Here is a 288,358-nt window from a genome sequence, read left to right as displayed (position 1 = left end):
GATTATGTATATTTCATTATCATGTGTCTAATAAATGTTTTGTGATTCAGAGAAGTTTGAGAGTGGATCAATCAGGTTTAGTGATTTTCATTAACAGCAGCGCAACCTAATTTGTTTTAATTGTAATTTCTTTGTGTGTGTCAGACCAACAGCTGACATTAAAAGTTTGCAGCGCTGTACCCCAACAGGAGAACATTGGTTTCTTTTTTGATTATCAATTTATTATGACTATTTTTTATTTATTCCCTCATTTTTCTGTATAAATTTGTGGAGCGCCAGGTTTGAACTGAGATTTTTGCCAAGTCTCAGTTCTCATTTGTAGTTACAGGTATATACCACAACACTAAAGCTGGGCATCCACTATACAATTTTCTGTCAGATATCTATCCAATCTGGCTGGTTGGAATGAAAACCTGGTAATATATGGGAGCAAATGACAATCGTCCATTTGCTCACAAACACTGGAAAATAACCAAAATTGATTGTTCAGACATATTGATTAAAACACATGAATTTAACAAATTTGAACAATTTTTTTTGTCCTTTTTTCCTTTGTTTAAAACCATATGATCGACTGTCATTTGCTCCTATACATTACCAGGTTTTCATTCCAACCAGCCAGATTGGACAGATATCTGACAGAAAATTGTATAATGGATGCCCAGCTTAATAGTCTATGAGATAGCTATGAGATAGTCACTGGAATATACCACAGCAATAATAAATCTATGAGATAGTCACTGGTTTATACCACAACAGTAATAGGGCCATATCCAATTAGCCCCGAACACTGTTTGGGTGCTAATTGATCCCCGCGATCGGCGAAAAATGGGGATTTTGCGCCGATTATCCCCGATTTTCTCTGATATTTTCTTCCTCCCTATCCTATTATTTTGGGCAAAATAATAGGATAGTTTGCCCGCTAACACATAGGAGCCGCGATAAGCTCGCGAACCTATGTGTTCTCGCCCTTTTTTGGACGAAAATACAACACATCGTGGATTATTTTTCGGGACACATCAGGTCCCGAAAAAAAAACCCTGATAAGTGCCGTTATCAAGCTGACTTCGGGGCTAATTGGATACCCTCGGGGCGAGCTAATTAGCCGCGGTAATTTACCGCAGCTAATTGGATATGGCCCATAGTCTATGAAATAGCTATGAGATAGTCACTGGAATATACCACAGCAGTAAGAAATCTATGAGATAGTCACTGGTATATACCACAACAGTAATAGTCTATGAAATAGCTATGAGATAGTCACTGGAATATACTACAGCAGTAATCTATAAAATAGTCACTGGAATATACCACAACACTAAGAGGGGTATTCAATATGAAACGTAAACTTGCTGTCGAAGTTTACGTTGCATATCGGAGATTTTCCGCTTTATCCCCGTATTCAATATAAAACCTACGAAAATGGGAACCTGCGAAGTGGTATTTGCGTTAAAAAATGAAATTTATCTGGAAAAAATTGTAGGACCCCCCTAAAGCTGTAAAAACATGGGGGATCACTATGGGTACCTCCGTTTTAGCCTGCAAATGAAAGTCGGGGATTTAAATAGCTGTGGCAGGTGCTTTTTTCCCAACATTGAAGTGATGCAGAAGAGCACTTAGGTTATTTTTTTCGTTTTTTTAAGTGGTCCCATCAAATTTGGGGTACATGAAAATGGGTACTAGCATATTTTTATGTCCCTAAAGTAATTTTTTTAAAATTCTGCAACTGTGCACCTGCCGCTATTAATCTATTCTAGAATACACCTGCCGCATACTTGCAGAATAGCCCTGAACCTATATCCCTAGTTTTAAACAATTTTTTCCCATTTTTTTTTCACCCCAAGTTTTAAATTAATTTTTTGGGGTGTCCGTATTTTTTTTTTTTACTTTTTTTGACACAGTTATTTTTAAAATGTCATTCCCAGGGGTGCAGGCCATTTTTTTAAAGCCTGCACCCCTAAACCCCAATTCTGCACTTTTTTTCGACACCTATTCAGTGGTGAAAAGTTATCCCCGTTTTATTCCAAATACTTTTCGAACCTGCGAAAAGTCTTTGAAATTGAATACGGAGTAAAACTAAAACCTGCGATAATGACGTCATCGGTGCAAAAACATTGCAAAAACTGAGTTTTCGCTCCATATTGAATACCCCTATAATAGTCTATGAGATAGTCACTGGTATATACCACAACACTAATAGATTATGAGATAGTTATGAGATAGTCACTGGAATATACCACAGCAGTAATAAATCTATGAGATAGCCACTGGTATATACCACAAGACTAATAGTCTATGAAATAGCTATGAGATAGTCACTGGAATATACCACAGCAGTAATAAATCTATGAGATAGTCACTGGAATATACCACAACAGAAAAAGGCTATGAGATAGTCACTGGAATATACCACAGCAGTAATAAATCTATGAGATAGTCACTGGTATATACCACAACAGTAATAGTCTATGAAATAGCTATGAGATAGTCACTGGAATATACCTCAGCAGTAATCTATAAAATAGTCACTGGAATATACCACAACACTAATAGTCTATGAGATAGTCACTTGTATATACCACAACACTAATAGATTATGAGATAGTTATGAGATAGTCACTGGAATATACCACAGCAGTAATAAATCTTTGAGCTAGTCACTGGTATACCACAACAGTAATAGTATATGAAATAGCTATGAGATAGTCATTGATATATAACACAACACTAATAATCTATGAGATAGCTATGAGATATTCACTGGAATATACCACAGCAGTAATCTATACAATAGTCGCTGGCATATACCACAACACTAATAGTCTATGAGATAGCTATGAGATAGTCACTGGTATATACCACAACACTAATAGACTATGAGATAGTCAGTGGAATATACCACAGCAGTAATAAATCTTTGAGATAGTCACTGGTATATACCACAACAGTAATAGTCTATGAGATAGCTATAAGGTAGTCACGAATATACCACAGCAGTAATAAATCTATGAGATAGTCACTGGCATATACCAAAACACTAATAGTCTATGAGATAGCTATGAGATAGTCACTAGTATATACCACAACAGTAATAGCACATGAGATAGGGCCTGATTGAGAGTAGTATGCAAACCCAATGGTTTACATACTACGATTATGAGAGACCTGCACATGCGCAGGATTTTTACTGCACATGTAGGGTTCCCTCTGCAAGAACTCTCGCAGTTCCCTCAACCTGATTAACAGGCTGTGGCCGTTTGGGGGTGGGGAGTGAGTGGGGACAGCTTCCATTCCCAGAAACTTTTTTTTTTTTGAGAGTGCCAAAACCTCCGTCTGCAGCTTAATGGACTTGGTACCGGAGCTGCAGGGGGCAATCTGAGTAATCTCAGGGTTACTCAGATTGCCAATGGTTTTGCAGAATATTCAATGCTGCTTTTTAGGATGCAGAACTCTGATCTGTGATGCAGTCAGGAGGTGTCTATTTACACCTGACACCTCCTACTGCATTTGCATATGAGTTGTATGGTATTGCATAGCCGCTTCCCTGAGGCAGTCACTGGCATATACACCAGTAATAGTCTATGAGGTAGTCACTGGCATATACCACACCAGTAATAATCCCTGGGAACCACAATTTGTTTTGCTCAGCAAGGTCAATGCTATATTGAGTATTTATTTCTGGAGAGAAAATGTGAAGGGGAATGTTTCCGATGTGGTCTCGTTTAGACTTTGATGTGATGTGTTATCGCATTGAAAGCCTATCTGCAAACCTGCAAATGTTCGTGCCAACTGTTTTTACGTGCATGTTTCCAAGATTTTTGAGTGGATATATACGCCTTAACATGTTAGACAAACAAGAAGGCGGACTGTGCATATAAAGAAGCATTGGCAGTTCACACTTACTGCATTTTGTAAGTAATCATTAATGTATCCCAGTATATTACTGGTTAGGAGAGGAAAAATAATTTTTAACAGGGGATTTCACCTGTATGAGCCCTGTGCTCTATGGGTTGGGTATGTATTCCCGGCGGTCGTGATGCCGCTGGTAAGATTGCTGACAGCGGCATCCAAACAGAATCCTGACAGCCATATGTAAGTATAGTAACCCTAACCCTACCCTAACCCTCCCTCCCTGGTGCCTAAACATAACCTCACCCTCCCCCCTTAGTGCCTAACCCTAACATTCCCCTAGTGCCTAAAACTAACCCTGCCTTAACTCCTGATACCTCCATTCGGGACACCAACGGTCGGGATACTGGAGCTGGGATCCTGTTGCTGTCGGGATTTTGGTGCCGGTATTTAGACCATCTGCATCCTGCACGCTGGGATGCTGACTACATCCCCTCTATGAGTGTGGACCAGCATTGATATTTAACATATACTGTAGGGGCTGATTTATAGTTAGGATCGAATCAAAAAAAGGAGCAGTTTGCTTGTGGAACAAACCATGTGTCATTGCAAGTGGTACAAATGTATTTCTTTGTTTTGCATGCAGAGATAATACTATCTGCTTTTGCATGTAGCAAACAAATACTGGACAGCTCTATTCACACTTGCCTACTCTCCCAGAAGGTGTAGGCTCACGATTTTTCCTGGAAGAGTGGGTGTATGTGCCGCATCCTGCCCACTTCCCAGGTAAGTGGGCAGGATTGGAAGATAATTACCGGGAATCGCAACATTCAGCTGCAACTCCTTTTCAGGCTTCTCAAATTACTGTTTGGGCACTATAACCACATCTTTAGATGGGTTTGGCAGGTTTGCGCAGCTAAACCATGTGCTTTTAGGTGCAATAATTACTAAATGGTGCCCCAACAGCGAAGCAATTGAATTGCTATCCGTATAGATGCCCAGTCTATGTACCTCTGTATGTATGTGTCGGTTACCTTAGGTATAACTCCCTTACACAGAGTGTGAGGGTGCAAATCAGATCCATTATACAGCCTCATCAAGGTGTAATGTATCAAACACAATGCCTGATTCAGCAAGGATCGCAGTTGCTAATACGCACGCAATTTTCCGATTGTTGTGTATTGCATATGCATCACGGTGCACGTGCGTGAACCACCCACTGCGATCAGGGCTGCGATTGCAGTGACTACGCAGACCCATCGCAAAGTGATTCACTGGAAGTGCCATTTGTGGGTGTTGTCGGAGGGGTGGTCGGCATTATGCAGGCCTGCCAGTGTGTTTCAACTCTGTTTCGTGGGCATGCAGTAATTATCCACTGCAATGCTCTACCCAGCCTGAGGTCTCATAGTGTTCGCTGAAGTTAGCAATTTCTGAGTAGTGTCAGACCTTGTGCAAGTGTGCATGAGGCTGCAATGGTAGTCGATTGTACAGATGGTTTCGTGGGCTTGTAAACATTACGGATGTGTGTCCTTGTGTAGTGCTGCGATGGCATAGCGATTGCAATGCATTAGCATATTATCGCAGTGGAACTGCATGCGTAATCGTAGCTGCCACTGCAATAGCGATCCGTAGTGAATTACGGCCAGAGTCCACAGAAATGTGTCAGCATGCTTAATTCAATTCAGGGCATCATGATTGTGTTATGCTTGTACAAACTGATGAACTTCAGTGCAGGGAATTAGGGTTGATAGAGTTGCATTTTTTTTTTTAGTTTGAATGTGTGTCTTTTCTCATTGCACCTTTTTTAGCATTTGCAAGTCTGAATTGCGAAAGTGTACGGATAGGGTGCAGGAGTGGAAAGGTATGTTGAAAGGTTGGGAGCTGGACAGATGGGTATTCGGGGGAGCAAGGGCAGCATTTACGTAGCTTTGTCTAGGGTGACTAGAAACCCTACATGGATGGATTATGTATGGATCGATGGCCACTTCTAGCTCTAAATAGTTGTTTCTATTGTTTTCTCTTTTTTAAAAACCACATGGCTTTTTTCATAGTTGGCAGCAGTGATTTGCCTTTACTTTTCAGTGCCATTAGGTCCTTTCTGTCTCTTTTTTTTGTGCAGGATATTTCATGGGCTTACTCTCCCTGTTTTCATGCAGATATTGTGCATAGGTGTTGAAGTCCTAAACAGCATTGCACTCGTATATCTCAACCATGAGTCCTGTGGCTCTTTGAAGACACCTGTGGAATGTGGTGGGAAATGTGACTATTTGTGATTTGTCGGTTTGTTCTAAGGAATCTATATTTGCACCTCTATATACCCCTGCCTATACCTTCTAATATCCTACCTATAAACCTCTAAGGATGACGCTATTTTGCGTACGCAGTCATACAGTAAATAAAGACTCCAGACTTGGAACGTGTGGTTCCAAAGCACAAAGTATTATTCAAGTAAAAGTACAGTCAGTTACACGCTATTGATCCATACACAATTCGGCGCAAAGGAATTATACAGACCCAAGTACAGTATACATATGCAGTGCTTTCTGGTCCAGATGTTAGGCATCAGCAAGAAACCTGTCAGTCAGCATTCAGCAAGAAGACTTAAGAACCCAGTGTTGGAGCACCCATATTTATACCCCCCGGAATAGACAGAACAATAGGGGAGTTTGTTGCTTATGCTATTGGTTCCCAGGGGGGAAGCATCTGTTACAGAGCGTTTAACAGGCTGGTTCAAATAGACTCAACCCAGCCTCTAACAACTGGGGGTCTCTGCCCTCCCGCCCCATGCAACATGCAACAGTTGTTCATATTATATACATTTTGTTGCTCGAAGTCTCTGCGGTCCATAAGTTGAGAATGCATGATGCGATTTCCACACCGATAATACTGGAATTCTGTTGAAAGAGTACGCATCAGTACAAAACCAAACACTGCTTACTTAGCATGTATAAAACCCTAGTTACCAAATAATCTTTATTTCACAGCATTTATACTAACTGAGCAAACTTAAATCTTATACCTTAAAGCTTATTAAACCTTTTATGTGGATATGTAATGTGTAAGTGTGCGGGGTGTGATGTAAAGACGCTAGTTAACTTGGGGCAGATGCGTGCGCATGAAGCTAACAACCAGCGTTTTCATACAGGATCTTATGCATTCGCTAATATGCGATTAGTTACCAGCGCAATTGTGCGTATTAATGTGTGTATGAGAAATGGTGCACTTAAATCTCACTTACTAAGTGAACACCTAGCAGTGTGGAATGCTGAGCCTTATAGTTCCACATGCCCCCTCTCTCAGCAGCCTCCACCTTTCCCAGGCTCAAAAGAAAAGTCCTTTATTCTCCCAGACTCTTGTGTGAATGCAAATTAGCCCAACTACAAGACCCAAACCTAAGATAACACTCTTGGCTTTGAAGTTATTTCATTGCAGGAAGCCTGCTAATGTAAGGTGTGTATTCTAGCCGGGCCACCTGGAAGCTTATCTACACAGGCTAGTTATCACGTGGCCATTTGCTCTGTTTAGCTAAAGCAATATATCCTTTAGGGGAATTATAATAATATACACTTTATCCAGAGCACCCAAACTACGTAAAGTCATGAAATGGGCTTTTGGTGAATCGCCGTAACTTATGGCGATGGTCACAGATGCAATCGCATGATGCTAATAGTATTATCGCCACATGTACTAAAGTGTGAGTTTATCTAAAATGGCACTTAGGCGGCCATTTTGCAAAATGGCGTCTTGCGGCCAGTCGCAAGATGGTGTCGCTGCGATTCAATTTTAAACTGATCTTGTCTCAGCCAATAATCCAGCTTCGACAGTTCCCAATCTTACAGAATAAAATCTCTTTGCCCAATCGCGGTATGGGTGTTAAATCAACCTGCAAACGGGTATGTGTATTGTGATGCATATGCATTTTCAGTGCATCACAGGAACATTATTGAAACTCTAGGTTTTCCCAAGAGGGACAGTTCTGTTCAACAATATGTGAGGTCAACAGCCAAGAAATATTCATTTGCCGGTTAGTTCACCCGTAACTTCACCTCAGGACAACTGTGAAGTTGTCTTTACCTCAAAACGTTTACTCAAGATAGGGTGAAGTAAAATATTGGCACAAATTCAGTAGGTTTTAAGAAATTTCAGATCATGTCTAAGAAGCTTTAATGGGACATGTGAAACTGTAAGGTGTATGGTCTAAGGAATATATATATATATACAGTATACAATCTCATGCGGACCGGCACTCTTCCTTCCACATCAGCTGCTCAGGTGCCCTCCTTACACTGTTCCATCAAAAGCATCCCATAAACAGAGGCACTCGGAGACTGTTGTAAATGAACAACTAGTGTGTAATAACAATAGACACCAACGTTTCGGGACCGACAGAGGGAAACGTTCGGTCCCGAAACATCGGTGTCTATTGTTATTACACGCTAGTTGTTCATTTACAACAGTCTCCGAGTGCCTCTGTTTATGGGATGCTTTTTATATACAGTATATATATATATATATATATATATATCTGTGTCTGTGCCTGTGTCACTGGATAAATGTTTCTGTGTACCTACAGTATATGTGTCTGTGTAACTTTAAATATCTGTCTGTGTATGTTTTTGTGTAATTGTATACTGTATATGTGTTTGTACATGTTTATATGTAACTGTATATACTGTATGTCTGTGTACCTATATTTGTTTCTGTGTAACTGTATAAATGTGTATGTGTATATAGGTTTCTGTAAATGTATATTTTTGTCTGTGTATATGTCTGCATAATTACATATGTGTGTGTAACTTTCTTTTTTTAAAAACACCATGTTTTTTTTCTAGTGGGCAGCAGTGATTTGCCTTTATTTTTAGTGCCATTAGTTCCTTTCAGTCTCTTTTTTCTGTGCAGGATATTTAATGGGTTTCCTGTCCTTGTTTTTATGTAGATATTGGGCTTGGGTGTCAAAGTCCTAAACAGCATTGCACTCACATTTCCCAACCATGAGACCTGTGTGTGTTTAAAGACACTTGTGGATTGAGGTGGTAAATGTGGCTATTTGTGATTTGGCGGTTTGTCCCCAATCTTATAGTACAAAATCTCTTTTGGCCTAATTCCAGTATCGGTGTTAAATCAACCTGCAAACAGAGTGGTGTAATGTGATATATATGCATTTTACTGCATTGCAGGAACATTATTAAAACTCTAGGTTTGTCCAAGTATGACCATTCCATCCAACAATATGTGAGGTCAACAGCCAAGCAATATTCATTAATGGATTATTCACCCATAATTTCACCTCAGGACAACTGTGAAGTTATCCTTACCACAAAACATTTACTCAAGATAGGGTGAAGTAAAATATTTGTTAGGTATGGACATTTTTACTTAGGCATGTATAGTGTATAGCAGGAGCATATTATCACGCCTCTAACTTTTTCCAGGTGGGCCTTCTCCATGGAACAAAATGTGAGGTCAACAGCAAGCATACTACATTGCTGGACTATTAGAAGGTCACCTTCAGTCCAAACATCTACTTGGGACAACTTTGAGGTCATCTTTACCACAAAACATTTACTAAAGAAACAAGTTGAGTCACCCTGCCTCTGCTGACACCACAGGAGGAAAGCTTGGACTTGGAGGAGAAGCACAAGAGTAGAAGACACAGGACAGGTAATTAATTATATAATTAATTACTGGTAACTCCCAGGCTGGACCCTTGTTCTAGATATGTTCCTGCTATACATTCATACTGTTAGGGCTCACCTAGGAAACCACATGAACTCCTAGAATCAAGCTAGAGAGGTCTTCACCTATAGCGGCTGCCATTCCCATAGAGATTTATTTTCTCACAAGTACTTAGATGCCCCCCATGACTTAAACTCAAGATAGTAGGAGCTTAAGAAATGAGGTGGCCGCAGAGAGTTAAGCTGGAGTAGCAACGGGCAGTAAAGTAACCTGAGGCAGGTAAATGTACAGGTACAGTAGTCATAGACCAGAGACTGAGACAGACTGAGTAAACGTATGCTAGGAACACATGCTAAACATTCACCTGAGTGTGATTATGCAGCAGCAGTCCGGCTGAGGGCAGCAGAATCAGAAGAGAGGAGGCTACCCTCCACCAACTGGTGTATCTGTGTAACTGTATATATGTGTCTGTATAACTTTATATGTGTCTGTGTAACTGTAGTTATGTGTCTGTAACAATATAGATATCTATGTTACTGTATATATATATATATATATATGCAAATGTGTTTGTATACATGTATCACTGTAACTATATGTGTATGTGTAACTTTAGTTATGTGTCTATAACAATATTACTGTATATATATATACATATATATATATATATATATATATATGTGTGTATATGTGTTTTATTGTATCACTGTAACTATATGTGTATGTAACTGTATACATGTGTCTGTGTAACTATATATGTTCTCTGTACCTGTATATGTCTCCGTGTCACTATGTATATTATAAGGGCACAGTCGTGCCCTTATTTTAAGGCTGAATTTAAAAAAATGAATTCTCCCATAGAGAACTCCCAAGAGGGGGCATGGTGTTTAAGGAGCTACACTTCAAAAGCTATTGAAAGTACTGTGCTGAAATTTGGCACTTTCGGGTAGAACTGTTGCTTGGTGCTGCATTCCAAATTTCGGGGCAAAAACATAAAAAATTAGGATTTGGAAGTAATGTAAATCTGCAATTGTCAGTGTTTTCTGACACTCTAAATTAGGACCACTTTTCTGCTGTTCTCTATGGGAAATTTTTGAGAAGGCATAACTCAGGGTAGGGGGTAAATTTAGACTTGGGTTTGTTTTACTAGGTAGCTTTTGTTCCAGGGTAGGTGCTTTTGGGTTTTAGGTAACTGAGAAAGTTACAGTATTACCTCATGAATCCGCCATTGTAGAGATAGGGAGTTTCAACTTGTTGCGCAGCCTCAGTTGGAGCCTCCAGCAGGTGTACTTACTGGGGCTTCACTTGGGTGCACCAAGATGGCTGGCCAGTGCGGGCGGTAGCGGTGGTTGGCTCGGGGAAAGAAAGTGGCTGCTAGCTGCAGCTTGGGGGGTAGCAGTTGTTAGCTGCGGTTGGGACCCAGGGACGGTAGCGTGTATTAGTGGTGGAAGTGCAGCAGCAGTGCGGGCTGCGGTTGGTTATGCGGTAGGACACGGCGGAGGTAGCAGCAGACAGATGCAGGCTCGGATCTGAAAGATTTGTGATACCTGCATCTGTGGATAAATAAACAAACACAGAAGCACAGACGGGATCTGTGTGCTTCTTTGTTTAAAAAAATAAAATTAAAACCTGTGTAAAAAAAAATATGGCATGGCCCCTCCCCCCAAAAAATAAACAACCAGCACCGGGCTTTGGAAATCCAGTACTGGTTGTGCTAGTAAACACAGGGGACAAACGATGTAGGGGTCCCTCATATTAAGCACAACCAGCACCAGGCTTTTCAAAACCATTCCTGGTTGCCAAAATACGGGGGACAAATGACAAATGGGTCCCTCGTATTTAGCGCAACCAACACTGGGCTCTGAGTAGGTTCTGTTTCTGTAAATACTGGGGGGAAAAGTACGTAGGGTCCTGCTGTATTTACCCAAACCAGCACTGGACCCTTTCTAGAGGGGGCTAATGCTACAGCCAGGGGAGCCCTTTGGCAGCAGAGAAGACCTGCCAAAGAAAGAAGTTGCCGGGGAAGTCCTGGATGGGCGGCGACCATGTAAAAGAGCTAAAAGGCCACCACCCTCCAGGTGAAGACGCCTTTAGAAGTCCTGGCGGAAGCAGTAGCCATGAAAAAGAACTTAAAGGCTGCCATCCCCATGTGATGGTACAGAAAAATTTAATTTTAAAACAATTGATTTCTGTGTTTTTTCTATAAATTTCTTTTACAGGGTACTATAGGTATCAGCTGAGATCTTTATGCTCTGATTTTTGGTACTTGTGGTTCTCCAAGTACCAGCATGTGGGGAAGGCTTGCTGGGGACTGTAGTGCTTCTGCAAAAGACAATAAATTTCATCTTCATTTTGCACTAATCATTACATAATCAACCCGGCACCCACCAGCCAGGGCTTGGGGTGCCCTGGAGAGGAGGACACTTTTATTGGGGGGAGTCCCCAGGGATCCCCAACCTGGGCTGACTACCAGTCAGGGTTGATGCTTCGGCCGGGGTGCCCAGTGAAAGGGATTTCCTGGCTGTGGCATTAGCCCATGCTAGAAAAAGTCTAGTGCTGGTTCTGGTAAAATACATGGGGACCCTACGCATGTTTTTTCCCTGTATTTCAAGGACCGGCTCAAAGCCCAGTGCTGGTTACGCTGAATTTGGGGGACCCTACATCATTTGTCCCCCGTATTTTAGCAACCAGTACTGGTTCTGAAAAGCCTGGTGCTGGTTGTGCTTAATATGGGGGACCCCTATGTCATTTGTTCCCTGTATTTAACACAACCAGTACTGGGTCTCCAAAGCCCGTTGCTAGTTGTTTGTGTTTTTTTTGGGGGGGTGAGTACCCTGAACAATAAATAGCTACCTAATAAAACAAACCCCAAGTCTAAATTCACTGCATAGACTGCATGTGTATATTCCAATGAGCACACAATTTTGTGAGTGACAGCAATTTCACTCTGAGAGTGCTGACTCTTTAGTTAACCACAGGGTGTGATGGCATAACATATTTCTTTTACACAAGGAACACTTCCATTAAACTGTCAGCCTTAGTGATCGGAATTTTTAGTTTGAGTGGCACAAATTCAGTAGGTTTTGTGAAATTTTAGAGCATGTCTAAGAAGCCTTAATGGGAAATGTGAAACCGTAAGGTTTTTATTCTAAGGAATATATATATATATATATATATATATATATACACACTAAAAGAAATCTGCGGCACTCCAAGACTGATAGTCAAAAACAACGTGTATTGAAGATATGTCTAACATACACCAACGTTTCAAAGCCTCCAGGCTTCTTTGTCAAGGTTAATCCACTTAACCTTGACAAAGAAGCCTGGAGGCTTTGAAACGTTGGTGTATGTTACACATATCTTCAATACACATAGTCAAAAACAATCAGTCTTGGAGTGCCGCAGATTTCTTTTAGTGTGTGTTTGTTTAACACTGAAGGCAACCAAGCAGTTGTTGTGCGGAAGGAAGTGCCGGTCCATATTGTCCTTGTGTATATACAGTGTATATATATATATATATATATAAATCTGTATGTGCCTGTGTCACTGGATAAATGTTTCTGTGTACCTACAGTATATATGTGTCTCTGAGTAACTGTAAATATCTATCTTTATATGTTTTTGTGTAACTATACTGTATATGTTTGTACATGTTTTTATATAACTGTATATACTGTATGTCTGTGTACCTATAAATGTTTTTGTGTAAATGTGTATATAGGTTTCTGTAACTGTATATTTGTGTCTGTGTATATGTCTCCATAATTACATATGTTTGTGTAACTTTCTTTTTTTAAAAACATGTTTTTTTTATAGTTGGCAGCAGTGATTTGCCTTTATTTTTTATTGCCATTGGGTCCTTTCTGTCTCTTTTTTTCTGTGCAGGATATTTAATGGGTTCCCTGTCCTTGTTTTTTATGTAGATATTGGGCTTGGGTGTCAAAGTCCTAAACAGCATTGCACTCACAATTCCCAACCATGAGACCTGTGGGTGTTTAAAGGCACTTGTGGATTGAGGTGGTAAATGTGGCTATTTGTGATTTGGCGGTTTGTCCCCAATCTTATAGTATAAAATCTATTTTACTTAAATTCAGTATCGGTGTTAAATCAACCTGCAAACAGAGAGAGGTATAATGTGATGTATATGCATTTTACTGCATCGCAGGAACATTATTAAAACTAGGTTTGTCCAAGTAGGACCATTCCATCCAACAATATGTGAGGTCAACAGCCAAGCAATATTAATTTATGGATTATTCACCCTTAATTTCACCTCAGGACAACTGTGAAGTTGTCTTTACCATAAAACATTTACTCAAGATAGGGTGAAGTAAAATATTTATGTTAGGTATGGACATTTTTACTTAGGCAAAACTACCTGTATATGTGAATGTATAATGTATAGCAGGAACATATTATCACGCCTCTAACTTTTTCCAGGTGGGCCTTCTCCATGGAACAAAATGTGAGGTCAACAGCCAAGCATACTACATTGCTGGACTATTAGAAGGTCACCTTCAGTCCAAACATCTACTTGGGACAACTATGAGGTCATCTTTACCACAAAACATATACTACAGGAGCAAAGCTTGGACCTGGAGGAGAAGCACAAGAGTAGAAGACACAGGACAGGTAATTAATTATATAATTAATTACTGGTAACTCCCAGGCTGGACCCTTGTTCTAGACCTGCAGAGGCGTGATAATATGTTCCTGCTATACATTTATACTGTTAGGGCTCACCTAGGAAACCACATGAACTCCTAGAATTAAGCTAGAGAGGTCTTCACCTATAGCAGCTGCCATTCCCATAGAGATTTATATTCTCACAAGTACTTAGATGCCCCCCATGACTTAAACTCAAGATAGTAGGAGCTTAAGTAAGAAATGAGGTGGCCACAGAGAGTTAAGCTGGAGTAGCAACGGGCAGTAAAGTAACCTGAGGCAGGTAATTGTACAGGTACAGTAGTCATAGACCAGAGACTGAGACAGACTGAGTAAAGGTATGCCAGGAACACATGCTAAACATTCACCTGAGTGTGATTATGCAGCAGCAGTCCGGCTGAGGGCATCAGAATCAGAAGAGAGGAGGCTACCCTCCACCAACTGGTGTATCTGTGTAACTATATATGTGTCTGTATAACTTTATATGTGTCTGTGTAACTGTAGTCATGTGTCTATAACAATATAGATGTCTGAGTTACTGTATATATATATATATATATATATATATATATATGTGTATATGTGTTTTATTGTATCACTGTAACTATATGTGTATGTAACTGTATACATGTGTCTGTGTAACTATATATGTTCTATGTAGCTGTATATGTCTCCGTGTCACTATGTATATTATAAGGGCACAGTCGTGCCCTTATTTTAAGGCTTAATTTAAAAAAAATAATTCTCCCATAGAGATTCCCGAGAGGGGGCATGGTGTTTAAGGGGCTACACCTCAAAAGCTATTGAAAGTACTGTGCTGAAATTTGGCACTTTTGGGTAGAACTGTTGCTTGGTGCTGCATTCCAAATTTCGGGGCAAAAATATAAAAAATTAGGATTTGGAAGTAATGTAATTCTCCAAATGTCAGTGTTTTGTGACACTCTAAATTAGGACCACTTTTCTGCTCTTCTCCATGTGAAATTTTTGGGAAGGCATAACTCAGGGTAGGATTTGAATTTAGACTTGGGTTTGTTTCATTAGGTAGCTTTTGTTCCAGTGTAGGTGCTTTTGGGTTTTAGGTAATTGAGAAAGTTATAGTATTACCTCATGAATCCGCCATTGTAGAGATAGGGAGTTTCAACTTGTTGCGCAGCCTCAGTAGGAGCCTCTAGCAGGTGTACTCACTGTGGCTTCACTTGGGTGCACCAAGATGGCTGGCCAGTGTGGGCGGTAGCGGTGGTGGGCTCGGGGGAAGAAAGTGGCAGCTAGCTGCAGTTTGGACCCAGGGGTGGCGGGGTAGCAGTTGTTATCTGCGGCTGGGACCCATGGACGGTAGCATGTATTAGTGGTTGAAGTGCAGCAGCAGTGCGGGCTGCGGTGTTGCATGCAGAAGGACACGGGGGAGGTAGCAGCAGACAGATGCAGGCTCGGATCTGAAAGATTCATGATACCTGCATCTGTGGATAAATAAACACAGAAGCACAGACGGGATCTGTGTGCTTCTTTGTTTAAAAAAATAAAATTAAAACCTGTGTAAAAAAAAATATGTCGTGGCCCCTCCCGCCAAAACATAAACAACAACCAGCACCGGGCTTTGGAAATCCAGTACTGGTTGTGCTAATAAATACAGGGGACAAACGATGTAGGGGTCCCTCATATTAAGCACAACCAGCACCAGGCTTTTCAAAACCAGTCCTGGTTGCCAAAATATGGGGGACAAATGACAAATGGGTCCCTCGTATTTAGCGCAACCAGCACTGGGCTCTGAGTCGGCTCTGTAAATACTGGGGGGAAAAGTGCGTAGGGTCCTGCTGTATTTACCCAAACCAGCACTGGACCCTTTCTAGAGGGGGCTAATACTACAGCCAGGGGAGTCCTTTGGCAGCAGAGAAGACCTGCCAAAAAAAGAAGTTGCCGGGGAAGTCCTGGATGGGCGGCAACCATGTAAAAGAGCTTAAAGGCCACCACCCTCCAGGTGAAGACGCCGGAGAAGTCCTGGGGGAAGCAGAAGCTATGAAAAAGAACTTAAAGGCTGCCATCCCCCAGGTGATGGTACAGAAAAATAAAATTTTAAAGCAATTTGTTTCTGTGTTTTATCTATAAATTTATTTTTCAGGGTACTATAGGTATCAGCGGAGATTTTTCTGCCCTGGTTGTTGGTACTTGTGGTTCTCCAAGTACCAGCATGTGGGGAAGGCTTGCTGGGGACTGTAGTGCTTCTGCAAAAGACAATAAATTACGTCTTCATTATGCACTAAACATTACATAATCAACTCGGCACCCACCAGCCAGGGCTTGGGGTGCCCTGGAGAGGACACTTTTATTGGGGGGAGTCCCCAGGGATCCCAACCTGGGCTGACTACCAGTCAGGGTTGATGCTTCAGCCGGGTGCCCAGTGAAAGGGCTTTCCTGGCTGTGGCATTAGCCCACGCTAGAAAATGTCCAGTACTGGTTCTGGTAAATACATGGGGACCCTACACATGTTTTTTCCCTGTATTTCAAGGACCAGCTCAAAGCCCAGTGCTGGTTATGCTGAATTTGGGGGACCCCTACATCATTTGTCCCTCATTTTTTGGCAACCAGTACTGGTTCTGAAAAGCCTGGTGCTGGTTGTGCTTAATATGGGGGACCCCTATGTCATTTGTTCCCTGTATTTAACACAACCAGTACTGGGTCTCCAAAGCCCGTTGCTAGTTGATTGTGTTTTTTTTGGGGGGGTGTGTACCCTGAACAATAGCTACCTTATAAAACAAACCCCAAGTCTAAATTCACTGCATAGACTGCATGTGTATATTCCAATGAGCACACAATTTTTTGTGAGTGACATCAATTTCACTCTGTGAGAGTGCTGACTCTTTAGTTAACCACAGGGTGTGATGGCATACCATATTTCTTTTGCACAAGGAACACTTCCATTAAACTGTCAGCCTTAGTGATTGGAATTTTTAGTTTGAGTGGCACAAATTCAGTAGGTTTTGTGAAATTCCAGATCATGTCTAAGAAGCCTTAATGGGACATGTGAAACCGTAAGGTTTTTAGTCTAAGGAATATATATATATATATATATATATATATATATATACAGTATATTTATATATATATATATATATATATAAATCTGTATGTGCCTGGGTCACTGGATAAATGTTTCTGTGTACCTACAGTATATATGTGTCTGTGTAACTGTAAATATCTATCTGTATATGTTTTTGTGTAACTATACTGTATATGTGTTTGTACATGTTTTTATATAACTGTATATACTGTATGTCTGTGTACCTATATATGTTTTTGTGTAAATGTGTATATAGGTTTCTGTAACTGTATATTTGTGTCTGTGTATATGTCTCCATAATTACATATGTTTGTGTAACTTTCTTTTTTTAAAAACATGTTTTTTTTATAGTTGGCAGCAGTGATTTGCCTTTATTTTTTATTGCCATTGGGTCCTTTCTGTCTCTTTTTTATGTGCAGGATATTTAATGAGTTCCCTGTCCTTGTTTTTATGTAGATATTGGGCTTGGGTGTCAAAGTCCTAAACAGCATTGCACTCACAATTCCCAACCATGAGACCTGTGGTTGTTTAAAGGCACTTGTGGATTGAGGTGGTTAATGTGGCTATTTGTGATTTGGCGGTTTGTCCCCAATCTTATAGTCCAAAATCTATTTTGCCTAATTCCAGTATCGGTGTTAAATCAACCTGCAAACAGAGAGAGGTATAATGTGATATATATGCATTTTACTGCATCGCAGGAACATTATTAAAACTCTAGGTTTGTCCAAGTAGGACCATTCCATCCAACAATATGTGAGGTCAACAGCCAAGCAATATAAATTTATGGATTATTCACCCTTAATTTCACCTCAGGACAATTGTGAAGTTGTCTTTACCACAAAACATTTACTCAAGATTAGGGTGAAGTAAAATATTTATGTTAGGTATGGACTTTTTTACTTAGGCAAAACTACCTGTATATGTGCATGTATAATGTATAGCAGGAACATATTATCACGCCTCTAACTTTTTCCAGCTGGGCCTTCTCCATGGAACAAAATGTGAGGTCAACAGCCAAGCATACTACATTGCTGAACTATTAGAATGTCACCTTCAGTCCAAACATCTACTTGGGACAATTATGAGGTCATCTTTACCACAAAACATATACTCCAGGAGCAAAGCTTGGACCTGGAGAAGAAGCACAAGAATAGAAGACACAGGACAGGTAATTAATTATATAATTAATTACTGGTAACTCCCAGGCTGGACCCTTGTTCTAGACCTGCAGAGGCGTGATAATATGTTCCTGCTATACATTTATACTGTTGGGGCTCACCTAGGAAACCACATGAACTCCTAGAATTAAGCTAGAGTAGTCTTCACCTATAGCAGCTGCCATTCCCATAGAGATTTATATTCTCACAAGTACTTAGATGCCCCCCATGACTTAAGCTCAAGATAGTAGGAGCTTAAGTTAGAACTTAGGTCGCCACAGAGAGTTAAGCTGGAGTAGCAACGGGCAGTAAAGTAACCTGAGGCAGGTAATTGTACAGGTACAGTAGTCATAGACCAGAGACTGAGACAGACTGAGTAAAGGTATGCCAGGAACACATGCTAAACATTCACCTGAGTGTGATTATGCAGCAGCAGTCCGGCTGAGGGCAGCAGAATCAGAAGAGAGGAGGCTACCCTCCACCAACTAGTGTATCTGTGTAACTGTATATATGTGTCTGTATAACTTTATATGTGTCTGTGTAACTGTAGTCATGTGTCTATAACAATATAGATGTCTGAGTTACTGTATATATATATATATATATATACATATATGTGTATATGTGTTTTATTGTATCACTGTAACTATATGTGTATGTAACTGTATACATGTGTCTGTAACTATATATGTTCTATGTAGCTGTATATGTCTCCGTGTCACTATGTATATTATAAGGGCACAGTCATGCCCTTATTTTAAGGCTTAATTTAAAACAATTAATTCTCCCATAGAGATTCCCTAGAAGGGGCATGGTGTTTAAGGGGCTACACCTCAAAAGCTATTGAAAGTACTGTGCTGAAATTTGGCACTTTCGGTTAGAACTGTTGCTTGGTGCTGCATTCCAAATTTCAGGGCAAAAACATAAAAAATTAGGATTTGGAAGTAATGTAATTCTCCAAATGTCAGTGTTTTGAGACACTCTAAATTAGGACCACTTTTCTGCTCTTCTCCATGGGAAATTTTTGGGAAGGCATAACTCAGGGTAGGATTTGAATTTAGACATGGGTTTTTTCATTAGGTAGCTTTTGTTCCAGGGTAGGTGCTTTTGGGTTTTAGGTAATTGAGAAAGTTATAGTATTACCTCATGAATCTGCCATTGTAGAAATAGGGAGTTTCAACTTGTTGCGCAGCCTCAGTAGGAGCCTCCAGCAGGTGTACTCACTGTGGCTTCACTTGGGTGCACCAAGATGGATGGCCAGTGTGGGCGGTAGCGGTGGTGGGCTCGGGGGAAGAAAGTGGCTGCTAGCTGCAGTTTGGACCCAGGGGTGGCAGGGTAGCAGTTGTTAGCTGCGGTTGGGACCCATGGACGGTAGCATGTATTAGTGGTGGAAGTGCAGCAGCAGTGCGGGCTGCGGTGGTGCATGCAGAAGGACACGGGGGAGGTAGCAGCAGACAGATGCAGGCTCAGATCTGAAAGATTCATGATACCTGCATCTGTGGATAAATAAACAAACACAGAAGCACAGACGGGATCTGTGTGCTTCTTTGTTTAAAAAAATAAAATTAAAACCTGTGTAAAAAAAAATATGGCATGGCCCCTCCCGCCATAAAATAAACAACAACCAGCACCGGGCTTTGGAAATCCAGTACTGGTTGTGCTAATAAATACAGGGGACAAACGATGTAGGGGTCCCTCATATTAAGCACAACCAGCACCAGGCTTTTCAAAACCTGTCCTGGTTGCCAAAATACGGTGGACAAATGACAAATGGGTCCCTCATATTTAGCGCAATCAGCACTGGGCTCTAAGTCGGCTCTGTAAATACTGGGGAGAAAAGTGCGTAGGGTCCTGCTGTATTTACCCAAATCAGCACTGGACCCTTTCTTGAGGGGGCTAATACTACAGCCAGGGGAGTCCTTTGGCAGCAGAGAAGACCTGCCAAAGAAAGAAGTTGCCGGGGAAGTCCTGGATGGGCGGCAACCATGTAAAAGAGCTTAAAGGCCACCACCCTCCAGGTGAAGACGCCGGAGAAGTCCTGGCGGAAGCAGCAGCTATGAAAAAGAACTTAAAGGCTGCCATCCCCCAGGTGATGGTACAGAAAAATAGAATTTTAAAGCAATTGATGTCTGTGTTTTTTCTATAAATTTCTTTTACAGGGTACTATAGGTATCAGCAGAGATTTTTCTGTCCTGCTTGTTGGTACTTGTGGTTCTCCAAGTACCAGCATGTGGGGAAGGCTTGCTGGGGACTGTAGTGCTTCTGCAAAAGACAATAAATTACGTCTTCATTATGCACTAAACATTACATAATCAACTCGGTACCCACCAGCCAGGGCTTGGGGTGCCCTGGAGAGGACACTTTTATTGGGGGGAGTCCCCAGGGATCCCAACCTGGGCTGACTACCGGTCAGGGTTGATGCTTCAGCCGGGTGCCCAGTGAAAGGGCTTTCCTGGCTGTGGCATTAGCCCACGCTAGAAAATGTCCAGTGCTGGTTCTGGTAAATACATGGGGACCCTACGCATGTTTTTTCCCTGTATTTCAAGGACCGGCTCAAAGCCCAGTGCTGGTTATGCTGAATTTGGGGGACCCCTACATCATTTGTCCCTCATATTTTGGCAACCAGTACTGGTTCTGAAAAGCCTTGTGCTGGTTGTGCTTAATATGGGGGACCCTTATGTCATTTGTTCCCTGTATTTAACACAACCAGTACTGGGTCTCCAAAGCCCGTTGCTAGTTGATTGTGTTTTTTTTGGGGGGGGTGTGTACCCTGAACAATAGCTACCTTATAAAACAAACCCCAAGTCTAAATTCACTGCATAGACTGCATGTGTATATTCCAATGAGCACACAATTTTTTGTGAGTGACAGCAATTTCACTCTGTGAGAGTGCTGACTCTTTAGTTAACCACAGGGTGTGATGGCATACCATATTTCTTTTGCACAAGGAACACTTCCATTAAACTGTCAGCCTTAGTGATTGGAATTTTTAGTTTGAGTGGCACAAATTCAGTAGGTTTTGTGAAATTCCAGATCATGTCTAAGAAGCCTTAATGGGACATGTGAAACCATAAGGTTTTTAGTCTAAGGAATATATATATATATATATATATATATATACAGAATATTTATATATATATATATATATATATAAATCTGTATGTGCCTGGGTCACTACATTAATGTTTCTGTGTACCTACAGTATATATGTGTCTGTGTAACTGTAAATATCTATCTGTATATGTTTTTGTGTAACTATACTGTATATGTGTTTGTACATGTTTTTATATAACTGTATATACTGTATGTCTGTGTACCTATATATGTTTTTGTGTAAATGTGTATATAGGTTTCTGTAACTGTATATTTGTGTCTGTGTATATGTCTCCATAATTACATATGTTTGTGTAACTTTCTTTTTTTAAAAACATGTTTTTTTTATAGTTGGCAGCAGTGATTTGCCTTTATTTTTTATTGCCATTGGGTCCTTTCTGTCTCTTTTTTATGTGCAGGATATTTAATGAGTTCCCTGTCCTTGTTTTTATGTAGATATTGGGCTTGGGTGTCAAAGTCCTAAACAGCATTGCACTCACAATTCCCAACCATGAGACCTGTGGTTGTTTAAAGGCACTTGTGGATTGAGGTGGTTAATGTGGCTATTTGTGATTTGGCGGTTTGTCCCCAATCTTATAGTCCAAAATCTATTTTGCCTAATTCCAGTATCGGTGTTAAATCAACCTGCAAACAGAGAGAGGTATAATGTGATATATATGCATTTTACTGCATCGCAGGAACATTATTAAAACTCTAGGTTTGTCCAAGTAGGACCATTCCATCCAACAATATGTGAGGTCAACAGCCAAGCAATATTAATTTATGGATTATTCACCCTTAATTTCACCTCAGGACAATTGTGAAGTTGTCTTTACCACAAAACATTTACTCAAGATAGGGTAAAGTAAAATATTTATGTTAGGTATGGACATTTTTACTTAAGCAAAACTACCTATATATGTGCATGTATAATGTATAGCAGGAACATATTATCACGCCTCTAACTTTTTCCAGGTGGGCCTTCTCCATGGAACAAATTGTGAGGTCAACAGCCAAGCATACTACATTGCTGAACTATTAGAAGGTCACCTTCAGTCCAAACATCTACTTGGGACAACTATGAGGTCATCTTTACCACAAAACATATACTACAGGAGCAAAGCTTGGACCTGGAGGAGAAGCACAAGAGTAGAAGACACAGGACAGGTAATTAATTATATAATTAATTACTGGTAACTCCCAGGCTGGACCCTTGTTCTAGACCTGCAGAGGCGTGATAATATGTTCCTGCTATACATTTATACTGTTGGGGCTCACCTAGGAAACCACATGAACTCCTAGAATTAAGCTAGAGAGGTCTTCACCTATAGCAGCTGCCATTCCCATAGAGATTTATATTCTCACAAGTACTTAGATGCCCCCCATGACTTAAACTCAAGATAGTAGGAGCTTAAGTAAGAAATGAGTTGAGGTGGCCACAGAGAGTTAAGCTGGAGTAGCAACGGGCAGTAAAGTAACCTGAGGCAGGTAATTGTACAGGTACAGTAGTCATAGACCAGAGACTGAGACAGACTGAGTAAAGGTATGCCAGGAACACATGCTAAACATTCACCTGAGTGTGATTATGCAGCAGCAGTCCGGCTGAGGGCAGCAGAATCAGAAGAGAGGAGGCTACTCTCCACCAACTGGTGTATCTGTGTAACTGTATATATGTGTCTGTATAACTTTATATGTGTCTGTGTAACTGTAGTCATGTGTCTATAACAATATAGATGTCTGAGTTACTGTGTATATATATATATATATATATATATATATATATACATATATATATGTGTATATTTGTTTTATTGTATCACTGTAACTATATGTGTATGTAACTGTATACATGTGTCTGTGTAACTATATATGTTCTATGTAGCTGTATATGTCTCTGTGTCACTATGTATATTATAAGGGCACAGTCGTGCCCTTATTTTAAGGCTTAATTTAAAAAAATTAATTCTCCCATAGAGATTCCCGAGAGGGGGCATGGTGTTTAAGGGGCTACACCTCAAAAGCTATTGAAAGTACTGTGCTGAAATTTGGCACTTTCGGGTAGAACTGTTGCTTGGTGCTGCATTCCAAATTTCAGGGCAAAAACATAAAAAATTAGGATTTGGAAGTAATGTAATTCTCCAAATGTCAGTTTTTTGTGACACTCTAAATTAGGACCACTTTTCTGCTCTTCTCCATGGGAAATTTTTGGGAAGGCATAACTCAGGGTAGGATTTGAATTTAGACTTGGGTTTGTTTCATTAGGTAGCTTTTGTTCCAGGGTAGGTGCTTTTGGGTTTTAGGTAATTGAGAAAGTTATAGTATTACCTCATGAATCCACCATTGTAGAGATAGGGAGTTTCAACTTGTTGCGCAGCCTCAGTAGGAGCCTCCAGCAGGTGTACTCACTGTGGCTTCACTTGGGTGCACCAAGATAGATGGCCAGTGTGGGCGGTAATGGTGGTGGGCTCGGGGGAAGAAAGTGGCTGCTAGCTGCAGTTTGGACCCAGGGGTGGCGGGGTAGCAGTTGTTAGCTGTGGTTGGGACCCAGGGACGGTAGCATGTATTAGTGGTGGAAGTGCAGCAGCAGTGCGGGCTGCGGTTGTGCATGCAGAAGGACACGGGGGAGGTAGCAGCAGACAGATGCAGGCTCGGATCTGAAAGATTCATGATACCTGCATCTGTGGATAAATAAACAAACACAGAAGCACAGACGGGATCTGTGTGCTTCTTTGTTTAAAAAAATAAAATTAAAACCTGTGTAAAAAAAAATATGTCATGGCCCCTCCCGCCAAAAAATAAACAACAACCAGCACCGGGCTTTGGAAATCCAGTACTGGTTGTGCTAATAAATACAGGGGACAAATGATGTAGGGGTCCCTCATATTAAGCACAACCAGCACCAGGCTTTTCAAAACCAGTCCTGGTTGCCAAAATACGGGGGACAAATGACAAATGGGTCCCCCGTATTTAGCGCACCAGCACTGGGCTCTGAGTCGGCTCTGTAAATACTGGGGGGAAAAGTGCGTAGGGTCCTGCTGTATTTACCCAAACCAGCACTGGACCCTTTCAAGAGGGGGCTAATACTACAGCCAGGGGAGCCATTTGGCAGCAGAGAAGACCTGCCAAAGAAAGAAGTTGCCGGGGAAGTCCTGGATGGGTGGCAACCATGTAAAAGAGCTTAAAGGCCACCACCCTCCAGGTGAAGACGCCGGAGAAGTCCTGGGGGAAGCAGCAGCTATTGAAAAGAACTTAAAGGCTGCCATCCCCCAGGTGATGGTACAGAAAAATAAAATTTTAAAGCAATTGATGTCTGTGTTTTTTCTATAAATTTCTTTTACAGGGTACTATAGGTATCAGCAGAGATTTTTCTGTCCTGCTTGTTGGTACTTGTGGTTCTCCAAGTTCCAGCATGTGGGGAAGGCTTGCTGGAGACTGTAGTGCTTCTGCAAAAGACAATAAATTACGTCTTCATTATGCACTAAACATTACATAATCAACTCGGCACCCACCAGCCAGGGCTTGGGGTGCCCTGGAGAGGACACTTTTATTGGGGGGAGTCCCCAGGGATCCCAACCTGGGCTGACTACCGGTCAGGGTTGATGCTTCAGCCGGGTGCCCAGTGAAATGGCTTTCCTGGCTGTGGCATTAGCCCACACTAAAAAATGTCCAGTGCTGGTTTTGGTAAATACATGGGGACCCTACGCATGTTTTTTCCCTGTATTTCAAGGACCGGCTCAAAGCCCAGTGCTGGTTATGCTGAATTTGGGGGACCCCTACATCATTTGTCCCTCGTATTTTGGTAACCAGTACTGGTTCTGAAAAGCCTTGTGCTGGTTGTGTTTAATATGGGGGACCCCTATGTCATTTGTTCCCTGTATTTAACACAACCAGTACTGGGTCTCCAAAGCCCATTGCTAGTTGATTTGGTTTTTTTTTGGGGGGTGTGTACCCTGAACAATAGCTACCTTATAAAACAAACCCCAAGTCTAAATTCACTGCATAGACTGCATGTGTATATTCCAATGAGCACACAATTTTTTGTGAGTGACAGCAATTTCACTCTGTGAGAGTGCTGACTCTTTAGTTAACCACAGGGTGTGATGGCATACCATATTTCTTTTGCACAAGGAACACTTCCATTAAACTGTCAGCCTTAGTGATTGGAATTTTTAGTTTGAGTGGCACAAATTCAGTAGGTTTTGTGAAATTCCAGATCATGTCTAAGAAGCCTTAATGGGACATGTGAAACCGTAAGGTTTTTAGTCTAAGGAATATATATATATATATATATATATATATACAGTATATTTATATATATATATATATATATATATATATATAAATCTGTATGTGCCTGGGTCACTACATAAATGTTTCTGTGTACCTACAGTATATATGTGTCTGTGTAACTAAATATCTATCTGTATATGTTTTTGTGTAACTATACTGTATATGTGTTTGTACATGTTTTTATATAACTGTATATACTGTATGTCTGTGTACCTATATATGTTTTTGTGTAAATGTGTATATAGGTTTCTGTAACTGTATATTTGTGTCTGTGTATATGTCTCCATAATTACATATGTTTGTGTAACTTTCTTTTTTAAAAAACATGTTTTTTTTATAGTTGGCAGCAGTGATTTGCCTTTATTTTTTATTGCCATTGGGTCCTTTCTGTCTCTTTTTTCTGTGCAGGATATTTAATGAGTTCCCTGTCCTTGTTTTTATGTAGATATTGGGCTTGGGTGTCAAAGTCCTAAACAGCATTGCACTCACAATTCCCAACCATGAGACCTATGGGTGTTTAAAGGCACTTGTGGATTGAGGTGATTAATGTGGCTATTTGTGATTTGGCGGTTTGTCCCCAATCTTATAGTCCAAAATCTATTTTGCCTAATTCCAGTATCGGTGTTAAATCAACCTGCAAACAGAGAGAGGTATAATGTGATATATATGCATTTTACTGCATCGCAGGAACATTATTAAAACTCTAGGTTTGTCCAAGTAGGACCATTCCTTCCAACAATATGTGAGGTCAACAGCCAAGCAATATTAATTTATGGATTATTCACCCTTAATTTCACCTCAGGACAATTGTGAAGTTGTCTTTACCACAAAACATTTACTCTAGATAGGGTGAAGTAAAATATTTATGTTAGGTATGGACATTTTTACTTAGGCAAAACTACCTGTATATGTGCATGTATAATGTATAGCAGGAACATATTATCACGCCTCTAACTTTTTCCAGGTGGGCCTTCTCCATGGAACAAAATGTGAGGTCAACAGCCAAGCATATTACATTGCTGAACTATTAGAAGGTCACCTTCAGTCCAAACATCTACTTGGGACAACTATGAGGTCATCTTTACCACAAAACATATACTACAGGAGCAAAGCTTGGACCTGGAGGAGAAGCACAAGAGTAGAAGACACAGGACAGGTAATTAATTATATAATTCATTACTGGTAACTCCCAGGCTGGACCCTTGTTCTAGACCTGCAGAGGCATGATAATATGTTCCTGCTATACATTTATACTGTTGGGGCTCACCTAGGAAACCACATGAACTCCTAGAATTAAGCTAGAGAGGTCTTCACCTATAGCAGCTGCCATTCCCATAGAGATTTATATTCTCACAAGTACTTAGATGCCCCCCATGACTTAAACTCAAGATAGTAGGAGCTTAAGTAAGAAATGAGGTGGCCACAGAGAGTTAAGCTGGAGTAGCAACGGGCAGTAAAGTCACCTGAGGCAGGTAATTGTACAGGTACAGTAGTCATAGACCAGAGACTGAGACAGACTGAGTAAAGGTATGCCAGGAACACATGCTAAACATTCACCTGAGTGTGATTATGCAGCAGCAGTCCGGCTGAGGGCAGCAGAATCAGAAGAGAGGAGGCTACCCTCCACCAACTGGTGTATCTGTGTAACTGTATATATGTGTCTGTATAACTGTAGTCATTTGTCTATAACAATATAGATGTCTGAGTTACTGTATATATATATATATATATATATATATATATACATATATATATATGTGTATATGTGTTTTATTGTATCACTGTAACTATATGTGTATGTAACTGTATACATGTGTCTGTGTAACTATATATATTCTATGTAGCTGTATATGTCTCCGTGCACTATGTATATTATAAGGGCACAGTCGTGCCCTTATTTTAAGGCTTAATTTAAAAAAATTAATTCTCCCATAGAGATTCCCGAGAGGGGGCATGGTGTTTAAGGGGCTACACCTCAAAAGCTATTGAAAGTACTGTGCTGAAATTTGGCACTTTCGGGTAGAACTGTTGCTTGGTGCTGCATTCCAAATTTCAGGGCAAAAACATAAAAAATTAGGATTTGGAAGTAATGTAATTCTCCAAATGTCAGTGTTTTGTGACACTCTAAATTAGGACCACTTTTCTGCTCTTCTCCATGGGAAATTTTTGGGAAGGCATAACTCAGGGTAGGATTTGAATTTAGACTTGGGTTTGTTTCATTAGGTAGCTTTTGTTCCAGGGTAGGTGCTTTTGGGTTTTAGGTAATTGAGAAAGTTATAGTATTACCTCATGAATCTGCCATTGCAGAGATAGGGAGTTTCAATTTGTTGCGCAGCCTCAGTAGGAGCCTCCAGCAGGTGTACTCACTGTGGCTTCACTTGGGTGCACCAAGATGGCTGGCCAGTGTGGGCGGTAGCGGTGGTGGGCTTGGGGGAAGAAAGTGGCTGCTAGCTGCAGTTTGTACCCAGGGGTGGCAGGGTAGCAGTTGTTAGCTGCGGTTGGGACCCAGGGACGGTAGCATGTATTAGTGGTGGAAGTGCAGCAGCAGTGCGGGCTGCGGTGGTGCATGCAGAATGACACGGGGGAGGTAGCAGCAGACAGATGCAGGCTCATATCTGAAAGATTCATGATACCTGCATCTGTGGATAAATAAACAAACACAGAAGCACAGAAGGGATCTGTGTGCTTCTTTGTTTTAAAAAATAAAATTAAAACTTGTGTAAAAAAAAATATGTCGTGGCCCCTCCCGCCAAAAAATAAACAACAACCAGCACCGGGCTTTGGAAATCCAGTACTGGTTGTGCTAATAAATACAGGGGACAAACGATGTAGGGGTCCCTCATATTAAGCACAACCAGCACCAGGCTTTTCAAAACCTGTCCTGGTTGCCAAAATACGGGCGACAAATGACAAATGGGTCCCTCGTATTTAGCGCAACCAGCACTGGGCTCTGAGTCGGCTCTGTAAATACTGGGGAGAAAAGTGCATAGGCTCCTGCTGTATTTACCCAAATCAGCACTGGACCCTTTCTAGAGGGGGCTAATACTACAGCCAGGGGAGTCCTTTGGCAGCAGAGAAGACCTGCCAAAGAAAGAAGTTGCCGGGGAAGTCCTGGATAGGCGGCAACCATGTAAAAGAGCTTAAAGGCCACCACCCTCCTGGTGAAGACGCCGGAGAAGTCCTGGTGGAAGCAGCAGCTATGAAAAAGAACTTAAAGGCTGCCATCCCCCAGGTGATGGTACAGAAAAATAAAATTTTAAAGCAATTGATGTCCTTGTTTTTTCTATAAATTTCTTTTACAGGGTACTATAGGTATCAGCGGAGATTTTTCTGTCCTGCTTGTTGGTACTTGTGGTTCTCCAAGTACCAGCATGTGGGGAAGGCTTGCTGGGGACTGTAGTGCTTCTGCAAAAGACAATAAATTACATCTTCATTATGCACTAAACATTACATAATCAACTCGGCACCCACCAGCCAGGGCTTGGGGTGCCCTGGAGAGGACACTTTTATTGGGGGGAGTCCCCAGGGATCCCAACCTGGGCTGACTACCGGTCAGGGTTGATGCTTCAGCCGGGTGCCCAGTGAAAGGGCTTTCCTGGCTGTGGCATTAGCCCACGCTAGAAAATGTCCAGTGCTGGTTCTGGTAAATACATGGGGACCCTACGCATGTTTTTTCCCTGTATTTCAAGGACCGGCTCAAAGCCCAGTGCTGGTTATGCTGAATTTGGGGGACCCCTACATCATTTGTCCCTCGTATTTTGGCAACCAGTACTGGTTCTGAAAAGCCTTGTGCTGGTTGTGCTTAATATGGGGGACCCCTATGTCATTTGTTCCCTGTATTTAACACAACCAGTACTGGGTCTCCAAAGCCCGTTGCTAGTTGATTGTGTTTTTTTTGGGGGGGTGTAGCCTGAACAATAGCTACCTTATAAAACAAACCCCAAGTCTAAATTCACTGCATAGACTGCATGTGTATATTCCAATGAGCACACAATTTTTTGTGAGTGACAGCAATTTCACTCTGTGAGAGTGCTGACTCTTTAGTTAACCACAGGGTGTGATGGCATACCATATTTCTTTTGCACAAGGAACACTTCCATTAAACTGTCAGCCTTAGTGATTGGAATTTTTAGTTTGAGTGGCACAAATTCAGTAGGTTTTGTGAAATTCCAGATCATGTCTAAGAAGCCTTAATGGGACATGTGAAACCGTAAGGTTTTTAGTCTAAGGAATATATATATATATATATATATATATATATATATACAGTATATTTATATATATATATATATATATATATATATAAATCTGTATGTGCCTGGGTCACTGGATAAATGTTTCTGTGTACCTACAGTATATATGTATCTGTGTAACTGTAAATATCTATCTGTATATGTTTTTGTGTAACTATACTGTATATGTGTTTGTACATGTTTTTATATAACTGTATATACTGTATGTCTGTGTACCTATATATGTTTTTGTGTAAATGTGTATATAGGTTTCTGTAACTGTATATTTGTGTCTGTGTATATGTCTCCATAATTACATATGTTTGTGTAACTTTCTTTTTTTAAAAACATGTTTTATTTATAGTTGGCAGCAGTGATTTGCCTTTATTTTTTATTGCCATTGGGTCCTTTCTGTCTCTTTTTTCTGTGCAGGATATTTAATGGGTTCCCTGTCCTTGTTTTTATGTAGATATTGGGCTTGGGTGTCAAAGTCCTAAACAGCATTGCACTCACAATTCCCAACCATGAGACCTGTGGGTGTTTAAAGGCACTTGTGGATTGAGGTGGTTAATGTGGCTATTTGTGATTTGGCGGTTTGTCCCCAATCTTATAGTCCAAAATCTATTTTGCCTAATTCCAGTATCGGTGTTAAATCAACCTGCAAACAGAGAGAGGTATAATGTGATATATATGCATTTTACTGCATCGCAGGAACATTATTAAAACTCTAGGTTTGTCCAAGTAGGACCATTCCATCCAACAATATGTGAGGTCTACAGCCAAGCAATATAAATTTATGGATTATTCACCCTTAATTTCACCTCAGGACAATTGTGAAGTTGTCTTTATCACAAAACATTTACTCTAGATAGGGTGAAGTAAAATATTTATGTTAGGTATGGACATTTTTACTTAGGCAAAACTACCTATATATGTGCATGTATAATGTATAGCAGGAACATATTATCACGCCTCTAACTTTTTCCAGGTGGGCCTTCTCCATTGAACAAATTGTGAGGTCAACAGCCAAGCATACTACATTGCTGAACTATTAGAAGGTCACCTTCAGTCCAAACATCTACTTGGGACAACTATGAGGTCATCTTTACCACAAAACATATACTACAGGAGCAAAGCTTGGACCTGGAGGAGAAGCACAAGAGTAGAAGACACAGGACAGGTAATTAATTATATAATTAATTACTGGTAACTCCCAGGCTGGACCCTTGTTCTAACACTTGCAGAGGCGTGATAATATGTTCCTGCTATACATTTATACTGTTGGGGCTCACCTAGGAAACCACATGAACTCCTAGAATTAAGCTAGAGAGGTCTTCACCTATAGCAGCTGCCATTCCCATAGAGATTTATATTCTCACAAGTACTTAGATGCCCCCCATGACTTAAACTCAAGATAGTAGGAGCTTAAGTAAGAAATGAGGTGGCCACAGAGAGTTAAGCTGGAGTAGCAACGGGCAGTAAAGTAACCTGAGGCAGGTAATTGTACAGGTACAGTAGTCATAGACCAGAGACTGAGACAGACTGAGTAAAGGTATGCCAGGAACACATGCTAAACATTCACCTGAGTGTGATTATGCAGCAGCAGTCCGGCTGAGGGCAGCAGAATCAGAAGAGAGGAGGCTACCCTCCACCAACTGGTGTATCTGTGGAACTGTATATATGTGTCTGTATAACTTTATATGTGTCTGTGTAACTGTAGTCATGTGTCTATAACAATATAGATGTCTGAGTTACTGTGTATATATATATATATATATATATATATATACATATATATATGTGTATATGTGTTTTATTGTATCACTGTAACTATATGTGTATGTAACTGTATACATGTGTCTGTGTAACTATATATGTTCTATGTAGCTGTATATGTCTCCGTGTCCATATGTATATTATAAGGGCACAGTCGTGCCCTTATTTTAAGGCTTAATTTAAAAAAATTAATTCTCCCATAGAGATTCCCGAGAGGGGGCATGGTGTTTAAGGGGCTACACCTCAAAAGCTATTGAAAGTACTGTGCTGAAATTTGGCACTTTCGGGTAGAACTGTTGCTTGGTGCTGCATTCCAAATTTCAGGGCAAAAACATAAAAAATTAGGATTTGGAAGTAATGTAATTCTCCAAATGTCAGTGTTTTGTGACACTCTAAATTAGGACCACTTTTCTGCTCTTCTCCATGGGAAATTTTTGGGAAGGCATAACTCAGGGTAGGATTTGAATTTAGACTTGGGTTTGTTTCATTAGGTAGCTTTTGTTCCAGGGTAGGTGCTTTTGGGTTTTAGGTAATTGAGAAAGTTATAGTATTACCTCATGAATCCACCATTGTAGAGATAGGGAGTTTCAACTTGTTGCACAGCCTCAGTAGGAGCCTCCAGCAGGTGTACTCACTGTGGCTTCACTTGGGTGCACCAAGATGGATGGCCAGTGTGGGCGGTAGTGGTGGTGGGCTCGGGGGAAGAAAGTGGCTGCTAGCTGCAGTTTGGACCCAGGGGTGGCGGGGTAGCAGTTGTTAGCTGCGGTTGGGACCCAGGGACGGTAGCATGGATTAGTGGTGGAAGTGCAGCAGCAGTGCGGGCTGCGGTGGTGTATGCAGAAGGACACGGGGGAGGTAGCAGCAGACAGATGCAGGCTCGGATCTGAAAGATTCATGATACCTGCATCTGTGGATAAATAAACAAACACAGAAGCACAGACGGGATCTGTGTGCTTCTTTGTTTAAAAAAATAAAATTAAAACCTGTGTAAAAAAAAATATGTCGTGGCCCCTCCCGCCAAAAAATAAACAACAACCAGCACCGGGCTTTGGAAATCCAGTACTGGTTGTGCTAATAAATACAGGGGACAAACGATGTAGGGGTCCCTCATATTAAGCACAACCAGCACCAGGCTTTTCAAAACCTGTCCTGGTTGCCAAAATACGGGCGACAAATGACAAATGGGTCCCTCGTATTTAGCGCAACCAGCACTGGGCTCTGAGTCGGCTCTGTAAATACAGGGGAGAAAAGTGCGTAGGGTCCTGCTGTATTTACCCAAATCAGCACTGGACCCTTTCTAGAGGGGGCTAATACTACAGCCAGGGGAGCCATTTGGCAGCAGAGAAGACCTGCCAAAGAAAGAAGTTGCCGGGGAAGTCCTGGATAGGCGGAAACCATGTAAAAGAGCTTAAAGGCCACCACCCTCCTGGTGAAGACGCCAGAGAAGTCCTGGCGGAAGCAGCAGCTATGAAAAAGAACTTAAAGGCTGCCATCCCCCAGGTGATGGTACAGAAAAATAAAATTTTAAAGTAATTGATGTCCTTGTTTTTTCTATAAATTTCTTTTACAGGGTACTATAGGTATCAGCGGAGATTTTTCTGTCCTGCTTGTTGGTACTTGTGGTTCTCCAAGTACCAGCATGTGGGGAAGGCTTGCTGGGGACTGTAGTGCTTCTGCAAAAGACAATAAATTACGTCTTCATTATGCACTAAACATTACATAATCAACTCGGCACCCACCAGCCAGGGCTTGGGGTGCCCTGGAGAGGACACTTTTATTGGGGGGAGTCCCCAGGGATCCCAACCTGGGCTGACTACCGGTCAGGGTTGATGCTTCAGCCGGGTGCCCAGTGAAAGGGCTTTCCTGGCTGTGGCATTAGCCCACGCTAGAAAATGTCCAGTGCTGGTTCTGGTAAATACATGGGGACACTACGCATGTTTTTTCCCTGTATTTCAAGGACCGGCTCAAAGCCCAGTGCTGGTTATGCTGAATTTGGGGGACCCCTACATCATTTGTCCCTCGTATTTTGGCAACCAGTACTGGTTCTGAAAAGCCTTGTGCTGGTTGTGCTTAATATGGGGGACCCCTATGTCATTTGTTCCCTGTATTTAACACAACCAGTACTGGGTCTCCAAAGCCCGTTGCTAGTTGATTGTGTTTTTTTTGGGGGGGTGTAGCCTGAACAATAGCTACCTTATAAAACAAACCCCAAGTCTAAATTCACTGCATAGACTGCATGTGTATATTCCAATGAGCACACAATTTTTTGTGAGTGACAGCAATTTCACTCTGTGAGAGTGCTGACTCTTTAGTTAACCACAGGGTGTGATGGCATACCATATTTCTTTTGCACAAGGAACACTTCCATTAAACTGTCAGCCTTAGTGATTGGAATTTTTAGTTTGAGTGGCACAAATTCAGTAGGTTTTGTGAAATTCCAGATCATGTCTAAGAAGCCTTAATGGGACATGTGAAACCGTAAGGTTTTTAGTCTAAGGAATATATATATATATATATATATATACAGTATATTTATATATATATATATATATATAAATCTGTATGTGCCTGGGTCACTGGATAAATGTTTCTGTGTACCTACAGTATATATGTATCTGTGTAACTGTAAATATCTATCTGTATATGTTTTTGTGTAACTATACTGTATATGTGTTTGTACATGTTTTTATATAACTGTATATACTGTATGTCTGTGTACCTATATATGTTTTTGTGTAAATGTGTATATAGGTTTCTGTAACTGTATATTTGTGTCTGTGTATATGTCTCCATAATTACATATGTTTGTGTAACTTTCTTTTTTTAAAAACATGTTTTATTTATAGTTGGCAGCAGTGATTTGCCTTTATTTTTTATTGCCATTGGGTCCTTTCTGTCTCTTTTTTCTGTGCAGGATATTTAATGGGTTCCCTGTCCTTGTTTTTATGTAGATATTGGGCTTGGGTGTCAAAGTCCTAAACAGCATTGCACTCACAATTCCCAACCATGAGACCTGTGGGTGTTTAAAGGCACTTGTGGATTGAGGTGGTTAATGTGGCTATTTGTGATTTGGCGGTTTGTCCCCAATCTTATAGTCCAAAATCTATTTTGCCTAATTCCAGTATCGGTGTTAAATCAACCTGCAAACAGAGAGAGGTATAATGTGATATATATGCATTTTACTGCATCGCAGGAACATTATTAAAACTCTAGGTTTGTCCAAGTAGGACCATTCTATCCAACAATATGTGAGGTCTACAGCCAAGCAATATAAATTTATGGATTATTCACCCTTAATTTCACCTCAGGACAATTGTGAAGTTGTCTTTACCACAAAACATTTACTCTAGATAGGGTGAAGTAAAATATTTATGTTAGGTATGGACATTTTTACTTAGGCAAAACTACCTATATATGTGCATGTATAATGTATAGCAGGAACATATTATCACGCCTCTAACTTTTTCCAGGTGGGCCTTCTCCATTGAACAAATTGTGAGGTCAACAGCCAAGCATACTACATTGCTGAACTATTAGAAGGTCACCTTCAGTCCAAACATCTACTTGGGACAACTATGAGGTCATCTTTACCACAAAACATATACTACAGGAGCAAAGCTTGGACCTGGAGGAGAAGCACAAGAGTAGAAGACACAGGACAGGTAATTAATTATATAATTAATTAATGGTAACTCCCAGGCTGGACCCTTGTTCTAACACTTGCAGAGGCGTGATAATATGTTCCTGCTATACATTTATACTGTTGGGGCTCACCTAGGAAACCACATGAACTCCTAGGATTAAGCTAGAGAGGTCTTCACCTATAGCAGCTGCCATTCCCATAGAGATTTATATTCTCACAAGTACTTAGATGCCCCCCATGACTTAAACTCAAGATAGTAGGAGCTTAAGTAAGAAATGAGGTGGCCACAGAGAGTTAAGCTGGAGTAGCAACGGGCAGTAAAGTAACCTGAGGCAGGTAATTGTACAGGTACAGTAGTCATAGACCAGAGACTGAGACAGACTGAGTAAAGGTATGCCAGGAACACATGCTAAACATTCACCTGAGTGTGATTATGCAGCAGCAGTCCGGCTGAGGGCAGCAGAATCAGAAGAGAGGAGGCTACCCTCCACCAACTGGTGTATCTGTGGAACTGTATATATGTGTCTGTATAACTTTATATGTGTCTGTGTAACTGTAGTCATGTGTCTATAACAATATAGATGTCTGAGTTACTGTGTATATATATATATATATATATATATATACATATATATATGTGTATATGTGTTTTATTGTATCACTGTAACTATATGTGTATGTAACTGTATACATGTGTCTGTGTAACTATATATGTTCTATGTAGCTGTATATGTCTCCGTGTCACTATGTATATTATAAGGGCACAGTCGTGCCCTTATTTTAAGGCTTAATTTAAAAAAATTAATTCTCCCATAGAGATTCCCGAGAGGGGGCATGGTGTTTAAGGGGCTACACCTCAAAAGCTATTGAAAGTACTGTGCTGAAATTTGGCACTTTCGGGTAGAACTGTTGCTTGGTGCTGCATTCCAAATTTCAGGGCAAAAACATAAAAAATTAGGATTTGGAAGTAATGTAATTCTCCAAATGTCAGTGTTTTGTGACACTCTAAATTAGGACCACTTTTCTGCTCTTCTCCATGGGAAATTTTTGGGAAGGCATAACTCAGGGTAGGATTTGAATTTAGACTTGGGTTTGTTTCATTAGGTAGCTTTTATTCCAGGGTAGGTGCTTTTGGGTTTTAGGTAATTGAGAAAGTTATAGTATTACCTCATGAATCCACCATTGTAGAGATAGGGAGTTTCAACTTGTTGCACAGCCTCAGTAGGAGCCTCCAGCAGGTGTACTCACTGTGGCTTCACTTGGGTGCACCAAGATGGATGGCCAGTGTGGGCGGTAGTGGTGGTGGGCTCGGGGGAAGAAAGTGGCTGCTAGCTGCAGTTTGGACCCAGGCGTGGCGGGGTAGCAGTTGTTAGCTGCGGTTGGGACCCAGGGACGGTAGCATGGATTAGTGGTGGAAGTGCAGCAGCAGTGCGGGCTGCGGTGGTGCATGCAGAAGGACACGGGGGAGGTAGCAGCAGACAGATGCAGGCTCGGATCTGAAAGATTCATGATACCTGCATCTGTGGATAAATAAACAAACACAGAAGCACAGACAGGATCTGTGTGCTTCTTTGTTTAAAAAAATAAAATTAAAACCTGTGTAAAAAAAAATATGTCGTGGCCCCTCCCGCCAAAAAATAAACAACAACCAGCACCGGGCTTTGGAAATCCAGTACTGGTTGTGCTAATAAATACAGGGGACAAATGATGTAGGGGTCCCTCATATTAAGCACAACCAGCACCAGGCTTTTCAAAACCAGTCCTGGTTGCCAAAATACGGGGGACAAATGACAAATGGGTCCCCCGTATTTAGCGCACCAGCACTGGGCTCTGAGTCGGCTCTGTAAATACTGGGGGGAAAAGTGCGTAGGGTCCTGCTGTATTTACCCAAACCAGCACTGGACCCTTTCTAGAGGGGGCTAATACTACAGCCAGGGGAGCCATTTGGCAGCAGAGAAGACCTGCCAAAGAAAGAAGTTGCCGGGGAAGTCCTGGATGGGTGGCAACCATGTAAAAGAGCTTAAAGGCCACCACCCTCCAGGTGAAGACGCCGGAGAAGTCCTGGGGGAAGCAGCAGCTATTGAAAAGAACTTAAAGGCTGCCATCCCCCAGGTGATGGTACAGAAAAATAAAATTTTAAAGCAATTGATGTCTGTGTTTTTTCTATAAATTTCTTTTACAGGGTACTATAGGTATCAGCGGAGATTTTTATGCCCTGCTTGTTGGTACTTGTGGTTCTCCAAGTACCAGCATGTGGGGAATGCTTGCTTGGGGACTGTAGTGCTTCTGCAAAAGACAATAAATTACATCTTCATTATGCACTAAACATTACATAATCAACTCGGCACCCACCAGCCAGGGCTTGGGGTGCCCTGGAGAGGACACTTTTATTAGGGGGAGTCCCCAGGGATCCCAACCTGGGCTGACTACCAGTCAGGGTTGATGCTTCAGCCGGGTGCCCAGTGAAAGGGCTTTCCTGGCTGTGGCATTAGCCCACGCTAGAAAATGTCCAGTGCTGGTTCTGGTAAATACATGGGGACCCTACGCATGTTTTTTCCATGTATTTCAAGGACCGGCTCAAATCCCAGTGCTGGTTATGCTGAATTTGGGGGACCCCTACATCATTTGTCCCTCGTGTTTTGGCAACCAGTACTGGTTCTGAAAAGCCTGGTGCTGGTTGTGCTTAATATGGGGGACCCCTATGTCATTTGTTCCCTGTATTTAACACAACCAGTACTGGGTCTCCAAAGCCCGTTGCTAGTTGATTGTGTTTTTTTTGGGGGGGTGTGTACCCTGAACAATAGCTAACTTATAAAACAAACCCCAAGTCTAAATTCACTGCATAGACTGCATGTGTATATTCCAATGAGCACACAATTTTGTGAGTGACAGCAATTTCACTCTGTGAGAGTGCTGACTCTTTAGTTAACCACAGGGTGTGATGGCATACCATATTTCTTTTGCACAAGGAACACTTCCATTAAACTGTCAGCCTTAGTGATTGGAATTTTTAGTTTGAGTGGCACAAATTCAGTAGGTTTTGTGAAATTCCAGATCATGTCTAAGAAGCCTTAATGGGACATGTGAAACCGTAAGGTTTTTAGTCTAAGGAATATATATATATATATATATATATATATATATATATATACAGTATATTTATATATATATATATAAATCTGTATGTGCCTGGGTCACTGGATAAATGTTTCTGTGTACCTACAGTATATATGTATCTGTGTAACTGTAAATATCTATCTGTATATGTTTTTGTGTAACTATACTGTATATGTGTTTGTACATGTTTTTATATAACTGTATATACTGTATGTCTGTGTACCTATATATGTTTTTGTGTAAATGTGTATATAGGTTTCTGTAACTGTATATTTGTGTCTGTGTATATGTCTCCATAATTACATATGTTTGTGTAACTTTCTTTTTTTAAAAACATGTTTTATTTATAGTTGGCAGCAGTGATTTGCCTTTATTTTTTATTGCCATTGGGTCCTTTCTGTCTCTTTTTTCTGTGCAGGATATTTAATGGGTTCCCTGTCCTTGTTTTTATGTAGATATTGGGCTTGGGTGTCAAAGTCCTAAACAGCATTGCACTCACAATTCCCAACCATGAGACCTGTGGGTGTTTAAAGGCACTTGTGGATTGAGGTGGTTAATGTGGCTATTTGTGATTTGGCGGTTTGTCCCCAATCTTATAGTCCAAAATCTATTTTGCCTAATTCCAGTATCGGTGTTAAATCAACCTGCAAACAGAGAGAGGTATAATGTGATATATATGCATTTTACTGCATCGCAGGAACATTATTAAAACTCTAGGTTTGTCCAAGTAGGACCATTCCATCCAACAATATGTGAGGTCTACAGCCAAGCAATATAAATTTATGGATTATTCACCCTTAATTTCACCTCAGGACAATTGTGAAGTTGTCTTTACCACAAAACATTTACTCTAGATAGGGTGAGGTAAAATATTTATGTTAGGTATGGACATTTTTACTTAGGCAAAACTACCTATATATGTGCATGTATAATGTATAGCAGGAACATATTATCACGCCTCTAACTTTTTCCAGGTGGGCCTTCTCCATTGAACAAATTGTGAGGTCAACAGCCAAGCATACTACATTGCTGAACTATTAGAAGGTCACCTTCAGTCCAAACATCTACTTGGGACAACTATGAGGTCATCTTTACCACAAAACATATACTACAGGAGCAAAGCTTGGACCTGGAGGAGAAGCACAAGAGTAGAAGACACAGGACAGGTAATTAATTATATAATTAATTACTGGTAACTCCCAGGCTGGACCCTTGTTCTAACACTTGCAGAGGCGTGATAATATGTTCCTGCTATACATTTATACTGTTGGGGCTCACCTAGGAAACCACATGAACTCCTAGAATTAAGCTAGAGAGGTCTTCACCTATAGCAGCTGCCATTCCCATAGAGATTTATATTCTCACAAGTACTTAGATGCCCCCCATGACTTAAACTCAAGATAGTAGGAGCTTAAGTAAGAAATGAGGTGGCCACAGAGAGTTAAGCTGGAGTAGCAACGGGCAGTAAAGTAACCTGAGGCAGGTAATTGTACAGGTACAGTAGTCATAGACCAGAGACTGAGACAGACTGAGTAAAGGTATGCCAGGAACACATGCTAAACATTCACCTGAGTGTGATTATGCAGCAGCAGTCCGGCTGAGGGCAGCAGAATCAGAAGAGAGGAGGCTACCCTCCACCAACTGGTGTATCTGTGTAACTGTATATATGTGTCTGTATAACTTTATATGTGTCTGTGTAACTGTAGTCATGTGTCTATAACAATATAGATGTCTGAGTTACTGTGTATATATATATATATATATATATATATATACATATATATATGTGTATATGTGTTTTATTGTATCACTGTAACTATATGTGTATGTAACTGTATACATGTGTCTGTGTAACTATATATGTTCTATGTAGCTGTATATGTCTCCGTGTCACTATGTATATTATAAGGGCACAGTCGTGCCCTTATTTTAAGGCTTAATTTAAAAAAATTAAATCTCCCATAGAGATTCCCGAGAGGGGGCATGGTGTTTAAGGGGCTACACCTCAAAAGCTATTGAAAGTACTGTGCTGAAATTTGGCACTTTTGGGTAGAACTGTTGCTTGGTGCTGCATTCCAAATTTCAGGGCAAAAACATAAAAAATTAGGATTTGGAAGTAATGTAATTCTCCAAATGTCAGTGTTTTGTGACACTCTAATTTAGGACCACTTTTCTGCTCTTCTCCATGGGAAATTTTTGGGAAGGCATAACTCAGGGTAGGATTTGAATTTAGACTTGGGTTTGTTTCATTAGGTAGCTTTTGTTCCAGGGTAGGTGCTTTTGGGTTTTAGGTAATTGAGAAAGTTATAGTATTACCTCATGAATCCACCATTGTAGAGATAGGGAGTTTCAACTTGTTGCACAGCCTCAGTAGGAGCCTCCAGCAGGTGTACTCACTGTGGCTTCACTTGGGTGCACCAAGATGGATGGCCAGTGTGGGCGGTAGTGGTGGTGGGCTCGGGGGAAGAAAGTGGCTGCTAGCTGCAGTTTGGACCCAGGGGTGGCGGGGTAGCAGTTGTTAGCTGCGGTTGGGACCCAGGGATGGTAGCATGTATTAGTGGTGGAAGTGCAGCAGCAGTGCGGGCTGCGGTGGTGCATGCAGAAGGACACGGGGGAGGTAGCAGCAGACAGATGCAGGCTCGGATCTGAAAGATTCATGATACCTGCATCTGTGGATAAATAAACAAACACAGAAGCACAGACGGGATCTGTGTGCTTCTTTGTTTAAAAAAATAAAATTAAAACCTGTGTAAAAAAAAATATGTCGTGGCCCCTCCCGCCAAAAAATAAACAACAACCAGCACCGGGCTTTGGAAATCCAGTACTGGTTGTGCTAATAAATACAGGGGACAAATGATGTAGGGGTCCCTCATATTAAGCACAACCAGCACCAGGCTTTTCAAAACCAGTCCTGGTTGCCAAAATACGGGGGACAAATGACAAATGGGTCCCCCGTATTTAGCGCACCAGCACTGGGCTCTGAGTCGGCTCTGTAAATACTGGGGGGAAAAGTGCGTAGGGTCCTGCTGTATTTACCCAAACCAGCACTGGACCCTTTCTAGAGGGGGCTAATACTACAGCCAGGGGAGCCATTTGGCAGCAGAGAAGACCTGCCAAAGAAAGAAGTTGCCGGGGAAGTCCTGGATGGGTGGCAACCATGTAAAAGAGCTTAAAGGCCACCACCCTCCAGGTGAAGACGCCGGAGAAGTCCTGGGGGAAGCAGCAGCTATTGAAAAGAACTTAAAGGCTGCCATCCCCCAGGTGATGGTACAGAAAAATAAAATTTTAAAGCAATTGATGTCTGTGTTTTTTCTATAAATTTCTTTTACAGGGTACTATAGGTATCAGCGGAGATTTTTATGCCCTGCTTGTTGGTACTTGTGGTTCTCCAAGTACCAGCATGTGGGGAATGCTTGCTTGGGGACTGTAGTGCTTCTGCAAAAGACAATAAATTACATCTTCATTATGCACTAAACATTACATAATCAACTCGGCACCCACCAGCCAGGGCTTGGGGTGCCCTGGAGAGGACACTTTTATTAGGGGGAGTCCCCAGGGATCCCAACCTGGGCTGACTACCAGTCAGGGTTGATGCTTCAGCCGGGTGCCCAGTGAAAGGGCTTTCCTGGCTGTGGCATTAGCCCACGCTAGAAAATGTCCAGTGCTGGTTCTGGTAAATACATGGGGACCCTACGCATGTTTTTTCCCTGTATTTCAAGGACCGGCTCAAATCCCAGTGCTGGTTATGCTGAATTTGGGGGACCCCTACATCATTTGTCCCTCGTGTTTTGGCAACCAGTACTGGTTCTGAAAAGCCTGGTGCTGGTTGTGCTTAATATGGGGGACCCCTATGTCATTTGTTCCCTGTATTTAACACAACCAGTACTGGGTCTCCAAAGCCCGTTGCTAGTTGATTGTGTTTTTTTTGGGGGGGTGTGTACCCTGAACAATAGCTAACTTATAAAACAAACCCCAAGTCTAAATTCACTGCATAGACTGCATGTGTATATTCCAATGAGCACACAATTTTGTGAGTGACAGCAATTTCACTCTGTGAGAGTGCTGACTCTTTAGTTAACCACAGGGTGTGATGGCATACCATATTTCTTTTGCACAAGGAACACTTCCATTAAACTGTCAGCCTTAGTGATTGGAATTTTTAGTTTGAGTGGCACAAATTCAGTAGGTTTTGTGAAATTCCAGATCATGTCTAAGAAGCCTTAATGGGACATGTGAAACCGTAAGGTTTTTAGTCTAAGGAATATATATATATATATATATATATATACAGTATATTTATATATATATATATATATATATATAAATCTGTATGTGCCTGGGTCACTGGATAAATGTTTCTGTGTACCTACAGTATATATGTATCTGTGTAACTGTAAATATCTATCTGTATATGTTTTTGTGTAACTATACTGTATATGTGTTTGTACATGTTTTTATATAACTGTATATACTGTATGTCTGTGTACCTATATATGTTTTTGTGTAAATGTGTATATAGGTTTCTGTAACTGTATATTTGTGTCTGTGTATATGTCTCCATAATTACATATGTTTGTGTAACTTTCTTTTTTTAAAAACATGTTTTATTTATAGTTGGCAGCAGTGATTTGCCTTTATTTTTTATTGCCATTGGGTCCTTTCTGTCTCTTTTTTCTGTGCAGGATATTTAATGGGTTCCCTGTCCTTGTTTTTATGTAGATATTGGGCTTGGGTGTCAAAGTCCTAAACAGCATTGCACTCACAATTCCCAACCATGAGACCTGTGGGTGTTTAAAGGCACTTGTGGATTGAGGTGGTTAATGTGGCTATTTGTGATTTGGCGGTTTGTCCCCAATCTTATAGTCCAAAATCTATTTTGCCTAATTCCAGTATCGGTGTTAAATCAACCTGCAAACAGAGAGAGGTATAATGTGATATATATGCATTTTACTGCATCGCAGGAACATTATTAAAACTCTAGGTTTGTCCAAGTAGGACCATTCCATCCAACAATATGTGAGGTCTACAGCCAAGCAATATAAATTTATGGATTATTCACCCTTAATTTCACCTCAGGACAATTGTGAAGTTGTCTTTACCACAAAACATTTACTCTAGATAGGGTGAAGTAAAATATTTATGTTAGGTATGGACATTTTTACTTAGGCAAAACTACCTATATATGTGCATGTATAATGTATAGCAGGAACATATTATCACGCCTCTAACTTTTTCCAGGTGGGCCTTCTCCATTGAACAAATTGTGAGGTCAACAGCCAAGCATACTACATTGCTGAACTATTAGAAGGTCACCTTCAGTCCAAACATCTACTTGGGACAACTATGAGGTCATCTTTACCACAAAACATATACTACAGGAGCAAAGCTTGGACCTGGAGGAGAAGCACAAGAGTAGAAGACACAGGACAGGTAATTAATTATATAATTAATTACTGGTAACTCCCAGGCTGGACCCTTGTTCTAGACCTGCAGAGGCGTGATAATATGTTCCTGCTATACATTTATACTGTTAGGGCTCACCTAGGAAACCACATGAACTCCTAGAATTAAGCTAGAGAGGTCTTCACCTATTGCAGCTGCCATTCCCATAGAGATTTATATTCTCACAAGTACTTAGATGCCCCCCATGACTTAAACTCTAGATAGTAGGAGCTTAAGTAAGAAATGAGGTGGCCACAGAGAGTTAAGCTGGAGTAGCAACGGGCAGTAAAGTAACCTGAGGCAGGTAATTGTACAGGTACAGTAGTCATAGACCAGAGACTGAGACAGACTGAGTAAAGGTATGCCAGGAACACATGCTAAACATTCACCTGAGTGTGATTATGCAGCAGCAGTCCGGCTGAGGGAAGCAGAATCAGAAGAGAGGAGGCTACTCTCCACCAACTGGTGTATCTGTGTAACTGTATATATGTGTCTGTATAACTTTATATGTGTCTGTGTAACTGTAGTCATGTGTCTGTAACAATATAGATGTCTGAGTTACTGTATATATATATATACATATATATATATATATGTGTATATGTGTTTTATTGTATCACTGTAACTATATGTGTATGTAACTGTATACATGTGTCTGTGTAACTATATATGTTCTATGTAGCTGTATATGTCTCCGTGTCACTATGTATATTATAAGGGCACAGTCGTGCCCTTATTTTAAGGCTTAATTTAAAAAAATTAATTCTCCCATAGAGATTCCCGAGAGGGGGCATGGTGTTTAAGGGGCTACACCTCAAAAGCTATTGAAAGTACTGTGCTGAAATTTGGCACTTTCAGGTAGAACTGTTGCTTGGTGCTGCATTCCAAATTTCAGGGCAAAAACATAAAAAATTAGGATTTGGAAGTAATGTAATTCTCCAAATGTCAGTTTTTTGTGACACTCTAAATTAGGACCACTTTTCTGCTCTTCTCCATGGGAAATTTTTGGGAAGGCATAACTCAGGGTAGGATTTGAATTTAGACTTGGGTTTGTTTCATTAGGTAGCTTTTGTTCCAGGGTAGGTGCTTTTGGGTTTTAGGTAATTGAGAAAGTTATAGTATTACCTCATGAATCCACCATTGTAGAGATAGGGAGTTTCAACTTGTTGCGCAGCCTCAGTAGGAGCCTCCAGCAGGTGTACTCACTGTGGCTTCACTTGGGTGCACCAAGATGGATGGCCAGTGTGGGCGGTAGTGGTGGTGGGCTCGGGGGAAGAAAGTGGCTGCTAGCTGCAGTTTGGACCCAGGGGTGGCGGGGTAGCAGTTGTTAGCTGCGGTTGGGACCCAGGGACGGTAGCATGTATTAGTGGTGGAAGTGCAGCAGCAGTGCGGGCTGCGGTGGTGCATGCAGAAGGACACAGGGGAGGTAGCAGCAGACAGATGCAGGCTCGGATCTGAAATATTCATGATACCTGCATCTGTGGATAAATAAACAAACACAGAAGCACAGACGGGATCTGTGTGCTTCTTTGTTTAAAAAAATAAAATTAAAACCTGTGTAAAAAAAAAATATGTCGTGGCCCCTCCCACCAAAAAATAAACAACAACCAGCACCGGGCTTTGGAAATCCAGTACTGGTTGTGCTAATAAATACAGTGGACAAATGATGTAGGGGTCCCTCATATTAAGCACAACCAGCACCAGGCTTTTCAAAACCAGTCCTGGTTGCCAAAATACGGGGGACAAATGACAAATGGGTCCCCCGTATTTAGCGCAACCAGCACTGGGCTCTGAGTCGGCTCTGTAAATACTGGGGAGAAAAGTGCGTAGGGTCCTGCTGTATTTACCCAAACCAGCACTGGACCCTTTCTAGAGGGGGCTAATACTACAGCCAGGGGATCCATTTGGCAGCAGAGAAGACCTGCCAAAGAAAGAAGTTGCCGGGGAAGTCCTGGATGGGTGGCAACCATGTAAAAGAGCTTAAAGGCCACCACCCTCCAGGTGAAGACGCCAGAGAAGTCCTGGGGGAAGCAGCAGCTATTGAAAAGAACTTAAAGGCTGCCATCCCCCAGGTGATGGTACAGAAAAATAAAATTTTAAAGCAATTGATGTCTGTGTTTTTTCTATAAATTTCTTTTACAGGGTACTTTAGGTATCAGCGGAGATTTTTATGCCCTGCTTGTTGGTACTTGTGGTTCTCCAAGTACCAGCATGTGGGGAATGCTTGCTGGGGGACTGTAGTGCTTCTGCAAAAGACAATAAATTACATCTTCATTATGCACTAAACATTACATAATCAACTCGGCACCCACCAGCCAGGGCTTGGGGTGCCCTGGAGAGGACACTTTTATTAGGGGGAGTCCCCAGGGATCCCAACCTGGGCTGACTACCGGTCAGGGTTGATGCTTCAGCCGGGTGCCCAGTGAAAGGGCTTTCCTGGCTGTGGCATTAGCCCACGCTAGAAAATGTCCAGTGCTGGTTCTGGTAAATACATGGGGACCCTACGCATGTTTTTTCCCTGTATTTCAAGGACCGGCTCAAAGCCCAGTGCTGGTTATGCTGAATTTGGGGGACCCCTACATCATTTGTCCCTCGTGTTTTGGCAACCAGTACTGGTTCTGAAAAGCCTGGTGCTGGTTGTGCTTAATATGGGGGACCCCTATGTCATTTGTTCCCTGTATTTAACACAACCAGTACTGGGTCTCCAAAGCCCGTTGCTAGTTGATTGTGTTTTTTTTGGGGGGGTGTGTACCCTGAACAATAGCTAACTTATAAAACTAACCCCAAGTCTAAATTCACTGCATAGACTGCATGTGTATATTCCAATGAGCACACAATTTTGTGAGTGACAGCAATTTCACTCCGTGAGAGTGCTGACTCTTTAGTTAACCACAGGGTGTGATGGCATACCATATTTCTTTTGCACAAGGAACACTTCCATTAAACTGTCAGCCTTAGTGATTGGAATTTTTAGTTTGAGTGGCACAAATTCAGTAGGTTTTGTGAAATTCCAGATCATGTCTAAGAAGCCTTAATGGGACATGTGAAACCGTAAGGTTTTTAGTCTAAGGAATATATATATATATATATATATATACAGTATATTTATATATATATATATATATATATATAAATCTGTATGTGCCTGGGTCACTGGATAAATGTTTCTGTGTACCTACAGTATATATGTGTCTGTGTAACTGTAAATATCTATCTGTATATGTTTTTGTGTAACTATACTGTATATGTGTTTGTACATGTTTTTATATAACTGTATATACTGTATGTCTGTGTACCTATATATGTTTTTGTGTAAATGTGTATATAGGTTTCTGTAACTGTATATTTGTGTCTGTGTATATGTCTCCATAATTACATATGTTTGTGTAACTTTCTTTTTTTAAAAACATGTTTTTTTTATAGTTGGCAGCAGTGATTTGCCTTTATTTTTTATTGCCATTGGGTCCTTTCTGTCTCTTTTTTCTGTGCAGGATATTTAATGGGTTCCCTGTCCTTGTTTTTATGTAGATATTGGGCTTGGGTGTCAAAGTCCTAAACAGCATTGCACTCACAATTCCCAACCATGAGACCTGTGGGTGTTTAAAGGCACTTGTGGATTGAGGTGGTTAATGTGGCTATTTGTGATTTGGCGGTTTGTCCCCAATCTTATAGTACAAAATCTATTTTGCCTAATTCCAGTATCGGTGTTAAATCAATCTGCAAACAGAGAGAGGTATAATGTGATATATATGCATTTTACTGCATCGCAGGAACATTATTAAAACTCTAGGTTTGTCCAAGTAGGACCATTCCATCCAACAATATGTGAGGTCAACAGCCAAGTAATATTAATTTATGGATTATTCACCCTTAATTTCACCTCAGGACAATTGTGAAGTTGTCTTTACCACAAAACATTTACTCAAGATTAGGGTGAAGTAAAATATTTATGTTAGGTATGGACATTTTTACTTAGGCAAAACTACCTGTATATGTGCATGTATAATGTATAGCAGGAACATATTATCACGCCTCTAACTTTTTCCAGGTGGGCCTTCTCCATGGAACAAAATGTGAGGTCAACAGCCAAGCATACTACATTGCTGAACTATTAGAAGGTCACCTTCAGTCCAAACATCTACTTGGGACAACTATGAGGTCATCTTTACCACAAAACATATACTACAGGAGCAAAGCTTGGACCTGGAGGAGAAGCACAAGAGTAGAAGACACAGGACAGGTAATTAATTATATAATTAATTACTGGTAACTCCCAGGCTGGACCCTTGTTCTAGACCTGCAGAGGCGTGATAATATGTTCCTGCTATACATTTATACTGTTAGGGCTCACCTAGGAAGCCACATGAACTCCTAGAATTAAGCTAGAGAGGTCTTCACCTATAGCAGCTGCCATTCCCATAGAGATTTATATTCTCACAAGTACTTAGATGCCCCCCATGACTTAAACTCAAGATAGTAGGAGCTTAAGTAAGAAATGAGGTGGCCATAGAGAGTTAAGCTGGAGTAGCAATGGGCAGTAAAGTAACCTGAGGCAGGTAATTGTACAGGTACAGTAGTCATAGACCAGATACTGAGACAGACTGAGTAAAGGTATGCCAGGAACACATGCTAAACATTCACCTGAGTGTGATTATGCAGCAGCAGTCCGGCTGAGGGCAGCAGAATCAGAAGAGAGGAGGCTACCCTCCACCAACTGGTGTATCTGTGTAACTGTATATATGTGTCTGTATAACTTTATATGTGTCTGTGTAACTGTAGTCATGTGTCTATAACAATATAGATGTCTGAGTTACTGTATATATATATATATATATATATACATATATATGTGTATATGTGTTTTATTGTATCACTGTAACTATATGTGTATGTAACTGTATACATGTGTCTGTGTAACTATATATGTTCTATGTAGCTGTATATGTCTCCGTGTCACTATGTATATTATAAGGGCACAGTCGTGCCCTTATTTTAAGGCTTAATTTAAAAAAATTAATTCTCCCATAGAGATTCCCGAGAGGGGGCATGGTGTTTAAGGGGCTACACCTCAAAAGCTATTGAAAGTACTGTGCTGAAATTTGCCACTTTAGGGTAGAACTGTTGCTTGGTGCTGCATTCCAAATTTCGGGGCAAAAATATAAAAAATTAGGATTTGGAAGTAATGTAAATCTCCAAATGTCAGTGTTTTGTGACACTCTAAATTAGGACCACTTTTCTGCTCTTCTCCATGGGAAATTTTTGGGAAGGCATAACTCAGGATAGGGGTTGAATTTAGACTTGGGTTTGTTTCATTAGGTAGCTTTTGTTCCAGGGTAGGTGCTTTTGGGTTTTAGGTAATTGAGAAAGTTACAGTATTACCTCATGAATCCGCCATTGTAGAGATAGGGAGTTTCAACTTGTTGCGCAGCCTCAGTAGGAGCCTCCAGCAGGTGTACTCACTGTGGCTTCACTTGGGTGCACCAAGATGGCTGGCCAGTGTGGGCGGTAGCGGTGGTGGGCTCGGGGGAAGAAAGTGGCTGCTAGCTGCAGTTTGGATCCAGGGGTGGCGGGGTAGCAGTTGTTAGCTGCGGTTGGGACCCAGTGACGGTAGCATGTATTAGTGGTGGAAGTGCAGCAGCAGTGCGGGCTGCGGTGGTGCATGCAGAAGGACACGGGGGAGGTAGCAGCAGACAGATGCAGGCTCGGATCTGAAAGATTCATGATACCTGCATCTGTGGATAAATAAACAAACACAGAAGCACAGATGGGATCTGTGTGCTTCTTTGTTTAAAAAAATAAAATTAAAACCTGTGTTAAAAAAAATATGTCGTGGCCCCTCCCGCCAAAAAATAAACAACAACCAGCACCGGGCTTTGGAAATCCAGTACTGGTTGTGCTAATAAATACAGGGGACAAACGATGTAGGGGTCCCTCATATTAAGCACAACCAGCACCAGGCTTTTCAAAACCAGTCCTGGTTGCCAAAATACGAGGGACAAATGACAAATGGGTCCCTCGTATTTAGTGCAACCAGCACTGGGCTCTGAGTCGGCTCTGTAAATACCTGGGAGAAAAGTGCGTAGGGTCCTGCTGTATTTACCCAAACCAGCACTGGACCCTTTCTAGAGGGGGCTAATACTACAGCCAGGGGAGCCCTTTGGCAGCAGAGAAGACCTGCCAAAGAAAAGTTGCCAGGGAAGTCCTGGATGGGCGGCAACTATGTAAAAGAGCTTAAAGGCCACCACCCTCCAGGTGAAGACGCCGGAGAAGTCCTGGGGGAAGCAGCAGCTATGAAAAAGAACTTAAAGGCTGCCATCCCCCAGGTGATGGTACAGAAAAATAAAATTTTAAAGCAATTGATGTCTGTGTTTTTTCTATAAATTTATTTTACAGGGTACTAAAGGTATCAGCGGAGATTTTTCTGCCCTGCTTGTTGGTACTTGTGGTTCTCCAAGTACCAGCATGTTGGGAAGGCTTGCTGGGGACTGTAGTGCTTCTGCAAAAGACAATAAATTACATCTTCATTATGCACTAAACATTACATAATCAACTCGGCACCCACCAGCCAGGGCTTGGGGTGCCCTGGAGAGGACACTTTTATAAGGGGGAGTCCCCAGGGATCCCAACCAGGGCTGACTACCAGTCAGGGTTGATGCTTCAGCCGGGTGCCCAGTGAAAGGGCTTTCCTGGCTGTGGCATTAGCCCACGCTAGAATATGTCCAGTGCTGGTTCTGGTAAATACATGGGGACCCTACGCATGTTTTTTCCCTGTATTTCAAGGACTGGCTCAAAGCCCAGTGCTGGTTATGCTGAATATGGGGGACCCCTACATCATTTGTCCCTCATATTTTGGCAACCAGTACTGGTTCTGAAAAGCCTGGTGCTGGTTGTGCTTAATATGGGGGACCCCTATGTCATTTGTTCCCTGTATTTAACACAACCAGTACTGGGTCTCCAAAGCCCGTTGCTAGTTGATTGTGTTTTTTTTTGGGGGGTGAGTACCCTGAACAATAGCTACCTTATAAAACAAACCCCAAGTCTAAATTCCCTGCATAGACTGCATGTGTATATTCCAATGAGCACACAATTTTGTGAGTGACATCATCTTCACTCTGTGAGAGTGCTGACTCTTTAGTTAACCACAGGGTGTGATGGCATACCATATTTCTTTTGCACAAGGAACACTTCCATTAAACTGTCAGCCTTAGTGATTGGAATTTTTAGTTTGAGTGGCACAAATTCAGTAGGTTTTGTGAAATTCCCGATCATGTCTAAGAAGCCTTAACGGGACATGTGAAACCGTAAGGTTTTTAGTCTAAGGAATATATATATATATATACAGTATATATACAGTACATATATATATATATATATATATATATAAATCTGTATGTGCCTGGGTCACTGGATAAATGTTTCTGTGTACCTACAGTATATATGTGTCTGTGTAACTGTAAATATCTATCTGTATATGTTTTTGTGTAACTATACTGTATATGTGTTTGTACATGTTTTTATATAACTGTATATACTGTATGTCTGTGTACCTATATATGTTTTTGTGTAAATGTGTATATAGGTTTCTGTAACTGTATATTTGTGTCTGTGTTTATTTGTCTCCATAATTACATATGTTTGTGTAACTTTCTTTTTTTAAAAACATGTTTTATTTATAGTTGGCAGCAGTGATTTGCCTTTATTTTTTATTGCCATTGGGTCCTTTCTGTCTCTTTTTTCTGTGCAGGATATTTAATGGGTTCCCTGTCCTTGTTTTTATGTAGATATTGGGCTTGGGTGTCAAAGTCCTAAACAGCATTGCACTCACAATTCCCAACCATGAGACCTGTGGGTGTTTAAAGGCACTTGTGGATTGAGGTGGTTAATGTGGCTATTTGTGATTTGGCGGTTTGTCCCCAATCTTATAGTCCAAAATCTATTTTGCCTAATTCCAGTATCGGTGTTAAATCAACCTGCAAACAGAGAGAGGTATAATGTGATATATATGCATTTTACTGCATCGCAAGAACATTATTAAAACTCTAGGTTTGTCCAAGTAGGACCATTCTATCCAACAATATGTGAGGTCTACAGCCAAGCAATATAAATTTATGGATTATTCACCCTTAATTTCACCTCAGGACAATTGTGAAGTTGTCTTTACCACAAAACATTTACTCTAGATAGGGTGAAGTAAAATATTTATGTTAGGTATGGACATTTTTACTTAGGCAAAACTACCTATATATGTGAATGTATAATGTATAGCAGGAACATATTATCACGCCTCTAACTTTTTCCAGGTGGGCCTTCTCCATGGAACAAATTGTGAGGTCAACAGCCAAGCATACTACATTGCTGAACTATTAGAAGGTCACCTTCAGTCCAAACATCTACTTGGGACAACTATGAGGTCATCTTTACCACAAAACATATACTACAGGAGCAAAGCTTGGACCTGGAGGAGAAGCACAAGAGTAGAAGACACAGGACAGGTAATTAATTATATAATTAATTACTGGTAACTCCCAGGCTGGACCCTTGTTCTAACACTTGCAGAGGCGTGATAATATGTTCCTGCTATACATTTATACTGTTGGGGCTCACCTAGGAAACCACATGAACTCCTAGAATTAAGCTAGAGAGGTCTTCACCTATAGCAGCTGCCATTCCCATAGAGATTTATATTCTCACAAGTACTTAGATGCCCCCCATGACTTAAACTCAAGATAGTAGGAGCTTAAGTAAGAAATGAGGTGGCCACAGAGAGTTAAGCTGGAGTAGCAACGGGCAGTAAAGTAACCTGAGGCAGGTAATTGTACAGGTACAGTAGTCATAGACCAGAGACTGAGACAGACTGAGTAAAGGTATGCCAGGAACACATGCTAAACATTCACCTGAGTGTGATTATGCAGCAGCAGTCCGGCTGAGGGCAGCAGAATCAGAAGAGAGGAGGCTACCCTCCACCAACTGGTGTATCTGTGTAACTGTATATATGTGTCTGTATAACTTTATATGTTTCTGTGTAACTGTAGTCATGTGTCTATAACAATATAGATGTCTGAGTTACTGTGTATATATATATATATATATATATATATATATACATATATATATGTGTATATGTGTTTTATTGTATCACTGTAACTATATGTGTATGTAACTGTATACATGTGTCTGTAACTATATATGTTCTATGTAGCTGTATATGTCTCCGTGTCACTATGTATATTATAAGGGCACAGTCGTGCCCTTATTTTAAGGCTTAATTTAAAAAAATTAATTCTCCCATAGAGATTCCCGAGAGGGGGCATGGTGTTTAAGGGGCTACACCTCAAAAGCAATTGAAAGTACTGTGCTGAAATTTGGCACTTTCGGGTAGAACTGTTGCTTGGTGCTGCATTCCAAATTTCGGGGCAAAAACATAAAAAATTAGGATTTGGAAGTAATGTATATCTCCAAATGTCAGTGTTTTGTGACAATCTAAATTAGGACCACTTTTCTGCTGTTCTCCATGGGAAATTTTTGGGAAGGCATAACTCAGGGTAGGGGGTGAATTTAGACTTGGGTTTGTTTTATTAGGTAGCTTTTGTTCCAGGGTAGGTGCTTTTGGGGTTTAGGTAATTGAGAAAGTTACAGTATTACCTCACAAATCCACCATTGTAGAGATAGAGAGTTTCAACTTGCTGCGCAGCCTCAGTAGGAGCCTCCAGCAGGTGTTCTCACTGTGGCTTCACTTGGGTGCACCAAGATGGCTGGCCAGTGCAGGTGGTAGTGGTGGTGGGGTTGGGGAAATAAAGTGGCTGCTAACTGCAGCTTGGACCCTAGGGTGGCGGGGTAGCAGTTGTTAGCTGTGGTTGGGACCCAGGGATGGTAGCATGTATTTGTGGTGGAAGTGCAGCACGCAGTGCGAGCTGCGGTGGTGCATGCAGCAGGACCCAGGGGAGGTAGCAGCAAACAGATGCAGGCTCGGATCTGAAAGATTCGTGATACCTGCATCTGTGTATAAATAAACAAACACAGAAGCACAGACGGGATCTGTGTGACCCGTCTATGCTTCTTTGTTTAAAAACATAAAATTTAAACCTGTGTAAAAAAAAATATGGCGTGGCCCCTCCCCTCAAAAAATAAACAACAAACAGCACCGGGCTTTGGAAATCCAGCACTGGTTGTACTAATACAGGGGACAAACGATGTAGGGGTCCCACATTTTAAGCACAACCAGCACCAGGCTTTAATAGCCAGTCCTGGTTGCCAAAATATGGGGGACAAATGACAAAGGGGTCCCTCGTGTTCAGCACATCCAGCACTGGGCTCTGAATCAGTTCTGGTTCTGTAAATACTGGGGGGAAAATGTGTAGGGTCCTGCTGTATTTACCAGAACCAGTACAAGACCCTTTCTAGACGGGGCTAATGCCACAGCCAGGGGAGCCCTTTGGCAGCAGAGAAGACTTGCTGACGAAAGGAGATGCCGGAGAAGTCCATGGTTCCTAATTTTTAAAAAATTATTTTTAACAAATCTTAATTTTTTAAGTTAAAATAGATGTTCCTCACCTAATTCACTCAGAAAAAAAACCCACGACAATTTCGGAGCAGGTTTTAGAAAAAAAAAAATCAGTTAAGTGGTTAATGAAGAATTAGATCAGTGGCCCAAAGGATGTAGATTATATATGCAATGGAAGGCAGGGAAAGGAAGAAAATTTATGAGGGAATCCGATTGGATCCAAGCCTCGGCTGGGGTTTTCCCACCAGGCTCAGATTCAAAATTGAGGCAAAACATAATCATCCCGGTGTAGGATTTCATGGGTTTTGGATTCAATATAAATCTCTCTTATGGTCATTTAGGTGCCATTTACACATAGGACCACCAAAAGTGGAGCTCACACTAGACTGCCAGGGCAGAAATTAATTAATATTTATAACTGGGTGAACATGTTGCATGCTTTGCCCACCCTATAAACTTGGTGGGTCATATTTTTTTTTAAATGAAATGAAAGGGGCATGCAGGGGATGGACATTTTTGGTATTCATCAACTGAATGTAGAAGATTTCAGTGGCTGTAGCAGTTCAACTTCCAACATGGCACATCTAAGAAACAAGAGTTGCACTGCTGTGGCAGACAGGATGACAGTCAGCAATGCCCCAATCAGTGCATAATGCAAAGAAAACAGGTGCAATATGGAATTGTCCTTGGACCCTCCCACAACTCCTATTTTGTATATATTAAACATGCAATACACAGTTTAGCAAACCAATCACTTCAGCAACAGGAACTGCCGCTTGTGGCTGAAGTGATTGGTTTGTTTGGGCCCCACAAAACAAGCTACCAATGGGCTTAAGGCAACTAACAATATTATTAATCATAACTACAGTTGGAAGAGGTAATTCTCCTCATTTGATTCCTCACCCTCATCAGTGTGTACATTCTCACACAATATTAATTAATATCCATGGGATTCCACCATTACAGAAACCTCTGTACTTTTTTACATAATTGGTGGTAAAGGTCTTCATCATGGAATTTCCATTTTGAGAAAGTGGCCTCCTACTTCGATTGCTGATAAAGTTCTGGGTTGAGTATTAAAACACACTGGAGGGTGGGCAGTTAAAGTACTGCAAAGCCAGTTTGTACAAGGGCCACAAAATTGCCTTTTTTTCTTTCCAGTATTCAAAGGGACTCTGTGACATGCCTACTTGTGTCATGAAAATAATCCTCCACCATTCATTGCATGGTGACCCAATCAGATGGAGTCATGGTAGAGGTGTCACTAATGTTCAGCAATTCTTTTAGACCCAACCAGTTGTCAAAATATTGTGTTGATTCCTTTGCATCACCAATGGGTCTTTTGGGAAAGCTTAGTTTTTTCCTGGCAGCTGCTGGAGAAACTGAAGGTGGAGATGTCATCATGTTGTGTACCACTTGAACTGCCAACTTGCTCGCAAGCAGCTCTTTGCATCTTTTAAGATCTACGTCAGTTGGAAAGAAAGACACAATGTACAACTTAAACCTAGGATCAAGCATGGTTGCCAAAATGTAGTGTTCTGATTTAAAGATTTTAGCAACCTTCAGATCCTGGCAAAGTGAACAAAGGACTTGATCTACGAGTCTGACATACTTAGTGGAATTGCTTTGTTTCATCTCCTCCTTCAATTTCTTGAGCTGATTTTCCAAATTCCTAATTAGGGGAATCACCTGACTCAAGTAAGCAGTGTATAAACTCACTTCACAGGTGACAACTTCAAAGGGTTTGAGCACCTTGCACAAAACAGTAGGTGTTCTCCTCTATGCTGGACTAAGGAACACTCCCCCTCCTCTTCCAATGTCATTGCTTGTTGCATAGCTGTGGATGGCATTTTGCTGTTCATCCATCAGCCGAAACATTTAAAGGGTGGAATTCCAACTAGTTATCACCTCATGCTTCAGTTGGTGGCAGGGAAAATTCAACTATTCTTGCAGCTGTTGCAATCTCCTGAATGCTGTGGCTGAATGGCAAAAGTGTCCCCACATTTTTGGGGCCACAGACAGCATGCCCATGTCAGTTTTCAAGAACCCTTGTACCACCGAGTTGATTATGTGAGCAAAACATGGGACATATTGGAATTAACCTAGCTGTAATGCTGCCACAATATTGGGGGCATTGTCAGAAGTCACAAATCCTGAGGAGAGTCCAAGTGGGGTAAGCCATTTTACTATGACATACTTTAGGTTTTCTAAGAGATTGTGGTATGCCTCTTAGTAAAGCTGGTTATACACAGAGTAGCCTGCCTCTGAAAGAGCTTGAATTGTTTGTTAGATACAACTGCTGCTGAAGATGAATCACCCATCCAGTGGGCTGTCACAGTCATGTAATCTTTATTTTGCCCACTACTGCTTGTCCATATATCTGTGGGTAAGTGGACAGTGGGTAGATCTGTGTTTTGTAGGCCAATAATTAGGTTTTTCAACATCCTGGTACAGCTGAGAAATGGCTTTTTGGGTAAAATAGAACCAAGATGGAATTTGGTACCGGGGACACAGGATTAACTGTATAAAACCCACTGCATTAATGGCAGATATTGGATGCAGATCTAATACTAGAACAACTGATGGCAGTGCTCGCAAATACGCACTATAGAGCGTATTTTACCCGATATTGGGCACTGGGGACCCACTTTTTTAAAGTAGCCGGGTCCCCGGGAACGTGCTGTGGCCAATCCCTGACAGCTGGCTGCAGCACAGCGCGTCCCTCTGCAGTAACAGACACAACGCTGTCTGTTAGAGCAGCCAATGAGAGTCAGATAGACTCTTATTGGCTGCTGCTGTGTAAAGCCATGCTGGGATCAAGTGTCTGATCCCAGCATCGGCACACCATCCGTGCCCGATGCTGGGACAGTGTTTGTACCCAGCACCGGTTAAGCCACCATGGTGGGTACCTGGTGAACTGACCGCCTGGTCCCTTCCACCAGTGTCGGCGGGAATAGCTTGGCTCTGGGCTCAAGCTAAGCGGAGCTCGCTGCCCGGAAGCCAAGTAGCGGCGGTCGGCAGTGGTTGTTTGGCACTGGCCACGAGCCAAACATGGATCGTGGTCCAGCAGCCAATAGGAGGCAGATGCGATGAACCAATTGCGGCTCACCACATCATAGCCCCACCCACTCGCAGCGTCTTGAATTAGATGCGGCTGAGCGGGAAACTTCAGTACTGATGGCGGAGGAGAGGAGAGAAGACCTCCCAAAGAGCAGTGCAGCAACAGTTCTGGCGGCCGTGCAAGAGGCCGGAAGACGGCGTGATCATGAGGGAAGAAAGGAAGAGGCGGCGCCGCTGCCCAGGACGGGCCAGCAGCAGAAGTATGAAGCTGAGGACCGAAGAGGACTGTGGGGGTGGGAAGAAAAAGAGCTATCGAAGATCCCCCCGCAGCCTCTTCCAAAATGCAGGTAGGTGGCCTTGGACCACCATTATTTACCCCTCCCTAGACCACCAGGGTTGTCGGGCACTAGGCCCGTGACATAAATTCAGGTAATAGGCCTGTTGGTATATAGGTGGGCACAAGGCCCAGGCTACATAGGGGCATTAAGCCCAAATGAAGGTATTTGCCCCACAAATAGGTGAGTGACCTGGGCATTAGGCCCAGGTCACTAAAGGTCAAAAAGGTGGGGCAGTAGTCAACTATTGGGGGCACTGTAGAGGGGGGATGACTGCTGGGGGCACTGTAGGGGGGATAACTACTGGGGGCACTGCAGAGGGGAGATTACTACTGGGGGCACTGCAGAGGAGGGGATTACTATGGGAGCACTGCAGAGGGGGGGATGACTACTGGGGGCACTGCAGAGGGGGGATGACTACTGGGGGCACTGCAGAGGGGGGGATGACTACTGGGGGCACTGCAGAGGGGGGATGACTACTGGGGGTGCTGCAGAGGGGGGATGACTACTGGGGGCACTGCAGAGGGGGGATGACTACTGGGGGCACTGTAGAGGGGAGATGACTACTGGGGGCACTGCAGAGGGGGGGATTACAACTGGGGGCACTGCAGAGGGGAGATTACTACTGGGGGCACTGCAGGGGGGGATTACTATGGGAGCACTGCAGAGGGGGGGATGACTACTGGGGGCAATTCATAGGGGGATTAACTACTAGAGGTAATGCATAGGGGTGATGACTAATAGGGGTAATGCATAGGTGGACTACTGCTGCTAGTGGCAATGTATAGGGGGTCATCTGCTGGGAGCAATGCATAGGGGGACTAAAGGGCATTAATGTGCAGCATAATATGTAAATGCCGGGGATGGCTGTGTGGCATTACTATGTGGCATTAATGTGCGGCCTAATGTTTAAAGATTGGGCATGGCTGTGTGGCAAAATGTGTAAAGACGGCATTACTGTGTGGCATAATGTGTAAAGGGCATTAATGTGCGGCATAATGTGTAAAGGCCGGGCATGGCTGTGTGTCATCATTTGTAAGAGGTTAGGGGAGATCCGAGAGATATATAGGAGCTCTAAAGCATAAATTATGATGGGACCCAGAAACGGTCAGGAAGGACCCCATTATTTAAAGTGGAGGGTCCCTGGGACCCACATATTTTGTCACTCACCACAATCACTGTGATGGCATCAGTGATCCACTGTGTGACTGGATGAGAGCTGTTATACTTTTTTCCCCTTGCAAAAGATTGTTTCACAGTTGTGTTTTTAAATTAGTAGCCTTCTTGGTCCCCTTCTGGGATAAAAATCCATCCCCAGGAGCAGCAGCAGGCATAGTGCTGAAGGATACTTCTGAGAAATCCTGGATAGGAATGGAGTCACTTAGCTTTAACAAATTGGATGCATGAATACCTCTGATCATTATTGAGCATATTGTGGATGAAGGTGTTGGTGGTAGAGATTGCAGGTGCTGGTATATAGTTGAACTTGAGAGAATGGAGCTAACTGATGCTGGACTGCTTGTTGTTATTTTTTTGGCACCAGTTTCTAATCTTACCGAAAACTTTTCATGAGCTCTCTGCAAGATGGTTAACGTCCCTACATCTACTTACTGTGGTTTTACAAATGCTACAGATGGCTTGACAATTGTTGTTAGGAGTAGGTTAAAAATAATTCCACACATAAGAGGTGGATTTGTTGGTCCTATTCCTAGGCATGACAATGGCTTTCTTCTTATAAAGGTCAAGAGCAGCTTCCACTGGTGCCTGACTTACACAAATAACATCCTCATTCTTAACATCATCGTTTGTGCCAGCTACAATTATCCTCCTCATCCTCTTGCACTTCCTCAGTGGCATCCTCAATTTCTATGTCATCACCTATATTTATGCTGCCCATCCCCCCATTTTCAAAGAGAGCAGAAATTGTGGAAGGGGGCTTCTCTGAGAGTACAACAGTATCAGAAAGGTCAGGCTTACACATAGCCTTTGTGGTTTTCATTTATTTACAGCACTTCTAGACTTTCTTCTAAATTTTGCCCTCAGACTCTAATCAGGGATTTGTGACATCTCTGTTTCTGAATGCGCAGCTTGTTCTACTGCCTTTGTTGTTTTCATTTATTTACGCAACTTCTAGCCTCTGAGTGAAAAGGTCTTGCATTGTTATGAGAGACAGAGGAAGATGCCTCACTGACACTTGCAGAACCACCACTCATAAATAAAGGCCTTGCCACTGCATGTAGTGGATGGCATGTTTGGCAAATTTATGTTTTTCTGCACCACACTTTCCCTTGATTAGTTTTTTATTTTATTTTAGATGCTCTATGACCATGAGCATCAGCTTTAGTAGATGACATTGAAGGACTAGCATTGCCATCATGACTGGTGGAAGAAGCTGCAGTGACAGTATTTGGCTGCTCTTCTCTAAACTGATTGTTATCCATTTTTCAATTAGCAGATCACTGCATGGAGGCACAGGGCTTATATATGCACATGTACAAAGCAAACACACCAAACAGTACAGAAAATAGATCTATATTTGATATTTTTAAGCTTGGTTCAAACTGCGTGGAGTCACAGGGCTTATATATGCACATAAACAAAGTGCACTAGGGTAAAGAACACCAAACAGTAAAAACAATAGATCTATATTTTTTTATTTTTGACCCATTCTGCGCATGTGCACAACGGGTATGGGATTTTGCTCACAGACTGGCAGCGATTGACAATCTGCTGCCATTTGTGGGAGGGAGGGGGTCTCTGTTTCCTTCCTCTAACCTGTGGTGGCCAGCTCCATGACACCATGGGTCACTGCAGCCAGCCGATGTTACGCAGATTATCTGAAGCAGCATTGAACAAAGCAGCTCGGATAAGTAATGCACAGGAGGTGTGATGCTTCCTGCTGCATTACCATATCTGCAAGGATTGCATTTGCAAAGTTGCCTGTGTACAGCTTTGCATTTACAATCCTTGCAGAATCAGGCCCACAGGTTGTACAAACTTGAAATAATCATTTTTTTACTTTTAAACTATTTTTACTTTTTTCATAACTGACAGTGACAATACCCAACGTAGTGCTGCTTGTGAACAGCAGAAACAATTTACAGCAGAGTACAGCACAGCATACAGCAGCATGACCCTGACCTATACACACTGACTATACAGAGCACATCAACTTGTTCTGAGCCTGGAGTCTTGACAGTTTATTTATGACAGAGTCCAGCGCGGCATACAGAAGTGTACCATTATACACAGTGAGTTTACAGAGTGCAGCCACTTGTGCGTCTAGAGTCTGGACCTAGCACAGCCAATACAGCAGTATGCCCCCTATACACAATGGCTGTACAAGACACAACTACTTGTGAATCTGGAATTTAGAAACAGCACAACCAACACAGCAGAGTGCAGAGCAGCACTCAGCAGCATGCCCCTTATACACACTGACTATACAGAGTACAGAATATTTTGAGTCTGGAGTCTTGACACAGCTTAGCCAATTACAACAGAGTACAGTGCAGCATACAGAATTGTGCCCTTATACACACTGACTATACAGAGCACAGCTGCTTGTGAGTCTGGACACAGCACAGAAAATACAGCAGAGTACAACATAGCATACAGCAGTGTGCCCCCTATTCACACTAACTACAGAACATAGCCACTTGTGAGTATAGAGTCTGGACACAGCATAACCAATTCAGTAGAGTACAGCACAGCATACAGCAGAGTGCCCCCTATACACACTGACTATATAGAGCACAGCCACTTGTGAGTCTGGACACAGCACATCCAATACAGCAGAGTATAGCACAGCATATAGCAGTTTATCCCTACACTGACTATACAGAGTACAGCCGCTTGTAATGTAAATTTGGATTCTAAACACAGGACAGCAGAGTACAGAGCAGCATACAGCTGCAGGCCTTACAGTAAAATTGCACTGAGTCCCTGCAGCGGCATCTTATATAGAATCCAAAACCCACAAGAATCCGACCCCAGGAGGATGATGTTTTGCCTTGAAGTTGAGTCCGAATCTGGCAGGAAGACTCAAGACATTGCTTGAATTGCCTCAGATATCGGAAGTTCAGGCAGGTTCGGATTGCATCTCTCTCTGTATGTATATATATATATAGATATATATATATATATATATATATACACACACACGCAGAATACATGAATAGTTTATTACGTCTCAAACTCCATCATATTACATTTTATTATGCTTTGCTGACTCATTTAAGACCTATGGAGTTAAGTTCACAACTTAAAGATGCAATGTCAGATTATTTCGAATGTATTACCCCCTCTTACAGTCATTTGGCAATCCCCATTATTGATACTTTGTCAGACGAGCCTCTTTGGCACCTAATGACATACTTTGAAACAATGATATTTATGTTAATTAAAAATGTTTCTCCTATGTTAGAGAAACCTTGTAATTAAAACACCCCAGTCTACCACGGGAAACGGTGAAGATGCCAGCGGATGGGATACCGGACGTCAATATACTGACTTCGGAATCCCGACACCCATCAGAATGCTGACACCACCATCCCAAAAAAATCAGAATAATGACATCAGCATCCCAACTGCTGGCATCCTGAAGGTAAGTATCTGGATAAGTATGAGAGTTAGTCCAGGGATGGGAGGTTAGGTTTAAGGATCTCCGTGGTGGGTTAGGTAAGGCACCAACTCGGGAGCATTGGGTTAGGCTGCAGGGAGGAGGGATTAGGGTTAGGCATCACCCAGGAAGGGTCAAGTTTAGGGTGTGGGAAGGGGGGTAGGGTTAGGCACCACCAGGGGGGAGGTTAGGGTTAGGTACCACTGGAGGAGGGTTTAGGTTAGGGGGAGAGGAGGAGGGATAGTCTACTTACAGGCCCCTGTCGGTATGTTGAACATCAGGATGCTGCTGTTGGTCTTCTGACCACTGGCATCCCAACCGCCAGGAAATCATACCGAGACATCTGAGGAACCCATTTGGCTTTGGAGTTAGCCATTGTGTTATCATTCAATTGATGATTTGTTTGCATCTATTTCAAATATCATTTTTGTTTCAAGCATTGGTTTTGTGTAAATACAGTACTATGTTGTTTTGTCCTGTAAACAAAGGTTTCATTATCTCTTCTAGTTCCAACAGAGCACTATGGGGCCGATTTATCAAAGTTTGGCGAGAGATAAAGTATAGTGAAATAAACTACCATCCAATCAGCTCTGGTCACTTTCCAAACACTGGGGCTGATTGAGGTTGGGACGTAATTGCAAAGCTGCACTCAGGATTTTGGGAACAGCGGATGCCTCCCCACCGCCCCTTAAATGCCTCTTACTATCAATCAGGCAGAGGCACAGAAGGGGATGCATGCAATTATGCAGAAACCAATCTGCACACTCACAGAATGGGTCATGCACACACACAGATTTATGCATGCAATGCTAAATCTGCCCCACAGCCTGTAACATGACATTTAGGGGTAAATTTACTAAAGTGAGAGTTTTTAGAAGTGAGTTTTAGAAGAGATGTTGCCCATAGCAACCAATCAGATTCTAGCTATTATATTCTAGAAGGTGCTAGTTAAATGTTAAGGAGAATCTTACTGGTTGCTATGGGCAACATCACTTTTAAAACTCACTTCTAAAAACTCTTACTTTAGTAAATGTACCCCTTAGGATCTTAATGCTTAGTACTTTCTTTCTCTTCACTTTATATTTTGATTGATAATGTGCCTGATATTAGTCACTCATGAATTATATTTGGTCACATATGAAATAGGCCTATCTTTTTCATCCTCTCTTTTTAGAATTTTTTTGTTAGGAATTTGTTACAATAAAATTATTTATGTCTATTCTTAGAACTTAAATTTTTGCCTCCATTATATTCCCTACAGGATATCCTTGGCTTTTTGAAGCTTTAAAAATAACAACCCTAACAAAATTGTGACTAAGGGAGCAATTGTTAAAAATGTTAAGCACAATCAATCTGGAAAAGGCAACTATACTCCCTATTGTCTAAATAGGAATAACCATCAAATGTGCATATTGTACCTGCCAACATTGTTGAGTGACACTGAAATTCGGTACAATAGATAACATCTACTATCCACGTTAGGCTGAGCTACATTTGTTTTAGGTTCTAAAAAACTCGAGCAGTCCCATTTTTCTAGTTGCTATAATTTGAATTACATGAGTTATTGTAATTGTACAAAATGTAATAATACAAAAAAATTACAGTGCATCCCAGATTCCTTCCATTTTAGCATATATGCCCTAACTGTGTGGAGTTTGTATATTCTCCTTGTACTTGCGTGGGTTTCCTCCGGGTGCTACGGTTTCCTCCCACACTCTAAAAATATACTGGTAGGTTAAATGGCTCCCAACAAAAATTAACCCTCATGTGTATGTGTGTGAGTATGTGGTAGGAAATATAGATTGTAAGCACCACTGGGGCAGGGACTGATGTGAATGGCCAAATTTCTCTGTATTGTGCTGTGGAATATGTATAAATAACTAATAATAATAATAATAATAATAATAATAAAAATAATAATATGTAGAAAAGGCATTATTATCATATTGTGCCCCAGATGAAAAGGGCCACATATGGACCTGTGAATTGTCACCATTGAGAACTGTTTGTGTCTGATTTGGAGAGCCCTCCTTTATATTGTTTTAAATTGTAATAATAAAATAGTTATTAGCAGTGGCGTCCCTCCCCGCGGTGACACCCGGTGCGGGGAAGGAAGCCATGCGCGTGACACCTGCCGAAAATGGGCATGGCCTTCAGGAGGGGTTGTCGGGGGCGTAGCCTCACAGGTCGGACCCTCAGAAGGGGTGTGGCCTCGCAGCCCAAACTCGGCCCGTGGCCACGGTAAACAAAATGTATGATACATTATGTGTCAATGGGGTGGTGTCGGTGGGGGGTGCAGGAGGTGCGGGCATGGCCAGTGCCGGCTCCCTCACTGACAGTAGCTGAGTGCTGCACTTAATGCTATGCACCCGGCTCCTGTCACTGAGGGGGATCCTGCACCCCCCATACCCACCTTGTGACGCCACTGGTTATTAGTCCTCCATATTTGAAACTTATTTCATTAACTAAATAAATTTCAGTTCCTCCTTACTACATTTTTACTACTGGTCAGTAAGATGTCAAAAAGGTGAATTCATTTACATCTTTGTAACGGAAACATTTCTTAGAAGGAAAGTTTTAGAGACTAAGGGCTCTATTTACTACAATCCGCATTTGTAATGCAGATTGTAGTGTGATATTACCGACTGAATTTGCATTGGGAATTCAGGCAATATAACAGGGATTTACTACAAATCCCTTGCAGGGACAGAGCTTGCGATAAAGCTCTGTCCCTACGAATCCCCTCCGCAGCCTTATCATGGTATGTTCGCAAAAAATACTGACATGTGCTGACCGGCCGCCGATGCTACCCCCCCGTCGCCATGCCCCGCCCCGTCGCCATGCCCCGCCCTCATCACTAAGCCCCACCCCCCATGATCATGCCCCATCCCCCCCTCTTCTACCCCCCTCTCCCTTAATTACACTTACCTGCAGTTATCAGGCCTCTGGTGATGTCCAGCTGACCGGAGGGAGGACATCACCGGAGCCCTGAACTCCGGTCCCTGGACTCAGGTAAGTTTGGTTTTTTTTATTATTTTTTAGTTTTTTACAGTGAATCAGTGTGTAGTCTGCTTAGACCACACAGCTGATCACTGGGGGCAAGCTCTGGGCTCTGCTCTCCCCATAAGAGCAGAGCAGGAGTCTGGTAACCAGGGGAGACCCTGGATAATGCCACTTCCAGGTGGCATTATTATCACAGGGCTTCCCCGGTATTTTTCACATTTTATTTTTAGTAACTTTGGTCAGATCACATTTCAAATTACAATTATGGGAAATGCATTCTGATTACTAAAAATATGTGATACTTAGGGGTTGGAGTAGAATTTTACTAATTCTACTCCAATTGCCCTGTAGTAACTTTAGGTGAAACTAAAATAATGTGAAAAGGGTGTGAAAACACCCTTTTTCACTTTATTTTAGTAAAAATAATGTTAATAAATAGAGCACGAAGGGCCTGATTAATTAGGGATCACAACTGCGATTACACACGCAGTCGGACGATTGTTGCGTTCTGCCCATGCATATGCATCGCAATGCTCAGGCACGAAGGCTCCACTGCGATCACATTGCAGAGTGGTTGACAGGAAGTGACCGTTTGGGGGTGGTGATGTGGGAGTGGTCAGCAAAACTCAGGCGTGTCAGTGCATTTGAACGTCATTACAGGGGCATATACAAATGAGTTAAAGTGATGGTATATGCAGTGTGAGCATCCACAGGAGCTGTTCCGCATCACCATCGCAACCATCAGTTGCTGTCCTTGGTCAGGGTGTGGAAACTGAAGCTTACTCAGCCTGGCCATCTCCTGGCCAATGGGCGCATATTCTCACTCACCTGACATATGAAGCCGCACTGTGCGTGAGGACACAGGACTCGACATGTGCAGTTCAGGTCCTATGCAGGTGCAGTTTTCCAATAATCTGAACACTGTGTGGTGACACAAAATACCATCTGGACCTTAATCATATCCTAAGAAAGTTAGATTATTTTAAAAACAAAAATTACAAATTATCAGTATGCAGGTTATTTACAGGTGGGAGGGGGTTTACAATTATTGCACTTCAAATGCTTCTTTACAGTATAACTTATTATCTGTTCTCTCTTATTTTATAGGTAACAAAGATCCTGATTCAGAGCCGGACGCTCTGACCAGAGCGCTCGCTCTGAATCAGGGCCCACCTCCATTAATATGGAGCGTCCTCCTGGATGCTCGTATAGCTGTGGGTCACCACCCACAGCATATACGAGCATGCAGGATGATGGCTGCGATGGTCTTGACCATTGCGACCATCGAAACTGCGAGCAAAAGCCTGCGGTTGGGTTTTTCAACCGCAAGGCCAGGAGTGATTTTGTCTCTATCAGAGCCAAAATCACTCCCACTGACATCACTAGTGTTGTCAGTGAGGCCGGCTTCAGATGGTAGGCGTTCCCTTGGGAATGCCTCCATCTGGCTGGCACGCCCCCGGCACGCCCACCAGAGGCGTGCTGTCAGTCACCATCGACAGCACGCCCCCTTTGATGAGACACTCCGAGCGAAGGAAAGTCCTTCGCTCGTCGGGTCTCGCGCATGCGCACGACGGAGCTCCCTCCATCGTGCGCATGTGCAGTGTGGACCATTGACCCACTTGCAAGAGGACAGCCGCTCCCGAATGGGTCTGAATGAGGGCCAATATATCAAGTAAGTAACCTCCACTAATTAAAAAAAAAATCCAATTTACAACTTTGAAAAATGGTAACACTAAGTAAGTATGATTTATTGTAATATGATAGCTTCTAAGGGTATAATGTACACAGATGCTTTTTTTTTTAAATTAATAGTCTGCTTGGTCCCCTTCTGGGATGAACATCAATCCACAGCAGCAGCAGCAGGCCTAGCACTGAATGATTCTTCTGAGGAATCCTGGATAGGGAAGCAGTCACCTAGCCTTAACAAAATGGATTGCATGACTACCTCCGATCATTACTGAGGATATCGCGGCTGACGGTGTTGGTGGTAGAGATTGCAGATGTTGAGATATAGTTGAACTTGATAGAAGGGAGCTAGCACCTGGCAAAACTTTTCAGAAGCTTGCTGCTAGATTGTTAATGTCCCTACCTCTAATTACTGTTTTTTTTTTTTAATGTAAACATGTTATTGGTTGGATGAGAGACCATAGACTTGTGCAGAGGTTTGATGGTACAATAATAACACACCATAAACATATAGAATAATAATATAACAGAACAATACTGTTTCCACTGTGCCATTATACTATAAGAAAGATTCATCCAAAAATGTACATTATGTTGGAAAAAAGAATATGGTAATAAAGAAGAGATAAGAGAAGAAGAAATGTAGTAGTGTAGGTGAAATAGAAATTAAGGAACGTGGGGTGTCTGCCCACAAACAGGAAAGATAAAAAGGGAAGGAAAACAGAGGGCAGTCCGACTCAATTGAACAGTTCCACGAGTCCATTAAGTAGTGAACCTGTCATAAGGAAAGCCTTATCCATGTGAGAGAACAGATATGTAAATATTGAAATAACATAGTAGAGGGGATGGAATTAGTTGATTGTAATCTGAAAAAGTGGGTAATAGGAGGTCACAAGTAATATCATTCATTACTCTGATTCCCTTATGTATGAAGGAAGCTGGACTACATCCAGGCCGGAAGTCAGGGTTGTCAAACAGAGGGATTATTGCACTAGGACATGGAGCAATTTGATATTGAATTTAATAAAATCCCATATATTTAGAGAGTGAGAAATAACGGGATGGTGTAAAGATGTCTTGGGTCGTGTCAATCGAGGGAGCCATAACAATGATGAAACTGAGGACCTCATTCAGAGTCTGTCGATGCGGCCGCACGGTCGTACGCAGCCGATGTTCGCTAAACTGCGCATGCATAAAGTTCGCAATGCGCGAAACTAGCTGTTACGATCAGAAATTACTTTCTCCTTGAACACAGCCAGGTCGTTAGTTTGAGTGACAGAATGAACCGTTTGTGGGTGGTAACAGGGGAAGGTGCTTGAAAACAGGTGAGTGGAGATCCGAACGCAGGCGTGCCTGATTATGCAACCGGCGTTTAATGGGAGTGCATAATTAACAAAGTAGTGTCATGGCACACGTGACATGGTGGTTATTGCACTGACTAGATCGTAGTGCTTAAGAGAGGGTATGGTCAGCCTTAAGCTCTGCGATCAGCTCCAATGGTCACGATTAACCCTTATATCCCAGGAGATGACGTGTGTTGTGATTGAGAAGGGGGCGTGATTTAGTCTTACGACCACTTCTTACCCTCGGTCATTCAGCCAACGATCTTTTAGCGACGCAACTTACGATCACTTCATTTGCATATCCGACCCCTTTCCCCTACAACCGTGCGGCCACAACGACCGACTCTGAATGAGGTCCTGAGTGTAGTTTAAGAGTTTCTGATTTGATTTACACCCAGGCTATCTCTGACTGTAGTTGATTCCATAGCACGCATTGAGCAAGCCTGGTTGCCCAGTAATAAAGTTTTAATTTTGGGACACCCAAAATGCCACTGGATGTCGGTCTTTGTAAAATGTCTCTTCTCACCCTAGGACACTTTTTGGACCAAATAAATTGTGAGGTAATGTGCTGCAAATATTTAAAGTGTTTAGGGGTAACTCTTATCGGCAGGGTTTGTAATAAATATAAAAGTCGGGGGTAATAAATTAATTGCACTGATCCGGCCAATCCATGATATATAATAGCCACTCCAGTTCTTGATATCAGTTTTGAATTGTGCTAACAACTTAGGGTAGTTAGCAGCTAAAAAGCAGATGGTAATTTTTAGCGAGATGAATCCCCAAATAATTAATCTGACGACTATTCCATTTAAAGGGATAAGTACGTTCCAATTCATTTTTGAGGTCTAGAGGGAGATAGAAGTCCAAGACTTCCATTTTCTGTGTGTTAATATAATAGCCAGAAAGGCTGCCATATCGCTCAATCACTTGAAATAAGTAAGGCAGAGTTGGGTCAGCTATGGTGAGCAGTATTGTATGTCATCTGCATATAACACTATTTTATGCTCCTCATTACCCACTTTAACCCCTTTTATATGTGGATTGACCCAGATTCATGCCGCTAAAGGCTCTATTTGTGGGGCAAAAATTAATGGGGTCAAAGTGCACCCTTGTCTAGTGCAATTGGAAATAGTAAATGGGAAAGATGCCAACCCATTGCCTAATACCAATTTCAGGATCATAGGTAATGTCTCATGAATACCTTAACTTGAGCTTAGTGATTAGTCTTGATGCTTTTTGTTGTCTAATTAAGTTTGCTTACCAGAACACAGTCAGCCTTGTCATAAAATTTTTGCTGCAATTTTTTCAAAGTATTGGCTGAGAATCTTGACAGGATGGTATTTAAAAGACCCTTGAGAGTTTCTATCCTAGCAAGCAAAGTAGAGGAAGGGTGTTGTTTGTGTTGAGATTAGAGTTAAGAGATCTCAATTTCCAGGGAAGAGACCTCTTTGTGTGCTCTCTTTCTAAGAAATGTGGCTTTGCCAATTAGTCTGCCAATTATCATGGCCTTATGAGCCTCCCAAATGATTCCTTGAGAAATATCTTCAGGAGAGTTAATCTCAAAGTAATCTGAGATAGCAGATATAATTTCAAGAAGGGTAAAAGGGTCTAATAATAATGTATCATCCAGCCACCATCCGTGCTTTGTGTTGGGGATGAAACAAGTCAATCTGAATGTAATCCCTGCATGGTCTGTTTAGGAGAATGGTGTGATACCTGCCGGAGGTACCATTGAAGCCAGGGATCGGGAAACTAGAATGATATCTATTTTGGAGTAACATTGGTGTTGGCTGAAATATGGGTATAATCTGTAGACGTGGAGTTTTTCAAACACCAGGAATCTAATAGAGATAATCTATGAAGGCCATTACACAGAATGCAGGAAATACAAGGAAAAACATGTGGGTGTAGCTTGAGGGTGAACAGTCTTATCTAAAGAAACAGCAAAATTCAAGTAAGGAAAAAGTGAGCAGAGGAACCTACCCTTTGTTTCAATTAACCCAGATTTAAATATCTCGATCAATACATAGTGACCCAGCAGCCTTATCAGGAACATTTTAACTAGCACTTTTTCTTACTTTATACACTATGGACCTCATTCAGAGTAGATTGCTTGCTGCAAGCGATCGCTCTGAATGAGGGCGGCCACTTACTTTTTTAAGTGCCGCCTTCTGGTCAATCGCTAGGCTGTGGGACACCGTTAACATTAACATTAACCGTTAACATTAATTGAGAGAATTTTTAGTGCCATGAGGAGGGAGGAAGGGACATCATTTGAAGTATAGAACAACTAAAATTGACAGAAGAAACTAAGGAGGTCCAGTTGAGTTGGAATGGTGGGAAAAGAAGAAGGGTATAGGGGACAGGAAAGAAAAAGATGGCACAGAAAGAAAGGAAAAGAAAAAAGGAGGCCAAAACCCTGAAAGAGATAGACCCTAAAAAAGAGATCAAAGTTGATGAAATTAGTAGATGAGGATGGTTGGGGTTATGGTAAGATTTGTGACCAGGGATGTGAAAAGCCTGGAGCCCAACAGTTTGATTAGTAATGTCAAAGGATACTTGAAATATGGATGGATCCGTATTAATGCAATGCACATATCAATATGGGAATGGGGGGATGATGCTGGGAAACCTCTAAAATATAATGGAAAATGCTTCTAAAACCCAGGAGGGGGGTTAAGTAATGGTAGATCATTGAAATATAAACATTCAGACTACAACTGAGCATAAGAGTGAAAGATAAAGCAATTCAACTTCATGGGTGATAGACTAACATCCGCCACTTAAATATAAGTCAATAAACAGTCAATAAACAGAGAACAATAATATTATTTATTGAACATTTCTGAAAAGGAAATATAACAAAAACTGACCATAACAATAGGCTAGTATAGCCGTGCTGAGTAGCGCCACAATCAGTGCATCGACCAGAACAGCAGCACCTAAACATCAAACTAAAAATAGACCATAAACATTTCAATTGAACTAAATGCATATGGGTAAGTATAATTCTTCAATCTGCATTTGGGCAGAGTGTAACAAGTCCCTAACTAATAGGGAACCATCAGTCAATTGAGGATAGAACTGAAAACATTTGAGAATATTGTCCCAATGGGTGTAAAAATAGAAACTATTTCAAAACAAGTGTTGTGAGGGTTCAAAGTGGAAAATAATTGCTATCTTGGTGTCTGAAAATAGTAGACAATTCAGCAGGTGGGGGTCTAAATCATTTCAGCTTAGGAGAACCAGTAGGTGCTGTTGACCCAGATGGTTCTGGTAGGATGCCCAAGGTTTCTAAAATCTTTGGCCTTGTTGTATTGTTTTAGCAGAGTAATTTGTATTGTTCGCTAGCACTTGCAGTTCAAATGGGAAATTCCAACAATATTTGACGTTATTTTGCCTGAGCACCATAGCAAAAGGCTGTAGATCCCTACATTTTTGGATAGCAGATGGTGCAATGTTTTGAAAAATGTGGATGTGCATATCTTGGTAATCTATAATGGGAGTGTCTCAGATTGACGCAATATTTTTTCTGTAGTATGGAAATAGTGCAACCTGATAATTACATTTCTTGGTTGGTTTGGACCTTAGTGCTCAATGTGCCCAATCAAATAAAAGGTCATTCTCCAAGCTAAGTAAGATATGCTTAAAGAGGTCCTGCAGAAAAGTAGGCAATGTTGGAGGAACAACTGTCTCAGGTATGTTCCTAATTCGAAGATTGTTTCTTCACAATCTATTTTCTAAGTCCTCTTGTTTTTCTTTGAGGTCATTGATTTTGTTTCTAAGTAAGGTGAGCTCTCTTACCACAGCTCCTTGATAGTGACAGAGGTCATCGGTTTTGGTTTCCAGAGCTTCTGTTCTAGTGCCCAGAGCAGTAATCTCAGATTTGGAGTCATCAACCACTCGTTTTACTTCTTTGTTAAAATGTGATCTTGATGCCAACCACCAAAGTGGTAATAACAGTATGTATATTCAGATCAATGGGGCTAGATTGTCCAGTTGATTGTGAAAATGGCTTAGGTTGAGTTGTGAACATACTTGGCATGGTGGCCACAGATGATTTCTGACCTCTATGAGACATGATATTATGAAGTTATAAAAGTGTCCCAAATGGACATCTGTGCAGATATAGGAGAGTTAGTAAGCAAAAGCTATTAGGTACAGATCCACAGTGCGGGTTTAGAGTAAAGAGGGCCCAATTTAAATAGAGCTCATGCCATCATGGATGGTGTGATATTATAGACAGGTCATAATTGTTATAAGTTGGGAGGAGGGTTGTGTTGAACAGTTGTGGTATTATACAATAAAATCTATTGTATACAATACACAAGCAGCAGTAAAAAATAACAGATTGAGCAGCCTGTAATAAGTAATGTGCTGAAGGCCTCTAGTGGGGATTATGGTATTGCAGCCAGTGTCTGAGATAGTACACCACAAGCTGCCCTCCTGGACCAGACAACAGACACAGCTGCCAGTGGGGAGTTGGGTGCTGTGAGACTGCTGCTGGGAATCCTGAGCTTCTGTTCCAAAGCCATAGATGGAGGAAGTGGAGACCAAGAAGCCAGAAGCCCTTACCACCAGGGGCCCGAACAGGGGATCAGCAGAAAGCCAGCTGGTATCTTGAAGGCAGTGGCCATACAACAGGGGTCTGGATGGCATGGCTGAGGGAGGACAGGCTTTGGCCTCTCCTGTGGAGGGGAGAGGAGGGTGCACCATTGGTCTCCAAAGACGCCTCTTGCTGATGTCCTTGAGGTGGCAGTGGTCACACGGCAGGGGTGTAGACCACGGGGCTGAGGGAGTCCAGGCACCTGCTGCAGCTGCCACTGCAGAGGGGTGGGGAGGGTGTACCTCTGATCTCCAAAAATGACTGGAGGTAGAGCCAAGGGCAGGGAGACCAGCCATCCCACTCATACAGATGCCTATAGCAGGAAGGCCCTGTCAGCAGTACAGCAGGTAGAGGGAGCTGGGAGCAGGGAAATGGTGCTGGGGAGCATCCAAGGAAGGCCCTTGTAATCAGCAGGTCTCGTCCGGGTCAACAGTGTGTCTGGAGCTCCCTCAACTTGCTCAGCAGGCTGTCCAGGTATCCAGCAGACCAGCAGGCATAGGGTGAAGAGGGTTCAGGTACACTGGAGGCAGCGGAGAACTCACTTTATAGGGAGCAAGCATGGAGCTCTGGGAAAAATGGCCACCATCTTAAGCCACCAAGCCATGCCTCCATAATGCACATATGTTTAACCCAGTGCTTTAGAAGCATAATAACTGTCATAAAACATGAAACACAGGGCAAAGATTATGTGTCCTCTACCTCTCCTCTATGCTCACATTGAGTCTTACTGTGGTTTTACAAATGCTACAGAAGGCTTGACAATTGTTGTTAGAATTTGGTTAAAAATAATTCCACACATAAGAGGTGGATTTGTTGGTCATATGCCCAGGCATGACAATGGCTTACTTCTTATCATTGCCAAGAGCAGCTTCCACTAGTGCCTAACTTACACAAACAACATCCTCATTCTTAACATCCTCATTAGTGCCGGCATCAGCAACACAAATATCCTCCTCATCCTCTTCAACTTCCTTGGTGGCATCCTCAATTTCTTTGTCATCACCTATATTTGTGCTGCTCATCCCCACATTTTCAGAGAGAGCAGAAATGGTGGAAGGTTGCTTCTGTCAGAGTACAACAGTATCAGAAAGGTCAGGCTCACACATAGCACTCGTGGACACACTTAGGGCAAAATTTACTAAGCGGTGGTTTGACAGTGGTTTCTATTCTATTCTAAACCCCTGCGGTTTGGTGGCGGTTTCTATTCTATTCTAAATGACAGCCCTGTGCTATTCTATTCTAAAATGTGTTTTGATGGCAGTTTTGCAGTGGTTTTGCTATCTGCAGATTTACTAAGGCCAAATCCGCTGCAAAACTGCCATCAAAACACATTTTAGAATAGAATAGAACAGGGCTGTCATTTAGAATAAAATAGAAACCGCCACCAAACCCCCTGGGTTTAGAATAGAATAGAAACCACCACCAAACCGCCGGGGTTTAGAATAGAATAGAAACCGCCGTCAAACCACCGCTTAGTAAATTTTGCCCTCAGACTCTAATCAGGGATTTGTGACATCTCTGTTTCTGAATGCGCAGCTTGTTCTACTGCCTTTGTTGTTTTCATTTATTTACGCAACTTCTAGCCTCTGAGTGAAAAGGTCTTGCAATGTCATGAGAGACAGAGGAAGATGCCTCACTGACACTTGTACAACCACCATTCATAAATAAATGCCAAGGCCTCAGTCTTTCCTTGCAACTGCATGTGGTGAATGGCATGTTGGCAATTTTATGTCTTTCTGCACCACACTTTCCCTTGATTAGATGTGTTTTTTTCTTTAGTACTGTATACTGTTTTTTTATTTTAGCTGCCCCTCTTTGCCCTTGAGCAGTGGCTTTAGTAGATGATGTTGCAGGGATAGCATTGCCATCATGACTGGTGGCAGCAGCTGCAGCGACAGTATTTGATAGCTCTTCTCTAAACTAATCATTATCCGCTTTTCTATTTGCAGATCACTGCGTGGAGTCACAGGGCTTATATATGCACATGTACAAAGTGCAGAGTGGTAAAGCACACCAAACAGTACAAACAAAATATCTACAGTATATGTTTTATTTTTATTTTTTGGACTTACAACTCAGGGCCTGATTCAGAGCTGGACGCTCTGAATGAGGGCCCGCTCTGAATCAGGGTGTTTTTGTTTTTTTTGGTAACGGCCTCTTGGATGCTCGCATAGCTGTGGGTTACCACCCACAGCTTATGCGAGCATCCATGATGCGACAAGACCCTTCCGGTAGGGTCTCATCTACCGCAAGCCCTGGAGTGCTTTTGGCTCTATCAGAGCCAAAAGCACTCCCACTGACATCACTAGTGATGTCAGTGGGGCCGGCCCCAGGCGGTAGGCGTTCCCATGGGAACGCCTCCATCTGGGCAGCCACACCCTCAGCACACCCACCAAAGGGGGCGTGCTGTCACTCACCATCGACAGCACGCCCCCTTTGGTGCGAGACCCATAGCGACGGCTTGGCCATCGCTTTTCGGGTCTCGCGCATGCGCACAATGGAGGTGCCTCCATCGTACGCATGCGCATTTGGGCAACATCAACCCACTTGCGAGTGCTCAGCGCTCGCGAGTGGGTCTGAATCAGGCCCTCAGTTCAAACTGTGTGGAGTCACAGAGCTTAAATATGCACATGATCAAAGTGCACTAGTGTAAAGCACACCAAACAGTACTAATAATAGAAAATATAATATCTTTAGTTTTTCACTTTGTAGCGCAATTCTAACTGCAATTTTAAAGGGATTTTATTTTTATGTAGGTGAATAATAACTCACAGGGCTCCAGCGCACACAGGTATTACAAATGTGAAATAATCAATTTTTTTACTTTTTTAAACTTTGTTTTACTTTTTTCACAACTGACAGTTACAATACACAATGTAGGTCTGCTTGTGAACAGTCACTTTAGATGGATTCAACACAGTAAATTTACAGCAGAGTATAGCACATCATACAGCAGTGTGCCCCTGACCTATACACACTGATTATACAAAGCACAGCCACTTGTTATGAGTCTGGGATCTTGACACAGCTCAGCCAATTTATGGCAGAGTCCAGCACAGCATACAGTAGTGTGCCCCTATACACACTCAATATACAGAGCACAGCCACTTGTGAATCTGGAGTCTGGCACAGCACAGCCAATACAGCAGAGTACAGCACAGCATACAACAGTGTGCCCCCTATACACACTGGCTGTAGAGAACAAAGCCACTTGTGAGTCTGGAATTTGGACACAGCATAGTCAAAATAGCAGAGTACAGTGCAGCATTCAGCAGCATGCCCCTAATACACACTGACTATATAGAACACAGCCACTTGTGAGTCTGGACACAGCACAGCCAATACAACAGAGTACAGAACAGCATACAGCAATGTGCCCCATATACACACTGACTATACAGAACACAGCCACTTGAGAGTCTGGACTCTGGACAAAGCATAGCCAATACAGCAGAGTAAAGTGCATCATTCAGCTGCCTACTCCCTATACACACAGTCTATACAGTACAGCTGCTTTTGAGTCAAGAGTTTTGAAATAGCTTATCCAATTTATAGCAGAGTAATACAGAAGTATGCCCCTATACACACTGACTATACAGAGCACAGCCAATTGTGAGTCTGGACACAGCACAGCCAATTGAGCAAAGTACAATACAGCATAAAGCAGTGTGCCCTCTATACACACTGACTATACAGAGCACAGCCACTTCTGTGTCTGGACACAGCATAGCAAATTCAGCAGAGAACAATGCAGCATATAGTAGTGTGCCCCTATATTGACTATACAGAGTACAGCCACTTGCATGTCTGGAGTCTGGACAGAACACAGCCAGTACAGTAGAGTACAGTGCAGCATACAGCAGCGTGCCTTACAATAAAATGGTGCAGAACACTGCAGAGGCATCTTATATAGAATCCAAAACCAGCAAGAATCTGACGCTGGGAGGCTGGCGGGAAGACCCAAACTGCCACTTGGGTTGCCTCAGACTGTGGAAGTTCGGGCAGGTTTGGATTGCAGGTAATCCAAACTGCTGATCTCATATATATATATATATATAATATCTTTCTCTCTCTCTCTCTCTCTCTCTCTCTCTCTATATATATATATATATATATATATATATATTTACACTAGGGATGTGCAGGCTCGGATAGGTTCGAGTTTGCACGTGGAGTTCGGATTTTTCCCTCCAAAAAAACGGAACTCAGATCGAGGCAAAACGTCATCTTACATGGACGAACATCATCATTCCTGGTCTTTTGTCCAGGAATGATGATGTTCGTCCATGCAAGATGACGTTTTGCCTCGTTCTGAGTTCCGTTTTTTTGGAGGGAAAAATCCGAACTCCACGTGCAAACTCGAACCTATCCGAGCCTGCACATCCCTAATTTACACACAGAATAACTGAATAGTTTATTATGTTTCAAACTCCAGCATAGGCTTTGCTGAATTATTGAAGACCTGTGGAGTTAAAGTTCACAACTTAAAGATCCAGTGTCAGAATATTTCAAATGTATTACCCCTTCTTGCAGTCGTTTGGCAATCCCCAATATTGATACTTTGTCAGATGAACCTCTTTAGCACCTACTGATACACTATGGAAGAGTAATACTTATTTTGTTTTTAAATGTTTCTCTTATGTTAGAAAAACCTTGAAATGACAACACCCCAATTTACCACATCTGAAGAACCCATTTGGCTTTGGAGTTAGCCATGGTATAATCATTCAATTGATGATTTGTTTGCATCTATTTCAGAAAGAATTTTTGTTTCAAGCTTTGTTCTTGTGTAAATACAGTATTATGTTAGCTTTTCTTGTAAGCAAAGAATTTATCAGTTGCGTCCCTCCCCATGGTGTCACTCGGTGAGGGGAGGGATGCTCTGCTGCCAAAAGAGGTAGTGCCTTTGTGGACATGGGGGCTTGGCCATTTGGGAAGGGGGCATGGTCTCACAGCCTGAACCCCCATGGTTCCGTGCGTCTTACTGGGGGGTGTGTAGGAGGTAAGGACTGCTGTGTATAGTGCCGGCTCCCTCACAGTGTCATGAGCTAAGTGCTGCACTTAATGCTACAATGCATCATTCAGCTCCTGTCACTGAAGGGGAGTTTGCACCCGGGTACAGCCCGCACCCCCCCTGCACCTTCCTAGTGACGCCACTAAGTTTCATTATTTCATCTAGTTCCAACAGAGCACTATGGGGCAGATTTATAAAAGCTTGGAGATAGATAAATGATAGAGCAATAAACTACCAACTAATCAGCTCCTGTCACTTTCCAAACACAGGGGCTGATTCAGGTTGGGACGGAGTTTCAAAGCTGCACACAGGCAGCTTTGCAATTCCATCACTGTAAATATGCAAATGTAGCAGGAGGTGTTTTACACCCCCTGCTGCATTTGCAATCCCAGCACTGCGAGGTTGCAGGCTGGAGTCACTATCGCAACTATGAATGGTCGATGGTCATGATGGTGGATGGCGTCGGACCACGAGCCAGCTGAGTAAGCCTCAGCTTACTCATACTGGCTGGCTTGCGAGGCCAGGAGACCCTGGCCTTGCCACTCCTGGAAAAAGGGGCAGACACGCCCCCGTTTCTGGGAACGGTGGCCACTACCTCTCCGCCCCGCCCCTAAAATGCCTCTGCCTGTCAATCAGGCAGAGGCACAGAAGGGGTTGCTTGCGATTACAGAGGACCCATTCTTCACACTCGCAGAATGAGTCCTACACACGCTCAGATTCCCGATAGTCGGGAATCGGCGTTCAGCATTGTACTTGCTTGCAATGCTGAATCAGCCCCACAGCCTGTCACATGACATTTAGGAGCTTATTGCTTGGTACTTTATCTCTTTTCACTTTATCTCTCTCCAAGTTTTGCTTGATAATGTGCCTGATATTAGTCGCTCATCATGAATTATATTTGGTCACATATGAAATAGGCCTATCTTTTTCATCCTCTCTTTAGAACTTTTTTGTTCATTTTATGTCTATTCTTAGAACTTCACATTATGCCTCCATTATATTCCCTACAGCAAAGATTTTCAACCCTTTTCAACTTGAGGCACACAGCACAAGATTTTAAAATTGCCAAGGCACACCATCCGGCAATGCGGCCTTTGCGACCAATGAAAAAACACACTACATTGGCCCCAGAGAAATAAAACACACTTCATTAGCCTCTGCAGGAATAAAACACATATACATTGGCCTCTGTAGGAATAAAACACAATACATTGGCCTCCACAGGAATAAAACACACATACATTGGCCTCCACAGGAATAAAACACACATACATTGGCCTCCGTAGGAATAAAACACTCAAACATTGGCCTCTGCAGGAATAAAACACACATACATTGGCCTCCGTAAGAATAAAACACACTACATTGGCCTCCACAGGAATAAAACACACATACATTGGCCTCCGCAGGAATAATACACACATACTTTTGCCTCCGTAGGAATAAAACACACATACATTGGCCCCTACAGGAATAAAACACATACATTGCCCCCCAGAAAAAAATATAACATTGGCTGGCCCCCTCAGAAAAAAAAAAAACCATTGCCCCCAAAGGAAAAATAATTACATTGGCTGGCCACACAGAATAATTATAAACCACATTGTTCTCCACACAAAAAAAATCACTGGCTGACCCCTACAGAAAAAACCCACATTGCTCCCTCATTGACCTTCCCCCCCAAAAAAACAGCAAGTCACATTGCCTCACACATGAATAAATTAAATTTTTTTGGGCACCTATCTGTGCCTCATCAGCTGACAGTGCAGAGCTGTCAGCACAACAGACTGCGTTCCAGCGGGTGGAGCCGGTGGGATGACTGGCAGGCTGAGTGGGCAGAGTGGGAGGGATGACTGGCTGACTGAGCATGCAGGCATAACCTGTGATGTCACCCCACCGTGCGTACAGAGGTTACGGCCCGGGCGTGCCTGAGCTTCCCAGAAGAGCTCAGCGGCAGCGCTACCCGGGCCGCACTGATTACACTGAAACAATCTGATCAGCGGCGGCACACTAAATAACCGCCGGTGGCACACTGGTGTGCCACGGCACAGCGGTTGAAAACTGCTGGTATATATGTATGTATGTTTAAACACACACATGCAAATATATATATATGTATACGGTATGTATATGAACTTCAAAAAAGCGGGACTCCTCAATATGTGCAAACACTGCAATAAATACCTAAAATCTGGTGCCTTCCAGTTTGCTGTACACAAGGTGCAGAGAAATTTATAATATATCCATAATGGCGGCACTCAGGAAAAAAGACAGACTCGCGGGGTGAGTGACCAACTTTTCAATGCTGTATTGGGTCATGCATTTTTGTCAGGGTGCAAGATACAAGTGAATACAAGATAACTTACCTAAATATCTGTACGACCGTCCTTGTCACCGCCCACTGCTCACAATGACTCCAAACAATGATGTCATAGTGATGCGTCTGGCCTGGTCACTGAGAGAACCACACCCTGTGACAAAGCTGGCCAATAGTGGAGATGCTGGTTGCTAGGTAGCCAGAACAGCTGGGTACACAAACGAAGAAACAACAAGACAGATCACATGTATTGAAAGGTGATGCTGGTTGCTAAACTACCAAATCAACAACATAAATAAACAAAAGTATATATATATATATATATATATATATATTTATATATATATATATATATTTATATATATATATATATATATATATACATACAAACAATCAACACAAACAAGCTGTGGCACTCGGAGACTTGTATAAATGGCAAATTTGTATTACATACACAGTTGCAACACCACCAACATTTCGGGATGCACCTGTCCCTTTGTCAAGGTACAAACATGTTGATCGTCTACATGGATTTTTCCTTGAAGGCACCGGAGTTGATGAACATTTGACAGGTGAGTGCCAATCCAAGTGGGAGTTTATATATATATATATATATATATATATATATTAAAAAACCCCATAAAAAACCTACGTTTGCCACTGATTATAATATTTTGGTGGTTGAAGCTTTCTCAGGACGTAAGATTATGTCTGTGAAATCTGAAATTCTACCAGTAGGTAGAGCTCCTGTTGCATAGTCATTTATTCAACAGTTTGCTGTTTATTGCTATCCTCATCTTTTAAATATTTAGGCACATTCATTCCTTTTAGATTGGTAGATTTATGCAAATCCAATTTCCCCCCCTTATTGCATAAGATTAGTAAACAATTAGAGGACTGGACTAATTTGCCTTTGTCTCTATTGGGCCAAGCGACTGTTTTAAAAAAGCATCATATTCCTTAAACTGTACTATATCATCCACATGATACCACTACGATTATCTAACACAGAATAAATGCCCTATCAGCAGTTTACATTAGCACATAAACTTATGCATATATAAACAAACACTTCTCAATATAAACTTATACTAATAATAACGGCACAGAGATATAAAGTATGTGGCATTTAAACTGGTTGGCCTTTTTATTAATTATCATTCAATCAATAACTTAACTATGGTGGTGACTGAAAGAAACATCAGCCATCAGAGGTTAGTAACTACCCAATCAGATGACTAGTAAAACTTGCAGAGCCAATAGCCAACCCAGCAAGTCCATAGCTCACATAATTCTCCCTCATACCTTCAAAAGCCTGGTATGGACAAACAGCCAAAATCTGTTCACTGGCCTCCCAGCTGCAGTTCTTTACCACCCAATGCCAAAGAAAAATAAAATAAAAAAGATGACATCAAAAATAAGGGGTAGAAGAAACTGAAAAGAGGCAGCTTCCTGCCTGTATATGCCCTAAGTAAACTGTAGCTCCTCCTATAACCCTTGGCTACACAAAACCCTTAAGCTGCATACACATGAAAAGATTTTCTGTCCAACCATCCAACTAGTTGATTGGTTGGAATGAAAATTTGGTAAGGTATGGGAGTAACTGATGATAAGCAATTTGCTCCTAAATGCCAGAAAACAGATGAAAATGGTCGTCAGACAAGTTTGTTAAATGTTTGATCTAAACAATTTGTTCAAATAACAGTTTTTGTCCATTTTCTGGCGTTTGGGAGCAAATTGCTGATTGTCATTTGCTTTCATACCTTACCAGATTTTCATTCCAACCAATCAACTAGTTGGGTGGTTGGACAGAAAATCTTTGTGTGTGTATGCAGCTTAAGACACGCTCCAAAAATAGATGAACACCAGCTTCCATAAGATGGGCCCCATCTGGCAAAATGTAAGTAGAAACACTACCACCACACCAGCAGTGCCAATGCCCTTTCCATGCATAAAGGGAGTGCATATGCACACTAAACCACTGAGCAATATGAACAGTAACCAAGTAAGGAGGGAATCCATACTAGCAGGACCAATTAACCTCAACTGCAAGTAAATAGGGTCCACACAAAAAACACACTGGCAGGGAAGGAAGCAGGCCGGTGATGGAACCCAAATGCAGGACCCGGGTATAGCCTCCTATAACCATGCTCTATAACAACCATTGGCTACACTGTGAAACAATATTAATCCTCCACTATCCATGCAGTTGTAAAGTACCACTGTCCTATAGCCTAGGGGTTTAAGGGCTCAATTCAGACTCACTCGCTAGATACGTTCGCACGCAGCCAGCATATGCAAATCTGGAAAAACCCACAGCAAGGCAGGTGATCGCACGGCAAGATATTAGCACGCCCACTATGTCTTGGCGTGCGATCGCGCTGTGCATGCAGATGCCCACCAGCCTGTCTTAAGACACCCACTTATGCACATCATCTCCAGGAAGTGTATGCAACCATCGGTGCCATTGAGAACCATCGGATGCATGCTCAGCACTTGTAACAGACCATTCCCTACTGCAAGCTCTGCAAGTGCTTAAATGTAAAATTCAGCCAAGTGACGTGTACTATGATGCTACGTCTTAATTATGCATGCCTCTGAAATGGCGTTAAGACACTCAGGCATGCCTACATTCGCACCACTACTCCCCCTTTTTCATCAACCAACTCCTGTCACCACCTACAAATGGTTTGTCCTGTCACTCTTTCAGCTGGGCTGTCTTGGCACAGCAAGCGAGCACTTCCCAATCGCACAGACTGGTTCGAGGACGTGCACTGCGATGTGTATGCATGCACACAATGGAAACATCGTCAGTCTGCGTTCAAACGCTTCCTAGCGTGCGGGACTGAATCGGGCCCTAAGTTCCATCATCCACACATGGATGCACTTAGTCTTCAAAAACATATTGGCAAATGACACTAGTACATAAACTTATTCATATTTAAACACTCCTAAACATTCATTATACTAATAATAATGACATGGAGACAGGTGTGGCATTTAAACTGGTTGGCATTTTTATTTATTATCAGTTAATAAATCAATAACAGAACTGGTGGCAACCAAAAGAAAAGCAGCCATCAGAGGTCAATGACTACCAAATGACTAGAAAAACTTGCAGCGCCAACTGCCCTCCCAGCAAGTCCAAAGGTCACAAGAGACTTCCTAATACCTTCAAATACCTGGTTAACCAACCAAGGCTGCTCACCCCCATAGGGACAATTAACCAAAAGGTATATCAAATGGTAGTGCCCTTTTAATCAGTTCACTGACCTCCTGCTGAAATTCTTTCTCACCATGTGAGGCACCAAACAAGAGCCAAGCCCACCACCATAAACTCAAATATAAAACCATAAGACACTCCAAAAATAAATGTACACAACTTCTGTAAGCTGGACTCTATCTGGAAACATGTTAGTACAACCACACCAGCAGTGCCAATGCACTTTCCACATATAAAGGGAGTGCTTATGCTCTCTAACCCACTGAGCAATGTGAACAGTAACCAAGTAAGGAGGGAACCCACACTAGCAGGGCCAATTACCTAAAAAAAGCATTTCCGTCTGCACCAGTTCTCCAGCACCCTAATCCGGATGTTCCTTTTCTTGGAAGTTGATGCTTCAGAAGCAGGGTCAGTCCTGTCACAAAAGGATTCCTTGGACTTGAATGTCCATCCTTGTGCTTTCCTCTCCCAGAAATGTTCCTCTACTGAGAGGAATTATGATGTGGGAAACCGAGAACATCTTACCATAAAATGGGTTTTGAGGACTGGCATCATTAGCTGGAAGGGACTAAACATGTGGTTACTGTCAATACTGTTCATAAAAATTTGTATTCTATAGATGCTGCCAAGAGACTGAATCCCAGAGAAGCTCGATGGGCATTGTTTTTTACCAGATTTAACTTTGTCACCACATTCACGCCAGGGCTAAAAAAATTTAAGGCATATGCCTTATCCCACAGTTTTCAGCCTATACAGGATTCAAAGTGTCCGGACTCTCCTATTGTGATTCATGCTGTTTTAACCCAGGATCTGATCAGTCAAGTTTTGTCTGCCCAGTCACAAGCACCACCAGAAACTCCTCCTGGACATTTGTTTATTCCCAAAAATTTGTTTGAGGCAGTTCTGGTGGAATTTCATGACATTACATGGTTTGCCTAAATATATCGTCTCCAACATAGGGACCCAGTTCATCGCTAAATTCTGGAGGATGTTCTGTTCCAACCTGGGTATTCATCTTATTTTTTCTTCCAGCTATCATCCTCAATCTAATGGACAGACGGAATGGGTGAACCAATCCCTGGAACAATATCTTAATTTCTTTGAGTCCAAATGCCATAATGATTGGTCCAAGTATCTGCATTTGACCGAATTCTCGTACAATAATTCCTGTCACTCTGCATTGAAGATTTCTCCATTCTTCTGTAATTTTGGATATCAACCTAAAGAAAATGCTTTTGATCCAATACAGAAATTGGGGGATAATTCCAGTTTGGTGGGCCATCTTAGAGGAATCTGGACGTACATCAAGCCTTAAAAAGTGCTTCATTTTGGTGAAATTTTTTTTATGAAAGACACAAAAATCTTGTATGTTTAAAGTGAGAGACATGGTTTGGCTATCTACTATAAATATCAGACTTCGTCAACCATCTCAAAAGTTGGGTCCTAAGTTAATTGGCCCTTTTTGGATCATTGGACTAATTAATCCTCTGGTTTTTCATCTTCAGTTGCCTGGGGCCTTAAGATTATTAACACATTTTATTGTTCTTTCCTCAAACTAGCCTTTCGTTCCTTCAGGTTTATGATTGGCCATGTCCAGAAACCATCTCCAGTTTTGGTTCAGAATAATTTAGAATATGTTTTGGAAAAAAATCTTGGATTCCAAACTAGTCCATTGTCAAGTCAAGTTCTTAGTTCACTGGAAAGGCAACAGGCTGAAATAGAGGTCTTGGTTTCCTGAGAGATGTTTGCATGCCCCAAAATTGAAGAAATAATTATTTAAAGAATTTCAATAGAAGCCAGGTTGTAATGGTTTGTTGGCCCCTCCTCAATGGGGAATACTGTTATGAGCTTCCACAGCTCATCCTTACGAGCATCCCGGTCATTGCTAGGAGACCAGGACATCAGGACAGTTCCAACCAGCACCTCCCCGCCAGTTGCTAGGCAACAGGATGCCTGGTGGCTGTGTGGAGTTGTAGGGTCTGGAGCTAGATGAGGAGAGGTGCAGTGTTCCAGCTGCATGAAATTCTGTTTGTTAGAGGGCTTGTCTGGGGCTGATTGGTTCCTCTCCCTTATATTCCTGTGTGCACTGCAACACACTGCTGGTTATATCTTATTCCTTGCAGCATGAGCCTCTGGTCCATGTTCCTGGTGCCTGTATTCCTCTTTTTGCCAGTGGTCCTGTTAGTTCCAGTACCTGCGATGATCCAGTTTCATTCCTGCAATGCTTGTCCTGCCATTTACCAGCTAGAATCCTGAGTAGCTGGTCTGCTATGATCCAGATTCGATCCTGCATTGCTGGTCCTGCCATCTTCCAGCGAGAATCCTGCATTACTACAGCTGGACATACTCATTCCTTGTCTCTGTGCTAGTACTGAGTAACCCAGCCAGGGGGCCGCAACCTGCCCATTGAACACCGTGAAGTCCAAACTGCCTTGTGGGGTTCCATGGCAAAGACCGCAGATGGGTTAAACTCTGCGTCTTTGATTTGGGACTTTGCCAACACTCAGTACTAGTTTATGAGTTCCTAGCCATTTATACATCAGGGACACCAACATATTAACCCTAGGGGTTGAAGATTCCTTTGGGAGTTCATAATAGAAAGTGGGAAACAGAACAGTTTGCTAACTCCAAGTAGCCCCAATACAATTAAACTAAATCAATATAGGTCCTCACCCCACCGACCCAGCCAAGAACATGACGAAAGAGTGAGTAAACAATTCCAGCAACTATAGACCTTGTTAAAAAGCAACCTGTCCACCTGCTAGGACAAGTGAAGAGCATACCAAAGCTGCAGAACCTACTCCTGTGGTAAACAGCAAGCACAAAACTTAGCAGTGAAGTAAGAAAATTAAGCAAAGTAAAGGCACCAGAACAAACTTGCAATGACCCATAGCTACAGATGAGAAATCAAAGTAATATTCACTAGTAGACTACACCACAATGCAAAATTGAGTGGAGTGGCTGCTATGGGAGACAGCACATTGCTTCTGTCTACATCCTGACACCAGGAACCAATGGAAAGCAATATAACTACATATAACATTACTCCAGTGGCCCTTACTTTACCTGGCAACAATAATAGCCCAATTCCAGACATGGCCGCACAACAAATATAAAAAGTTATGGTAAATGGTATGCATCTGCCAGGAATTTTCTGAAATGGTGTGTTACTTGACCCCAGTGAAAAGCTGCAACCCCACTAAAAGTGTATCTACAGTATGTCACAACAACCGACTATGCAAGCGCCATACTTAGCGACTAATGCAGGGCACTATACCTCATGACATCTGTAAAGCAAGAGCTAACCCAGCCCGAGAAATCTGCATAGCACTTACCTGAAGACTTCTGACATGAGCCCCACAGGAAGCAAAGAAGACAATTCGACAGCCAAAACACCAAACATGACACCATGATCTATATCTGAAAAAGAGGAACAGAAGAGAGACCTCCAGGAGGGGGAGCAGTACTAGGAGAGGGAACAGCAACAGAAGAGAAAAAGTAGTAGAGGGAAACAAACACACATTCTGTAAACTAAAAACCCTGCCAAAAGTTGCCCGCACAACCTGCACACCTACCAACACCCACATAAAAGGAGACAGGATGCCCATACTGGAATTAAGCAGACCAGTGACAAAACCCAAGCACAGGAGCCATTTTGAGCCACAGCCAGCAGTGCAGCCACCCCAGATGGTAACAATTACACAGGACATGCTCTGTCGCAGAATCTCCAGCAGAATGGGATGACCCCCAGTTCTGTTGGCATGAGCCAGAGGGCACCAAGGACACCAATGCCTCCCAGGGTGCCTGCATGCAATGGAATCCCCAACTGCAATAAGGGCCGTAAGTCTATCTGTGAACATGCTGTAGATACTAGTCATCAAGGGAGAAGAGTGAAAATTCATAAGTCCCAAACTGAGGAGGAAGACCTTGCAAGGGTTGCCCTTGCAAGAGGTGGGACCGCCCCCAGATAACAAAATCTTCCACTAAGCCAAACACCTATGTCATAGAAAAAACCCTGTAGACATTGGCTGTGGGCAAGCACAAATTAGACAACAGATTTAGATACCCTGAGACATAGGAAAAAGGAGCAAGCAGCTTGAATCCTACAATGTAGCATTAGGCATAGAATACCAGAGGGTGGCAGTGAACAGTGGACAGATTTAGAGACATGTAGCCAATTTAATATACAGTAGGTAGCCAGTTATACAGATTGCATGGAAACAATGATATAGCAAAGGCACTAAAAACACAATGTCTCCAAATCCAGCAACATCAGCAGACCCAGCATGCAGACAGGTGACATTCATATGACTACGGGCCCCAGGGTATATCCACCATCAATGTGACCAGTGGAAGGGAACAGTCAAAGGTGAAAAATTCGGAGTCAGTGAAATTTTAAAATGACCTCTGACCATAGACAAAGGCCAAAATGAGACAATATAACAGAACAGCTGTATATTAAAAGAATGAGAACTGGTGGTAGCAGCTGAAGGCCAATATCTCATTTAATAAAAGTTAGAGCAGGAACAGAAATAATAATAAAACTCCCCTTTTGAAAACTGGGTGAGTATATGCATGCAGTACCTAAATATGCAAACTCCACAGTGGTAGGGCAGTGGCGGGAATCAAACTCATAACCCCACCGATGTGAGGCAGCAATGCTGATCTCTTAACTCCTGAATAGATGTAAAAAAACATGTCTGTGGGATTCAGAAGAAGCCAGACATCCGTGAGCCAGAGGGTGGACCTCATGAGTTGGACTCGCTACCACGCAGGGGAAGTTGGGTGTTGTGGGGTGGGCTGCTTATCTAAGAGGGGGTTGTCAACCCAGTGTGTTTAACCACTTAACTGAAGATTTTTACAGCAAAACTGATCAGAAATTCCCTGGTCCAGGGATTCAGAGGAGATCCATTCTGCACATGTGTAGAACAAATTTTCTCTTCAAAAACAGGGGGCGGTTATATAGCACCTTATCAGCTGAAGCACTACTGGTGGTGTTTGCCTTCCATATGACCACTTCAGTTGAGTGGTTGATATGGGAATTTAGGCCTCCCACATTCCAGGATAAAATTTTAAAATGTGTTTCTGAGGAGGAAGGAAATCCACCACCACATTAACCAATCCCTGCTCGATGGTGAATGTGCAAAGTCATAGATATCAAGAAAATCACCCGCTCCCTGTCCTAGCAAGCAGGGAGATATGGGTGAAAAAAAGTATTACAAAAATTTCAGAGAGAGTCAAATACAGAGGGGAGGGGGAATGAGCGAGCAGAGCACAAATATTCCAAAACAGAAAAAAAAATTCCAATCAGTACCATAAACCAAGCAAGCACCATGGAACATAGTGGTGCTCGCAGAAAACAGTTTAACACAGTGGTGAAATGGTGGGGCACATGCCCTGAGCACCATCAGTCCAGGGCAGTGTGGTCAGCGGCACAGCACACTAAAACAAACACAAAGCAATGCAGCCAATAAGAGTCACACAGACTCTTATTGGCTGTTGCACCCAGGGCCAGAGCTGGGCTGGATCTCAATCATGAGCTCCACCTTTTGGCTCCTGATATGGGTGATGTCTCTCCCATAGTGCCGTGTGGGACTGAAGGAGCAGATAGCAACAGGCGCAGGATTTGGTAAGTAAATTATGTGTGTCTGTTTGTGTTTTATGTGTACAAGGCACTACTACTGGGGGGACTGTATAAGGAGTACTGCTAGGGGCACTGTATAAAGGACATTACTGGGGCACTGTATAATATGCACTAATAGGGGCACTATTGTTGGCACTGTATAATGGACACTACTGGGGGCACTGTATAATGAACACTACTGGGGGCACTGTATAAGGGTTGCTACTGGGGGCACTAATGGATGCACTGTATAATGCACTCTACTGGGGGCTCTGCATAGGGGCACTACTGGGGGCACTGTATAAGGGGCACTACTGGTGACACTGTATAAGGGGCACTACTGGTGACACTGTATAAGGGGCATGAGTGGAGGCACAGCATAAAGGGGCTCTACTACTGAGGGCACTGCTACAGGAGAAATTGAATAAGGGGTATTGCTACAGGGGGCATTGTATAAGGGGCACTGCTACTAGGGGCACTGCTACTGGGGTCACTGTATAAGGGGCACTACTATTGGGGCATTAAGGTGCATATGGAATGGAAAGGAATGTTCCAAGAATGATGAGATACAGTGAAGTGTCATGTTGACAAGCCCCCTTTTTCCAGTGGCCATGCCCCTTGTGACATCTGTCCATGCCCACTTTTTTGGTATGTGCACCTTCGGCATGCGCAAACAATTGGGGGGGCTCCATTTTCCATCTTGCCCTGGTCTCCAAAGACCCCAATTACGCCACTGGTAACATATGTTATAAGACAATAGAAAAGTGTAAGTAGCTCATGCTCAATGAACATAACCTTTGAGCAGGGGCTGGCTGGCAACTTTTAGCCTGGGGGTCAAATGCATGCAGGTGGCCCTGGCAGAGGGTAGCATATGGCCAGGGTGCCCGGAGCATGTGCGTGCTTAGACGCCCCCCCCTCAAGTGTTCCAGGGAGGAGGTGGCTCCATATGGAATTAATGTAAAGTAAAAATAAAGATATGGGGCAGCCCCATGTAGTGGTGCCCATATGCAGTGCCCCAGGAGAGGACCCCCTTATGCAGGCCACCAGTAGTGCCCCTAGTAGTGATCCTCCTATGCAGTGCCCCTTATATGGTGCCCCCAGTAGTGGTCCTCCCTGTGCAATGCCCCTTGTGCCCCCAGTAGTAAGCCCCTTATATAGTGCCCCCAGTAGTGGTACCCCCTATGCAGTGCCCCCAGTAGTAGTCCCCCCCTTGTAGCTTGTAGTGCCCTCAATAGTAGTGCCCCCAGTAGTAATCCCCCCTTGTAGTTCCCCCAGTAGTAGCCCCCCTTGTTGTGCCCCCAGTAGTAGTCCCCCCTTGCAGTGCCCCCAGTAGTGCTCTGCCCCTTGTAATGCCCCCAGTAGTAGTCCCCCCTTGTAGTGCCCCCAGTAGTAGTCCCCCCCTTGTAATGCCCCCAGTAGTAGTCCCCTCTTGTAATGTCCTCAGTAGTAATACCCCCCTTGTGCCCCCAGTAGTAGTCCTCCCCCTTGTAATGCCCCCAGTAGTAATCCCCCTTGTGATGCCCCCAGTAGTAGTCCCCCCCCTTGTAATGCCCCCAGTAGTAGTCCCCCCTTGTAGTGCCCCCAGTAGTAGTCCCCCCAGTAGTAGCCCCCCCTTGTAGTGCCCCCAGTAGTAATCCCCCCCTTGTTGTGCCCACAGTAGTAGTCCTCACCCTGGTAATGCTAATGCCCCCAGTAGTAATCCCCCATGTAGTGCCCCCAGTAGTAGCCCCCCCCCAGTAGAGAGACACATAATAAAAAAAAACACCTGAAACCCCGCTCCTGGTCCCGCTGCTGCTATCAACTCCTCCGTCCATCCTCCCGTGCCACTTTGCACTAAGGGGAGAGACTTCATGACGTCATGTCATCTCTCCGATTACCCACTGCGGGAGCCGGAAGATGGCTCCCACAGTGGGAGCAGCAGCAGCCGATGAGAGTCTGACAGACTCAGCTACAGAAAAAAAAGGGATTTTCCCTCCAGCACACTGCAGCAAAATCAACAAAAATACTTGAATCCTACATGATAATAGAAATTCAGAGGTATTGGTTTACATACATTTGCAAATATATGAATAAGCGCTGGGCCAACGTCAAGGCTCCTCTATACCAGCATCCCTAACATTATGGGGTTCTCGTCCGAGACGCAGGGAACCCCAAAAGAATCCAGCCAAGGACTATCCCCAGGGCATCACACGAAAAATGGAAAAAAGGTGAAAGTGAAGTATAAAGTATAGTTGTGTAAAGATAAATCAATAAGTGTTAATGGTAAGGGGTTAAAATTACATAAATAATAGACAAACAGATAGAAAGGTGATAAAAAAATATCTATGTGAATTAAGTGGTGATGCCCTGAAAAAAGGCCCAGCCAGACCAACTTCGGGGGCCCCACGCCCAAACGCTCACCCCAAAATAATTGTTGCTACCTAATAGTAGCACCCACTCTGGGTCATATAATTACAAATTAATGTACTGCATAATAACAGTACATGTATAAGCTGAGAGAAGACTCACCTAGAAGGTACCCCAGAATCCTCCTAATGGCACTATTCAGACCAACACATCCTCCCAATGCTTGCTCCTTTCATGCCTCACAAAACTGCAAACAAAAAGTATGGTGGTCGCTCACATGTATGTAAACCAATACCTCTGAATTTCTATTATCATGTAGGATTCAAGTATTTTTGTTGATTTTGCTGCAGTGTGCTGGAGGGAAAATCCCTTTTTTTTCTCTAGCTCAGTGTAAACCCCACCCTTTACAAGCACCTGTGCAATGTCATTAAGTTGATGTGAGCGACCACCATACTTTTTGTTTGCAGTCTGACAGACTCATCAGCTGCTGAAACAAACACAGCTGCCGGCGGCTGTGTTTGTCACTGTGTAGCACTGACCGAACTCTGTCCGGTCAGCGCTACATGCACGGAGCAGCTGTGTCACAGTGACACAGACTGCCTGTGGCCTGCATGGCGCTGCGGCCCGGGGGGCACATGGGACCCGGCCCAGCCCACCACTGCCTTTGAGTGCATGGGCAAATCACAGAACACCCCCCCCAAGCAATTATCAATTTCAGCAAAGAGGTGGACTACCTTACCTGAGCTTGCAAGGAACATGCACCTTGGCCTGGGTGGGATCAGTGAAATAGACTGCTTGCCCATTATCCAAAAGTTTGGCCAGATATATTAATTCATAATGTGTCTGGTTATCATGGAACAACTTACAAAGCTCAGAAAATTCTCTGCGTTTCTGAGATACAGTACACATGCAGAGACGTCCTGGAATATTAAACTGCGTGCACCATCAACCAGGGGCAGATTTAGACCTCATGGGGCCCTAAGCAAGATACCAATTTGGGACCTCCCTCCATCAAACAATTCATAGCACTATATTTTCGTTCTTGATTCATGCCCCTTACATTATTTTCCCTAATTATATTCAATGTTTTAAAGCTTTAAACATTACTAACATTACAAACATTAAAAAGGAACAGCAGTCTTATATTAACAGCAGTCATATAGCAAAACTAAACACAGTGCTATAACTGCTAATGCTACTTGTGATAATGGACATACTATATAGACATGATTTAAATACCAATGAGTATAGAAATGATGATAATAAAATATTAGAACATACTTAAGTAAGTAAATACCCCCTCACTGATTGTAGCAGCCTAGTATATCCCCATCCCTTATAATATTACACTCCACAATCATTGTGACTGCATTATATATCAGTGGCTCCCCTCCCTGATTGTAGCAAACAGGCCCCAATCTCAAATACATAGACAGTACTTTTAGAGTATAATATCATAATGACATATATTATATCCCACTCAGTGTCTGTAACAAGTCCCCCCCCCGATAATAGCAGGCAGATAGGCAGATTTTTATGGATACTGTACTTAAAATAACACTGCTTCCCCCAATCTCCCAGCATGAGAGCAGGATGATCATATGATATACAAAATGAAAATAACAATACAGCCACTGGCAGGAGCAGGCAGCCGCTGCTCCAGCAGCAAGCATCTCATCCCCTACTTTCTTCTCTGGGCGCATCCCAGCTCCATGCATATGACATCATATATGCTTGCATCATAACATCACATGCATAACACACTGCAGGAGACAGACATGTGCTGGAGCAGGCACCTGGCAGCTGTGCCGGCAGCATGCCGGGAGTATTCAGCCAGCCCAGCACTTGGAAATACCCTCTATATACAGCCCTGTCAATGGACCCCCTGGACCTGCTGGACTATAAGCACCCACCTTTGTTACCTAGTGGTAATTCCAGTACTGCTATCAATCACTAGTTAGGGAATTTTGCATTAGGCACAAAGAATTTGTTCTTTCATGTGGTAGTCTAGAAATTTTGCTATTACTGGTCTTTGTTTGTTGGCAGTGTCAGACCTTTCTGGACCAGCTATATTAATATGCGGGACCAATTAATTAGCAGAGATGTTAAGAGCTCCAAAAACTGAGTTGGTGAAGAATTCTGAAAAGTGGGTTTCAGAGATTCCAATAAACCAGAGGTTATTCTTCCTGTGTCTATTTTCCAGGTCATCTACAGTATCTTGGCTTGCATGGCCTGGACTGGGGTTTTTTAGAGTATCAGGAATTTTGGAGGGTATGGAGTCCGAGTCACTGACTCTTTGCTCTAGATAGTTAAGTCTAGAGGAGTTAGGCCCTCATTCAGAGCCGCACGTTACCAACAGTACGCTCGTTGCGTTCCGATGTTGACTAACCGCGCATGCGTCGGTGTTACACTGCGCATGTGCGTACGGCAGATTGCGAGCTTTTTTTCTCTCGTTCCTAAAATAGCGTACAGGAAGTGACATGTCAAATGTGATTGACAGAACAGGGCGTTTTTGGGTGTTGACGGGGGTGGAGATGGAAAAACGCAGGCGTGGCGAGGCATTTTTGGGGCGTACATACATTAGCAGATGCGAACGACAAATGTGTTCGGACCGTCACATACGTCACTGGAACATCCTCTTTCCCTTCAAAATGCTCGCACAGTTTAGGGTCTGGATTACTCGACCAAATTGGCGATGACCTTCTCCTCCGTCCCGGGACTCCATGATGTTGCAGCGATTAATCGCGGGTGGTCACAAAAGCAATTAGTGTTGTATTGAAAACCAGCTTGGTATGTGTTTGGCAAGCAGTTTATTGGGATAGCACAAAACCGTACGCAGGTGGAAATCATACCTGCTAATGTCAGGATTACACAATCAATTGGCGTACATTTTTTGGGGTTTTTTTTGGCCTCAATTTGTTGTTTATGGCCTATTGTGACAATAATGTCATCATGTTTTAATTAGCTCCCCTTTTTTTTTTTAATGTGGAATTTGCACCGTTATGTGATTTTTTAAACGTTCCTTCAAGAGGCCTTTTTTTTTTACAAATGAAATGGTTTTTTGTGTCTTTTTTTGCCTTTAGGGCCAGGATTAAATGTAACCCATTTGTACAATAATGTCACAATACAATGTCAGATTTTTATCATAAATTTATTGTTTAAACACAAACCAATTGGCATAATATTTTGTTTTCTTTTTTTCTGGCAAAGATACTTTTTATCAAAAATAAATAATCAATAACTGCTAACATAAACGTACAAAAATAAATTAAAAACATTTCACAAGAAAGGAGAGGGAAGTTTTGACCAGAAAGGAATATGAGCCAAGCACAGAAGGAGTGTGGGAAAAGTCGCCATTGCTGTCACCGTTTTTTCGCCCGTTTGGATGGGGGAGGGTGGGCGCCAGACCGGGTCCGGGATGCCATCGGGCTGGCCTGTCCAGAGGCAGATGTTGTGGCCTCTGGACTAGGCACAGGGCTAGGCACATTTGGAGGATTGGCTGATGTTGTGCCAGAGGTGGAGGATCCTGATGTTCCGGCAGGAAGGGAGGTCGGCTCCACCATGTGCTGGCGAATGAGCTGCTCCAGGGCATCGGCGATGCGGATGTTGGCCCTGGTATTTTCCGCCAGGGCCTGACCAATGGTCACGTTGGCCGCAGCATTTTGCTCCAGGGCCTCAGCCACCCGTATCAGACTGGCATCCATCCTCTGCAGAATCTCCGTATGGAAATCCGATTTTAAATTGAGTTCTGTGAGGAGGCCCACTGCCTGCGAGGGGGCACGCCCTGGACTGGCTTCTGCAGGGTCCTCAGCCGGATGTACTGGTTCCTCCCCTGCAGAGGCAGCAGAAATTCTGCGGCCAAGGCTTCCCTCTGGAGCAGACTCATCCGCCTGTGTCTCTGTTGGAAAAATGAGAAAAGATTCACATTAGAATCTACATATTGGCACAATAGCATTTCAGAGTTGGTGACATCACAATACTTACCTGGGCCAACATGAGGAGCCGCAAAGTCTGGCATGTCCGTATCCATGTTGGACACGCCAAACACCTCCACAGGCTGCACACACCCCTGTGCCAGCTCTTCTAAATCCGTCAACTCCAATGACACAGGGGTGGGACCCCCACCTGTCCCCCTTGCATGCCTAGCCCTGTCCGCGAGTTTTTGCTTTAGGCGATATTTGAAGTCGCCCCATCTGTGGGGAAAAATGGAAGCCATTATCCTTTGGTTTAAAATGGGGTTTGTTTTTAGGGGGGCAAGGGTTTACTTACCGCCGTTTGAGATCCCGGGCTAGACGGACATAATCACCCACTCTATTGACAGCAACGGCTACCTCTTCCCACATTCTCCACTTCTGGCTTAGACTCATATTCCTGTCTGCCTGTGGCAGGATGTCCACACACTTCTGGATCAAAACCTCCATCTCCTTTCTTGTGAAATGTGGCTGCCTTTTTTTTTTGGCCGCTTTGGCCGGAATACTGGGCCCAGCAGCCTCTTCCATGTCATCCTCCTCACCTATTTGTGTAAATTTACAGAATTCACAAAATCACAACTTGCCTAATCTTGTGTTTCAAATTAATCGTTGATAGAAAATGCATGAAAGACTTACCGCCTGACTCTTGGGCATTTTTTCCCTGGTCTGTCGCCATGTCTGAGGTCCAAACAAGAAATACACCAGAATTTGAATGTGTTTTCGTGACGTATTTATACATGCGTCCTTATTTTGCGGCCGCATCATTGATTGTGCGGCCCTATGATCCCTCCTTAATTTGTGCGGGAAACGAAACACTATTTATGGCTTGGTGTGTCTCAAGTCGAGGTGGCGTTTTTGGATTGTTGGAGGTTATCTTGGCTGGAGTTTATTGATTGCGTAGAAAGGAGTTGGAGGTTGGAGATTCGTTTGTTGGTTAGATTTGCATTTTTTTTTCCGTTATCTTTGTTGGTTTATATTTTTGGGACCTCGTTTCTTGATTTGGTAAGTTTTGTGAAGTCTAACTTTTGTTCAATTGTTGTTTCATTGTGTTTCGTATATTTTGTAATTTTTGGATCCCTAATTTCTTCTATTTTAGATTTTGTTTATTTTCGACCCCAAAGACCTTTTTTATTTTGCATCTTAGATATTTGCTCTTGGTAAGTCCATTTTTTATCTTGTATTTGCAAACTAATTAGCGCATTTTTAGTAGTTACTCTTGTGACTTGTATTAGCGAACTAATTAGCGCATTTTTAGTAGTTACTCTTGTGACTTGTATTAGCAAACTAATTAGCGCATTTTTAGTAGTTACTCTTGTGACTTGTATTAGCGAACTAATTAGCGCATTTTCAGTAGTTACTCTTGTGACTTGTATTAGCGAACTAATTAGCGCATTTTTAGTAGTTACTCTTGTGACTTGTATTAGCGAACTAATTAGCGCATTTTAAACAGCTTAATAATCATTCTAACTTTTTGGTGGTTTATCTTTCGCTTTTTGAGCCAACATTTCGACCCGTTTTGATGTACTGTGTTAAATGTCGCTTTGCGGTTTTGCTAAATGGGTGTTTGGCATATTTTAACTTTGGTCTAGCACAAAATTTATAAACAAAAATGCACAGAGTGAAATGTGTCAAGTAATTTTGGTGTTTATTTTCAGTTTGGACGTATCATGACAATACCCCGGCATGTAAGCAGCAATGGATGGTATCATCAAGCTAAGTTGTTTTAATATAGTTTTGGGGTGGGTCAAAAGCCTTACTTTGAAATCTTTGAATTTCAGGTTGATCTGGGGCTGATTGTTCTGGCCATGCTCCCGGAAGCCGACCAACCTCAATCTCATCCCAGGCGTAGGCATCGTAGGCATGCAAGGCCCCAGATATTTCGAACACGTGTCACCCTTTTTGGAATGCCCGATGATGAGGTTTTAAGACGCTACCGTCTACCTCCCAAAATCATCATAGACACTCTCTCATTAATAGAAAGTGATCTTGAGCGGCAAATTGACAGTCCAACAGCAATACCACCACTGACGCAATTTATGGCGGTGTTACATTTCTGTGCCTCAGGATCGTTTCAAATAACGGTGGGAATAGTGGCGGGCATCTCCCAATCCTCCTTTTCCCGGATCCTGAGGGCAGTGATGGAGGCACTTTTCAAGCACCTCCATCATTTTATTCAAATGCCTTTGGATATGGGTGCCCTTAGTGTGGCCAAGGCCAATTTTTACCAAATAGCTGGCTTCCCACACATCATAGGGGTTGTGGATGGTACTCACATACCACTTCAGCCTCCAGCATGGCTGGAGGCAATATTTAGAAACAGGAAACACTATCACTCCCTGAATGTAATGGTGGTATGTGATGCCTCCCTCCAGATCCTGTCCCTGAATGCTAAATTACCAGGAAGTGCACATGACTCCTTCGTCATCCGGCAATCAGGGATATGGCAGAAATTAACCAACCTACAAGCTGGTGATGCGTGGCTTCTGGGTAAGTGGAGACCTTTAGTACATAACAATGTTAAGCTTGATACACAGTATTCCTGATGTTGTCTCTTATTTTTCACAGGAGACAGTGGATACCCTTGCATGTCCTGGCTGCTCACTCCTTATTTGGCTCCCACACCAGGCCCACAAAGTGAGTATGATTCCGCACTTACAGCCACCAGGCAAGTGGTGGAGCGCTGTATCGGCCTTTTAAAAGGCCGATTCAGATGCCTCCACCGCTCTGGTGGCGAGCTCATGTATTTGCCGGATATGGTGTCGAAAATTGTGGTCCTGTGTGGGATATTTCACAACATCGCCATAAGGAGTGGTGTCCCAATGCAGCCAGAGGATGCCTTACCTGAGGATGGCCCCCCCGAGGTTGGTCGGAGGTCAGTATGTGGGGGGGCCATACGCGATGATGTGGTGGCCAGATTTTTTAGGTAAGTTTTACCAAAACTACAGTGTTTATACCTAATGTGTTTGTGTTTGTTTGTGAACATCTAATTTATTTGTATTTTTTTCACCATCTTCTGTTTGTTCACATAATCTTTGGCACTCCAACGCTCACTACTTCCTGCTACCCTTACCAAACCTGGATCTGGTGATTTGGGGCATATATTCTGGAACCCATATCGCAACGCCATGTTTGTGGAATCATGTTGGCATGGTCCTTCGTCAACCAGTTCTTGATTGTTTTTTTAATTTAAATATTTTATTTGTATGTGTTGTATTTGAGTTTATCACTGTGTTTTTTTTTGAGGGAGTGACCACTTTGATTTCTCATTTATGTTGTGAATAAATGTTTGGAGAGTGAAATGGTCTTCCTTTTTTTGGACGTTAACAGCAAGTGTAACCAGGTTAACACACCTTACATTTGACTAAGGGGTAATCCAGTACTGACACCAGTTGATGTAAACTGAAATATGTTTTCAGGTTCCCAACCCACACCAAAAGGAAGCCTGTCCAAACCTTTGGATTTGGAAGATTGGCCTAAGCAGCTTGCACACCAACTAGGAACCTGTAAAATGTAGAAATATCTAATTGACACTACACCCAAAAAGGGAAATGACATTGTTACTGTTCTGTGTTTCTTGTGGCTGATTTACATACAAATACAAAACACAATCTAACTTTTAAAAAAGGGAAATCCTTGCAGGAACAGTCAACTTATGTCAGGGTTTTTTGTTTTTTTTTGGGAAAAAAAGAATGAGCCAGAACATATATTCGAAATCAACAATTTATTTAGAAAACTAAAAAAAACAAAAAAAACTACTGGCAAAGGATGCCAGACAGCCAGTCAAGGCCCACAAGAACGCCAATGACATGTTGGCGCATCTGGCCAACACATTCGACCACCTCTTGCCGACGCCTCTGTTCCTCTGTGTGTGAGAAAAGTGTGTGGATTAATAAAACAATAGGGAAGCCACATTAACAAAAAAAAAAAACACAACGAAATCACTCCTAAACCTAAAAAAAAGAAACCAAAACAAAAAGGGGGTGCTGCCAAAAATACCAGGCCTATGTACAAATTCCCACAGGTGTGATATGTGTATGTTGAAACCAGCAGGAAGAGGTAAAGGCAAACTGCTAAATCACCAAAAGTAAACTCAAAAATCACGAATAAAGGCACGACACATGATTACATACAGTTTGTGCTTAAAAAAAATGCGAAAGAAAAACATACCGGGAGCCAAAACGGGAGCTCCGGAAGTCCCTCCATGTTCTTCCTCGGAGGAGCCTTCATTCCCCAAAGAAAGGGGAGGGGTAATGACGGACTCCGGGGAGGGGGTAATTGTAAGAGGGGTGGGTGGAGGAGAGGGGGAAGTTGGATGGAGGGGAATGAGGCCCGACAGTTCCGGGAGAGGGTCTGGGATGGCTGGGGAGGAGTGGGGTATAGGGGAAATATTTGGGGTGGAGTGTTGGCTGGGGGTTGGGGATAGTGGCTGGGAACGCCGTCTGGCCGGACGGTGACGGCGTAGTCTTGGCTGTCCACCTAAAATATGTCAAACAAATTGAGGTTAGTTTCTGGCCAAATCCGGGGCCCAAATAAAAATAAAAAAACCACCAACAAAAAACATGCAAATAGGAGTAGAATGAAAAAAACAGAAATAGAGGGAAAACATGCACACGCAGATACGAGGACAAATAATAAATAGGACAGACAGGAAAACATGCACACGCAGATATGAGGACAAATAATAAATAGGACAGACAGGAAAACATGCACACGCAGATATGAGGACAAATAATAAATAGGACAGACAGGAAAACATGCACACGCAGATATGAGGACAAATAATAAATAGGACAGACAGGAAAACATGCACACGCAGATATGAGGACAAATAATAAATAGGACAGACAGGAAAACATGCACACGCAGTTTGCCACACAAACATGAAAACCACAATACATAACACTTACTTTCCAGTATCTGCATGCGAAAGCATGCCAGCAAGCGGGGCGTTCGCCGTTGCAGGTCTGACCACCTGCGCTCCAGCTGCCCGATGTTGCGGCGTGAACCTAAGGACCGCAGGCGGGACCGTGCCTCCGCATACGCGGAGCGCTTCTGCCGGTTGGTGATGGGTGGAGACTGGCTGGTGATACGACGATCCATCACCTCCGTAAGCACCAGCAGCTCGCGCCTGGTGAATGCGGAGGCTCTCATGATGGCAATGGAGTTTTTCATACAAAACATTTTTGATAAAGTGTGCAAAAAATTTCTGATTGGCTAATGTATTTTGGAAATTAACAGGAGCAATTTTATTGGTTAGTGTATGAGTCATGTGTTCAACAGGGCCAGAAATCTCTGGAGAGTTATGATAGGCTTGATGCAGTGACATGCGTTTGCAAATTTAAATAAAGAAATGAACCCCGGAAAATATGCGAGGATCCACAGCAATAGAACAATTGTTTAATTGTGGTTCACATGTTTTTTGAACAATAAAAGCGAATGTTCCATCCGTACGTATTCTGCGGGTAAACACAAACACGGACAAGAGTTAAGTTTCTTGCATTGTGTTGAAAAAAAAAAACAATTAAGCTAATTGATACATTGATTGGCATGATACGATTGAAGGAGGTAGGCAGAATAAAGGAGCAGGTAATCGACATCTGACAAGGCCACTTCCGGTTTCACTTGTGCGTGCGTTCCCTTCAAGCCATTTCGGGGATGTACGCTCGCTATTTCGCACGCTCGTTAGTTAGAGGAGGGGTCGCCTGAGTTTAGGGAGGAATTTTAGATGCGAACGAAAATACGAGCGAGCCATTGAATTTAAATAATTTTGTACGTACGCCTAACGTACGTGCGCCCGCTTGCGAGTGGGTCTGAATGAGGGCCTTAGTCTCAATTTTATCCAGTGCCATATCAAAAAGTGTCTGTGTATTCTCAAATTTTTTTCTCAAATTGAGGCATAATGATTTCTAAAGTTCTTGGGCCATTTCCGTAATTGAAGGATGCTCAGGAGAGGTGTCTTCAGATGAAGGACTTGCCACTAAGGCATCCCCTGATGAGAAAGATGGAGGGTTGGATTTCGCTGCAGATTTGTTGGCTCTGGGCCCGATTCATTACGGATTGCTATTGCGATCCAACTGCAATTACTCATGCAGTCTCACTGTGAAAATATGTTAATGATTGCAATCGCAATGCCATCACAGCCAAACATAAGGACATCCACTTTACATTACACATAGCTGTAATACTTTGCATGTCTGCAAAACCATCAGTAATATTGAGTACCATCAGAGCCTCATGCACACTTGCACACAAGCAGACCTTATTTAGAGGTTTATAACCTCATTGCACACAGTGAAAGCCCAAGCTGCATATGGCATAGCAGTGGCTAATTTATGCATACCCTTGTATCCTGTAATGACATTCAAACACACTGGCATGCCTACATTTCTTTGACCACCCCCCATCCCCACCCCCAAATGGTCACTTCCTGTCAATCACTCTGCAATTAGTCTGCGTAGTCACTGCGATCTGATGACACTGAAGTCTTCAAGATGCATACGCATGCACAGAACATAACAATCAGTTGATTGTGTATGTAATCTCATTTGCATTTGGTTATGAATCAGGCTCTCTATTCATTCAAGTGTTGACAGCGGATTGAGACAATTTGTTAGAAAAATTCTTATGGACGTACTTGTCCATAACACATCACACAGAACCAGAGGTGTGTCTGAGTGGGTGCAGAAAGGCATACAAAATCAAAAATATCCAATTTGCAATAATAAAGGTTTGTGAAACAGTATTAATAATGGTAATGAAGCTACTCAAAACATTAATATGACAATTACATTGTAATCTTGGGAGTAAGATTGGATTAAATTATCAAGTAGAAACACAAATTTATATCCGTGTAACCTCTACCTGCATGCCAATATTAATTCGTACACATTTCTTATCACGAAACAATATTGGCAGGACAGCTAACATTTGCACTTAGCAGTAATACGTTTAATGAATCAGTAAACATAACTCCAAGCAAAAGCTGAGGTTATCAATTAAGAAAGACTTGACTTCAATGGAGGGAGCCATTCATTGGCTTTGAGAGGTGGGGGCCGACCTCTCTCAGCCAATGAATGCTCAGATATGGCTCTATAATGGGAGAAGCTGCATCTGAGCTCTTCAGTTGGGAGGTAACAACCATCGTGTTACCTGTTGTGTGGATTGCGTTTCTCTCTTTTTATTTTACCAAGACCATGGATGCCTATGGGGAGAAAGGGACCAGTCCAGGTAATGTAGGTGAGTATGTGTGAGTGTGTATGTATGTAATAAAACTATACTGTCACGGTGTGTGCGTGTCATTTTTTTTTTAACAGTAACTCTTGACAAGCTTGTTCCCGTAAGTTACATGCATGCATCTCAATTATGTATGCATGTATCTGTGTCAAAATGAGCTGCTCATGCTGATATTGAAAGCATGAAGCAGTTCTATTCATTTGGGGCTTTGAAATTTGTTTTGTAGTGGGATTTGCTGTTTGATTTGGACATGGGCATGCAAAATCGAACAGCAAATCCCTTCTTAAAGTGAAACAAGATCGAATTCAAGTTGAAAATCGAAAGCAAAATCCATTCTTATTAAATTTGATATTTGCTGAGGGATTTTGCTATTCAAGTTCAATTCGATCTCAGGAGATTTCAGTGATTCATAAAAATGTATCTCTAATCGAACGTTAGTATATTTACCCCCAAGTAAAAGTGCAGAGCTATAAATCAGTTAAATTACAAAACTTCAGTAATATTATGCCACCACTAGGTGGGAGTGTGTATAAACAGTTAATCCTGTAATGGTTACTAGTATTGTAGATAGCATGCAGTAGCAAACTGTGAGGAAATTTAACACAAAAACCCACAGACTGTCATAAACCACCACTAGGTGGTGGTGTTATTTAGGAAAATGTGTGGTGTAATGACAATGGATGATTGATTTGCAGGTAGAATCAAACACAATCAACTAAAAGTAAAGTTAGGTGTTTTAAGACAAATGATACATAGTGTAAAATAAAACACCTAGAGCTCTACTAAATACTGAATAACAAAGTTCTGAGATCTGAAGCTACAAATAAATTAGCAATTACCTGAGTAATATGCCAGAGAACAGGTGGAAGACAAGCAGTCCATGTAGAGGAGGCTGGCAAAAAAACAATGCTGAGGTCCCAAATACATACACTATTCTGGCCACCAGTTCTCATAGAGAGAGGAAAAAAACAAAAAGAGAAAAAAGGAAGAAGAGGGTATAACATGGGGGACAGTAAGGAGGTATTGGAATGGTAAGAAGTACACAAGGAGAGAAGGGACTCAAGTAAAGAAAAGAAGGTAGAAGTCAGAGAAGTATTAGTAAAAGGTATAGGGGATGTAACAAACAGAATTAGTAACAGGGTTCAGTAGCCTCAACAATCTTCAATGCTCAAGTAGTTAATTTATTATGATTTAGAAATGTCTGTTTCTGTGTGCACCTTTTCCTACTGGCATGTAATCATTTCTAATATAAATCAGCAGTTCGAACATAGCCGAACTTACTTAATCCAAGTGAGTCTGAGTCCCAGCTTGTTTCTTCCCTCCAATTTTGGATCCCAAAATGAGCCAAAATGTCATCTTCCCAGAGTTGGATCTTGCAAGCATTGTATTGCATATAAGAGTCTCTCCCTTCTGATCAGGTGCCATTTCACACAGGAGTGTGGAGGGAGAGGCTGTGGTCAAAACAAAAGGTTTATAAATGCAATTAGGAGTTCTTTAGGACACCATCAGGATACCAGAGATAAGTGCAGAAAGAGTTTTAGTTGTGTTGTACTCTGCCTTGAATCTCTTGTATTGTCCTGTGATTTGCTGTTTAATTTTAGTTTCCACTTTAAAAAATCTCATTGGTATTTTTGAAACTTGTTTTTTAATTGTGTTTCCATGTCTCCAATTTTTTATAGTTATATTAATATTGGAATCACTCAATCAAACAATTAATTCTTTACCTGGCTTCCACTAAATACTTCACCTCAATTTACCTATGCTGACCTCGGGTCACTGATCTTGTTCTTGTTTATTAAAAACATTCTATAGGATCATAATGTTTATTAGACTGCCATTTCATCTGCCACTGTAGTGCCATTGTTTCATAGATGTGCTATATTCTTTTAAACTGCCACGTGTTTGTGCCACTGTTCTGTCATTTATTTTAGCCAACCCTAAGCTAGCTAAAATAGATTGACAGTTAACTGCCCTGAATCAAATATTTGACCCTTGACCAACCCAAACAGTAAGAATTACAAAAAAATCTGCTTATATTTTCCCAAACTCAGTTAACTGTTCGGATATTTTAAGTCACCCATTGGTTTTATTATTCTACTAAACTTAACAAAATTAATAAAGACTCGAATAGACATGTTTTTGAAAAAATTAGCTCACAGTCACATTTATTGATCAAATTGTTATTGAATAATTAATTATGGTGGCAGTGAAAAGCAGTGCTATATTGGCCACATCCCAGTAATAATATTTAAATAAATGGGGTGAAATTCTACCCCAGTGCAAACCAGTTTAGGCAGTATTACCTCCATATATTTGGCCTAGCACTGGTTGCTCCCTGAGATGAAGACCAGGTCCTCCTCTGAGGTAGTGACCTGCTTACTGCTCTCCAAAGGGGAAATGACACCCAAACACTTTTGTGCCAAAATGAGCAGCCAAGGAGCACTGCTTTCTGCCAAAACCAGGTTCATAAAATCATAGTATGCCACCATAAAAGTGACTTCCAAACTAAACTTAAGAAATTAAAAAATGCTATAAAGAAAAGCTTCAAGCATCTGTAATTAACTGAAGCTTGGTGCTGGCAACCAGTTGGGGCAGCCATATTCAAATTTCGTTAAAGTTGCACATAAAAGCTGACCAAATGCGTAAACCTTCTTGACACCAGTGGTGGCCTTTACCAATCAACAAAACCCTACCCATAGGAATAACACAACACATAACATTAAGCAAACCTAACACAGACTGCTTCAGTGAAACTTAAATCCTATAACTCATGCAAAACAATGCACCTTTTCACACAACAAGCAGCAAAACCCTAACACTCTATCAATCTCATTATCTATGTAGGACAATCAAGTTATGGGCTCTTTGGTCTTTTCTCACATAATGGAAACTCCTATAACAGAGAAATGTGTTTGGGCTAAAGAAAAACAGATCCCCTTAAACTTCACTATCTGCTGGTTCCATCAACAAAAAATCCTCCAAGTCCTGGGCAATGCCTGATTGCTGTGAAAATACCTGAATGCACAACTGCAAAAGGAGCAATAAGTTTGCAGTCTCTGGGTGACTATAGTGGAGATGGAGCTGCATAAGGCAGCCCCACTCCTGCAGTAGCTGGAGGTGGGAGCGTAAGTTTTACTTGAGGCAGCTGCTGGTACACTATCATGAGGCACCAAAACATCCAGGAGCTTGCTGACCCCAGCTGTGGGGTCTCAAGAGTAGAACAGCCATTTACAGGAGCACCCAAAATGGGCACTGCTCCATGGGGAGGGGTTAGCTGTGGGTACAGACAGCTGCCTGGATGCAGATGACAGGGACTGAGTGGCCAGGTGAGTGGTGCCAGCATTATTTGTGGCATCCCTCACAAGCCAGACCTGCAGCCCAGATGGGGAAGCCATGGATCAAGATTTTCTCCCCCACAACCCCTGCAGTGTCCTGCTGAAGGGCCACTTTGCACGCTGACACTGGCCATGTGCCACATATGTGAGAGGTTAGGAGGCCTTCATCAAGCATTGATGGGGCAGGGGAGCATTACACCAGAGATGGAACATGGCCACATGGAGCAAATAGAACAATTTTAGAAAAAAAGGAGAAAGAATATAAACTGGAAAGGGAGAGAGAAAGAAAAAAAAGAGAAACAAGATATTACTGTAAATGCAATCTATTATTTTTTATTATTTATTACCAGTTATTTATATTAGCACACACATTTTCTGCAGCGCTTTACAGAGAATATTTGGCGATTTACATTAGTCCCTGCCCCAGTTGAGCTTATAATCTATGTTCCCTATCACATGCTCAAACACACACATACACAGGAGGGTTAATTTTGTTGGGAGTCAATTAGCATACCAGTATATTTTTGGAGGGTGGGAAGAAACCAAAGTACCCAGAGGAAACTCACGCAAGCACAGGGAGAATATACAAACTCCACACAGGGCTGTGGTGGGAATCGAACCCACAACCTCAGTGCTGTGAGGCAGTAATGCTAACCATTACACTGTCTGTGCTCAGTAAAAGCAGAAGTGAACCAAAAGGCAGAGTTGAAAGGCCTGTTCTGTCTGCTTTCAGGCATTACAAATACAGACACCAGATGCCTATTATTTTTTGTAATATAAAGGTAACACACGACACATAACACTTAACCAGCCTGGTCCCCCATTGAAGTGCTTCCACCTTTGAAACACTACAGTGTGGCTAATTGATTCTCCACCGTATGCTTGCCATAACATTTCATAAGTTTCATTTCTGGTTTTTCCAAGTGTAACACAAATTCAATCACACATCTCTGACTTAATATCACAGACACATCTTCCTCATCTGCCATGACAAAATGTATGAAGGTCTTTCACTTGCTGTGACCAAAAAAAGAAGACTATGGCAGTCCAACCGTAGTTTCAGGCACATTGATGTATGAGCTTCAGAATAACCAGCATAGCATTGCCACATCTACCTATAGGACAGAAAAACAGAGGCCGTCTCATTACTTTTCAATCAGACCTCATATGTTTCAGTTTACATACAGTAGGTGATGGACGAAACATTTTGTTAATTACAGTATCTTATGATTACTACTACTACTAGGAGTATAACCCTAACTCAAAAACACTTTTGTTAGGGACAAAGGGCCTAATTCAGAGGTGGAAGCAGAAGCTGCCTTAGCTGCATCTATTGGCAGTTGCCCATCTACATCTTTATACAAAAGCCACTACAAAGCCCTTCCCTGGTGTATATCCATGTGTATGAATGTGGAAGGACTAAGAGGCTCACTGTCAGCATCTGCACATGCTGTAATACAACCTGGTGTGTATTTAAACACCACCATTGGTTGCACCATTGAAACTTGCAGGGTGCAAACCAGAACCAGGCCAAAAGTGAAAGCTGAGTGAACAAAAGGGATAGTTAAAAGGACTGTTCTGTCTGCTTTAAGGCATTACAAATACAGAGACACCAGATGCCTATTATTTTTTTGCTTAACTAATCCATAAATGAATTTGCTGCACAGTTTGTGCTGGATCATAGTATTGGGGACAACCAATGTACTCCCTTACTTGAGGGCAAACTTGTAGATGGATAATTAAATGGTTAAAATATCACTTTTATTAGATATAATTAAAATAAGTGGTCTATCGCCCTTCAAATGTTTGATACAAACAAATAAACAACAATAGCAACAAACTAATAAACACAATGTGCTTTAATGTAAAAAAGTGGCAAAATATAATAATATACAGTAGTGACACTTGTGTGCAGGGCTGAACTGACTATTGGGCACCTTTGGCAAATGCCAGAAGAGCAGATGGACTCAGGGCCGGCTTGAGGAGGGCAGGAGTACCCCTGCCCTCCACCCCATGCTGCTGGATACATGATATGCACAAGGTTAGTAAATCTGGTGATTCTAAAGCTGTCAATGTAAATGTATCGAAGTTGGTCTGATATTCGAATTTAGTCGAAAGTCAGGGTTTTGGTCAATTTTCCAGTCAGTTTAGACTTTAGTAAATCTCTGATTTGCAAAATCAATAGACAATTGACTGAAAAAAAAAAACTGATTCACTCCAAATCGACCTCTTGTAAATATACCCCCAGGAGTACTCATTGTTATCCTTGAGCATTTATGCTAAATGAATGACCTTGATCATGAAAAAAATATGGCTGCCCAGCATTCTGGTAAATGATGAAGGGAAGCGATGGAGCAATGATTTGAAGGGGAAATTGTCCCTATCCTGCAAAGATGGACAGGAGTGACCATGGTAATAATATTAATCATAATAATGAACAAAAATAGATGGGCATAACAAACAGAAAATAAAAAACTTGTTTTATCATCACCTTGGCCCATCTGTTATCAGACATCACTCACTAGGAAAGGTAATTCTGGGCATATTGGCATATCACAAGCAGTACTGTACTCTATTTAGCAACAACATCATTTTTGAAATTCAGAAGATAGTCTTGGAATGAAGCTAGAGAAACACCTGGTCTGATTGAATCCAGCACAATATTTTCAATGTTATAGCACTTCTGTAATTCAAAACTCTCATTTGTATAACTTCATATTGCAAACAAATGGTATATCATTCTGTCCATACTTTCCTTTTCAAAATAAATTGCCAGCTGAGAGAATAAACCCAGGTGTAAGTACAATGCTAAAGCACAAAGGGATCTTTTTGTATACATGATTGACAACCATAGTGAAGACTAATGTAACTTACACTATTGTGGGGCAGTCATGTGAACAAGAAAGTAAAGCAGGAAAAGTGAAACCTGGATGATAGTTTTTTTCACCTATTCTAGAATGTACAACCGATTTCTGGAATCCAAAAGCAGTGAAATAAATAAAATACATAAAGCAAATACATGCATTATTAATATCACTTTTCGATTTAACATAAACATTATCATCATCCTTATAGTCATCATTAAAAAAACTATATTATATTTTTAATATTATGAAGAGCAAAATACATCAGCTATAGTAGAATACTAGCAAATGACAAGAACTGATATGTAGCAAGTGTATTATATACAGATGTGTCCACATACAGCTAGCGTCCTTGTGCATTAAACAGCCATTGTAGTTGTGGCATGCTGTGGCATGACTCATTAGCACAGAGCATCTTTTCGGGCAACTTTTCCATTAAAATTCATTTTATTTGCAAGTGATGCAAATACAGTAGGTCGCACACGTAGCTTATGCTGATACACGCGCAGTTGCACACAGAATATAGGCATGCTGCATATTTTAAGCATCAGAAGCTGCTTGTGTTTCCAATTCACATCACTTTGCAAATAAGAGGGTTTGTGTGGAAGCCACTGACGCTGTTTGTAGGCAGAGAAACGCATTATACATTACCCCTATCACTCTGAGGTGGCTGTATGCTCAAGCTTAAAAGAGGAGACCGGACTCAGATGAGAAGTATCCACTTTTTAATATCTCTTTAGACCTGGCTGTAGAATTGGTAAATACCAGCAGCAGGAGGTATACGTGATTAACCTTACTTACTGGGGACCTGGACTGTGTCTATATTCAGCTATTACAAGGAGCCTGCCAGAGATTGATTTATATGAGAGACTGAATGCAGTTTTACAAAGTAACAACAAATAGATAATTAACAAGTCATGAAAAGGATCCTACTAACCAATTGAAATTTAGAGTTAATAAGTGACTGTGTATAAAGGATGTTTTTGAATTAATTAAATAATGCCTTATAAATTGTTTTTAATCATCATGCTTTCAAGATCAAGCTACTGAAGTAACAAGTGTTCTTATAAATGTGAAATTGGCTGCATACTAACAATTAATGCATGAGAAACAGGTTGTGAATAGGAACCAATAACCAACATGTGTTGAGAGTGAAATTTTCAGAAAGCATTTGCTTAAAAGAATGATCTTTTTACCAATAAACTCATGGGATTATTAATTAATGTGTAGGTTTTTATGAATTTTTTGAGTATATTGGATTCAGAAGTGCTACATTAATAATTTAATCTAAAAATTAATTCTATTGCTTCAGTTTATGATTAGATTATTTTTTGTGTTTTTTATTATATGAAGTTTTTAATAAAATTAAATATTTTAATTCCAACTAATTGAATAGAGCTTTCTTTTTTATGAAGTCTTTTCATAAATATAATTTTTAATAAGTCAAAAAGAGCAATACCCTTCATAAAGCTGCAATTTGATTAGTGATTTATTGTCACCAGTTAGACCAGCACCCTGCTATTTCTTTTTGCATTTGTATATTGAGAGAAGAAGAGACAGAGAAACATATGAGTGGTTGAGACTTGTAGTGCCACATAGAAAACCAAGCTGCTGGGCCCCTGATAATTAACATAATTAATAGGCCTCTCAGAGACACTGCTCCTACTTTATTTATCAACACTGCATCATTGCTCTTTGATCTTTAATTGTAAATACTCTTTAGGGCCCCAACATGAGCACAAAGAGTTAACCGTAACCCGGATTATCAATGATATGTCATCTGTATTAGGTTATTGGGACATTTTACTAATGTGGAAAGAATTTTTATAATTTAGTATAAGGAATAGTCAATTAGAAAAAGGGTAATAGCTTATGATATTGTAATTTATAAGATATATTGTGTGTTTATTGTTTATTGAATCAAACCTAATATTCCACAGCAGTGACCCATTCCAGTTATTTGGGGTTACTAGAAATAAATTTAGATTGTTTTTGCCTAAATTTCATTTCTCATTTTCTATGTCTGGTTGGGGAACCCTTGTCTCTCTGCCAAGCATGGAGAAAGCCTTATTCAGCAGTGCATGCCAGTGTGCAGTACAGGTCCTGTGTGCTCGCATGCAGAGTGATTGACAGACTGCTGCCATTTTGGGGCAGTGACAACCTCTGTTTACCAAAACAGAGGCATGTTGGTGCTGTTTGGGGGGAGGGAAGAGGCCAGGATCTCTTTTGGCTCATGGAGATATCCTGGCCTTTCCCTCATCTGCGATGGCCAGCCTGCATGACCCCATGGTCACTCAGTTGGCCAGGGAGTATGCAGATGATCCGATGCTGTGCCAATGGGGACAGGTCAGATCATTAATGCATGCAGGAGGCATGACGCCTCCTTCTGCATTAACAACTGTAAGGACAGAATTGCAAAGCTGCTTGCGTGCAGCTTTGCAATGCCGTCATAACCTAAATCACCCTGAAGTAGGAATTGCCAAAAAAATACAAGTAAAATGTCAGAAGGTTGCTTCACCACAGAGGTAACTCCAGCACAACAACATCTGTATCCTTACCAATGGGGTATTCCAATAATATTGAAGAAAAAGCATGGCAAGAAGGGACAAATAAATAATTTGGATAAAGAAACAGTTTTTGAAAGTGGGTTTGATGATGTGATAATGGATTGTTTACAAATTTCTCACAGTAGAGGATAACATGCTCCTATGTTGTTCCAGCATATAGAGCTTTTCATGTACTGTACAAGGCATTTTGTTGCTGGCATGATAAATCTGCTCTCACTTTGAATAAATCCTAAATATGCTACATACTATACAGATCACACCTGGGGGTCTATTGGAGAAAAATAAAATAGAGAATTATAAGTCCCTGCCAATCAGCTCCAAACTGTCATTTTTCAAACACAGCCTGTAATTTGACAGTTAGGAGCTGATTGTCTGTGCCTGCACAGTGTCAGCTTCCCCCGGAGTAGTCTTTCACTTCTGTGAAAGACTTCTACAATTTGCTGGGGATATAACTCGCAGGGACAGAGATTACCACATCTGCTGTCCCTGCAAGTTTCCCTTTGCACATAGTGGGGATGTTTTCATTAAAAATCATGGCAGTTCCACGATTATAAATACATATACCCCTAAAATACAAATGCTGTGCAGCATTTGTAAATTGTTTATGCAGCATTGAATGTATAGCATTCACAGAATCTATATAAAATCTCTAGAAACTTTGCAAGCATATACAGGTTGAGTCTACCATATCCAAATATTCTAAAATACAGAATATTCCAAAATACGGAATAATTTTGGCATGACTGAGATAATGAAACCATTGATTTTTTTTGTCAAAGTATACAAACTTTGTCTAAGGCACAAATTATTAAAAATATTGTATAAAATTACCTTCAGGCTGTATGTATAAGGTGTATATGAAACATAAGTGAATTTCATTTCTGTACACAAACTTTGCTTGAGCCACAAAATTATTGAAAGTATTGTATAAACTTACCTGCAGGCTGTGTGTATAAGGGGTATATAACCCATAAATGCATTATGTGTTTATATTTAGGCCCCATTCCCAAGATATTTCATTATGATATGCAAATATTCCAAATTATGGAATATTCTGATATCCAAAATACCCCTGGTCCCAAGCATTTTGGATATGGGAGACTCAACCTGTAATCAGTTATGAAAAAATATTTATTAAAAATATATATTAATATTTATTAAATGGTTACTAACTACAATATATTACATCTAGTTTCTTACAAGGAAAAATCATCTCTATGGAAATGACAACAAAACAAGTTCCTATTACCCACACAGAAACTTTTAAGCATAGTCATTGCATTCCTGAAAAGTTTGTTTAGTTGGGACACACAAAAGCATGATTAGCAATTTAATCTGTTGTAACATACCAAAGTGTTTTACAACAATGGCTAATTAGTAAAAATAGTAAGAATCACTGCGCTAATAAGTGAGAAAAAAGGATTGACATGAATGAACTGACAATCACACCGCTAATATAATAAATTAATCTTTACTGAAAATGCAACATTTTCAAATTGACCGGTCAAAATTACAATATAAAAAATCACAATAATATGATATTTCAATTATAGATAAAAAAATCAAAAATATATTGTTGAGAGAGGTGAATCCAAACAGAAATATAAAATAATGATAATAAAAATAAAAATATAGAGCAAAAAGTATACAAATGGTATTTTGTTATAAATGTTTCTCATGTATTTTCTCAATAAAAATAAATGTATCATCCAGTTCACAAGGATAATAGTATAAAGTGGTGCACACTGAATGTGTGTTCCCGCTGAAATGATCTCACCAGAACGCTGATCATATATCAAACAGCCAGCTCCATACTGTTGGAAATCCTGGAAGACATCTATTGTGCAGCTCCGTTAGGGCAGATGGAATGATGTCAGCATCCAGGTAAGTAGAAAAAGGTAAATGCCGGAGGAGGCTGCTTCCATGAAGAGACAATGTATGAGCGGCTCAACTGATGATATGATGAGGGTGTTCCAGCCGTGTCTCAATCCCAGCCTCCACTCCGACATCGCTAAGTGCTGTGTCCCAGCTGCTACACAACAACTGTGTGAAGATATGTCCCAATGTTTCCTGGAAGGTAACCACTGATGCATTTCGCTCCACAATACTGGGGCTTTATCAACGGCTTATTAGTGCCATGTAGTCAAGCATGGTATTACTTTCTCTATTTTAGAACTTTTAATACAGATTTAAAATGCATGTATTATAAGGGATAGTTTTCTGAACAAGACAGATATGGTAATAAATCCATTATTTCACAAGTAACAATACACTTTACACCAATGTGACCTTGTGACCTTTCTGTGTATTCTGGATCACATCATATTGCTGAGAAACAAGTTCATTATTGTTTAAGGACAACAATAGAACAGTGACAATACTTGTCCATTCTTATTATATTTGACTGTTCAGTTTATTTCATTACATATATGCAATGATAGGAGCACAGCAGAGAGGACCTCTCTGACTTTCTGTATGTAGTCATAGCAAAAGACTAGCTACAAATAAGAAACCAACAGTCAATTAAAAAAACATACTGTTGGGGAAAATTATCAAAACCATCTAAAGAGGACAAGTGATGGTCTTGCTTTAACAACCAATTAGATTCCAGCTATCTTTTATCTAGTGCATTCTATAAAATAATAGCTAGAGACAGGTTGCTATGGCAACATCTCCACTTGTTCTCTTTAGAAGGTTTAATAAATATTCACAATAATTAGAAGAATGGAAATTTTACTAATTTGTGACAAGACACATTTTGAAGTATGGCCACATGGTTTTTCATACTTGTATTCTTGATATATGCTCTTTCATCAAGTATCAAAACCAATCACAGGTGATAATGGAAGGTTGAATACTTCTTGTGCCCCTGTTATTATTGGTGCCACTATCCCTTTATAGGGTGCCAAAGTGGCAGTGACCATTTTGACAACTGCAGCTATTGATTTCAACAACTGCAGCTGTCATTGCCTCACCACACAGCTCTATCCCTAGCTCTTGGAACCGACAGCCAGAGAATGTGCATACAAAAACAATAAAGATTTTTTTTTAACAAAGCCCAGGCATTGCAGGGAGAAAATTACTGGCACTCGTGCAGAAAGGATGCAAGCGCTGGTCAAACAACCAGAAGAGGGAAAGTGCAATTCAATGGACATGTGAATTAGCACTCTCCCTCTTGGTAAAACAAATTTTAATACATGCGGGCGGTGTCTGGACTTGCTTCAACTCAGTAATGGGTGAAGCAGGACCAGACTTTACTGCCCATTAGCCACCCCCTTCATACATCCCCTCCTCTGTCCATTAATATTACTTTGATCTAAACCATCATTGCAAAGGTTTAGGTCTATTTCATATATTGTCAGAAATCCCGATATATATGATTATTTCACACAGATGATCCTTGTGTGTGTGGTATCTGGAGTACAGTCAAAGATAAAATAATAATATTCTACTCATTTTGTTCTGCTAATGAATTCTTTCCTCACTGTGTTGCCAAGGAGGTTAATAAAATCAATTTGGATGATTGATGAAAAAACACTAAATTTCTAGTGGGTTTTTTATTAATATGACCTGAATATTATTAATATGACAGGAATATTGGGTTGGCCAATGAGGTCACATGAAGAGCTAAATTGATATTGGCACAGAAAAAGCCTTTCTGAGAATTTGCAATACTTGGAGTGAATGGAGACTTATTACCAAAAAGAATATAGGTAAAACAAAAGACAGCTCTTTGCATCTCTGAATACATTAGTCATGTTTGATCAACTACAGTATTAACCATTACAGGTACAGTTTTAAAAAGCCAATTATGGCTAAATTGCCTTCTGTCACTATGTGTCGAGAGTGAAATTTGCATCTTTCTGTTGCTAATGTCCATGTTTTACTAATTTGCATCTCAGATTATCTGTTAACTGAGGCCATAGACATCAATCTTTAAATTTATATCTCAATATTTCATTGTCTTCACTGATAGTCAGAGGTGTGCTGCGGACAGTCTGTGTCACTGTGACACAGCTGCACCGTGCGTGTAGAGCTGACCAGATAGAGTTCGGTCAGTGCTACACAGTAACTGACAAACACACAGCCACTGGCTCTGGCAGCTGTGTGTTTGTTTTAATTAGCAGCCAATGAGAGTCTGGCAGACTCTCAATGACTGCTGCTGCGCCTACTGCAGGAGCCGCTCCATCTTCCGTCTCCTGCAGTGGGTAATGGGAGTGACATCATGATGTCTCTCCCATAATGCAGAGCGGGCCGACCTGGGAGGACAGATGGAGTAGCAGATGGTGGCGGCGGGAGTGGGGATTCAGGTAAGTGTTCTTTTTTTAATACGTGTGTCTACTGCACTACAAGGGGGAGGCCACTCCTGGGGGCACTACAAGGGGGAGACCACCAGAGTCGGCCCTAGGCATAGGCATTCTAAGCAAATGCCTAGGGCATCTGGAATGCCTAAGGACATTCCACAGCTCTGTAGCTGCCCCCTCCCCCCGCCGCCACTGCGATTGGAGCTCGGCTCCAATCCGGCAGGGCAGCGGTCAGGTAGGAGCCAGATCAGAATGAGCTTCTGCATAGAAGCTCATTCTGACCACAAAAGACAAGGAAGATGGCAGCTGCTGCTGGAGGCCGTGGATGCTGTGCATGCCTGGCCGCAGCTACTCCTCCCATCATCCCTTGCGAAGCATAGCTGTGAGTGACAACTCACGGCTCTGCCTCCATTTTCCCTGCCCATCAGTCCAGGCAGGCATCAAAGGCAGGCACCATTTCACCTAGCACTGTATAGTAACTGCACAGCCCAGGACTCAGGACGGCCCTGTCGACTCGCACTCCAGCCTGGCTGACCAGAGACAACCAACAAGAATGAGTCTCTTGGTAAGTTAGCTCAGGCTGGGAGAAGGGCAGCGCTGGGGCACTCAAATGCATATATGTGCGTATATATTATATATACATACAGTGTATATATATATATATGTGTGTGTATATCTATAAATATGTGAGTGTATATATATATATATATGTGTGTATATATATATTTTTTCATATATTATGTGTATGTATATAATATATATATATATATATTATATATATTTTAATGTGTGTGTATATATGTTATGTATATATTAATGTGTATATATATAATTTTAATGTGTGTGCATATATATTATATATTAATGTGTTTGTATGTGTGTACATATATGTATTTATATATGTGATAGATATATTAATGTGTGTGTGTATATATATATATATATATATTAATGTGTTTGTATGTGTGCGCCCGCCCATACATTTGCTGTAGAAGCCAGCAGGTAGGGGGTCGCAATGCCAGGAGGACAAGAGAAGATGGTTGTTCACTGTGTATGAAGAACCATAATCTGCAGATATATCTTTCAGCTGTGTTCTCACTTTAAAATTGGTGGTGGGATTATCTGCTAGGGGCACCTGCCAAAATTTTGCCTAAGGCACCACATTGGCTAGAGTCAGCTCTGGAGACCACTACAGGGATACCACTACTAGGGGCACTTCAAGGGGGAGACCATGACTGGGGGCACTACAAGGGGGAGACCACTACTGGGGGCACTACAAGGGGGGGCTACTACTACTGGGGGCACTACAAAGGGGCACTATTACTACTGGGGGCACTACAAGGGGGAGACTACTACTACTGGGGGCACTACAAGGGGTGGAATACTACTAGGGGCACTACAAGGGAAGGGGACTACTACTAGGGGCACTACAAGGGGAGGGGACTACTACTACTAGGGGCACTGCATAGGGGGAGGGGACTACTACTAGGGGCACTGCATAGGGGGAGGGGACTACTACTAGAGGCACTGCATAGGCAGGAGGGGACTACTAATAAGGGCACTGCATAGGGGGAGGGGACTACCACTGGGGGCACTGCATTAGGGGACTACTACTAGGGGCACTTCAAGGGGAGAGGACTACTAGGGGCACTTCATAGGGGGGAGGGGACTACCACTGGGGGCACTGCATCGGGGGATCACTACTCGGGATCTTTATAAAGGGCAATACTGGGGGTACTGAATTTGGGGGGACTACAACTGGGGCCACTATTTAAGGGGTACTGCATAAAGGTTACCACTATTGGGGGCACAGCATGGGGGGTGGACTGTTACTGGGGGCACTATATAAGGGGCAGTGCATAGGGGTTACCACTACTGGGGGCACTGCATAGGGGATACCACTACTGGGGGCACTATATAAGGGGCTTACTACTGGGAGCACAAGGGGCACTGCACAGGGGGGACCACTACTGGGGCACTATATTAGGGGCTTACTACTAGGGGCACAAGGAGTACTGCATAGGGGGGACCACTACTGGGGGCACTGTATAAGGGGCACTGTATGGAGGGATCAATATTGGGGGCACTACTGTTGGCCTGCATAAGGGGGTCCTCTCCTGGGGCACAGGTGGCACTGCATATGGGTACCACTTCAGGGGGCTGCCTCTAATCTTTATTTTTAATTTACATTAATTCCATATGGACCCGCCTCCTCCCTGGAACACTTACGGGGGGGGGCGGGTGCTGTAGCACGCATGTGCTCTGGGCACCCTGGCTCTCTGCCATGGCCACCTGCATGCATTTGCCCCCATGCCAAAAGTTGCCAGCCAGCCCCTGCTGATAGTTGTGCTGTCAGTGCATATTTCTAACTTAGAGCCCACATCAGCAATTACAATTTGGAACCTCTTCTTTTTAGAATTATCTGGCAGTGGTGACTCAGTTTTAGAAGTTTCTGCATCATTGATACCGGATTTTGGGCCTGATTCAGCAAGGATTGCAATTGCAAAGCTGCACGCATGCAGCTCTGCAATTACAATACTTGCAATAATGCAAATGCAGAAGAAGGTGTATGACACCCTCTGCTGCATTTGCAATCCCAGCACTGGTCTATGGTCATGATAGTGGAGGCAGCCAGCCAGGTGAGTTTCCTGGTTTCCGAGCCCAGCAGACTGCATACGTCCACGCAGTCCCTGGGCTGGCCACTCCTAGAAAAAGGGGCAGACATGCCCCTTTTCATGGAACACAGGTTGACCCCACCCCTGCACCACCCCTTAAATGCCTCTGCCTATCAATCAGGCAGAGGCATTCAAGGGATTGCGTTCATCTTATCAGGACCCATTCTGCACATTTGCAGAATGGGTCCTGCGTATGTGCAGATTCCCGATAATCAGGAATCTGTGTTCAGCAGTGTATTTGCATTCACTGCTGAATCAGCCCCTTTGTAAGTAATTTATGAAAATGGTGGGAAAGCTTCCTCTAATCTTCCTCACTACTGATTTGTAAATTGTGCACCCAATAAGGTTCTCTGTGGGGTATGGTTTGTTACTATAACAAAAAAAAATCTGTCTTTAATGGTGATTTTTGATGACTTTTCCATGACTCAACATGTATTATTATTATTATTATTATTATTATTATTATTATTATTATTATTAATAATAATAAACTTTATTTATAGTGTGACATAAAGTATGTGAAGCACATCAGAGTGTGCATATGTGGATACACAGTATTTAAAGCAACTAATAATCCCATACACCTAAATAACCAGAAACAGTAGTAGGAAGTAGTCATACACCATGTTCCAGCCTTAAATGCATAAGGTCCAACATATAAAAATAGGCATATGGCAACTAAAAAGGGCTCCAATGGCTGACCAAACAAATGGGCAAATCGGATACAGCAACAAATAACTAATGCTAATCTTTACTCATTAAGAACAATTTTGTATACAAAGGGGTTGGGCATGATATCCAGACACTTGGGTTGCCGACTGTCAATATACTGACAGTGGCATCTTGATGCTTACAATCCAGACAGGGGACTGGTAAGTAGTGTCATATTTATCCCCTAACCCTCCCTGCACCCTGATACTAATCCTCCCTACACCACACACTTACCCTAACCTTCCCAGTAAGTGCCTAAACCTAATGCTCCCCCCTAGTGCCTAAACCTAACCCTCACCCTTAGTGCCCAACCCTAACCTCCCCCCAGTGGTGCCTAACCCTAACCCCCCTGTCTGCAGCCTAACTAACCTCCCACCTCCTGTAGCCTAACCCTAACTCCCCCCAGAGCACCTAAACCTAACCCTCCCCCACATGGCTAACACCTACCTGGCCCGCTATACTTACGTTTTGGATGCTGGCTATTGGGATTCGGCATTGGCATCTCCGGCTATGTCGGGATTCCGCCGCCAGTCTTCCCATGCTGATCGGGATAACGGCTGTTGGCATCCCAGGTGTTGGTATATTAACCGCATCCCATACAAAAGACTAATCTTTATGGGAAGCAATTGGGAGTCACATGACATACAGTCAGGTGCATAAATATTGGGACATTGACAGAATTTTCATATTTTGGCCTCTATTCACCACCACAATGGCTTTGAAATGAAACAAACAAGATGTGCTTTAACTGCAGACTTTCAGATTTAATTTGAGGGTAATTACATCCAAATCAGGTGAACGGTGTAGGAATTACAACGGTTTCTATATGTGCCTCCCACTTTTTAAGAGGCCAAAAGTAATGGGACTATCAACTCAAAAGCTATTTCATGGACAGGTGTGGGCTATTCCCTCGTTATTTCATTATCAATTAAGCAGGTAAAAGGTCTGGAGTTGATTCTACGTGTGACATTTGCATTTGGAATCAGTTGCTGTCGACTCTCAATATGAGATCAAAAGAACTGTCACTATCAGTGAAGCAAGCCATCATTAGGTTGAAAAATCAAAACAAACCCATCAGAGATAGCAAAAACATTAGGTGTGGCCAAATCAACTGTTTGGAACATTCTTAAAAAGAAAGAATGCATCTGAGAGCTCAGCAACACCAAAAGACCCGGAAGACCACGGAAAACAACTGTGGTGGATGACAGAAGAATTATTTCCCTGGTGAAGAAAAACACCTTCACAACAGTTGGCCAAATCAAGAACACTCTCCAGGAGGTAGGTGTATATGTGACAAAGTCAACAATCAAGAGAAGACTTCACAAGAGTGAATATAGAGGGTTCACCACAAGATGTAAACCATTGGTGAGCCACAAAAATAGGAAAACCAGATTAGAGTTTGCCAAACAACATCTAAAAAAGCCATTACCATTCTGGAATAACATCCTATGGACAGATGAGACAAAGATCAACTTGTACCAGAATGATGGGAAGAGAAGAGTATGGAGAAGGAAAGGAACTGCTCATGATCCAAAACATACCACCTCATCAGTGAAGCATGGTGGCGGTAGTGTCATGGCATGGGCATGTATGGCTGCTAAAGGAACTGGTTCCCTTGTATTTATTGATGATGTGACTGCTGACAAAAGCAGCAGAATGAATTCTGAAGTGTTTCAGGCAATATTATATGCTCATATTCAGTCAAATGCTTCAGAACTCATTGGACGGCAATTCACAGTGCAGATGGACAATGACCCGAAGCATACTGCAAAAGCAACCAAAGAGTTTTTTAAGGGTAAAAAGTGGAATGTTATGCAATGGCCAAGTCAATCCCCTGACCTGAATCCGATTGAGCATGCATTTCACTTGATGAAGACAAAACTGAAGGGAAAATTCCCCAAGAACAAGCAGGAACTGAAGACATTTACAGTAGAGGCCTGGCAGAGCATCACCAGGGATGAAATCCAGCGTCTGGTGATGTCTATGCATTCCAGACTTCAGGCTATAATTGCCTGCAAAGGATTTGCAACAAAATATTAAAAGTGAAAGTTAGATTTAGGATTGTTTAGTTAGTCCCTTTACTTTTGGCCCCTTAAAAAGTGGGAGGCACATATAGAAACCATTGTAATTCCTTCACCGTTCATCTGATTTGGATGTAATTACCCTCAAATTAAATCTGAAAGTCTGCAGTTAAAGCACATCTTGTTTGTTTCATTTCAAAGCCATTGTGGTGGTGAATAGAGGCCAAAATATGAAAATTCTGTCAATGTCCCAATATTTATGAACCTGACTGTATTTCAACTCGAATCTTTAAACACTTCCATACAGTTATCACACACACCATTTTCATTTAGAAAAAATCTAGGGATGTGTTTTGGTTTTGGTTCTAATTCGTCATCGGGTTTTGGTTTTGTCAAAACTGCTCTCACATGTTTTGGTTTTGGATCTGTATTTTTTTCAAAAATTTATAAAAACAGCTATGGCCACATAATTTTGGACAGTTTTTGTTTCTACAGTATTATTAACCTCAATAACATTTATTTTCCAGTACTTTTTAGACAATTTTGATAACATCACAGCGTGTTTGCAGATACCTGCACAAATCAGTGTGATCTATGCACTGTTTCTGTGTTTGTAAAAGTAAACAAAGGGTTAAAAATTTGGGAAAAGTGTGTGCCCCCCCCCAAAGCTCAACCAGTGCCAGGTTTTTTCGAGCCAGTCCTGCTTGTGAAATGTAGGGAAAAAACATAGGGGTCCCATGTATTTTGCACAATCAGCACTGGACTTTTGAGCTGGTCCTGGTTGTGAAACTATCAGAGAAAAATTACGCAGGGGTCCCCCCTATTTTATATAACCAGCAACAGGCTCCCGATATGGTCCTGGTTGTGAAAATATGGGGGAGCATTGATGTTGGGATCCCCCATATTTTACACAACCAGCATTGGGCTTCACAGCGCTGTATGCTGGGGAGTAGGGTGCTATGATTCCCTCAGCCCAGTGCAAATCCGGTGGGCCTTCAACAAGCCCCGGTAATTAGTGCCCTCTCCCCCCTCTCAGTGCCTCTGCTTATGAATAAGGGTATATAAGGAGCACCACAACTCCTTGGCAGTACTGGCCTACATTCTCCATGACTGTTAAGCAGGAGGATTCCTAACCAGCTCTTGCAGAACTATCCAAGGATTTAAGAAAGGAGGATCCAGAACCCCCAAACTTTATTTTATACTATCACTTCCTTGAACTTCCTGCTTTGGTAATATTTCAATGCTTACTTTGATCAAGACTTTTAATGTATTGCCATTTATGTTCATAATTTTTTAATTAATTTTATGTGTGTCATTAAATATCGCTTACAAGGATAACATACTATGCAGTTAATTTTATTCTATGAAAATTTGGAGGAATATAATTTATGGACAAAGTGTGACTGCTTTGTGACAGTCAAATATCTAGTGTTAAACTCAAGGTATGATATCTGGTTTACAGCTCACAGAAAGTTTGCTTTTAAAGGTGAGGCAGTTAACAAGCACACCTTTTGTAATGCACCTAGGAAAACAGTTGACACAAGCTAGATTAAACAGGTTAAAAGGGTGCATGAGAAAATGTGATCACAAAATGATTAATTTAAAAAAATCAAATAAACAGAAAGCACTAATCCACGACACTCACTATGCCTAGATTTGGAGTGCAACATGGTATGTGACCACATTGTTTAAAAAGAAATCATATGGGCTCTGCACTGTATCTAAATTTGGTATTTCTATAACAGCTGGGATTTTCCAAAATCATAGGAATATACTGGAAGTCTGTATGTGGGTCTAAATTTAATCTGGGAGTCACTAGAATGTATGGTTTGGGAGACATGAGTTATCTAACCAATTACACAGAATGGTCTTGTTTACACTTATATTAAAGCTAAATAATAGATTACTTTAAATATACAATATTTGATTTAGCTAATACACACAGATAATTATGTACATTTTGTACTTTGGTTAAAAGTTATGTGGATCATGGTGCTTAGCCAGTTAGAGATGTGCTCATGACCTCACTATGGGAGGGGGAACAGATGATGAAAAAGGTTTGGGAGCATGTTGCATTTTGTCAGACTTTTAGGGATCACATCTGAGTTGAAGCCTTGAACTTAATTTTCCTTTTGTTCCCCCCAACCTCAGAATAAGCCGAGTGTAATGTCTCATGTTTGTCTATGTAATCTGTAACAAGTTTTCCGTATATCATTTCTGCAACTAAGCATTGTACTTTATTTTGTAAATAAAGGTTGCTTTATTAGTCTATTTAAATTAATGATCCAGAATCCATACTTTGAGGAGGCTATTAGATCACTATGTTTATGTTATATCTATTATTTATTGCTAGAAGTGAGGGGAGGCCATCTATCTGCATGGTAGTCTATATTGCCAAACCTTTGCAACTATGATAGAGTGTTAGGGGGCCTGTGGTTCCTTTATTTACCATGGGTGGTGGCAGGAGAGAGGTGTATGGTTTAACAGGCAGAGTGATAGAATATTCATTGTAAATATTATATTTAGCTCTGCCCTTACAACATCAGGACTTGAAAATCTATGCGATCACAATCCTGATACTAGTGTACTACCAGTCAAGGTTATGCAGTAAAAGTGAGAGTGCAAGCTCAGAGATACCTACTGGGTCCCCAACATAAGTTATAGTGCCTATCAATTGTTAAGCACAACGGAATATGCTGCGCTATATAAGAAACTGTTAATAAATAAATAAATAAATAATGTACACTACCTACTTTTCACATTATTGTATTTCTTTCTGGTTCTTTGTGGTTATAACCTGGTTGTCATCAGGCAGCTGAAATAACCCCTTATATTTCACCAGTGCAGACCTCTGATATATTTCTAATATATATTTCTTATACTGTATTCAACTATGGTCTGTTGGCTTGCTGTATATATTGGATTCTAGTCAATGAAATGACAAAGATATCATCTCTATACCTGGTAAAAATAAGATGTTTTGAAATCGGTACAAAATAAAGCAACAGTTGTTGTTCAACTAGAAACATACAGTATATACATTTGCAAAGGAAGGGGCCACATTGGAACCCATAGTGCAAGCTTTAAACTGTAGATAAAGCGCCCTATCAAAATAAAAGTAATTGTATGTTAGAGGTGAGAGGAAAATGCAATATTGGACCCATTATAATGTGGGTTTCCTTTCAGCAGAAGGGCTATTGTTCCTAAACTTTTCTCTTGCGGTATATTTGTGGCAAGGCTTATGATATCAGTGGAGCAAAGGATACCATTTTCAGCTAAAGAGTTCAAGGCATTGAGTTTCAAAAGTAAGTTTGTGGTGTATTTTAAGAATGTTGGTTCAGCCTGGATGACTTGTTGGAGGTAATAGTCCAAATATTCCAAAACTAGATGCTATAGAGAATTATGGGCCAAGATGATGGGTCTTCCAGGAGGGCACTCTGGTATAATTGGATAGTCTTGGACTAGAGCTTTCTGAGTATTCTTGGAAATAATTGCTTGTTCAACATCCATAGTAAGTAGATTGTCCAATTCAGCCATAAATAATTTTGAGGGCTATTCAGACAAGCACCTATAGATGGATATATTGTCCAACTGGTAATAGATTTAATCATGGTTTCATATTTTACAATACAATTCCCCACACTTGTCAGCATGGTGTATTGCTTACATTGTTGAAGACAAAAAACTCTTCCCTAGATAAATTATGAGGAACATAATCTGATGATTTAGTCCCCTTAAGGTCACTTTGGTCTAACGTATGAATGTATGATACAGAAAAGATACTACCACAACAGCCTGTGCTCAGGACTGCAGCCCTGGTCCACTCTATGGTGCACTACCCCTTAATACATACAAATAAAACTTATGAATGGTCCAATGGGCGCTGTCCTTATGTTTAAATCCAAGATGTAATGTAGGGTTTTCCTCTCAAAAAAGAGAATAGAAACAAGAACAAAGTCTGTATATTAATCCAATATAATGTGGATGGTGTTGAAATAAACTGGTGATTAACTCACCTACTCTAGGTGAGATGCATTTATCAAAAGGTATCTTTAAGTTTTCCTCCTTAGTATAAATGAAAGGGTGTTGCACACAGATGTCCCCCTTGGGGAAATGAACTCACCTGGGCTCAGATGTAAGTATTCCTCAAAAGGAATCTTTGTGTATTCCACAACTGGTCGTCTCAATGGGTTTACCCCCTCCAGGTATACAGCCAGCGGAACCATACAGCGAATTCCCAATATTAATAAAGTCCTCCACAAAAAAAAGTGTGTCATAGAATGCAGGCATCAGGTGGTAAGGGATACTCCATCTGGTTGGCCATATCTTTTTTCTTTTAACTTGTAAGATCTGCTTGTGTTGCACTCATTCCGGGTGAGTGGAACAAGAGTTGTTTATGTGACCATACCTATTGGAAGGACCTTATTTTTTGTATCAGACTATTTTTATGTTTTGTGTCTTTTATGGATATTTTGTCTGGTAGAATTAAAAAAAAATTTTTAATCAAGAATATTGATGCCTGCATTCTATGACACACTATTTTTTGTGGAGGACTTTTATTAATATTGGGAATTTGCTGTATGGTACCGCTGGCTGTATACCTGGAGGGGGTGAACCCATTGAGACGACCAGTTGTGGGATACACAAAGATTCCTTTTGAGGAATACTTACACCTGAGCCCAGGTGAGTTCATTTCCCCAAGGGGGACATCTGTGTGCAACACCCTGTCATTTATACTAAGGAGGAAAATTTAAAGATACCTTTTGATAAATGCATCTCACTTAGAGTAGGTGAGTTAATCACCAGTTTATTTCAACACCATCCACATTATATTGGATTAATATACAGACTTTGTTCTTGTTTCTCTTCTCTTTTTTGAGAGGAAGACCCTACATTACATATTGGATTTAAATATAAGGACAGCGCCCATTGGACCATTCATAAGATTTGTTTGTAACTTATGAATGTAGCTTCTGATCGGTAGATTGTGGAACTGGGGTTTAAAGTTGGATTTCGCCTTAAAAGGATGATTATGTCCCAAAGGCATCACATCTGGAGCAGAAATAGAGAAATATTCTTTTAATTTAAGATTTTTAGTGTGTCTTGAGAGATCTACTTTTCACTCAAAGCTGTTAAAAGGCCCTATAGGTACAATAGAAGGTCCTTTATTTAAAACAAAGCTCTCATATGGGTAAAGTATGTTGGAAGACAGGTTGATAGTCAAAATACTTATTTTGTACTGATGTCGGTGAACTCTAAAGGGTTTTTTCAAATCATTTTTTTTACTTCATTTCAGTAAGCTCCTTAGCTGAGTCTTCTACAACCAGGAAAATAATATCCAGGGAGCATTATTTAAGATTGTGACCCACCTATGACAAAATTCAAGGTTATGTCACCCAATGATGTAATCACCCCAACTCTTTTACCTACCTTTAGGCTGCAGATTAGCTAACTACACCAAAAATCTAAATATAGTATACACTGATGTTTCACAATGGTGCTTATCACAATAAAAGTTTTTTTTGTTTTTTTCCCACACAACCTTTTGCTTCCAATTATCTCTTTTCACAAGTCAGAGAGAACCTAACTTGCTCACCAATGCACACTCTGATTACATTCTAAGGCAGGCCTGGTCAATCTGTGGCTCTCCAGCTCTTGTGAAACTACAAGTCCCAGCAAACCCTCCCACCAATCAGCTGGTAGAGCATGCTGGGACTTATAGATTCACAATACCTGGTGAGATGCTCTATGATATCTGGTAGTCAAAGGATAAAATTCTCATACTAGCACACAAAGGGTTATATACTTTGCAGACTAGCATTCAATAGTTAACAAGGTCTAAGCAATCTTGCTAGCAATCATTGTCTCCAGGACAGGCTGGAACTAGAGTTGTGTGCTGAGCCCCATGTTTTGTTTCTGGATATGCATTAACTTTAGTGTTGTGGTTTTGGTTTTACAAAATCACCCTCATGTGTTTTGGTTTTGGATCTGTATTTTTTTCAAAAATTTATAAAAAAAATGCTAAAATCACATAATGTGGGCTTTTTTATTCCTACAATATTATTAACCTCAATATCATTCATTTCCTCTCGTTTCCAGTTAATTATGACCACCTCATAGCTCACAATATTGTTTTCATCCAGTATAGGCCAAAAAGGTTGCACCAAGCTAGCTGGCTGACTAAGCTAAGTGGCATCGCTGGGCAGCACAAACATGTGGCAGTTCAACTTCCAACATGGCACATCAGGAAACGAATGTTTCCATTAATCAAGAGGCGTAAGGGAGATGGAGTATATATGTAGTTGAAGGCAGGGAAAGGAAGGGTTGATTTGTAGTAAATTTAATTTAAGTTTTGGATTCTAAAGCAAATTTTTGAGGGAGGAGGGGAGGCATTTCCAAAAAAATATTTTAATCATTCACAGCAGCCCCAGTTGAGCTCTTTAGTGGTTCTGAATTTTTTTTAAAAAATATGCTCTTTGATAAAGCTTCCAGCAGGGGAGCAAAAACGGTCAGAGGAATTGTACTACCACTGGATCTTCCATTTGAAAAGTGGCCTTTGATGGTTACTATCATTTGCTTCCATTGTGGAATATATACATGGACAGATTGGAGGTCTGCGATTTAAGGGAACGAATCACCAGTACAATTGGGGCCATCACATACTGACTTGACTTCTGCCCATGAAATTATTGGGACACCCAGCTGCCACTGCACAAACAGTGTTATTATCAGCACGAGATGGACTCCTTTGTCATTTCCGGTTGGATGTGGTGAGGTTCCCATGCGGACACTAAATTTGCACTTATATATACAGAATTGTACTTTTCAAAGCTGACTATTGATGGTTCAGGACTGGAATCTAAGGATTTCTTATTATAGTGCATTAGATTCCAGCGGGATGCTGCTAATATTCATGCTGCTTTTACTAGATTATTAATGTGGGTGTATTGTTGTATTTTTATTGTTATTTTATTGTTACTTTTATGCAGAATACATATATAAACACTATATGATATTAAAAATGGTGTCTTGATCTTTGTGTGGGTTCTACCATATCCCTATTTTATACTTTTATATTTTTATATCTTTTATATATATATTATCAATTAGTGCACAACACATCTTTGTTTCTAAAAAATGAAAACGGAAAGCAGAAGATGCTGTCTGTGGCCATAAAAATTTTTGGAAATTTTTCCAATCAGCAACCGCATATCAAAGACTTCAGTAGCTGTGGCAGTTCAATTACCAACATGGCACATCTAGGAAAGATAATGGCACTGCAGTGGCAGACAGGATGGCAGTTTAATAAACTATAACAATAATGTTTGTCATCTACACAAAAAAACTGTCAGCAATGCCCCAAACAGCGCATAATGCAATGAAAAGCAGTGCAAGATGGAATCGTCTTTGGGCCCTCCCACAGGCAGGAATAATGCTGGTGTCATGTCTGCCCATTTCGATTCTTCAATGGGTGGATGAACTATTAATGTGGCAGCACACAAAATAGAGGCTCTGAACAGGAAGGGGGCAGAGGAATTTAAAGTCTGGTACTAAACATCTCTTATCATTGTGCTTCTGGGATTATGTATGGGAAGTCTGGGAGGGGAGGAGGGAGAACATCTCCAGAAACCATCACAAAATAGCCTCTCCATGTGGTGCTTGGGTTGCATCTTACTAAACATGGCGGTTATGATCAAGGAAAGCCAAGCCAACCAGATTGGTATCTACAAATCAAGGTTAAAAAATGGCATAAGAGTATTTTGTATACCTATTTGTGATTTTAGTTTAAATAAATATAGTATGAAATAAAAACAAAAAGTAAGCATCAGAGCAATGGCACAAATGCACAGTGCTTATATGGATACAGGGGGGTACAGAAACATATACTGGGGTATGGCCTGCAGCGCCACAGAGCTTATACTCAATGGGCTTTTGGATGCTTGTTTTTTGGTAGTTTTAACTTTTCCATTTCTCAGATTTCCTTTTTTTATAGTTAAATAATTAACCCTAATCAATCAATTAATCAAACAATCAGTCAATCTCATTTGGATTCTTGTTTTTAATGATTTGTTCAATTTATCAAATTATTTTAAATTTATAGTTATATTCTGTAATCAATCAATCAATCAATCAATCAAAATCACTGGGCTTTTGGATGCTTGTTTTTTGGTAGTGTTTTCTTTTCCATTACAATTTACTTTTTTATAGTTAATTTCTTAACACTAATCAATCAATTAATCTATATATTTTGGATTCTTAACTTTTTAATGGAAAGTTCTATATTAACTAATCAAACAATCAGTCAGTCAATCAACGTCATTGTGCTTTTGGATGATTTTTGGTAGTGTTAACTTTTCCTTTTCTCTGATTTATTTATTTATAGTTAAATAATAAACACTAATCAATCAATTAATCAAACAATCAGTCAATCTCATTTGGATTCTTGTTTTTTAATGATTTGTTCCATTTATCAAATTATTTTAAATTTATAGTTATATTCCATAATCAATCAATTAATCAACCAATCAATCAATCAGTCAACCTCACTGGGCTTGTTGGATGCTTGTTTTTTGGTAGTGTTTTATTTTCCTTTTCAATTTACTTTTTTATAGTTAATTTATTAACAGTAATCAATCAATTAATCAATCAATCAATCTCATTTGGATTCTTAACTTTTTTAAGGATTGTTCTAAATATAAAATTATTTTTCATTTATAGTTATAGTCAGTAGTCATCAATCAATTTATCAGTCAAACAACCTCATTGGGATTTTGGATGCTTGTTTTTTAACAGTGCTATCCATTTCTCTGATTTACTTTTTTATAGTTAAATTATTAACACTAATCAATCAATTAGTCAATCAATCAATAAATAAATGCTTTACCTGGATTCCACTAAATAGTACTCCACCTCCATTTGCCTGTGGTGACCTCTGGCCTCTGATCTAGTTATTTATTAATTAAAACATTCTATGGCATTGTTTAGTATATATTAAATTGCCATCCTGTCTACCATTCCAGTGCCACTATGTTTCCTAGATGTTATATTCTTTTTTAAAACTACTCTGTCACTTAGTTTAGCCAGTCAGCTCACTGCAACCTTTGGCCAATATGGGTGAAGACTGAAAACAATATTGTGAGCTGTGAGGTGGTTAAAAGTGACTGGAAATTAAAGTTATTGATGTTAGTAATACTGTAGGAACAAACATATGCCCAAATTACATGATTTAAGCTGTTTTTATCAATTTTGGTAGAAATCCAGATCCAAAACCAAAACACTTGAGGGTGGTTTTGGCACCCCTAAAACCTATAGGGTGATTTTGGCAAAACCAAAACATCGGGATGTACATGTCACATGACTATACACTGTAATTTTACTTGGTGTATTTTTTACAATGCACTGATTAGCTTAGAAATAAAATCTTTGCTCGTCACTGTCATAGTCAGCCCATCTCTTTTATTGAGTGGTTCTTTTAGTGGGGACTCTGATATTAAATATATTGTATTCAGTGGCAAACGCAGGATTTCTAGAGCGGGTTTTCAAGTGATTGATTTTGGAGCGAGTGTGGCCAGTACATGAAGAGGGTCTAATTATCACGTAACCAGCTTTAATATGTACCATACAAAGTGCAATGTGTGTCATAATTCCAGCATATATAGAGGACCAGTGATCACAGTAAGCCATTAAATGTAGCAGTAGGACCATACTGCCTGAGATTAATGTTTTTATTTCAGATGTGGGCACCATTCTAGAGCATTGGAGCTAGTCCGGGCAGAAGAACCTAGCACTGCCCTGGACATGTATGTACATATTGGTCTCATCATGAGCTAGATAGCATATTATTTTATGGTATTACTAATTAACTCAATTGATGGTCTATAGCAGTGCGCAGCTAACTATGCATGTGTTCCAGATCTCCTAGTTGGTTCACAGATGTATTTATTACTGGCAGACACCAAAAATGCACAGGTGGTGCTAATTATTTCATTTGTGATACTAAGAAGAACAAGCAGCACTAATAAAATTCTATATTACTATTTCTATAGTGGACATGGTGTGGCCTGGGGAGGGAGTTTCCAGGCAACTGGAACCCCCTGCGTTTGCCTATGGTATTGAATGTCCAGTATAGAGAATGACAAATTGCATGTAACAAGTTTTACCTTAAACCAAGCCAGTGACCTTGTAGATATGAGTTAAACACATATAACTATGGAATGGCTATCATCCTCTTTATCTAATCATGACAAAGAGCATTATTTATGTAATTAGATCTACAGTAGGATTGACCAAAATTTATAAAGCAGTTTTAAGGGGCATATTTATCAATATTGTTTTTTAATAAACTAACATGAAAACGGGTGTTTACACACCCTTTGCTCATTATTTTAGCATCAGCTGATATGTAGTAAAGTGCTGTGCACTATTTCGCAAAGTGTTTTGACTTCTTTTGCATGTAGAAAGAGATCCACACATTATCTGGCACCACAATCCTCACTTACAGAGATTAGGACCCTGATGATCATGTGAGCCAGTTGATGTTACAATGTTCATGATGAGGAGATGTTGGAATTTTATATACTGTATATCACATTATGAAATAACTTAAATTGACCTTGTTGGACAAAATTGAGCACAAATATTAAACCAAAGCTTTAATTTTCTCAGTACTAATGGTTTGCAATCATTGATGGTCATCCCTGCTGTGGGAATGGTAGGGTGTGGGCAAATCAGGTGCTGGGTGGGCCTTAATGATGTAGGGGTGGGTAGGCAGCCATCAATTTCAATTATGTGGAACCATTTGATCTTTTCCATCAATGGCAAAACCATTAACCATTGTGGCTAACCATCAATGATCAATGGTTATCTCTAGTCTCTTGAGATTCTTGACATTAGACCACATAATTTTTGTCGGTGTGCAGGACAGCTCTCACTAAGGTGAAAGTGCATGAGAGTGTTCACAAGGCCCTGATATTAGGGAAATTTGTTAATTATCTCAGTGGCAGTGACAGAGGGAAGACCTCATTTTTATCACAAGTTACTTTTATTATATAGATGTTCCTTCTACATGTGTGTGGTGAGTTTTGACTGTGAACCTAAGAGATTCTTACCAATTCCACAGGACTATATCCTTAGTACACTCAAAGTACAGTTACAGGCTGTACATTGTATCTAATTATATCTAATGTAGGTCTTCCAGACTCTTTCATATGGTATTCCATTGTCAGGACACAGAGATATGTTAAGGGGAGTGTGCTCCAGCATTATCTCCTATGCTTCACTGAAGCCGATTAGCCAACTTTACCAAGGTGGCCACCAGGACATGTCATTGCTCCATCTAGAGTGTGTAATGATTACTGCACAGACATGTAGCATATGTTCCTCTGGGGTCTGTGCACTGCTGTTACTCCCACTGTTACACTGCTGTCTCTTCTTACATATACCACTTACTCTGTGTATTACTGCTGTTACTGCTGACACCGCTGTTACATCTGTTACCCCTGTTTTCTTTAAAAAATGTCCAAGCCTGATTAAGGAAAATCTGTCTGGTGTAAACTCCATTTCCCATTTCCGCTGGTGCCTTTTCTTGACACCACAATTCATGTCATATATCTTTAAAAACAAAAACAACAAAAATTATGTTTTCAATCTGGTTTTATATAATTGTTTTAAGTTGATTATCAGCTTTTAACTTACATGCAAACTTTCAAATGCTGTTAAACAACTTCAGCAGGACCCATAAAGATTAAATAATTATATTAAAGATAATATATATTTATCACTGGAATTTGAACTAAATACTTAGTCATTTCAAGAGAAGGGTTGTACAGTATACATAAGCACATAAATTATAAATCACTATAACTGCGTTACTTTATATGTTGCTCTGCAGGACCATTACTAACTGAAAATATAAAATAGCATGTTCCCTGTTAGGAATACAACTACAGCTGCCATGTTAGCCATCAGGGAGGTTGCTCCTATAAGAGATCAAGAAAGAAAAACATACTGTAATTATGCACTGCCAATTCTACATGCAGAATTGGGGTATCTTACATTAATATTTATGTATTTACAATTTTTATTTCAATATAAATGCGTGCGCTTCTGTTTCTGACCAAAACTGAAGACTTTGAATTCAGTAATGGAGATACAGTATTAGTGAGTGGAACAGGGAAGGCGGTAGATATTGTCAGATATTGGTGATAATTTTTTTTTAATCTCACCTATAAATTGTTTAGTCTGCTCTCTACATCTAAATAATCAACACACTCTTGTACCAGCTCTTCAATGACATAAAATGATGTCAGTGTTCAGCAGGAATGTCTTGTTTTGATAGAAGTACAGAGGTTAGACAAAATCATATAGATAGTTACCTGGATACTGTACATTTACTTCAATCATTGCATCTCATAATAAAGCAAAATTACTGCTTTACATTTTGTACAGCATTCTGGGCTTTTAATGAGCCTCTTCTAAGCATGCTGAATCGATGCTCATTTAGAAGTGGTACTATACGAGCTGCAGTGGATTCAGAAGGTGGGGAACCCATTTTTAGATAAAACTCACTCGCCTCTTGGTCAAGTGCTTTCAGTGTCCCCTATAGTACTGTTGCTAGGTCTATTATATGTAGTCATAGCAAAAGACTAGCTACAAATAAGAAACCAACAGTCAATTAAAAAAACATACTGTTGGGGAAAATTATCAAAACCATCTAAAGAGGACAAGTGACGGTCTTGCTTTAACAACCAATTAGATTCCAGCTATCTTTTATCTAGTGCATTCTATAAAATAATAGCTAGAGACAGGTTGCTATGGCAACATCTCCACTTGTTCTCTTTAGAAGGTTTAATAAATATTCACAATAATTAGAAGAACGGAAATTTTACTAATTTGTGACAAGACACATTTTGAAGTATGGCCACATGGTTTTTCATACTTGTATTCTTGATATATGCTCTTTCATCAAGTATCAAAACCAATCACAGGTGATAATGGAAGGTTGAATACTTCTTGTGCCCCTGTTATTATTGGTGCCACTATCCCTTTATAGGGTACCGAAGTGGCAGTGACCATTTTGACAACTGCAGCTATCGATTTCAACAACTGCAGCTGTCATTGCCTCACCACACAGCTCTATCCCTAGCTCTTGGAACCGACAGCCAGAGAATGTGCATACAAAAACAATAAAGATTTTTTTTTAACAAAGCCCAGGCATTGCAGGGAGAAAATTACTGGCACTCGTGCAGAAAGGATGCAAGCGCTGGTCAAACAACCAGAAGAGGGAAAGTGCAATTCGATGGACATGTGAATTAGCACTCTCCCTCTTGGTAAAACAAATTTTAATACATGCGGGCGGTGTCTGGACTTGCTTCAACTCAGTAATGGGTGAAGCAGGACCAGACTTTACTGCCCATTAGCCACCCCCTTCATACATCCCCTCCTCTGTCCATTAATATTACTTTGATCTAAACCATCATTGCAAAGGTTTAGGTCTATTTCATATATTGTCAGAAATCCCGATATATATGATTATTTCACACAGATGATCCTTGTGTGTGTGGTATCTGGAGTACAGTCAAAGATAAAATAATAATATTCTACTCATTTTGTTCTGCTAATGAATTCTTTCCTCACTGTGTTGCCAAGGAGGTTAATAAAATCAATTTGGATGATTGATGAAAAAACACTAAATTTCTAGTGGGTTTTTTATTAATATGACCTGAATATTATTAATATGACAGGAATATTGGGTTGGCCAATGAGGTCACATGAAGAGCTAAATTGATATTGGCACAGAAAAAGCCTTTCTGAGAATTTGCAATACTTGGAGTGAATGGAGACTTATTACCAAAAAGAATATAGGTAAAACAAAAGACAGCTCTTTGCATCTCTGAATACATTAGTCATGTTTGATCAACTACAGTATTAACCATTACAGGTACAGTTTTAAAAAGCCAATTATGGCTAAATTGCCTTCTGTCACTATGTGTCGAGAGTGAAATTTGCATCTTTCTGTTGCTAATGTCCATGTTTTACTAATTTGCATCTCAGATTATCTGTTAACTGAGGCCATAGACATCGATCTTTAAATTTATATCTCAATATTTCATTGTCTTCACTGATAGTCAGAGGTGTGCTGCGGACAGTCTGTGTCACTGTGACACAGCTGCACCGTGCATGTAGAGCTGACCGGATAGAGTTCGGTCAGCGCTACACAGTGACTGACAAACACACAGCCACTGGCTCTGGCAGCTGTGTGTTTGTTTTAATTAGCAGCCAATGAGAGTCTGGCAGACTCTCAATGACTGCTGCTGCGCCTACTGCAGGAGCCGCTCCATCTTCAGTCTCCTGCAGTGGGTAATGGGAGTGACATCATGATGTCTCTCCCATAATGCAGAGCGGGCCAACCTGGGAGGACAGATGGAGTAGCGGATGGCGGCGGTGGGAGTGGGGATTCAGGTAAGTGTTCTTTTTTTAATACATGTGTCTACTGCACTACAAGGGGGAGGCCACTCCTGGGGGCACTACAAGGGGGAGACCACCAGAGTCGGCCCTAGGCATAGGCATTCTAAGCAAATGCCTAGGGCATCTGGAATGCCTAAGGACATTCCACAGCTCTGTAGCTGCCCCCTCCCCCCGCCGCCACCGCGATTGGAGCTCGGCTCCAATCCGGCAGAGCAGCGGTCAGTTAGGAGCCAGGTCAGAATGAGCTTCTGCATAGAAGCTCATTCTGACCACAAAAGACAAGGAAGATGGCAGCTGCTGCTGGAGGCCGTGGATGCTGTGCATGCCTGGCCGCAGCTACTCCTCCCATCATCCCTTGCGAAGCATAGCTGTGAGTGACAACTCGCGGCTCTGCCTCCATTTTCCCTGCCCATCGCCCATCAGTCCAGGCAGGCATCAAAGGCAGGCACCATTTCACCTAGCACTGTATAGTAACTGCACAGCCAAGGACTCGCACTCCAGCCTGGCTGACCAGAGACAACCAACAAGAATGAGTCTCTTGGTAAGTTAGCTCAGGCTGGGAGAAGGGCAGCGCTGGGGCACTCAAATGCATATATGTGCGTATATATTATATATACATACAGTGTATATATATATATGTGTGTGTATATTTATAAATATGTGAGTGTATATATATATATGTGTGTGTATATATATATTTTTTCACATATTATGTGTATGTATATAATATATATATATATTATATATATTTTAATGTGTGTGTATATATGTTATGTATATATTAATGTGTATATATATAATTTTAATGTGTGTGCATATATATTATATATTAATGTGTTTGTATGTGTGTACATATATGTATTTATATATGTGATAGATATATTAATGTGTGTGTATATATATATATATATATATATTAATGTGTTTGTATGTGTGCGCCCGCCCATACACTTGCTGTAGAAGCCAGCAGGTAGGGGGTCACAATGCCAGGAGGACAAGAGAAGATGGTTGTTCACTGTGTATGAAGAACCATAATCTGCAGATATATCTTTCAGCTGTGTTCTCACTTTAAAATTGGTGGTGGGATTATCTGCTAGGGGCACCTGCCAAAATTTTGCCTAAGGCACCACATTGGCTAGAGTCAGCTCTGGAGACCACTACAGGGATACCACTACTAGGGGCACTTCAAGGGGGAGACCATGACTGGGGGCACTACAAGGGGGAGACCACTACTGGGGGCACTACAAGGGGGGCTACTACTACTGGGGGCACTAGAAAGGGGCACTATTACTACTGGGGGCACTACAAGGGGGAGACTACTACTACTGGGGGCACTACAAGGGGTGGAATACTACTAGGGGCACTACAAGGGAAGGGGACTACTACTAGGGGCACTACAAGGGGAGGGGATTACTACTACTAGGGGCACTGCATAGGGGGAGGGGACTACTACTAGGGGCACTGCATAGGGGGAGGGGACTACTACTAGAGGCACTGCATAGGCAGGAGGGGACTACTAATAAGGGCACTGCATAGGGGGAGGGGACTACCACTGGGGGCACTGCATTAGGGGACTACTACTAGGGGCACTTCAAGGGGAGAGGACTACTAGGGGCACTTCATAGGGGGGAGGGGACTACCACTGGGGGCACTGCATCGGGGGATCACTACTGGGGATCTTTATAAAGGGCAATACTGGGGGTACTGAATTTGGGGGGACTACAACTGGGGCCACTATTTAAGGGGTTCTGCATAAAGGTTACCACTATTGGGGGCACAGCATGGGGGGTGGACTGCTACTGGGGGCACTATATAAGGGGCAGTGCATAGGGGTTACCACTACTGGGGGCACTGCATAGGGGATACCACTACTGGGGGCACTATATAAGGGGCTTACTACTGGGAGCACAAGGGGCACTGCACAGGGGGGACCACTACCGGGGCACTATATTAGGGGCTTACTACTAGGGGCACAAGGAGTACTGCATAGGGGGGACCACTACTGGGGGCACTGTATAAGGGGCACTGTATGGAGGGATCAATACTGGGGGCACTACTGTTGGCCTGCATAAGGGGGTCCTCTCCTGGGGCACAGGTGGCACTGCATATGGGTACCACTTCAGGGGGCTGCCTCTAATCTTTATTTTTAATTTACATTAATTCCATATGGACCCGCCTCCTCCCTGGAACACTTACGGGGGGGCGGGTGCTGTAGCACGCATGTGCTCTGGGCACCCTGGCTCTCTGCCATGGCCACCTGCATGCATTTGCCCCCATGCCAAAAGTTGCCAGCCAGCCCCTGCTGATAGTTGTGCTGTCAGTGCATATTTCTAACTTAGAGCCCACATCAGCAATTACAATTTGGAACCTCTTCTTTTTAGAATTATCTGGCAGTGGTGACTCAGTTTTAGAAGTTTCTGCATCATTGATACCGGATTTTGGGCCTGATTCAGCAAGGATTGCAATTGCAAAGCTGCACGCATGCAGCTCTGCAATTACAATACTTGCAATAATGCAAATGCAGAAGAAGGTGTATGACACCCTCTGCTGCATTTGCAATCCCAGCACTGGTCTATGGTCATGATAGTGGAGGCAGCCAGCCAGGTGAGTTTCCTGGTTTCCGAGCCCAGCAGACTGCATATGTCCACGCAGTCCCTGGGCTGGCCACTCCTAGAAAAAGGGGCAGACATGCCCCTTTTCATGGAACACAGGTTGACCCCACCCCTGCACCACCCCTTAAATGCCTCTGCCTATCAATCAGGCAGAGGCATTCAAGGGATTGCGTTCATCTTATCAGGACCCATTCTGCACATTTGCAGAATGGGTCCTGCGTATGTGCAGATTCCCGATAATCAGGAATCTGTGTTCAGCAGTGTATTTGCATTCACTGCTGAATCAGCCCCTTTGTAAGTAATTTATGAAAATGGTGGGAAAGCTTCCTCTAATCTTCCTCACTACTGATTTGTAAATTGTGCACCCAATAAGGTTCTCTGTGGGATGTGGTTTGTTACTATAACAAAAAAAAATCTGTCTTTAATGGTGATTTTTGATGACTTTTCCATGACTCAACATGTAGTATTATTATTATTATTATTATTATTATTATTATTATTATTATTATTATTATTATTAATAATAATAAACTTTATTTATAGTGTGACATAAAGTATGTGAAGCACATCAGAGTGTGCATATGTGGATACACAGTATTTAAAGCAACTAATAATCCCATACACCTAAATAACCAGAAACAGTAGTAGGAAGTAGTCATACACCATGTTCCAGCCTTAAATGCATAAGGTCCAACATATAAAAATAGGCATATGGCAACTAAAAAGGGCTCCAATGGCTGACCAAACAAATGGGCAAATCGGATACAGCAACAAATAACTAATGCTAATCTTTACTCATTAAGAACAATTTTGTATACAAAGGGGTTGGGTATGATATCCAGACACTTGGGTTGCCGACTGTCAATATACTGACAGTGGCATCTTGATGCTTACAATCCAGACAGGGGACTGGTAAGTAGTGTCCTATTTTTCCCCTAACCCTCCCTGCACCCTGATACTAATCCTCCCTACACCACACACTTACCCTAACCTTCCCAGTAAGTGCCTAAACCTAATGCTCCCCCCTAGTGCCTAAACCTAACCCTCACCCTTAGTGCCCAACCCTAACCTCCCCCCAGTGGTGCCTAACCCTAACTCCCCTGTCTGCAGCCTAACTAACCTCCCACCTCCTGTAGCCTAACCCTAACTCCCCCCAGAGCACCTAAACCTAACCCTCCCCCACATGGCTAACACCTACCTGGCCCGCTATACTTACGTTTTGGATGCTGGCTATTGGGATTCGGCATTGGCATCTCCAGCTATGTCGGGATTCCGCCGCCAGTCTTCCCATGCTGATCGGGATTCCGGCTGTTGGCATCCCAGGTGTTGGTATATTGACCGCATCCCATACAAAAGACTAATCTTTATGGGAAGCAATTGGGAGTCACATGACATACAGTCAGGTGCATAAATATTGGGACATTGACAGAATTTTCATATTTTGGCCTCTATTCACCACCACAATGGCTTTGAAATGAAACAAACAAGATGTGCTTTAACTGCAGACTTTCAGATTTAATTTGAGGGTAATTACATCCAAATCAGGTGAACGGTGTAGGAATTACAACGGTTTCTATATGTGCCTCCCACTTTTTAAGAGGCCAAAAGTAATGGGACTATCAACTCAAAAGCTATTTCATGGACAGGTGTGGGCTATTCCCTCGTTATTTCATTATCAATTAAGCAGGTAAAAGGTCTGGAGTTGATTCTACGTGTGACATTTGCATTTGGAATCAGTTGCTGTCGACTCTCAATATGAGATCAAAAGAACTGTCACTATCAGTGAAGCAAGCCATCATTAGGTTGAAAAATCAAAACAAACCCATCAGAGATAGCAAAAACATTAGGTGTGGCCAAATCAACTGTTTGGAACATTCTTAAAAAGAAAGAACGCATCTGAGAGCTCAGCAACACCAAAAGACCCGGAAGACCACGGAAAACAACTGTGGTGGATGACAGAAGAATTATTTCCCTGGTGAAGAAAAACCCCTTCACAACAGTTGGCCAAATCAAGAACACTCTCCAGGAGGTAGGTGTATATGTGACAAAGTCAACAATCAAGAGAAGACTTCACAAGAGTGAATATAGAGGGTTCACCACAAGATGTAAACCATTGGTGAGCCACAAAAATAGGAAAACCAGATTAGAGTTTGCCAAACAACATCTAAAAAAGCCATTACCATTCTGGAATAACATCCTATGGACAGATGAGACAAAGATCAACTTGTACCAGAATGATGGGAAGAGAAGAGTATGGAGAAGGAAAGGAACTGCTCATGATCCAAAACATACCACCTCATCAGTTAAGCATGGTGGCGGTAGTGTCATGGCGTGGGCATGTATGGCTGCTAAAGGAACTGGTTCCCTTGTATTTATTGATGATGTGACTGCTGACAAAAGCAGCAGAATGAATTCTGAAGTGTTTCAGGCAATATTATATGCTCATATTCAGTCAAATGCTTCAGAACTCATTGGACGGCAATTCACAGTGCAGATGGACAATGACCCGAAGCATACTGCAAAAGCAACCAAAGAGTTTTTTAAGGGTAAAAAGTGGAATGTTATGCAATGGCCAAGTCAATCCTCTGACCTGAATCCGATTGAGCATGCATTTCACTTGATGAAGACAAAACTGAAGGGAAAATTCCCCAAGAACAAGCAGGAACTGAAGACATTTACAGTAGAGGCCTGGCAGAGCATCACCAGGGATGAAATCCAGCGTCTGGTGATGTCTATGCATTCCAGACTTCAGGCTATAATTGCCTGCAAAGGATTTGCAACAAAATATTAAAAGTGAAAGTTAGATTTAGGATTGTTTAGTTAGTCCCTTTACTTTTGGCCCCTTAAAAAGTGGGAGGCACATATAGAAACCATTGTAATTCCTTCACCGTTCATCTGATTTGGATGTAATTACCCTCAAATTAAATCTGAAAGTCTGCAGTTAAAGCACATCTTGTTTGTTTCATTTCAAAGCCATTGTGGTGGTGAATAGAGGCCAAAATATGAAAATTCTGTCAATGTCCCAATATTTATGCACCTGACTGTATTTCAACTCGAATCTTTAAACACTTCCATACAGTTATCACACACACCATTTTCATTTAGAAAAAATCTAGGGATGTGTTTTGGTTTTGGTTCTAATTCGTCATCGGTTTTGGTTTTGTCAAAACTGCCCTCACATGTTTTGGTTTTGGATCTGTATTTTTTTCAAAAATTTATAAAAACAGCTAAGGCCACATAATTTTGGACAGTTTTTGTTTCTACAGTATTATTAACCTCAAAAACATTTATTTTCCAGTACTTTTTAGACAATTTTGATAACATCACAGCGTGTTTGCAGATACCTGCACAAATCAGTGTGATCTATGCACTGTTTCTGTGTTTGTAAAAGTAAACAAAGGGTTAAAAATTTGGGAAAAGTGTGTGCCCCCCCCAAAGCTCAACCAGTGCCAGGTTTTTTCGAGCCAGTCCTGCTTGTGAAATGTAGGGAAAAAACATAGGGGTCCCATGTATTTTGCACAATCAGCACTGGACTTTTGAGCTGGTCCTGGTTGTGAAACTGTCAGAGAAAAATTACGCAGGGGTCCCCCCTATTTTATATAACCAGCAACAGGCTCCCGATATGGTCCTGGTTGTGAAAATATGGGGGAGCATTGATGTTGGGATCCCCCATATTTTACACAACCAGCATTGGGCTTCACAGCGCTGTATGCTGGGGAGTGGGGTGCTATGATTCCCTCAGCCCAGTGCAAATCCGGGGGGCCTTCAACAAGCCCCGGTAATTAGTGCCCTCTCCCCCCTCTCAGTGCCTCTGCTTATGAATAAGGGTATATAAGGAGCACCACAACTCCTTGGCAGTATTGGCCTACATTCTCCATGACTGTTAAGCAGGAGGATTCCTAACCAGCTCTTGCAGAACTATCCAAGGATTTAAGAAAGGAGGATCCAGAACCCCCAAACTTTATTTTATACTATCACTTCCTTGAACTTCCTGCTTTGGTAATATTTCAATGCTTACTTTGATCAAGACTTTTAATGTATTGCCATTTATGTTCATAATTTTTTAATTAATTTTATGTGTGTCATTAAATATCGCTTACAAGGATAACATACTATGCAGTTAATTTTATTCTATGAAAATTTGGAGGAATATAATTTATGGACAAAGTGTGACTGCTTTGTGACAGTCAAATATCTAGTGTTAAACTCAAGGTATGATATCTGGTTTACAGCTCACAGAAAGTTTGCTTTTAAAGGTGAGGCAGTTAACAAGCACACCTTTTGTAATGCACCTAGGAAAACAGTTGACACAAGCTAGATTAAACAGGTTAAAAGGGTGCATGAGAAAATGTGATCACAAAATGATTAATTTAAAAAAATCAAATAAACAGAAAGGACAAATCCACGACACTCACTATGCCTAGATTTGGAGTGCAACATGGTATGTGACCACATTGTTTAAAAAGAAATCATATGGGCTCTGCACTGTATCTAAATTTGGTATTTCTATAACAGCTGGGATTTTCCAAAATCATAGGAATATACTGGAAGTCTGTATGTGGGTCTAAATTTAATCTGGGAGTCACTAGAATGTATGGTTTGGGAGACATGAGTTATCTAACCAATTACACAGAATGGTCTTGTTTACACTTATATTAAAGCTAAATAATAGATTACTTTAAATATACAATATTTGATTTAGCTAATACACACAGATAATTATGTACATTTTGTACTTTGGTTAAAAGTTATGTGGATCATGGTGCTTAGCCAGTTAGAGATGTGCTCATGACCTCACTATGGGAGGGGGAACAGATGATGAAAAAGGTTTGGGAGCATGTTGCATTTTGTCAGACTTTTAGGGATCACATCTGAGTTGAAGCCTTGAACTTAATTTTCCTTTTGTTCCCCCCAACCTCAGAATAAGCCGAGTGTAATGTCTCATGTTTGTCTATGTAATCTGTAACAAGTTTTCCGTATATCATTTCTGCAACTAGGCATTGTACTTTATTTTGTAAATAAAGGTTGCTTTATTAGTCTATTTTCATTAATGCTCCAGAATCCATACTTTGAGGAGGCTATTAGATCACTATGTTTATGTTATATCTATTATTTATTGCTAGAAGTGAGGGGAGGCCATCTATCTGCATGGTAGTCTATATTGCCGAACCTTTGCAACTATGATAGAGTGTTAGGGGGCCTGTGGTTCCTTTATTTACCATGGGTGGTGGCAGGAGAGAGGTGTATGGTTTAACAGGCAGAGTGATAGAATATTCATTGTAAATATTATATTTAGCTCTGCCCTTACAACATCAGGACTTGAAAATCTATGCGATCACAATCCTGATACTAGTGTACTACCAGTCAAGGTTATGCAGTAAAAGTGAGAGTGCAAGCTCAGAGATACCTACTGGGTCCCCAACATAGGTTATAGTGCCTATCAATTGTTAAGCACAACGGAATATGCTGCGCTATATAAGAAACTGTTAATAAATAAATAAATAATGTACACTACCTACTTTTCACATTATTGTATTTCTTTCTGGTTCTTTGTGGTTATAACCTGGTTGTCATCAGGCAGCTGAAATAACCCCTTATATTTCACCAGTGCAGACCTCTGATATATTTCTAATATATTTCTTATACTGTATTCAACTATGGTCTGTTGGCTTGCTGTATATATTGGATTCTAGTCAATGAAATGACAAAGATATCATCTCTATACCTGGTAAAAATAAGATGTTTTGAAATCGGTACAAAATCAAGCAACAGTTGTTGTTCAACTAGAAACATACAGTATATACATTTGCAAAGGAAGGGGCCACATTGGAACCCATAGTGCAAGCTTTAAACTGTAGATAAAGCGCCCTATCAAAATAAAAGTAATTGTATGTTAAAGGTGAGAGGAAAATGCAATATTGGACCCATTATAATGTGGGTTTCCTTTCAGCAGAAGGGCTATTGGTCCTAAACTGTTCTCTTGCGGTATATTTGTGGCAAGGCTTATGATATCAGTGGAGCAAAGGATACCATTTTCAGCTAAAGAGTTCAAGGCATTGAGTTTCAAAAGTAAGTTTGTGGTGTATTTTAAGAATGTTGGTTCAGCCTGGATGACTTGTTGGAGGTAATAGTCCAAATATTCCAAAACTAGATGCTATAGAGAATTATGGGCCAAGATGATGGGTCTTCCAGGAGGGCACTCTGGTATAATTGGATAGTCTTGGACTAAAGCTTTCTGAGTATTCTTGGAAATAATTGCTTGTTCAACATCCATAGTAAGTAGATTGTCCAATTCAGCCATAAATAATTTTGAGGGCTATTCAGATAAGCACCTATAGATGGATATATTGTCCAACTGGTAATAGATTTAATCATGGTTTCATATTTTAAATACAATTGCCCCACACTTGTCAGCATGGTGTATTGCTTACATTGTTGAAGACAAAAAACTCTTCCCTAGATAAATTATGAGGAACATAATCTGATGATTTAGTCCCCTTAAGGTCACTTTGGTCTAACGTATGAATGTATGATACAGAAAAGATACTACCACAACAGCCTGTGCTCAGGACTGCAGCCCTGGTCCACTCTATGGTGCACTACCCCTTAATACATACAAATAAAACTTATGAATGGTCCAATGGGCGCTGTCCTTATGTTTAAATCCAAGATGTAATGTAGGGTTTTCCTCTCACAAAAGAGAATAGAAACAAGAACAAAGTCTGTATATTAATCCAATATAATGTGGATGGTGTTGAAATAAACTGGTGATTAACTCACCTACTCTAGGTGAGATGCATTTATCAAAAGGTATCTTTAAGTTTTCCTCCTTAGTATAAATGAAAGGGTGTTGCACACAGATGTCCCCCTTGGGGAAATGAACTCACCTGGGCTCAGATGTAAGTATTCCTCAAAAGGAATCTTTGTGTATTCCACAACTGGTCGTCTCAATGGGTTTACCCCCTCCAGGTATACAGCCAGCGGAACCATACAGCGAATTCCCAATATTAATAAAGTCCTCCACAAAAAAAAGTGTGTCACAGAATGCAGGCATCAGGTGGTAAGGGATACTCCATCTGGTTGGCCATATCTTTTTTCTTTTAACTTGTAAGATCTGCTTGTGTTGCACTCATTCCGGGTGAGTGGAACAAGAGTTGTTTATGTGACCATACCTATTGGAAGGACCTTATTTTTTGTATTAGACTATTTTTATGTTTTGTGTCTTTTATGGATATTTTGTCTGGTAGAATTAAAAAATTTTTTTTAATCAAGAATATTGATGCCTGCATTCTATGACACACTATTTTTTGTGGAGGACTTTTATTAATATTGGGAATTTGCTGTATGGTACTGCTGGCTGTATTCCTGGAGGGGGTGAACCCATTGAGACGACCAGTTGTGGGATACACAAAGATTCCTTTTGAGGAATACTTACACCTGAGCCCAGGTGAGTTCATTTCCCCAAGGGGGACATCTGTGTGCAACACCCTGTCATTTATACTAAGGAGGAAAATTTAAAGATACCTTTTGATAAATGCATCTCACTTAGAGTAGGTGAGTTAATCACCAGTTTATTTCAACACCATCCACATTATATTGGATTAATATACAGACTTTGTTCTTGTTTCTCTTCTCTTTTTTGAGAGGAAGACCCTACATTACATATTGGATTTAAATATAAGGACAGCGCCCATTGGACCATTCATAAGATTTGTTTGTAACTTATGAATGTAGCTTCTGATCGGTAGATTGTGGAACTGGGGTTTAAAGTTGGATTTCGCCTTAAAAGGATGATTATGTCCCAAAGGCATCACATCTGGAGCAGAAATAGAGAAATATTCTTTTAATTTAAGATTTTTAGTGTGTCTTGAGAGATCTACTTTTCACTCAAAGCTGTTAAAAGGCCCTATAGGTACAATAGAAGGTCCTTTATTTAAAACAAAGCTCTCATATGGGTAAAGTATGTTGGAAGACAGGTTGATAGTCAAAATACTTATTTTGTACTGATGTCGGTGAACTCTAAAGGGTTTTTTCAAATCATTTTTTTTTACTTCATTTCAGTAAGCTCCTTAGCTGAGTCTTCTACAACCAGGAAAATAATATCCAGGGAGCATTATTTAAGATTGTGACCCACCTATGACAAAATTCAAGGTTATGTCACCCAATGATGTAATCACCCCAACTCTTTTACCTACCTTTAGGCTGCAGATTAGCTAACTACACCAAAAATCTAAATATAGTATACACTGATGTTTCACAATGGTGCTTATCACAATAAAAGTTTTTTTTGTTTTTTTCCCACACAACCTTTTGCTTCCAATTATCTCTTTTCACAAGTCAGAGAGAACCTAACTTGCTCACCAATGCACACTCTGATTACATTCTAAGGCAGGCCTGGTCAATCTGTGGCTCTCCAGCTCTTGTGAAACTACAAGTCCCAGCAAACCCTCCCACCAATCAGCTGGTAGAGCATGCTGGGACTTATAGATTCACAATACCTGGTGAGATGCTCTATGATATCTGGTAGTCAAAGGATAAAATTCTCATACTAGCACACAAAGGGTTATATACTTTGCAGACTAGCATTCAATAGTTAACAAGGTCTAAGCAATCTTGCTAGCAATAATTGTCTCCAGGACAGGCTGGAACTAGAGTTGTGTGCTGAGCCCCATGTTTTGTTTCTGGATATGCATTAACTTTAGTGTTGTGGTTTTGGTTTTACAAAATCACCCTCATGTGTTTTGGTTTTGGATCTGTATTTTTTTCAAAAATTTATAAAAAAAATGCTAAAATCACATAATGTGGGCTTTTTTATTCCTACAATATTATTAACCTCAATATCATTCATTTCCTCTCGTTTCCAGTTAATTATGACCACCTCATAGCTCACAATATTGTTTTCATCCAGTATAGGCCAAAAAGGTTGCACCAAGCTAGCTGGCTGACTAAGCTAAGTGGCATCGCTGGGCAGCACAAACACGTGGCAGTTCAACTTCCAACATGGCACATCAGGAAACGAATGTTTCCATTAATCAAGAGGCGTAAGGGAGATGGAGTATATATGTAGTTGAAGGCAGGGAAAGGAAGGGTTGATTTGTAGTAAATTTAATTTAAGTTTTGGATTCTAAAGCAAATTTTTGAGGGAGGAGGGGAGGCATTTCCAAAAAAATATTTTAATCATTCACAGCAGCCCCAGTTGAGCTCTTTAGTGGTTCTGAATTTTTTTTTAAAAATATGCTCTTTGATAAAGCTTCCAGCAGGGGAGCAAAAACGGTCAGAGGAATTGTACTACCACTGGATCTTCCATTTGAAAAGTGGCCTTTGATGGTTACTATCATTTGCTTCCATTGTGGAATATATACATGGACAGATTGGAGGTCTGCGATTTAAGGGAACGAATCACCAGTACAATTGGGGCCATCACATACTGACTTGACGTCTGCCCATGAAATTATTGGGACACCCAGCTGCCACTGCACAAACAGTGTTATTATCAGCACGAGATGGACTCCTTTGTCATTTCCGGTTGGATGTGGTGAGGTTCCCATGCGGACACTAAATTTGCACTTATATATACAGAATTGTACTTTTCAAAGCTGACTATTGATGGTTCAGGACTGGAATCTAAGGATTTCTTATTATAGTGCATTAGATTCCAGCGGGATGCTGCTAATATTCATGCTGCTTTTACTAGATTATTAATGTGGGTGTATTGTTGTATTTTTATTGTTATTTTATTGTTACTTTTATGCAGAATACATATATAAACACTATATGATATTAAAAATGGTGTCTTGATCTTTGTGTGGGTTCTACCATATCCCTATTTTATACTTTTATATTTTTATATCTTTTATATATATATTATCAATTAGTGCACAACACATCTTTGTTTCTAAAAAATGAAAACGGAAAGCAGAAGATGCTGTCTGTGGCCATAAAAATTTTTGGAAATTTTTGCCAATCAGCAACCGCATATCAAAGACTTCAGTAGCTGTGGCAGTTCAATTACCAACATGGCACATCTAGGAAAGATAATGGCACTGCAGTGGCAGACAGGATGGCAGTTTAATAAACTATAACAATAATGTATGTCATCTACACAAAAAAACTGTCAGCAATGCCCCAAACAGCGCATAATGCAATGAAAAGCAGTGCAAGATGGAATCGTCTTTGGGCCCTCCCACAGGCAGGAATAATGCTGGTGTCATGTCTGCCCATTTCGATTCTTCAATGGGTGGATGAACTATTAATGTGGCAGCACACAAAATAGAGGCTCTGAACAGGAAGGGGGCAGAGGAATTTAAAGTCTGGTACTAAACATCTCTTATCATTGTGCTTCTGGGATTATGTATGGGAAGTCTGGGAGGGGAGGAGGGAGAACATCTCCAGAAACCATCACAAAATAGCCTCTCCATGTGGTGCTTGGGTTGCATCTTACCAAACATGGCTGTTATGATCAAGGAAAGCCAAGCCAACCAGATTGGTATCTACAAATCAAGGTTAAAAAATGGCATAAGAGTATTTTGTATACCTATTTGTGATTTTAGTTTAAATAAATATAGTATGAAATAAAAACAAAAAGTAAGCATCAGAGCAATGGCACAAATGCACAGTGCTTATATGGATACAGGGGGGTACAGAAACATATACTGGGGTATGGCCTGCAGCGCCACAGAGCTTATACTCAATGGGCTTTTGGATGCTTGTTTTTTGGTAGTTTTAACTTTTCCATTTCTCAGATTTCCTTTTTTTATAGTTAAATAATTAACCCTAATCAATCAATTAATCAAACAATCAGTCAATCTCATTTGGATTCTTGTTTTTAATGATTTGTTCAATTTATCAAATTATTTTAAATTTATAGTTATATTCTGTAATCAATCAATCAATCAATCAATCAAAATCACTGGGCTTTTGGATGCTTGTTTTTTGGTAGTGTTTTCTTTTCCATTACAATTTACTTTTTTATAGTTAATTTCTTAACACTAATCAATCAATTAATCTATATATTTTGGATTCTTAACTTTTTAATGGAAAGTTCTATATTAACTAATCAAACAATCAGTCAGTCAATCAACGTCATTGTGCTTTTGGATGATTTTTGGTAGTGTTAACTTTTCCTTTTCTCTGATTTATTTATTTATAGTTAAATAATAAACACTAATCAATCAATTAATCAAACAATCAGTCAATCTCATTTGGATTCTTGTTTTTTAATGATTTGTTCCATTTATCAAATTATTTTAAATTTATAGTTATATTCCATAATCAATCAATTAATCAACCAATCAATCAATCAGTCAACCTCACTGGGCTTGTTGGATGCTTGTTTTTTGGTAGTGTTTTATTTTCCATTTCAATTTACTTTTTTATAGTTAATTTATTAACAGTAATCAATCAATTAATCAATCAATCAATCTCATTTGGATTCTTAACTTTTTTAAGGATTGTTCTAAATATAAAATTATTTTTCATTTATAGTTATAGTCAGTAGTCATCAATCAATTTATCAGTCAAACAACCTCATTGGGATTTTGGATGCTTGTTTTTTAACAGTGCTATCCATTTCTCTGATTTACTTTTTTATAGTTAAATTATTAACACTAATCAATCAATTAGTCAATCAATCAATAAATAAATGCTTTACCTGGATTCCACTAAATAGTACTCCACCTCCATTTGCCTGTGGTGACCTCTGGCCTCTGATCTAGTTATTTATTAATTAAAACATTCTATGGCATTGTTTAGTATATATTAAATTGCCATCCTGTCTACCATTCCAGTGCCACTATGTTTCCTAGATGTTATATTCTTTTTTAAAACTACTCTGTCACTTAGTTTAGCCAGTCAGCTCACTGCAACCTTTGGCCAATATGGGTGAAGACTGAAAACAATATTGTGAGCTGTGAGGTGGTTAAAAGTGACTGGAAATTAAAGTTATTGATGTTAGTAATACTGTAGGAACAAACATATGCCCAAATTACATGATTTAAGCTGTTTTTATCAATTTTGGTAGAAATCCAGATCCAAAACCAAAACACTTGAGGGTGGTTTTGGCACCCCTAAAACCTATAGGGTGATTTTGGCAAAACCAAAACATCGGGATGTACATGTCACATGACTATACACTGTAATTTTACTTGGTGTATTTTTTACAATGCACTGATTAGCTTAGAAATAAAATCTTTGCTCGTCACTGTCATAGTCAGCCCATCTCTTTTATTGAGTGGTTCTTTTAGTGGGGACTCTGATATTAAATATATTGTATTCAGTGGCAAACGCAGGATTTCTAGAGCGGGTTTTCAAGTGATTGATTTTGGAGCGAGTGTGGCCAGTACATGAAGAGGGTCTAATTATCACGTAACCAGCTTTAATATGTACCATACAAAGTGCAATGTGTGTCATAATTCCAGCATATATAGAGGACCAGTGATCACAGTAAGCCATTAAATGTAGCAGTAGGACCATACTGCCTGAGATTAATGTTTTTATTTCAGATGTGGGCACCATTCTAGAGCATTGGAGCTAGTCCGGGCAGAAGAACCTAGCACTGCCCTGGACATGTATGTACATATTGGTCTCATCATGAGCTAGATAGCATATTATTTTATGGTATTACTAATTAACTCAATTGATGGTCTATAGCAGTGCGCAGCTAACTATGCATGTGTTCCAGATCTCCTAGTTGGTTCACAGATGTATTTATTACTGGCAGACACCAAAAATGCACAGGTGGTGCTAATTATTTCATTTGTGATACTAAGAAGAACAAGCAGCACTAATAAAATTCTATATTACTATTTCTATAGTGGACATGGTGTGGCCTGGGGAGGGAGTTTCCAGGCAACTGGAACCCCCTGCGTTTGCCTATGGTATTGAATGTCCAGTATAGAGAATGACAAATTGCATGTAACAAGTTTTACCTTAAACCAAGCCAGTGACCTTGTAGATATGAGTTAAACACATATAACTATGGAATGGCTATCATCCTCTTTATCTAATCATGACAAAGAGCATTATTTATGTAATTAGATCTACAGTAGGATTGACCAAAATTTATAAAGCAGTTTTAAGGGGCATATTTATCAATATTGTTTTTTAATAAACTAACATGAAAACGGGTGTTTACACACCCTTTGCTCATTATTTTAGCATCAGCTGATATGTAGTAAAGTGCTGTGCACTATTTCGCAAAGTGTTTTGACTTCTTTTGCATGTAGAAAGAGATCCACACATTATCTGGCACCACAATCCTCACTTACAGAGATTAGGACCCTGATGATCATGTGAGCCAGTTGATGTTACAATGTTCATGATGAGGAGATGTTGGAATTTTATATACTGTATATCACATTATGAAATAACTTAAATTGACCTTGTTGGACAAAATTGAGCACAAATATTAAACCAAAGCTTTAATTTTCTCAGTACTAATGGTTTGCAATCATTGATGGTCATCCCTGCTGTGGGAATGGTAGGGTGTGGGCAAATCAGGTGCTGGGTGGGCCTTAATGATGTAGGGGTGGGTAGGCAGCCATCAATTTCAATTATGTGGAACCATTTGATCTTTTCCATCAATGGCAAAACCATTAACCATTGTGGCTAACCATCAATGATCAATGGTTATCTCTAGTCTCTTGAGATTCTTGACATTAGACCACATAATTTTTGTCGGTGTGCAGGACAGCTCTCACTAAGGTGAAAGTGCATGAGAGTGTTCACAAGGCCCTGATATTAGGGAAATTTGTTAATTATCTCAGTGGCAGTGACAGAGGGAAGACCTCATTTTTATCACAAGTTACTTTTATTATATAGATGTTCCTTCTACATGTGTGTGGTGAGTTTTGACTGTGAACCTAAGAGATTCTTACCAATTCCACAGGACTATATCCTTAGTACACTCAAAGTACAGTTACAGGCTGTACATTGTATCTAATTATATCTAATGTAGGTCTTCCAGACTCTTTCATATGGTATTCCATTGTCAGGACACAGAGATATGTTAAGGGGAGTGTGCTCCAGCATTATCTCCTATGCTTCACTGAAGCCGATTAGCCAACTTTACCAAGGTGGCCACCAGGACATGTCATTGCTCCATCTAGAGTGTGTGATGATTACTGCACAGACATGTAGCATATGTTCCTCTGGGGTCTGTGCACTGCTGTTACTCCCACTGTTACACTGCTGTCTCTTCTTACATATACCACTTACTCTGTGTATTACTGCTGTTACTGCTGACACCGCTGTTACATCTGTTACCCCTGTTTTCTTTAAAAAATGTCCAAGCCTGATTAAGGAAAATCTGTCTGGTGTAAACTCCATTTCCCATTTCCGCTGGTGCCTTTTCTTGACACCACAATTCATGTCATATATCTTTAAAAACAAAAACAACAAAAATTATGTTTTCAATCTGGTTTTATATAATTGTTTTAAGTTGATTATCAGCTTTTAACTTACATGCAAACTTTCAAATGCTGTTAAACAACTTCAGCAGGACCCATAAAGATTAAATAATTATATTAAAGATAATATATATTTATCACTGGAATTTGAACTAAATACTTAGTCATTTCAAGAGAAGGGTTGTACAGTATACATAAGCACATAAATTATAAATCACTATAACTGCGTTACTTTATATGTTGCTCTGCAGGACCATTACTAACTGAAAATATAAAATAGCATGTTCCCTGTTAGGAATACAACTACAGCTGCCATGTTAGCCATCAGGGAGGTTGCTCCTATAAGAGATCAAGAAAGAAAAACATACTGTAATTATGCACTGCCAATTCTACATGCAGAATTGGGGTATCTTACATTAATATTTATGTATTTACAATTTTTATTTCAATATAAATGCGTGCGCTTCTGTTTCTGACCAAAACTGAAGACTTTGAATTCAGTAATGGAGATACAGTATTAGTGAGTGGAACAGGGAAGGCGGTAGATATTGTCAGATATTGGTGATAATTTTTTTTTAATCTCACCTATAAATTGTTTAGTCTGCTCTCTACATCTAAATAATCAACACACTCTTGTACCAGCTCTTCAATGACATAAAATGATGTCAGTGTTCAGCAGGAATGTCTTGTTTTGATAGAAGTACAGAGGTTAGACAAAATCATATAGATAGTTACCTGGATACTGTACATTTACTTCAATCATTGCATCTCATAATAAAGCAAAATTACTGCTTTACATTTTGTACAGCATTCTGGGCTTTTAATGAGCCTCTTCTAAGCATGCTGAATCGATGCTCATTTAGAAGTGGTACTATACGAGCTGCAGTGGATTCAGAAGGTGGGGAACCCATTTTTAGATAAAACTCACTCGCCTCTTGGTCAAGTGCTTTCAGTGTCCCCTATAGTACTGTTGCTAGGTCTATTATATGTAGTCATAGCAAAAGACTAGCTACAAATAAGAAACCAACAGTCAATTAAAAAAACATACTGTTGGGGAAAATTATCAAAACCATCTAAAGAGGACAAGTGACGGTCTTGCTTTAACAACCAATTAGATTCCAGCTATCTTTTATCTAGTGCATTCTATAAAATAATAGCTAGAGACAGGTTGCTATGGCAACATCTCCACTTGTTCTCTTTAGAAGGTTTAATAAATATTCACAATAATTAGAAGAACGGAAATTTTACTAATTTGTGACAAGACACATTTTGAAGTATGGCCACATGGTTTTTCATACTTGTATTCTTGATATATGCTCTTTCATCAAGTATCAAAACCAATCACAGGTGATAATGGAAGGTTGAATACTTCTTGTGCCCCTGTTATTATTGGTGCCACTATCCCTTTATAGGGTACCGAAGTGGCAGTGACCATTTTGACAACTGCAGCTATCGATTTCAACAACTGCAGCTGTCATTGCCTCACCACACAGCTCTATCCCTAGCTCTTGGAACCGACAGCCAGAGAATGTGCATACAAAAACAATAAAGATTTTTTTTTAACAAAGCCCAGGCATTGCAGGGAGAAAATTACTGGCACTCGTGCAGAAAGGATGCAAGCGCTGGTCAAACAACCAGAAGAGGGAAAGTGCAATTCGATGGACATGTGAATTAGCACTCTCCCTCTTGGTAAAACAAATTTTAATACATGCGGGCGGTGTCTGGACTTGCTTCAACTCAGTAATGGGTGAAGCAGGACCAGACTTTACTGCCCATTAGCCACCCCCTTCATACATCCCCTCCTCTGTCCATTAATATTACTTTGATCTAAACCATCATTGCAAAGGTTTAGGTCTATTTCATATATTGTCAGAAATCCCGATATATATGATTATTTCACACAGATGATCCTTGTGTGTGTGGTATCTGGAGTACAGTCAAAGATAAAATAATAATATTCTACTCATTTTGTTCTGCTAATGAATTCTTTCCTCACTGTGTTGCCAAGGAGGTTAATAAAATCAATTTGGATGATTGATGAAAAAACACTAAATTTCTAGTGGGTTTTTTATTAATATGACCTGAATATTATTAATATGACAGGAATATTGGGTTGGCCAATGAGGTCACATGAAGAGCTAAATTGATATTGGCACAGAAAAAGCCTTTCTGAGAATTTGCAATACTTGGAGTGAATGGAGACTTATTACCAAAAAGAATATAGGTAAAACAAAAGACAGCTCTTTGCATCTCTGAATACATTAGTCATGTTTGATCAACTACAGTATTAACCATTACAGGTACAGTTTTAAAAAGCCAATTATGGCTAAATTGCCTTCTGTCACTATGTGTCGAGAGTGAAATTTGCATCTTTCTGTTGCTAATGTCCATGTTTTACTAATTTGCATCTCAGATTATCTGTTAACTGAGGCCATAGACATCGATCTTTAAATTTATATCTCAATATTTCATTGTCTTCACTGATAGTCAGAGGTGTGCTGCGGACAGTCTGTGTCACTGTGACACAGCTGCACCGTGCATGTAGAGCTGACCGGATAGAGTTCGGTCAGCGCTACACAGTGACTGACAAACACACAGCCACTGGCTCTGGCAGCTGTGTGTTTGTTTTAATTAGCAGCCAATGAGAGTCTGGCAGACTCTCAATGACTGCTGCTGCGCCTACTGCAGGAGCCGCTCCATCTTCAGTCTCCTGCAGTGGGTAATGGGAGTGACATCATGATGTCTCTCCCATAATGCAGAGCGGGCCAACCTGGGAGGACAGATGGAGTAGCGGATGGCGGCGGTGGGAGTGGGGATTCAGGTAAGTGTTCTTTTTTTAATACATGTGTCTACTGCACTACAAGGGGGAGGCCACTCCTGGGGGCACTACAAGGGGGAGACCACCAGAGTCGGCCCTAGGCATAGGCATTCTAAGCAAATGCCTAGGGCATCTGGAATGCCTAAGGACATTCCACAGCTCTGTAGCTGCCCCCTCCCCCCGCCGCCACCGCGATTGGAGCTCGGCTCCAATCCGGCAGAGCAGCGGTCAGTTAGGAGCCAGGTCAGAATGAGCTTCTGCATAGAAGCTCATTCTGACCACAAAAGACAAGGAAGATGGCAGCTGCTGCTGGAGGCCGTGGATGCTGTGCATGCCTGGCCGCAGCTACTCCTCCCATCATCCCTTGCGAAGCATAGCTGTGAGTGACAACTCGCGGCTCTGCCTCCATTTTCCCTGCCCATCGCCCATCAGTCCAGGCAGGCATCAAAGGCAGGCACCATTTCACCTAGCACTGTATAGTAACTGCACAGCCAAGGACTCGCACTCCAGCCTGGCTGACCAGAGACAACCAACAAGAATGAGTCTCTTGGTAAGTTAGCTCAGGCTGGGAGAAGGGCAGCGCTGGGGCACTCAAATGCATATATGTGCGTATATATTATATATACATACAGTGTATATATATATATGTGTGTGTATATTTATAAATATGTGAGTGTATATATATATATGTGTGTGTATATATATATTTTTTCACATATTATGTGTATGTATATAATATATATATATATTATATATATTTTAATGTGTGTGTATATATGTTATGTATATATTAATGTATATATATATAATTTTAATGTGTGTGCATATATATTATATATTAATGTGTTTGTATGTGTGTACATATATGTATTTATATATGTGATAGATATATTAATGTCTGTGTATATATATATATATATATATTAATGTGTTTGTATGTGTGCGCCCGCCCATACACTTGCTGTAGAAGCCAGCAGGTAGGGGGTCACAATGCCAGGAGGACAAGAGAAGATGGTTGTTCACTGTGTATGAAGAACCATAATCTGCAGATATATCTTTCAGCTGTGTTCTCACTTTAAAATTGGTGGTGGGATTATCTGCTAGGGGCACCTGCCAAAATTTTGCCTAAGGCACCACATTGGCTAGAGTCAGCTCTGGAGACCACTACAGGGATACCACTACTAGGGGCACTTCAAGGGGGAGACCATGACTGGGGGCACTACAAGGGGGAGACCACTACTGGGGGCACTACAAGGGGGGCTACTACTACTGGGGGCACTAGAAAGGGGCACTATTACTACTGGGGGCACTACAAGGGGGAGACTACTACTACTGGGGGCACTACAAGGGGTGGAATACTACTAGGGGCACTACAAGGGAAGGGGACTACTACTAGGGGCACTACAAGGGGAGGGGATTACTACTACTAGGGGCACTGCATAGGGGGAGGGGACTACTACTAGGGGCACTGCATAGGGGGAGGGGACTACTACTAGAGGCACTGCATAGGCAGGAGGGGACTACTAATAAGGGCACTGCATAGGGGGAGGGGACTACCACTGGGGGCACTGCATTAGGGGACTACTACTAGGGGCACTTCAAGGGGAGAGGACTACTAGGGGCACTTCATAGGGGGGAGGGGACTACCACTGGGGGCACTGCATCGGGGGATCACTACTGGGGATCTTTATAAAGGGCAATACTGGGGGTACTGAATTTGGGGGGACTACAACTGGGGCCACTATTTAAGGGGTTCTGCATAAAGGTTACCACTATTGGGGGCACAGCATGGGGGGTGGACTGCTACTGGGGGCACTATATAAGGGGCAGTGCATAGGGGTTACCACTACTGGGGGCACTGCATAGGGGATACCACTACTGGGGGCACTATATAAGGGGCTTACTACTGGGAGCACAAGGGGCACTGCACAGGGGGGACCACTACCGGGGCACTATATTAGGTGCTTACTACTAGGGGCACAAGGAGTACTGCATAGGGGGGACCACTACTGGGGGCACTGTATAAGGGGCACTGTATGGAGGGATCAATACTGGGGGCACTACTGTTGGCCTGCATAAGGGGGTCCTCTCCTGGGGCACAGGTGGCACTGCATATGGGTACCACTTCAGGGGGCTGCCTCTAATCTTTATTTTTAATTTACATTAATTCCATATGGACCCGCCTCCTCCCTGGAACACTTACGGGGGGGCGGGTGCTGTAGCACGCATGTGCTCTGGGCACCCTGGCTCTCTGCCATGGCCACCTGCATGCATTTGCCCCCATGCCAAAAGTTGCCAGCCAGCCCCTGCTGATAGTTGTGCTGTCAGTGCATATTTCTAACTTAGAGCCCACATCAGCAATTACAATTTGGAACCTCTTCTTTTTAGAATTATCTGGCAGTGGTGACTCAGTTTTAGAAGTTTCTGCATCATTGATACCGGATTTTGGGCCTGATTCAGCAAGGATTGCAATTGCAAAGCTGCACGCATGCAGCTCTGCAATTACAATACTTGCAATAATGCAAATGCAGAAGAAGGTGTATGACACCCTCTGCTGCATTTGCAATCCCAGCACTGGTCTATGGTCATGATAGTGGAGGCAGCCAGCCAGGTGAGTTTCCTGGTTTCCGAGCCCAGCAGACTGCATACGTCCACGCAGTCCCTGGGCTGGCCACTCCTAGAAAAAGGGGCAGACATGCCCCTTTTCATGGAACACAGGTTGACCCCACCCCTGCACCACCCCTTAAATGCCTCTGCCTATCAATCAGGCAGAGGCATTCAAGGGATTGCGTTCATCTTATCAGGACCCATTCTGCACATTTGCAGAATGGGTCCTGCGTATGTGCAGATTCCCGATAATCAGGAATCTGTGTTCAGCAGTGTATTTGCATTCACTGCTGAATCAGCCCCTTTGTAAGTAATTTATGAAAATGGTGGGAAAGCTTCCTCTAATCTTCCTCACTACTGATTTGTAAATTGTGCACCCAATAAGGTTCTCTGTGGGATGTGGTTTGTTACTATAACAAAAAAAAATCTGTCTTTAATGGTGATTTTTGATGACTTTTCCATGACTCAACATGTAGTATTATTATTATTATTATTATTATTATTATTATTATTATTAATAATAATAAACTTTATTTATAGTGTGACATAAAGTATGTGAAGCACATCAGAGTGTGCATATGTGGATACACAGTATTTAAAGCAACTAATAATCCCATACACCTAAATAACCAGAAACAGTAGTAGGAAGTAGTCATACACCATGTTCCAGCCTTAAATGCATAAGGTCCAACATATAAAAATAGGCATATGGCAACTAAAAAGGGCTCCAATGGCTGACCAAACAAATGGGCAAATCGGATACAGCAACAAATAACTAATGCTAATCTTTACTCATTAAGAACAATTTTGTATACAAAGGGGTTGGGTATGATATCCAGACACTTGGGTTGCCGACTGTCAATATACTGACAGTGGCATCTTGATGCTTACAATCCAGACAGGGGACTGGTAAGTAGTGTCCTATTTTTCCCCTAACCCTCCCTGCACCCTGATACTAATCCTCCCTACACCACACACTTACCCTAACCTTCCCAGTAAGTGCCTAAACCTAATTCTCCCCCCTAGTGCCTAAACCTAACCCTCACCCTTAGTGCCCAACCCTAACCTCCCCCCAGTGGTGCCTAACCCTAACTCCCCTGTCTGCAGCCTAACTAACCTCCCACCTCCTGTAGCCTAACCCTAACTCCCCCCAGAGCACCTAAACCTAACCCTCCCCCACATGGCTAACACCTACCTGGCCCGCTATACTTACGTTTTGGATGCTGGCTATTGGGATTCGGCATTGGCATCTCCAGCTATGTCGGGATTCCGCCGCCAGTCTTCCCATGCTGATCGGGATTCCGGCTGTTGGCATCCCAGGTGTTGGTATATTGACCGCATCCCATACAAAAGACTAATCTTTATGGGAAGCAATTGGGAGTCACATGACATACAGTCAGGTGCATAAATATTGGGACATTGACAGAATTTTCATATTTTGGCCTCTATTCACCACCACAATGGCTTTGAAATGAAACAAACAAGATGTGCTTTAACTGCAGACTTTCAGATTTAATTTGAGGGTAATTACATCCAAATCAGGTGAACGGTGTAGGAATTACAACGGTTTCTATATGTGCCTCCCACTTTTTAAGAGGCCAAAAGTAATGGGACTATCAACTCAAAAGCTATTTCATGGACAGGTGTGGGCTATTCCCTCGTTATTTCATTATCAATTAAGCAGGTAAAAGGTCTGGAGTTGATTCTACGTGTGACATTTGCATTTGGAATCAGTTGCTGTCGACTCTCAATATGAGATCAAAAGAACTGTCACTATCAGTGAAGCAAGCCATCATTAGGTTGAAAAATCAAAACAAACCCATCAGAGATAGCAAAAACATTAGGTGTGGCCAAATCAACTGTTTGGAACATTCTTAAAAAGAAAGAACGCATCTGAGAGCTCAGCAACACCAAAAGACCCGGAAGACCACGGAAAACAACTGTGGTGGATGACAGAAGAATTATTTCCCTGGTGAAGAAAAACCCCTTCACAACAGTTGGCCAAATCAAGAACACTCTCCAGGAGGTAGGTGTATATGTGACAAAGTCAACAATCAAGAGAAAACTTCACAAGAGTGAATATAGAGGGTTCACCACAAGATGTAAACCATTGGTGAGCCACAAAAATAGGAAAACCAGATTAGAGTTTGCCAAACAACATCTAAAAAAGCCATTACCATTCTGGAATAACATCCTATGGACAGATGAGACAAAGATCAACTTGTACCAGAATGATGGGAAGAGAAGAGTATGGAGAAGGAAAGGAACTGCTCATGATCCAAAACATACCACCTCATCAGTTAAGCATGGTGGCGGTAGTGTCATGGCGTGGGCATGTATGGCTGCTAAAGGAACTGGTTCCCTTGTATTTATTGATGATGTGACTGCTGACAAAAGCAGCAGAATGAATTCTGAAGTGTTTCAGGCAATATTATATGCTCATATTCAGTCAAATGCTTCAGAACTCATTGGACGGCAATTCACAGTGCAGATGGACAATGACCCGAAGCATACTGCAAAAGCAACCAAAGAGTTTTTTAAGGGTAAAAAGTGGAATGTTATGCAATGGCCAAGTCAATCCTCTGACCTGAATCCGATTGAGCATGCATTTCACTTGATGAAGACAAAACTGAAGGGAAAATTCCCCAAGAACAAGCAGGAACTGAAGACATTTACAGTAGAGGCCTGGCAGAGCATCACCAGGGATGAAATCCAGCGTCTGGTGATGTCTATGCATTCCAGACTTCAGGCTATAATTGCCTGCAAAGGATTTGCAACAAAATATTAAAAGTGAAAGTTAGATTTAGGATTGTTTAGTTAGTCCCTTTACTTTTGGCCCCTTAAAAAGTGGGAGGCACATATAGAAACCATTGTAATTCCTTCACCGTTCATCTGATTTGGATGTAATTACCCTCAAATTAAATCTGAAAGTCTGCAGTTAAAGCACATCTTGTTTGTTTCATTTCAAAGCCATTGTGGTGGTGAATAGAGGCCAAAATATGAAAATTCTGTCAATGTCCCAATATTTATGCACCTGACTGTATTTCAACTCGAATCTTTAAACACTTCCATACAGTTATCACACACACCATTTTCATTTAGAAAAAATCTAGGGATGTGTTTTGGTTTTGGTTCTAATTCGTCATCGGTTTTGGTTTTGTCAAAACTGCCCTCACATGTTTTGGTTTTGGATCTGTATTTTTTTCAAAAATTTATAAAAACAGCTAAGGCCACATAATTTTGGACAGTTTTTGTTTCTACAGTATTATTAACCTCTAAAACATTTATTTTCCAGTACTTTTTAGACAATTTTGATAACATCACAGCGTGTTTGCAGATACCTGCACAAATCAGTGTGATCTATGCACTGTTTCTGTGTTTGTAAAAGTAAACAAAGGGTTAAAAATTTGGGAAAAGTGTGTGCCCCCCCCAAAGCTCAACCAGTGCCAGGTTTTTTCGAGCCAGTCCTGCTTGTGAAATGTAGGGAAAAAACATAGGGGTCCCATGTATTTTGCACAATCAGCACTGGACTTTTGAGCTGGTCCTGGTTGTGAAACTGTCAGAGAAAAATTACGCAGGGGTCCCCCCTATTTTATATAACCAGCAACAGGCTCCCGATATGGTCCTGGTTGTGAAAATATGGGGGAGCATTGATGTTGGGATCCCCCATATTTTACACAACCAGCATTGGGCTTCACAGCGCTGTATGCTGGGGAGTGGGGTGCTATGATTCCCTCAGCCCAGTGCAAATCCGGGGGGCCTTCAACAAGCCCCGGTAATTAGTGCCCTCTCCCCCCTCTCAGTGCCTCTGCTTATGAATAAGGGTATATAAGGAGCACCACAACTCCTTGGCAGTATTGGCCTACATTCTCCATGACTGTTAAGCAGGAGGATTCCTAACCAGCTCTTGCAGAACTATCCAAGGATTTAAGAAAGGAGGATCCAGAACCCCCAAACTTTATTTTATACTATCACTTCCTTGAACTTCCTGCTTTGGTAATATTTCAATGCTTACTTTGATCAAGACTTTTAATGTATTGCCATTTATGTTCATAATTTTTTAATTAATTTTATGTGTGTCATTAAATATCGCTTACAAGGATAACATACTATGCAGTTAATTTTATTCTATGAAAATTTGGAGGAATATAATTTATGGACAAAGTGTGACTGCTTTGTGACAGTCAAATATCTAGTGTTAAACTCAAGGTATGATATCTGGTTTACAGCTCACAGAAAGTTTGCTTTTAAAGGTGAGGCAGTTAACAAGCACACCTTTTGTAATGCACCTAGGAAAACAGTTGACACAAGCTAGATTAAACAGGTTAAAAGGGTGCATGAGAAAATGTGATCACAAAATGATTAATTTAAAAAAATCAAATAAACAGAAAGGACAAATCCACGACACTCACTATGCCTAGATTTGGAGTGCAACATGGTATGTGACCACATTCTTTAAAAAGAAATCATATGGGCTCTGCACTGTATCTAAATTTGGTATTTCTATAACAGCTGGGATTTTCCAAAATCATAGGAATATACTGGAAGTCTGTATGTGGGTCTAAATTTAATCTGGGAGTCACTAGAATGTATGGTTTGGGAGACATGAGTTATCTAACCAATTACACAGAATGGTCTTGTTTACACTTATATTAAAGCTAAATAATAGATTACTTTAAATATACAATATTTGATTTAGCTAATACACACAGATAATTATGTACATTTTGTACTTTGGTTAAAAGTTATGTGGATCATGGTGCTTAGCCAGTTAGAGATGTGCTCATGACCTCACTATGGGAGGGGGAACAGATGATGAAAAAGGTTTGGGAGCATGTTGCATTTTGTCAGACTTTTAGGGATCACATCTGAGTTGAAGCCTTGAACTTAATTTTCCTTTTGTTCCCCCCAACCTCAGAATAAGCCGAGTGTAATGTCTCATGTTTGTCTATGTAATCTGTAACAAGTTTTCCGTATATCATTTCTGCAACTAAGCATTGTACTTTATTTTGTAAATAAAGGTTGCTTTATTAGTCTATTTTCATTAATGCTCCAGAATCCATACTTTGAGGAGGCTATTAGATCACTATGTTTATGTTATATCTATTATTTATTGCTAGAAGTGAGGGGAGGCCATCTATCTGCATGGTAGTCTATATTGCCGAACCTTTGCAACTATGATAGAGTGTTAGGGGGCCTGTGGTTCCTTTATTTACCATGGGTGGTGGCAGGAGAGAGGTGTATGGTTTAACAGGCAGAGTGATAGAATATTCATTGTAAATATTATATTTAGCTCTGCCCTTACAACATCAGGACTTGAAAATCTATGCGATCACAATCCTGATACTAGTGTACTACCAGTCAAGGTTATGCAGTAAAAGTGAGAGTGCAAGCTCAGAGATACCTACTGGGTCCCCAACATAGGTTATAGTGCCTATCAATTGTTAAGCACAACGGAATATGCTGCGCTATATAAGAAACTGTTAATAAATAAATAAATAATGTACACTACCTACTTTTCACATTATTGTATTTCTTTCTGGTTCTTTGTGGTTATAACCTGGTTGTCATCAGGCAGCTGAAATAACCCCTTATATTTCACCAGTGCAGACCTCTGATATATTTCTAATATATTTCTTATACTGTATTCAACTATGGTCTGTTGGCTTGCTGTATATATTGGATTCTAGTCAATGAAATGACAAAGATATCATCTCTATACCTGGTAAAAATAAGATGTTTTGAAATCGGTACAAAATCAAGCAACAGTTGTTGTTCAACTAGAAACATACAGTATATACATTTGCAAAGGAAGGGGCCACATTGGAACCCATAGTGCAAGCTTTAAACTGTAGATAAAGTGCCCTATCAAAATAAAAGTAATTGTATGTTAAAGGTGAGAGGAAAATGCAATATTGGACCCATTATAATGTGGGTTTCCTTTCAGCAGAAGGGCTATTGGTCCTAAACTGTTCTCTTGCGGTATATTTGTGGCAAGGCTTATGATATCAGTGGAGCAAAGGATACCATTTTCAGCTAAAGAGTTCAAGGCATTGAGTTTCAAAAGTAAGTTTGTGGTGTATTTTAAGAATGTTGGTTCAGCCTGGATGACTTGTTGGAGGTAATAGTCCAAATATTCCAAAACTAGATGCTATAGAGAATTATGGGCCAAGATGATGGGTCTTCCAGGAGGGCACTCTGGTATAATTGGATAGTCTTGGACTAAAGCTTTCTGAGTATTCTTGGAAATAATTGCTTGTTCAACATCCATAGTAAGTAGATTGTCCAATTCAGCCATAAATAATTTTGAGGGCTATTCAGATAAGCACCTATAGATGGATATATTGTCCAACTGGTAATAGATTTAATCATGGTTTCATATTTTAAATACAATTGCCCCACACTTGTCAGCATGGTGTATTGCTTACATTGTTGAAGACAAAAAACTCTTCCCTAGATAAATTATGAGGAACATAATCTGATGATTTAGTCCCCTTAAGGTCACTTTGGTCTAACGTATGAATGTATGATACAGAAAAGATACTACCACAACAGCCTGTGCTCAGGACTGCAGCCCTGGTCCACTCTATGGTGCACTACCCCTTAATACATACAAATAAAACTTATGAATGGTCCAATGGGCGCTGTCCTTATGTTTAAATCCAAGATGTAATGTAGGGTTTTCCTCTCACAAAAGAGAATAGAAACAAGAACAAAGTCTGTATATTAATCCAATATAATGTGGATGGTGTTGAAATAAACTGGTGATTAACTCACCTACTCTAGGTGAGATGCATTTATCAAAAGGTATCTTTAAGTTTTCCTCCTTAGTATAAATGAAAGGGTGTTGCACACAGATGTCCCCCTTGGGGAAATGAACTCACCTGGGCTCAGATGTAAGTATTCCTCAAAAGGAATCTTTGTGTATTCCACAACTGGTCGTCTCAATGGGTTTACCCCCTCCAGGTATACAGCCAGCGGAACCATACAGCGAATTCCCAATATTAATAAAGTCCTCCACAAAAAAAAGTGTGTCACAGAATGCAGGCATCAGGTGGTAAGTGATACTCCATCTGGTTGGCCATATCTTTTTTCTTTTAACTTGTAAGATCTGCTTGTGTTGCACTCATTCCGGGTGAGTGGAACAAGAGTTGTTTATGTGACCATACCTATTGGAAGGACCTTATTTTTTGTATTAGACTATTTTTATGTTTTGTGTCTTTTATGGATATTTTGTCTGGTAGAATTAAAAAATTTTTTTTAATCAAGAATATTGATGCCTGCATTCTATGACACACTATTTTTTGTGGAGGACTTTTATTAATATTATGAATTTGCTGTATGGTACTGCTGGCTGTATTCCTGGAGGGGGTGAACCCATTGAGACGACCAGTTGTGGGATACACAAAGATTCCTTTTGAGGAATACTTACACCTGAGCCCAGGTGAGTTCATTTCCCCAAGGGGGACATCTGTGTGCAACACCCTGTCATTTATACTAAGGAGGAAAATTTAAAGATACCTTTTGATAAATGCATCTCACTTAGAGTAGGTGAGTTAATCACCAGTTTATTTCAACACCATCCACATTATATTGGATTAATATACAGACTTTGTTCTTGTTTCTCTTCTCTTTTTTGAGAGGAAGACCCTACATTACATATTGGATTTAAATATAAGGACAGCGCCCATTGGACCATTCATAAGATTTGTTTGTAACTTATGAATGTAGCTTCTGATCGGTAGATTGTGGAACTGGGGTTTAAAGTTGGATTTCGCCTTAAAAGGATGATTATGTCCCAAAGGCATCACATCTGGAGCAGAAATAGAGAAATATTCTTTTAATTTAAGATTTTTAGTGTGTCTTGAGAGATCTACTTTTCACTCAAAGCTGTTAAAAGGCCCTATAGGTACAATAGAAGGTCCTTTATTTAAAACAAAGCTCTCATATGGGTAAAGTATGTTGGAAGACAGGTTGATAGTCAAAATACTTATTTTGTACTGATGTCGGTGAACTCTAAAGGGTTTTTTCAAATCATTTTTTTTTACTTCATTTCAGTAAGCTCCTTAGCTGAGTCTTCTACAACCAGGAAAATAATATCCAGGGAGCATTATTTAAGATTGTGACCCACCTATGACAAAATTCAAGGTTATGTCACCCAATGATGTAATCACCCCAACTCTTTTACCTACCTTTAGGCTGCAGATTAGCTAACTACACCAAAAATCTAAATATAGTATACACTGATGTTTCACAATGGTGCTTATCACAATAAAAGTTTTTTTTGTTTTTTTCCCACACAACCTTTTGCTTCCAATTATCTCTTTTCACAAGTCAGAGAGAACCTAACTTGCTCACCAATGCACACTCTGATTACATTCTAAGGCAGGCCTGGTCAATCTGTGGCTCTCCAGCTCTTGTGAAACTACAAGTCCCAGCAAACCCTCCCACCAGTCAGCTGGTAGAGCATGCTGGGACTTATAGATTCACAATACCTGGTGAGATGCTCTATGATATCTGGTAGTCAAAGGATAAAATTCTCATACTAGCACACAAAGGGTTATATACTTTGCAGACTAGCATTCAATAGTTAACAAGGTCTAAGCAATCTTGCTAGCAATAATTGTCTCCAGGACAGGCTGGAACTAGAGTTGTGTGCTGAGCCCCATGTTTTGTTTCTGGATATGCATTAACTTTAGTGTTGTGGTTTTGGTTTTACAAAATCACCCTCATGTGTTTTGGTTTTGGATCTGTATTTTTTTCAAAAATTTATAAAAAAAATGCTAAAATCACATAATGTGGGCTTTTTTATTCCTACAATATTATTAACCTCAATATCATTCATTTCCTCTCGTTTCCAGTTAATTATGACCACCTCATAGCTCACAATATTGTTTTCATCCAGTATAGGCCAAAAAGGTTGCACCAAGCTAGCTGGCTGACTAAGCTAAGTGGCATCGCTGGGCAGCACAAACACGTGGCAGTTCAACTTCCAACATGGCACATCAGGAAACGAATGTTTCCATTAATCAAGAGGCGTAAGGGAGATGGAGTATATATGTAGTTGAAGGCAGGGAAAGGAAGGGTTGATTTGTAGTAAATTTAATTTAAGTTTTGGATTCTAAAGCAAATTTTTGAGGGAGGAGGGGAGGCATTTCCAAAAAAATATTTTAATCATTCACAGCAGCCCCAGTTGAGCTCTTTAGTGGTTCTGAATTTTTTTTTAAAAATATGCTCTTTGATAAAGCTTCCAGCAGGGGAGCAAAAACGGTCAGAGGAATTGTACTACCATTGGATCTTCCATTTGAAAAGTGGCCTTTGATGGTTACTATCATTTGCTTCCATTGTGGAATATATACATGGACAGATTGGAGGTCTGCGATTTAAGGGAACGAATCACCAGTACAATTGGGGCCATCACATACTGACTTGACGTCTGCCCATGAAATTATTGGGACACCCAGCTGCCACTGCACAAACAGTGTTATTATCAGCACGAGATGGACTCCTTTGTCATTTCCGGTTGGATGTGGTGAGGTTCCCATGCGGACACTAAATTTGCACTTATATATACAGAATTGTACTTTTCAAAGCTGACTATTGATGGTTCAGGACTGGAATCTAAGGATTTCTTATTATAGTGCATTAGATTCCAGCGGGATGCTGCTAATATTCATGCTGCTTTTACTAGATTATTAATGTGGGTGTATTGTTGTATTTTTATTGTTATTTTATTGTTACTTTTATGCAGAATACATATATAAACACTATATGATATTAAAAATGGTGTCTTGATCTTTGTGTGGGTTCTACCATATCCCTATTTTATACTTTTATATTTTTATATCTTTTATATATATATTATCAATTAGTGCACAACACATCTTTGTTTCTAAAAAATGAAAACGGAAAGCAGAAGATGCTGTCTGTGGCCATAAAAATTTTTGGAAATTTTTGCCAATCAGCAACCGCATATCAAAGACTTCAGTAGCTGTGGCAGTTCAATTACCAACATGGCACATCTAGGAAAGATAATGGCACTGCAGTGGCAGACAGGATGGCAGTTTAATAAACTATAACAATAATGTATGTCATCTACACAAAAAAACTGTCAGCAATGCCCCAAACAGCGCATAATGCAATGAAAAGCAGTGCAAGATGGAATCGTCTTTGGGCCCTCCCACAGGCAGGAATAATGCTGGTGTCATGTCTGCCCATTTCGATTCTTCAATGGGTGGATGAACTATTAATGTGGCAGCACACAAAATAGAGGCTCTGAACAGGAAGGGGGCAGAGGAATTTAAAGTCTGGTACTAAACATCTCTTATCATTGTGCTTCTGGGATTATGTATGGGAAGTCTGGGAGGGGAGGAGGGAGAACATCTCCAGAAACCATCACAAAATAGCCTCTCCATGTGGTGCTTGGGTTGCATCTTACCAAACATGGCTGTTATGATCAAGGAAAGCCAAGCCAACCAGATTGGTATCTACAAATCAAGGTTAAAAAATGGCATAAGAGTATTTTGTATACCTATTTGTGATTATAGTTTAAATAAATATAGTATGAAATAAAAACAAAAAGTAAGCATCAGAGCAATGGCACAAATGCACAGTGCTTATATGGATACAGGGGGGTACAGAAACATATACTGGGGTATGGCCTGCAGCGCCACAGAGCTTATACTCAATGGGCTTTTGGATGCTTGTTTTTTGGTAGTTTTAACTTTTCCATTTCTCAGATTTCCTTTTTTTATAGTTAAATAATTAACCCTAATCAATCAATTAATCAAACAATCAGTCAATCTCATTTGGATTCTTGTTTTTAATGATTTGTTCAATTTATCAAATTATTTTAAATTTATAGTTATATTCTGTAATCAATCAATCAATCAATCAAAATCACTGGGCTTTTGGATGCTTGTTTTTTGGTAGTGTTTTCTTTTCCATTACAATTTACTTTTTTATAGTTAATTTCTTAACACTAATCAATCAATTAATCTATATATTTTGGATTCTTAACTTTTTAATGGAAAGTTCTATATTAACTAATCAAACAATCAGTCAGTCAATCAACGTCATTGTGCTTTTGGATGATTTTTGGTAGTGTTAACTTTTCCTTTTCTCTGATTTATTTATTTATAGTTAAATAATAAACACTAATCAATCAATTAATCAAACAATCAGTCAATCTCATTTGGATTCTTGTTTTTTAATGATTTGTTCCATTTATCAAATTATTTTAAATTTATAGTTATATTCCATAATCAATCAATTAATCAACCAATCAATCAATCAGTCAACCTCACTGGGCTTGTTGGATGCTTGTTTTTTGGTAGTGTTTTATTTTCCATTTCAATTTACTTTTTTATAGTTAATTTATTAACAGTAATCAATCAATTAATCAATCAATCAATCTCATTTGGATTCTTAACTTTTTTAAGGATTGTTCTAAATATAAAATTATTTTTCATTTATAGTTATAGTCAGTAGTCATCAATCAATTTATCAGTCAAACAACCTCATTGGGATTTTGGATGCTTGTTTTTTAACAGTGCTATCCATTTCTCTGATTTACTTTTTTATAGTTAAATTATTAACACTAATCAATCAATTAGTCAATCAATCAATAAATAAATGCTTTACCTGGATTCCACTAAATAGTACTCCACCTCCATTTGCCTGTGGTGACCTCTGGCCTCTGATCTAGTTATTTATTAATTAAAACATTCTATGGCATTGTTTAGTATATATTAAATTGCCATCCTGTCTACCATTCCAGTGCCACTATGTTTCCTAGATGTTATATTCTTTTTTAAAACTACTCTGTCACTTAGTTTAGCCAGTCAGCTCACTGCAACCTTTGGCCAATATGGGTGAAGACTGAAAACAATATTGTGAGCTGTGAGGTGGTTAAAAGTGACTGGAAATTAAAGTTATTGATGTTAGTAATACTGTAGGAACAAACATATGCCCAAATTACATGATTTAAGCTGTTTTTATCAATTTTGGTAGAAATCCAGATCCAAAACCAAAACACTTGAGGGTGGTTTTGGCACCCCTAAAACCTATAGGGTGATTTTGGCAAAACCAAAACATCGGGATGTACATGTCACATGACTATACACTGTAATTTTACTTGGTGTATTTTTTACAATGCACTGATTAGCTTAGAAATAAAATCTTTGCTCGTCACTGTCATAGTCAGCCCATCTCTTTTATTGAGTGGTTCTTTTAGTGGGGACTCTGATATTAAATATATTGTATTCAGTGGCAAACGCAGGATTTCTAGAGCGGGTTTTCAAGTGATTGATTTTGGAGCAAGTGTGGCCAGTACATGAAGAGGGTCTAATTATCACGTAACCAGCTTTAATATGTACCATACAAAGTGCAATGTGTGTCATAATTCCAGCATATATAGAGGACCAGTGATCACAGTAAGCCATTAAATGTAGCAGTAGGACCATACTGCCTGAGATTAATGTTTTTATTTCAGATGTGGGCACCATTCTAGAGCATTGGAGCTAGTCCGGGCAGAAGAACCTAGCACTGCCCTGGACATGTATGTACATATTGGTCTCATCATGAGCTAGATAGCATATTATTTTATGGTATTACTAATTAACTCAATTGATGGTCTATAGCAGTGCGCAGCTAACTATGCATGTGTTCCAGATCTCCTAGTTGGTTCACAGATGTATTTATTACTGGCAGACACCAAAAATGCACAGGTGGTGCTAATTATTTCATTTGTGATACTAAGAAGAACAAGCAGCACTAATAAAATTCTATATTACTATTTCTATAGTGGACATGGTGTGGCCTGGGGAGGGAGTTTCCAGGCAACTGGAACCCCCTGCGTTTGCCTATGGTATTGAATGTCCAGTATAGAGAATGACAAATTGCATGTAACAAGTTTTACCTTAAACCAAGCCAGTGACCTTGTAGATATGAGTTAAACACATATAACTATGGAATGGCTATCATCCTCTTTATCTAATCATGACAAAGAGCATTATTTATGTAATTAGATCTACAGTAGGATTGACCAAAATTTATAAAGCAGTTTTAAGGGGCATATTTATCAATATTGTTTTTTAATAAACTAACATGAAAACGGGTGTTTACACACCCTTTGCTCATTATTTTAGCATCAGCTGATATGTAGTAAAGTGCTGTGCACTATTTCGCAAAGTGTTTTGACTTCTTTTGCATGTAGAAAGAGATCCACACATTATCTGGCACCACAATCCTCACTTACAGAGATTAGGACCCTGATGATCATGTGAGCCAGTTGATGTTACAATGTTCATGATGAGGAGATGTTGGAATTTTATATACTGTATATCACATTATGAAATAACTTAAATTGACCTTGTTGGACAAAATTGAGCACAAATATTAAACCAAAGCTTTAATTTTCTCAGTACTAATGGTTTGCAATCATTGATGGTCATCCCTGCTGTGGGAATGGTAGGGTGTGGGCAAATCAGGTGCTGGGTGGGCCTTAATGATGTAGGGGTGGGTAGGCAGCCATCAATTTCAATTATGTGGAACCATTTGATCTTTTCCATCAATGGCAAAACCATTAACCATTATGGCTAACCATCAATGATCAATGGTTATCTCTAGTCTCTTGAGATTCTTGACATTAGACCACATAATTTTTGTCGGTGTGCAGGACAGCTCTCACTAAGGTGAAAGTGCATGAGAGTGTTCACAAGGCCCTGATATTAGGGAAATTTGTTAATTATCTCAGTGGCAGTGACAGAGGGAAGACCTCATTTTTATCACAAGTTACTTTTATTATATAGATGTTCCTTCTACATGTGTGTGGTGAGTTTTGACTGTGAACCTAAGAGATTCTTACCAATTCCACAGGACTATATCCTTAGTACACTCAAAGTACAGTTACAGGCTGTACATTGTATCTAATTATATCTAATGTAGGTCTTCCAGACTCTTTCATATGGTATTCCATTGTCAGGACACAGAGATATGTTAAGGGGAGTGTGCTCCAGCATTATCTCCTATGCTTCACTGAAGCCGATTAGCCAACTTTACCAAGGTGGCCACCAGGACATGTCATTGCTCCATCTAGAGTGTGTGATGATTACTGCACAGACATGTAGCATATGTTCCTCTGGGGTCTGTGCACTGCTGTTACTCCCACTGTTACACTGCTGTCTCTTCTTACATATACTACTTACTCTGTGTATTACTGCTGTTACTGCTGACACCGCTGTTACATCTGTTACCCCTGTTTTCTTTAAAAAATGTCCAAGCCTGATTAAGGAAAATCTGTCTGGTGTAAACTCCATTTCCCATTTCCGCTGGTGCCTTTTCTTGACACCACAATTCATGTCATATATCTTTAAAAACAAAAACAACAAAAATTATGTTTTCAATCTGGTTTTATATAATTGTTTTAAGTTGATTATCAGCTTTTAACTTACATGCAAACTTTCAAATGCTGTTAAACAACTTCAGCAGGACCCATAAAGATTAAATAATTATATTAAAGATAATATATATTTATCACTGGAATTTGAACTAAATACTTAGTCATTTCAAGAGAAGGGTTGTACAGTATACATAAGCACATAAATTATAAATCACAATAACTGCGTTACTTTATATGTTGCTCTGCAGGACCATTACTAACTGAAAATATAAAATAGCATGTTCCCTGTTAGGAATACAACTACAGCTGCCATGTTAGCCATCAGGGAGGTTGCTCCTAAAAGAGATCAAGAAAGAAAAACATACTGTAATTATGCACTACAAATTCTACATGCAGAATTGGGGTATCTTACATTAATATTTATGTATTTACAATTTTTATTTCAATATAAATGCGTGCGCTTCTGTTTCTGACCAAAACTGAAGACTTTGAATTCAGTAATGGAGATACAGTATTAGTGAGTGGAACAGGGAAGGCGGTAGATATTGTCAGATATTGGTGATAATTTTTTTTTAATCTCACCTATAAATTGTTTAGTCTGCTCTCTACATCTAAATAATCAACACACTCTTGTACCAGCTCTTCAATGACATAAAATGATGTCAGTGTTCAGCAGGAATGTCTTGTTTTGATAGAAGTACAGAGGTTAGACAAAATCATATAGATAGTTACCTGGATACTGTACATTTACTTCAATCATTGCATCTCATAATAAAGCAAAATTACTGCTTTACATTTTGTACAGCATTCTGGGCTTTTAATGAGCCTCTTCTAAGCATGCTGAATCGATGCTCATTTAGAAGTGGTACTATATGAGCTGCAGTGGATTCAGAAGGTGGGGAACCCATTTTTAGATAAAACTCACTCGCCTCTTGGTCAAGTGCTTTCAGTGTCCCCTATAGTACTGTTGCTAGGTCTATTGCTTTGCAGTTATATTGAGACCATTTCAGTAGCAATCTCAGCATTCTCCCTGCAAATAAGTTTTACCTGGCTTCCATCACATTAGGTGCACAATGTAATCTATTTAATAATTACCCCAATGCAGTGTTTAGATATTTGTTAAAATAGCAACACAACTACAGTACCTGGAGGTTTATTCCCGACCCTCCTCACCAGCAGTGATGCAATGTTGGGTGTCCTATCTACCCCTTATGCCAAGTGAAGGTTTGGGATGAGTAGCTAGAGCCTCATGTTTAGAACTACGTGGAGAAAGTGATTTTAAATGCATAGATTGTATTAAATGCCATGTCCATGGTTTATTCCGTCTGCCTGTCTATTGCCAGATGTGCAGGTTTAGGTTACTTGTAGCTCTCCTGCTGATGTGGGATTACAGATAGACAGTGCCGGACCAAGGTCCACATAAGCCTGGGTCTGAAAATCATGAAGGGTGTGTGACCAGTGCTGTGGGGATGTGACTAGTGATGTAGGGGGATGGTCGGTGCATGAGGTGTGGCCTGTGCTTTGGGGAGTAGCTAACACTATGGAGGGCATACCTAGCACCTACCTACAACCAACTAAATTTCCCTTCCCTTTTATCTAATATGATACATGGATTTATTAAGTATTTACAGTATGTCATTGATATTCCATGGACATTCAGAGATATACCACTGTCTGGAAGATGTATTTGTCAAATGAGGTAGGAAACAAACAGTATGAGAATATACATTTGCTAAACCAAATTAGAAACACATTAGAGGGGAAGATACAGTATTAGAGAATAATAGATTAGAATAGGACAGGACATCCATCAGAAAATCTAGTAAATAGACAAGCGCAAGTAACATAGGAGAAAACAAATACTATTATTCAGTTATGGGCTATTTTATCTCCTGGTGCAATGCTGGATTTTACCACAGCATAAATACAAAGCTCATTTTGCAAATCAGAATACAAGTAAATGTGGTATAAAATTGCCAGGGCCGTAACTAGGGTGGTGCAACCTGTGCCATGGCACAGGGCACCGCAGGGAGGGGGCGCTGTTTGGGCCTGTGAATTTTCTATTTATTTTCATTCTCACTTGTACAGTATCTTCCTCTTATTTTCTCCCCTATCTCTTCCCTGGCCTTTCACCATGAGGCCATGCCCCCTTTTTTGGGTGTGTTATGTCCCTATTTGAAATATAGGGGGGGGGGATAATGCTTTATGGCACAGTGCACCAAAAAGTCTAGTTACGGCTCTGAAGATTGCTGAACAGTAAAACTACATTTGGGATTAAAATGTAGAACATACAGGATAATAGGACACTGAGAAGGGCATTTCAGAGCTGCTCAGTATAATGTATGAAGGTGCCATGAAACAGTGGATTTTGGGTAGTAAACCCCTTTGAGCCTAGTGGACACCAGTAGTGAAATAAAACCAGTTCCATATATGAGTGTTAAAGTTATATACTCACTTTCATTGTGACTACAGTACAGTAATTAAACAATAAATACTTACCATTATAGATTGGTTTCTCTGTGATTGTGGGAGCTTCATCTACAGATAGAATAAAAATGTAATTACTGTAGAAAACATGGCCTAACTACTTGTACTGCATGTTATACTGTATCATACTGTACATAACTCAGTATTTTATTGTATATAACTCATGGCATTAAAAAATCAGTACACACTAGGCTCCCCTTAACCCACTAAAACTACCTCCAGTTCCACCATACCACATGTATTTCATTCAAGATTCTTTTTTCTTACCATTCATATCAATTTTGTCCTTAAAATATGAAAAAGTGTTGTAAGCATTTTTTTTTACAGTTTTGTGTACTATACAGTATATACTGTTAAGTTTAATACAATCAAGATTTTAAGTGATACTATACTGCAATCATTATGCCCTGGATGAATTTGGTAATGCTGGAAGGTAGATAGGTAAATAATGTTATCAGGTTAAATAAAATACAATTTAAAAGATTCTAGAACTTTACAAGAGATGTTTTTCCTAGCTATACATTTAATTATAATGCATATTTTTATAACCTGTCATTGCTAATAAATTATAAGTTAATAATGTAATTTATTAAAATGACATTGCTTGAATTCTTTATAAAAAATTTTTGTAAAGAAATATTTTCTCATTTTGTGTAAAGCATAGTTAAGGACATGGGCATGTTCTTTTTGTCAATAGATAAAAAAGCTCTAAAATATGTTTGCATAGTTATCAATTCTCCGTCATTTCCAGGGAAAGTCCCATCTTTAATGAATGATCCCTAGAAATTTTAATCCCTGGCAAGATTACTATTTGTCAATGTCAACATGCTTTGCTATACAATTCCTCTAATTCAATACATCAAATACAATTTTTACATTTTTTTTCTTATACCATTTGGATTACAAATTAATATGCATTATTTAAAGGGTAATCTCATGTTCATGTGTTCTATGGATCTTGTAATTGGCAGTATTTGTAATTGAGGTTGTCTTATTTATTTATTTAGTTGGTTGGTTTTTAATATAGGTTGAGAGAATACTTATACTAATAAAATACATAAAGCAAAGGAGATTGTAATGTCAGATAGATAGTACCACATGTTACTTGTTTAAATTCTGCAATAAATTGTACCTGGATACAGATTTCTTTTTGTTATTTCATTATGTTATGATTTGGTATAACAACAAGTAAACATACCTTGTTTAACTATAGGCCCCAAAGACAAAGTTTTATCTTCAGCTGCATTGTTAGCACTGAGAGCCCTCATTCCAGTGCAGGACTAAAAGAAGAAGTCAGAATGATTGTGAATTCAGGAAAACACATATATATATATATATATATATATATATTATAACACCATTTACATATCCTAGTTTGGGGTTCAGTTTAATGTTTCATTTAAAGTGTAAAATATTTTAGAGTGCCTAGCAGAAGAGAATAAGTTATATATTTGTTTCCATATCCAACAGGTATATTATAGATATGTGCAACATTTTAAAAACTATACTATTAACTATTTTCTTTGTTCTGCACACAGTATGGCATGAAATATTGTACTTCACATGAAAGGTCTTTTGAAGCCATAGCTAAAATCTCCCCAAAGGCAACAGAACACAAAGCTGGAACATGAATATACCAGACTGCTCTATAAACTTGCTCACAAATCTATGTGTAAGTTACAGATTCTTAAATACACTGTTCATGTAAAATAATTGTGCTCCTTCTTTATTAAAAATGAGGAAAACAAAATCCTAAATTGATATCCTTTATTTATAGAGGGTTATGAAGAGAAGTTGGTATCAGACTCTGTTGAAAACAGTTAATTCTACTGGGGACCCCCTTCATCATTATTATTAAATACAAATGTATGGGGTTCTTAATAGCAATGTTGGTAGGATGAATTGTGATGATCATAAGCCATGCACATAATTGTTATTGATATGTGTCATAATTATAGTATTGCCAAAGAGAGAACCACATGTTTAGGTTAGTTATTAGAGATAAACCATAACTGGCCAACTTGAATCAAGCCTTGGAGAGAGATAAAGTGTAGAAGTTGGCCAAAATAACCAATCAGTTTCTAACTGTCTTTTATCTAACACGGTCTAGGAAATACAATTAGATGCTGATTAGTTGATTTGTGCAACCTCTCCACTTTATCTCTCTCCAAGGCTTAATACATATCCCCTTAAGTGTGAGAGGATGGATCATGAGGAACAAAATTGAAGTTAATGGGTTGGAGTACTGTAGGTACAATGATGTAGAATGAAACCAAAGTGGATGAGTTGGAGAATGTAGAATTATGAAGGAAGAATCTTCTCAAGCAGCATTTGCCACTGTGCCTAAAGTTCTGTAACTGGTTAACTGCAGAAGACACCCTAGAGAGGACAGGGGAAGATAGGATGACTACTGGGTAGAACCCTGGTTATGGGACAATGGATAGAACACTGCGGAGTCCTGAACCATGATGGTCCTACATAAATAGCAATTGGGCCAATCATCAAAAACATCTGTGAAAAAGAATCACAGAACTTGCTTGAGGGGTTATATAGCATGCTCCATTAGGCTTTTCAACTGAGGGTGACACCTGCATGATAAGTTCAGTGAAATTTCCAGACACTTTACAGAAGACTATCCAAAACAGGGACACATTGGGGAGGATTTACGAAGCAGCGGCTTCTGCAAGCCGCAGCTTCCTGATGGGTTGGAGCTCCTTTTTTAAAATGGCACCCAACGTCGGTGTATAGCATGCGGCACTTTACACTGACTCTGGGTGCCATTTTAAATAAGGAGCTTCAACCCACTGGGAAGCAGTGGCTTGCAGAAGCCGCTACTTTGTAAATCCCCCCATATGTAAGGGAAGACTGTGAGGCCAGAAGACCTCTTTGTTGAAGAGCAAAACAAAGTATCTTCACCAACAGCTACAATACAATTGTTATTTCAATAATTGCCTTGTCCAGTGTACCCCACGTCTCTAAATTGTAAGATAGTTTGTATATAATTTCCATTGTTGTTACAAAGTAACAGTACATTTATTTGATTTGGCTTGTACTCACAGGTGTGCATGTCTCATTGGTCTTATCACAAATATGAATGTCACAGTGCAAATAGACAACGTTTGAATCCTTAACATATCCAAAGAGCTGAACTGAAAAGCGTCCATATTGAGAGTTTCCATTTTCAATCACTTTAATAGTAGAGTCCTGCTTGCCAGGACAGCTGTAAAACATAATTGTCCAACAACAATGAGGTAATTAGCTTGATTCAGAATTTGAATATGATTAGACTTGATACTGAAAATAGTCACTAAAAGCAGTGGCGTAACCAGCTTTTGACATGAGGCGGAGCGAACATGGAAAAATATCTCCTCTAAGTCTAACTATTTCCCACATGGCTCTTAAAAAAGCCTATCAGACTCCCCATTTGCCCCCCAGTCTGTAAGATCTGTTTTGTCCCTTCATGTGAAATGTGTTCCCATCTGTATTGTGCTCCCCCACCTGTATATCATGTATTGTGTTCCTCCCTCTCTAAACTGTTTGATGTGTATTATGTTCTGTTTTCTCACCTCCGCTTCTATATTTTGGATTCTACCCCCACACCCTCATCTGTATGTTCTGTACTATGCCACCACCCCAAATGTATGTTTTTCATTGTCCACTCTTCCCCACTCCAGTCTCTATGTTTGTACAGTGCTCTCCTACACACACACACACATTACAGATGTCCTCATACACATAGCATCTATATGCCATACGGTGCAGGATGACCAGTGTGACATAGACACTGCAAGAGGAGTAATGTACCATAGTTTTTTTTTTAAATGGTATCTTGTTCACATCGCAGACGCAATGAAAAGCCACTCACAGGGTACTAGAGACACTGGACTGTGACTTTAACAGCACATGACTCGTACAAAGTTGCAGATGAAGCACAATGGAACTTGGCATGAGAAAAAGCTGCCACCGCTCACATTGGAGCACTTCGTACACAGATTCAGACTCAGTTACACACAGATATACAAACGTTGCACATCAATTGACCAGTGTAATCTTGCAGAGTAGTTTTGTCACTTCCATTTGTTTTGTTTATGCAACTAAGATGCACATTTTGAGTGAGCAAGACACTCGGCATTACCGAGATGCCTGGGACATGGTGAGCCAAGAGGGGCTATTTAAGATGACTTAAGCAACAGTGTATGAGGACACATCTGTAACTTATCTCATGCAAGTCATCTTCCAGACCTGTCTGCCAGCTCTGCGACTACCTCCAGTCCTCTGCAGTGCTGATGTTAGCAGCTCCTCCAGTCTCTGACTGGCAGCACTGAAACATTATTACATCATGTCTGACATGTAATGTAATGATGTTCTTCCGGATGACACAAATGACAATTTGTAACTCATTGAAGGTCTCATTCAGTATGACAGAGGCATTTGATTTAGTGATATGGCTGACAAACTGAACATCTCAGTGCATACTGTGCACATCATCATTTATGAGCAACTGGTGTACAGGAAAAAGTGTTCATGCTAGGTACCAAAGCAGCTCACTTTAGTTCACAATACCAATAGGATGGGAATGTCATGACATGGTACCATGAGGGGCGAGTGCAGTTCCTGCAGCAAACTTTTACAGATGATGAAATGTGAGTGCATCGTCTGACACTGGAGATGAAGCAAGCCTCCATGACATGGAAAAATGCATCTTCCCCACCTTCAAATAAATTCTAAACAACTCCACCAGCAAAGATGGTCATGGCAACTGAGTTTTGGGACCACAAGGGTGTGCTTCCTCTTGATTTCCTCACCAAGTGAGATACTGTGAATGCTGTCCGCTATTGTGACTCATTGAGCTGGTTGTGGAGGGCAACTTGTTGAAAATGGCCTTGGTAGCTGCAAACAGGCATCATATTGCTGCATAATAATGCCAACCACATGCATGAGTTGTTACATTGCTACTATTGGGAGGTACTGGACCATCCTCCCTACAGCCATAACCTAGCATTGAGTGATATCCATCTCTTTGGATAATTGAAGAACCACCTTGGTGGAAGGCAATTCGCAACCAACAGTGGTCAGCAAACTGTCATTTCCTGGCTTCTGATGCTTGACACTGTTTTCTTCTATGCCAGGATAGATGCCTTGGTGTACCATTGGAACAAATGCTTGGACAAGTATGAGGACTATGTGGCAAAATAATTTGTACTAATGCCATGCTATTGATTACACATGTATGTACAAGTTGAATAAATTTACACAATGAGAGGTCTTATTACCTTATTCATTGAACCACCCTTGTGCAATAATGGAAAATTTAAAAAGTAAAGAGATAGTACTGTAATTTGGATAAAACTCATTAGAACATTAAATGTACTTCTTAGACCCCATTAAATAATTCAGACTTTTCTGTGACTTACCTATTTCTAATAAAATAGTATTTTGCAGAGGTAGATGAGTCTTTTGAAGGTGTAGCATAGCAGTTTTTCATCGGTACGGAATAGTAAGCATTATTAGCTGATTTTAGAATTATTCCAATGTACAATATGGATTTGGATGTCAGAAGAACCTCTGAGCCCTCATAGGGTATCTTGTAACTTGAGTCTTCATAGAGTGCAATAGTTGCCAATAACTGTCCTGTGCCTTCCACACTAAAATCAACTGAGCTGTAGTAATAAATAAAGTCTTTGTTAGGCTATGTCATAATCAAACATTTCTTAGTGCTGTGTGAATAATGTCATTGTTCTTTGGTAATAGATCACTGAATGGTGAAATTATAGAAAAAAGTTAAGCTTTTGAAAGATTTTTTCTCCAACCATCCAACTAGTTGATTGGTTGGAATGAAAATCTGGTAATGTATGGGAGTAACTGATGATCAGCAATTAGCCCCTAAATGCCAGAAAACAGATGAAAATGGTCATCAGACAAGTTTGTTAAATGTTTGATCTAAACAATTTGTTCAAACAACAGTTTTTGTCCATTTTCCTGCGTTTGGGAGCAAATTGCTGATTGTCATTTGCTATCATACCTTATCAGATTTTCATTCCAACCAATCAACTAGTTGGATGGTTGGACGGAAAATCTTTATGTGCGTATGCAGCTTTAAAGTCAATTCACAAAGAGGAAAATCACCATCTAAAGTAATTGATTTTAGAAGGTGATTTTATATGTGTACTGTATATAAGTGTGGGAGTGCTATGAATGTCACATACAGTACTATTGTACAACTAAAACTAACAAATCTTGGCACAAATCTTGTTTAATTATATAGATCTGACTATCTGCATTCGTTAGAAATGAACAAAGAAATAAAGAATTGCTGGTTGTCAGATTAATTCAATTTAATATAGTTAAAAAATAATATACATAAAGCACAGCGCTGGTGTAAAGAAATTACAATATAATAAATAATTATCTCAAAATAAGATATGTAGCTTAAATATCACAAATTCATCCGATTGTGCAAACAGTATAACTTTAAACAAGAATTTAATGTCCTATTCACAAAAACTTATAATGATTGTACAACTGTACAAAATATCCATAAGTCGTAGAGTTATTAATTGCAAAGCTTAGAAATGACCTTGTTTATAATCAGGCTGTTAGTATACAGTAGCATGCAGTTCATTTGTTTGTCATCCCTGTTAATAGGCTATAGCAACAGTTTTAAGAATTCTCCAGGTTGTGACAGGAGAGTTTTGCATTGCACTCCCAGAACATTTCCAACATGGGGACGCAGAATAGTCAGCTTCACTGGTTAGAATCTGTTGTTTGTTGCCCCTCAATGTCACAATAAAGACAATGAATGATTGATAGTATTATACTCATTCAGTAATCTAGGAATCCTCTAAACACTGGTAGCCTAGACAACCACCTCTGTTTCATCTAGTCCTGATTTGCACTATAACACACTGTGGAGGCAGATGCTGCATAAAAATGACATCTCAAAAATAGATAAAAATGCCCACCAAGAGAGGATAGGCATGCTTATCAGAGGCATAGCTAATCCAACCTGTCACCCCCCCTCCCCCCATCCTTTTGATGAGACCTCCAATGTTGGGAGGTATTCACGAGATGTAATATATCACAAACATCACAACTTTTGGTAAACAGAGATTGGAGGCTTTTGCGTGAGCATACAAAAGAAGGGTATGCCCTCATGGGAAAAGCCATGTCAGTGAGCCATGCCTTGTTTTTATCATGCTACGGGCATGTGAAGCACCTTGGGAGCTGCTAACATGCCCCCTGTCCCTCTCTGCACTGAATAGATGCCATGTGCATGTGCTGAGAGGGGAACTCTCAAGCTCCCCTCTCCAAAAAAGGGGTGGGGCAGTTTCATCACACTTGGGTCATGCCCAGCACTCCAGGAGATGCCTGGCTGTCCCCAGGTATTCTCCCCCCACTACAGGCTCCTCCTCAGTGACTGAGAGCCAGGTGCTGCACAATAACTGTCACAGTGCAGTGCCAGGCTACTGTTCACTGAGGAGCCAGGATTTTGGTGTCACCCCCTCAGATGGTGACACCCGGTGTGGTCCTAACTCCCTGCAACCCCTAGTGACTCCACTGTATAAGGCTTAATTTATTTATTCTTATTTTAAAGTTAATTTGTACTCTGCAGTACTGTATAATGGGGAGGTAAGACAAGCATGTATTAGCTACAATAAAATAACACTATTTGAGACAAATAGCATTAAGACAATTCTCAGAAGAACTTTGCATTTAATAGATATGTCATAATATTACTTGTTAATAATAGTTTATGCATACTATTACATATTTACAGTACCTTGAAAAGGGCCGAAGAGCTGTTTCAAGAGAGAGCTGTATGTCCCGAGGGTATACACAAGAATACTCTATACTGGCAATATCCTCTCCACCAACTAATGAGTCCTTGGATAGGTAAATTGTGTTTTTGTAGATAATATGTGTTTTGTTGTACTGTATAATGAAAGGACTATTACTAATGAGATTATTACCAAGAATATTATAAATAATTGCATGCAATTAGACTGATTATTCAACACCCCAAAAAGACACAACCCACACCAGTCTTCCTATATCAATATTTTCTGTCCTCCTGATCCTATCTTCCTATATTTCCATATCCAATTCCACTTAACAATATTTCTGTTATTTATATCGCATGAGGTGCTACCCTTAGCGCAAACACGAAAAAAATCACATTTACACCTAGAAAAAGAGCATTCCTTGGGGTGTACTAGAATCAAAATGACTTAAAAGTATAAATCTTTATAAGTATACACACACATACAGATGATAATTGGAATTAGCACAACCAAATACCCTGGTGTGAATTCCCCTACTGGACTTCACCAAGAATCCCTGCAAGAGGATATGGATTTCATTCAATAAGGGCCCAGGTATCAGTCCAGTGTAGTTGGTTCCCACCATGAAAGCAACAGTACTTAAGGTGGGTACACATTAGATGATATTTAGGCTGATAAAATAGATTGGTCTGATATATTGTCAAAATCTCCTAATGTGTACCCACTATGTTGGGCCATGTGCACTCCCATTTGGTCATCAGTCGCATCATCAGGTCAGCCCTACATGCAGCTCAATCTGACAATGCAACTGATGACCCAATGCAGCGGGATGCGGCTGTTTCCGACATATCAGATAGTCAGGCACCAGTTCACCAGATGTGTACTGGCATCCCTATACAGATCTGTGCTCTTGCATCTTGACTGCGTACGTGGCAAACTGTGCCACGCATGGCACGAAGCATGCACCCATGAGCGGATAAGCTCCCTGTGACTCCATAGGATTGCATGGTATGATTGCAGTGTGCCATAGCGTACCATAGCAGATGCCTCTGTGGGTAATTGCATGGCATTATGCATGCGCATGTTTGTAGTGTGATCAGAAAAGATGTAAGAGGACACATCTGTATGTTGGCCCATCACCCATGCAGTCACCCATCACATCGCTGGGTACACATATAATTTAAAATGTACCCAGATTTAGCTGGTATGAGGAAACACTGCAGATGGAAAGGCGGGTATAGATGTGCTGCTGTCAAAGAAATGTTACACTGGAGTTTAAACAACACTGGAAGCAAACATTACTGGAGAGTATAGATCTGGAGCAGGAGCACCTATGTAGAACACAATTGATACTCAGGCACTGGAGGAGTGGACTCAGCAGGTTCTTGTCATAGCTGGATGATAGGTGATTCCCCGCATGAGGCATTGATGCTGGAGGTTACTGGTAACACCTCAGAGGTGTGTTATATCATCTCTAACCTGAGGCTGGGACCTGCTGGGTCCTGTTAAACATTCTAACTGGTAAGGCCAGAAATCAGTGGCCTGCTGACTGTTGGAGGCAGGCCAGCTGTATACATGACTGCTGGTACTCACACAATTATAGTCAGATTAGTCATTGTCTTAGCCTATAGTGTTCTCTTTCCCTTAGAACTTGATGTTTATGTAGGTGCTCCACTGCCCCTATGTCTTGTACATACCATTGTAGTCACTGACCATTGCGGCATCAGCAAATGGGAAACACGAGGCAAATGCAATCAAACAGTCAACCTTTTAAGATCAGTTAAACAGTAACAAATCAGCAAGTAGTGGATAAATGTGCTAAACAGGCAAAAGGCCAAACCAGGTGTCAAGGCTCAATTACTATTGGAGAGCTGGGAACCCTCCTAAAACCTGGCCATGTACATCAATTGTGTGATATGCTGCATCATGGCTCCACTTCCCCTGGCGTGATGTTGTGATTTGCTGCATTATATCATGGAGGCAGGGCCATGATGACATGATTTGTGTCACCACACTCCCTGCACTTGGCCCTTGGAACGCCTCTCCAGGATTTCCCAGAGGGAAGATCCAAAAAGTTGTAATGTACTGTTACAGTTACTGTTTGGGTTATAGTGTGAAACAATAAAGCAGCAAATTAGCTTGGGTTGTCACAAATCAAGGGACTTTTTGTGAAAAAAAAGTAATCTGGTCCATAATGTTGTAGCTTTTATGCATGCCAAATACTTTTAGATTATTTAACTTATGGGAAACATTCATGGCCTAATTTAGGCTTGTGGGGCTCTGGGGCAACTAAGTTGTGGGGGACCCATCAATAAATTTGCTATGGCCCAACACAATGACTACTATGCCCCTTACCTTGTCTCTAGACTCTCCACTGACCAGCAAAGATTGCAGTAAACTACATTATGTCCACAACACTGCTGGGAACCGACTCCCATCAGTTTAGTGGACATAATCTAGTACATTTCTAGGGGCAAATGCAGGATTTTGAATGGGGGTAGAGAGAGAGAGAGGGACAGGGAGGGAGACAGAGAGGGGAGGGAGTAAGACATAGGGTGGGATGTACTAAGCATCACAACAATGATGCGGTACATCCCACCTATCTTTGGGTACATACTGCAGTTGATTAGAAGCCAATAGGTTTCTATGGGGTAATGCCACCTGAAAATGCCGTTACCCATCAGGATGAAGCACCGGAATGCATCACATTCCGATGCATTGTATATATAGGGAATGTGGTAAAACCTCCGAAAATGTTTTTTTTTTTGCATTTTCCCCTTTAGTACATGTTGCCCATAGAGAGGGAGAGAGGAGAAAGCGTGAGATAGAGGAAGAGAGAGAGAGGAAGGGAGGGGGAGGGAGAGAGAGAACAGGATAGATAGAGAGAGAGAGGGAGAGAGAGAGAAAGAGATAAATAGATAGATAGATAGAGACAGGGAGGAAGATAGAGAGTGAAGTCATGAGAGAGTTAGAGAAAGAGGGAGGGGGAGCAGTGGGGTAAGTTCATCCCAGATGCCCGGAGGCAAGTTATAATTTGGTAACCCCCTGCCCCCCATCAGAGCCACTGATACTGTAATGTAGCAATTCGCATGCAGACAGGCTATAGATAGATGAAGGCAGCAGCTGATGATCTGACATGGAGCTCTCCACTAGTGTATGGTGGCTTCTCAGGTGCCCAGAAGGTGTGCAAAGTATTGGGCAGCTGGGAGGGTACATAGTTAGAGCCCTATGTGGGGTGAATATGTTATGAACAATGGAGGAGGTGCCCCTTCAGAGCTGGAGCCCGGCGGCAGGCGCCTCCATTGTTTCCCATAGTTCAGCCCCTAATGGGGAGAGAAAGGGAGGGAGAGAGAGAAAGGGAGAGAGACAGAGGGAGAGAGAGAGTGAGGGAGGGAGGAAGGGACAGTCGGATGAAAGTGCAAACACACTTTCCTACCTCTATGTACATCATCAGGCAGCAGGGTAGGCTTCTAATGGGGGCAGGCACTTCACTGCATTAGGCACTGCCCCCTGCCAATACACTGCCATTGTCAGCCACTGTCTATCAGTGATGGAGTGTGCTGTCACTGCAGTGATGTCTGCTGCCAGCTGGGAGTTGACCAGAGAGAGTCTACAGTGGCCCAGAATGTTTGCGGCAGTGTGGGGGCCCCCAATGTGTGTCACCATGTCCACCCCGCCTATAATCCAGCCCTGGAAACACTTACCATCAACTCATTTCCACACACTCCATGTTTTAAGACAGATACTACTGTTATGGTATTTTTCACGTGAAAATCTGAAAATCCTGTGCAGCTCCTGTCTCTCTGGTGCACGTTTTTGGTGTTCAAATTGAACTTTTGCAGGTGACACTTCTGGAGAGTAGCTTTTATTTCCTGATTCCCACATGTCAGCTCAGGACGCAAGTCTTGTAAGGCTAGAAAAAGAAAGCACAACATTGTGAGACTATGTTAATATGGTGTTCTTGACATGTTTTAATCAACAATTGGCATTATTTCTATATAACACTCAGTATACTGAAAAAAAAATCCATTTCTTTTGCAATAAAAGCTTAGAATATGCTTAGCATTGGCCTGTTTTGTATCGAAAGTGCCACAAATGTGAACAACTGTGGCAGTCTAATATACTGCTTTATGTTAGTACAAGTATCCATCTGTGTATAGGAGTATTCAATCTTCTCCTTGCATATGGTCACCCCACTCACATTTTTCCTGCCCACAGCTGCAACCATCATCATTAGTATAGGCACTTACATCTAGCCTAGAATCTGGTAACAGTGATTATGTCGACACCACAATGTCAACATGGTTCAACATGTCGACATGTTCACAATGTTAGCATGTGAAAAGTTGCCTTGTGAAATGTAAACATTCTCAGAATGGCAATGTTTAGTGTTAGGTACCACCAGAAGGGTTAGGGTTAGGCTACAGGTGGAGGTTAGGCTTACGCTGTGGGGAAAAACGGGGGTTAGGGATAGACACTAGGGGGAAAGTTAGGGAATAGGATTAATGATAGGGGAATAATACTTACTAGAACTGCCACTCCTCAGAGGTCTCTATCTGAAATACTGCAGACATATCCACCAGAAATGCGCTGAAGCCACTGCAGTAACCGAGACTAGGTATGTGACTGCTGGGACTCCAGGGATGCTAGCTCAGCATTCTATAATGTCAATATGTTATTCGTGTAGACATGAATAATGTCAACATGGTCACTGTCGACATGATAACCAAGTTGACATTTCAACCATGTTGACATTATTATGTTGACCTGATGCACATCGACATGATAAATGTCGTCCTAACATGCCACACCCTCTAGCCCATGCTGAATGCCAAAGATCTGCCATAAACAGACATCCTTTCTCTGTATACATGCCTCAAACAAGCCCAGAAGTCTGGCTACACATCCATAACATTCTTATTACACTCCCCAAGATGGATCTTTTTTATGTATTTTGAGTAGCCCAGTTGGCTCCAAGAAATGCCTGTTCATGAACTGAGTGATCTGGGCACATACGTAGAGGACTGTTCACTCTCAGGTCCTCTGTCAAGGTGCATGATGCAGGGCATTACCAGCTAGCAATTGCTGTTTGAGGTACATGCGCAGTCTGCTGATAATCATCAGAAAGAACTTGCTTCCGATATGGCCCAATATGTGCACAGGTAAAAAAATAAATAAAAAGTAATGCTTCTGAAAGACTGCAGACAGAGAGTAATGTTGGATGGCACTTTATTTAATGCCTGACAGCTTCCAAAGCACAGGAAGAATAAATAACTGAATCTAAATAAAGAGAACGTGCTGACTGTCAAATTAATGTAATGTGAAGCTCAACCAATAATAATCACATTAATAAAATATTTTACATTGGTACCCCTTTAAGAAATAGTTTTACTCTCTATTTACTCCTCTCTCCGTCCCTTACTTAAATCATATCTACTTATTTAATCAGGGCTGGATTAAGGTCTGTGGGGCCCTTGGGCAACAAACATGTGGGGGCCCATATTAAATGTGACGAACTAGGGGTATGCACAATGGGGTCCCCAGTAGTGTCAGTGCCCACTGTGGTAGTTCCCCATATGCGGAGCCCACAGTAGTGGTGTCCTATATGCAGTGCACCCAGTAGTAGTTTCCCCAGGAGTGTTGCCTCTTATGCAGTGCCCGCTATGCAATGCCCCCGGTAGTTATGCACCCAGTAGTAGTGTCCCCAATAGTAATGCCCCCTGTATAAATAACCCCAGTAGTAATACCCCTGTAGTTATGCCCCCAGTAGTAATGCCCCCTGTAGAAGTACCCTCTGTATAAATGGCCCCAGTAGTAATGCTTCTGTATTATTGCCCCTAATAGTAATTCTCCCTCTGTACTAGTGCCCCAGTAGTAATGCCCTACCTTCAAGTAGCCCCCAATAATAATGCCCCCAGAAATTGTGCCCCCAATAGTAATGCCCCTAGTAGTAATGTTCCCTCTAGTAATGCCCCTTCCTGAGTAATGCCCCCTGTAGTAATGCTGAGTAATGCCCCCCCAAGTAATGCCCCCTGTAATAATGCCCCCCCAAGTAATGCCCTCTGTAGTAATGCCCCCCCTGAGTAATGCCCCCAGTAGTAATGCCCCCTGAGCAATGCCCTCAGTGGAAAAGCTGCTTCCGCTAAAAAGAAAAAAAGTCATACTTACCTTAAGTCCCTCTGCCATTGCCATCTGGTCTGCCCGGCTGCTCCTCTGCACTATGGGAGAGATGTCATGACATCTTTCCCATAGTGCACTGCCTGAGCCAGACGCCGGAGCCCACGAGTGAGCTCTAGCCTCCGGCTTTGGCTGCCACTGTGGGGAGGGAGCCGGGTGCCCACTGGTTACAATCTCAGCGGGCACCTGGCAAATGGTGTCTCCCTGCGGTGCCGGGGTAAGGTGTCCGAAGGAGGTGGAACTGGTTCCGTCTGCTCCGGTTCACTTTAACCCCGATGGCTGGGTGTGGTGGCCCTTTAGGTGTGGGGGCCCAGGAATGATCGCCCCTGTCACCCCCCCTTTAATCGGGCCCTGTACTTAATACGTAGATGCAGTGGAATCCATTCTTGTGCTGCAGCTCTGATGAGTGTCATTAAGGGGAAAAGCCGCAAAGGGGGCTCCTGATTCCCATGTAGGTGAAATCATAGTTTTCCAGCAATGGCCAAAGCCCCCCCCACACACACACACACACACAACCCCAACTACCACCACCAGGTGCTACCAAAGCTATGCCCACCATGTGTGTTCATGACTGAAACTGTTTGCCCAACTTGGATGACTCAGGCAATGCTGACTGTAAATGATGGAGACATATTCATCTCCCAGTAACCCCTCCCTTCCCAGATAAGTCTAAATAGTAACACAATTTCCCTAGGAAGCCCCAGCCATACTAATTGGGCACTGGTATCAGCTAGACTGGTTTAATAAGTAAACATATTAAGCCTGATTCAGAGCTGGAAGCTAATGCAGCCATGATTGTGCAGCAATAATCTGCAAATGTGAGTTTTAGTCTTTCTCTTTTGTGATAGCATACACCAGAAACCTGGGACACCCACTTTCAATGACCATGAAGGGTGCAGCTCCACCAGTGGTTCTGAACACTTCAACATCAGCAAACGATCACATGCAACATCGAACCTTGCACCATCCTATGGCAGACACAATGTCTCCTTCTTAAATTCATGTAAACATGGCCTCAGTGGCTGTGGCTCTGCATTTGAAAACATATCCGCTTTCATTGACAAGCCTGTGACTCTCCCATAACACACCCATGAGACAGTCTTGTTTTGCATGCATTTCAGGCCACCTCCCAGTCACCACTTAGGAATTCCCAATGATTTTGCTTCACTGTTCCAAATGCCAGCGCTCCCATAGGAAACAGTGTACACTCAGTGGAATGCATTGCCATAGGAGTTTGCTAAACCTTTGTTCATGCACTGTAGCAAATAATTGCTCAGCTGTGCTAACATTGGCATTGTGTGCAGCTCTGAATCAGGACCAGTGGTGGGCTGGGCCGGTGGGCAGGGTGCCATGTGCCCCCTAGGCTGCAGCGCCATGTCTCTGTGACACAGGCTGCACCGCGCATGTAGCACTGACCGGACGGAGTTCGGTCAGCGCTACACAGTGACTAACACACAGCCGCCGGCCCCGGCCACTGTGTGTTTGTTTTGAGTGGCAGCCAATGAGAGTCTGTCAGTACTGGGGGCACTGAAAGGGGGAGCAATACAGGGGGCACTAAAAGGGGTGGGACAACTACTGGGGGCACTACAAGGGGGATAGCACTACTGGGGGCACTACAAGGGGGAGACCACTACTGGGGGGCACTACAAGGGGGGGACTTCTACTGGGGGCACTACAAGGGGGAGAGCACTACTGGGGGCAATACAAGGGAGAGACCACTACTGGGGGCACTACAAGGGAGAGCACTACAAGGGGGAGACCACTACTGGGGGCACTACAAGGGGGGGACTACTACTGGGGGCACTACAAGGAGGAGAGCACTACTTGGGGCACTACAAGGGGGGGACTACTACTGGGGGCAATACAAGAGGGAGAGCACTACTGGGGGCACTACAAGGGGGAGACCACTACTGGGGGCACTACAAGGGGGAGCACTACTGGGGGCACTACAAGGGGGAACACTACTGGAGGCACAAGGGGGGGCTACTACTGGGGGAACTAGAAGGGAGGATTACTATGGGGGGCACTACAAGGGGGAGACTACTACTGGGGGCACTACAAGTGGGGGCTACTACTGGGGGCACTACAAGTGGCGGGACTACTACTGGGGGCACTACAAGGGGGAATCCACTACTGGGGGCACTACAAGGGGGGACTACTACTGGGGGCACTGCATAGGGGGTACCATTACTAGGGGTACTATATAAGGGGCTTACTACTGGGGGCACAAGGGGCACTGCACAGGGGGGACCACTACTGGGTGCATTATATAATGAGCTTATTACTGGGGGCACTACAAAGGGGAAAGCACTACTGGGGGCACTACAAGGGGGGGACTACTACTGGGAGCACAACAAGGTGGAGTGCACTACTGGGGGCACTACAAGGGGGAGACCACTACTGGGGGCACTACAAGGGGGAGCACTACTGGGGGCACAACAAGGGGGGACTACTACAGGAGGAACTACAAGGGGGGATTACTATGGGGGGCACTAAAGGGTGGGCTACTACTGGGGGCACTACAAGGGGGTTCCTACTGGGGGCACTACAAGGGGGAGACCACTACTGGGAGCACTACAAGGGGGGACTACTACTGGGGGCACTGCATAGTGGGTACCACTACTGGAGGCACAATATAAGGGGCTTACTACTGGGGGCACTACAAGGAGGAGAGCACTACTGGGGGCACTACAAGGGGGGGACTACTACTGGGGGCAATACAAGAGGGAGAGCACTACTGGGGGCACTACAAGGGGGAGACCACTACTGGGGGCACTACAAGGGGGAGCACTACTGGGGGCACTACAAGGGGGAACACTACTGGTGGCACAAGGGGGGGCTACTACTGGGGGAACTAGAAGGGAGGATTACTATGGGGGGCACTACAAGGGGGAGACTACTACTGGGGGCACTACAAGTGGGGGCTACTACTGGGGGCACTACAAGTGGCGGGACTACTACTGTGGGCACTACAAGGGGGAATCCACTACTGGGGGCACTACAAGGGGGGACTACTACTGGGGGCACTGCATAGGGGGTACCATTACTAGGGGTACTATATAAGGGGCTTACTACTGGGGGCACAAGGGGCACTGCACAGGGGGGCCACTACTGGGTGCACTATATAATGAGCTTACTACTGGGGGCACTACAAAGGGGAAAGCACTACTGGGGGCACTACAAGGGGGGGACTACTACTGGGAGCACAACAAGGTGGAGAGCACTACTGGGGGCACTACAAGCGGGAGACCACTACTGGGGGCACTACAAGGGGGAGCACTACTGGGGGCACAACAAGGGGGGACTACTACAGGAGGAACTACAAGGGGGGATTACTAAGGGGGCACTAAAGGGTGGGCTACTACTGGGGGCACTACAAGGGGGTTCCTACTGGGGGTACTACAAGGGGGAGACCACTACTGGGAGCACTACAAGGGGGGACTACTACTGGGGGCACTGCATAGTGGGTACCACTACTGGAGGCACAATATAAGGGGCTTACAACTGGGGGCACTACAAGGAGGAGAGCACTACTGGGGGCACTACAAGGGGGGGACTACTACTGGGGGCAATACAAGAGGGAGAGCACTACTGGGGGCACTACAAGGGGGAGACCACTACTGGGGGCACTACAAGGGGGAGCACTACTGGGGGCACTACAAGGGGGAACACTACTGGAGGCACAAGGGGGGGCTACTACTGGGGGAACTAGAAGGGAGGATTACTATGGGGGGCACTACAAGGGGGAGACTACTACTGGGGGCACTACAAGTGGGGGCTACTACTGGGGGCACTACAAGTGGTGGGACTACTACTGGGGGCACTACAAGGGGGAATCCACTACTGGGGGCACTACAAGGGGGGACTACTACTGGGGGCACAGCATAGGGGGTACCATTACTAATGGTACTATATAAGGGGCTTACTACTGGGGGCACAAGGGGCACTGCACAGGGGGGACCACTACTGGGTGCACTATATAATGAGCTTACTACTGGGGGCACTACAAAGGGGAAAGCACTACTGGGGGCACTACAAGGGGGGGACTACTACTGGGGGCACTACAAGGTGGAGAGCACTACTGGGGGCACTACAAGGGGGAGACCACTACTGGGGGCACTACAAGGGGGAGCACTACTGGGGGCACAACAAGGGGGGACTACTACAGGGGGAACTACAAGGCGGGATTACTATGGGGGGCACTAAAGGGGTGGGCTACTACTGGGGGCACTACAAGGGGGGGTTCCTACTGGGGGCACTACAAGGGGGAGACCACTACTGGGAGCACTACAAGGGGGGGACTACTACTGGGGGTACTGCATAGTGGGTACCACTACTGGAGGCACTATATAAGGGGCTTACTACTGGGGGCACAAGACCCACTGCACAGGGGGGACCACTACTGTGTGCACTATATAATGAACTTACTACTGGGGGCACTACAAAGGGGAAAGCGCTGCTGGGGGCACTACAAGGGGGGGACTACTACTGGGGGCACTACAAGGGGGAGAGCACTACTGAGGGCACTACAAGGGGGGGACTTCAACTGGGGGCACTACAAGGGGGAGAGCACTACTGGGGAACTACAAGGGAGAGACCACTACTGGGGGCACTACAAGGGAGAGCACTACTGGGGGCACTACAAGGGGAAGACCACTACTGGGTGCACTACAAGGGAGGGACTTCCACTGGGGGCACTACAAGGGGGAGAGCACTACTGGGGGCACTACAAGGGGGGGACTACTACTGGGGGCAATACAAGGGGGAGAGCACTACTGGAGGCACTACAAGGGGGAGACCACTACTGGGTTCACTACAAGGGGGAGCACTACTGGGGGCACAACAACGGGGAACACTACTGGGGGCACAACAAGGGGGGATTACTAATGGGGGAACTACAAGGGGGGATTACTATGGGGGCACTACAAGGGGGGCTACTACTGGGGGCACTACAAGGAGGAGACCACTACTGGGGGCACTGCATAGGGGGTACCACTACTAGAGGCACTATATAAGGGGCTTACTACTGGGGGCACAATGGGCACTGCACAGGGGGGACCACTACTGGGTGCACTTTATAATGAGCTTACTACTGGGGGCACTACAAATGGGAAAGCACTACTGGGGGCACTACAAGGGGGGGACTACTACTCGGGGCACTACAAGGGGGAGCACTACTGGGGGCACTACAAGGGGGAACACTACTGAGGGCACAACAAGGGGGGATTACTACTGGGGGAACTACAAGGGGGATTACTATGGGGGAACTACAAGGGGGATTACTATGGGGGGCACTACAAGGGGGAGACCACTACTGGGAGCACTACAGCCGGGGGACTACTACTTGGAGCACTGCATAGGGGGTACCATTACCGGGGGCCCTATATAAGGGGCTTACTACTGGGGGCACAAGGGGCACTGCACAGGGGGGACCACTACTCGGTGCAATATATAATGAGCTTACTACTGGGGGCACTACAAAGGGGAAAGCGCTACTGGGGGCACTACAAAGGTGAAAGCACTACTGGGGCACTACAAGGGGGGATTAGTACTGGGGGTACTACAAGGGGGGATTACTATGGGGGGCACTACAAGGGGGGGCTACTACTCGGGGCACTACAAGGGGAAGCACTACTGGAGGCACTACAAGGGGGAACACTACTGAGGGCACAACAAGGGGGGATTACTACTGGGGGCACAACAAGGGGGAGACAACTACTGGGAGCACTACAAGGGGGAGACCACTACTGTTGGCACTGCATAAGGTGCTTACTACTGGGGGTACAAGGGGCACTGCACAGGGGGGACCACTACTGGGGGCACTATATAATGTTCTTACTACTGGGTGCACAAGGGGGACTGCACATGGGGGACCACTACTGAGGGCACTGTATAAGGGGCAATGCATAGGAGGATCACTACTGGGGGCACTACTGGAAGCCTGCATAAGGGGCTCCTCTCCTGGGGCACAGGGGGCACTGCATATGGGCACCACTACAGGGGGCTGCCCCATATCTTTATTTTTATTTTACATTAATTCCATATGGACCTGCCTCCTCTCTGGAACACTTGAAGGGGGGGCGCTATAGCATGCACATGCTTCGGGCACCCTGGCTACATGCTACTCCTCTGCCAGGGCCACCTGCATGCATTTGCCCCCCAGGCTAAAAGTTGCCAGACAGCCCCTGATCAGGACCATTGTAATCAAGCTCAGTGGCATCACAATGGGGGTGCGGGCCGATGACACCGAAATGCCGGCTATTCCGCAGTGACTGGAGCCGAGTGCTGCAGTGTCATATTCTCCTGCAGCACTTGGCTCCTGTCACAGAGGAGGTGTCGACAGTGCTGGCACAAGTCTCCGGGAACTAGCATCTGCCTAGCATTTGATGTCTTTTGCACAGAGATGTCCACCTTAGATGTCTCACAAAGTATCCGCTGCTTATGTACAAAAGAGGAAGAAACATTGGATGACACCAAACTACTGAGCAGTCCTATGCTGTCTCAGAATGTCCATCTCAACTGAGATGCAAGGGACTCTCCAACTGTGAACAAATTTGCAGAGGCTCATTAGGGTGCTGCCAGAAAATTATCCCAACAGCCACTCCCCATTACCCCCAATTGACATCGACATTGAGACCACCTCTGAATCAGGCTCAGTGTCAGGATGAATTTCATTGATCACAGGAAGCAACAGAGGGAACCACTGAAGAATGTGTATCCAATGGTGCAGACAGCTGAATATAAAATAGAAAAAACACACACTGAGAAAAAAATTCTCACAAAGGCGCTAGTGTGACTGATAAATGATACGGTTCTACGCAAACAATTAATATAAAATGATTCCCACTTAGATCATAACATGTGATTACTGTAATTAGTAGCAGCTGCTATCAGATAAGGAGCTTGGCCTCATCAATTATATTTATAACAAACAGGTGCATCAAAAGGAAAGAGCGCTGACCATCGACAATATCACAGTTTAATAATAACAAATCACTATACTAAAAATACCAATGTTAATTGCTAATTGCACAGACCTAATCACAATAGTACAAACATAAATACATGAAACTAAATGAAAAGATTGGAAAATAAAAAAAAATATTACCGATAAAAAATATATACGTGTATAAGATCACTTGTATAATCGCTGCACATATAATGACCCAATGGAATAATAACCACTAAAAGGTAGTGGTGTTACGCAGCACATATATAATGATTACACATCAATAGAAAAACAGCCTCGGGCGCCTGGAGACCTATAAAAATACCCTTCTGGTGAAGAGTTAAAAGAATGTGTTCCACAGACAACTATCACAAATTTCTTGGCATAATGTCATAAAAAATGTTGATAAGAGATAGGTATTCCTTAGTTCTCTCTTGTTCTCAATGAATTTAGTCACCAGGTAGAATACTTATATAGCGGATTAGCAGCAAACAATTATCAATGTTGCAAACTAACAACGACCATAAGCCAGCTGCCTATGTGTAGTATAAACTTGGGTTGGAATGATATGCCGCATTTAATGAGTGACATTAATTCAGCTGATAGTCTGAAAGGAATTCCATACTCTTTAAATTAATCAGAGTAATTCAACATAACCGGCAGGCAAATACTTCCCAAGGTAGTGATTTATATTACCCTCCGTATAGGGCTCACTTCCACTTGAAGTGTGGAAGAGACTTTAGACTGTACTTTGTCAAATCAGTGCAGCTTACCGCTACCGCATAGGGAAACTCCAGAGGTATAGTGCTTGCTTCGGGTACTCAAACTGGAGTAAAACGTAAGCCTTCGACTGAAGTGCTGCGGTGTACACCGTATTGCGGAGCACGCTGATCGGCTGCCACACTTGCCGGATCTCAGCGGCTGTAGTCCGGTCTGTGGAGCAGTTAAATCAGGTCACGTCCTTGGCTGCAATATTGAAGAGGGTGGAGCATGATGCATTTCTCAGCCACGGAAAAAGGGGCTGTTTCCTCAGAAGTACTCCCCCTCAAAAGCTCCTGCCTTTTTATACACTCCTTATATCAATCAAGGAGATTATTCCAACCTGTTATTCACCTAATTCTTTCATTAACCCATTCGTGTGAAAAGTTTCTCAATTGAAATGGTCTTATGGTTACAAAGATATTTTTCATCAGCTCATATTTTCAATTATTCTTATTTCCAAAAAGTGGGTATCAGAATCATGGCAAGTTTACAATTTACATACAGAATTCAAAAAATAATAATGATATTAATAATAATCATGTAGATTGCATAAAACTTAAAAAACAATGCTGTATGTTAGATACTGTTACTCCTTAATCATAAAATAAAATCCAAATAAAATGGTGCTGAATGACTATTGGAGACCTCTAGCTTGATAAAACATACGTATTTTGTAACAGACTGCTCACAAAGTACGTATAATCAATAAATCTATAAATTTTTGTTTTTTATATATCATTAAAAATTCTCAGATCCGAGTGAAAACATATATAAAGAATTATTAATAAATATATCAAGCTTTTTATTCTTGCACTCCCTTGAGCGACATAACTAGGAGAACGGCGAAGGAGAGTATAGATTTCAAAACTAAAGGAGAGAGAGAGCATAAACTTATTAGTATCAAATACTGTTAACTTTAATCGGTACCATACATAAATCCATACTATCAATATGCCCGTATATCGCATGCATATGGGGTGTAGAACTGCATATCTGGGTGCAAATCACCCAGAAATATAAATACTGAAACTGCCACCTACCTCCTAACGTACAAACCAAAGAACCTGCATGTGTATACACACACATCCAAAAAATGTGCATGCATAAACACACAGGACACAAGCGACAGATAAAAGACACTCTGGAGTATATTCAAGTCCTATACATAATAAACCATTAAAAACATTTTTTTATTTTTAAAATTATTTAGAAAAAATTATTATATATAGAAAGATACTTAGGCGGTCGATGATGTCCATGATAGACTAAATGAGGTCAGATAACCACTAAGACCCCTAACGAATGGTCGTGATTGGTGCAGGTGCATGAGATACTAGACCCCCAGGGAACTGGAGTAATCTAAACCCAAAAAACACCTCTCACCAGATGATTTTTAGACAGAGCACTTGAGGAAGCCAGCCAAACAGAAAGAAAAGATCTATTGACAAAAGGAAAACTTTTAACAGACAGGGTTCATAGTAAGAAAGAATTGGGAATGAATAACATGTCTTTATCATTCATTACGAAGTATAATTCCTCTGCTAATGAAATTAAGAGGACTATTAATAAATAATTTTAATAATAAAAAAATGTTTTTAATAGTTTATTATGTACAGGACTTATATACTCCAGAGTGTCTTTTATCTGTCGCGTGTGTCCCGTGTGTTTATGCATGCACATTTTTTGGATATGTGTGTATGTGTGAATAAGTTTATGCTCTCTCTCTCCTTTAGTTTTGAAATCTATACTCTCCTTCACCGTTCCGTAGAGGTCTCCAATAGTCATTCAGCACCATTTTATTTGGATTTTATTTTATGATTAAGGAGTAACAGTATCTAGCATACAGCATTGTTTTTTAAGTTTTATGCAATCTACATGATTATTATTAATATCATTATTATTTTTAGAATTCTGTATGTAAATTATAAACTTGCCTTGATTTTGATACCCACTTTTTGGAAATAAGAATTTTTGAAAATATGAGCTGATGAAAAATATCTTTGTAACCATAAGACCATTTCAATTGAGAAACTTTTCACACAAATGGGTTAATGAAAGAATTAGGTGAATAACAGGTTGGAATAATCTCCTTGATTGATATAAGGAGTGTATAAAAAGGCAGGAGCTTTTGAGGGGGAGTACTTCTGAGGAAACAGCCCCTTTTTCCATGGCTGAGAAACGCGTCAAGCTCCACCCTCTTCAATATTGCAGCCAAGGACGTGACCTGATTTAACTGCTCCACAGACCGGACTACAGCCGCTGAGATCCGGCAAGTGTGGCAGCCGATCAGTGTGCTCCCCAATATGATGTACACCGCGGCACAGCAGTCGAAGGCTTATGCTTTACTCCAGTTAGAGTACCCGAAGCAAGCACTATACCTCTGGAGTTTCCCTATGCGGTAGCGGTAAGCTGCACTGATTTGACAAAGTACAGTCTAAAGTCTCTTCCACGCTACAAGTGGAAGTGAGCCCTATACGGATGGTAATATAAATCACTACCTTGGGAAGTATTTGCCTGCCGGTTATGTTGAATTACTCTGATTGATTTAAAGAGTATGGAATTCCTTTCAGACTATCAGCAGAATTAATATCACTCATTAAATGCGGCATATCATTCCAACCCAAGTTTATACTACACATAGCCAGCTGGCTTATGATTGTTGTTAGTTTGCAACATTGATAATTGTTTGCTGCTAATCCGCTATATAAGTACTCTACCTGGTGACTAAATTCATTGAGAACAAGAGAGAACTAAGGAATACCTATCTCTTATCAACATTTTTTATGACATTATGCCAAGAAATTCATGATTGTTGTCTGTGGAACACATTCTTTTAACTCTTCACCAGAAGGGTATTTTTATAGGTCTCCAGGCACCTGAGGCTGTTTTTCTATTGATGTGTATTCATTATATATGTGCTGTGTAACACCACTACCTTTTAGTGGTTATTATTCCATTGGGTCATTATATGTGCAGCGATTATACATATGATCTTATACACGTATATATTTTTTATCGGTAATATTTTTTTTTATTTTCCAATCTTTTCATTTAGTTTCATGTATTTATGTTTGTACTATTGTGATTAGGTCTGTGCAATTAGCAATTAACATTGGTATTTTTAGTATAGTGATTTGTTATTATTAAACTGTGATATTGTCGATGGTCAGCGCTCTTTCCTTTTTTTGCGCCTGTTTGTTATGAATATAAAACAGAGTGACCAGGGAAAGCTGAGAACTCTGGAGGAATCACAGGAACAAGGAAGGAAAAACCAAAGCAACAGAATAGGAGCATGGTTATCAGAACCTCTTGACACAAAGGGGTATGTTTACTAAAGTGTGGGTTTTTAGAAGTGGAGTTGTTGCCCATACCAACCAATCAGATTCTAGCTTTTATCTTTTAAAAGGTGATAGATAAATGATAAGTAGAATCTGATTGGTTGCTATGGGCAACAATTCCATTTTTAAAAAACTTGCACTTTAGTAAATATACCCCAAAGTGGCAGTCAAGGGTCTGACAATGTGCTGTAGAAAAAGCAGATTTAAATAGGCTGCCTTAGCTAGAAGAGAATATTATAGGTTGCAGCTGTCACGTGACCAGCAAACCTCCAAAACTGCTGAATGTAAGCTCCGGAAACATGGTGGCTCTCAGACCTCTAAAGCAGAATCAGACCCTCCTGCAAGCAGCACAGCTAAATGCTAACAAAGCACATTTCAGACCTGGAGGCTTCACCCCGCAGCCAGCAAGTGACACCTCATAACCCAGAGCCACCACTCCACCCACCAAAGCCTGAGGAAGCATGTGCGACTGGCTAGTGAGTGACACATACTGTAGGGAAGAGTAGTCCTCTGTAGTCACTGAGAAAACTCTGATCTCCATTGTATAGAAAACCTTATAATGCCATCATTATACAGTATATTATCTTAAGTTTTATAATGTTATTATTTATAAGGTGCCACAAAAGTTCCATTACATTATATAGGCAAATTTACACTAATTTACACTATTAACACCAATTTTCAAACTCTTTTTGTGGACTCTAGAATGAGTCATCTATACATATCTGGCACATATTACTACAAAATTAATTCCCTATATATTTACTATGTATATGAATGTTTTATTATTGCTTTTAAAGAATATGTCTTAGACATTTATTAAATATGCACCAATGAGTGCTTAGCTCACATGGTTCTTTTTCATTGTCTTTTCATTGTTTTTTTTGTCTTTGCACAATATTGCACTGTTACCTGTTGCTACATATTGATTGATCTCTGATGTGATTTGGGTGACTACCCTATAACCATACGGAATGGCCTGGAGGCTCCTGTAAATCAAGTGGCAATCCCAGCCACCTGGAGGGGTGGACAAGTCTCCCGAGTTTGGGGACACCTGGCCACAGCCTCCCACTTCCCCAGTGAAATGGGCAGCACAGGCCAGCACTTCAAGTTGAATTGCATCATTGTTCCTCTGCCCCCACTCAATCATTCCAGTAATTTCAGCATTGCATAGTGGGGTGGGGCTATGCTGATGGTATTGGGTCATCATGCCCTCAGACCCGCCAACATCAGCCAAGCCCTGCCCACCATTGTACTCACACCTTCCCACCTCCACCAAGCTCACCCCCGCAGTGTCTCGAAGGAGACAGCCAAAAGGTCAGCAAGTATGCATATATCTCATTACTATCCCCATCCTAAGTGATTCGTGACAGCACCTTGAGTTTCCACTTTTTCTTTTACCAATTGTACTACAACACCACTTCTGGGAATACATTCAAAGACATATTGCTATGTTTTATGTTCTTTACAGATAGTTTTTTTCTATACTTACCATATTCATCAGCACTATGTTTGCAGTAGCAACTGTATCGCCCACCAACTAGTTTACATTCTTCGTCATCAGCACATAAGCAAGAATCTGCCACTGTGGCTGCATCTGAAGAGGAACATGTTTTATTAAGCTTAATTAATTTGAAAAACATTACTGTTAAAATTAATTTAAAAATAATTATATAGACACACATCTGAATAATATAGAAAACGTAATTTATTTTTGACTATTTAGTTTGGTCAGCTGGCATACATCAAACAGAACATTATAGTAAGAAGTAAATTAAACAAAAGTGTAAAAATAACAAATGACCTTTTAAATTTGTGCCACTACAGCCGCAGCATGGTCTCATCAAATCATTGATACCATATACCATACAAATATAATCTAAGGCAGGATTTCAATTAGCCACAGGGTTTACCCCACGGCTAATTTTTACTGTGTTTGGATTCACAGTTGCTATATCCGTCATGCTCCTAAAATGGTAGCAACATGCCTTTGTTTTTGCCAACACTCCCCCATTTCCTCCCCCAAATGCTCCCTATCTGTCAATCACACTATGGGAAAATAGTTGCTGAAACAGCTAACGGTAAATAACTTGATACATGTGTAGTGCGACTCAGACCACTGATAATTGTTCAACTTCATAAACATAAGCACTGCGTCCATCTTTGAATCTGGCCTTAAGGTCCTGATTCAGAGATTGACCCAGAAGTGATCAGTGCTATTGTTTGACTTCGGGTGTAGTGGATCTGAGAAAATTATGTTAATGTGCAGCAGGAGGCATCTTTTGTAAAATGGTGCCCACTGCTGGCTTCTCAGATCCGCTACCTGTGTCCAAAGACGTAGCTTTGGATCAAATCAGTAAGACCATCAATTATTTGCACAACTCTAAGGTTGCTCAGAATGCGCACTTGCCAAGTCCAGAGAAGTCTGATGAGTCAGTCGCTGGCTTCAGCATGCACCAGAAATGGAGGTAACATGCCACCATTTTCTTAAGCATGCACCCATCCCACCCTGAAACTGTCATCATAGCTACAGCAGCATCACAGCACATGGACACTGTAGCTTTAAACACATGGTCAATAGCAACCAACTGCATCTGTGACTAAGTCAGCCTCTAAGTTTCCCCTGTATGTATTAACAGGGTACAGCAGTAGATAGCTGAGAAATCTGCTATGGTCTATTTTTCATTGCCACAGAAGTCCCCATAGATATCTTGGGGGACTGCAATAGGGCAAAATATATCAAGCTCTGCAAAGCTTAGATTTTCAGATCTTCCTCACGATAGCTAATGCCATATTTTGATGGCATTAGCCATTGCAGCCTATAGACTAGATCTTGGCTGCAATGAGCCTTTAGATCTTGGTCAAGTAATGGCCACTTGCAGATGCATGGCCCAATGGCAACATATGCTGAGTAACTCTACCAGGTCCAAAACTGAAAGTAAAGCGTTTGCAATGTGAATGTGACGTGCTACCATTGCAAGCCATACCAAGGGCACATTACCAATTTCACATTTAATTGAATTTCCCTCTAAAGGGGAATTCAATTAGCCGCGATATCCTGCTTTTCGCAAAACAATCTTATCGTGCGACGAAATACTTATCGCACAATCCTATTAGCTGCCGTTTTCGCTGGTGCAAATTCTCCATAGCATTTATCGCTAATTAGTTATCACCACCTCCTGAGCAGGTGATAAGTTAGGGAAAATCTGTATTTTAAGGTAAAAACCACTTGGACACCCTCCTTAATGACTAATTAGGTAAAAAATATTTGTTAATTAGCTTAATTTGGCAAGTAATTAAATCATTTTTGGGGTGATAAAGTGTAAGATGCAGGAAAATGGGTTCATTGTTGTGGGACAGGTATATGGGGGTCCTTCAAAGAATGGAATAGGTGTATTTAAGATTGCAGGTGGGTGTTAGAAGTGTAATTTTAAGGCTTTTTAAAAGTGTCTTTCAATGACACAAATATATAGCTATAGGCATTTGTATGCACCACCAATTTAAGTAAACATTTATTTTGCTAAAACACTCTTGCTTTCTATCATTATTTGACTGATTTAGAAAATGCATATAACAGCCATTTGACACAATTTAAAAACTCCCAAAATGTTTATTGTGGCCACTAATACACTTCTATACTGTTATCCTAAGTCACTTTGTCTTTTTTGGGGGTACAGACATATTTCTCCATTAACGCACAAAAAGTTATCGCTTTATCGCTGCAAATGTAATTCCTCTCTAAGCGGTTAATTTACTAAAGTGAGAGTTTTAGAAGTGAGTATTAGTAGAGATGTTGCCCATAGCAACCAATCAGATTCTACTTAACATTTAACTAGCACCTTCTAGAAGATAATAGCTAGAATCTGATTGGTTTCTTTGGGCAATATCTCTTCTAAAACTCACTTCTAAAAACTCTCACTTTAGTAAATTTACTCCTAAGTGTCAATTGCTTCATTGCGGTACCCACAGTTGATGGAGAAGAATCTCTGCCACCACCAGATGCCTTCTTCTTCACCTGGAGCTGCTTAGGATTCTGTGTAATGTGTAGCTGCTACAGTACCTTATGGCTGGTCACTCTAGCTCACAGGTTCTCAAACTCGGTCCTCAGGACTCCAAACAGTGCATGTTTTGCAGGTCTCCTCATATAATTACAAGTGAAATTATTAGCTGCACCTGTTGATCTTTTAAAACATGTCAGTGAGTAATGAATACACCTGTGCACCTGCCAGGAGACCTGGAAAAAGTGAACTGTGTGGGGTCCTGAGGACCGAGTTTGAGAACCACTGCTCTAGCTAAATCCTCCTGACTGCTTACTTTAGTCTACGACTGCTTTGGACGAGGGTTTTACAGAACCAAGTAGGTGTTTTAATAGAAACGTTGTCTATTGCTAGTATAGCTCTCTTTCAGTGGTACAATTTATTACAGTATGTATCACAGTGATACAGAAATAAGTATCACAGCAAATTACAGGTTGAGTCTCCCATATCCAAATATTCCGAAATACAGAATATTTTTAGCATGACTGAGATAGTGAAATCTTTGCTTTTTGATGGTTCAATGTACACAAACTTTGTTTAAGGCACCAAATTATTAAAAATATAGTATACAATAACCTTCAGGCAGAGTGTATAAAGTGTATATGAAACATAAATTAAATTCATGTATGTACACAAACTTTGTTTGAGCCACAAAATTATTAAAATTATTGTTTAAAATTACCTGCAGGCTGTGTGTAGAAGATGTATATAACACATAAATGCATTCTTTGTTTAGATTTGGGTCCCATTCCCAAGATATTTCATTATGATATGCAAATATCCAAAATACGGAATATTCCGATATCCAAAATACCCCTGGTCCCAAGCATTTTGGATATGGGAGACTCAACCTGTATTACCAGACACCCACCTTGAGATGTCTTTCAATGTACTGTTAGCAAACCTGATCCCCCTGCAAAGTTCTAATGAGCCCTTGAGGTAAACATAATTTTCCAGTGTAAGGCTTTTCTCCAATCATTGAGTTTACAGTGCTTGTGTTAGCAGGAGAGCCCACATATGAGCAATAAAAAGCTGTACTTGGTCTCCATACTGGGCATGTGTGAACTGCCCAATAAATACACTTTCATCAATGCTGTGCAAGTATGAGACAGAAATCACACTAACAATATTCAGATGCTTGATAAATAGACCCCCAAAGAGGTAAATAGTTTTTTGCATATGAAAACTCATGTTTTTCAATACTCCTTATAGCACATGAGTAGTCCTAATAGCAACAAAAAAAATATTTTTATTTCAATGTTTTAAATTATGTTTTGGTATACTTTTTGTTTATTAATACATCAATTTTTATTTGACCCATCTCAGTAATGCATGGTAAGATCCTGTGGAGAGTCCCCTTCCCCAATGGCTCCCACTACAGCTATGGAGATAGGACAGACCACCAGGAAAGGACAGGAGGACTGGAAAGTAGAGCAACAGGGTTGGGGGGTATGGGATGATGTGGTGGAGTGGGGTTGAGCTGAAGTGACCCTGCATATGACAGGTCCATTTTCCAAATATAAAATTATGAATATGTGGGTTGTTGACTGTTTTTCACAACACAACCACTGACTTTAGCTTCCACATTGCATTGTATAGTAGTGCTCTTCACAGTGATTTTAAGAGGAAACACGTGAAGATCAGTTTCTGTGTGTTTGTTATAATCAGAGCAGCAAATTATTTATGTGTTGTTTTATATTTTTAGTACATTTCCAGATAATAGGTTCCTTGATTAAATATCCCATAGCTACAGTACTGTAGCTGAAATTTACTGTCTGTACCTTACAATGTGTCAATGGCCATTTTTATCCATCTAGAGGGTGTTCTCAGCCCTTTATATACAGTAGTTCTTTATTAGTACATGTCACGTCATACTGCCCTTCAGTGTCATCTACTGTATGTTATATGGATGTAATGCTATGTAAAGGCAAGTTATATTGTTTTGGGAAACAATCACACTACAATTTAAATTATTTATTTGGTCACAAATAAAGAATTTATAGTCACCAGACCCTCTCCTGCCATTTAGCAGACATGTGGGGTCCCACTTTAATTCAGATGGCTCTTGGTCTGCTTCCACATCTACAACTCAGGAGGCTTAACAAAGCACCTGTTCTGTGTTTGAAATATTTCTATTACAGGTGCTGATTGGATAGAGTCAAAGCTCTGGACAATTCGAACCTGTATTAGAGACTAACACAATGCTTTTCCATCTCCTCTTACCATTGCTGTCAAAGTACAGTAGAGAGAGGATATAGTGCAGCATCAGTGGAGGTGAATACTCTAGAACTACAGAGGTCACTGTCATTGTACCCCATAGTTCTGATAGCTATTGAAAAGTGGGCTGGGGAGCTTGTGAATGTACATGTATTAAATTTATAAGGATAAAAAATTAGTATGTTTAGTATTTATTTGTTAAACATACAGTATATATATATATATATATATATATATATATATATATATATTTTTTTTTTAATTCTGTTTTATTTGTTTTCCAGATGAAACAATAGTGGTGCTATATGCCACAATATTAATTAAGATGACAATCTTAAGGTACAGAGAAGCAATACAACCATAAAACAAGACTGAATAACAGAGGTAATTTAGGAATACAGATACATCTCAAGCAAAGTGTCAGTTGCCAGTAATCCAAAACAAATGTAAGTAGTATTTTTAAGGAGTCAAATATAATTTTATAATGAAATAAAATTATTTCTGCAGTCAAATGATTAGCAACCCAATTACTACCAGAGTTTTAATAGAGTATGAAATGTGTACATGCATCCATTGAATGGAGCCCCACTGAAGATGTAAAATAATACTAATCTGTATTAATTTATCTTAAATTACATATCTTTTGTTTTTATTTGTTCAACTTTAAAAGATGTAATGTCAAAAACTTACTTGATGTAATGTTGTTGTTATCTAAAAAAAAAAAAGAAGAGAGAACAGAAAAAAAGTAATTTCAAGAGCAATAATGGTGACCCTCATCCTTCCCATCCACCACTGGAAGAGCTCTGCCTCAGAGCCAGCACTGAGCATAAGTCATATAGACAAATAAATACGGTGCCATTGCCTCAAGAGGGAACCAGTCATCACGCCATTCCATGCACAATATAATTTAATGGGAACTAACTGAAACTTGCCTAGGGCAATACACTGGTCATTACCAGCTCTGCTCTGACTCCCTGTAAAGAACGTATTCACGGAAAATTAGTTATTTTTACGTTGCTGGTTTTAAAATCATCTATCATTTCTCACTCTCCAAAATGTACAAAAAATTACCTTTTTAAAAATGCAAAGTGCTGTTCCTATTATTCTCATATATGATAAATTGAATTAATCTGGGAGGAATTGAACATTTTATTTATTTTGCACTATACTGTAGTTCAATAATTTTAGTTATAGAGACTAGAAAAAAAGTGGGATTTACATGTAAGCTTCTCATAGGGGTATATTTACTAAAGTGTGAGTTTTTAGAAGTGGAAGTGTTGCCCATAGCAACCAATCAGACTCTACTTATCATTTATCTAGCACCTTCGATAAAAAACAGAATCTGGTTGCTATGGGCATCATGTCCATTTCTTAAAACCAGCACTTTAGTAAATATAACCCATAGTTCTAGTAATGGGAAAAGTAGGAGAATACTTTTCAAAGTGTAGAATTAAAGGTGGAATCAATATGTAAGGTTAGTAGCGGGCTGCGTTTCTGACAGCTATGGGCATTCCAAAAGAGTATTTCAGACAGAAAAAAACTCTATTTTATGAGCACTCTTATGGAATATGAATTAATTAAAACATAACTTTTAATAATACACACTAATATATCTATGACAAAAATTGAAAGATAGACATACAACATTTAACATGAAAGCACCCAAAAAATTAGGTTAGTAGGGAGGTCTGTAGGTATATGCTAATTAAGAAAAGCAAGTCAATATCTCAAAAGAGATGAGAAAGCAGAATGTCATTTGTAGGTGCACAAATACAAATAAAAATACAAATAAATACAAATAAAAAATAAAATATAACCTTTATTGGTATATATTAAAACCTTGTTTTGTGAAATATAATTAAAATAATAATTGGGTGCCCTGACACATTATAACCAACTAAATAGATAAGCCAACGCACTAAACCAATATTGCATCACTTATAGCAGTAAATTGAAGAGAATATAATTATTCCAATGTACATATGTTCACGTATACAGTGTGACACACATCCCACCTGTAGAAGGTGGTGGAATCATAAATGGAGCAGTGTCAGGGCACCCAATCAATGGAAAACTGCCCTATTTAAGGCATTTTCATTTAATTTTTTGTATTTCATGTGGCATTATTATTTATTTTACATTTTTTTACTTGATTGTCCTAATAAGGGTCAAACACTGTAAATAACCAATTCTTTAATCAGAAGGCAGTAAATGCTACTCCGTTGTAGCATTGCATGTGTGAATATTACATAATTGACATCCACATATGATAAAAAAACTTTCTGTACTATTGTTATGAGTCCAAGTGTACTAAAAACAGTTAACTTTTGTATATCTGAATGTCAGCATCTTTTTCGGTATCAACTATCCTTATATATAGATTATCAGTCCGGGTGTAAAATTAACAACAAGGCTTATCATAATTTTTTTACCCATACTTCCAATATATTTTGTTTGTGTAAGGCCTTATTATTAAAGGACTCTATATACCAACTCATTATCCTTAAAAATACTCAAGACCATATGATTCTAGTGAGTACAGGACGGGAATTTTTATGTCATTTTGTTTAAACAATTGAGGTTATGTTTCAATAGTATTCAACTATGATAGGTTACTCACTCTTCTGACTATCTACTCTATTAACGGATGACAATTTCATTTAGAGTAACTCTCTCATTAAGGGTCCTATGCATTATGTAAGACCCTTGACAGCAGAAGCGAAATAGTGAGTAACATTGCGGTTACGCTGTTGTTTCCAGGGGTTACATTGCCACCAGATGATCTCTCACCCCTCATTGATAGCCTCTGCTAAGTGAGGGGAAGTAGAATTACAGGTGGATTAATCTTGACCCTGACCGTCCTGTTACTTCATTTTTTTAGGTAATATGCTATACATACTGGTGTGATTTCATTAATACAATTGAAGTATTATATGTTTATTATGTTGCTTTAGATGTTCGCCGCTTGTTTGATGAATAATATATTTGAAGTATATGACTATGTTTCTTATTTACCACCCAATGCATTAAATATCGATTAAAGAGGTCGTTTATGAGACATGATGCTTTTCTTAATTAGCATATACCTACAGACCTCCCTACTAACCTAATTTTTTGGGTGCTTTCATGTTAAATGTTGTATGTCTATCTTTCATTTTTTGTCATAGATATATTAGTGTGAATTATTAAAAGTTATGTTTTAATTAATTCATATTCCATAAGAGTGCTCACAAAATAGAGTTCTTTTCTTCTTTTTTCAAACCCAGTTTTTACTCTAGTGAGCACCTCCACTACTCGATATATTATATTCTTTATATGAATAGGGAACAGTGGTCATATGTGTGATCAGTTATACCTATATTACTACAGGTCAGTGCGTCAATTTTCCCTTTTCCCTTTCCCTTCCATTTGACTATTTCAGACAGAACCCTGTACAGAACCAATTTGGGAAAATCATCATTTATTAAGGGAAATATTATTATTAATAATAATAATAATAATAATAATAATAATAATACTTAAAAAACTATGCATACTGTGCAGTTTATTTCTAATTTTATGTCAAACTGAAAAAATATTATCTAAATCTATTATTTATCTCAAAAAGAAATTAACAGGTTCCTGGATTCCAATAATAAAAAAATCATAGTTATTCTGTGACTTTCACAATTGATACTTAACTTAATTAATCTGTTTTTGTAAAGTACCTGTGAATCCCAAAACACGTAAAGAATAAGAACCTCCTGCATATACACTGATTGTCCAAAGTCCAATGCTAGGATTTTCCACATACAATAATGAACCCCAGTATTCTGACAAAATAGTATTGCCATCTGCTTGGACACCTATAAACACAGAAGGTTTGAACAGTTTGTATAAGAGAGTGCAAGTGTAAATTGAGAACAGTTTATGTTAGCATAATATGCCCCCTGTAGATGCAACCTGGTGTATCTACAGATACATTACTTATTCAATGTATTTGTTGTGGGTATTAGAGGCCTGGTATAAGGATACATGATGATGATGATGATACCATAAGCATGGTCTAGTAGCATCTGATTGGCTGCTTTTGGCTGCTTGTGCTATGATTCCTTCAGCTGATAGTAGTTATAAATTAGCATTGCTGCTACATTATGTCAAGATTCAAAACTACTGTATATTTGAATTTATATGTCTTTATTTGAAGTTTTCAATGTTTGGAGGTTTGAACTCAGAAAAATATTAATTGTTAGCATAAAAATATGTAAAAGTGAATGGATTGGTCACTTTAATAAAAAATATTTAATAATAATCATAATATGATCAATTGTACAAAATAAATTATGTAAGTTAAATTGATTATCAATTAGACTAGGTCTACCTAACATAGAGTGATATACATTAGTTATATAGCTCAGGAAACATCAGGTTTTATTTTAAAACTATGGACCTCATTCAGAGGCGGTCACAAGAAGCGATCGCTCTCTCTGAATGAGGGCGGCTGCTTCATTTTTAAAGTGCGGCCACCCACAGCTTAACGACCGACCAAGTTGATGGTCGCAATGGTGATCACCATCGCGACCATCAGGGCTTGCGTTGAGACCCTAAGGTTGGGTCTCGGCAACTGCAAACCCCAGGGAGCTTTCTGCTCTGATGGAGCAGGAAGCTCCCTACTAACATCACTGATGATGTCAGTGCGGCTGCCCACAAAACGGTAGGCATTCCTTAAGGAACGCCTCCATTTTGGAAACCACCACCCCTTTTCACCTACAAAACAGGGCGAGCTGTCGATCAACATCGACAGCCGCCCCTTTTGTAGCGAGCTCCGGAGTGAGAGAGTTTCTCTCTTGCTCTGGGGCTTGCGCACGCACAGTGTTTCTGCTGCACACATGCAGGGCTACCCATTGACCCGGTTGCAAGCACATCGGTGCTTGCGACCGGGTCTGAATGACCCCCAATGTAAGTGCTGTAACAATACATATACATAATGGTAAGAGCTGTACAATGGGTCCCATGGGTGCAGTGATAAAACATACATAGAGGTACATAAATGGTTGTTGTCCAAGTCATGGCTGTATTTATTGAAGCTGTGTGTCACAACCAGAGATGTTTTACACTAAAACAATATGTTTATTTATAATAGTGAACAACCTCCTACTATAGGATGTGGATAATAAGCCAGGGAATGTATCCACAAGAGCCTGACAAGAGGCAGAATGTACTTGGCTGCTTTATTGACCATGTCACAGCTCCTTTATTAGGTTATTGGTAAGGAGTAACATTTCAAATCGTTGAATGCGCTACAATACACAATGCAGAATGACACAGCAGTGCATACAAATAACCCTATCTAAACTGTCAAACAGAAGTTAAATTATTATAAGACATCTACCAGCTCTTATCTGCCTAACTAAAGCTAAACTGATCTACAGTAAGAGTTATATATCTGCTCTAGTCTGCCTAACCAAAGCTAAACTGATCTAATATGTATCTACCAGCTCTTATCTGCCTAACTAAAGCTAAACTGATCTACAGTAAGACTTATATATCTGCTCTAATCTGCCTAACCAAAGCTAAACTGATCTAAGATGTATCTACCAGCTTTTATCTGCCTAACTAAAGCTAAACTGATCTACAGTAAGACTTATCTATCTGCTCTAATCTGCCTAACCAAAGCTAAACTGATCTAAGATGTATCTATCTGCTCTAATCAGCCTAACCAAAGCTAAACTGATCTACAGTAAGACTTATCTATCTGCTCTAATCTGCCTAACCAAAGCTAAACTCATCTAATTTAAGACTTATCTGCCTTCTCTAATCTTCCTATCCAAAGCTATACTGATCTAACTTAAATTTATCTACCTGCTCTAATCTGCCTAACCAAAGCTAAACTGATCTAAAACGTATTTACCTAGGCTAAACTGCCTAACGGAGAGCTAAACTGATCTAAGACTTTCTACCTTGGCTAAACTACTTAACCAAAGCTAAACTTATCTTGGACTTACCATATCTACCTGAGCTAACTTGCCTAACCAAATATAAACTATTCTATGACTAAAGCAAAACTATTCTAAGCAGTTGACAAAACCATAATGCAGTAAGAGGCACTGCAGGTGTGAGGCATCTAAGGAGTTATAACAAAAATAACAAGAACAACAATGCTGACTAACAATAGTATACAGTACTTGCAAAATCATAGTATACTATTGCATTAGCCAAAAAACAAATGTAACAAGGAATGTGAAACTATGGGTCTATTTACTAAGCCTTGGGTGGAGATAAAGTGAATGGAGATAAATCAGCTCCTAACTGCAATTTTTCAAACACCTGTGACATGGCAGTTAGGAGCTGATTGGTTGGAACTTTATCTCCGTTCACCTTATCTCCCTCCAAGGCTTAGTAAATAGACCCCTAAGACTATAAAACTAAACACACAGAAATGCTGTAATGTCCAGTAGTTTATGGAAACTCTAGGCAGAGTAATCAGCACTACAAAGTCAAATAACAGAATAGAAGGTATATCTATACCAAAGGAATGCTGAGGCAGTATACAGCCATACACAAACACTGGCACAAGAGAGGTCAAGTTCACAGCCAAGAGAGCAAATATGAGAGGCAAATGAGCAGGGCCAGGCAATGGACCAGATCAGTAATCACCAGAGGCAGCCAGGAAGAGTCCTTAAATGGCCAAGATCAAGAATCACCAGGTGAAGAATACAGGAACAGAGTCTGAGGCAGCAGAGGGAATACACAGATACACAGATGATTACCAGAGATGGAGCCTGTACAGTATCTGCTGAGCCAAATGACTGTCATCAAGAAAAGACCTGATACTCTTGCAACCCACAGGTGAACAACAGGCAGTAGTTATTGGGGTCAGGTGGGAACTAATCCATTCAAGGCATTAAACCTTCATGTAATTAGAGTGCTAAGCACTAGCAGAACATGTGAAACCTATACCAGCCCTGGTGCTCTAGGCACATGCTGGTCACACAAGTACAAAGTGTCACAGCATGTGCCTAGAGCACCAATGTTCATGGAACATAAAAAGTGTGAGACTTTACTCTCACATTTCCTAAACTCACCAACTATAATAGAGTCCGAGAACATGCAAATTCACGTTTTTCAGACTCAAAAAACTCTTGAGATTTAAACTCTCATCCAGATGTTTTCCCAATTTGAAAATACAACATGCACAATGTAATAGTGTGAGAGATTACTGCTAAACTCTCACATTTTCTAAACTCTCACCCTATTACATTTGCCCCTATTTGTTTTTTTTTCTATTCTGATGCTTGGTCTTGCGTAAATACTGAGATTGTTGGTAGGATAGGTAAGGCTAACTGGTCTATTCACTCAATGCCAAGTGTAGAATCAACTTGTGGTTTTATGAATTCATTTGTATCAACAAGTAATATTAAATATGAGTGCAGTACATTCCTATGTATAGATGCTCTGTGGAATTATTTGCTTGATTTATTTGCAGTAGAGACTGGTCCTTTATAGGAATTTGTAAGAAATCTTGGTGCTGACCTTATGTGGTAGATGAAACATGCAGCATTATCCAACTATTGTCACTTAGGGGGAAATTTACTAAAACTCCTCTTATCATGCCGCTATCGAGGCAAAACAGGAAGCAGAGATGTATTAACTCCCCCCTCTGGTGATCCATGCAAGACCCACAGTACATCTACCTAGTGCTAAAGTGCTATGTCTCACCTGGCCAGCCCCACTGTGCACATGTGAGATCTTGCAAACATTGCAAGATTTTGTGCGCAGCCTGAGATCCCGGGGATGCCAGCAGGTAATGTGAAAAAAACGATAAGCCACAAAAGTGCAGTTATAATTTTTAATAACGTCTGGATGATTTTCAGTCTTTATACAATTTGGTAATGGCAAAATCATCAGAGGTTTACAGATAATCTAGAGAAAAGTAATTCTTCTCTACGTTAACTGCTTTCATACATACTGTGGTGTGTTGTGAGATATTAGTGATCATTGATATAGAAATATATGTAATAAGACTCACAAAAAATGTACTCATATCTAAATTGGTTTATTTCCTAAATGAACATTCTATCTAATACACAAAAAAGAAATAAAATAAGGTCAGCGCTTAAAGAAATACAAAATAAAAAATATAAAAAATATATCTGCAGGTAGCTCATGTCAGATTGCCCATTAGTATATGATGGAATAAAAATATTAAAAGTGTTTCTTTCATGCCTTGTTTTTTATTTATTCTTTTAAGTGCCTTGTTATGTTGCTTGTATAATATACAACTGATATGTTAGAAATGCATTTAATTCACTTTCTATATTCAGACCATGTGCTTTTAGAGTTTTTAGGATGTAGATCCATTTTCTCTCAGATTTTTTTAAAGCGGTCATCATGTTTCTTCCTTCCTAGTTTGGGATTATCTTCAACGCGTTTTACCGTACCTATGATGACTTTTACACCTGCTTCTTGAAAAGGCCATCATTGCAGTTTGTTGCTGACTTTATGCCTCCCTATTCAACCATTGCTATTGACTGCTGGATTACACTTTTCCTCTCTACCTCTCTGTACTGACTAATACCCCTTTTCCACCAAAATTCTGGGTCTGACCCAGAGTTGGAACAGAGTTCCTATGCGGATCAGACCCGGAATTTAGCTGGCGCCGACTCACGATATTCCCGAGTCGGCGCTGCTCACACCGGAGTCGGGTCTGCATAGACCTGGCTTTCCCGGCGAGAAAGTGGACGCTTGTAGATGATGTCATCTCCAAGCGACACTGAAGCCGGACCAATCGGCCGGCTTGCAGCGCACTCCAGGTCATCGTGACCCAGAGTGCGCTGTTCTCACAGCAGGGTTTCATGGGCTACACCCGTGTAAACCCTGCTATTTACCTGGGTTGGATTGCTGGGTCACTCGACCTGGTGATCCAACCCTCTCCCCTTTTGCCTGCTTCATTACGGTGTAGTATACTCCTACCCTGACACTGATATGACTCTGCAGTGTGACTGTCATACACACCAGGGCTCTACCAGCTGGCTGCTGCCTAATTTTTATGCAGTGGAAAGGGCCCCCATCTGACGCTGATACATTCCTATGGCTACTATCCGCCTATATAACATTGGATGTGGCTGGAACCGGAGGACTCTCTTGCGTGAGTAAGGCTTTAAAGGAGCAGCCACTAAACATCACTATAACAGAGCGGGTGCACTTATACTGTCTTTTTGTGGCCAACATGGTTAGATATAGCTGTTATTTCAAGTTCTCTAACACTACTATTGGATTCTGAATTATCTACATAAGCAAGTTGAATACGGTTAATTATTTATTAGCAAATTATTGCTTATTGTTTCTGTTATTTAAATGCTGGAGAACTTACTATGCTGTATGGATTTTTATTAACAATGTGTCTTTTGTTGACTGAAGTTTACACAATGTTTATAGATTGTAGTGCAACATTTTAATGTGATACTGCTTTTATTGATTTCCTGTGAGAGTGTCACTAGGTACACATAATTGTTTATCATTTTTTTATTGTATCCTCCTGGGAGTAATTAATTTCTTAAGTATATATTATTTTTAATAAATAAACATTTATATTTTTATTAAATATGTAGTGCTTGTATAATGTTCTAAGTGTGCTTTGCTCTATACCTTTCTAATTGTGAGGACTGGCATACCTCACTTGTTGTTCTCTGGCTGCTGTTACATTTCTTCTTACTAACACTAGTTATGGATAAGCGCTGGGGTTTATTTGTGTTGTGACACGCTTTTATGCCTCCCACTATGACCAAGCTTATACAGTAACTGTGATTAATAAGTATTTGATCATATATGCTTACAACTATGCTGTCATTCCTGTAATTACCACTTATCAGTGGATTTATGTTTTACACAATGTTTTTTAAAACTTTTTATAAACATTACATCTATAAAATACAATAGGATGTGATGGCTTTTTTTAGCACATAGAAATAGACTTTTGTGTGCCGTGCATTCTGCCATATGGATGAGTGAGTGATTGCAGCCTCTCCAAATACATCTATATATAAAAATCAAGGGTTTTAAATTCACCCAAAAAATTTTGTTTTTGATAAGTTTAATGCCAGCACTTTGGAATTTTAATTTTTGATTATTGTGGGACAATATTTTTAATTTTTCATAGACAATTGGATGCCATATGAGTTATGTTCTTCTCACCATGGTTCTGAGGTTTTCCTTGCCATTAGTTATGCTTGCATACACTATACAATTATCTGTCAGATATCTGTCCAATCTGGCTGGTTTGAATGAAAATCTGGTAATGTATGGGAGCAAATGAAAATCGACAATTTGCTCACACACACTGGAAAACAGACAAAAATGTTGTTCAGACAAATTGGTTAAAACACATGAATTTAACCAGTTTGAACAATCGTTTTTGCCCATTTTCCAGGTTTTAAGACCATATGCTCAACTGTCATTTGCTCCCATACATTTACCAGGTTTTCATTCCATCCAGCCAGATTGGACAGATATCTGACAAATAATTGTATAGTGTATGCCCAGCATTAGAAAGGCAAAAAATTTTACATCAATTACTGTGAGGCAAAGGAGAATGGGAGAACCCCTTTTTCTTCCCTTCCTAATGTTTTATTAGGATTGTAAAAACATTATATGAATATACTTACTCTTGACCCAGCCACCTGGAACCTGTGGTTGAAATATAATCTTTTAGCAAAGGTTATATATATATATATATATATATATATATATATATAGGGAATGAATCAGCGCAAAAAACAAGAAAGCAGCCTAAAAGACAATTAATAGGTCTACCCCTGACCTGAGTGAACAATATACAAAAATATAGGATACAAGTAGTGCCATCAAAAAGATTTTTATCCTATATTTTTGCCATATAATCTTTGTTCAATAAAACTGTAGAAAACCAGTTGAGTGGGATTCAACACAGAAACACTCTCAATGTATCATTTCTTTTAATAATAATTTTTTATGTTGTATCTGTGCACTTATGCTGATGGTGGGGAGAGGAAATGATGGGGTACATTTGTCTGCCAGCTAACTAATATATAAACAAATGTTACTTACTTTAGTGCTTGAGTATACATTTTGAAAAACATGTCCATAGCTACGAGAAGCAATATCATTGTAAACCTGAAAATCGTAATCAGATGTACTGCCACATGGGTAGGCACCAAAAATGAAGACCTTTGAAAGAATAGATTTAATATGTTTCATTAAAACTATTTATTTAATAAGTAGTACATTTAATGACATTACTACATGTATATTCATAATTTTGCAAGCTATTCTTTATTTTAGAAAATAAATAAGATAGATCCCTGATCATTCATGGTGGTAATTACATTATTCATTTATATGAAATGCAGCAAAAACACACTGCTGAAAAAAAAATGGGAGAATAACCTGAAGTCCAGAAAGTATATGCTCTTCAATGGAATAAGCTCCTGTTTTAATGGAATTGGTATGATTTACTGCTGGACCCCTGCCCGGCAGTTGGAATCCTGACAGCAGCATCCCGGCAGAGGAGGAAATCCCGATCGTTGAAGGTAAGTATTCATTAACATATCTCTAACCCCCTAACCCTCCCTTAGGGGTGCCTAACCCTAACCTCCCCCCAAGTGCCTAACCCTAAACCTCCCTCTAACTGCCTAAACCTAACCCCCCCTTCCCTGCCACCTAAACCTAAGTCCCCCGGGGGTGCCTAACCCTAAGTCCCCCCTGGGGGTGCCTAACCCTAACCCTCCCTCCCCCTAGCCTAACCCTAACCTACTGGGGGGGTGCCTTACCCTACGTCCCCCCTGGGAGCCCTATACCTAACCATCCCCCCCGCAACTGTCCACGCTCGGTGCCCAGCATCACTTCGATCAGGATGCCGGGTGCTGGTCTCCCAGCATCGGTAAAATGACAGGCGTCTAGATTTAGATGCCTGTCATTTAACCCTCACCGGGATAAAGCAGTCAGGAAGCCGGCTGTTGAGATTAGGTGTGCCGGCTTCCCGACTGCCTACCTGTTTTAACCTGTGTGTTTTTCACATTATATTATCACATATAAAAAAAATTAGCACTTCTAATTATTGCAGTTTTCATCACTTTGCTTTCCATTTACACCTTTGTATTTGATGCATACTTTGTCTTCTTCTTTTTTGATCAATATATGATATATTATTTATTATATATGATGTATTTTGCTTATTTCATGTGCATCTATTTTGCTGATTTCCACTTTTTAATGTATTAAATAAAGGTTACATTTTATGAAATTATTTGAAGTGTGTCCCGATGACCTGGAGTACTTTTTTCATTCCTTTTGTATTTATGAAAAGTAAATGCACCTGTTCTATACACTACTTTAACAACAAAAAAATATCATACATACTATTCTTATTAACACAGTGTAGTCTCTAACACACAATGCATTAACAAAGAAAACATGCCTGTGTGACTGTGTTGTGCACTCCATGATCATCCTTGATGTGTCAAGATAAGGATAGAAAGAAAAGAACTATGTTGGGTGAGCACTCTGAAGAATGTAATATGATTGTATTAAAAATTAACTTTTAATGTATAATTATTAAAATATTACTCTATCATAATAGGCAAAAATTATTTAATAAATATGAGTTTAAAAAATTGCTGTACACACTATTTCTTGTAAATACATGCACTGTGTATAACAGTAATCATACAACCAACAATTGGTTTGAATAATATACAGATTGCTACCAAACAAATATCACTGACATTGTATACAAAAATGTCAAGTTAAGTAAAAAAACATAAGTGCAAATTTAAAAGGTATTAGTTCCCCTTACCTAGTTATTTAGGGCAAAATATCAAACAGTTAAACAGTATATAGTTATAATGCTAGGATTGCTGAAATCCCAGGACTTCAGTTTGTCTACTCATTAAATAATCTTTAGGAGAAAATAAGAATGGTCAGGGTAGAGAAGCTGCTACTTCTGATTCTGCTGCTCCTCACCTGGGCCTAAGCTCATCTATGAGGAGTGAGAGATCATTGAAGGGCAGGTTGCCCTTAGAAACAACAGTGTAACAGTGATGTTGCTCAGGTGTTCAATTCTGCTGTTGAAGGTCTTACCAATTAGCATTGGACCCACAATGAGAGAATTACTTAACCTGAGATAGTCAGCAGTTAATAGAGAACTAGAAAAGGTGTTGATGCTACAGATACAGATAATAATATTAATTAACAATTAGTTTGTATTCCAGAAGAACACAATTAGGCAATAGTCATAAACTACTGCCAAAGGTTTTACATACAATGCAGAGATGGTAATGCTACAGTATATTTTGTTTCTATCCCAGTGTCAGAAATGTTATACCTTCTCAGTTCCAAAATGATACATTAAATTGTTACAGTCAATGAAACATACAAAACAATATAGTCATCTCAGAATAGGCATAAATTATTGCAAAGCCTCACTATTATATAGCTGCAAGACTGTAATTGTTTCCCATGCATTAATAAGAGAAAATAAGAGAAAATAATCTATTGTGTTCAATAAAGCACCATATCAAAAGTCTGCATAAACATTTCCATATCTATATCGTGAATTGAAAAAATTGTGACTCATTAGATTAGGAACACATTTAATCACTCCTAAATAGGAACATAATTCATTGTGATCTCCCACAAAACATGCCTCAAGGTTGCGGAAAAGACAATACAGATTATAGTGGGAATGATAAATCACAGTCAATATTTAGAGCATAAATGCCTTAATGTCCCATTGAAGGACTGAACTCCTAAAGAATGTTTATATATAATATAACTGGAGTGATAATTCTTATCCAACACATCAACATCTGATAATGGTCCATGGAAAATCCTTCAAAATGGAATATCCACAGAATTATTAATGCAGGCGGTGTGAGAAATGTAGTAATCAAATAGTAGATGTCACAGCATGTGTCTACAATCCGCAGAGATCATCAGACACATGCAGTTAATTGGGCACATCTAGTAGGTCACACACCTAATATTTACAATAGCAGTCTGCATATTTCAAACAGATAAATAGTGTGGTATTCTGAACAAGACTACACTGAAATAGTTGTTATAAGATTCCACAGAAAATACATAGATAATTAGAAAGCAAAGGTAGAGACAAATGAGTCCTGAATGCTCCCTATGTTTTGTATCTAGACAGAAAACTGCCATCCATATGTGGCTAGTAATGTAATCAACTAGACCCCTGTGGGTACTGGTAAATCAGTATGGTGTCTAGGAAAAATTTCCGGTGATACAAACTTGAAGTCGGGGTATCCCGTGCTGTGAAAAAATTGTGGCACTTTAGGTGTTTGCTAAAGAGCATCTGCATGTTCCACAGCTCTTCTGACAAAATATTCTGTGGACAGATGAAACGTAAGTTGAATTGTTTGAAGGAACACACTGCACTGTATGTGTGGAGAAAAAAAAAGGCACAGCACACTAAAATAAAAACATTATACCAAAATTATAGTATGGTGAGAGAGCAGCATGGTTTGTGGCTGCTCTGGTGCCTCAAGGTCTGCACCATTTGCTTTCATTGATGGAAATATTAATTCCAAACTTTATCTACACATTTTGCAGGAGTGTGTAATTTGAAGTTCAACAGAAATTTGTGATGCATTAGGAAATTCACATAATCAACAAAAGTAAATCAACAACTTAATGGCTTCAACAGAACAAAATTAGCCTTCAAGAGTAGCCCAGGGAAGAATGGTCCAAAATTCCTCCTAAACACTGTACAGATTCTCAGCTACCGGAAATATTTGGTTGAGTTTCTATCTACCAAAAGTAGACCAGTTATTAAATCCAAAGGTCCACATAATTTTGCCACTCTGCAATGTAAATGTTTAGATGGTACATTCAATATAGACATCAAAACTTATATTTTAGTGTGTTATTAGTTAGAGCAGACTGTTTGTCTATTCTTGTGACTTAGATGAAAATTACTGTAGATTACATTTTTTGAACAATTTATGCAGAAATCCAGGTAATTCCAAAGGACTCACATACTTTCTTGCTACTTTTTATCTAACATGTATACATATAATATTCACATACAAAGAAACAGAAACACTAAGGACACTAAAAACAAATGACTTGCATGTACACATAGCAATATATGAAATAAATTCTTCCACATAACACACTGCCAGCACTGTAACAGAGCTAAGATTTGCCCTGTCCTGGCAAGCCCCCTCTGCACCCGTTGTCATGATGTCATGTGCGTGATTTCTTTACATCACACAGAGAGGGAGGGGCCGGCAGCATTGGAGAATTTCATCGGTGAATAGAGCTTCCTAATGAATCTCTCACTGCTGTAGTGTCACTGCAGAGCAATGGTTGTGGACTGGCGATGGTGCAGCCTCCCTAGCCTTGCGCTCTGTGTGGTGGCATCGGTTGCACACCCCTAGTTACGGCCCTGCACACTGCTACAGTATATGCACAGTTCATTCATACACCAGAAATCGACTAGATCTCTTTTGCTAGCTTAATAATAAATAGAAAAAAACATTTGTAAGATTGTTTGTTATTCAGATATTTACTTAAGAATGATCATTTTGTATGTTATTGTTAATATCAACATTATAGATATTATTCGCCCAATTTTTCACATTTTATTCACAGATAATGTTTCTTCCTATATGGTGTGATCTGGTGCCACTGCAGGAACCCCTGCCAGTCTTCAACTTTAAAAACATGGGAAGATCCACAGGAGTTCCCACAGTAGCACCAGATCGCACCCTATTACATAAGTCCCAGCTTGTCAATTTGTAATTATCTTACCTTTGCTTGTTTAGAATCTAGAAGAGAAAATATGCGATTTACTGTGTAACTGTCATTGCTATCCTTTGCTGAGGCATCTGTGATTAATGCAACCACTGAACCAGATGGAATATTTTCCAATGCTTGCAGCAGTCCAGCCATTGCATATTCAGGACAGTCACCACCATCACTGACATAAAGCGAATTAATGTAATTGACAAAGTCTGTGGTGGAGCAGGTGGCACGGAGGGGTCCGACACCTGAAGAAAACAGAAGTCATAATAGTTGTAATCAGTTGCTGTATTATTACAATTACTATATAAAACACGTTACTTTTATTATATGTTTCTTTATTAAATTGAAACTCCATCTTCAGAACTTTCTCAAATACAGAGTATGTGTAAAAGTTCCCAAACCTTGGCAGAACATGAACTGTATTTCTGTTATGCTGTCCAGTTGAGTACATGCTGTTGCAGTTATTAGCCATCTTTCTACAAAATAGCTCAGCAGGAGGTATGACCCTGTTGGCGTGTCTTTCTCAATGTTATTGCCAAATAGACGCAACTCTGAGACTCTCCCAAACTAATAGCCATGCAAAGCCTACTAGCTCACCACAAGTACACTATGGAGCTCATTCAGAGTCAGTTGTGAGCGCTGAGCACTCACAACTGACTCGATGTTGCCCCACAGTGCATGCGCATGACGGAGTCGGCTCCGTTGTGCGCATGCGTGAGACCCGGCTAACGATGGGCGCTCTGTCATTAGGGGTCTTGTAGCAGATGGGGCGAGCTGTCGATGTTGAGTGACAGCTCGCCCATTTGCTGGGCGGGCCGGGGGCATGCCCGGCCAAATGGAGGCATTCCAGTCGGAATGCTTGCCATTTAGGGGTGGCCCCACTGACATCATTGCTGATGTCAGTGGGGAACTTCCTGCTCGAACAGAGCAGGAAGCTCCCTGGGGCTTACGAGTGCCCAGACCCTACCCTAGGGTCTGGTCATAAGCCCCGATGGTCACGATGGTCTGGACCATCGCGACCATCACCCATGTCGGTCGTTAGAACTGTGGGTGTTAACCCACAGCTTAACAATCGACAAGGAGGCAGCCATTCAGGATGCAAGCGGCCGCCCTGATTCAGAGTGACCGCTTGCATCTAACGACCACCTCTGAATGATGTTATGAACTATGATCAGCTGTTGCATTTACCACTCAGAATACCAGTGCACTTAAATGTCCAGGCTGCATCATTACTACTGTTACACCTGTGTTTTCTGTGTCTTTAATCTACTTGTTGTTTCTACTTGGTTTCTAAGAACTGATTAAGCTTTACTACGTGTGGACTAGCTGCCACCAACACCACACAACTGTGCAGCACACTTAGCATCACATACACTCTGGCAGAGTGTATTCTCTCCTGGTTGGTAAATTGACTGGACAAAATTTACACCCAGCATCATTCTGCTGCACACCATGCTGTTAAGCTACTCTGCTATGCTATGGGGTGCCATTAATGTACAGAGCAAGGGACACTGGGAGGTTTATTGGTATAATCATTTTTTGTGTTGATATTGTAAAATGATGCCTACACAAACTAGGGATAAATGTAACACATTTAATTTAAAAAATCCAAAAATTTGAAATTTTTTTTTTTTTCCAAAAAATGCCTATTTTTGCATATTAACCTAATATTTTATTTTTTACACTTTGTTTACAGTATTTACAGTATTTAATATACAGTAATTTGATAAATCTACTATAATTTTTTTTTTTTTAATTAAAAAAGACATGTGGATGGGTAAGTGACAGTGCGGTGACTGAGCCATGAGTAAACTGGAAGCCAAGACTCCTTCTACCTGGACTAACACCCCTCCTTCCTGTCCTTTAGTGATTTAAGTTTGTATAGGTACTTGCATTGCAGTGTACACATTGTAATGGGCACTATTATAGGTAAGTCCTGGATACATTTATATAATGTGTCAGTATTAGGGATATTAGACATACATTTTTGGCCAAAAATGTACTAAGAACTTATATAAATTCCATATTATAACTGTTTTGATTATCAATATTCTAGTGCTTAAAGTGTGCACCTTAATTTTCTTTCTTCTGTTTTCTGCAGAACAGTACCACAAAAGGGTCGTGGTCTCACTGAAAAGGGGCGTGACCATGCCTCATGGCCCGTCTTTCAGTATCCGCGGCCAAGCAGAGTGCTAGGAGGCGGAGCTGCTTGGCCGGGGTTTGCAGCCAGACTGGCCCATCGGGCCTTCTGACATTTGTCAGAAGTGCCAGATGGGCAGTCCAGTCCTGCCATTGTGTCAACTTCATTCAACTGTAAAAGTTGATAAGTGTATCCCTGTGTGTGTATAGTAATTTATTCAGTGTAAAAATTCCATACTTGGATCATTGAATTCCACCAAGGTATACTGTTGTGTTACATTGTCAGATGATGCCAAAAGACTGTTAGTAAAAATCCTGGTGGCTTCTTGTAGCAAAGACAGAGTAGTTGAGCCGCTTGTGTCCACAACATAGGTCAGTGATGGGAATTCTAGGGGAAAAGGATACATATAAAAATATATGAGTTAAATGAACTTTATGTCTGGAACATAGTCAATACTGTAAGATTTTTAAACAATGCAAATTATATAAAAATGAAACAGAAAAATATAATGATGGAAGCAAATCCTAATTTACCAAAAAAGGACTTTTATGTGATTACATTTTTAAATGCAATTTTTTTAAACTTAATTTAGCTGATAAAATAAATAACAATGATATAAATGCTATTTACCCTCATTCCCTCTTCTGAGTAGAAATAAATTCTTAGAATTATATGCAGAAATTTAATGTATAATTGTGATAATCAGCAATCTTGTATTGTCTAAATGTTGCACAATTATGATGGATGATATTTGAGAAATAATTAAATATTTAGTTATTTCTAATATTGGTAAGTACCTATAGTGAATTCATACAATCTCAGAAATCTCAGGTCAGCCATCACTGGACCACATTTATAAAGCTTACTGGATGCTCACCACAAAACACTGTGGTTTTACAGTGGTGCATCACTTTGGTCTTCTGTTCTCCCGATGCAATTTAAGATGCTTGTCCACTTCAATGAAGCACCTCCACAAACTAGAGATAAGTGGTACAAATTCCGTGAATTCTTAAAACACCCATATTTGGGGGTTCCAAATGAAACCGAGGTATTGTTTGGCTCAATTCCTCACAGCAAATTTGGGTCTCGAAGTGAGGCAAAACATCATAATCCCGGAAATGTCGGATCTCATGTGTTTTGTATTGCATATATGTTACTTCCTGTCATATTACTTCTACTTCCTATCCCTAGCAATGTAGAAGTACAATCATCTGCACACATTATTAAATTTCATGTATTCATTATAAGTTATCTTAGTCTTTTGGACCCTGTATTATGGACATCAGATACTTGATATTGTTATTGGGGTTGCAACCAAATTACAACAGAAATAATCATGAAAAAGAATAAGGAAAGTGTTGTTTCAGAATGGTGCACACAGATAAATGGTTTTCATTGCATACTAAAACTTGACTTTTATTCATTATACACTAAAAAGATGTCCAATAGTTGACAAATGTCAGGAAAATATGTTTGAAACAAAGATATACAGGTAAAGACAGAATGTGTCTTAACTGGAAAAATGTGTAATAAAAACAATTATCATTCTGTGTGTTTCCATTGTTTTTTTATTATATATATTATATTAAACCTTCAATAGTATAAAAAATTTGTGATGGTGTCTTGTGAATTCATTAACCAATATGTATAAAAAGAAGATCCAATACCTTAACAAAATATTAAATATTAAATAAAGGAGGACTTTAGACATGGTATAGATTATATTTAAAACTAGAGTTTACCCACAGCTTCACTCACATGAATGTCTGTTATTGCTCAGTGGAACTAATTTATCAAAGACAGTAATACCATGAGCAGTAACTCTATGAGATGTAGTATTTGGCTTGGTGTGCCATCTACTAGATTCACATATAGTTGGATTTTCCTACAAAAGAGATCTTGAATATATATATATATATATATATATATATATATATATATATAGTCATTTCGGACTTGAGAAGCCAGTGGAAATTCTGATAAAACATTGTTTTAGTCTCCATAGTTCATAAACAGTCCCTAAAAGTATATTTGTCCCAAAACAATATATTTTTATACATCTACAGTAGTCATGTTTGGCTTGAGGAGCCTGCACACTGCATGTGCTGAGTGTCAAACATCTGGTTTATCCTTTATTGCTCCTCTACCTAATGTCACATTGCGATAATACATACCTCAGTTTCTTTCTATGTGACTAAGCTATACAATATTGAAAATGCAATCCAAATTCATTCCAGAGAGACAAACAAAAATATAGAAAAACATTTTTTATCTCCATAGTTCTTACATAGTCCCAAGGAGTACATTTCTAAAAAAAAAACATTCTATGTATAGGCACAACCATTACAACCCCAATCCATTGATCCTGAAAATAACCCCATTGTTTTCTAACATGCTTGCAAACAGTAGTGTAACTACCGTGGGTGTAAGGGGTGTGGCTGCTATGGTGCCTCTGTAGCTTGCCACTCCCCCTGCACCCAGTCATGCACAAAAGGTGGGTTGGTCAAGTCAGGGCTGTTGAGGGGGGCCCAGATGTCAGCAATGTTGATTTGGTGCAGGCCTGCCAGCTGATTACAGCTGGCACACTGGCAGGCAGTAATGGAGTGACAGTGCCACAGGTCACGAGGTAGTCAGAGCTATTGGACTGGCAGTCAATCAGCAGTGGAGGCTCCTGATTGGCTGCCAGTCTGCAATCTCTGATTGGCTCTCAACCGGTGCAAGATTCAAATTGCACCATCGCTGTCTGTCCATGTCTGTCGCTGCCTGCCAATGTGCCAGCTCTACTAAGCTGGACGTCCGGCCCCAAATCCACACCTGCTGGCTGCTGATGACACACAGGGAGAGGTGAGAGGCTGCTGGAGGGATATGGGGTGGTGAGTTGCTTGGGGGCATAATGTGTAAGCGGCACTACTATTGTGAGGAATAATGTGTTATTTGGGGTACTACTACAATGTGGCATATCTGTAAAGGGCATTACTGTGTGGTATAATGTGTAAGAGGCACTATAGTATAGTGTAAAGGGCATAACTGCGTGGCATAATGTATAAGTGGCACTAATACTGCATGGCATAATGTGTATAAGGGGTACTACTGAGTGTCATAATCTAAATGGGCTCTGTGTGGCATAACATGAATGGGCTCTGTGTGGGGACAATTGTATGTGTTATTTTTACCACTGGGTGGCACTCCCCATTCCATAGAAATGAATGGGGAAGTGTGTGCTTTGTGTTTATTTTAATATTTTGTTGACAGGTGGACTACAAGCACCACCAGGCATTTGTTGTTTTTACAAGTACCATTATGCCAGATCAAGCTTGCTAGGACTTGTAGGCTGCCTGTAAAAAAATATTAACTCTTTATTTACCATAACCCCTGCAATTACCACCAAAAAGGATGCAGCGATAGGGACTCCATTTTTTGAGGGTTCCAACATTTTGAGGGCTTCTGGCCCTGGGCTGACCAGATTGGGGCTTGTTAACATTATGGCAGGGGACCCCATGCTCTATGTGTACGCACCATAAATCTTGAACAGAGCCTCTATAACAACAAAAAACAAACACAGACAGAGGGAGAAAAAGAGAGAGGGAGGGCGAGAGAGAGGGGGATAGGGAAGGAGAGAAAGAAAAAGGGTGAGAGACAGAGAGAGAGAATGAAAAGAGATAGAGAGAACAATGCACTGTACTTATGCAAACTGTCGCTGGGGCTGGGTGGGGGTACGGTTTCTGGTGATGCTGTTGAAAAAAATGACAGTACAGTATGTTACAGAGAAGAGAGAAGATGTTGGAGATGTTTTGAGAGAGAGAGAGAAACACAGGGAGACAGGGAGAGAGAGAAAGAGAGAGAGATAGGGAGAGAGGGCGAGAGAGAAAGACAGGGAGAGAGAAAGAGAGAGATAGAAAGAGAGAGAGAAAGAGAGAGAGAGAGAGAGAGGGTGGGAGGGACAGAGAGAGAGAAAGAGGGAGAGGGGGAGAGGGCGAGAGCGAATGACAGAGGGAGAAAGGGAGAGGGGGGGGAGAGGGAAGGACAGAAAGATAGAGGGAGAGTGAGAGAGCGAGAGAAAAACAAAGAAAGGTTTACTGGATTCGCTGCTCTCCAGCTCCACAATCACTATATGGAGGTGTTCTGCATAAAAAAAATAATAATACACTATTGTACAGTACTCAGTGGGAAAGTAGAGGGTAAACATACTCAACTGTAACATTACTACTGTATACAGTATACTGTACTGTATTACAGTACAGTATTAATACAAAATGTCCTACAGTATAAAACTGTATACAGTACTTACTTGGCTGGGGAGGTGAGTCTGGGTCTTCCTCTTGCCCTGGGGAGGGCTGAGGCACTTCAATGTCTTCAACTAAAATACACAAGGACAGAAACAATTATTGTGTAAGGAGAAGACGTTGGAGATGTTTTAACAGAGAGAGAAACAGAGGGAGACAGGGAGAGAGAGAGAGAGAGCGAGAGAGAGATAGAGAAAAAGATAGAGAGAAAAACAGGGAAAGAGAGCGAAAAAGAGAGAGAGAGAGAGGAAAATGAAAGAGAGAGAAAGATAAAGAGAAAGAAAGAGGGAGAGGGAGGTGTACTTTTCTTACAGGGCAGGGGGCTACCTGCAGCCTCCTCATCAATGACAAGTCTGTCTGTGTATACAGTATAAGAAAAAAATATATTATGCAGTACAAAAAATCAAAAAGGTAGTAGCATTACACTATTGTGTCCATACTGTAACTGTTGTAATCATTACCACTGTCATTTGAGGAGGCTGGAGGAGATGCTGGCAGTGATGGTGGTGGCGGCGGTGGTGGTGCTGCCAGGGCAGGGGGGGCTGCTGGCCCTGTGGGGAAAAAAACTGTCATTAAGGAGCATTTGAAAACAAGAGTTCAGACCTCTATTCCAAATTGGAGAGGGATTATGGTACAATACTGTAGATGGCCTCAGTAGTGTGTACTGTACTTACTCTGAAAACTCAGCCAACTGGGCCCGGCTGCTGGCAGTGATGGGGGTGGTGGCAGTGATGGTGGTGGTGGCGGTGGTGGTGGTGGTGGTGGCGCTGCCAGGGCAGGGGGGGCTGCTCACCCTGTGGGGAAAAATACATGTTGTCATTAAGGTAGATGGCCTTAGGGAATTGGCTATTGATTAAAATACAAACCAGTACAGTATACTGTAGTACATAAACTACTGTAGTCTGTGAAGCTGGCATTGGGGCCAAAATAAAACAGTATGGTACTGTACTGTATATAAAAAAAAAACATACAGTCCAGTAAAGTACTGTATGACCAAGTGGTGCAACGTTACACATAGGCTATGTGGGTGGCACTGTCGCCACCCCACGAGCTTTACAAGATGGCACATGTGCATGACACTGACACTGGAGCCCGAACCCAGCGCAGGACCCAGCTGATGTCTTTGTGAGACCTCGCCGGAGGGGTAAGTACTGTATTAATAAATACAGTACCGGTGGAATTTTCATTTGTTTCACAGTGATACCAAATGAAAATTTGCCCTGGTATTTCCCTTCTTTTGTACTGTGCTGTAAATGGGGCACAGAGTGAGTAGTGATAAGATACCAGCCAATCAGCTCCCAAATATCATTTTTCAAGCACAGCCTGTGAGATGACAGTTGGGAGCTGATTGGAGACCCCTGAATCTGTCCATGACATACAGTAATAATGTCAGACTTAAAGGGGGCAGGCCCAGCACAGAAAAATAGTGTGTACAGTACTGTAGGTTAACAGATTTGGTCGACAGACATTAGAATGGTGGATCAATCAACTTGCCTTTTGTTACTAATTTATTAATCAAACAAGCCATGTCGACCAATAGTGTGTAACCCTTTAGTCCATGTACAGTACTGTAGATTTAATCAGCCTGTCAATCAAATGTCTGCCAGTCATGTCAGTATGTGTTAACAACTGTCAGTCATCGTCAGATACTGTACTATCCAAAACCCTACAGTGCAGTGTACAGTAATGTAGAGTATGTCAGAGTCGTGCATTGTACTGTATTCGTTATTGTACAGTATACTGTAATTCATGTGATTATACAGCAATACTGTACTTACTTCGCCTTATACGACTCCAGATGCGCTCTAGGCGAGGCCTATCCCTCCGCAGCAGGACACTCCACCTGCGCTGCAGTGAGCGAACAGTGCGGCGCAGGCCGTATAGCGTTTGTATTTCTCTGCTCGCACTTCTGTAGGCGAGCTCTTTGTCTTGGTTAGTGGCGAACGCTTGGTCCCACCACTTAACCAAGACAAAGAGCTCGCCAGACGAGTAGCGTCTTGCCCTCATAGAAGCAATTTTGACTAGCCAGTGACGCACGTTGTTCTTCACACGACGCACGACACACGGCATCTTCCTACTCTGGGACTGGAGTAATACAGCCAACTGCACATGCTCAGTGATAGCATAGCGCTACAGGGCATATGGCTTGGTGCCACAGATCCCATTGTACCCCCCTCCATTTCTAATCCATCACAGATGGCTGACAGCCACTGAAGCACCAACCGGGTAATACAGAGAGCTCTCTCTCAAACAGATCCCACTACTACCGTACTTAGTGTGCAGTTCCTGCAGTTATGAAATCACTATTCTGTGGAGCTAAATTGTAGGGCACCGTCACTTTTGAATATTCAGTACAGGTACATTCATAGCGGCACACTAGTTGTCCTAGCAGACGGGGGATGGTGTCTTTCCAAATGGCGACAATTCGTAGCATTTTTCAGGATACTGGGGCAGAGCTGACTGCTTACAGTAAATGGATTAACAAAGCTTCCTTTATTATGGTAATGTGAGGCTCTTGGCTTGCTTTGGGGGAAGGGACCTGATGCACTGTGTATGACTCTGGGCCCACTGGGCATGCGCCAGAAATCCCATCGCAACCCTCCTACTGGGCATGCACCCGCCAGAGATGGAAATGCAACTGAATACAATACTGTATCGACTGCAGTAATACAGCCAACTGCGCATGCTCAGTGATAGCATAGCACTACATGGCGTATGGCTTGGCGCCACAGATCCCATTGTAACCCCCTCCATTTATAATCCATCGCAGCCACCGTAGCGCCAAACATGTAATTCAGAGAGCTCTCTCTCCTACAGATCCCACTACTACCGTACTTAGTGTGCAAGGTTGGAGCAGCATCACCAATGTCATCAGTTTGGGATGCAATGCTATTTTGCGCATCAAACACACAGTCAGCTTTGAACACAGACCGCTCTCTCACAGACGGAAAGCACTCTCAGACACAGTCCTAGGGACGTAGCCATAGTGCGCGAAGCTGAGACCACATATGCGTTGTCACATGTTTGCGTTTTGCGGTTTCTGGGTGCACAGTTTGTGATGCAGAGGCCTGTCTCACATTCTAGACAGTAGTTTCACTAACAGTTCCTGCAGTTATGAAATCACTATTCTGTGGTGCTAAATTGTACGGCACCGTCACTTTTGAATATTCTGTACAGGCACATTCATAGCGGCACACTAGTTGTCCTAGCAGACGGGGGATGGTGTCTTTCCCAATGGTGACAATTCGTAGCATTTTTCAGGACACTAGGGCAGAGCTGACTGCTTACAGTAAATGGATTAACAAAGCTTCCTTTATTATGGTAATGTGAGGCTCTTGGCTTGCTTTGAGGGAAGGGACCTGATGCACTGTATATGACTCTGGGCCCACTGGGCATGCGCCAGAAATCCCATCGCAACCCTCCTACTGGGCATGCGGCCGCCAGAGATGGAAATGCAACAGAATACAATACTGTACTGACTGCAGTAATACAGCCAACTGTGCATGCTCAGTGATAGCATAGCACTACATGGCGTATGGCTTGGTGCCACAGATCCCATTTTAACCCCCTCCATTTCTAATCCATCGCAGCCACCGTAGCGCCAACCGTGTAATACAGAGAGCTCTCTCTCCTACAGATCCCACTACTACCGTACTTAGTGTGCAAGTTTGGAGCAGCATCACCAATGTCATCAGTTTGGGATGCAATGCTATTTAGCGTATCAAACGCACAGTCAGCTTTGAACACAGAGCGCTCTCTAACAGACGGAAAGCACACTCAGACACAGTCCAAGGGACATAGCCATGGTGCGCGAGGCTGAGACCGCATATGCGTTGTCGCATGTTTGCGTTTTGCGGTTTCTGGGTGCACAGTTTGTGATGCAGAGGCCAGTCTCACATTCTAGACAGTAGTTTCACTAACAGTTCCTGCAGTTATGAAATCACTATTCTGTGGTGCTAAATTGTACGGCACCGTCACTTTTGAATATTCAGTACAGGCACATTCATAGCGGCACACTAGTTGTCCTAGCAGACGGGGGATGGTGTCTTTCCCAATGGTGACAATTTGTAGCATTTTTCAGGACACTAGGGCAGAGCTGACTGCTTACAGTAAATGGATTACCAAAGCTTCCTTTATTATGGTAATGTGAGGCTCTTGGCTTGCTTTGGGGGAAGGGACCTGATGCACTGTATATGACTCTGGGCCCACTGGGCATGCGCCAGAAATCCCATCGCAACCCTCCTACTGGGCATGCACCCGCCAGAGATGGAAATGCAACAGAATACAATAGTGTACTGACTGTAGTAATACAGCCAACTGTGCATGCTCAGTGATAGCATAGCACTACATGGCGTATGGCTTGGTGCCACAGATCCCATTTTAACCCCCTCCATTTCTAATCCATCGCAGCCACCGTAGCGCCAACCGTGTAATACAGAGAGCTCTCTCTCCTACAGATCCCACTACTACCGTACTTAGGCCCTCATTCAGAGCCGCTCGTTAGCGGCAGTACGCTCGTTCCGAGCGATGTTTGCACATCTGCGCATGCGTACGGTTTTTAGTACGCATGCGCGAACCAGTCAGTGCGGCCGAAAATCGTTGGTACGCAATATAGCGAGGGCCTGCTATTTTGAGTGACAGAATGAGGCGTATGTGGGTGGTAACAGGGGAAGGTGCTTGAAAATGGGGAGTGGAGATCCGAACGCAGGCGTGCTTAAAGGTCAAAACGGGCGTTTTATGGGTGTGTATATTTAAAACAGCAGCGTCATTGACCACGTCACTGGGTTATTTTATAGCCAGAACTGCTCGCAAATTTGTGGTAGCAAACACCAACCACAAGAATAGCGAGCAGTTCATACGCTGGTCGATGTACTCGATTAATCTAATAAATAGCGGACATGACGTATGGTGCGAGCGGCCAGGGGGCGTTTTTAACAAATAAACGAGCGTATGTTTTGCTCGCTCGTTCAGACTTAGAGGTGTGAACAGACTGCAATGTGCGTACGGATCATTTGAATAGCCACCCCTTGTTTTTAAACGAACGACCACAAATAGCGAACGGCTCTGAATCAGGCCCTTAGTGTGCAAGGTTGGAGCAGCATCACCAATGTCATCAGTTTGGGATGCAACGCTATTTAGCATATCAAACGCACAGTCAGCTTTGAACACAGAGCGCTCTCTAACAGACAGAAAGCACTCTCAGACACAGTCCAAGGGTCATAGCCATAGTGCGCGAAACTGAGACCGCATATGCGTTGTCGCATGTTTGCGTTTTGCGGTTTCTGGGTGCACAGTTTGTGATGCAGAGGCCTGTCTCACATTCTAGACAGTAGTTTCACTAACAGTTCCTGCAGTTATGAAATCACTATTCTGTGGTGCTAAATTGTACGGCACCGTCACTTTTGAATATTCAGTACAGGCACATTCATTGCGGCACACTAGTTGTCCTAGCAGACGGGGGATGGTGTCTTTCCCAATGGTGACAATTCGTAGCATTTTTCAGGACACTAGTGCAGAGCCGACTGCTTACAGTAAATGGATTAACAAAGCTTCCTTTATTATGGTAATGTGAGGCTCTTGGCTTGCTTTTGGGGAAGGGACCTGATGCACTGTATATGACTCTGGGCCCACTGGGCATGCACCAGAAATCCCATCGCAACCCTCCTACTGGGCCTGCGCCCACCAGAGATGGAAATGCAACTGAATACAATACTGTACCGACTGCAGTAATACAGCCAACTGCGCATGCTCAGTGATAGCACAGCGCTACATGGTGTATGGCTTGGCGCCACAGATCCCATTGTAACCCCCTCCATTTCTAATCCATCGCAGCCACCGTAGCGCCAACCGTGTAATACAGAGAGCTCTCTCTCCTACAGATCCCACTACTACCGTACTTAGTGTGCAAGGTTGGAGCAGCATCACCAATGTCATCAGTTTGGGATGCAATGCTATTTTGCGCATCAAACACACAGTCAGCTTTGAAGACAGAGCGCTCTCTCACAGACGGAAAGCACTCTCAGACACAGTCCTAGGGACGTAGCCATAGTGCGCGAGGCTGAGAACGCATATGAGTTGTCACATGTTTGCGTTTTGCGGTTTCTGGGTGCACAGTTTGTGATGCAGAGGCCTGTCTCACATTCTAGACAGTAGTTTCACTAACAGTTTCTGCAGTTATGAAATCACTATTCTGTGGTGCTAAATTGTAGGGCACCGTCACTTTTGAATATTCAGTACAGGCACATTCATAGCGGCACACTAGTTGTCCTAGCAGACGGGGGATGGTGTCTTTCCCAATGGTGACTATTCGTAGCATTTTTCAGGACACTAGGGCAGAGCCGACTGCTTACAGTAAATGGATTAACAAAGCTTCCTTTATTATGGTAATGTGAGGCTCTTGGCTTGCTTTGGGGGAAGGGATCTGATGCACTGTGTATGACTCTGGGCCCACTGGGCATGCGCCAGAAATCCCATCGCAACCCTCCTACTGGGCATGCGCCTGCCAGAGATGGAAATGCAAAATAATACAATACTGTACCGACTGCAGTAATACAGCCAACTGCGTATGCTCAGTGATAGCATAGCGGTACATGGCATATGGCTTGGCACCACAGATCCCAATGTATCACCCTTCATTTCTAATCCATCGCAGCCACCGTAGCGCCAACCATGTAATACAGAGAGCTCTCTCTCCTACAGATCCCACTACTACCGTACTTAGTGTGCAAGGTTGGAGCAGCATCACCAATGTCATCAGTTTGGGATGCAATGCTATTTTGTACCCGCTTATGCATTGTCTCATGTTTGCATTTTGCGGTTTCTGGGCGCACCATAGCCACAGTATGAAATCACTATTCAGTGAAATACAGTACAGTACAGAGCCCTCTATGGGCACTTCAGTGTCCAGAGCAGACAGTGACAAAAAAATATATATACAGTACGGTACAGTATATTCTTTTCCAGGGATCGAACCCTGGACCATAATTCTACCAAAGTGATCACCTAACCACTAGCCCACATGACAGCTACAGTACAGTGAACCACAGAGAGTGGCCTCATCCTTGTGCACTCCTCCCGCTGCTGTTTTTAATTAAAAAAAAAAATGTCATACTGTAATGCATCCCATATCAGTGAAAGCTGTGCGTGCATCTAATTATTCTACAGTATTGGTTATACCGTGACAACAACTCCGGCAACTTCTCTACTATTCAGTTACTGCACCATACCGTATGTACAATACAGTATGTGCAGTGATTTGTACAGTATATTATGCGACATTAAAAATACAGTATGGGTTGTGCGTTCATGCAAATGCTGTGAATATGATAGACATTAAGTACAGTGGAGCACTCGCCACCCAGCGGTTAAGCACTATATTACATGCAATTACAAAAATGGAGCACTCGCCACCCAGCGGTTAAGCACTGTATTACATGCCGTACCATATCCTTCGTTGAAGAATACCACGGTATTCCACAAGTCCATGGCATGACTCAGAGGCCTGCATGCCACGCCACAAGTCCGTGGCGCGACTCACGCCACTCCATGAGCAACAAAATAGCTGTGCAGATCTGTATGTCAACCTTAGGGAATAAATTACTGAACAAATTGAAACTGCTCTCTAAAGTCTATGTTGGGACACCAGCATGATAATGAAAAAAATATATACTTATTAAAAAAGGCTAATTAGCCACACATATACAATTGAAAAAAAATATAATAAAAACAAAACAATGCAATGGAGTTGATCAGACTCTCAATACATAAAAATAAATAAGAAACAGTCTAAAATTAACTCACCTCAAAGGCAAAGGTAAAAGTAACAATGACGTGCCTAAGAATAATATGTCAAGGCGAGTCAATGTATAAAAAAATCATTAAATTCAAAAATAGGAAACAAGGTAGCCTGGAGGCTAAATGATTGCCTTAATAATGAAACAGTGTCTTAATTGTCACATATTATTTCAGCACAAGACAGGATTCAGGAATAGTATACCAGTATTTGTAACACAGTAGTTCGTAGGTAATGTCCAGAGCTAGATTACATATAACCAGCTCTCCGTATATAGCAGACAAGTCTCGAATAGAGTCAGTATAAAAAGTATGTTATACAGATAGGACTGGTTTCCTTTTATCCTGAATAGACCTGATTCCAAACTAGTGCTGCATAAATGGGCTGTTCATAATAGGACTCACTTGTGTAATTATCCATCAGCTAGGGAGCCATCTCCAGGAAAATAGCTGTATCCCTCGAGCAGAGAAAAATATCAGGGCGTGACCATGTGAAGTCCCAGCTGTAAATTATCTCCAAGGTAAGCCGCAATATCTCTTGAGCGGCTATTAGGTATCGGCAATCCGTGGAAGCAAGTGAAGTGGTCAGGAGCACTCACGTGCAATGTGCCAGCTGACAGTTAAGCCAGGAGAGCGGCAGCGTGGGCGATGAATAAGCATCCTGCTGACCTTGAATGGCAAATGATTCTCTGCTCATGGGGTGATACAGATCAAGGCAGACCGGGAGCTGAATTCGGTAATACACTGCGGCTTAGGTTTGAAGAATAGAAAATAACGTCTGTAGGCAATTCGGATCTCCAGGCATCCAGGGGAACAGCAACGCGTTTCGGCTACCGCTGTAGCCTTTTTCAAGCAAAGATGTTCCCCAATGTCCATTGTCTAGTTTAAATAACCCCAACAGTGATTTGATTGGTCAATCAATCAATTTGTTTTAGTTTGTTTTAACCCATAGTGGTATTTTCGGAAAAATCATTTGGCAGGTTTACAATTAATTATATCTAATTACAACAATATACATCCTTAGCTATGGAATCCTTCTCTGTTAAATAAATAAACTAGTATACATAATTCAAAGATAATAATGAAAAACATTAATATGTAAAAAAATAATAAATAATAAATCAAACAATAATATTAATATTCAAAAGAAACATAACATATGAATATATAACATATGACAATAAATAAAAAATCAATATGGTGTCCCAACATAAATATGACTTATTAAGTCAGGGTGTTCAATTCTTAATTAATATAAGTATAAGTAGATATAAATGAAAATATGAGTAAAAATATATGCGAGACAATTAAGTGAAAATAACAAGACAAAAATACAAAAATACACTTATATTAAAATAAAATAGAAAATACTGTTTATAATATTCTAGGGATAATGATATTAACAACATTAAAATTATCTCCTCTAATTCAACTTAGTACTCATTTAAATAATAAATTACTATGCATGGAAATATAATAACCATATATACATATATATATATATATATATATATACACACACACACACATATACATACACATATACACATATGCACACACACACATACATATATACATATATATATATATATATATATACATATATACACACACGTAAATACACATATGCAAACATATATACACACGCATACACATACATCCATATATACACAAACCTAAATTGCAGTATATGAGAGAATAGCTTAATATCTCAACCCAACAATGCCTAAAAGGTACAAGTAGCTGATAGACATTCAGAACCTCACATATAGTAAAATTAGCCGCTACTATTAACTAGATGGCTAGACCACATCTAAGTCCCCATGCAAACTATTAGTAAATACCAGGACCAACCGAATAAGAAAACCAAATGTACCCAATATATATACACAGAAATACTTGAATTAATTGACAGAATGCCAAAAAATGATGAAAAGAAAAGAGAACATATTAGGTCAGAAAAAAGGCAGCAGCACCCGGAGCAGCAAAGAAGAGATGGTATGTGTGTAGGGAATAGGCCACGACTGCTTAATTGACCAGACAGTACATAAGAAGCGGCGACAGTCCATCCCGCACACACATAAAAAAGATTAATTATGAAATTCAAGTGCTTCATTAAGACCATCTGGAACGAGTATTTGAGGTTTAAAAATCCATTTTGATTCTGCTTCGCATAGTTTCTTATATCTATCGCCACCCCTTAAGGTGCTGCCAACATGTTCTACCCCTGTGACCCTCAGGCAAGCCGGATTGTTCTGATGGACTCTGAAAAATGTCTGGAGACACTATGTGTCACCAGACCTTTAAGAACGTTGAGTCTATGCTCACGAAAATGTTCTTTTAAAGTCCTAGTTGTTCGGCCCACATATTGTAAAGGACAATCACAGTTGAGTACATATACAATATAGGTGGATTCACAATTTATGTAACTCGTAATATCGAAAGTAGTATTAGTGGTAACTGATATACAGTGTTTATTTTTATTAATATAATCGGATTGTTACCAGAAAGAATGTTCACTAAAGGCTTGGATCCATGGATAGTTTCAGCATGGAATTTAGCATTCTCTATCAGATCAAGGGGATATCCTCTCACAAGAAAATTATCTTTTCATTTATCAGCATGCAGATGAAAGTCCTCGTCTCTCGTGCAGTTACGCCTGACTCTCCCCATTTGGCTCTTAGGAATATTTTCAATCCATGGACAGTAATGTCCGCTTTTAAAATGGAGATAGGAGCTAGAGTCTACATGTTTGGTATAGAGAGTCGAGAGGATTCTATCATCTGCAGTTGATAACGTTACATCTAAAAAATCAATCGAATTGTGACTAAAGTGCGAAGTGAACCATAAATTAGAGGTGGTAGTGTTCAGATAAGCCGTGAAATTAGTGGCAGAAACAATATCCCCATCCCAAATAATAAATAATAAATAATAAATAGTAAACTTAACCTAAACCTAGAAATGAACACACTGACACATGTAATGCAATTAAAGAGGTCACAGACAAAATTTATCGATTGAATTGAATTAGAAATAGGTGGCAGGAAAAAAGCAGTGCTCCGAGGCCACAGCCCTTTGGAAATCAATAATAAATAATAGGGGGCGGATCCCCTCCCCGCGCAGAGTGACCTGGGGCAGTACCATCCCCCCTTAATTGGCACAGCTTCGGCCCTTCCCTTGGACAGGGACCAGGTCCCCCCTTTAGGCGGTGACCAACTTGCCACTCTCAAAGGAAAGATGCTACCCAGGCACTCCTGTGCTAACAATAGGCCACCCAGGAGCACAGCTTCCCACCAAAGCCATCAAACTGTGACCCATCAAGACCTATAGGAAATGACATGTCATTGATAAACAGCTCTAGCCCTACCCCCATTAGGTGTACCCCATCAGGCCTATAGAAGCTCTCCTCCTCATAACGCAAACATGGGTGCCATATAACACGGCCCCCCACACTGAGGACAAAATTGCCAATTGCCATATTGACCTTACGACGAACTCCATCTAATGCCTTGCCACCCTGGGGTCATTGCCAATTTTACCGCTGAACAATGTCTGACCAAGCGATACCTACATTGGGCCAATGGTTAACTAGCACTTGCAAGCCATCCCTAATAGCGTGTATCAGTTCAATGCCCTTGAAATGCCCAAATCGTTCCCCCCAAGTGAATGACCATCCAGTCCGAGGCCCCAAACTTATTTCTGCCATCAATAAGGCTTCCAGTAGTCGCTTCCAGTGCATACCGTGGAAACCCAACCAATGGACGTCACCTGCACCTAACAAAAGGGGGGCCTGCAATGCTAAGGGGTGCTGACTAGCCCAAAATATGAATGAGTGCCCCACAAACCACACCCGACTGTTAGCATTCTTGGGTAACCCTGTAAGAAAAGTTATCTAGTCAGAAATTGATTCTCAGATAACAATAAATGTACCAAAAGGAAGGGAAACAAATAGTTGGGTGACCCAGCTGAAGGTGAAAAACATAAAACCTCTTTGAGGGCAAAACTGAAAAGCCCCTCAATCTCCAAAGCGGCAGTAGGCATAAGGTCCCTGGGTTTCCCAACAAACTCGCAAGGAGCACAGCTACTTAAGCAACTTATCCCCCCTTAAATAAGTTTTATAAGCTGATGACTTCCATCGACCCAACTTTTGTAAGGTGTCAACTGAAGCACCATCAACCGCTGTGCAGGTTGCTGCCCCAATTCTAAATTAATGCATCCTGAACTGGTCTGTGGGCAGGTCTAAAGCAATAAGGCAATTCTGAAACAGCTGTATAAACTGAAACTTGGATAAAAGTGTAAGATTAACATGTATAAGCCAATGCGCGCCCCATGGCAGGCAAAGAGCATTAAAACGCCCCGCCAAAGCTACTGGACAAATTACAGCATCTGAGAGTTCCTTGATAGAAATCCAACACCCCCTGCCAAGTTGGTCTGCCTTGGACCTATGAATTTTACACAATATCAATTTTGGCTTAATTACCACGTGTTTTAACATTAGACCCGACGACGTGGAAGTCTTACTAGATGCCATGAGCTTGCCAATACTAAAAGCCCCAAAATATGCTAATGAAAAGGCTAAACTAAAAAATGCCAATTCATATTCGCCTAATGCAACCCCTGATACCGCCATAATCAAATCTTTTAGCAGGGCTTGGTCAATTGGTCTACACGTATCACCTGTACTGGGGTGTTCCATTGCCCACCCCTTCATCACCTTTAGCAGTATGAACGAGCGCGTGGAAGCCAAGAAAACCCTGCCAAGCTTCCCAAGCCACCGTGTAGGTCTTTAATGTACTAGGGGCCAAAGCCTTCATTGCAAGGACTTTGATGCCAGTATGATAATCTGCCATACATGGGAGGGGCAAGTTAAACCATGAAGAGAGGCATAAGGAGCGAGAAAACGAAACCTGTCCCTTTGTAAATTAGATAAGGAGTCTGCTATCTCATTAGAAACACCCGGAACATGCTGCACCCTAAACTCAATGTTCCTTTGTAAGCAAAGGAGGGTTAAGTGCCTCAATAACTTCAAAGCCAATGGGGATTCAGCCCTCTGATTATTCACCGCCTGAACCACGCCCAAATTATTGCACCAGAAAAGGATCCACCTATTACAAAACCTGTGAGCCCACAAATCAATGGCCACCACGATGGGGAAAAGTTCCAGAAGCAAGATGTTCTTAGTAAGGCCTAAAACCCCCCAAACCTCTGGCCAAGGCTCCACGCACCAGTCCCCTTCGAAAAAGGTGCCGAAACCGATGGAACTGGACGTGTACGTAAATAGTTGAAGCTCGGCATTATCTACAGGGACCTGGAGCCATATACGAATGCCATTGAAATTGCACAGGAATAGCAAACAAACGCGAAGTTCTCTCTCACAAATCTTGGGATATGTGAATGAGGTGATGGGGTTTCTTAACACCCGCCGTGGCTCTTTCAAGCCGCCTACAAAAAACCCGACCCATATGAATGACTCTAGAGGCAAAATTAAGGAGGCCTAGCAACGACTGCAACTGCTTTAGCGAGACCATCTTCGCTAAAACAAATGCTTCCAGCAACTCCCCCAAACGTCGCACCTTCTCAAGCGGTAAACGGCATAACCCTAGCATGGTATTTATTTCTATACCCAAATACGATAAGCGTGTAACCGGCCCCTCCGTCTTATCCCTGGCAACAGGAACACCTACCACTGCGAACAAGGCTTGCAAGGAAAAAAGCAAATCCTCACAAACCTGGGTATCTGCTGGCCCCACCAACAGCAAATCATCTATGTAGTGGGACACACCAGCTTGCCCTGTACCCCCTTGTAAGCACCATTGAAAAAAGGAGCTAAAACATTCAAAAAAGGAACACGAGATGGTACATCCCGTCAGCAAACATCTATCAATATAATAGAGCCCCGCAACTCTAAAACCCATGTACTTAAAAGATTCAGGGTGAAGGGACAACAGCCGAAAAGCAGACTCAATATCCACCTTGGCTAATAAAGTCCTCCGCCCAAGCGGTGGGGGGTGCTGAATGGCGGGGCCTGAATGGCGGGGCCTGGGCATGCTACCAGCGGGGTATAGAAAAAAGGGGGGGTGGTTTGAAACAGAGAAGGGGAAAGGTAACAAAAGAAAATTAAATGAGCGGCAAAAGAATAGAGACTGAAGAAGCTTAAAGTGTGGAAATAGAGTATGCAATAAGGGGAAAGACAGGTATATTTAAACAGAAATTTTTAATACTTAGCCAGCCTGGTTTGAAGAAACTTGGAAAGAGGAAGATGGCTCCTCTAACCAGGGTATATATATGGGTAATTTGAACCCTCCCACAAATGATAGGCTCACCTCGTCAAATGACCACTGCCTAACCACATCTCCGCCCAAGCCTTAACCCTTAACTAACTAACAAAACTAAATATCAAACAGGTTGCTTATCTATACTCAAACTTAATTAAGTATTCGGATGCATTAAAATAATTGAACACACGAGGGCTGATTCAAAGTTGGGAGTAAAGCAAAAAAAATTTGTTAAGCTGCTGGTGGACCAGATTTAATATGTACATTGCAGTGTGAAACTACAGCTGCTCACTATTTGTGGCCTACATGCAATAGAAGCTATTATGTACCCTGCATACAAAATAAAAATAAATACATGTATTTGTACCCCTTGTTTTGCAGCAAGGTTTGTCCAGGTGTAAAGCTCCTTTGTTTGCTTTCCTAACTTTGAATGAGAAAAATATATACAAATAAAACATCTGAACTTCTTTAAAGTTTACTGCCCACCTGCAGTTCATGGATAGCGGGGTATTCTTCCATGGACCCCATATTTCAGCACTTGAGAGACATTAACATAATTCGACTATCCATAATAGAGTCTAATGTGCAGAGTTGGCCTACCAGTTCATATTATGGGGCCAACACACTCTACTTATTCACACTGTAGGGGAGATGTATAAAGATTTAGAAAGAGATAACGTGGATAACTTGCCCAAAGCAACCAATCAATTATCTCACAGACTTTGCTAGATAAATGACTTTTCAGAAGCTGATTGGTTGCTTTGGGCAACTTGTTCACTTTATCTACCCCTAAGACTTGATACATATCTCCCTGAGGCTATTGTAGAGTTTAACATATACTTGGCTGTAACAGGGCATTCTAACATAGGCCAAGTTCAATGAGGGCTTTCCAATGGAACTGCAGGTTATACAGAGTTGGACATAAGAGTAAATATGTCTGTTTCCAGGTACATCATTTGCATCATGTATACACTGGTTTAAGTCCCTCCTAATGAAGATGACAAGCAACTAACAGAGGAAAGAAAGAGAAAAGTTCTCTATATCTGAGGCACACTGAATTAATTTAAAATATAATCTTTATTTGTATCCAGTATGCTAAAAAAAAAGTGTATCAACACCAAACAAATATGTATGAATGAAAAAAGGAAACGCCCTCAAATAAAGAATTCAATCTAATATTGCCTAAATGTAATTATATGCCTGTAGAATATATTCCATATTATACATATATGCAGTATGTCACACAATCATGGCTACCATCTAATAAAGAAACAGACTGATGTGTAAAAGTGATACAGTAATAAGAAACAATCAAACATAGGAATATATATTATCAATGAACGTGATTGACATTAGACCAAACCAATACTGTGTCAACATCATAAGCTTCATCCTCAAGAAAAAGAGACTTTCGTTAAATCTGTAATGAACCATTTATTTGTTACCCATGTTTTGTTGTAACAGTGGGGCGAATTCAATTCAGTGCGATGTTGAATAGCCGCGGGAGGGAGCTCCCGCAGCTATTCAATTCAGTGCATTGTTTGTCTGGTCAGGAAGCAGGTAAGTCAGAGAATTCTGGTACTTGTGACTTAACCTGGATGTTAAGGCACAGTAACTGGTATTCTCCAACTAAAGTGCCGGGGACGTGGCTGTTAGCGCCATACTAAGCCGGCAAACAGCTGTGCGCCCAGAACTTTTGTTCAATTTCTCCTCGCATCCCCAGGGGGTTTGTGAGAAGAAATCTTTTAGCCACCCAAACAGTGCATTGTATTGAATAGCTGTGGGAGATCTCTCTCGCGGCTATTCTACATCGCACTGAATTGAATTCGGCCCAATGTTTAATATGTACTTATAAATAACATGCATCAATAAAATAATTCCTCTTCCCCCCCAAAAAAGAAGGATGATGGTCTGTGGCCCTGATTCAGAGCCAGACGCTCTGACAGAGCGCTTTCTCTGAATCAGGGCTTTTTTTTTTTTTGTTAGAATGGCCTCCTGGCCACTCGCATAGCTATGGGTGACCACCCACAGCTATAGTGAGCGGCCATGATGATGGTCGCGATGGTCATGACCATCGGGCTTGCGACGAGACCCTTGTGGTAGGGTCTCGTGGCCGTAAGCCCCAGAGAGCTTTTGGCTTTGGGAATGCCTCCGTTTGGCCGGCCATGCCCCCGGCCCACCTAAGAAAGGGGGTGAGCTGTCACTCACCATCGACAGCTCACCCCCTTTGTTGCAAGACCCAGAGTGACGGAGTGCCCATCGCTTTCCGTGTCTCGCGGATGCGCACGACGGAGCTGGCTCCGTCATGCGCATGCGCTCTGGGCCACCATCGACCCGGTTGCGAGTGCTCAGTGCTTGAGAATCAGGCCCTTAGCTCCTGTGTTGACTACCAGGGGCTAAACACTCACTGTCAAAGATCGATACCCCTACCCCCTAACAAAATTTCTATCCCCCTCCCCTGCTAGAGAGTTAAGTCTCTCCGCAGCATATTTCCTGGCTCAGCCCACCTCTAAATGTGAGCTCATCTGAAGTCTGTACTGCGGGTGGAAGGCACTGTGCACTCAGCTTTCCCTATCGGCACCTTCTCTAAAGTGATCGGCTGTGGAATTTGCTGCTATCAGGGTGGCAGTTCTGTCCCAGCATGGTCATTATCGGTCTCTGACACTGGGAGGAGGGAGCTGCCTTGCGAGGTCCATGTCTCTGAAGCTGGGAGGACTAATCCCTGGTTGTCACTTGCTCACAACAGGCCAGGCATGGTGCAGCATGATTGGTGGCAGTGGGAGAAGCCCTGGTAGGACTGTTCAGGCCCCATAGTGGCTGCACCCCATGTACCCACGATAGCTACGCCTATGCTTTACCCTGATCACCAAATGTATTGAACATATCAAGGGGCCTTCTCTAAGTTAGACCGTCACAAGGCCTTTAATTAGAATCAGACCTGGGGATGAATAGAAAATGGCCTTTAACACTAGCAATCTTCTCCTAATGTCATTAACACCTGAGATTGGCATTACTAATACCTGGTCATGCCATTTGGGTTGCGTAATACACCAACGGTGTTTCAAAAATACATGAACAGCATTTTCCAGAAACGTCTGATTAAATATATTGTTGTCTACCTGGATGACATTCTAATTTTTTCTAATGATATTACATCATATCGCAAGCATGTGAGCAAAGTCTTAACCCTTTTTTGCTGCAACCACTTATACTGTAAGCTGGAGAAATGTTCTTTCGAGCAGAAGGAAAAGGTAATCTTGGGGTATATTTTCTCTGGTTTCAGTTTTTGGATTGACCCTGAGAAATTCTCCACCATTGCCAATTGGCCTTGTCCCAATGCATTGAAAGTGATTCAGCAATTTCTGGGATTCTGCAATTTTTACAGTTTATCAAGAATTACTCTTCTGTGCTCCCATCACAGCATTCACCAGAAAGTCACAAAATACTGAGACTTGGCCTCCTGAACCTGAGATGGCTTTCTTCCACTTAAAACAACTCTTCACATCAGCGCCCATTCTGAGACAATCATTCCCCCGGTATGGAATCACTGATCTCACTGTGTTTCAAACTTAACAGATGATTCACCCCATCAGATGTCTGATCTGCACCCTATGAAAGTGAGGAAAGGACATAGGAGATTTAAAGGGGGGAGCGCTGTGTAATATATGTGTTTAAAGGGAAATGAGCTGTGTGTGTGTGTTTTGGGGAGGGCTCTGTGAGAGGAGGAAGATGTGTGTGTGGGGGGATTTGACTGAGTGGGGAGAGCTGTGTGTGTTTGAGGGGAGGGGTATTGTGTGAAGGGGGAACTGAATGATGGGGGATCTTAGTAAGTGGGGAGAGCTGTGTGAGGGGGTAATTAGGGGCTGATGTGATTGTGGCTGCAATCATGCACGCAGTTCTGCTGCAAAGGTATGCTAATAATTGCAATCGCAAAGTACTCGCATGGACAACATGCAGACGCCCACTTCCCTGCTCGCACATCTGTAATACCTTGCAATCCAGTCAAAACATTGGTAACATTGAATTACATCGGAGCCACTTGCACATTAAAGACAGGTCTGACCCTACCACTAAATTGCTAGCTGTCCTGCATGCAGTGAGAGCTTAAGCTGCATATGCCTTTGCAGTGGCTAATTTATGACCCATTGGATATGGATGCTCTTTTGGAGAGGGACAGGAGAAGAAACAAGTGGGATTAAGAACAACTAAGAAACCCACACATATAGGTAAAAGGGGGAAAGGGCAAAAAAATCGACTAAAGAGCAATAATGGAACTCAACAGATCACTACTGATGAAACAAATGATAAGTTGAAAGACTCAACTAAAATTTATAACCTTAGTACTCACATTTTACAAAAAGATGAAGTGGATCTCCTCAAAAAGGTTCTCAAATTTGATCCAGTCAATAAACTGAACAAATTTGACACCTATATAGACATACAAAAGTTTGTTAGGAATTTGTCATTAAATAAATATTTTATTAATCAAGACACATGTACTATTGAAGAAGGAAATATGTTTAGAGTGGACCCAAGTCCACATTTAATCCCACTTTTAGCTGTGGCTGCTTTGTGGAGAGTTTTAATAAAATAGTGTGTTCTGAAATTGAAAAAATCAACTTGAAACAAACAAGTGATTATAATCTCACCAAAGCTGAGCATGAGGCCCTACAGAGTCTGGAGAAAAATCATAATATAACAATAAAGCCAGCAGACAAGGGGGGTGGGATTGTCATCATGGACACAGATCAATACAATCAGGAGATTCTGAGACAGCTTGGTGATAGGTCCACCTATACCCTTTTAAAACCAAACCCAACAGAACGAATAGAGAGAAACTATGTTGATTTGAATAAGAAGTATGAGGACAAAGGGAGTATTACAAAATAGGAGAGAAAGTATTTGATTAAGGAACATCCTGTACTCCCCGTCATATACATTCTGCCAAAAATCCATAAAGATATCAATAACCCCCCAGGCCATCCAATTATAGCTGGAACTGATTCAGTTACTTCTAACCTTGCTCATTACATTGACTTTCTTCTACAACCAGAAGTCATTAAAATAAGTCTTATATTAAGGATACCATAGATATGATCAAAAACATAAGAGATACAAAAGTCACTCCCCAGTATTTTTTGGTTACAGCAGACGTATCATCTCTGTATACCATTATTGATCATCAGATGGGAATCAGTGCGGTAGAATATTCTATAGAGAAGAATCATGAACATGTTGACAGAGACAAGCTTGAATTTATTAAAGAGTCTCTTGAATTCATTCTAAAAAATAATTATTTTTGGTTTAATGGACAGTATTATCTCCAAATAAAGGGCACAGCAATGGGGAGTAGAATGGCACCGGCGTATGCCAACCTTTTTATGGGATGGTGGGAGGATCTCAAAATATGGAATAATAATCCCTGTAGCAATAATATATTAATATGGCGAAGATTTATAGATGATATCTTTTTTATTTGGAGTGGCAACGCACATGACCTTAAACTTTTCTGTGATGATCTTAATAATAACAGTTTTAATATATAATTAACTTTTAAATATTTATCTTAACGAGGTTAACTTTTTAGATCTTATTATTTATAAAACAGGTGAATGTTTGTCTACTAGGAATTATGAAAAGCCTACGGACAGTAATTCCTATATTAACATGAGGAGCCACCATAATCCCAGATGGCTTAAAAATATTCCTAAGGGACAAATTAGAAGGGTCCGTAGAAACTATACTAGTAAGGAAATTTTTGATGAACAAATAGGAAATCTGAAGAAAAAATTTATTGATCAAGGTTATGATGGGAGGGAAATAGAAAACACCATCAAAGAAGTGAGAGATATTCCCCAGAAAGACCTTATAGAATACAAAAAGGGAACAAATATTAATTCCACAAATAAACCAAGGATTTCATTCATCACCACTTATAATAATAAATATAAGTTAGTGGAATACATATTTAAAAAGAATTGGCATTAACTACAACAAGATCCAATTTTAAAAGATATCATTCCAGATAGACCCATTTTTACATACAGAAGAGTGCCTAATATTATGAATAAATTAGTAAAAAGTGCCAGACCAGAGAAAAGGACAGGGAGAATCAAAACTAAAGGGTTCCATAGATGCGGCTCCTGCAGTATTTGTACCATGCACACTAAACAAATTACAAAAATTGAAACATTCAAATCAAACACAAATGAGATAACATTTAAGATAAATTAATTCACTACGTGTAATAGCACAAATTGCATATATGTCATAGAGTGCAATTGTGGTTTACAATACATAGGTAAAACATCGAGAAAACTCAGGGTAAGATGGGCAGAACACCTCCGAAACATCAAAAGAGGTGTTACGACTCATACATTATCCAAACATTTTCTGGAAAAACACCAAAGTTCCACTAATGGAATAAAATATATTAAAGGTATCAAAAAAGTAGAAGGCAATTGGAGAACCAAGGGACTAGAAACATTTTTGGCTAAAGCTGAGATGAAATATATATATGAAGCCAAAACGCTTGAACCATATGGTTTAAATTCCGAGTTTGAACTCAAGTGGTTTTTATAAATTAATTTATAATCTAATTAATATTATTTTATTTTATTTGACCTCATTGGAGCCTCACTTCTTTTTACCTTATGTTTTATTCCATTTTATCATATGTTCTCATCACTGTTTTATTTGATTGTTATTATTATTTTTATTAATATTTTAATATTTCTAATATTTTATTAATATCGTTTTATATATCTCCTTTTATGCTCTATAGATTAGAATATTACCACACATGTTTTATCTTTATGTTATAATGTATGTATTGAATCAACTATTTAAATATGCATGAATTGTGGTTGAAAAAATTAGGGAATGTATAGGTGACCCTCATTGTTGAAATGGATTGATATAATATAACGGTAGTGTAGATCAGTGTTCCCACTGGGTATGATATTGTTATACGGAATACAAGACATATCAAGGGTCATATACAGATACTTTGAAATTGAGCCAACAAAATTGAAAAAAAATTCCTCTAACTATAATGGACTATGTATTGATATACACTCGCTGTATAGACTAGTAAAGAAGCGATCATTTCATCTTATATGCCTGCATTGGACATACGGGGAAGCTACAACAAAAGGATTCCCCAAAAAGTCCTAATGTAACGCATTGCCACAGATCACGTGACGTGACTTTGGAACGCAGCGCTAATTGAGATAAATCCACTGCGCTCTATACGAGACACAGGTCACGTGACATGGCGGGCTTTGGAACGCAGCGCTAGTTGAGATATACCCGCTGCGTTCCACATGAGACTTTGGAGCGCAGCATCAGCAGTGCAAGATGTGCTGCGCTCCCGGTATCAGGCCGGTGTCACATGGTCAATACCACGTGACTATGAAAATACAACCAACTGTGCATTTCACGGCGTGGAACGCACCGCTTAAATCCGCGATCCGGAGCACTTTTGGATTTTGCAAAAACGAGGGGACTACACAGTAAGGAAGTGCAGTCTGTCTATTTTTAGGGATAAGAATGTACACAGATACTATAAACAACACACCTGAGATGTATAACACAAAACCCTTAAAGAAGGGGAGGAGTCACTTTGGGTATATAACCTGGTCAGTTCTCTTAACAAAACACACCTTGAAAAAGACCATATTTGGGTTGAAATGCATTGGTGCTGTATCCTGTGTTGCTGCCATCTGCCCTGACTGTGGGAAGGTATTGCTCAAATAGGGGGAGCAGATAATTTACCCATACATGCCTAAAACTGTGCCTTTCTGTAAAGGTTTTGGATGGTACACGACCATTTTTATTAATGTTGTTTTGAATAAATGTTTTGTGGTTTTACACTATGTATTCTCCCCTCTTTTTGTCTTATATGGCCTTTTGATGCTGAGGGGTATTAGTGTGAAAAACCAAGTGCAGAAACCAGGTTGCTGACTCTAAAGAAAATAAGGATGTACAACAGTTGAACTATAAACAAGTGACTATTTATGTCAATTGGACAACACTATAAGTTTCACTTTACTTGCACCTTTACTTGAGCGCTTTTAATGTTCTTCATTTTTGACCATACATACATCTGTGATTGGTGAATATCACATTGTTATTAGCTGCCAGGTGCAGCATGGAGTGCGGACATCTATTTCTCTATTTTACGTAATTTATGCACGCCCCTGCAACAGTGTTCAATTGCACTGGCACACCAGCATTTCTCTGACCACCCCCTGTCACCGCCCCATATAGTACTTCCTGTCAATCACTCTGTGATGGCTCTGCGTATCCAATGCATTTGCTTTTGTGATTGCCAGTTTGTGCACATGTGCAGAACGCAAACATGTGCGTGAGTGCACAGACCTGTGATCCAAACTCAATCAGGCCCTATGTGTGTGAGGGGAGGGAGTATTGTGTGAAGGGGAGAGCTGAATGATGGGAAATCTCAGTACTTGGGGAGAGCTGAGTGATGGGAGATCTCAGTACTTGGGGAGAGCTGTGTGTTTGGGGGGGTCTGTGTGAAGAGGAAAGATCTGTGTGTGGGGGGATCTGTGGGTGTTTGAGGGGAGGGAGTATTGTGTGATGGGGAAAAAAGCTGTGTGGGGGGATCTCAGTGAATGGAAAGAGCTGTGTGTGTGTTGGGGTGGCTGAGAGAGGGGGAGCACTGTGTGTGTTTGAGGGAAAGTGAGCTAAGGGAGGAAAAAGAGCTGTGTGTGGGGGGTATATGTATGAGGAGGGGAGAACTATGTGATGGGGGAGATCTGATTGAGAGTGGCAGAGCTATGTGAGGAATATATATACTGCAAGTATTTATATATACATAAATATGGAGCCTGAGGCAGTTTCTTGCCTATTGTCCTGTGGGGTCTTAATCCAGCTCTGGGACTGAGCAGAAGTGAGGGGTGATGGAGCCATGAGCAATAACAAAGAAGGAGGAGGCAGTCCTCTCCCATCATCACCCCTGGCTTCTCCTCTTTGCCTCCACTGAGCTGGATCCTACTTTCCTCCCTGGTCCTGACATCAGCTGGCCTGGGACGCACAGATTGAGCATCAATCACACAGAAGGAGAGAACACCAGGGCTGTGTCCCTGGTGGTGAGGGGAGGCCTGAGCCAGTTGCTGTTGCTGAGTGCCCAGGTCACAGCTCCTGTCACTGGGAGGAGTCTGGTGAGGTCACACCTGACTGCTCTGACACCACATGCCAATAAGGGCACTATTGTGGCATAAAGTGTATAAGAGGCACTACTATTCCATAATGTGTATAAGCAACACTACTGTGGTATAAAGTGAATAAGGGGCACTATTTTGTGGCATAATGTGAATAATGGACACTACTGTGGCATAATGTGTATAAGCAACACTACTTTGGCATAATGTGAATAAGGGGCACTACTGGGTGGAATAATGTGCATTACTTTGTAGCATAATTTGAATAAGGGGCACTATTGTTTGGTATAACATGAATAACGGGCACTACTGTGGCATAACATGATGAAACGGGGGCACTATTGTGTAGCATGGGAATTTTGGCCACTATATGTGAATTGTGAGCATTATATTACAGTGCATATAATGTAACATTGCTTATATTAATGGTATATTACTGTTGTGTATATTTTATGAGTGGAATTACTTTAGTGGTTTGGAATAGATCTAGCCCTTCATGCCCCAGTTTGAAACTGCCCCATATGTTTATTTTAATTTTCTCTTTAATTTGTTGCTACATGCTGGATTACTTCCCCTACCTGGCACACTTGGAGGGGGTGCAGCAGCACACACATGCTCCGGATGCCATGGATACATGCTACACCTCTTCCTGTGACTATCTTTACAGATCATAACAATTATATCTCCAAACAGCTCACTACTTGAATTATCACCAGGCCAGGTGATAATTGTTCTTCGATTGATTTAAGTTATCATGTACCACCCTGGAAGAAAAAATGTCAATGCCGATGCATTGTCTCAATCATTCTGTGCAACTGAGGAAGAGATTTCCTGCAAAAGCAAACCTGTTTGAGATGATTATTTCATCTCAGTGGTCAACAGAGTCAAGATTTCTCCGGGCAAGACATTTGTGACGCCAGAGCTTCGGCCGCAGTGTCTTCAGTTAGCACATACATCTTGCTTCTCTGGCCATGCTGGGGTGAAAAAGACTCTGGATTTAATCCTTACTGACAGAGACTAAAGCAGAATGAAATAAAATCTTAATGATAGAGTTAAGTGGGATTTTGCCTTTGCAAGAATTGTTACTATCAGTGGAGGAACAACCCTGGTAAATTGTTGGTAAGGGCTTTACATGTCTATGGGGCTGTCTCATATATTCAGACTTTTAAGGATACATCTGTTATGGAGCACAAACTAGCTTCAGATGTAGCTGCTGTCTACTACTCCCATTACCACAAGCTCTATAATCTGACAAGTTCTAGGTCCCCTTATGAAATTGCTTCCTTCTCTGTAGCAAAAGGCTTTTTAAAACAATACATCTATGGGCTGTATTCAATTAGATGCGAAAAGCTGTAATTGGCGAAAAAAAAATAGCCTATTGCCACTTTTTGCCTGTTCGGAACTTGTCTCCAAATTCAATTCTAGCCGTAATTCACCTACGCGGAAAGTCAATGCAATGTAATATGCGACAAAGTATCTCCTAATTATAGCAGGTGAAAATAAGTGCAAAATCTTTATTTTTGGGTGCAAACGTGGGGAAATGACTCAGAACCCATGGGACATCCCCCCAAAGGACAAATGTGCCAAAAAAACAAAAACAAACAAACATAAAAACACCTCAAAAAAGTACTTTCGTTTTGGGGGTGAAAAAGTAAAAAGTGGGGGGACAAGCATAAAAACTAGCGAAATAGACTTCTTGGGGGTCTGCAAGGATAGGTCAGGTGTTTTTAGGATTGCAGGTGCATGCGGCTGGTGGGTTATTCACTTTTTTTAAAAGTTAGCTTTAGACACATTAAAATATTCTAGCACCCATTTTCAAGTGCTCCAAATTTGACTGGAGTACTTATTTTCACCAAAACATACTGCTTTATGCCATTCTTCACCAGTTTTTCAAAGACACTAATAACAAGGAAATTAAATAACTTAAGTACCCCAAACAGTTTTATTAGGGCTATTAGTACACATCTACATTGATCCCCAATGCTAGTGCATTTTTTATTGGGGGTACAGACTGATTTCCCCAATTCTGACAGTACTTTCCGCATGTTCCGCACTGCCGCTTTCCGGTTTCGCCTGTTTAGGAATTGAATATGGAGAAAAGCAGGGACACACACATAATGTTTTCACCTCTGAAACAGGCGAAGGAGGCGGAAAGTCAGACAGGCGAAACTTTTCTGACTTTTTGCCTCTAATTGAATACGGGCCTAAGTGCATACCATGGTTATTCACAAGGAGGGCAAGGACCTGGCTCAGTTTCCTAGCTATTTACCTCTCTCACTCCTTAAAACTGACATCAAATCATTTGCAAAACTTATTGCCAATCGGCTTAATGTTTTGATATCTACACTTGTTCACAATGACCAGGTTGGTTTTGTGTCAGTCCACAATGCTTGGGACAATACCATCAAGTAATTGATCTTATACATTTGGTTGCCTCTGACAACATCCCAACTGTGTTGCTAATAACTGATGCAGAAAAAGCCTTTGATAGGATAGATTGGCTATTTATGCAGGGTCTGCTGGCACATCTGGATCTAGGTCCTACCTCCTTTCATCGGATTATTGCTCTTTACAAGACTCCCTCAGTATGCATTAAAATCAATAATGCACTCTCTGAATCAGTACATATTACTAACGGTACCAGACTAAACTGTCCCGTGTCTCCTCTTACTTTCTTTAATTTAATTTTTTTTCGGCCGTGATTAAATATATGAATCCTTAGTAAATGTCATGGTCCTCTTACTTTCACAAACGATACCTTTAATGTCAACATATTTGCTAAATAAATAGGCCACATACATGTTTTTGTGTTGAGCAGGGCAAGAGTAAGGGCCTCAAGGTCCTGGGACATAAAATAATACAAAAACAGGAAGAGGTGAGAGCAATGGCATGTAGTTAGGTAAAGATCACACACTATCAGCACCAATGTCTCTGAAAATATATTTAAAAACACAAACAAATAAATTTTGTGTGTGATTAGAATAAATAACATTTAATTATTTTGATTTGAAATAAAAATGCGTGTGCAGTTGTTGTTGCAAACAAAATCAAGCTTGAAATACACAGGTCTGTGAAATTTAAGGTATTGAAAGCTTTTGTAATAATACTTTTATATTCTTAATTATACTCCTGTGTTCATCAAGAAATAGTATATTAAAAAAAATTACCACATCACATTTACCTATAAGGGAGTTACTTACATTTAAAAAAAAACAAGAAGTTTAATTGTTTTTGACATATATTTATTGTGAAATACAAAGAAGTGTAGACGATATCACTGTGTTTTTGTCATAACTACATAATAAAATAACATTAACATCAAACAATAATAGAAACAAATCCATAATTATTGAAAAACTTGTTAATATCTTGTCTTCAAACTTCTTTTTGCCACTTTTCGCTTATAAGCTTTTTCTGTGACATCGCTGTGTATCATCCAGCAATAGTCAGCAATCATGCTGACGTCCCAACGACCCTGGTGTCTTCTTTCTACATCTTTAATGTCTCGGTGGAAGCATTCACCCTGTTCTTCACTGTAGTGTAGTGTAGTGTGTGTGTGCAGTGTGTACTCTGTGTGTGTATATAGTGGTAGGCAGGGGTTAAAATGAGCCGGCACAGGGCAAATCTGTGTTGCATCTGTTATATTTGGTTCCACCTTTGTCAGCTCACCATGTAGTTGTAGTTGTTGTGTGTGTGCAATGTTCCTTTAGACAGTATGGGGTTTAGCCCCTTTGTAAATTTCAGCTCCAGGCCCATGTGGACCTTAATCTGGCACTGGGCGTGGGGAAGTTTTATGATAAGAACTGAATTGTATTGTTCTATACTAGTGACTGAATTAATTTAAGACAATGTTTTATAATAAATGTAGGCAGAATACATTTATTACTTTAAAGTATATGACAAAAAATACTTATTCATAAATACACGTTTTGCAGAAAAACATGATGTGATATGCAAAATCGGGAGTCATCTACGTGTTCACAAGCCAAAAACCTATAAGTATCACATAAATTTGTTAAAAAAGCTTTTTTATCGCAGACCTGTGTTATCTGAATGATTAGCCTAATTTTACGTGTTGACCTGGAGATATATCTCCAAACATCACATTTTAGGGGACTATTTACTAAGCAGTGTTAGGCGACAGAGTGAAAAGAGATAAGGTACCAGCCAATCAGCTCCTAACTTATTTTTCAAACACAGCCTGTGAGATTGCAGTTAGAAGCTGATTGGTTGGCACCTTATCACTTTTCACTCTGTCTCCTAACACTGCTTATTAAATAGACCTCTTAATGTGGACATGCTGAGGAGTGATAACCCTATGAAAAAAGCAATATTAAGCTTACAACATGATGCCTCAGGAAACCCTAACATAAGATCCGCTAAAACAGAAGGCCTGATTCAGAGCCGGATGCTCTGACCAGAGCGCTCACTCTGAATCAGGGCCGGCCTACCTAAAATTGAAGCTGCCTCCCGGCCGCTCGCATAGCTGTGGGTGACCACTCACAGCATAAGCGAGCGGCCAAAAAGATGGTCGCGATGGTCAAGACCATCGTGACTATCGGGCTTGCGATGAGACCCTTGTGGTAGGGTCTTGTCTGCCACAAGCCCGGAGTGCTTCTTGCTCTATCAGAGCCAAAAACACTCCCACTGACAGCACTAGTGATGTCAGTGGGGCCGGACCCAGACTGTAGGTGTTCCCATGGGAATGCCTCCATCTGGGCAGCCACGCCCCCAGCACGACCACCAAAGGGGGCATGCTGTCAATCACCATCGACAGCACGCCCCCTTTGGTGCGAGACCCCGAACGACGGCGTCCCCGTCGCTCGCTGGGTCTCGCGCATGTGCATGACGGAGGCGCCTCCATCGTGCGTATGCGCATTTGGGGAACATTGACCCGCTTGCAAGCGTACATCGCTCGCGAGCGGGTCTGAATGAGACCCAGAGTACATAAACAATATTCACCTTAAAAATATTTTACAAAACTTGCAACACGCACTGCACTATAAAAAAAAACTACACTTCCAACACAAATACAAAATCCAATACACAATGACATTCACATTAACACAAATATAAGTAACCACATTTTAAAGAAAACAAAAAACATTACTATACACAATATCAAAGTAACACATAGGACCATATTCAATTTGGAGCGAAAAGTCAAATTCAAATCAGCAAAAACGGGACCCGGCAAAACCCAAAAAAGCGAAAAGACCTGTCTTTTTAGGGAAATCAGCCTGACACCCCCCAAAAGATGCTCTGACATGAGGTTCACTATGAGTACCCCCAATTAGCCCTGCTGAAGGTATTTGGGGTCTTTGAATGGTCTCAATAGGTGAAATTTTGTGTCTTTGGAACAGGGGTGAAGAATAGCATTTAGCAATTTTTTTGAGGAAAAATAAATTGTCCCATCAATTTTGGGGTACATGAAAATGGGTGCAAGCATATTTTAAAGTTGTTAAAGTCAAGCATTAAAAAGCGCCAAAAACATACCTTCAGCAAACACCTGCAATCTAAAAAAACCTCCCCCAAACTTCCAGACCCCACCCAAAGGCTATTTAGCTAGTTTTTTATTTTGTACCCCCACTTTGTAATTTTTTTGCCCATTTTTTCAAAGTGCTTTTTAGGGTGTTTTTTGTGGGGTTTTTTGCATTTTTGATGCAATTATCGTCAAAGGGGTGTAAAAAGGGTTTAGAGCGGTTGCAGCAAATTTTCACCCCAAAACCCCCATTCTGCACTTTTTTACCACCAGGGGTCCATTGTCAAAACTTTTCCGCTGGTCACAGAGGCGTGTCATAAATCCGACTAATATCCACATGTAAATGAGCCCAAAAGCAGTTAGTAAGATCTTCCTGGTGATGAAAACACACTAATACTTTTCAGAAAATGCATTTATAACAGCTACATAATGGGGTAAGGTGCAATCAGGGAGATTGCTAGCCTCTTCAGGGAGACAGGGAGATTGCTACTATTTCAGGGTGTCTCACTTTAGTAAATAAATAAACTCCATATACTTTAATCTGTGGGAAAAAAAATATTTACAATGCACCAACACAAAAAACCTTATAGGAAAACTCCAAAAGTTATCCTACAGTAAAATACTTAGAAAAAATACATGTTCTCAACACACATGCATTATAAGTACACAACAATAACAGCATGACACTAACAACCATTACACACAATATGAATCTAGCAGTTGAGCATACTTTGTATTTAACCCCCCCAAAAATTGAGTACTTACCAGGCCTCCTTGGGGCATCTGAGTCCCTCACATGTGTCACCTGGGCCAACTCAGCTGGTATTATTATATTCAGGGGCTTCTCATACTCCAGGTAGGTGACCTGGTAAGGGAAGCTGCCTCCTGTCAGGTGCGCCACCTTTGCCTCTTTGGCCATCTTTGCTTTTACCCTCCGCTTGATGTCATAAAACCTCTAGTGGCATGTGTCAAACATGCGGCACAATGGCCCCTCTGCATTTACTGCTGTGATGGCCGCCTGCCAGGTGATGCTCTTCCTTCGGGAGGACACCTTGGCTGCATCACGGCCAAACAGCTGGTGGTGATGCCACATCAGCTCAGTCACCAGGGCCATGTTTTCCACATAAGTGAATCTCACATTGTGGCCTGTCCTGGTCCATATGCGATGATGAGGGTCTTCCTCACTCTCATCTGCAAAAGATGTTGGGGCCTCAACTGCCAGCTCCTCAACTTCCCCATCATCCCTCACCTGGCTAGCCTCACTGCCAGACATTCTGATGAACACAAAAACACACTCCTCACTTTCAACCACACAACACACACACACACACACAAACAAACACAGACAATAGACTTTAAATAAAAATGACAATGACAAAAACTGATACACTTATAAATGATAGCACAAGAAGAAACACAAGACCACTTTCAAACACACTATAGCCCTCATAAATCACCCCCAAAACACCTCCCAACTCACCAACTCAGCCAACTCCACAAAACACCTCTCTCTCACCACTCCTCTAACTAAACCAATGAGGTTCGGATGGTTTGGGGCGTACTTATATGGCTGTTACAAGGCACTCCCACGAATGACACTTTAAACCTGTCACAAGCAGCTGCACTACAGACGCAGGGTGAAGCGAATGCCGGGTGGTTGTCCACTGAAACTCCTCTCCATGAAGTGTCTGTCATTCCAGGCTGGTTTTCGTTTGGCTCCTTTGGCTATTTCCTCCTTGTTCTAACACCGCTCTGGTGCCAATGATAGTATTTCACATGTTTCTGGTTCTGGCATTGTCTCCTGCATCCAGACAAGTTTCCCAGTATCCAGTCAGCTTTATTGTTCCTGCCGTTTGTGTCATCTAGGCAGCAAGGTCCGCCTTTATACTACTTGCCGCTCATGTCATTTTGGCGGTTCAGTCTGCATTAGTACCCTCTGCTGTTTGTGTCATCCAGGCGGCACAGACCAAACTCAGTCTCCAGAGTTCACAACCCAGCATCCTGCAGCTTGTATCAACCCGGCAGCACAGGTCACACACCAGTGTACGTGATTGTGTGTACTGCCACTAGTGTCATCCCAGTGGCACTTAGTGTGCCTCAGCATCCTGTGCATGCAATCTTGTGTACTGCCACTAGTGTCATCCCGACGGCACTTAGCGCACCTCAGCGTTCTGTGTATGCAACTTTGTGTACTGCTGCTAGTGTCATCACGGCGGCATTCAGCGCATCTAGTGTCATCTTGCCAAGTCTATCAGCACACAATCTCTGTCTCCACAATCTCCACTATGGATGGTCTCATCAGAGCTTTAGGAACTGAAGCAACTGAGTGCATTTTGTCTACCGGCCGAAGAAAGACATAGGTGACGTTCATTGGGTCTCTGCCTCTATTGTGGTGGTAAGGACATCTTGCTCAGCTTTGTCCTGTCAAGTCAGGAAAAGGCAAGGTCTAGATGAGCTATGGAAGGTACATCTAGGCCTTGCATCCATCTCTCCAGAGAATTCTATCCTAATCACCGCAGTGATCAATTTACCCAATGCTCAAGTTTACATCCCCGCCTTTGTTAATAGCCGAGTGGCAGATAACTTCATTGACTTGTCCATTTTCAAGACCTTGGGTCTGAAACTTGACCCATTATCCACTCCTGTGTCAGTCATCAGTCTAGACGGGGCAAACCCTTACAATATTCCTGTAGTTTCTCGGACACTTCCTGTTACAGTTATCTATTGGAGCGCTGCATCGGGAAGATTTGTCAATCCTCCTTCAATGTCCACTGGCTCCAGTTGTCTTGGGGTTACCCTGGCTAAAGAGACACGACTCCATGATACAATGGCAAACTGGTGAAATCCTGGAGTGGGGAGTGACTTGTTTTTCCCAGTGTCTGTCTCGACCTGTTCACCTTGCTGCCACTGCTTCATTCAAAGCCTCAGCTATCTATGCTCCATATCATGAATTAGCTGAGGTTTTCTCCAAAAAAAGAGCTGATGTCCTTCCGCCTCACCATTCTTTTGATTGTGCCATTGACCTATTACATGGTGCCAGACTTCATAAAGGCAAATTGTATGCCTTATCTATCCCAGAAGATAAGGCTATGCAGTAGTACATTCAGGAGGCCCTGGGCAAAAGGTTCATTCATCCTACTAAGTCCCCAGTTGGAGCAGTTTCTTCTTTGTCCAGAAGAAGGATAGGACACTCCGACCCTGCATTGACTTCTGTGGACTGAACAAAATCACTGTCATGAATGGGTATCCCTTGCTGCTCACTCTATTCTCTTTGACCAACTGTGGGAGGCCTCTATCTTTTCTAAGATCAACATTAGAGGTGCATACAACCTCATTCGCATCAAAGACAGAGATGAGTGGAAGACAGCTTTTAAAACCCGCTCTGGACACTTTGAATGTCTAGTGATGCCTTTCAGCCTCTCCAACACTCCAGCCTTGTTCCAAGATTTTATCAATAAAGTGTTGAGAGACTGCTTGGGAGTCTTTGTAGTTGTCTATTTAGATGACATCCTCATCTATTCCAAATCCATGGAGGAACATCATAGTCATGTCAGACAGATCTTGCAAAGATTGCTGGACAACAGCTTATACTGTATGCCAAACTTGAGAAATGCACGATTTATGTGTGGGAAGTTTCATTTTTAGGCTATATTATATCTTCACAAGGTTTCTCAATGGACACTGGTAAGATGAAGGCCATCCTTTATTGGGAGCAGCCCTCTTCATTGAAATCCATCCAGCGATTCCTAGACTTTGCAAATTATTATCGCAGATTCATTGAAGCCTTCTCCTCCATCATCTCGCCCATCATAGACTTGACTAAGAAAAAAGCTGAGGTTGCTAATTGGTCAGCTACTGCCATTCAAACCTTCAGGACACTTAAGAAGGCTTTTGTGTCAGCTCTGGTTCTTTGACATCCTGACCCAGAGTTGCCATTTGTCATGGTGGTGGATGCATCGGAGATTGGTATGGGGTCTATCCTCTATCAGAAGGACATCAAGGATGGCAAAGGATGTGCATTCTTTTTGTGTAAATTTGACTCCGTGGAGAAGAACTATGATGTGGGCAAGTGGGAACTTTTAGCCATCAACTGGGCCTTTGAACACTGGAGAAACTGGTTAGAGGGGGCTAAACATGTGGTGAAGGTTCTCATGGACCACAAAACTTTGGCCTACATCAAGACGGCTAAGAGACTGAATGTGAGGCAGGCTTGTTGGGCTCTGTTCATCACCTGATTTAATTTCATTTTCTCTTTTCAGCCCGAGTCTAAGAAAATAAAAGCAGACACCCTGTCTCAATGCTTTTCCTTTAAGCAACCCACCATTTCTTTGGAAGAAACCATCATTCCAACTTCCAAGATTCTTGTGGCCCTGACCAGAACTCTGATGGATTCTCTCAGGACTTGTCAGTCTGAAGCTCCCCTTGAAAAACTGTTGGGTGTCCTCTTCATACCTGAGTGGTTTCACAAGACGGTCTTGAAGGACTTCCATTCTGCTAAAGTGGTGGGTCACCCAGGCATTGCTCGGACTTTGGAGCTCCTATCCCCTTCTGTTTGGTGGCAATCCATGACTCGAGATACTCGGGAATTCGTTCTTGCATGCGATGTCTGTTCCAGGAATAAGATGCTCCAAACTTCTCCTTCCGGTCTCCTTTGTCCTTTTTTTACTCCTTCGAAGCCCGGGACCTATATTGCAATGGACTTTGTTGGTGACCTTCCTTTGTCCTCCCACTGTTTGGTCATATAGACGATTGTGACCATTTCTCCAAAATGGTTCATTTTGTGCCTCTTACCAAATTACCATCGGCTAAGGAATTGTCTGCATAATTTCTACAACATGTCTTCAGACTTCATGGGCTCCCATCAGACATCATCTCGGATCAAGGGTCTCAGTTTGTTGCCCGTTTTTTGAGATGTTTCTGTACCAATCTTGGTATCAGCATGAGTCTTTCCTTGGTTTACAATCCACAGTCCAACGGACAGACAGAGCAGACCAATCAGTCCTTAGGACAGTACCACCGCTGTTTTGTCTCAAAATATCACAATGACTGGGTTCCTTTGTTGCCATTTGCCGAGTTTTCTTTCAATAATTCCTGCCATTCCACCCCTTCTGTTTCTCCATTTTTCTGTAGTCTTGGGACTCATCCTAGAAGCAATTCTTTTGAAACCACCCTCACTGGAGTTCCATCATCCTTATCCGTTTACAGGGTTTGATCAGTCTGGGGGCAAGGTACGGCATTCTCTTTCTAAGCAACTGGTCACTCTAAGCACTGGGATGACAAGCCTCGTAGACCATGCAAATTCAAAGTGGGAGACCTGGCGTGGCTGTCCTACAGAAACATTAATCTCCATCAGAGATCAGAAAAGCTGGGTCCCAAATTTATTGATCCGTTCAGGATTATCTCACAGGTTAATCCCATTGCTTTTCATTTACAGTTACCCAGGACACTCAAGATTAATAATACATTTCATTCTTCACTTCTTAAACCGCTGTTCTTCTCTTCCAGATTCTCTCCAAAATGTTCCGACAGGCCTCTTAGAGTTCTTGACCAGGGCCGCCAGGAGTTTGTGTTGGAGAAGATCCTCGATTCCAGACTCTCACAAGGAGTGAGAGGGGCGGCAGTGTTGCACAGGGCACACTGCCATTCAGATACAGCATTGCTGTCATCAGTTGGCTCTTCATTAACACCATTGATTCTCTCCAGGAATCATAACACTTTTCCTGTTTTTGTTCCAGGGCATCAACTCTAGTGCCCAGATCAGCAAGTCTAGTTTTAAGGCTGGAGAGCGCATCCTGCACTTGCTCCCATACTGCCATCTGAATATTCTTAATTTATGAGAGAATAGCGGCAACAACCTCTTTTGTAGCCAGAGCAAAAGAGTTTTCTTCATCTGAGTCCCTATATGAATCATCAGGTTTTCGAGAGGAGGGAGATAGAGGGTTCTGTAAATGGCTAATGATATTATGGCTTCCTCAATTTAGGCATATTGCCAAAGAAAAATGGAGGAGAAAACAAATCTGACCTGTCAACACCAGATAGTAAGGGAATGGCTCCTGCGGTAGGTGTCCTCCACATGGGGCTAAGCACTCAGCATGGCATTACATTACATCGCTGTAGAAGCAGGGTCCAGAATCCTGCACAAGTAGCCGTAGGATACAAGAGTCATGGCAGCTGTAGCAGTAAAAAGCAATCTGGGAAAGAACAACTTGGTGCACATGGAGATTGTAAGAATGGTAAAGTCTCAAAGATAGGTAGTCAATAATGGATGGCAGCCTTGTGCAAGGTAGTACATGTGAAGCAGGACCTTGAGCCAAGTGATGTATAAGAAAATGCCAAGAACACTTTCATGTTGCTATTACAATATAAAGTATAGAAGACCTTGCAAAATAACCCCTTCCAGCAGGTACAAAACGTCCCTCTCCTGCACTTGCCATTTAATTTGTGATTGCAGTCACCTGTTTTGAAACACCTCTGTCATCAATGAAGCCCATGAACACAGATAATTGAATTCATAAATTGTGAGTAATAGTAACTGGACATACAGTAGGTGTAGTTATTGATTGTGCAGGGGGTACGGCTGCTATGGGACCCGAGCTGTCCTCCCAGGGCCCATCTCTCCCCATGCACCCAATCATTCTGCACTGTACTAGGAGGGAGTGACAACCCTGGGCCACGCCAGGTACACCCTTCCTCCCAGAATCAGAGAGAAGTACCGCACCACTCAGCCCCCTCTTCTCAGCATCAGAGAGATGGACCGTGCAGACTGCAGAAGAGCTCACATTGGGTGTTGGGCCCGGGCAGGAGGTATACTTGCTCTGGGGGTATGAAGTGGAGAGAGGTCATTCTCTAGCAGCCAGGGGTGCACTTTCAAATTATGCTATAGGGCTATAGGGCCCTAACATTTCTAGTTATGCCCCTGAACTGGACTCAGCATATTCCCGGCACCTTTTCATCGTCCCCCCTACACTCCAACCTGCCTACTGTCTTCTGTACTACTTACACCAGAGCCCACTGCACATGTCGGAGACAGAATAGACCATAGCTGATTATTATCTAGATGGGGCAATTGTATAAACACTGCAATCATAAAAAACAACAGACAAGTCATTAGGAATGCTACAGGCATACTTGCCTACTTTTGAAAATTAGTTTCAGGGAGATTATAGTCAGTTGTAATATGTGCCTTCGAGGGCGGTGTGCCATGCTCCGCCCAAAGGGCGTGTCTAGCTTTACCTATCTGCATATCCATTTGGTAGTGGATAGATCCCCTTTAGTAGATGTACCCTGTCATCATCACTCACTGTCCAACATCATTAGTTACTATCCATGTGCACATGGAGGGGAAATATAAACCTGTGACGAGTGAAGCGTGGCGAGCGAACAAATTTCTACTTTTGGTGTCCTTTATGTGCATGGAACCGCACTTCCGCCCCCACTCTACATCACCTCCAGGTACATCTACTGAAAGGGATCTATACACTACCATATCTATTTCTACTCAGGGGTGAGACGCCAGCAATAAAGGTAGATCAGGGTTGTATACTGCAAAATGCATGTGCTGGGGATTGCGGGCAAGAGTAATGGCTGTCCAGTTGCTGTGTGTTGGCTGGTGTCTCCATGCTGTTGCAGCAGTGCAGGATGTGTCATATATCATTAAACATTCCCCTCTCCTCTATATAATACCAAAATAGTATGTGCTGGGAGCTGTGCTATTCCCCCTCATATATCATTGTACAGTCCCCTCCCCCTATATAATAATACCACATAATGTGTGCTGGGAGCTGTGCTATTCCCCATCATATATCACTGTACAGTCCCCTCTTATATATAATAATACCACATAATGGGCTTCATTCAGAGGCGGCCGTATGACCGCACGGCCGCCTCGATGTTTGTCCAGTGCGCATGCGCACGAGGGAGCCGGCTCCTTCGAGCGCATGCGTGAGACCTGCTATGACCGACAGCACCGGTCGTAGCGGGTCTCTTTTCAAAGGGGGCGAGCTGTCGATGTTGATTGACAGCTCACCCCGTTTGGAAGGCGGGCCGGGGGGGTGGCAGGCCAAATGGAGGCATTCCCATGGGAACAACTGCCGTTAGGGGGAGGCCCCACTGACATCACTAGTGACGTCAGTGGAGAGCTTCTGGCTCTGACAGAGCCAGAAGCTCTCCGGGGCTTACGACAAGTGAGACCCTACCCTAGGGTCTCGTCGTAAGCCCTGATGGTCGCAATGGTCTACGACCATCGTGACCATCACCCTAGCGGTCGTTAGAGCTGTGGGTGTAAACCCACAGCCTAACGACCGAAACAGAGGCGGCCGGTCAGGATGCAAGTGGCCGCCCAGTTTCTGAGCTACCGCTTGCATCCTCCGACCGCCTCTGAATGAGGGCCTATATGTGCTGGGAACTCATAGATCACTGTACAGTCCCCTCTCCTATATAATAATATCACATAATGTGTGCTGGGAGCTGTGTTTTTTCCCCTCATAGATCACTGTACAGTCCACTCTCCTATATAATAATGCCACATAATGTGTGCTGGGAGCTGTGTTATTTCCCCTCTTAGATCACTGTACAGTCCCCTCCCCCTATATAATAATACTACATAATGTGTGCTGGGAGCTGTGTTATTTCCCCTCTTAGATCACTGTACAGTCCCCTCCCCCTATATAATAATACCACATAATGTGTGCTGGGAGCTTTGTTATTTCCCCTCATAGATCACTGTACAGTACCCTCCCCCTATATAATAATAGCACATAATGTGTGCTGGGAGCTGTGTTGTTATTTCCCCTCATAGATCACTGTACAGTCCCCTACCCCTATATAATAATACCACATAATGTGTGCTGGGAGCTGTGCTATTCCCACTCATAGATCACTGTACAGTCCCCTCCCCCTATATAATAATAATACCACATAATATCAGTGTTTACTGGAGCTGTGTCCCCTCCCCAGGCCAGTGTGCAGTCTCCAGTTACTTGCCTGTTACACATGACTCTGCTGCTGCTGCTCCGTTCACGTGGCACTGGCTGCCGCGGAGGAGGAAGCAGGTCCCACTTCATTGATTGTGGAGAGGAGGTAAGGGCACTGTGGCTGTAAAGGTAGTGCTGCCACTGCACAACACTGCTGCGCACACTGAGATCGGGCTGGGTTAGGCGGCCGGCCACCGCTACTCACTCCTAACCCCACGGTGGTTGGCTTATAGTAAGCATGACATCCACAGAAGCATGTCATGTAATCTCAGATCCCCTGCACCTGTCACATCCGAACTGAGTCACGCATGCGCAGTCCGGATTTCTGAGGGGGCAGTGGGGAAAGGGTTAGGACTAGACTATACAGCGCAGATGGACCTGTGATGTCACACCCACGTGACCCAGCCTGAAAGGGGGAGGGGCGGGGATGCTAATGGGGGACCAAAAGTGTCCCCTCGCGGGCTCGCTGCGCTCACCTTGCTTCGGGCATGGTGGCTCGCCTCGCTCACCACAAATATTTATTCCCCATCTATGCCCTAGTGGATGGTAAAGCAGGAGTGGTCCAGCCTCCTGCAGTGGTCACATGGTGGATACGTCACAGGGGTCCTTTCTCCAAGTAGGAAATAGCAGCAACCGTGGGGAAAGTGGGGGATTCCCTTTATATTGCGGTGTAGCGGGAGCTCCCATCTAAAAGCGGGAGGCTCCCGCAGAAAGCGGGAGGGTAGGCAAGTATGGCTACAGGTCCATGGAAAAGAGCCTCACACCACACTCAGGTGAAGTAATATCACTGTGTATAGTTTGCTGCTTGCACTCAACACAATATTAATTGAATATTAGTGTACGTCTAATAAATATAAAGTTATTGGTTTATAAACCTACATGGAATATAGTTTCACCCTACTTGTTGTCAAGCCATAAATAGAAGACATATGATCTACTAATAGATCACTGAAGACACTGTGTTACATAACAGTCTTGTATACACTGACGTAACATTCCTTTGTTTTCACATGAGATGAGAGAAGTCACCTCATTGTATTATTAAACATTCACACCTAAAAAGGTAACATTTAAAGAATAAAAAACTGTTGTCAGTAATGTGAGGGAGATTATCAGAAATTCATACACGCTACAGTTTCAGCACAATAATTACTCATTGTTACTGACAAATGTCATGCAGCAGACTTGGGGATCTATTTACTAAGCTGTGTTAGGAGATAAAGTGAACAGTGATAAGGTACCAGCCAATCAGCTCCTAACTGCCATTTTTCAAACTCAGCCTGTGACGTGGCAGTTAGGAGCGAGCAGATAGGCTGGTACCTTATCACTGTTCACTTTATCTCCTAACACAGCTTAGTAAATAGACCCCTGCAGCGATAGTTATCTGCAGCGATAGTTATTCCTGGGTGCTGTGTATACTCTTTGAAATCAATGGACTGAATTGTGCGGAAATCAGCTGTTGGGCCTGATAATTGCACAGCTTTATTCTCTCTTATGTGTAAAGGGAATTTGGAATCCTCATTGACTATTGACTAACATATAGGGGGGAAATCAATTAACTGCAATAATAATATAATCATTTTTCGCACCCTTCACGTGTGAATTTCGCTTATCGCATCAATGCGCACACCCGTTCATCTAACAATTCAATTCCAAAAGTTATGATGCGGCATTCGTGTGAAAATTCTTCCTGGGTTTTACCCGCAATGATTATAGGTGAAAATGGGTAAATCTGCCTGTACCCCAAAAAAAGGCAAAGTGATATAGGATAACAATATAGAAGTGTGTTAGTGGCCCTAATAAAAGTATTTGGCATTCTTAAATTGTGTCAAATGACTGTTATAATCATTTTTCTAAAACAGGTAAATTATAAAAAGTGTTTTTTGGCAAAATAATGTGCTTTTTAAATTGAGGGTGCATAAAAATTCCTAGAAGTATATATTTGTATTATTTAAAGACACTATTACCTTCAAAATATGCCGCTAAAGGTGCCTACACACTTGGAGATGTACTCATGATCCGACGATTTCCCTTTGAACTCTCCCCAGCAGCTCCACGGAAGTCGTGTGCTCGATTTGGTGTTAAAAACTGTCCAATGTGACAGTGGCATAACTATAAATTTTGCTCCCCCGAGCCAATATTTTTTCTGTTGCCCCCTTATAACCCCCCTCGTCATTTTGGTAAAATAATTACAGGGCCATTTATACCCAATTTGGCCCCCAGTGCAAAAGTAAAAAATTTGCTCCCACCCCCCCTAGACAGTTTACAGTAAACAGTAGTGCCCACCAGAAGTGGTCCCCCTATGCAGTGCTCCAGGTAGTCATCCCCCTATGCAGTGCCCCTTATATAATGCCCTCAGTAGTAGACCCCCTTAAATAGTGACCCCAGTACTAACCCCCCAGCAGTGCCCCCAGTAGTAGTAGTCCTCCCCCAGCAATGCCTCCAGTAGTAGTCTTACCAGTGCAGTGCCCCCAGTAGTGGTCCCACCAGTGCAGTGCCCCCAGTAGTGGTCCCACCAGTGCCTCCAGTAGTAGTCCCCACCAGCAATGCCCCCAGTAGTAGTCCCCCCACCAGCAATGTCCCCAGAAGTAGTTCCACCCCTGCAATGACCCAGTAGTAGTCCCCCACAGCAATGCCCCCAGTAGTAGTCCTCCCTCCCAGCAATGCCCCCAGTAGTAGTAAACAAACCCCCTCACAGCAATGCCCCCAATAGTAGTCCCCCCTCCCAGCAATGCCCCCAGTAGTAGTAGTAAACCCCCCCAGCAATGCCCCCAGTAGTAGTAGTAGTAAATAACCCCCCGCAGCAATGCCCCCAGTAGATGTAGTAGTAGTAGTAGTAGTAGTAAACAACCCCCCCAGCAATGCCCCCAGTAGTAGTAGTAGTAGTAGTAGTAAACAACCCCCCCAGCAATGCCCCCAGTAGTAGTCCCCCCTCCCAGCAATGCCCCCAGTAGTAGTAGTAAACAACCCCCCCAGCAATGCCCCCAGTAGTAGTAGTAGTAGTAAACAACCCCCCCAGCAATGCCCCCAGTAGTAGTGAACAACCCCCCCCCCACCAGACAGACAGACACACAAAATCCACTTACCTTGATCAACGCTCTGGCATCGGCTCCTCCGTCCAGCGTCCTCCCAGGCAGGCCCACTCTGCATGATGGGAGAGACATCATGACATCTCTCCCATCATCACCCACTGCGGGAGCCGGAAGAGCCCGGCTCCGGCAGTGGGCGCAAGACAAGCAGCCGATGAGTCTGTCTGACTCATCAGCTGCTAAAACAAACACACAGCTGCCGCCACCGGCGGCTGTGTGTTTGTTATACTAGTGTAGTGCGGACGGCACTTATGTGCGGTCCACACTACCGCCCTGCCTGCGTGACTAACAGATGCTAGTAGGACCTCTAGCATCTGTCTCCTCCTAGGTGGCGGCCATTTTTGGAGGGCCGTTTTCTGCAGATTCCATGCAGACGGCTAGTCCGCATGGAATCTGCGTCCCCCTCGCCCCACAAGCCCCCAAGCCACCGCGGGGTCTGCGGGGGCTGTAGTTATGCCACTGCAATGTGACAAACGATCTATCGTGCCTACTAACTATTCCAGTGTATTGTGACTGAGATAGGCAAATTTACCCTACAGCATGGCAGATCTGAAGATGCGATGTACGACCTGCAGGAACGCGCATTGGCATCGTGATCGTGAGTGGTCACTCACGATTAGGACATATTTTACACGATTTGTCATCACAATGCGTCGGAATTGGGCAAATTGTGTAAAATATCGCCAAGTGTGTAGGCACCTTAACGCCCACCTGCAATCTTAAAAACATCTGTCCCATTCATACAGCTTCCTCGTATACCGGTCCTACATCAATTAACCCATTTTCCTGCACTTTGCACTTTTTGACCCAAAATATGAAGTAATTATTGACCAAATTAAAGCTAATTAAAAAATATTTTTGCCTAATTAGGCACTAAAGAGGGTGTCCTAGTGGTTCTGAACCAAGGGCCTGATTCAGCAAGGATTGCACGGTTGCATTCGCACGCAGCCGGTCGATGTTTGCAATCTGTGCATGCGTATGCATTGCAGGGCACGTGCGCGTAAGGGCCGCAGTGATCGGGAGGTGATCGCAGTGAGCATGTAGAGTCTTCACACAGTTTATATGTGGATGTAAATCAATTTTAGGGCACTGCTACATCTGAGAGGCGTGTCATAAAATTGAGGGAGAGTTGGCAAGTATGGCATAGAGATGCCTACTACCTCCCATTACCACTATCTCACATCTGTAATACCTTGTAATCCTGCATATACATTGGGAACATCAAGTAACATCGGACTCTCAGCAGGTCTGACCTTACACAGAAATTGATAACCTCATCAAACACAAGCTGCATATGCCGTCGCAGTGGCTAATTTATGCACGTCCAAGTAACATCACCCAAACAGATAGGCATGCCTGTGTTTCTCCAACCACTTCCCCGTCACCTCCCCCAAATGCTGACCTCACGTCACTCGCTCTGCGATGGCTTTGTATCTGTGTGTGATTGATCGCTGAGCAATCACAATGCTAACTCACGCACATACACTGCAATGTATGTGCAGTATGCAACAATCGGCCATCTGCGTACGCTATCGCAATAGCGATCCATACTGAATCAGGCCCAGTGTTTGAAAAATGACAGTTAGGAGCTGATTGCTTAGCCGTTTATCACTCGCCACTTTATCACTTTACAAACCTTAATACATCTGCCCTAGAGTACGACGCAATTTTGTGGCGCAGACTCTCAACTTCTGATCCATACTTTACTGTATCTTAAGATACTGTATGTGCAGATCAAAATCCATTGTAAGGATTTGGCTGGATAAATATACACTTAAAGAGTATCTTGATACAGCCACGGTAAATATATATGACAGCGTAAGATCTATCTTTAATAATGTGAGACCATCTCCAGCTGGCACGGGGCTGAATTCTTGTGGCAAACCAGGGAATGTCATCCCATGCTGAATAGCAGTAAGGCTCTTCCTAGCCCCTGTGGGTGGTGAGTGTGCAGGAAATGAGTGACAGTTGGAAAAACATTAGATTAGGGTGTTGGACTAAATGTTCCAGCAAACCCTGGCTGCTATTTACTGTCTTTGCATGATGGCAATTTAAAACTAGTCTACAAGTAATATCATTACCATGACTGCCAGTGGCTGCCTGCTATATGATATGCTGGTGCTTAATATCTACCAGAGACAACTGAACCCTCTTTTTCCACACAGTAAAATACTAGTATATAAACACTCAATATTGATGACAATATATTTTATTTGAAATAAACACTTATATGCACCTTTAATGCACAATAAATATTAAATACAAACAATTCAATTACATACAAATATCCACACTGTCTTCCCCTTTGATAAATGAAATGGGAAATATTTCTGCTGAGTATAGGATACTTACATTAAATAAATAATGCTAGAAGATTAGCCGCATTAATAACAGTATTAGTATCAGTGGGACTGATAAAGACTCACTCAGCCAATCATCGTCATCATCGTCATTGCGTATTTTGCATCAGGGCTCAAGTACCTGTAAGTTGTAAACCACCTAACAGGCACAGAATTGCCTTTGTTGCAATAGACACATTTGTGTGAGCATGCTTTTCTATCATGACAATTATACTTCAACAGTATTTTTATTACAAATTCATAGCAAAGTTTTGTTAGCCACATTTATATTATTTCTCCATGCACTGATCTTAGCCAGTCCTGGACACCATTTTTAAATGTTTTAAAATATTCAAGATCAAGGATCTGGCAGATTGTGATTTTGGACTGTAAATTTCTTTTAAGTAGATATATAAGCCTAGGATACAGCAGGTATAGTTTTTTTAAGTATTTGCTAAGAATGTGAATTTAGCTTAGAGGCAAACACTTGTTTGTGCAATATATTGTTGTGAGCTTACGTCCAACTATAGTAAGAAAATTTGAATTTTACACTTTCAGCTTGTAAGTTTAATACACAATGAGCCATATTCAATTAGCCGCGATAAGTCAGTTTCTGCGCAAAAGTATCGCCAGTGACGTAATATCGCCATGTGAAAAGTTTCCTCTGTATTCAATTCCAAAGACTTTTCACCGGTACGGAAATTCAATGCAATGGGACCTGCAATAGATTTTCACCTATGAATAGGTGTCGAAAAATAGTCCAGAATTGGGGTTTTGGGGTGCAAAGCTGCTGGAACCCCCCTGTACCCTTGGGACAGGTCCCCGAAGGTAAACTGTGTTAAAAAAAAAGTTTAATAAAGTCCTTATATTCATCCCAAAAAAGTCCACAGTTGGGGGACAAAATTAAACACTAGCCAGATAGACTCAAGGGGGGTTCCCAGTATGCCCCAGGTGTTTTTAAGTTTGCAGGTGCTTGCAGCAGGTGGATTTTTTACTATTTAAAAAAATTCACTTTAGCAACTTAAAAATATGCTTGCACCCATTTTCAGGTATCCCAAATTTGCTGGGACTACTGCAAAAAACCTGCAAAATGCTATTCTGCAGTTCTGCAAAGGCACTAAATAGCAGCTAATGAGACCATTTAAGTACTCCAAATACCATCAGCAGGCCTATTCGGGGTAACTAGAGTGAACCCCAATGTAAGTGCATCTTTTGGGGGGTGACAGGCTGATTTCCCCAAATCTGACAGCACTTTTCGCATATTACAGTTTCGCCGGGTCCCGTTTTCGCCGATTTCTAACTGAATACAGGGATAAGCGGGGATGTACGCAATACTTTTTCTCATTGATAACCAGCGATGTCGGCGAAAAGTACACCATGCGAAAAATACGGTACTTTTCGCGGCTAATTGAATGCGGCCCAATGTTGTGTGCTTTTTTGTTTATACAGTTTAATAAAATGACAAAATAACGGTTATATACTGTGTGTGTATGTGTGTATGTATATGTATATATATATATATATATATATAGAAATAAAGATTCGTACCCCAGTGGAGGGCACCAGGAGCAAGCTGTCTGCGGATATTGGAGGGGAGTGCCGGGCTGAATTTGGACTTATATATATATCTATATATATATATATATATATATATATATATAATGATTGAATGGGCTCAATTTATTAAGCAGTGGCTTTTGCATGACCAGACATGATTTGCATTTAACATTAGTGGCGCTTTAAATATCAAAGTCAAACCTGCTAAGAAGAGGCAACTTGCAAAAGACACTGCTTATTAAATATAGGGCCTGATTCAGAGCCGGGTGTTTTTTTTTTTTGGAGCGGCCTCCTGGCCGCTCGCATAGCTTTGGGTGACCACCCACAGTTATTGTGAGCGGCCATGTTGATGGTCGCAATGGTCAAGACCATCGCGACCATCGGACTTGCGACAAGACCCTTGTGGTAGGGTCTCATGGCCACAAGCCCCAGAGAGTTTTGGCTCTAATAGAGCCGGAAGCTCTCCCTCTGAAATCACTGGTGATGTCAGTGGGGCCGCCCACTAACGGCTGGTGTTCGCTTGTGAACGCCTCTGTTTGTGAAGCCATGCCTACCAAACAGGGCGAGCTGTCACTCACCATTGACAGTTCGCCCCCTTTGGTGCGAGACCCGGAGCGATGGAGCACCCGTCTCTAGCCGGGTTTCGTGCAAGCGCACGACGTAGTCGGCTCCGTCATGCACATGCCCAGTGGACAAACATCGACCAGTTTGCAACTGGGTCTGAATCAGGCCCTTTGTCCCAAGTCTCTATAAGAAAAAATTATTAATCACTGAAACAGGGGCATATCTATAATGAGTGCAGGGTGTGCAGTTCACTCATCTCATGAGTCCATGCTGGCACACCATACACCCATTTATTCAAAACTTTAATTTTTGGAGTCCTGCTTCGGTGGTAGCAGCACTGTACAAATTACCAGCAAAATGGTGCAGTTGCCAATTTCACAACATTTTGTACATGCGCAGTAGGGAAATCACCAGGAAAATGGCTGCCGCACCATTTCCCCGGTGACCTGCGCAGTAGACTCTGGCACAGTGCTAGAGTCTAATAGTGCTCAGAGTCTACTGCTGCACTCAGAATGCTGCCGGGTGCCTGGTAGAGAGGAGGAAGCCCTAGACTGAGGAGTGCACATGGCCCCCTCCTCTCTTAATTCGCAGAAACAAAACAATAAGATGGGTGCTTCAGCATATTCTGTTGTCTATAGATCTACTGTCTGAGCAGCTCACCTATTGAGGGTGATTGTGGTGTATACGAAAAGGAATAAAGGAAAATCTGAGAGCGTTAACAAACAGATTAAAATAACTCCCAGATTTTCCTTCTTTCTCTCTGAGGCCCTGATTCAGAGCCAGATGCTCTGACAGAGCGCTCTCTCTGAATCAGGGCCTTCCTGCTGAAATTTTAGAGCGACCACCCACAGCTATAGCGAGTGGCCAAAAAGATGGTCGCGATGGTCAAGGCCATCGCGACCATCGGGCTTGCGATGAGACCCTTGTGGTAGGGTCTTGTTGCTGCAAGCCCTGGAGTGCTTTTGACTCTATCAGAGCCAAAAGCACTGCCACTGACATCACTTGTGATGTCAGTGGGGCCGGCCCCAGACGTAGGTGTTCCCATGGGAATGCCTCCATCTGGGCAGCCACGCCCCCAGCACGCCCTCCAAAGGGGGTGTGCTGTCAATCACCATCGACAGCACGCCCCCTTTGTAGCAAGACCCGGAGCGACGGCTTGCCCATGCGCATGCACACTTGGCCAACATCGACCCGCTTGCAAGCGCTCAGCACTCGCGAGCAGGTCTGAATTAGGCCCTTAATACTGAAAAGGCTACTGTACTGAAAAGTTTGCATGTCTGTAGGACCGGCATCAGAAATCTTGGGGACTGGTATGCTTATGACTTTTGGTCCCCCCAACTCTTCCCATTAGGTATAGCCATAGACTGAGCTCTCCTTCTGTGTCTCTCGAGTAGTGTGAGCTCCTTCCCCGTCTTTCTCCAGCAGCCTCAGCTCCCTCCCCCTAGGTGTCTCTATAACAGCTTCAACCATCTACACTTATTTATCCTGGATCTTCTGCTTATCCTCTTCACAGCAGATGTCATGACATCACGGCACTGCAAGACATAAACAAAACACTTTATTGCACTGAATGCAACTTCATGCCAGCACCCTGCTGATTACTCCAGCAGAGCAGGCACATAGCACTTCTTGAAGCATTGGACTGGCCCGGGCATGTAGGGGGAGACAAAGTGGCAGGGGCCCCTTGGAATCTCAGGGCACAATACAAGTGTCTCCCTGTACCACCCTGTCACCGAGCCTGTGTGTCTGCATGATTGTGCCCTGCTTTACAATGCAGTAATCACGGCACTGTGTAGGAGTGGCGGGGCCATGATAATGCAGCAAAACCCAACCCCCCCTCACCGGAGTTAAGTTGGCAAGAATATATATAAGTGTGGAAATGCTTGCTTCTAGGCAACAAGCAGAAGTGTAGGTCATTGGCTGGTTTGACTGTATGACCAGGCTGCACCACAAACCTCACAACTGTTTTCAGGGGCTGTCCGGCCAACCCACCCATGGGTCACAGTGGAAGGGGGGGAAATTAGGGTGAGCACTCTCACTGCTGCTCTTCACAGTGAAGGGAGAGCCTGGGGCAGCCCAGCATCTCAGGGAGTGCTGGGCACACCCACATAGTTGCGAAAGTAGGGGCATGCCTCCAGGCCACAGTCCCTTCTCCCACGAGGCTATGCACCGTCTTTCTGTGAAGGCTTTGGCTCATTTGAAATCTTATATGTTGGTAGGTATGAGGATGTTAGGGCCTGAGTTTGGTTGACTTTGCTGTGTCTACAGACAGTGGAGAATAGGAGTGCATGTAGAACTGTGCACACAGGACCATCACCATCCAAAGAGTTTGCAGTGCACTTTGTAAATACATTCTTATCTATCCATTCATTGAAATGGATTGTTTAGTGTGCAGTTATGGTATTTTCCACCAGATGGCAGAATCTACACAACAATGAATGAAGTGTACACTAGCACAGTTACATGAATTGAACTATTACTAAATGCATATGATGCCATTACACAGCCCACATTGCCAATTTCCTACAACTCTAATGTAAGCAAGAAACTCGTAGATAGTCATATTGATAGACTATAACAACTGTATTATATATTGTGCTTCTACAAAAATAATACACTGACTGTCCTGTCAGCAGTGTGAAAAAAATACTGTCTAATAATATTAATAATACCTAAGCATTAACATAGAATACATTGTATGTAGGGGGATAGGACTATACATAACATGCCAATATACATGACAACAGATTCTCCTGATCCTTTAACGCTGCTTTATTGATTTTTTTTCTTATTTAAATGAGGGGAAAATTAAAGCATTTGCCCTTTCAGCAGGAGATATGGAAGTGGATAGATCCCCTTCAGTTTTTGTACCCTGACGTCACCAGCTAATGTCCAACATTATTCCCTACCATCCATGTGTAGCATAGAGGGGGAAGCGTGGTGAATGAAGCGAGCCCGCAAGGAGACAAGTTTCTATTTTTGGTGGACTGTATGGGCAGGGAACCACACTTCCGCCCTCACTCCACGTCACTTCCAGGTACAGAAACTAAAGGGGAAATATACATTTCCCAGGAGTTATACCTCTGTAATCTGCAGATAGCATTGTAACTTTCTATCTTTTAATGAAATCTCTGTCCAGCAAGCAAAGTAGGCAGACCCCTGTGGGTATAAAAAGTATTACATGTTTACTGAAAATCAAAATATGTATCTTTTGTGGCATCTCTGACCTGGAAACATTAAGATAACAGAATTATGGAGACACTTTACCCTTCTCTATAAATATAAAAAATAGTGCAAGTAGATACTTTTCTCATTGAAGTGGAGTGTGCCGACCTATAACCTTGTTTTATCAAATATCTTCTTAATATTCTGTAGTGGGTTAGCTTCAAGTCACCAACCTGTATTCAAGTTCAGTAAGATCCTTACTGTGAAATTGCAGCACAGCACACAGAATAGTTGTGGTGGAGTATATACAGGATCCCTGGTATAGAGGTTTGGGTCATAACAACCTTCCCAAATGATAACCCCAAAGGAACTGAGCCTGAGATCTTATATAGTCCCAAACTCCAAAATTCCAGGAGTTTAACCCTTTCCTCACATGTGGCAGTCTCCCACCCTGACACATACCTCTTCTATCACAGGATGGCCCTTGAACACCCGACTCAGAAGCCCAGCACTCCAGCCTATACAATCATCCTGGGCAGGGAAATATCTCAAAGGAAAAATGCTGGAACACTAAGTACCACCTCTAAGGCAGGTGTTAGAGTCTGGCATGGAGTGAGGCCACATTAGAGGTGTAGTGACTACTACTGTGACTACTGTACATCTTAGTGTACATGCACAAGATAATAATGAAGCATCTCCACAGCCCACTTAACTGCAAAACATTTTTTTGCCCACTAGAGATAAGTGTATTTCCCGAGGGTAGAGCTTCCAGCAAAGATATAAAAACCTGTGCTCTACATCCCCAAATTTATGGCACAATTCTGCCCTCAGCCAAACATCAGAAGCATCCATTTGCAGCACAAACTGTTTGGCAAAATCAGGGGCCCATAAATCAGATTTATTTTGAATGTTTAGCTCTTGGGCATAACAGAGCTTTATTCTTACAGATAATTTTATACTGCAAAAGAAACTTTATCCTATTGATTGACATGACATATCCATTTGAAGTAGCTGCTAGGGCTGCACCATAGCTAAGTCTAATGGTAAAAAAACATATACTGTATTCACATGGGGAATTTGTTAAAGTATGGAGTGCCAACCTGCATTATCTCCATAATGCTTCTCTAAGGAAGTATTTGCTCTTACCAAGATGGCCGGCAGTTAAATCATGTTACAGTGTATGAGCACCACAGTGGGGCATGTTTGTTTTCCACTTAGCTCCTGAGTGACCCTGCATTATACCTCAGTGATATCTGCTACATAGCATACTGCTACCTTATAAATATGCATCATTACCCACATACATTACATACTGGTGACTTGTATGTACAGACACATTGCTCCACAATAAACCATACTACTCATTTAGTACTGAGCTGTATGTTGCATCTGGATGAGTCTAAGGGCTAGATTCAATTAGGTGCAAAAAATTGCATTTGGCAAAAAGCATTCACAGATGCAATCTTATTGTGCATGCCAGCGTATCGCACTATCCAATTCCCAGAGTTATTGCACATGCGGAAACTCCATAGGCAGAAATTGGTGAAAAGTTTTCACCACCTCAGTGGCAAGTGATAAAATGTGAAAAATCCCTATTATTGGCTAAAAATGTGGGGACTTGAGGTGTGATTCAGGTTGGTTTGCAAGGCTGCGTTCGCACGCAGCCAGCTGATGTTTGCATTCTGTGCATGCGTATAATATGCAGTGTGCATGCGCAATCCGGCCACAGCAATCGGGAAGCAATCACAGTGAGCATGCAGAGTCTTCACACAGTGATTGACAGGAAGTGACCATTTGAGGGTGGTGACGGTGGGTGGTCAGGGAAACGCAGGCTTGCCTGGGCATTTAAACACCATTACAGGAGAATGAATAATTAAGCCCCTGCAATAGCATATGCTGGCAGAAGTCTAGGTGGCAACAGGAAGTTTAGCAGTTTCTGTGGTAGGGTCAGGTCAACCACAACTCTGCGGATGGTTCCAATATTACTCAATCTTACTGATGTTTTCACTGATTTGTGGATGCATGTCATGGGAAGTGGGCGGCTTTATACAGTGATGGGCATCTTGGTATAGTGCTGCGGATGCTGTGCAATGGCATTCATTAGCATATTTTATCAGAGAGAGGGGTGCATGCGAATGCAGCCTTGTGAACAAACCAGAATAATGCTTCAGACCCTTTTGGACAACCCCATATTCACTAATTTGGCAGAAAAAATATTAAAATTAGCTTAATCCCCCTAATAATGACATGTCATTTTTGGGGTGAAAATATAAAAAGTGTTGGAAAATGGGTTTAAAGCACTAGGTCAGGTGTTTGGGGGGGGCTGTATGGATGGGACAGGCATATTTAGGTTTGCAGGTGGCTGCAGCTGGTGTATTTGTAAAGATTTTTAAAACTGCACTTTGTAACTACAAAAATATACTAGCAACCTTTTTAATGTACCCCCAATTTAACTATAGCATTTATTTTTAACAAAATAAATTGCGTGCATTAAGAAAGTACACAAAAAAAGATTGCTTTAAAACTGACAAATGCGGTGATAATGTTGCCATGTGTTCGCTTTTTGCTGATTGCGGGCTTTTCGCACCTAATTGAATCCGGCCATAAGTGTCACAGACAGCCACAGTCTACAGCAATCTATCTGAAGAATCATGCTCCCACAGTTGCCTTAAAAGACAAAGCACCAATAGAAGCATGGTCTGGAAGAAAACCAAATGTACATATCCACAAAGAAAGAAGACACAAGTTGGATTCAAAGTCCATGAAGTGTATCATGCTTGGATTTTGCCAAGATATTGAAGGATACAGACTCTGATATACTAGATAGCTTTTCAAATCAAGATTTGTTATATTCCAAGAGACAGCAATAATTAAAGAGAAGCTGGAGTTGGAAATGCAGAACATGTATGTGTCACTGGATGCGACAGCAGCTGGAGACTTATCTGAACCAAAAGTTACCAGCATGAACATTCAATCACATAAAAAAAGAACTTCTGCAAGATCAGTGGAAAACCACCAATAAGATATTGTGGGGAGTTTGCTAGTATTATGTTCTGTGACCCTCAAAATAATGAAGAGGCTAAGTCAAATGACGTGTGTTAGTGGAAATCCAAAACACCCAAGTTACTTTGGGGCTTACAGTACATTATAGAGTGCAAGCTGCAGCCCCTGCGGGAACTCCTGCTAGTCATCCCGTATTTTTAAAGTGGCAATCATTTTAAAGGCAATAAACAGCCGCCGGTTAAGTCATCTACGCAAGCGTGGTGCCATCTTGTTTCTGTGTATGCGTGCCACTGTGGGACATGAACGTGTTCCATTTAGCACCAGAGAGACCTTTTCATATACCTCAAAGATACCAGTTACAGAGCATACCGCTACCTTATACCTATGCACCATTAACCACATACATCACTGACTGGTAAATTGTATATTCAGCTGAAGCTCCACTCCATCCATATACCACATATATGTCACCAATGGGTGAGGTCCAGGCATACAAAGCATGGGATTAGTGTGGTTGAGAGATAATGGCACACAAACAGCAATAATATTGATATTCTGAATACATACCGGACCAATTGCTTGGTGTCACTGCGGATATTGTAATGTGGATGACCGGTATAAGCATGATTTGCCCAAGAGCTGAAAGAAAAATGATAGTTTATTCTAATATACCACATAATGGAACTCATCATAAATCACCACACTGCCAGACAAAGTGATATTATTAGACAGACTCAGCCAATCAGTCAATCAATCTGACACGCTCTCTAAATCAATCAGTCTGACAGACTAATTCAACTACGCATAATGCAGCATGATCTAACAGTGCACATTGCTACTTTTAAAGTCAAACAGGATCAGAATTGCAGAACCCAGATAAGCATAATACAGAGGATGGACGCTGCAACTCTCATCCCACTGTAGATCTGAGCTCTGGGATAATCTCATGCATCCTTATTATAATCCATCACTGACACTGACCAAATTCTGTTTATCTCTGTTTTACATTAAAAGTCTATTTCAAAATAAATCAGTGAGTAAAAATGGCTTCTTTTTTAGTATCATTAAATAAGTTCCCAAAAAAATCTCACAATCCCATGACAGCATGACTTGTATGCTTCAGCAGTTAATGGTGTGAGAGTAGTTTTCTCTGAAGACTTTAGAAAAGCACCTGAGGCAGAAGGTTTCTATGGAAAGCAAGACACTCAGTACAGACCTACACTGCTGGCTCTCTGACATAACACACTGGCTTTCAGCTTCTTAGTAACCAAGTGGCACAAACAGCAGAGGCACAAGACACTGTTATGTCACTGTTAGCGAACCTACAGAACACATGGTACAAGTTCCCTTGTGGCTTGTGGGCTGAGATTGGATCTGCTCTAATTAAAGATGTAAATGATTGAACTGTATAGATGTGTACACCATCACCTAAGATATCATTGCATAGTCTGTATTACAATATGTAGGTGACTATACTGTATGTATTCCAAAGCAATATACTCATATAGGTACTGGTGGTAAGATGGAAAGTTAAAGATAAATATACTGTAGATACTTTCATTAAAAGTATAATTAAAAAGTTTTCCTTTTTTTTAGTAAATTATGCAGGTTAGCGAGAGCATGGAACGATTCATGATTACAGATGATATATTATATATGTGGGTTGCTGTAAGAGTTTGGGTGTGTGGCTAAGTTATTGATTAGGAAAATATAGATAGGTCAGGTGTGGAGCTGCTGTGATGTGGAGCTTTAGCAAGTGCGTTGCTGCAATTTTATTTCAGGATTTGAATCCCAATTGCTGGAAGCTGTGGGAAAAACAGAACAAACATACAAGTTCAAAAGCCAGGGGTACGGTACACAAGAAATCAAGCTGGGTTCAGAGAGCTATCCAAAGATTTAAGCAGCGCTGGTCAGGTAACGTAGCCAGTTGTATCAGCTGGTCAGAGGGCAAAGGTCAAAGTCCTGGTAGACCTATGGGGCAAAACAGGATAAGGAACAATTACACTATGTGGTATAGTGTACAAGATGACAAACAGAGAAAAATGTATCATATACTTCCCTTTTGCTTCCGTGTTTTTCTTTCAACAAGGTGAAAACAATATAAAAGAAGAAAATGGAATGAAAAATATAGTGTAATCCTGTTTATCACTTAAAAAAATATATATGAATAAATATCCAAATAAAGAAATACAAGCAGCACAATTGGCTCTGGTATAGAGCAATGTAAAATAGTATAAGCAGCACAAAAATAGTAGTTCCAGTGTGGAATAATGGAATTAAATATGCAAACAGATAAACTCAACATAGAAACATATCCTCATTTAATATAATGCAAAATGGTCACAATGGTAGGTATAATGTATTGTTAAAGATACAATGCCAGCAGGCTAAAGATAGTTAAATATAGCCTACATACCAGATGCCAGGAAATGATTGGCATGGCGTGCACTCAGGGTGAGTGCGGATATCACCCTTTGTGTCTAACAAAAAGATGTTCTCCAAAGTAAAGGGAGCATGCAGCAGCGCCAACGCATTTTGAGTTGAAACTCTTCCTCTGGGCTGTGCATGCTGCTCACTGGTAAGGGTTTGAATAGGTCTGGTCCATGTGTGGTAATAACTGGAAGTGAAGCGGGACTGCAATTCCGGTTCATAGCATATTTTTCAAAGAATAAAAAAGTCCTTCATGTGGGTGTAAGTAGCTACAGCACCCTATGCCCCAGGAGTAGAGGGTGGTACAAAGTTATCTATGTTCCAATTGGAGCCGGTCAAAAAGTGATGTTACGGATACCCACCAATACCGGAAGTAACATCAGCATGAGTTGTTGGTGTCACTTGTACTTGGTGGACTGTCTTTTTAAGGTGCGTACACACAGTACGATTAAAATGGATGATATGAACGATAATGATATTGATCATATCATTATTGTTCATGCGATGCGCGGATACATATGGAAGATAAAGATATTGTCCTTCACCTGTGCATGCAGGCCAACCTGGTCAATATCGGCCAGGTTACTATAGGGTTGGGTCTTATAGGGCGCACAGATGATGTTCCTAACAAACTAGGTATATATTACTGTTACAGTGTGTATATTAAAATCAATAATAATAATTCCTTATACAATAAGAATCAAATATATATATATATGTGTACTTCATATATTCCAGAGAGAGTCAGATCCCAGAACTAGTCTGACCAGATGGTTTAACATACCCATAGATGGGAAGAGACCCCACAATAGAAGCTAATTAGAATTTGTTTACCCTAGCTAAGAGACACAGCTTCCTGCCTGAGACCCTACACAATAAGGTTTGAATGTCCTTTTATGGGCAAGAACCCACAGGTGAGGGAGGCTGGGAAAATCAAAATGCACAGCTGACTCTGTTGGGATAGGATTGAAACACCCCATTTTTTGAACATACCTATCAGGTGTGTTCAAGGCAGAGTTGGGTTCTCAAAGAGATTCCAGACCTCAATTATACTAACTGAAGGACATGGTCACTCTGACTGTGGCAACCAGAGGAGGAAGATGCAACCTCCATCTGTTAGAGACATGGAGAAACTGGCTGTTTATCTACCTGGAGGCTAAGTATACTGTCTCTCCTACCACACATGGCATACAGGCAAGATGTAGAAATCATGTGTTTTTTAGGGATATGGATTATGTATTAAGTAGTTATTATAGTTTGTAGTGATTAGTATTGTGGTTCATAGTGGAATCTTTGTTAACAGCCAGGTTATCAAGCTGTAATGCTTTGGTTATTCTTTAGTTTGTGTCAATCTGTAGTAGACAATATGTAAAAGTTTGCAGTGATTTTGGTTCAGTTTTATATATATGGCTGGCTGTGATATATATATATATATATATATATATATATATATAAATTAAGTTTCTTCTTTCCCCCTTCCTTCCCATGTGTTGTATTCTTGTGGTCTGACTGTATCATTGTGTAGTTAAGATTAAGATGGAAATTGGGTAAAATATTGCAATCTGTAGATATATAATTGTTTGATATCAACTGGTGATGAAGGAACCTGTAATTCGGTAGTGGTCAATTACATTATACTAAGTTTATAAGTAATGTACATTGTTTAGTAGTTTATACTATTAGTATGGAATGTGAATATTTCAGGTTGAATTCGGCTACTGGTTGTGGTTCCATGGGAGTTGTGGATTGCTAGCCATATTGTGATAGTATTGTGAAGTTATATATTATCATAGTTTGGGGATTTAAAGATGGCTACCTCCATGTGGTATGAACAAAGAAAATTCCATGTGCTCCATGTTTCCCCATTGAATCATGTGCTTGATTCAATGGAAGTTGTGAATTACTAGTCTTGTGATCATAGTTATAATTCTACCCAGTTTTAGTATTGCATAGTACAAATAGGTTGTTATAGATATTTTAATTATGATCTTTAATGGATATATGATTTACAGAAGTTACAACATTATGCAAGTTTTCTTACTTTCATAATGGAGTTTGCCTAGGGATCATGAGGCTTGCAAACAAAGGAAAAACATGTGCTTTGGCCCTTCCCCCTCCCCACAGTCTAGTGGGTACTGGATGAGGTCTGTTGTAGGATGGTATTGTTAGATATTGAAATCAGCTTGTGTTGTACATTTTGGAATATTAAATGGTGCAGTGTTTGCCTGATGTGTTGGCATATGATATTCAGCTTGCATATTTAATTAACTATGGCATTATGGGAGATTTCAGTGAGGGTTTTTGTGACATTCAAAATGGAGTTTGTGTTCAGAGACCATGCGGTTTGAACAATAGGATATGAGCCTTAACAACAACCCCCACACACACATTCTCACTCAGCAACCATTTCCTCTCTTTCTCTCTCTCTCTCTCTCTCTCTCTCTCTCTCATCTTTGTATTGTCTATATTGTATTTTAATAAGCATTGATTTTATGAAGATTGATTTGATATATAAAAACATTTTACTTATAACACTTTGTGTGCATCGTTATCTTTATGAAAGGAAATTATCCAAATGATTTAAAAGGTATATAATTCTGGTTAACACTTTGCGAATTTCATATATTTATGTTACTTATAACCTGATAGTTATTATATGAAAAATAGAATATTTGCTTCAGATATATTGGGATTAAACGAGCTGGCAATGGCCTGTGTGTACAAATAGAAAGAAGGAAAAAAACACCCATTATCAATGGCGCCCAAACAGGTCTGCTTTTAAAATTGTGGAAATTATCAATGGCACCTGAACCGGTCTGCTTTTAAAATTGTGGAAATCATCATTAGCGACAATTTTAATTCCCACAATTAATAAAAGGCAGAGAGAACCCACATTTTTTTGTTTGTGTTAGTTTTTTTTGTGTTTGTACACAGGATGCCACTTGTAGAATGGCAATCCAGGGATGCCTGATTTAATTATAATTCTCACAGTATGTTTGTTTTCATTTTTTGAATGGTTGCACAAGATATGTAATAGTTTCTCTTTCCAACAAGCGTATTTTGCAGGATTGCAAGGCCTGAAGTTACAGTGAACAGCAGGCTCTAAGCAATGGTGACTCCTGGTTATTCAAGGTACCCTGTATTAACCCTTTCTGTGCTGTATATATCATATCTGCAATAACACACTACAAAAAAAGAAACACACTCACACTTGGTACAATAGTTTTCTTTACAACATCATGGCTGCATTACCATGAGGCTCCACCATCCCCCATTCATAGCAACACAAAATCACACAACTCACACATGCCAATATATACACAAATAATTGTTTTCTCTGATAGATTGCAATCCACAATTTATTTATAGATATTAATCTGCCGGAAGTGCAGGAAAACAATTATATCCCTTAAAATATACATACAGAATATCATATACCCCCCCATGCATACATGCATGTATACTTCTCACACATACATTCACAGTATATCATTCCATTTATTCACCCTGCAGAATCTCTGCAGTGAAACTTGTGCATTAAGGTCACACATTACACATTAGCACATGTACAGTGCATGTTTTGAAGTACTGGAGAATTCATAATTAATCGCAGAAAACACAAATAAATGTTTCATATATTTAAAGCAAATGAATGTAAATTGGAAATTCATCTTAGTGATGGTAAACTTATTTTACCTATTGTACTGCAATGTATTGCAGGATTGTTCCACTGTTGTGTGTTCTGATAATGTCACAAACATTACAATTGGCAAATTTTATGATGTTTGGTAGAATAATCATGATTTATACAGGAGCTAGAATTTAGCACCAATGTGAATTATGATTTGCAATCATTATCCTCTGTTGTTCTCAATGTCTAATTTTGAACAAAAGGGGGGGTTTACACAGAATCTCAGAAAACAGGGATCTGTGTAATATGGCATTACTGAACACACACATGGCTGCATAACAGAAATTTGTGCTGTACACATGATCTTGGTTTTTTGTGTGGAGTTTGTATGTACTCACCTGTTTTGAGTTTATACTTGCCGCATATGAAAATTTTCTGTGTACAGTTTGTATGTACTCACTCGTGTGCAGTTTGTATGTACTTCTGAAAAATCCTTGCAATACAACAGTTGATAGAATTATTTTAGGTTAAGAAATTAACTTCTGAGTAAGTTTTAACATGTGGTGTGCTATACTGTATTATCTGTGTATTAGATCGCATGTAAACCACATATAATCTTACAGTTATGATTTGAAGGTTTGCATAATATGAATAATACATTGTTTAAGATAATCAGGGACTTGATGTGTTTTGTCAAGGAATACTAGGGCGGTTATGGGCCCTGTGAAAGCTTGAATGTTTAGCTCACATGAAGCCTTGGTCGCTATACATGCATAGAGCATAAGCGATGACAACCCGGTGTCTGGGGTCTGGTGGCATAGGACAGGATACATAAGAAAACTGTATGGAAAGGTTAGCAAGGTTCAGAGAGATATGAATATCTGAGATGTCAGATATTTTTGACGTGTCCCATAATAACGGTAAAGCAATTATTGCCTATGATGTATGGCATTCTGTTGTTTTAATTCTAACCATTACTTCCTACAGAAGCATGTCTTTAATAGTTGTCTGAGCGGGTACTGCATTTTGGTGACGCGGTTAGAATTTTGAGCAGAGAAGTGCGCACTGAGAATCTGTGAATGGCATGAATTAGCTACTCTCGCTGGCTGATCTCAGATCTGTAAGATAAATTCTCCAATCTAGTAAGGATTGAGGACTTCATTTCCACCAATACAGACAGGAAAAAGTAATACACCAGCAGTGTCAGACTGGAACAATGGGGATCACCGGAGGTTTTCTGTACCCCTATGGTCCAGTCTGACCCTGTATACTAGTCATAACTCAGATAGATATGGATTTCTGTAAATAGATTAAGGAACTTGCAAAGGAAGGTATATGTGTTTAACCAATTTATTCAAGTCTGTAACAGTTATATAGGTAACACCAGCGTGAAGCTTAGAATCAGGTTATGTATTGCTAAGCAGGGTATGATTAATTGGATCATATAGCAGGTTTACAATGAATCCTGTAATAATTGTTCTATATATATTGGTAAGCAGAATATGGTGTAAAAAGTCTGAATCGCAGGTCGGCAAAGTCTTTAATAAAGGTAAAAATGGATAATTTAATTTAAGATGCCACAGATGTTAGGATGTCTGAATAATTGTTTTCCTTTAGGTATATGACTGCACGAAACATGATTTTTAGACAGCGATATACATTACATTATAAATATTAAGAACAATGTGATAACCGTAATACTCAGAACGTTAGACATGGGATGTTCCTTAGAAGTAGGGATATCATATGAAAAGCAGAAATAAGGAAATCTAGATTTGTCGTTACTGCAGTTAATAAGTAGACGTCCTTAAGATACTGATGACAGGTGATAATGGATTTAACTTTTATGCTTATAGCAATGTTTATGGTATATGTAATTGTTCTTAAGACTGTATATGGTATAATATGGGTTAAAAATAGACAGGTGGTATAAAATCCTGCTCATTTTAAATCCCAGATGAATACAGTTAAAGTATAATGGTATAAAGATGTATATCGGATTAAAGGATTCAAAAGTCCCCTAGTGTTAATAAGTAAGTATTGCAACCCCTGACCAAATTCATAGGAATTGGAAGAGGGGTGGACAAGGTCTTTTTTGTAGGATCTTGGAAATATTAAATAGCTGAAAATACTGTGTATTTCTCATGAAGTGACGTATGTGGTAAATGACATTGGAACTGTTGTAATTGGTAACAATTCATAAGGAATAGTTCTTAGAGATCTCAAGTGATTGATAGTAACAGGCACAAATG

General features: G+C 41.1%; 1 protein-coding gene across 1 annotated transcript; it reads right to left on the bottom strand.

Moving 5' to 3' along the window:
• Window positions 1-69,961: 69,961 nt before the first annotated feature.
• LOC148538919 (pancreatic secretory granule membrane major glycoprotein GP2-like) lies at window positions 69,962-258,275 on the bottom strand. Its single transcript, XM_088452095.1, has 12 exons — window positions 258,122-258,275; window positions 224,578-224,727; window positions 222,207-222,445; window positions 217,454-217,598; window positions 201,653-201,757; window positions 186,639-186,847; window positions 182,934-183,085; window positions 180,568-180,813; window positions 178,211-178,373; window positions 176,352-176,433; window positions 175,166-175,204; window positions 69,962-70,116 (listed from the first exon to the last, which is right to left on the bottom strand). The coding sequence occupies exons 1-12, from the start codon at window positions 258,273-258,275 to the stop codon at window positions 69,962-69,964; spliced, it is 1,839 nt and encodes a 612-aa protein (XP_088308221.1).
• Window positions 258,276-288,358: the final 30,083 nt, after the last annotated feature.

Source organism: Taudactylus pleione, unplaced genomic scaffold, assembly GCF_031769625.1.
Source record: "Taudactylus pleione unplaced genomic scaffold, aTauple2 ptg000032l, whole genome shotgun sequence".
Lineage (NCBI taxonomy): Eukaryota > Metazoa > Chordata > Amphibia > Anura > Myobatrachidae > Taudactylus > Taudactylus pleione.
This window is presented reverse-complemented; position numbering and strand designations above follow the sequence as displayed.

Coding starts and splice junctions, on each gene's coding strand:
- LOC148538919 (XM_088452095.1), bottom strand. CDS start 258,275: ATGGCCAAAGAGGCAAAGGTGGCGCACCTGACAGGAGGCAGCTTCCCT. Junction 224,728..258,121: donor AGATGCCCCAAGGAGGCCTG/GTAAGTACTCAA, acceptor CTTTTCCCCTAG/AATTCCCATCACTGACCTAT. Junction 176,434..178,210: donor CCAATGAGACATGCACACCT/GTGAGTACAAGC, acceptor TTCTTCTTTTAG/TCCTGCACTGGAATGAGGGC.